Raw genomic sequence first — 279,341 nt, forward strand, 5'->3', positions numbered from 1 at the left:
CTTAATCCGTCAGTTTTAACATTACAAAATCATACTTTCTGAACTAGTTCATTAATTACATCAATAAAATTTCAAGTGGAAAGTCACTTTCAAAGGATGACACATTCACAATGGACCACTTTCTCTTCACACACAGCTTCTTCACTTGCATCACTTCACTGAATAGCTCTTTCTGAGGCTTTTTTAACTCAATAAAGACATTGAGTCATACACCAACACAACATGAAAAAAGGTCCCTTGACCCACCTTATCCATGCAGATCCATGTAGCCTATAGCTAGTTCCATTTGCCTATATTTGACCCAAATTCTTCTAAACCTGTCCTATTCATGTTCTTATGCAAATATTTTTTGAATGTTGTTATCGTACCTGTCTCAACCACTTCCTCTGGCAGCATATTCCATATGTTCACCACCTTCTGCGTGAAGAAATTGTCCCTCAGGTACCTTTTAAATCTTTCCCCTCACCTTAAATCTATCCCCTCATTTTTAGTTTCCTTTCCTTGGGAAAAAGACTGAGTGTATTTACACAATCTATGCCCCTCATGATTTTATACACCTCTCTAAGGTCACCTCTCAGTCTCCTACACACCAAAAAAATAAAGTACAAGGATGCCTAACCTCCCCCAACATCTCAAGCCTCATAAATCTTCATAGTCCAGGCTGTAAAAAGTATGTGAACCCTTGTATTTAATAACCGGTAGAACCTCCTTTAGCAGCAATAACCTCCACCAAATGGTTCCTGTGGCTGCTGATCAGTTTTTTACAATGGCTAGGAGGAATTTTAGACCATTTCTCCATACAAAACTGTTTCAGTTCATCAATATTCTGGGATACCTTGCATGAACAGCCCTCTTCAGATCATGCCACAGCATCTCAATTGGGTTAAGGTCTGGACTCCGACTCGGCCATTCCAAAACATAACTATTCTTATTTTTAAACCATTCTGTTGATGATTTACTCTTATCTTTCAGATAATTGTCTTGTTGCATCATTCAACTTCTATTAAGCTTCAGATGACAGACCGCTACCTTGACATTCTCCAGTGAAATGTCTTGATACAATGTTTTGAATACAATGTTCTCTCAGTGAATGCAAGCTGTCCAGGCCCTGAGGCAGCAAAGCAGCTCCAAACCATGATGCTCCTTCCACCATGTTTCACAGTTGGGATGAGGTTTTGATGTTGGTGTGCAGCGTCCTTTTTCCTCCAAATATAGCAATGTGAATTTCTGCCAAAAAGTTCAACCTTTGTCTCATCTGCCCACAGAACATTGTCCCAGATGCATTATGGAACATCCAGGTGGTCTTTTGCAAACTTGAAATGTTCAGCAACATTTTTTTGGAGAGCTGTGGTTTCCTCTGTGGCGTCCTTCCGTGAGCACCATTCTTCTTCAATGTTTTTCTTATACAGGACACATGAACAGAAACTTTAGCATGTACTAGAGTTTTCTGCAGGTCTATTGCTGTTACCCTTGGATTCTTTTTCACCTCCTTCAGCATTGAACATTGTGCTCTTGGTGTGATCTTTGCAGGGTGCCATATCCTAGAGAGAGTAGTAACAGTACTGAATTTCCTCTATTTGTAGACACTTTCTCTTACTGTGGACTGTTGACATGCAGGTCTTTAGAAATCTGAATTCAAGGCACCAATTGTCCGGTTGCTACTCTAGGCACTGCACACTGATTAGCCAGCTGGTACTCTATGCTTCCACAGCCGACCTCTGGGTGCTGTGTGGCTGGCCAAAGTTCCTCAGGTTTTCTGGGAGGAATGGCAGTGCAGGTCTCAGCTAGTGCAGCTGCTTAGACCTAGGAGAACAATCCGAAGCCAGGGACTGACCCTGAAAATGCAACAGTCCAGTGGAAGTGTTGTGGCCAAGAGCAGAGGAGTAAGTAAAGCAGATGAACAGAGACCTGGAGAAGGGTGGGGAGGGGGAAAGGATAGAGAAGGGAATTTCCACATGTCTGCATAAAGTTTAGGACCCAGAATGTCAATGGTGATGTACTGCTATCGTATCTGAGGGCACAGCCATTCTGATATAGATACAAGAGACAGGACATGAAGAGTTCAAGAAACAAAGGCAGTGACATTATTTTCATCCATCAAGAAAGTGCTGATCTAACATCTAAAGTGCTATTTCCCTGTGGAATACCAAACATGTATTAATGTAGAACAAGAATACAGCCATCAACACGTACCAACAACCCCTAACTCAGAGAACAACATTTTATGCCAGTGAGCAATTTCAGCTTCAAACAATCCCCAGATAATTTACAACAGAGGAAACTGATCTGCGAAGGAAACAGGGACAGCAACACTCCAGTAGAGTCTGCCTCCTGTCAAGGGGTCTTCATTGGCTGGGGTGTTGAGTATAAGAATCAAGAAGTCATGTTATACCTATATCAAACTTTGGTTAAGCTGTATTTGGAGTATTATGTCTAGGTCTGCATGTCCCATTACAAGAAGTCATGTTTTACCTGTATCAAACTTTGGTTAGGCTGTATTTGGAGTATTGTGTGTCGGTCTGCATTGTCCATTACAAGAAGCATGTAGAGGTATTAGAGAGGTTCAAGAAATTTTTACCAGGAGATTGCATTCAAAGGTGAGATACTACAAGTTCACATTCAGCAATGAGGAAGAAGCAAGGAGGGCGAAGTTAGAGAACCTTAGTTAATAATGGAAATTGAAGGTTTCATCAGAAATAGGAAGGAAATGTACAGCAGATTTAGCAATCGATTTCATATGAGCCCTTTGAGGCTTTTAGAGGAAATAGGGGTAGACTTAAGAAAGATATGAGGAGAGAAATAAGTGAGCATGAAATGATTTTGCCAAGTTGGATTAAGGAGAGTCCCCAGACCTTTTCTAAATAAGAAGCAATAGCTAAGCATAGAGTAGGACCCCTATGGGGTCAAAAAAAAATCTATGTGTGGAACATTGAGATCCCAGTGGAGTCCTTGGTGTTGGTATCATCAAGGAGAAGGAGACAGAGGATGAAAGGTACACAGGTATTTCAGAACACATCTATGTAAGGAAGGAGGAAGTAATAAATATGCGGTGCATATTAAGGTGGATAAATATCCAGGGCCCAACAGAGGAGATGGTGGAATCTGTTGCAATCACTGCATTTCAGATTCATGAAAGAGACTTTAATAGGCAAAGTGTTTTCATACCCCGGCTCTTCGTGATTTTTATAAATGAATTGGATGAGGAAATGGAAGGGTGGGTTAGTAAGTTTGCAGATGACACGAAGGTTGATGGAGTTGTGAATAGTGTCTAAGGTTATCATAGGTTACAATGGGATAATGATAGGATGCAGAGCTGGACTGAGAAGTGGCAGATTGTTCAGTGTGGAGAACTGTGAAGTGATTCACTATGGAAGGTCAAATTTGAAGGTGACATATAGGGTTAATGGCAGGATTCTTAGCAGTCTGGAGGAACAGAGGGGTCTTGGAGTCCACATGCATAGTTCCCTCAAAGTTGCTATGCAAGTTTGATAGGGTTGTTACGAAGGTGTATGTTGTGTTGGCCTTCATTAGTCAGGGGATTGAATTCAAGAGCTGTGAGGTAATGTTGCAACTCTGTAAAACCCTGATTAGACCAGAAATAGAATATAACAATCACCTCATTATAGGAAGGATGAAGAAACTTTAGAGAGGATGCGGAGGAGATTTATCAGGGTACTGTCTGGATCAGAGAGCATGTCTTGTGAGGATGCGTTAAGCAAGTGAGGGCTTTTCCCTCTAGAGCAAAGGAGGATGAAAGATAACTTGATAGAGGTGCAAAACATGATGAGGCATAGATGAAGTGAATACCCAGAAACTATTTCCCAGGGCAGAAGTGGCTAATATGAGGAGGCATAAGTTTAAGGTGTTTGGAAGAAAGCATGGGAGGGGGTGAATGTTGGAGTTATCTCTGTTTTACACAGAGAGTGGTGGGTATGTGGAACATGCCGCCAGGGTGGGGGTCAGAGATAGGGGTGGCAGAGATAAGTGTTTTACACAGAAAGTGGTGGCTATGTAGAACATAAACACGAGGAAATCTGCAGATGCTGGAATTTCAAGCAGCACACATTAAAGTTGCTGGTGAACGCAGCAGGCCAGGCAGCATCTCTAGGAAGTCCTAACTAACGAAGTCCTGACGAAGGGTCTCGGCCCGAAACATCGACTGTACCTCTTCCTAGAGATGCTGCCTGGCCTGCTGCGTTCACCAGCAACTTTGATGTGCGTTGCTATGTAGAACGTGCTGCCAGGCCGGTGCAGCGAGAGATACGTCACGGCCATTGTCGAAACTCTTAGGTAGGCAGATGGAGGTCTATGTAGGAGGGAAGGGTTAGATTGTTCTTGGAGTAAATTAAAAAGTTGGCCGAAGGACCTGAACTGTGCTGTGTTCCATGTCATAAGGCATTGAAGGATACAGTCTTAATGCAGGCAAGTGGGATTAATGTGGGTGATCAGGATAGAGCTGATGAGCGGAAGGTTCTGACCCTGTGCCTTACAGTCCGGTGACTCTAACACACACAAAGTGGCGAAGGAACTCAGCAAGCCCGGCAACATCTATGGAAAGGACTAAGAAGTTGAGGTTATGGACCAAGACCCTTCATATGTGAGCGTGTTAGGGGACATCTGCTGTATGTGGTGCTCCCTTTGTGGTTTCTTCTACATCAGTACGACCTGACATAAACTGAGGGACCATTTCGTTAAGCACCTTCACTCCATCACCCATAAAAGGTGGGATTTCCCAGTGACCACCTATTTCAATTTGACTTCCCATTCCAACATTTGGTCCACGGCCTCCTCTACTGCCACCATGAGGCTTTCCTCAGGTTAGAGGAGCAACATCTCATATTGTCTCTGGGTAGCCTCTAACTTATTAGCATAAATATCTATTTCTCTAATTTCTAGTAATTTCACCCCTCCTCATCTCTCTCCCTGCTTATCCCTCCTCTTCTCCACACCTGCCCATCACCTCCCTCTGGTGCCCTATCTCCTTTTCCTTCCAAAGTCCACAGTCCTCTCCAATTAGATTCCTTCCCCTTTACCTCTTTCACCTATCACCTCCCAACTCCTCACATTCCCAACTCCTCACATCGTCCACCTCACCCACCCACACACCTTACATCTGTGGTGGGAAAGCTGTTGGAAAAGAGATAGGATCTGTGTGCATTTAAAGAATCATGGTCTGATCAGGGACAGTCAGCATGGCTTTGTGAAGGGCAGATTGTGTCTGCAAGCCTGATGGAGTTCTTTGAGGAGGTGATCAGGCATATAGATGAGGGTAGTGCAGTGGATGTGATCTATATGGATTTTAGTAAGGCATTTGACAAGGTTCCACACGGTAGGCTTATTCAGAAAGTCAGAAGGCATGGGATCCAGGGAAGTTTGGCCAGGTGGATTCAGAATTGGCTTGCCTGCAGAAGGCAGAGGGTCATGCTGGAGGGAGTACATTCAGATTGGAGGGTTGTGAACCTCAGGGTTGTATATAGTGACATATATGTACTTTGATAATAAATTTACTTTGAACTTAGAACTTTGAACTTTTGAAATGAATGGCACTGACAAGTAAGGTGAATTTAGGGAGTTAGGAGATCAACTAAAAAGTAGGATCACAAAGGTGATAATCTCTGGATTACTACCAGTGCCACATGCTAGTCAGAGTAGACATAGGAGGATATTTCAGATGAATACGTGGCTTGAAAAATGGTGCAAGTAGGAGGGATTCAAATTTCTGGGGTATTGGAACCAGTTCTGGAGGAGGTGGGACCGGTACAAACAGGACGGTCTGCACCTGGGCTGGACTGGAACCAATGTCCTAGGGGGAGCGTTTGCTACTGTTGTTTAGGAGGATTTAAACTAATGTGGCAGGGGGATGGGAACAAGTGCAGAGAGACAGAGCGGTGTAAAATGAGGGTAGAAGCAAAAAGTAGTAAGGTGAAAAGTAAAAGTGGCAGGCCGGCAAATCCAGGGCAAAAATCAAAAAGGGCCACTTTTCAACATAATTGTATAAGGGCTAAGAGAGTTGTAAAAGCAAGCCTGAAGGCTTTGTGTGTCAATACAAGGAGCATTCCTAACAAGGTGGATGAATTGAATGTGCAGATAGTTATTAATGAATATGATATAGTTGGGATCACAGAGACATGGCTCCAGGGTGATCAAGGATGGGAGCTCAACATTCAGGGATATTCAATATTCAGGAGGGATGGACATGAAAGGAAAGGAGGTGGGGTAGCATTGCTGGTTAGAGAGGAGATTAGCACAATAGGAAGGAAGGACATTAGCCGGGAGGATGTGGAATCAATATGGGTAGAGCTGCATAACACTAAGGGGCAGAAAACGCTGGTGGGAGTTGTGCACAGGCCACCTAACAGTAGTAGTGAGGTTGGGGATGGCATTAAACAGGAAATTAGAAATGCGTGCAATAAAGGAACAGCAGTTATAATGGGTGACTTCAATCTACATATAGATTGGGTGAACCAAATTGGTAAGGGTGCTGAGGAAGAGGATTTCTTGGAATGTATGCGGGATGGTTTTCTGAACCAACATGTCGAGGAACCAACTAGGGAGCAGGCCATTCTAGACTGGGTATTGAGCAATGAGGAAGAGTTAGTTAACAATCTTGTCCTGCGAGGCCCCTTGGGTAAGAGTGACCATAATGTGGTGGAATTCTTCATTTAGATGGAGAGTGATATAGTTAATTCAGAAACAAAGGTTCTGAACTTAAAGAAGGGTAACTTTGAAGGTATGAGACGTGAATTAGCTAAGATAGACTGGCAAATGACACTTAGAGGGTTGACGGTGGATGTGCAATGGCAAGCATTTAAAGATCGCATGGATGAACTACAACAATTGTTCATCCCAGATTGGCAAAAGAATAAACCAGGGAAGGTAGTGCACCCGTGGCTAACAAGGGAAATTAGGGATAGTATCAATTCCAAAGAAGAAGCGTACAAATTAGCCAGAAAAAGCGGCACACCTGAGGACTGGGAGAAATTCAGAGTTCAGCAGCGGAGGACAAAGGGCTTAATTAGGAAGGGGAAAAAAGATTATGAGAGAAAACTGGCAGGGAACATAAAAACTGACTGTAAAAGCTTCTATAGATATGTGAAAAGAAAAAGATTGGTTAAGACAAATGTAGTTCCCTTACAGTCAGAAACAGGTGAATTGATCATGGGGAACAAGGACATGGCAGACCAATTGCATAACTACTTTGGTTCTTCTTTTCACTAAGGAGGACATAAATAATCTTCCGGATATAGTAGGGGACCGGAGGGTTTAGTGAGATGGAGGAATTGAGGGAAATACATGTTAATAGGGAAGTGGTGTTAGGTAAATTGAAGGGATTAAAGGCAAATAAATCCCCAGGGCCAGATGGTCTGCATCCCAGAGTGCTTAAGGAAATAGCCCAAGAAATAGTGGATGCATTAGTGATAGTTTTTCAAAACTCTTCAGAATCTGGATTAGTTCCTAAGGATTGGAGGGTGGCTAATGTAACCCCACTTTTTAAAAAAGGAGGGAGAGAGAAACCGGGGAATTATAGACCAGTAAGCCTAACGTCGGTGATGGGGAAAATGCTAGAGTCAGTTATCAAAGATATGATAACAGCACATTTGGAAAGCGGTGAAATCATTGGATAAAGTCAGCATGGATTTGTGAAAGGAAAATCATGTCTGACGAATCTCAGAATTTTTTGAGGATGTAACTAGTAGAGTGGATAGGGGAGAACCAGTGGATGTGGTATATTTGGATTTTCAAAAGGCTTTTGATAAGGTCCCACACAGGAGATTAGTGTGCAAACTTAAAACACAAGGTATTGGGGGTATGGTATTGAGGTCGATGGAGAATTGGTTGGCAGACAGGAAGCAAAGCGTGGGAATAAACTGGATCTTTTCAGAATGGCAGGCAGTGATTAGTGGGGTACCGCAAGGCTCAGTGCTGGGACCCCAGTTGTTTACAATATATATTCATGACTTAGACAAGGGAATTAAATGCAGCATCTCCAAGTTTGCGGATGACACGAAGCTGGGCGGCAGTGTTAGCTGTGAGGAGGATGCTAAGAGGATGCAGGGTGACTTGGATAGGTTAGGTGAGTGGGCAAATTCATGGCAGATGCAATTTAATGTGGGTAAATGTGAGGTTATCCACTTTGGTGGCAAAAACAAGAGGATTCGAGTACTGGAGCAGGGAAGTATTACTGCAGTTGTACAAGGCCTTGGTGAGACCACACCTGGAGTATTGTGTGCAGTTTTGGTCCCCTAATCTGAGGAAAGACATTCTTGCCATCGAGGGAGTACAAAGAAGGTTCACCAGATTGATTCCTGGGATGGCAGGACTTTCATATGATGAAAGATTGGATCGACTAGGCTTATACTCTCTGGAATTCAGAAGATTGAGGGGGGATCTTATTGAAACATATAAAATCCTAAACGGATTGGACAGGCTAGATGCAGGAAGATTGCTCCTGATGTTGGGGAAGTCCAGAACAAGGCGTCACAGTTTGAGGATAAAGGGGAAGCCTTTTAGGACCGAGATGAGGAAAAACTTCTTCACACAGAGAGTGGTGAATCTGTAGAATTCTCTGCCACAGGAAACAATTGAGGCCAGTACATTGGCCATATTTAAGAGGGAGTTAGATATGGCCCTTGTGGCTAAACGGATCAGGGGGTATGGAGGGAAGGCTGGTACAGGGTTCTGATTTGGATGGTCAGCCATGATCATACTGAATGGTGGTGCAGGCTCGAAGGGCCGAATGGCCTACTCCTGCACCTATTTTCTATGTTTCTAAGTTTCTATACAGTCTGTAAGCATGTAAGCAAGTAAGCATCTCATTAGTAGGAGGCAGTCCCTCGAAATCAGCATTATTGTTACTGACTAAATGTATTGTTTTATACAATGCAAGAGAAAATTACTGGAAGCTACATAAATAAATAAATAGTGCAACAGACAAATAATGAGGTGACACACACAAAATGCAGGAGGAACTCAGCGGGTCAGGCAGTGTCTACGGAAAAGATAGAATGGCCCAAAACGTCGACTGTTTACTCTTTTCCATAGGTGCTGTCTGACCTACTGAGTTCCTCCAGCATTTTGTGTGTGTTGCTTTGGATTTCCAGCAAATGCATACTTTCTTGTTATTGTGAAATAATGAGGCAGCTAGTTTTCATCAGCTATTTAGAAATCTGATGGTGGAGGAGGAGAAGTTGATCTTAACATATTGAGTTTGGATCTTCAGGCTTTGGCACAGCCTTCCTGATGGTCTTTAATGGTGGGTGCCATCTTCTGTCATCTCTTGAAGAGGTCCTTGATGGAGTGGAGGGTTGAGCCCATGATGGACAGGCTGAATCTGTAAACTTCTGCAATAGTGTTAGCGGTTTCCATAGTTAGAGTAGTAGACAGGAGATTCTGTGGACGTGACAGAGACAGCCAGATGGTACGTTGCCTCCTCGGTGCCAGGGTCAGATCAGGTCCACGGCATTCTAAAAGGGGAGGGTGAACAGACAGAAGTTGTGGTACATATTGGTACCAACAACATAGCTAGGAAAAGGGAGGCAGTCCTGAAGACTGAACATAGGGAGTTAGGTAGAAAGCTGAAAAGCAGGACTTCAAGGCTATTAATCTCTGAATTGCTGTCTATGCCATGCACCAGTGAGGGTAAGATTAAAATGATTTGGCAGATGAAGGTGTGACGAAGAAATTGATGAATGACCGCACTAACTGGGCGAAGTAATTATGCAGGCAGTGGGAATATTATCCCTCTTGTGTTTCTAGCTCTTGTTACTGGAGATTCAGTGTTACTTGACCCTACCATTTTGATCTGGCCCACACCTTCATTGACTTTGTCCAACACTACTTGCCTTTATTGGGATCTTTCTCCTTTTTACATCTATCTCAAGGTTTAGGGTTATGAATAAGGTGTTGTGGGGGTGGTGGGGCTATTGCTTATGGTTGGTGTTGGGGGGTGGATTGTGGGGAATGAGTGCTTATGTTGGGGTTGCGGGCCCATAGAGGGGTGTGGAGGTTAGGGTTACAGATAGGTGTAGGGTTGGGATGGAGATAAAGGGTTAGAGGAGAGTGGGGTGTGGGGGATATTGTTAGGGGTAGGATTGGGTGATGTAGGTGAGGGGCTGGAGGAGACGGGGGGAGGGCCTGACCAGGCCAGGGTTTGCATGGGGTATGGAGTGTAGGGGTAGGGTCAAGGGATGGAAGTGATGGAGATGCAGGTGGAGGGGAGGTGAGAGAGAGGTGTGGAGGTTAGGGGTAGGGTTGGATTAGGTTTGAGGGATGGAGGTGAGGGACTGGATGAAAGAAGGTTGTGAAGGTTAGGGGGTAGGTATAGGATTGGGAGGTGAGGCTTGGAGGGGAGAGGGGTGGTCTGGCAGGGAGAGAGAAGGGGGCCTGGAGGAGGTTTTTGCCTGGCCAACTTGGGGATTGGTTTTTCGGGAACACATGTACTTTATACTTTATTGTCGCCAAACAATTGGTACTAGAATATACAATTATCACAGCAATATTTGATTCTGCAGTTCACACACCATATTGTTGTACATCTACATGCGGGATGGGGTGGGATGCCACATGGGGGGTCTGTCATGAGGAATGTATAGGGCTCTACGTGAGTTCAAAGAAGATCTATTGTAAGTTCTCACAAATAAAATGATGTGAAGCATTTTATACTTAAGAAAAACTTGTGACAACTCATTTATTGAACTCCAATAAAATTGAATACAAAGCACGGTAAAAGTATTTCATGTAATTATGTCATCACGTCAAACCAACCTCTTAAAGTCTACCCCAACTCAATGTCAGTGTGTGAATCCTGTACATTTCCACCAATTACATTAGCCCACACTGCCTCCGACCCCACCCAGAATTCACTAAATCTGGCATTGAGACCCCGTCCAGACCTTAGGTCTGCCTACCTGTCTTCCAAGGGTGGAGAAACAGCAGGTACCTCTGCCTCATCCAGAAGTGTGTTGACATGCTTAAGGACATGTTGTGACAGCAGAAGCGTTGTAACAGAATCCTGCAAAACTTGGTGGTCTGGATTAAGGTGATGTACTGAAACATATTCAGGTATATCCCTCCTATCTATGGTAAAAGGCTTTTCTTTCCATTCCGAAATGTGGAACAGGCCATCATAAGGGGGCCTAAGAGGATGTTGGTGTGCATTATGGCAGACAAAAACAAATGAGGTGGAATGTAGGTCAACGAATGCTGTGAAATAGTGATCCTCTGGAAGAAAAGGAAAATGGCAGACAGACAAATAGAGACCGAGAAGCTCACGTGCTATACTTCCTTTTGGGGGGTGGGGTGGAACAGAACTGCCAGCTGAAGAAAACAAACTGCTGCCACACGCCTCCAACCAACTGTTCATGCACAGCACCCACAGTATAGTGTGAAGTGTCAGTAGTAATGGCTATGGGTGCTTTGGGAAGCTGGTGCTCCAGCAGGTGCGCCTTGAAAGAACTCGTTCAGTATCATCAAATAGCTAGCGTGTTGGCTGAAATCTCTGGAATTGCCCTGGAGCACCGGGGTCACCAATGTAGGTTTTGGCAAATAAAATGACGTGAGGCACTTTATGTTTAAGAAAAAACTTTGACAACTCTTTTATTGGCTCCAAAAAACTGGCCACAAACCCACCTCTTGTAGTGAACTTCAACTTGATGTTGGTGTTTGTGAATTCTGTACATTTCTACCAATTACATTACCCTACAGTATCTTCTCTGCTTTGTGTAGTGCTAAGACCATAAGATCGTAAGACATCAGAGCAGAATTAGGCTATTTGGCCCATCGACCCTGCTCCACCATTTCATCATGGCTGATCCAATTTTCCACTAGCCCCAATCTCCTGCCTTCTCCCTGTATTCACTCATGCCCTGACAAATCAAGAACCTACCTCTGCCTTAAATAAACATAAAGACTTGGCCTCCACAGCTGTCTATGGCAAAGAATTCCACAGATTTTCCACTCTGTGGCTAAAAAAATTTCTCCTCGTGTCCATTCTAAAAGGACACCCCTCTATTCTGAGGCTGTGGCCTCTGGTCTTAGACTCTCCCATCATAGGAAACATCCTCTCCACATCCACTCCATGAAAGCCTTTCACCATTCGATAGGTTTCAATGAGGTCAACCCTCATTCTTCTGAACTCTAGCGAATACAGGCCCAGAGCTATCAAATGCTCTTCATATGACAAGCCATTCAATCCTGGAATCATTTGCATGAAATTCCATTGAACTTTCTCCAGTTTCAGCACATCCATTCTAAAGGGTTCAAACCTGCTCACAATATTTCAACCGAGGCCTCACTAATGCTTTATAAAGTTTCAACATTACATCCTTGCTTTTATATTCTAACCCTCCTGAAATAAATGCTAACATTACATTTGCCTTCCTCACCCCCTACTCAACGTGAAAATTAACCTTTAGGGAATCCTGCACAAGGACTCCCAAGTCCCTCAGTGACTCAGTTTTTTATATTTTCTCTCCATTTAGAGAATAGTTAACACTTTCATTTCTTCTACAAAAGTGTATGACCACAGACTTCCCGACAGTGTATTCATCTGCAGTTTCTTTGTCTAATTCTGTAGCCACTCTACTCTCTCCATCTCTCTTCATATCATCTGAAAACTTTGCAACAAAGCCATCAAATCAATTCCATTATCCAAATCACTGACATATAACATAAAAAGAATTGGTCCCAACACAGAACCCCTGTGGAATACCACTAGTCACTGGCAGCCACCCAGAAAAGGCTCCCTTTATTCCCACTCCTTGCCTCATGCCTATCAGCCATTGCTTTATCCATGCTAGAATATCCCCTGTAATGCCATGGGCTGGTAGCTTGTTAAGAAGCCTCATGCTGCATAAAGTCAAAGGCAAAAGCCTTCTGAAAGTCCAAGTACACCACATCCACCATTTCTCCTTTGTATATCCTGCTTGCTATAAAGAATTTCAACAGATTTATCAGACAAGATTTTCCTACAAGGAAACCATGCTGACCACAGCCTATTTTATCATATGCCTCCATGTACCCTCAGAACTCATCCTTAATAATTGACTCCAATATCTTCCCAGCCACTGAGTTCAGACTAACTGGTCTATAGTTTCCTTTCTTCTACCACTCTCCTTTCTTGTAGAGTGGAGTGACATTTGCAGTTTTCCATTCTTCTGGAACCATTCCAGAGTCTAGTAATTCTTGAGAGATCACTATTAATAACTCCATAATCTCTTCGGCCACCTCTTTCAGGACCCCGGGGTGTATACCATCTGGTCCAGGTGACTTAATTACCTTTAGATCTTTCAGTTTCCTAAGATCCTTCACTCTAGTAATAGTAACTTCACACACTTCATAACCCCTGACACCTGGAATCATTAAGAAGGTAAAGATGGAATATGAAAGTATTATTCCATCATACTGCTAATGTAGTCCACAGTGAAGGCTGACACAAAATATTTCTTCGGTTCATCTGCCATTTCCTAGTCCCTCTCCGGCATCATTTTCCAGCAGTCCAATATCCATTCTCACCTCTCTTTTACACTTTATGTATCTGAAAGAACTTCGGTATCCTCTTTAATGTTATTGGCTAGCTTACTTTCATATTCCATCTTTACCTTCTTAATGATTTATTGAGTTACCTTCCGTTGGATTTTAAACTTTACCAACTTCCCACTAATTTTTGTTCTATTATGTGCCCTCTCTTTGGCTTTTATTTTGGCATTGTCTTCCTTTGTTAGTTTCCTTTGTGTCATCCTTCCTTTAGAATACTTCTTCCTCTTTGTGATGTATATATCCTGCACCTTCTGAATCGCTTCCAGAAATTCCAGCCATTGTTACTTTGCCATCATTCCTGCTAGTGTTCTTTTCCAATCAATTCTGGCCAACTTCTCTCTCGTGCCTCTATAATATCCTTTACTCCATTGTAATATTGATACATCTAACTTTAGCTTCTCTTTCTCAAATTTCAGGGTGAATTCACTTATATTATCCCTTTTACCAATCAACTTTCCAGCTCTTAGCTCCATCCCTCCCCCTCCAGTCTTCTCCTATCATTTCGGATCTCCCCCTCCCCCTCCCACTTTCAAATCTCTTACTATCTCTTCTTTCAGTTAGTCCTGACGAAGGGTCTCAGCCCGAAATGTCGATTGTACCTCTTTCTGTAGATGCTGCTTGGCCTGTTGCATTCCACCAGCATTTTGTGTGTATTGTTTAAATTGCCAGCATCTGCAGATTTCCTCGTGTTTGCATAATTCATATTATGTTCACTTTCCCCAAAGTGTTCTTTTACGTTAAGCTCGCTAATCAATTCCAGTTCATTGCACAATGCCCAATCCAGAATAGCTGATCTCTGAGTGGGTTCGACTATGAGCTGCTCTAAAAAGCCATCTTGCAGGCACTACAAAAGTTTCTTCTCCTGGAATCTAGCACCAACCTGATTTTCCCAATCTACCTGCATATTCAAATCCCTTATGACTATCGTAAATTTGCCCTTTTGGCATGCATTTTCTATCTCCCATTGTAATTTGTAGACCACATCCTGACTACTGTTTGGGGGTCTGTATACAACTCCCACTAGGATCTTTTTACCCTTGCAGTTCCTTATCTCAATTCACACCTTTCGACCCTATGTCATCGCTTTTGAATGTTTTGATTTCATTTTTTACCAACGGAACAACACCACCCCCTCTGCTTTCCTGCCTGTCCTTTTGATACAATTTGTATCCTTGGACATTAAGCTCCCAGCTACAATCTTCTTTCAGCCATGATTCAGTGATGGCTACAACGTCAAACCTGCCAGTCTGCAATTGTGCTACAAGGTCATCCTTATTCTGTATACGGCACACATACAAATATATCACCTTCAGTCTTGTATTCACCCTTCTTCAATTTTGTTCGCCTTTTACATGGCAACTCATTCTATTGACTGCAATTTTGCCCTATCAACAGTCTCCCTTCTCTACACATTGTCTCTGTTTGTAAACCAACTACCTCATTTTCAGTACTCTCATCTACAAACGTTTGTAACTTTCCTCCGATATTTTTGCATTGAAATATACACAGCTCAGGATACTAAGTCGCGCCATGCTCAACGTTTTGATTCCTAACTTTGTCTGAGGTTTTACCAACATATACCTCCATGATCTCTCCACTAACTGTTCAGGCACTCTGGTTCCCATCCCCCTGCAACTCTAGTTTAAACCCCACCGTGCAGCACCAGCAAACCTTCCCACTTGGATATCAGACCCCCTCCAGTTCAGGTGCAAACTGTACAGGTCTCATCTTCCCTGGAGAGAGCCCAATGATCCAAAAATCCTTTTCCTTCCCTCCTACACTAAGTCCTTAGCCACATATTAAACTGTACAATCTTCCTAATTCTGGCCTCAGTAGCAAGTTGCACATTCAGATTGGAGGGTTGTGACTAGTGGTGTCCCACAAGGATCGGTTCTGGGACCTCTACTTTTCGTGATTTTTATTAACGACCTGGATGTCGGGGTAGAAGGGTGGGTTGGCAAGTTTGCAGACAATACAAAGGTTGGTGGTGTTGTAGACAGTGTAGAGGATTGTCGAAGATTGCACAGAGACTTTGATAGGATGCAGAAGTGGGCTGAGAAGTGGCAGATGGAGTTCATCCCGGAGAAGTGTGAGGTGGTACACTTCGGAAGGACAAACTCCAAGGCAGAGTACAAAGTAAGTGGCAGGATACTTGGTATTGTGGAGGAGCAGAGGGATCTGGGGGTACATGTCCACAGATCCCTGAAAGTTGCCTCACAGGTAGATAGGGTAGTTAAGAAAGCTTATGGGGTGTTAGCTTTCATAAGTCGAGGGATAGAGTTTAAGAGTCGCGATGTATTGATGCAGCTCTATAAAACTCTGGTTAGGCCACACTTGGAGTACTGTCTCCAGTTCTGGTCACCTCACTATAGGAAGGATGTGGAAGCATTGGAAAGGGTATAGAGGAGGATGCTGCCTGGTTTAGAGAGTATGCATTATGATCAGAGATTAAGGGAGCTGGGGCTTTACTCTTCGGAGAGAAGGAGAATGAGAGGAGACATGATAGAGGTATACAAGATATTAAGAGGAATAGATAGAGTGGATAGCCAGCGCCTCTTCCCCGGGCACCACTGCTCAATACAAGAGGACATGGCTTTCAAGGTAAGGGGTGGGAAGTTTAAGGGGGATATTAGAAGAAGGTTTTTTACTCAGAGAGTGGTTGGTGCATGGAATGCACTGCCTTAGTCAGTGGTGGTGGCAGATACACTAGTGAAATTTAAGAGACTACTAGACAGGAATATAGAGGAATTTAAGGTGGGGGATTATATGGTATGGGAGGCTGTCACAATCGCGGGGGCTTTGGGAGCAAGGGTGGACCCAGATGCAAGGCACACCCTGTGAGGTTAATTAAATTTAGTTTATTGTTCGATATCAGGAGAGCTAGGCAGGAACAGAAGTAGCAAACTGGACAAGGACTGAGGACTACGACTAGACTGGGACCAATGGTCTGGGCTAGGACACAGAATCAGCTCCCAGAACTAGAGGAGACATGAAGAGGCTAGGGTATGGACTCCAAGCCCGAGACTGGGCAAGGACCCAGTACCTGGGCCTTACCTCAGGCTCGCACCCCAGAACCAGGCATGGACATGACATGGGCTAGGGAGAGGAGGAACATGGGAACACAGAGCCTCGGTTTCAGGAGAGCAGGTACATGGAACCATGGACACATACACAGAACACAGAGTCGGGACCACTCCTTGGGTACAGGACATAGGGCCAGGACTCACACACAGAACAGAGAGCTGGGACCCCTCCTTGGGTACAGGAAATAGGGCCAGGACTCATGACCCTCCGCGGGGCAACGGCAAGACGGCCTGACTTACCCCATGGAGGCGAGGACAAGACAAGACAGAACATGACCCCCCGTGGGGAAACAGCAAGATGGCCTGACTTACCCCACGGAGGCGAGGACAAGACAAGACAGGACATGACCCCCCCGCGGAGCAACGGCAAGATGGCCTGACTTACCCCACAGAGGCGAGGACAAGACAAGACAAGACCAACACGAATGAACACCAGACAGTACCTATCTAGCTCCGGTGATGGAACTAGACCGAAGTGCAGGCTGGGGCTGCAGATGAGGGCTACAGGCGAGAGGGGCAGAGAAGGGATTCAGACAAGGGGGTAGGACAGGAATCACAGACCGCCATGGCCAGGACTTGACTTGGTGCTTGAAGGCCGCCAGGGCCAGGACTTGACTTAGTGCTTGAATGCCGCCGGAGCCAGGACTTGACTTGGAGCCTCCGGGTAGCGGCGAGCTCTCGACTCGGCCTGGGAACAGAAGACAGCGGCTCTTGATTCCCTCCGGCAGGTTAACTGACAGACCCACCTTGATGAGGAAACTTTGCAGGCTCACTTTGGCGAGGTAACTGGACTGGGTTGCTCCGGTGAGGAAGGGCGAATTACCTGCACTCGCATCGGCAGAGACTAGGCTCGCCCCAGCCAGATGACATCGGCTCACCGTACCTTTGATGACTTTGCAGACGCTCCCGCCCGAACGTCTGAAGGCCGGAGACTATACACTACCGGTTCAGCCAAGTGTTAATTGCCTCTAATCACCAAAGTCGAGGGACATGGGAAAACAGTGAATCAACGGTCCAGATCATAACATAAACAAGGTAAATTTAAAGGGACCCCGATCCGGACCATGACAGAGGCAGGATTTGAGGGTCGGCACAACATTGTGGGCCGAAGGGCCTGTACTATGCTGTACTATTCTATGTTCCATGAGATCACAACGTGGGAAGTCCTGCCCTTTAACTTAGCACCTAACTCCCTAAACTCACTTTGCAGAACCTCGTCACTCACCCAACCCATCTCATTGGTACCTAGATGGACCATGACCTCTGGCTGGTCACCCTATTACTTAAGAATGCTGAGGACTCAATCCAAGATATCCCAGACTCTGGCACCTGGGAGGCAACACACTATACAGGAATCTCGTTCTTGCCCGCAGAACCTCCTATCTGTTCCTCTAACTAATGAATCTATAGCGTGCCTCTTCTCCCCACTTCTAAGTCACAGAGCCAGACTCTGTGCCAGAGAACTGACCACTGTAACTTTCCTCTGTTAGGTTAACCCCCAACCACCCCCCCCAGCAAAGTACCCAAAGTGATATACCTGTTGTTGAGGGGGATGGCCACAGGAGTACTCTGCACTGGCTGTTTAGCCCTTTTCCACTTCCTGTCACCCAATCTCCTGTGTCCTGCACCATGGGTGTACCCACCTCTCTGTATGTCCTATCTATCATCTTCTCAGCCGCCTGAATGATCCAGTTCTTCCATTTGCAGCTCCAGCTCCTTAACTGGGATTTCAGAAGCTGCAGTTGGATGCACTTCCTGCAGTTATTGTCATCAGTGATACTGGAGATCTCCCTACCTTCCCATGTCCACAAAAGGAGCATTCAACTATCCTGTCTGACACCTCTACTGTCCTAACTTGCAAATGTAAAGAAGGGAGGGTAAAAAAAATCTTTTCTATTCTGCTTTCTTTGACTGAAGCCTCGAAGAGCTATTTGAGTAGTGAACCTGAATGAAATCCCCTCCTATCAAAACTTCCAATATCAGGACTGGTCACTGGTCAAAGCTCTCTTTCGCTGTAGAAACCCCCTGCTGGTTTTTCTACTCAGGCAGTGGACCTGAGTTAAATCACCACCTCAGAAAACTTGGTCACTGGTTAAAGCGTTTTTTCACTGTAGCGACCTGTTGCTGGTTTCTCTTCTTGGCAGTGGCCCTGAGTTAAATCCCCTTCTCTCAAAAATTCCGATGTCCAGATTAGTCGCTGGTCAAAGCTCTTTTTCGATGATTTCTTTAGTTTCTGGGAGCATGAGAGTCCCCAGTCTAGATTAAATTAACAGGGAACGTGTCACATTTTTCTCAATGCTCTAAATTTATATATCCAATCAGTGTTGTTAAACTTAGTTATTAGGCTTAGTTTAGCCCATTTGGAGAGTTTGTTTTTTAGGCTGAGTTCTTAGATTTAGCTTAGGCCATTTGGGGAGTAGATTTAATTTATAGGCCTAATGTTAGGCCTAGTTTAGATCATATGGGGGTTAGGTTTGTTTTTTTAGGCTTAGTTATTATGTTTAGTTTAGACTATTTGGGGAGTAGGTTTATTTTACAGGCCTAGTTATTCAGCTTAGTTTTGACTCTTTGGGGAGTAGGTCTCTAATGTTAAATCCATTTCCTCTCTGCTCTTTTTCTTTGAAAATCTAACCAGTTCATGTTAGTTTCCAGGCCCAGGATTTCCTAAGACTGGATCCCTTGCTGTGGGAAATGTCTGATCTTCCCTTGCAATGTTACTGAAGTGCCCTGTGAGTGACTCTTGGACTGTTGTCTGTCTCCCCTATGGATATAATATGACATTGTTTACACTGAATTGCATGTAAACTTAACCTCTTTTCTACTTGGGCCCATTTTCCAGTAGCTCTGTTGTATGTGCTTTTGATATTCTTAAGTGTCCCACAGATCCCATCTCACAGCTTGGTGCTGCATGTAATTTGGTACTGTCTAGTATGTCCCTCAAGTTTTTATCCCATTGGGCCATCCTCCACCCTGCCTTAAGTTGTTCAAAGTGGGGTTTAATTGTTCTGTGGATACTAATCGCCATCCCACTGAATCCTGTTATCAATGGTACTCTGTGTGCTGCATCGTTCTGTGATCTGAAATTTGTGAGGCCTTTCTAGAAGTTAGGTTTAATGTGCCTGAGTTTTCATCTACTGTAGCCTCTCTGTCTATGTACAGTAAAGAGGATTGCAGTGGCCTCTGAAGGTCGTCCTCACTGCGGTGAAACCGGGTCATTCGTGATTTGTCCTTGTCCCTAAAAGTGTTTTCGGGATGCTGGCTGCATGTATGCAGGAGGGTATGGTGTCTTTAGCAGGGGGATGGGAACTGGATGGGGCAAAGTTGAAAAGGGAGATGAATACAGGACTGGAGGTGTTCATCTTTGAACACATGCAGTATATAGAATGAGGTCGATGATCTTATAGTGTAGTTAGAGATTGGCAGGTACGCTATTGTGAGCAACACTGAATCATGGCTGAAAGAAGATTATAGTTGGAACTTACAGGTTGTATCAAAAGAACAGACAGGTAGTCAGAGGGGGTGGGGTGGCTCTGTTGGTAAAAAAATAAAATCATCCTTAGAAAGAGATGACATAGGATCGTAAGATGTAGAATCTGTGTGGGTAGAGTTAGGAAAATGCAAAGCTAAAAAGACCCTGATGGGAGCTATACATATACAGACCAGGGTGTGAGATTATAAATTACAAAGGAAGACAGAAAAAAAAAACATGTAAAAAGGGCAATTTTACGATTGTCATGGGGGGATTTCATTATTCAGTTAGATTGGAAAAATCAGGGTTGGTGCTGGATCCTAAGAGAAGGAATTTGTAGAATGCCTACAAGATGGGATTTTAGAGCAGCTTGTAGTTGAGTCTACCACGGAACAGGCAATTCTGAATTGGGTACTGTGTAATGTACCGTATTTTATTAGGGAGCTTAAGGTAAAGAAACCTTTAGGAGGAGGAGGTGATCTTAATATGATAGAATTCACCCTGCAGTTTTAAAGGAAGATGCTAAAATCAGTGATATCAGTATTATAGTGGAGTAAAAGGAACTACAGGAGCTTGAGAGAGGAACTGACCAAAGCTGATTGGAAGAGGACATAGCAAGGATAATGGCAGAAGTATTCTAAAAGGAAGATGAGGCAACTGTGGCTGACAAGGGAAGTCAAACACAATATAAAAGCAAAATATATACTGTACAGTCAAATACCAATAATATGAATACAATATAGCAAAAATAAGCGGGAAGGGAAGCTAGGGAATTGGGAAGCTATTAAAAACCAACAGAAGTCAACTAAAAACCATTAAGGACAGAAAAAGTGAAATAGATCAAAGTCAGCTTGGTTTCCTCAATTGGAATTCTTTGCGGAAATAGCAGGCAGGATAGACAAAGAAGAGTCAGCGGATGTTGTTTACTTGGACTTTCAGAAGGCCTTTGACGAGGTGCCTCACATGAAGCTGCTTAACAAGAGCCTGTGGTATTCAGAAAAGATACTAGCATGGATAGAAGACTGGCTGACTGTCAGGACACAGAATGTGAATAAAGATTGGCTGACTGGCAGGAGACAAGAATAAAAGGGGCCATTTCTAGTTTGCTGCTGATGATTAGCTGTGTTCCACATGGTTCGGTGTTGGGATCACTTCTTTTAATGTTAAATGTCAATGATTTGGATGACAGAATTGATGGCTCTGTGGCCATGTTGGTGGACGAGACAAAGGTAGGTGGAGGAGCAGGTAGATTTCAGGAAGTAGGGTGTCTACAGAGGAACTCAGACTGATTAGGAGAATGGACAAAAAAGTATCAGATAAAATATAGTGTAGGCTTGGACTTACTTTCTAAATCAGGAGCAAATTCAGAATTCAAAAGTACAAAGGGAGGATTCCCAGAAGGTTAACTTGCAGGTTGAATCGGTGTTCAGAAAAGCAAGTGCAATGTTTACATTCATTTCAAGAGAACTAGCTTATAAAAGTAAGGATGTAATGCTGAGGCTTTATAAAGGCATTGGTCAGACCACACTTAGAAAATTGTGAACAGTTTTGGGCCCCTTACCTAAGAAAAGATGTACTTGCATTGGAGAGGAGATTCACAAGAATAATCCCAGGAATAAAAGGGTTAAGGTATGAGGAGCATTTAATGCCGTTGGGCCTCCAGTCGCTGGTGTTTAGAAGAATGAGGGGGAACACACTGAAACCTATTGAATAATGAAAAGCCAAGATAGAGTGGAGAGGAAGTTTCCAAGAGTGCATGGTTCTAGGACCAGAGGGCACAGCCTCAGAATAAAGGCCTTTAGAACAGAGATGAGGAGGAATTTCTTTAGCCAGAGGGTAGTGAATATATGGAATTCCCACAGATGGCTCTGAAGACCAAATCACTGGCTAAAGCAGAGGTTGATAGGTTTTTGGTTCGGAAAAGTGTCAGAGGTTACATGAAGAAGGCCCAGGAATGGGGTTGAGAGGAACAATAAATAGCCATGATGGAATGGTAGAGCAGACTCAACAAGGCAAAGGGCCTAATTCTAATATTATGTTCTTAAGGTGAGTGTTTTCCTGACCTCCTCTTCCTTAAGTCCACAATCAATTCCTTGGTCTTACCGATGTTGAGTACATGGTTTTTGCTGTGACACCACTGAACCAGATGATTTATCTCTCTCCTCTATGTCTCTTTATTGTCCTCTGAGATCCTGGCAACATCAGTGGTGTCATCAGCAAATTTATAGATGGCACTTGAGGTTTCCGCAGAACACGCAGTCATGAATAGAAGAGAGGGCTATGAACACATACCTGAGGTGTGTTCATATTGACTGTCAGTGATGAGGGGATTTTATCACTAATCTGTACACACTGTGGTCTTCTGATAAGTAAGTCGAGGATCCATTTGCAGAAAGAGGAACAGAAGCCCAGATTCTGACTTGTTGATTAGTACTGAGTGTATGATTGTGTTGAGCATTGACCTGTAATCCATAAATGGCAGCCTGACGTATGTTCTGTTGTTGTCTCAGTGACTGAATTGTGGAAGAGTACAACCTATCCCTAACATAGCCCATTCCCTAAGAGACATACATCACACTCCTTCGAAAGCAAGACAGTAAAAAACACTATTGATAGGTGAACATATTTACATTCAATTATGGCTTTCTTGAAATGCAGTAAGCAGAAAAGTAGGCAGTGTTGAAGCTATTGCCTCCCTCCCTTCTTAAAGTTTGCAGTGTCATTTGCAATTTTCCAGTCCTACCGAACCTTTCCAGAATCTACTGATTCTTAAAAGATCATTACTAATGCCTTCACAATCTCTTCAGCTACCTCTTTCCAAACCCTGGGGTTTAGTCCATCTGGTCTAGTTGACCTATCTAACTTCAGACCATTCAGCTTCCTGAACACCTTCACCTTAGTAATAAAAACTACACTCACTTCTGCCCCCTGATACTCATGAATTTCTGATATACTGGCAGTGTCTTCCACAGTGAAGACTTCGTCCACTATTTCTTTGTTCCCCCCTCCATTAATACCTTTCCAGTGACACTTTCTAGCAGCGCAATATCCACATAATTCTGTAAATTTACCTAATATATATGATTATAACAATTGAAACTATAGTTAATTACTTGTTGTTATCATGTTGAAGTATAAAACATGTCAGGAGAGTAAGATTCTACTGGATCATCTCTGGATTGACCTCCCTAAAGTTTGCTGTGAATAAAGACTACTATATTTCCCAATTCCAGCTTTTGGGTGGCTCAGTTTTAGCCAGTCACAACATTTGGTAGAAGGTAAAAAAGAAAAAAAAAGAGAAAATTTGCAGATGATATTTATCCAAAGCAACACACACAAAATGTTGGAGGAAATTAGCAGGTCAGGCAGCATCTATGGAAAAGAGTAAACAGTCGATGTTTTGAGCCAAAAACGTCAACTATTTACTCTTTCCCATAGATGTTGCCTGACCTGCTGAGTTCCTCCAGGACTTCGTGTGTGTTGCCAAAGAAAACAAAACTCTGCCATAGACAGCCCGAAGCCCAGCCCTTGAAAGGAGGAGGGTTGGGCATGGGGCTAGCAACTCCATTTTACAGAAACTTCAAAGACCTCACCTCTGAGAGAGGAAAATGGACTACACCTGGGGACAACTTGAAAGACTGGCCTAGGACAGAGGACTCTTGCGAGCTACTGTCAGCGCCTATGCCACAGTAGGGGTGACTGGCTTAAGCAGATAAGAAAAGAGAAAAGGAAACGGCCAGTGTGGCAGGCATCCTCAAAAATATTGTTAGTTTTCCTTATACAACACACTGTGAAGATGGACTAGGTGGAAGGATGTACTGAGCAGTCTTTGCCACTCTGCTGGTTCTGTCGATCCAGAACAGAGCAGTTCTGTTCCAGGCTGAGAGGCAACTCATCAGGATACATTCCATAATGTATCTATGGAAACTCCAGAGAATCCTTATGTACAAGCCAAATCTTCTCAGTTGCCCAAGTACATATGCTGTTATACATGTGATCACCACATCAGTGTGGAGGGGCCAGGTGAGATTGCTTGTGATCTAGATGCCATCTTTTTGCGGAACAGAACTACTTCATTGAATTCAATAACTGGGTTGATAATGCATATTTAAATAAATACTCCAATTCTAGCCTATGAGGCTTAAATGTCAAATTGCAGAAATATTTTCCAGTGTACACAAGGGTACATTTCAAGCACTTTTTCTCGGATGTCTATAACCCTGTTTTGTTGAAGTAGTAAATTGGATTAGACATTGGCTTTGCGGGAGAAGCCAGACAGTGCTTGTTTCTCTGATTGGAGGCCTGTGACTAGTGGTGTGCTACAAGGATCGGTGTTGGGTCCGTTGTTGTTTGTCATCTGTATTGACGATCTGGATGATAATGTGGTAAACTGGATCAGCAGATTAGGGGTGTAGTGGACAGTGAAGAAGACTGTCAAAACTTACAGTGGGATCTGGACCAGCTGGAAAAATGAGCTGAAGAATGGCAGATGGAACTCAATGCAGACAAGTGTGAGGCGTTGCATTTCCATATGACCAACCAGGACAGGTCTTAAAAAGAGTGCAATAGTACAGAGGGATCTGGGAATATAGATCCATAATTCTTTGACAATAGTGTCACAGGTAGATAGGGTCAAAAAGAAAGCTTTTGGCACATTGGCCTTCATAAATAATGTATTGAGTACAGGAATTGGGATGTTATGTTGAAGTTGTATAAGACGTTGGTGGGGCCTAATCTGGAGGATTGTGTCCAGTTTTGGTCATCTACATACAGGAAAGAATGTAAATAAGATTAAAAGAGTTCAGAGAAAATTTACACGGAACTTGACAATTTGAGTTATAGGGAATGGTTGAATAGGTTGGGTCTTTGTTCCCTAGAATGTTGAAGGTTGAGGAGAGATTTGATAGAAGTATACAAAATTATGAAGGGTATGGATAGGTAAAGGCAAGCAGGCCTTTTCCACTAAAGCTGGGTGAGACAACAACTCGAGTTTATGCATTAAGGGTGAAAGGTGGTATGTTTAAGGGGAACATATGGGTGATGTGGATCGAGCTGCCAGCGCAAGTGGTAGATTTGGGATTGATTTCAAAATTTGAGAAAAACTTGGTGTTACGTACCCCGTAACTGGGTTGCCAAACCAGCAGAAATGGACCACTCAGTTGGAGTCTGGATTACTGGAACTAAGAAAGTTTTATTAAAGAAATAAGCAACACAGTACTCTAATAGTAAGGATATAAATGCAACAGGTTAGCAATGAATAAACACACATGTACACAGAACTAGGATAATAGGGTCAATCAGCTCTATCACAGTCTAGGGGTAAAATGTTCAATCACAAGTGACAGAGTTCAGTTTAGTTCAGTTCGCAGTAATCGCCGTCGTGCCGTTGGAGAGAGAGAGAGAGAGAGAGAGAGAGAGCGAATGCTGATATTCAAATCTGATTCAACAGACCTTTGATATTCCTCACAGTTAGCTTTCGGGCGAGCCCTTTGTAATGTCTTCTGAGGTCACCGACTGTGACCCCTCTGTTTTCAGATACGATCGATCCTCTGCGGTGAACCCGGCACCCAGGCAAGGGTGGACACACACACCAGGCTCCCGCCGACTGTATCTTTCCACCCTGTGCGTCTATGGCCGGTCCCACGATCAGTACTCCAAAAATTCCCACCGACTTGTGGGGGCACACCGCTTCCAGGGTCGCGTTACCTCATGGTGTCATGTGTGGTGTCTGTTGCCCTAGCGAACCTGTCCCTTTTTATCCCCCTGCTGGGGTATCGCCTGTCCCTCACACTTCAAACAGTTCAGGATTCAAAAGGAGCCGGTCTTGACAATACTCAGACCGGTGTCTCCTTCCGTTAAACTCTCTCGTCTCCTCATTAACATTTCCAAATGCTGCTCCATTGTCTTACTTATCTCTCTCTCCTGAAGACAGGTGGCAGATCAACTGATGATCCCACTGGTGCTAGCACAGGACAGTTAACATCTTAGTCTGTGTGTACTTTTGTAACCCTCTTTCGTCACACCCTTCCCCTTTAAGGATTTTTACCGGGGTAAAAATTATAAGCATGAATACATTATTAGATACACACAAATATACATCTTCATCAGCTATTTGGCTAATACAGAGAATTTTAAGTTGTCAACACCTTGACAGACAGTCAGCAATCACATTTTCTGTTCCTTTTATATGTGTTATTTTAATAATCCTCCCAAACCAGGCTCCAACTTAGCAGACTTCATAGTGGCCGTTAACACTAATGAATTGTGATCAGTGTCACTTCTCAGTGGTTTTCGCCCCAGACACAGATAACAAGGGTCGTCCCATATCAATTTAGCATTCTTTGGCAAGGGCTTTGTAAGAGGGTGGGCACTATCCGCAAAGTTGTTTTTTTTTCTGCAAAACTTCCGATAGTACCCCACCATCTCCAAGAACCTTCTCAGGGCTCTCTTGTCTGTCGGGGTGGGGACTTCAGCGATAGCCCGCACCTTAGCTTGCATCGGAGCCAGCTGCCCCTGTCCTACCGCAAATCCCAGATAAGTGACCTTCGCATGGCCGAATTCACTCTTTGCGAGGTTTACTGTCAGGCTGGCTTCAGACAGCCGTTTAAACAGTGCCACAATGTGCTTTCCCCACGTGTCACTCCAGACCACTACATCGCCAATATACACTTCTGCGTTCTTTAGCCCGTTTGTCACTGAATTAATCATTCTATAGGGGTGTTGCTCACTAGGCTGACCTGATGTGACAACAGCTCCATGTCCCAGCTCTTTGCATCGCCTCCGGACAATCAAACACACGTGTGCTCTCCTAAAGGGTCGCTTTGTTCAGGGATTAAGGGAGAGACCTTATCAGCAGAGCTGGCCAAAACAATAGCCTTCTCCCATCTGGTCGGTACCATATTCATCTTTTCAAAATGGGTTTTCCCCTTATCAGGTGGCACCCTAGCTTCATTGATTTCTGCGCTAACTCCGACTAGGTTTGTTAGCATATCAAAAGCCTGTGACCATCTCAGTTCACGTCTGCAATAATGAATAACATCCTTCCTCCTGTGCAGCCAGAAAAACTCTCTCATGGCTCCGCCGACTGTTTCCTTCAGCACCTCAAAATGTCCACCGAGGGGTACCTTGTGGGCCAGGTTAAAAATCTCATCCCCGTAACTCTTTTGCATCACCCCCCATTCCTCATCTGCGGTACTTGGTCTCCCTTCCTTCCTTAGCGCCTCCCCCTTCACACCATAATTCACTGGCTCCCTTATAATTCTGTTTCACAGAGAGCTGTTTCCTCGTCTTGATCCTGTGCCTGTATAAAGTCCTTCTTTTCTAATAATAAATCTACCTTAATTTCCCCACTTCCTCCTGTTTCATTACGCTCCTTCTTTTCACTTTCTACCCCCTCCTCGTACAAGGCTGGTAGAAACGTCTCAGCAGTCTCTCTGGACATACAGCGAGTCACTGCGCAAACAGGATGAACCTGTGATTCCATGGGCGGGGCCTTAATGCTGACAGGCGGCCCTGTCAATCTCACTGCCGAGAACACAATTACCGTCAGCAAGGTCATTACCGAGTAAGATTTCCACGTCTTTCATCGGTAATTCGAGCCTCACCCCAATCGTGACCCGTCCAGAGACCAAGTCGCTTTTTAGGTGTATCTGGTGCAAGGGTACTGCTTCTGTCCCTTCCCCAATACCTTTGACCCTGACCTCCCCAGTCTGGGTCTCTGAACTAAACTCTAACACACTCTTCAATACCAATGACTGACATACTCCCATGTCTCTCCAGATCCGCACTGGAACTGGGTTTAACCCCTCCTTCACCGACACCAATCCGGCCGAGATAAACCTCTCGCGCCCTTCCTGAACTGTGGCAGACCTTTCCTCCCCTAGCGGTTTGTTTACCAGCTCAATACAGCCAGTCGAAATCGCCGTTTTTCCTTTCCCCATCACCTTCTTTGGGGCAAAGCACCTGGATGCAAAGTGTCCGACTTTCCCACAATTATAACAGACAACCCCAGGAGACTTCCTACCAGACTGCTCCCGGTCTACCTTATCCTTCTCACTAGTCCCCGGCTTACTTACTGACTTTTCTGGCGGACTCTCCCCGCCGTCCTGACTACCCTTCTGGTAGCCTTTACTCGGGGCAAACTTCATTTTATGCGTCAACGCGTACTCATTCGCTAACTTAGCAGTTGCGGCTAACGTGGCTGCCTCTTTCTCATCCAGGTAGGGTCTCATACCTTCAGGGACACAACCTTTAAACTGCTCAATCAGGATCAGCTGTAACAGACTTTCATAATCCCCATCTACCCCTTTCGAGGCGCACCAATGCTCACAATATGTCTGCATCTCATGGGCAAACTCTAAATACGTGCGGTCCCACTACTTCCTCGCATTCCGGAACCTCCGCTGGTATGCCTCCGGGACCAACTCATAAATCCTGAGGATGGCCTCTTTCACCACCTCATACCTCTGGGCATCTTCCGCAGACAAAGCCGAGTAAGCTTGTTGGGCTTTCCCTTTAAGTACACTCTGAAGCAAAACAGCCCCTTATCCCTCGGCCAGTCCTGACTTGCAGCAACTTTTTCGAAATGGAGAAAGTACCAATCCACATCGGTATCGTCAAATGGGGGAACCAGCCTAACCTCCTGGGTCGCCCTGAACCCTCCACCTTGGTTCGGCATGGGCCCCTGCTCTGCCCTTATCTTTAACCTCTCCAGCTCGAATTCCCTTTCCCTCTGTTTCTCTTCTTGCTCCAACTGTCTGTCCCTCTCTCTCTCTTGCCATTCTAACTGTTTCTCTTCGTGTTCTAGCTGCCGTACCCGGAACTCATGCTCGAGTCTCAGTTTTTCAAGCTGCACCTGTACTGCGTCTCCACCAGGTTTTCCAATAGATATCACCTCCAGCTCCCCTTGGGGAAACACACCTTTAGATACATAGTGCTCTACGATAGCTCTGTGTATCTCCTCTCTCCTCATTGTCGACTTCCCCTTAACAAGATTCAATCGTTTGGCCACAGCTGCCAATTCCGCTTTCCTGGCATCCTCTAATGCCTCCAAGGTCAGCGCCTTTGGAAATTCCTCAATCTCCATTTCTGCTGTTTGCCTTTTCTTTCTTTCGGGATTTTTAACCCAATCAATTTACCCTGTCTCAAATTTAGCGTTCGAAATCGCGGACGAGAACCCCACTTATGTTACGTACCCCGTAACTGGGTTGCCAAACCAGCAGAAATGGACCACTCAGTTGGAGTCTGGATTACTGGAACTAAGAAAGTTTTATTAAAGAAATAAGCAACACAGTGCTCTAATAGTAGGAATATATACACAACAGGTTAGCAATGAATAAACACACATGTACACAGAACTAGGATAATAGGGTCAATCAGCACTATCGCAGTCTAGGGGTAAAATGTTCAATCACAAGTGACAGAGTTCAGTTTAGTTCAGTTCGCAGTAATCGCCGTCGTGCCGTTGGAGAGAGAGAGAGAGAGAGAGAGAGAGAGAGAGCGAATGCTGATATTCAAATCGGATTCAACAGACCTTTGATATTCCTTACAGTTAGCTTTCGGGCGAGCCCTTTGTAATGTCTTCTGAGGTCACCGACTGTGACCCCTCCGTTTCAGATACGATCGTTCCTCTGCAGTGAACCCGGCACCCAGGCAAGGGTGGACACACACGCCAGGTTCCCGCCGACCGTATCTTTCCACCCTGTGCGTCTATGGCCGGTCCCACGATCAGTCCTCCAAAAATTCCCACCGACTTGTGGGGGCACACTGCTTCCAGGGTCTCGTTACCTCGTGGTGTCGTGTGTGGTGTCTGTTGCCTTAGCGAACCTGTCCCTTTTTATCCCCCTGCTGGGGTATCGCCTGTCCCTCACACTTCAAACAGTTCAGGGTTCAAAAGGAGCCGGTCTTGACAATACTCAGACCGGTGTCTCCTTCCGTTAAACTCTCTCGTCTCCTTATTAACATTTCCAAATGCTGCTCCATTGTCTTACTTATCTCTCTCTCCTGAAGACAGGTAGCAGATCAACTGATGATCCCACTGGTGCTAGCACAGGACAGTTAACATCTTAGTCTATGTGTACTTTTGTAACCCTCTTTCATCACACTTGGGTAGAGCATGTAAGGGTATGATCTGGGTGCAGGTCCATGAGACCAGGGAGATTAATGGTTGGGTATAGACTAGATGGGCTGAAGGGCTTGTTTCTGTGCTGCAGTGTTCTTTAAGGACTCTTTACCTAATTATTTGATATTCTTGTTATCTATTTATATTTGTCTTTACAGTTTGTTCTCTTCTGCACCCTGGTTGATTTTTTATTGATCCTAAAACATAGAAACATAGAAAACCTACAGCGTAATACAGGCCCTTCGGCCCAAAAAGTTGTGCTAAACATGTTGCCACCTTAGAAATTACTAGGCTTACCCATAGCCCTCTATTTTTCTAAGCTCCATGTACCTTTCCAAAAGTCTTTTAAAAGATCCTATCGCATCTGCCTCCAACACCGTTGCTGGCAGCTCATTCAACGTACTCACCACTCTCTGAGCAAAAAACTTACCCCTGACATCTCCTCTGTACCTACTCCCCATCACCTTAAACTTGTGTCCTCTTGTGGCAATCATTTCAGCCCTGGGAAAAAGCCTCCAACTATCCACACGATCAATGCCTCTCATCATCTTATACTGTTATAGTTACTGTTCTATAGATCTGCTGAGTATGCCCGCAGAAAAATAAATCTCAGGGTTGTACATGGCGACTTACAGTGTATGTACTCTGATAATAAAAAAAATACTTTGAACTTTGAAGTTTTGACTTTATTGAGAAAAAAATACAGCAGGAACATGTTTGAACACTAACCTTTTTCCACAACGGACCACTTTTCCTTATTTTCTATTGTTTTATAGAAATTGTACGAGAAGATGTTAGGAAAGTTCATTAATAACTTTGGTGCTTTTCAGAAGAAGACTCAAGGCTTGATAGTTCAAATGGTTTCCACAAAATACATCAAAGAAAAATTGTGGACATGTACACAGATAGTAATTCTTTTAAACAGCAAGTACAGGTTACCAAGTCAGAAGGCAGGTTATGAAAATCATGGATCAGTTCAGATCTGGTTACACGGTTATACTTCAACATCAACCTATCGAACACATTGGTACTTAAAAAATATCCATAATAATTTAAAAACCTATCTATGCCTGCACAGTTTCAGGTGAAGCTCAATACGTGTGCAAATTTCAAATAATATCTGTAATAATTAAAAAACCTACACAGTCTGCACAGCGAAACTAAACAAAACAAGATGCCTAACAAAACCATGCTACAAGGCAATATGATGTGTACAATTATGAATCTTGGCCAAGAGACCCTTCACAAAGACACGAGGGATTTAAACACCATTTGTATAACACCACAGGAATTTATTTAATCATCTCAAACTGGCAGCTGGAAATGGACATCCACTTGGGCCTCCTTTGCCAATGACATGATTTCTGAAAGCTTTACAACCTGCAAGTAAAGACAGTAATCCTTAAAAGGTTTCACCTTATAAACAACTTCAGGTTGGACACAGTCCAAAGGGAAAATGATTATGCAAAACTTTTAAAAAAATCAGTTTTTAAAAATGATCTTTCAATGTACCAGAAGATAGTTAATTCATTTCAGAGAGCTCCTTTCTCTTATTTACATGCAACATAGGAGCTCATTCAGCCCACCCTGGCTGTTGAAGCACCACCTTGATTAATTTCCCCAATTTATTCCATGTAACCTGTTTTCTCCATCTCTCTCACACATACCTTTCATTTCCACACCCACAGGGGCAATTTACAGTGACCAATTAACCTCCGAACCAGCATACCTCCATCATGTGGAAAGAAATTGAAGGACTCAGTGGAACCACACGCAGTCACAAAGAGAATATGCAAACTAACACAGACAGTACTGAAGGTCAGGGTCACTAAATCTGTGAGGTAGCAGCATGGACTGCTGCATGTGCCATCTGCTTTGTCATATGAAATAATGCTGGGTTACATAAATCGTAATACTCCTGAATTCTGATGAAGTTAAAAACAGACAGACTTTATGCTATACAAAGTTTGCTATTTCAATGAAAGAAAATAAGTTGGGAAATATAATATTTAAATTAAAGTAAAAACCAAATGAAGAAATGGGTAAAGGAGAGGCAGTAATAAGATGGGATGGGAATCACAAAGCTGCACAAGAGTTTAATTGGAAGTGCTCCTGGTGTTTACTTATAGCCAATATTACAAAAATTATTCTTCCCTGAGAATGGATATCCAGATTATGATATTAGTAGAATGGTGGGTAAGCTAACAAAAAATGCAGAATATATCAGCTGTGGAATATTTTGTCAGACTAATCTCAAGACAGTGAAAAGAATCTACTTTTTACAAATTCAGTCCATTATTGAGATACAAAGAATGACTTGTTTCCCATCTCTTGCTTACCATTTTAGCTGCTTCATCTAAGTCATCACAGCCTAGGATCTTGAGATTGCTGGCAGCAATCAGTGCTTTGGCATCATCAACTTGTGTACCTGTATGAAGATAATATACACTGAACAATTACCAAGCTTTTCCCTAAGGTATTTACATTTATGTCGATCTTGTGTCAATTTCAGTATGTCCCAAAGTGCTTTACAGTCAGCTAGGTACCTTCAAATTATTTGTTAATAGTTCACAGAATACAAATGTCATTGGTAAGGCAGATCACTAACTGCCCCAGAAACTGAATAGCTTGTTAGGTCATTTCAGGAGGCAGTTGAATCAACAACATTGCTACAAGTTTAGAGAGCACATGGGTCTGTATGGAAAGGCTTCCTTATAAGAACAACCGCTGTACTGTTTTAAACTGAAATCTGATCGTACCCTGGTTACCATCACTGATGCTTTTCACTCCATATTTAAATACAAACTTAAATTACCCATCTGCTGTATAGAATTCAAATCTATGTTCTCAGATCTATCACATAGGCCACTACACAACAGTCCAATAGTTTAGCCACTCTACAAACTTCCATTGTCATTTGTTTATTTATTCAGAGATACAGCATGGAACAGGCCCTTCTGGCTCATTGAGCTGCACTGCACAGCAACCCATTGATTTTAACACTAGCCTAATCACAGGACAATTTACAATGGCCAATTAACCTACTAACTGGTACGTCTGGACTGTGGGAGGAAACCTCACATGCACATGGAATTGCTTACAGAGAATGCTGGAATTGAACTCCAAACTCTAATGCCCCGAGCTGTAATAGTGTTCACGCTACCGTGATGCCCCACGGTAATGCAGAAACGCAGCATGTAGTGAGTGCACGTGACAAGACCAGGTGATTGATAGTAAGGAATTAAACTTTAGACAACAGGGAGGTGCAGTCAATTGAGCAAGTTTAACAGAGGCAAAGCATGTGGGGATGCATTACAATGCTTCCCTTTAAAGGGTAAAGGAAAACTCAGAAATAACAAATACAGGGAACCCTAGATGTCAAGGAATATCAAGGGTAAGATAAAGAGAAAACAGAAGGATATAGCAGCTTGAGAACTATAAATTAGGGTGGAGTTGGGGGATGTCAAGAGTATAAAAAGGGCAGGATGACAGTCAAAAAGGCAATTAGGAAGGCAAAGAGGAGTCATACAGTATCAATGATGGACAAGATTGAAGGACATCTGAAGTTTAATATGTATTTATAAGGACAAAAGAATAATCTAGAAAAGGGCAGAGCCTATTGATGGCAACAGACACCACCGTGAGAGAGTCCTGTTCCATCCCCACAACATCACTGGCCTTATGAATGAGTTTGTTGATTCTGCTGGTGTCTGCTACCCTCAGCCTGCTGCCCCAGCACACAACAGCAAACATGACAGCACTGGCCACCACAGACTCGTAGAACATCCTCAGCATCGTCTGGCAGATGTTAAAGGACCTCAGTCTCCACAGGAAATAGAGACCCTTCTTGTAGACACCCTTCTCTGACCCTTCTTGTAGACAGCCTCAGTGTTCTTTGACCAGTCCAGTTTATTGTCAATTCGTATCCCCAGGTATTTGTAATCCTCCACCATGTCCACACTGACCCCCTGGATGGAAACAGGGGTCACCGGTACCTTAGCTCTCCTCAGGTCTACCACCAGCTCCTTAGTCTTTTTCACATTAAGCTGCAGATAATTCTGCTCACACCATGTGACAAAGTTTCCTACCGTAGCCCTGTACTCAGCCTCATCCCCCTTGCTGATGCATCCAACTATGGCAGAGTCATCCAAAAACTTCTGAAGATGACAAGACTCTGTGCAGTAGTTGAAGTCCGAGGTGTAAATGGTGAAGAGAAAGGGAGACAAGACAGTCCCTTGTGGAGCCCCAGTGCTGCTGATCACTCTGTCGGACACACAGTGTTGCAAGCACACATACTGTGGTCTGCCAGTCAGGTATTCAAGAATCCATCTACATCGCTGTCAGCTTCTCCCCCAGCAGAGCAGGGCGGATGGAGTTGAATGCACTGGAGAAGTCAAAAAACATGACCCTCATAGTGCTCTCTGGCTTGTCCAGGTGGGCGTAGACACGGTTCAGCAGGTAGACGACGGCATCCTCAACTCCTAGTCGGGGCTGATCTAAGTGTGGCCTGACCATAGGCCAGAGCAGCTCCAGAACAAGTCTCTCCAGGGTCTTCATGATGTGGGAGGTCAATGCCGCCGGTCTGTAGTCATTGAGGCCGCTGGGGAGCGGCGTCTTCAGCACAGTGACGAGGCAGGACGTCTTCCACAGTACAGGAACCCTCCAGAGCCTCAGGCTCAGGTTGAATACATAGCAAAGTACTCCACATAGCTGAAGGGCACAGGCTTTGAGCACCCTGGTACTGACACCATCCGGTCCTGCAGCCTTGCTTGGGTTGAAACATTTCAGCTGTCTTCTCACCTGTTCAGCCATGAAGCCCACCATAGTGGTTTTGTGGGGGGGAGGGGTATAGTCATGAGAGCAGGGTGGGGGACTGTGAGGAGGGGTAGAAGGGGAGAGTGGAATATGTGTTGGTTGGGGGCCGACAACAGATGGCTCATGTGGGGATGGGCAGGGGTCACAATATCAAATCTGTTAAAGAACAGGTTAAGTTCATTGGCCCTGTCCACATTGCCTTCAGCTCCTCTGTTGCTAGTTTGCTGGAACCCAGTGATGGTCCTCATCCCCCTCCAGACCCCTCTCATGTTGTTCTGCTGGAGTTTCCACTCAAGCTTCCTCCTGAACCTGTCTTTAGCCTCCCTGATCCTGGCTTTCAGGTCCCTCTGTATTGCCCTCAGCTCCTCCCTATTTCCATCTCTAAACACCCTCTTTTTAGCGTTCTGGATGTCCTTAATGTCCTTTGTCACCCATGGCTTGTTATTTGAATAACAAAGGACAGTTCTTGTCGGAACATTGCAGTCCACAGAGAAGTTGATGTAATCAGTGATGCACTCTGTGAGCCCATCAATATCCTCCCCATGTGGCTCACAGAGTGCCTGCCAGTCTGTCACCTCAAAACAACCCTGGAGTGCCTCATAAGCCTCCTCCGACCATTTTCTCACTGTCCTCGAGGTTGCAGGTTTACTCTTCACCAGAGGCACGTAGCAGGGTTTTAGATGCACCAGGTTGTGATCTGACCTTCCGAATGGGGGGAGGGGAGAGGAGCTGTATGCATCCCTAACGTTAGCGTACATCAAATCCAGAGTCCTCTCCCCTCTGGTTGTACAGCTCACATACTGCATGAAGTTGGGCAGTGTTCTAGCCATGGTAACATGGTTGAAGTCACCCGAGATGGTAATGTGGGCACTCGGGTGCTGGGTTTGTAATCTGGCTATGACGGTGTAAATGATGTTGCACACCGACGTCGGGTTGGCAGAGGGAGGGATGTACACAACAACCACAATTACATGCGAGATTTCCCTTGGCAAATAATATGGCCAGAGTCCAACAGCAAAAAGTTCAATATCCGGGCTACAAACATTGAAGTCATTCGCAAATTTCTACAGATGTACCATGGGGAACATTCTAACTGCTTGCATCACTGCTTGGTGAAGAGAGGCCACAACAAAGCATTGGTAAAAGCTGCAGAAAGTTGTAACCTCAGCCAGCTCCATCGTGGGCACCATCCTCCCCAGCATCCAGGACACCTTCAAAAAGGTGGCATCCATCATTAAAGATCCCCATCACCCAGAACATGCCCTCTTCTCATTGCTACCATCAAGGAGGTGGTACAGGAGCCCAAAGGCACACACTCAGTATTTCATGAACAGCTTCTTACCGGATTCTGCAGGGAGCGCTCATGGAGTGAAGTCGCTTCTGGCTTCGCTCCATTCCCGTTATCTTTCTTAACCTATGATCTCCTTGATCTAATCAATTTTATCCACACCAGAAGATTTATTCTATCTTACTGATTTTTTCTTAAATTGCAACTCTGGAATTTAAAGAAATGAGTACAAGATCCAAAGCCAAAGATGGGAAAGATTCTGACGGGAATGGAGGAAAAAGGAAAGGTGACTCTAAACAAACGGAGCTATCTTATGAGGTTATGATGAAGTTTCTAGAGGAAAACGTCAAAATTTATCTGAAAGTTTATCTGATAAATTTGAACAACAACGTCAAAGCCTTAATGAAGATTTAAAATCAATCATGGAATCTCTGGAATCCCTGGATTGTGAAGTTCAAAAACATCTAAGTAAAATCTCTGAACTGGATATTAAATCTCAGAAGATGGATTCAAAAGTCGAGAACTTAGAGCAGAATTTAGCTTCGACTATTAAACAACTGCAACATTTTAAATCCAAAGTCATTGATCTTGAAAATCGATCGAGAAGACAAAATTTACGTATAATTGGTCTACCCGAGGATGTTGAGGATGGAGACCCTTCAATATTCTTTGCTCAACTTTTAAAGGATACATTCAGTTCAGTTTTTCCCAACAAGCCTCCATTACTTGACCGTGCCCACCATATACCGTGGCCAAAGTCGACATCGGCTGTATCCAAACCGAGACCAATTATTCTTCATTTCCATTATGTTAATGTTAAAAAACAGCTTCTCCAGACTGCTCGTCGGCAAGGGATGATCAAGTATCGTCAGCATTCCTTCAGGATAGTTCAAGACTACAGTCCCGAAGTGATGAAGGAGCGACTGACTTTTAAACCCCTGATGTCGGAATGTTATCAAAAAAATCTCAAACCAGCATTATTGTATCCTGCACGTCTCAGAATTTCTCTTCCTGATGGATCTCGTCGCGTCTTCCATTCCATAACCGCCACTCGAAGCTTTTTGGATGATAACTACCCATCTGATGCAGACACCACCCTTTAATTAAATGTTCTGTGCTCTCAGTATCAGCTTTTTTTTCTGGTGTTTTTTTTTTAAATAAACCTTCTACTACCGTACGATGAAGGTTTTTTATAAGGTCAAGATTTTTGTTTTGTGCTTACTACTATAGTTATTACTTTACAACTTATATAAAATAGTTATTTCTTGCGAATAATGTTACTTTCTTTTAGTTAATTTTTCCTTAACTTTTTGTTTTCCAATATTATTACTAACAATTTGATCTGACGATCATTTTCAGTTATATGTTCTTTATTTTTGTTTCTGTACAATTAAAATGGCGATTTGTCTTTCTTTTTGCATGATCTCCTTTGTTCTTTTTGGGACGCCATGTTCTTATGTTTCTTCTTCCCATAATCCCTTTTTTTTGGAAGCGATATTTTATTTACTCTCATTTATAATTAACTAATCATACATATTGATACTAACTTTTTCTTATTTATGTATCTTAGTAATTATACTATGTAGATTATTTTAGTATAGTGTTTAATTTTCTTATATATATATATCAGTTTTTGGAGGGTCATCTATATAACATACATCTTTGGAGTTGCCTCCTGCAGAAATGGGGTTAGATTTAGTATTAGTTATTCTTTCTTCAGCCCTTTCTGGCTTAGTTCGGGGTTCTTGGGGATGGCGGGTGGGGTAGTCTTTTTCTTTTTTAATTTTTTCTATTGGGCTGATTTAGGACTACAAAGATGTCTGCAGTGTCGGGATTTCCGGTTCCTCTCTGATCATGTATTCCTCTTCCGATTTCATGAGTTCACATTATGGTTAACCCTTTACTCACCAAAGGGTTAATCTTAAATTATGGCTCACATTATTAATTTTGTCTCTTGGAATACAAATGGTTTAAACCATCCAATAAAATGGAAAGAGATTTTCAAAGTATTCCAAAGACTGAATGCTCATATTATTTTTGTACAAGAAACTCATGTAAGGAAAGAAGATAATCAACGCTTCTTTAAGTTCTGGAAAGAACGACAATACCACTCGAACACCCAAGCCAAAATTAAAGGCGTTTCTATTTTTTTAGATCCCTCAATTACATTTATTCATCAAGACATTATCTCAGATGGCAGATTTTTGTTAATCACTGGGTTACTTTTTAATAAAAAGGTTGCTATGGTTAATGTTTATTCTCCGAATGTGGATTATCCTAAATTTTTTAAACACATATTCACTTCCTTTCCTAACTTAAATGAGTATATGTTGATAATGGGCGGTGACTTTAATTTATGTTTGAATCCCATGTTGGACAGATCCATAGGTAGTCCGGCTTTACCGAATAAGTCGGCTACTCTTATTAACTCTTTGTGTTTGACTCTGGGATTTCAGAAATTTGGAGATTTCTACATCCAAACGATAAAGAATTCTCATTCTTTTCACATGTTCATCGTTCTTATTCTCGAATTGACTATTTTTTATTGACTCTCAATTAATCCCATCTGTAATTGATTGTAATTATGACATTATCACCATTTCAGATCATGCTCCAATGAAACTTTCTATCAAGTTAATGGATACTTCTTGTACTAATAGACAATGGCAATTTAACCCTATTTTGCTTCAAGACTTGGACTTTGTCAAGTTTATAAAGGAACAGATTGATTTCTTCTTTTCAATTAATACTACGGAAGAAGTTTCCAATGGAACAGTTTGGGACGCTTTTAAAGCTTATATCCATGGTCAGATTATTTCCTATTCAGCTGGTTTGAAAAAACGTGCTAAGAATGAAATACACTTGTTGGTTGATAAAATTAAAGAAACTGATAAAAAATACGCTATTTCTCCCAGTAAGGAGCTGTACAAACACAGAGTTGAACTTCAATTGGAACATAGCTTACTATTAACACCCTCAATTAAAATCAATTAATGAGAACTAGAAGTGATTTTTATATTCATAGTGATAAATCGGGTAAATTATTGGCTAATCAATTGAAATTTGCTTCGGTTAAACATCAAATTACTAAGATTTGCAAACACAATGATACTTTGACAGTTGATCATGATGGGATAAACAAAACCTTTCAAGAATTTTATACCTCTTTATATCACTCTGATTTTCCTCATGATTTTAATACCACGCATGATTTTTTAAGTAAACTGAATTTTCCGAAATTATCATCCGAAGATTGTTTATCATTAGAAACTCCTATTACAGAGGAAGAAATAATAACTGCAATCTCATCATTGAATTCTGGTAAAGCACCCGATCCGGACGGGTTTACAGTGGAATTTTTAAAATCCTTTTCCTCTATTCTCTCTCCGTGGTTGTCTAGAATATTCAAAGAAGCAATCAGTTTAGGTAAATTACCACAATCGTTTTATGAAGCCTCTATTTCCTTAATTCTTAAAAAGAATAAAGATCCTACTGATTGTGCATCATACAGACCGATATCTCTTTTGAATGTAGATTCAAAATTTTTTCAAAAATTTTAGCAACTAGGTTAGAGAAGGTATGACCTCAAATTATATCTATGGACCAAACTGGATTTATTAAAAATCGTTATTCATCCTTTAATATTAGGAGGTTAATGAATACTGTTTATACCCCTTCACTTATTACCCGGGAATGTATTATCTCATTAGATGCTGAGAAAGCCTTTGACAGAGTTGAATGGCCTTATTTATTTAGTGTGCTTGAGAAATTTAATTTTAGTTTGACATTTATATCTTGGATTACGTTGTTATATTATTCCCTGGTAGCTTCGGTTTGTACTAATAATCAAAGATCTACCTTTTTTCGTCTTTTTCGTGGTACTAGGCAAGGATGCCCTCTTAGTCCTTTACTATTTAATATCGCCCTTGAACCTTTAGCAATTGCTATCCGTGACTCACCCAATATTTTTGGTATTACCCGCGGAAACGAAATACATAAACTATCACTATATGCAGATGATTTGTTGTTATATATCGCTAATCTGGAGAAGTCAATTCCTGCTATTCTAGCTTTGTTGGCTCAATTTAGTAATTTTTCTGGCTACAAATTGAATCTTAATAAGAGTGAATTATTTCCCCTAAATAAGCAGGTACCTATTTATGGATGTTTACCATTTAAATTGGTTACTGACTCATTTATATATTTAGGGATAATAATTACGAAAAAGTATAAAGACTTATTTAAAGCTAATTTTTTACCTTTAATTGATCAGATTAAACTTTGTTTACTAAATGGTCACCAATTTCTTTGTCTTTGATTGGTCGGATTAATGCTACTAAGATGATTATTTTGCCCAAATTTCTATATGTATTTCAATCGGTTCCAATTTTTATCCCAAAATCTTTTTTCAATAATGTTGATTCAAAAATTTCCTCATATATATGGCAGAATAAAAATCCTAGGCTAGGTAAAAGGTATTTACAGAAATCTAAAAAAGAGGGGGGCTTGCCCTCCTGAATTTTAGATTTTATTATTGGGCAATTAATACTTGATACTTAAAATTTTGGTTACGAGATTTGGATGTATCTTTAAATCCACATTGGGTAAATCTTGAATGTAATTCATTACAAGGGTCCTCTTTGGGTTCGGTTTTAGGAACTTTGCTTCCTTTTATTTCTTCTAAATTGTATAAAAAATGAATAATCCAATAGTTAAGCATATTTTACGTATATGGTTTCAATTCTGAAGATTTTTTGGGTTCAATCAATTTATTTTAGCAAGTCCTATTATATCTAATTTCCTTTTTCAACCTTCCACTATGGATCAAGCTTACTTTGATTGGAAAACCAAAGGTGTAGTACGTTTTCATGATTTATTTTTGGATAATTGTTTCATGTCTTTTGATCAACTTTCTAATAAATATAACTTACCCAGTTCTCACTTTTTTAGATACCTACAGATTAGAAACTTTTTAATTACTGCTTCTCCTAATTTTCCATACTCATATCCAATGGATACTCTGGAAAAAATTTTAGATCTAAATCTTTCTCAGAAAAGTGTTGTAGCAATTATTTATAACATAATTATGAATTTATGTCCTGATGTTTCCAATAAAATTAAAACTGATTGGGAAAGAGAACTTAAGACTATTATACTGATTGAAAAATGGGAAAAAATTCTTCAATTGGTTAATTCACCCTCTATATGTGCTAAACATGTGTTGATACAGTTTAAAGTAGTGCACTGGGCTCATATGTCCAAAGAAAACTATCTCATTATTATTCTTATATTAATCCAATATGTGACAGATGTCATTCTGAGACAGCCTCTTTAACCCACATGTTTTGGTCATGTCCTTTGTTGGAAAAATATTGGAAAGATATTTTTGATATTATTTCAACGGTTTTGAATACAGACTTACAACCTCACCCAATTACTGCTATTTTTGGATTACCAATGATAGACTCAAATCATTTAACCTCTTCAGCACGCCGGATGATTGCATTTCTTACTTTAATGGCTAGAAGATCCATTTTGCTGAATTGGAAAGAGATTAACCCTCCTACTGTATTTCACTGGTTTTCACAAACTATGGTGTGTTTGAATTTGGAAAAAATTAGAAGTGTGGTTTATGACCCTTCCATTAAATTTGAAAAAACTTGAAGGCCATTTATTCAGCATTTTCATATGATGTAATTTGACCATTTCCAAACTTATTTTACTTCTCTGTACTGTTGGTTGAGAGGAATGGAGTCGTCGACACTAAGGTTTTCTTCTCTTCCATTTTTACGTTGTTAGAATTGCCCAAGTCTTTCTAGTTTAGTTGCCTAATTCTGTTTAGTTTAGTTTTTTTTTGGGGTGGGGTTTGTTTTTTTTTCTATTTTTTTTTCTTTTTCATGATTTTTCTCCAGTTTTTTTTTTGTCCTGTATTATTCATTGTTATCCTACACGATTGGGAGTTTTGTCAATTTATACTGTTTGGTTTTATAATTACTCACTTTAAGTATAAAAATGTATTTCCAACAATTTTATATTATTGCTATGTTATGTTTATATTTTATGAAACTAATAAAAAGATTGAAAAAGAAAAGAAAGAAAGCTTCTTACCCTCTGCCATCATATTTTTGAATGGACAATGAACCCATGAATCCTACCTGTTTTCCCCTCTCTTTTTGCAATACTTATTTAATTTAGTATGTTTTTTATTTTACTTTATATATACTTATTGCAATTAATAGATTTTACTATTATGTACTGCAGTGTACTCTGATTTTGAACCTCCGTTGTCTTGTAGCCATATCCACCCATGGGAAAGGCTTCAGGAGTAAACCCCAAGGAAGAGATCCGGAGCCAGGGTCCCTAAGGCAGTTTGATGTTGTTTACAACTTCGCTCTGGCAACCTCTGCAATGACAATGATGCCAAGCTGTATCGGTGCTTGCCCTGCCTTTGGACTACATCAGTGACATGGAGAGGGGGAACCCACTGCATGGGCAACAGCCAGTTCTTCAAATCTTCCCACCCAAGCTTGAGCCCTAGAGAGGATGTATGATCCCCTGGGATCAATGGCTGCCTACTACTATGTACTGCTGCCAAAAAACAATAAATTTTATGAATATGCCAGTGATATTAAACCAGATTCTGATTCTAAATCCAACCAAGTGTGAGGTTTTGCACTTTGGGAGATCAAATGTAAATGGACAGTGCACTGACAATGGCATGTCCTTAACAGTATTAATATACAGAGGGATTTGGGGTCCAAGTGTATAGTTCCTTGAAAGTGGTAAAGAAGTTGTATAAAATGAAAGGCATGCTTACCTTTATTAGTTGAGGGACTGAGATCAAGAATCAGGAAGTCATATTGCAGTTTTTTTAAAAAACACTTGTTAGGTTGCAACTGCAGCATTGCATTTAATTCTCATCAGCTCTTTAAAGGAAAGTTAGAACATAGAACCTATACCACAACCCCGGACGGATGTTCCACGGACCCACCACTCTGTGTAAAAACTACCTCTGACATCCCCTCTATACTTTACCCCAATCACCTTAAAACTTGCCCCCTCGTATTAACTATGAATACAATAATGGAATAAGTTTGGAGAGGGTGCAAATAGGTTTACCAGGATTACAGAGCATGTGCTTTCAGAGGCAGGACATACGAGAGTTGTGCTCTCTGGAGATGGAGGCCAAGTGTAAATCTGAGAGAAGCATATAAAATTATGAGATACTTAGTATTTTTCCTAGGTTCACATGTTCAATACTAGAGAGCATGCATTTAAGTTGAGGGGTTTGGGGTGGGCAAGTTCAAAAGAGATATGGGGGCAATTTCTTTACACAGAGAGTGGTGGGCACATGGAAGGCACTGTCAGGGTAGCGGTGGACGCAGATACAAGAGACGCATTTAAGAGGCTCAAACACGAGGAAATCTGCAGATGCTGGAAATTCAAGTAACACACACAAAAAGTGCTGGTGAATGCAGCAGGCCAGGCAGCATCTATAGGAAGAGGTATAGTCAACGTTTCGGGCCAAGACCCTTGGCCTCTTCCTGTAGATGCTGCCTGGCCTGCTGCGTTCACCAGCATTTTTTGTTTCATTTAAGAGGCTCTTAGTCAGACATATGAATATGCAGGGATCTGTACCATGTGCAGGTGGAAGGGGTTAGTTTACTTAGGAGCCATTAGCTCAATTAGTTGGCACAACATTTTTGACCAAAGGGACTGAGCCTGTGCTGTACTGTTCTATGTACTAAACAGGAAACCCCTACTCATTCAGAAGAAACGACATGGGTTTAAAGAAATAGAATGAATTGAAAAGAAAGAAGGAAACAGTTTCAACTCCAAGGGCAGCAAGGTTCTAGAAGTTGCTTCCTGAAAGGCTGTGGAAGGTAGAACCCCCTATCCCATTTAAGCAGTATCTGGATGTATAGCTGAAGAACTGTAATCTGTAGAACTACGCCATCGGAAGGTGGGATTAGACTGAGCAATGTTTTAATGCCCTTGTGTACTCTTCCTCAAGAGTACCGTAGGAACTCTTTCATCAGCATTAAGATATAGACTGGGCTTTTGTTTAATATCTCAGCTGCTTCTAACAATGCAGCATTATCTCAAAATGGTCAGAAGTCACAACTTTCCGACTCATGAAGCAAAATTCAAAGATGCTGGATTAGGAGAACTCCCAATCAGTCCTGGGTCCTGTTGTTTGTCATTTATATTAATAATTCAGATTAAAATGATTATCATTTGCAGAAAACACCAAAATTAGTGGTGCAGTGGACAGGGAAAAATGTTGTCCTAGGTTACAATGGGTAAACTGCCTGGAGTGGTGGTGGAGACAAATATACTAGAGGTTTTTCAAGAGGTTCTTATGTGGGCACATAAATCTGCAGAAGGGATTAGTTTAGTTGGACATTTGATTACTAATTTAGTTCAGCACAACATTGTGGGCCAAGGGGCCTGTACTATCTATGTTTTAAACCAGGGAAGTTGACAGAGGAATAACAGCGCAAGGTGATGCATTTTTGGAAGTTAAATAGAGAGGGGGCATTTACAGTAATAGTGAGGCACTATGGAGTGTTGATGAACAGGGAGATCTTGGGGTCCAAGTCCATAGTTCCTTGAAAATGGGTACACAGATGATCAGAGTGAAGAAGGAAAATGGCATGATTGTCTTTATAGGGCAAGGCAAAGAATACAGATGTTGGATGTTATGTTGCAATCTCACAAAAATGTTGGTTAGATTGCATTTTAAGTATTGTGTGCAGTTCTGCTCAAAACACTATAGGAAAAGTGCAATTGTGCTCAACACCATGCAGAGGAGTTTCACCAGGATGTTGCCTGGATTGGAGGACTTCAGTTATGGGGAAAAGTAGATAGCCTGGGTTTGTCTTCCCTGCAATGGAAACTGAGGGAGTGACACAATGGACTTATATAAAATTATAATACGCAGAGAGGGTTAATCATCAGTATCTTGCTTCCTCATGATTAGTGGTGTCAAAACAAGAGAGGAGAAGTTTAAAGTGAGAGGAATGAGTTTTCAAAGTGATTAGAAGGGTAAGTTTTTTTATTTACATAGAGGGTTGATATTTTGAATTTAACTGTCAGAGAAGGTGCTAGAGCCAGATACAATCAGTACGTTTCAGAGTAATTTAGACAGACACTTAAAGAAACAAGTCATAAATGAATATAGTCCTAATGTGGGCCAATGGGATCAGGATAGATGGGCAAAAAGGGTTGGCATGAACATTGTGAACCAAAGGGTCTGTTTCTGTACTATAGAACTCATAATTCTAATTATGTCAATTTACTGATTTACCAATGGAAATGTCAACCTGTGTAGCAATGTTATTGACAATAAATTAAAAGTATAAAGCAGATATTCCAAAGTCAAGTACCTCTTTCAGCTATTGGAAACTATCATGCTCACCTTGCAATCTCACAACTATAGGGATCTTCAAATCCAAGTCTTCCACAGCTAGAATAATACCTTTAGCAATTATATCACAGCGCATGATGCCACCAAATATGTTTACCAGAATAGCGACTACCTAGAGAAAGAAGGGACCATTATAAAGTAACGATGCAATCACCCAAGTAAAGTGATTCAGCATCTCATTATATCAAAAGTACTGTACTTCCTTGTTCATTGGTTATGATCCTTTTTGTACACCATGTTTTAACAACACATACAGAGAACATATTTCTAAGTTGCATCTAGCATTACATTTTTCCTGCTGAATATCATGTCTGGAAAATGGATGTCTGCGAATGTAATCTAAAATTATCCCTATTAGCTCAGCCTGCAAGAAAAGTCATCAGTAGAAAGGTGATTGGGTCAATTTACTGAATTGCAAGTTGCAACTATTATTCACTACATTTAGTGTATACATCTTTTGCAAACCCTTCAGTAGTTACATAGAAACCTGAAAAGCAGACTATCTGTTGGATGGAAGCGACCAACAACTCTGATAGAGGCAGATGCCAAGTTTTTAAGGTCACCAGTGGGAGATGGTGCTTTAGCACTGCTGGCCCACCACCTCCAGGGAGTCTTGATCACAAGCTGAAACTCCTGAAGACAGGTGGCAGATCAACTGATGATCCCACTGGTGATAGCACAGGACAGTTAACATCTTAGTCCATGTGTACTTTCAATTAATAATTTCCTGTTAATGAAGTAATCTAATATTCCGTGATGTTTAACGTGACGAAAAACCAAGTTATCAGAAGATTGATGCTGATGAGAGAGATAAGAGAGACAAAGGGAGAAGCGTTCAAAATGTTAATGAGAGACGAGAGAGATTAACGAAAAGAGACACAGTTCCGAGTATTGACAGACTGGTTGCTTTGAACCTGAACTGTTTGAAGTTTGATGGACTGGTGATACCCCAGCAGGGGGATAAAAGGAACAGGTTCACTAAGGCACAACAGACACCACGAGATTACGAGATAACGAGACCCTAGAAGTGCGGTGTGCCCCCACAAGTTAGTGAGAGTTTGGAGGTCTGGTCGCGGGACCCACCATAGACGCACAGAGTGAAAAGGGTACGATCGGTGGGAACCTGGTGTGTGTGTCCACCCTTGCCTGGGTGCCGGGTTCACCGCGGAAGAACGGTCGTATCCGGAATGGAGGGGTCACAGTCAGTGACCTCAGAAGACATTAAAAGGGCTCGCCCAAAAGCTAACTGCGAGGAACATCAAAGGTCTGTTTGAATCAGAATTTGCATATTCGCTCTCTCTCTCTCTCCAACGGCACAACAGCGATTACTGCGAACTGTACTCAGCTGAACTGAACTCTGCGTCACTTGAGACTGATCATTTTACCCCTAGACTGCGATAGAGCTTGATTGATTCCTATTATCCTAGTTCTGTGTACATGTGTGTTTTATCATTGCTAACCTGTTGCATTTATATCCTTACGATTAGAGTACTGTGTTACTTATTTCTTTAATAAAACTTTCTTAGTTCCAGTAATCCAGACTCCAACTAAGTGGTCCATTTCTGCTGGTTTGGCAACCCAGTTACGGGGTACGTAACACTAAACATTCCTAGTTTTATCTAACAAACTGTTCTGTATAAGAACTTGGAATTAATCATCCAAGATTGCATCCTTTTTGAGGAACAGAGAGGTATTAAATTTACCTTTCCACACCTGAGAGAAACACTGCCATTGTGAATCAGCTACCTGTTGGCAAATTCTATTTCTGCTAAAATTAATGAACAGTCCACATGCAGAGGAAGTAGAAACATTATCTCCATTGTGTTATAATCAGTCATGCTCCTGGCCAGAAAAATGGTTCCCATGGCTGTGTTTCAGGAAGTACTGTTTGAGTAACAGAAAATATCTTTCCTGTGCTGGATTTAACACTCCACATGAATATTCACCAACACTACTTCCTGTAAGCAAATTCTTCGGTCAGAACAGAGAAGATTACAGCACAATAGAAGCTCTTTGCCCATTGATGTTGTGCCAAACTTTCTACCTACAGTTGTTTGATATATTTATCTAGCTTCCCCTTCACATACACAAACATAAAACATACCTTTCAAATATATGAACATTGCATTGCCCACTCTTTGTATTAGCCACTTCCACATTCTAGTTCAAAGTTCAAAGTAAATTAATTATCAAAGTACATAGACATCACCATATACTACACTGAGATTCATTTTCTTGTAGGCATTCATAGTAAACACAAAGAAACATGACAGAATCAGTGAAAAACCAACGTATAAAAGACAACAAACTGTACAAATACAAAAAAGAAACAATAAATAAATAAATAATAGTGAGAACATGAGTTCTAGAGTCCTTAAAAGTGAGTTCATAGGTTGTAGAATTAATTCAATGCTAGGTTGAGTGAAGTTATCCCCCCAGTTCAAGAGCCCGATGATTGAGGGATAATAACTGTTCCTGAACCTTGTGGTATGAGTCCTGAGGCTCCAGTACCTTCTTCCTGATGGCAGCAGCGAGAAGAGAGCATGGCCTGGATGGAGAGGGTTCTTGATGATGGATGCTGCTTTCCTGTGACAAAGGTTCTTGTAAATGTGCTCAGTGACGGAGAGGGCTTTACCTGTGATGAACTGGGCTATATCCACTGCTTCTTATATGTTCTTCTGTTCAAGGGCATTGATGTTCCCATACCAGGCCATGATGCAACCAGTCAGTATACTCTCCACAAACCCTCTAGAGAACTTTGTCGAAGTTATAGATGGCATGCTGAATCTGCACAAACTTCGAAGGAAGTAGAGGCGCTGTTGTGCCCTCTTTGTAATGGCACTTAAATGCCAGTCGCAGGACAGGTCCTCTGAAATGTTAATGCCGAGGAATTTGCATTTGATGACCTCCTCCTCCCCTGATCCCCTAATGAGAACTGGTTCATGGACGTCTGCTTTCCTCCACCTGTATTCAGTAATCAGCTGCGTGGTTTTACTGACATTGAGTAAGAGGTTGTTGTCATGTCACCATTCAGCCAAATTCTCTATCTCCCTCCGGTATGCTGGGTTGGCCTTTGATTTGCCCCATGCAGTGGTGTCATCAGCAAACTTAAATATGGCAATGGAGCTGTTCTTCGCCTCACAATCATAAGTATAAAGCAAGCAGAGCAGGGGACTAAGCCCACAACCTTGTGGTACACCTCTGCTGACGGTGATTGTTAATGAGATTATGTTGCTGACTTTGATCTACAAGTGAGAAAATCGAGAATCCAAGCAACACACACAAAATGCTGAAGAAACTCAGCAAGACAGGCAGCACATATGGAAAAGAGTACAGTTGACATTTCGGGCCCAGACCCTTCATCAGGTTGGAGAAAAGATGAGGGGTCAGAGTAAGAAAGGGGTTGAGGGGAAGTAACACAAGGTGATAGGTGAAACTGGGTGGGTAGGGGGTGGAGGGGAGAGGAGTGAAGTAAAATGCTGGGAAGCTGATAGGAAGAGATACAGGGCTAGAGAAGGGGGAATCTGATAGGAGAGGACAGAAGGACATGGAAGAAAGAAAAGGGGGAGAAGAACCAGAGGAAGGTGATGGGCAGGTAAGGAGATGAAACATAGAACATAGAATAGTACAGCACATTACAGGCCCTTCGGCCCACAATGTTGTGCCAATCCTCAAACCCTGCCTCCCATATAACCCCCTCACCTTAAATTCCTTCATATACCTGTCTAGTAGTCTCTTAAACTTCACGAGTGTATCTGCCTCCACCACTGACTCAGGCAGTGCATTCCACGCACCAACCACTCTCTGAGTGAAAAACCTTCCTCTAATATCCCCCTTGAACTTCCCATGCCTTACCTTAAAGCCATGTCCTTTTGTATTGAGCAGTGGTGCCCTGGGGAAGAGGCGCTGGCTATCCACTCTATCTATTCCTCTTATTATCTTGTACACCTCTATCATGTCTTCTCTCATCCTCCTTCTCTCCAAAGAGCTCCCTTAATCTCTGATCATAATGCATACTCTCTAAACCAGGCAGCATCCTGGTAAATCTCCTCTATACCCTTTCCAATGCTTCCACATCCTTCCTATAGTGAGGCGACCAGAATTGGACACAGTACTCCAAGTGCGGCCTAACCAGAGTTTTATAGAGCTGCATCATTACATCGCGACTCTTAAACTCTATCCCTCGACTTATGAAAGCTAACACCCCATAAGCTTTCTTAACTACCCTATCTACCTGTGAGGCAACTTTCAGGGATCTGTGGACATGTACCCCCAGATCCCTCTGCTTCTCCACACTACCAAGTAGCCTGCATTTACTTTGTACTCTGCCTTGGAGTTTGTCCTTCCAAAGTGTACCACCTCACACTTCTGCGGGTTGAACTCCATCTGCCACTTCTCAGCCCACTCCTGCATCCTATCAATGCCTCTCTGCAATCTTCGACAATCCTCTACACTATCTACAACATCAGCAACCTTTGTGTCGTCTGTAAACTTGGCAACCCACCCTTCTACCACCACATCCAGGTCATTAATAAAAATCACAAAAAGTAGAGGTCCCAGAACAGATCCTTATGGGACATCACTAGTCACAATCCTCCAATCTGAATGTACTCCCTTCACCACGATCCTCTGCCTTCTGCAGGCAAGCCAATTCTGAATCCACTTGGCCAAACTTCCCTGGATCCCATGCCTTCTCACTTTCTGAATAAGCCTAATGTGTGGAACCTTGTCAAATGCCTTACTAAAATCCATATAGATCACATCCACTGCACTACCCTCATCTATATGCCTGGTCACCTCTTCAAAGAATTCTATCAGGCTTGTTAGACACGATCTGCCTTTCACAAAGCCATGCTGACTGTCTCTGATCAGACAATGATTCTCTAAATGCCCAGAGATCCTATCTCTAAGAATCTTTTCCAACAGCTTTCCCACCACAGACATAAGGCTCACTGGTCTATAATTACCCGGACTATCCCTACTACCTTTTTTGAACAAGGGGACAACATTCGCCTCCCTCCAATCCTCCGGTACTATTCCTGTGGACAACGAGGACATAAAGATCCTGGCCAGAGGCTCAGCAATCTTTTCCCTCGCCTCGTGGAGTAGCCTGGGGAATATTCCGTCAGGCCCCGGGGACTTATCCATCCTAATGTATTTTAACAACTCCAACACCTCCTCGCCCTTAATATCAACATGCTCCAGAACATCAACGTCACTCATATTGTACTCATCATCATCATGTTCCCTCTCATTGGTGAATACCGAAGAGAAGTATTCATTGAGGATCTCGCTCACTTCCACAGCCTCCAGGCACATCTTCCCACCTTTATCTCTAATCGGTCCTACCTTCACTCCTGTCATCCTTTTGTTCTTCACATAATTGAAGAATGCCTTGGGGTTTTCCTTTACCCTACTCGCCAAGGCCTTCTCATGCCCCCTTCTTGCTCTTCTGAGCCCTTTTTTAAGATCCTTTCTTGCTTCCCTATATTCCTCAATAGACCCGTCTGATCCTTGCTTCCTAAACTTCATGTATGATGCCTTCTTCCACGAGATCTCTAAACATCAACCACATGTCCATAGTACATTTCCCTGTAAAAACATCATCCCAATTCACACCCTCAAGTTCTAGCCTTATAGCCTCATAGCGTCATAATTTGCCCTTCCCCAGTTAAAAATTTTCCTGTCCTCTCTGATTCTACCCTTTTCCATGATAATGCTAAAGGCCAGGGTGCGGTGGGTGACAGAAGGAAATGGAAATGGGAATGGGGAATGGTGAAGCTGGGGGTGGGCATTACCAAAAGTTTGACAAATCGATGTTCATGCCATCAGGTTAGAGGCTACCCAGATGGAATATAATGTATTGCTCCTCCAACCCGAGTGTGACCTCATTGCGACAGTAGAGGAGACCGTGGACTAACATGTTGGAATGGGAATAGGAAGTGGAACTTAAATGGGTGGCCACTGGGGGATCCCATTTTTTCTAAAGGACAGAACATAGGTGCTCGGTGAAGCAGTCTCCCAATCTACAGCGGGTCTCACCGATATACAGGTGGTCATACCGGGAACACCGGATACAGTAGATGGCCTTAAAAGGCTCACAGGTGAAGTGTCGCCTGACATGGAAGGGCTGTTAGGGGCCCTGAATTGTAATGAAGGTGAAAGTGGAGGTGGAGGGGCAGGTGTAGCATGTGTTCTGCTCGCAAGGATAAGTGCCAGGAGGGGGATCAGTGAAGACGAATGGACAATGGAGTTGCATAGGAAGTGATCCCTGCGGTAAACAGAAAGTGGGAGAAGGGAAAGATGGGCTTGGTGGTGGAATACCGTTGGAGATGGCGAAAGCTATGGAAAATTATGTGCTAGACGTGGAGGCTGGTGGGGTGGTAGATGAGAACAAGAGAAATCCTATCCCTGGTAGGGTGGTGGGAGCAAGGAGTGAAGGGAGACATGCGTGAAATGGAAGAAGTACAGTTGAGGGCAGTGTTAATGTTGGACGAAAGGAAGCCCTTTTCTTTGAAGGAGGATGATATCTCCTTAGTTCTGGAATGAAAAGCCTCATCCTGAGAGCAGATGTAGCAGAGATGGAGGAATTGAGAAGGGGGATGGCATTTTTACAAGTAACAGGGTGGGAAGAGGTATTGTCCAAGTAGCTGTGAGAGTCAGTGGGTTTATAATAGGGATCAGTAGAAAAGATTTTTCCAGAGATAGAGACAGAGAGATCGAGAAAGGGGAGGGAGGTGTTCGAAATGGACCAAGTAAATTTGAGGGCAGGGTGGAAGTTAGAGGCAAAGTTGATGAAGTCGATGACCTCGGCATGGGTGTGGGAAGCAACACCTATTCAGTCATTAATGTAGCATAGGAAAAGTTGGGGAGTGATACCAGTCTAGGTGTGGAACACAGACTGTTCCATGTAGTTGACACAGCTGGGACCCCCTCGAGTGCCCATAGCTACACCTTTTGTTTGAAGGAAGTGGGAGGAGTTGAAGGAGAAATTATTAAAAGTGAGAACCAGTTCTGCCAGACAGAGGAGAGTGGTGATGGAGGGGAACTGGTTAGGTCTGGTATCAAGAAAGAAACTTAGAGGTTTGAGGCCTTCCTGGTGGGGGATGGAGGTGTATAGGGATTGAACATCCATAGTAAAAATAAGATGATCGGGACCAGGGAACTTGAAATCATTGAAAAGATCAAGAGCATGTGGAGTGTCATAGACGTAGATAGGAAGGGACTGAATTAGGGGGGGATAAAACTGAGTCAAGGTATGCAGATATAAGCTCAGTGGGGCAGGAACAAGCAGAAACAATGGGTCTACCAGTTGCACAAGGAAGTATTGAGGCCTAGGTCTCAGAGCTTATTGATGAGTTTCAAAGGGATGATATTGATAAATGCAGATCAGTAGTCTGATGTATGCATCTTCACTGTCCAGATGGCCCAGAGTTGAGTGAAGAGCCAATGACATGGCAACTGCTGTTGACCTGTTGTGACGGTAGGAAAACTGGAGTGGAACCAAGTCACTCCACAGGCAGGAGATGATGTGCTTCATCAATAACCTCTCAAAGCTCTTCACCACAGTGGATGTAAGTACTGCTGAATAATCATCATTGAGGCAAGTTACCACTTGTTCTTGTTACATGCACCTGTTAGGGTGCATTCTCCAGATACCTTTTTAGGTAACCGTAGCCTTCAGCCAGGAGCAGATGTCATCAGGTGGTTCCCAACCTTCACAGAGTGTTTCAACCCTTAACCACGACACTCTCCAGTTGGTGGGCCGGCAGTGGTGGCCAAATCACCTGCCCACCTGCTCCTGGCTTCCAGCTTCCCTCCTCTCGCCTACTCTAAATCCAACAAGAGGCTCATTCTGCCTCTTCTCCCATCCTACAAGCTGCTTGTTTCTTCTTGGGTACTGGTATAACTGAAGACTGCATGAAATAGTTCAGTACCTTAGATTGCCGAAGCGAGAGGTTAAAGCTATTAGTGAGCACTCCAGCCAGTTGAATAGCACAGGTCTTCAGTACTTGACCAGATACCCATCTGGGCCAGACGCTTTCCATGGGTTCACTCTCCTGAAGAATGCTCTCATATCGGCCTCAAAGGCTGAAATCACAGGGTTATCGGGGCGCTATGGGAGCTTGTGAAGGTGCCTTCATGTTTTGTTGGTGAAAGTGAGCATAAAAGGCATTGAGGTAATCTGGGCCAAAACCCTGTTGTTACATATGCCGCTTGGTTTCACTTTGTACGAGGTGATAATATTCAGCCCAGTGCAGCTATCAAGCATCCTCCTGTGATTCAAGTTTGGTCTGGAATTGCCAGTTCACACATGAGACAGTTTATTGGAAGTTGCACCTGGAACTCTTGTATTTTTCTTGATCACCAGACCTGAACACCACTGATTGGACCCTCAGCAGTTGCGGATCTCTTGGTTCATCTAGGGTTTCTGGTTGGGGAAATTCTGAAGATTTGTTGGTGCATACTTGTCAGTCCACCAATTCAAAGTAATCCCGCAGTGACTCCTCTGCCTCCTGCAACAATTTCTTTGTTGTCCTTACCTCTGGAGCCCTGCTCTTTATCCTCTGACTGGATTTTGTCGTCGTCATGGCTACCCCTCGAGGTCGAGGATGACGGTCTTTGTTCTGTTCGATGTAGGTAGGAGGAGGATAGTTAGATCATCAGATTTCCTGAAATGCAGCCTAGGGATCAATCATGCAACTCATCATATTCCTGAGAAATACTAAGGAATATTTTAATACAACATTCCTAAGAAGTTTCAGCTAAATTCCTTCTATGCTTTACTGATAAATATTGAAATGTATTCGAACCCCAAGTTTTGGCTTCCTCCACAGGCAGCATGGTAGTGTAGCAGTCAGCATAATGTATTACAGCACCATCAAATGGCTTTCAATTCCAACCACTGTCAGGAAGAAGTTTATGGGGCTCTAGATAGGGGTTGTCCCACCGAAGCTGGAAAAGTATAGTAGGGTGAAGGAACCATGGTTGACAAAGTAATGGATCAGACACGGCTCCAGCGGGTTACAAGGTAGCCAGAGAGTTAGAATGAGCCAGAGAGGAAGAAAGAGAGTTAGAAGGGAGCATGAGAAAGCCTTGGCGAGTAGGCTTAAGGAAAACCCCAAAGTCCTCTATATATATGTGAATTACAGGAGCACTTCATTATTTTTACAAAACTGTGACCAGAATTAAATTTAACAGGCTCAGCTCAGTGATGCAAGAAAAATGCATCTCTATGTACCTACTGCCCCTAGTTCTGCTTATGGAAATGCACTTTAACAGATGCAGAAGAACTTGGATCCTTCCTTAATAGTTATCTGACACAGCTGTCAGAACAAGAACAAACAGCATTGCATTTCAACACAAAAAGGAACTGAAAAGATAAATGCATCATTTCAATATTTGTAATTCTATGTATCAATTGCATCGAACTGATTAACAGTAGTAGCTGAGATTGACTGGTATTCAGGAGAAACACAGAAGCCCATTAACAATACAACTTGAAGACCTAGTTTCTTCTGAGAAGTAATAAAAGGGAGAAAGGGAACAGGATTTATAACATAAACAAAATATAAGCAGTCAGAAAGTTGTCTTCATTCAAAATGAACAATTATTTTCACGATAATGGGCATAATCTACAGAAAAATAGAAACAGATTAATTTGTGTTACATCAGGGAACACTTCCTCATGCGCAGTCCTGCTTGAGAATGTGATCACTGTTTGTACCATCACACAGCTCCTAAATGTCAGAAAATTTCCTTGTCAATCTGCATAGAACCATTCAGCACACGAACAAAATATCAATCCAGCCAAAGCAGTTGGAAACCTTTAATTTTGTGCATATCTTTATCTAATTTAGTTTTCTTTAAAAAATTATCCTCACCATTAACTAAGCTCTCCAGTTAATCCCTCTTCCTATAGAGCCACATTAAAGATATTCAACAAAGTATTTATGAAAAACAAACAAAAAAACCAGAATTGAAGATCCAACTAAAATTTAAGTGATTCATTAAACTAGATTTCATCTTGTTTACAGCTGAATTGAAAGCATGCAGATCTTCGAATGTCCTGCTTAGCAGTTTTACTTTAACCTACTATCAGCTAGTAACAAATAAATTACTCAGTCTTTGTAATCAATTCACAAACATTTTGGCTTCTACATTTGCCTACCTAACAGTGGCAATGCTGAAATAACTTTTTATGTTTCTCAGGCATAGTGAGATAATTAGATCACACAAAAGTAGAAACTGCAGAATTCTGAAATAAAAGCAGAAAATCCTCAAAACTCTTACCAAGGTATAACTTGATATTGCTAAAGTAGCAATGGATAGTAGAAATTAAACTTCAAAGATCTACAGGCTATCCCCGGTTTAAGAATGCTTGACTTATACCTGTGCATATGAGCGAGCTCCCATAATATTGTTAAATTCAAAACTCAGAATAATGTGAATGACAGAACCTGTTTTCCTCTCAACTTGTAGCAATATTTTTATTGGTCTTACATGCGTTCGATGTAAGTTTTTTGCAATATTGTAGGGGTATGATTACTATTTCAAGTGGCATTTATGTATTTATAAACTATGGACAAACTCATGTTGTTTGTAAAAACACTTCACGGCACCTTGTTCCCATTCCAACCTCACTCCTTCCGAACGCACTGGTCTCCACTCACTCTACACTAATCCTAACCTTACTATAAAACCTGCTGATAAGGGGGGTGCTGTTGTAGTCTGGCGTACTGACCTCTACCTTGCCAAGGCACAGTGACAACTCGCGGATACCTCCTCTTATTTACCCGTCGATCATGACCCTACTAAGGAGCACCAGGCCATTGTCTTCCACACCATCACCAACTTTATCCGCTTAGGGGATCTCCCATCCACTGCTACCAACCTTATAGTTCCCACACCTCGCACTTCCTCCTTCTACCTCCTGCCCAAGATCCACAAACCTGCCTGTCCAGGTAGACCCATTGTCTCAGCTTGCTCCTGCCCCACCAAACTCATTTCTGCATACCTCGACACTGTTTTATCCCCCTTTGTTCAATCCCTTCCCACCTATGTTCGTGACACTTCTCACACTCTGAATTTTTTCAATGATTTTAAGTTCCCTGGCCCCCAACTGCTTTATTTTCACCATGGATATCCAGTCCCTATATTCCTCCATCCCCCACCAGGAAGGTCTCAAAGCTCTCCGCTTCTTTTTGGATTCCAGACCTAACCAGTTCCTCTCTACCACCACTCTGCTTCGTCTAGCGGAATTAGTCCTTACTCTTAATAATTTCTCCTTTGGCTCCTCTCACTTCCTCCAAACTAAACGTGTAGCCATGGGCACCCGTATGGGTCCCAGCTATGCCTGCCTTTTTGTTGGCTTTGTGGAACAATTCATGCTCCAAGCCTATACTGGTATCTGTCCCCCACTTTGCCTTCACTACATCGACGACTGCATTGGCGCTGCTTCCTGCACGCATGCTGAGCTCGTTGACTTCATTAACTTTGCCTCCAACTTTCACCCTGCCCTCAAGTTTACCTGGTCCACTTCCGACACCTCTCTCCCCTTTCTAGAACTTTCTGTCTCTATTTCTGGAGACAGCTTATCTACTGATGTCTATTATAAGCCTACGGACTCTCACAGCTATCTGGACTATTCCTCTTCTCACCCTGTCTGTTGCAAAAATGCCATCCCCTTCTCGCAATTCCTCCGTCTCTGCCGCATCTGCTCTCAGGATGAGGCTTTTCATTCCAGGACAAAGGAGATGTCCTCTTTTTTTAAAGAAAGGGGCTTCCATTCCTCCACCATCAACTCTGCTCTCAAACGCATCTTTCCCATTTCACACACATCTGCTCTCACCCCATCCTCCTGCCACCCCACCAGGAATAGGGTTCCACTTGTCCTCACCTACCACCCCACCAGCCTCCGGGTCCAACATATTATTCTCCGTAACTTCCGCCACCTCCAACGGGCTCCCACCACTAAGCATGTCTTTCCCTTCCCCCTTCTTTCTGATTTCCGCAGGGATCGCTCCCTACGCAACTCCCTTGTCCATTCATTCCCCCCATCCCTTTCCAGCACCTATCTCCCTCCCGGCACCTATCCTTGTGAGTGGAACAAGTGCTACACATGTCCTTACACTTCCTCCCTCACCACCATTCAGGGCCCCAGACAGTCCTTCCAGGTGAGGCGACACTTCACCTGTGAGTCAGCTGGGGTGATATACTGTGTCCGGTGCTCCCGATGCAGCCTTCTATACATTGGCGAGACCCGACGCAGGCTAGGAGACCATTTCGCTGAACACCTACACTCTGTCTGCCAGGGAAAGCAGGATCTCCCAGTGGCCACGTATTTTAATTCCACGTCCCATTCCCATTCTGGTATGTCTATCCATGGCCTCCTCTACTGTCAAGATGAAGCCACACTCAGGTTGGAGGAACAACACCTTATATTCTGTCTGGGTAGCCTCCAACCTGATGGCATGAACATTGACTTCTCTAACTTCTGTTAATGCCCTACCTCCCCTTCATACACCATCCCTTATTTATTTCCCCCTTTTTTTCCTCTCTTTTTCTCCCTCTGGCCCTCTCGCTATAATTCCTTGCCCATCCTCTGGTTTCCCCCGCCCCTTTCTTTCTCCCTAGGCCTCCCGTCCCATGATCCTCTCCCTTCTCCAGCCTCGTATCCCTTTTGCCAATCAACTTTCCAGCTCTTAGCTCCATCCCTCCCCCCGTCTTCTCCTATCATTTCAGATCTCCCCCTCCCCCTCCCACTTCCAAATCTCTTACTATCTCTTCTTTCAGTTAGTCCTGACGAAGGGCCTCAGCCCGAAACGTCGACTGTATCTCTTCCTATAGATGCTGCCTGGCCTGCTGCACCCACCAGCAATTTTTGTGTGTGTTACCTATTTGTTATCCAGGGATGACCTATATTTAAATTGAATAAAAACAGAAGAGTTTTTTCGTAGCATAAGTCAAGAGAAAACAAATTAATTTTCCTGATAAAAGATGATTAATTCAAAGAGTAAATCTTCAAATTTATTGTTTTTGTAAATCTAGTGGAAATCATAATTACACCTCCTCCCTTAGCTCCATTCAGGGCCCCAAAAAGCCCTTCCAGGTGAGGCAGCACTTTACCTCTTTGTCAATTGTATCTGGTATTTTACCTTTCCCACCCACCTTCGAGCTCAGGGGTTCTTAACCTTTTTTGTGCTATGGACCCCTCTGACAGTGTGTTGACTGCTTTATTCATTTCCGTAGATGCTGCCTGACCTGCTGAGTTCCTCCTGCATTTTGTGTTTGTTGCTCTAGATTTCCAGCATCTGCTGAATCTCTTGTATTTACAAATCATAATTAGAATATTTTACCAGAAACAAAAAAACACCTATTATTAGATTTGCAATGTGATAAATATAAAGATTATTTTTTTAAACAGAATGAAATACACTTCGCAGCATCAATCAAAAGAGCAAGGATTAGGATACAAATCATCGTGTAATTATACAAACCCCAAAATATTATATTGATTCTGAAAAATTAGAATTGATCACAAATTTCTAGAGTATAATAGTATTAAAATGCTACAAGAGCTTTGTCATTCCAATGTTTTGGAGGACTTGGAATGTTGAAAGCTCAGCTACTGAATTTCTTTGATGGTAAAATTTACAAATTACTTCAGCAGCAATTTCAGAATTAAGGAAAAAAACATTTCACTTTTATTGAAGAATAAATTTCATGACATATGCCAGTGATAATAAACCTGAATCTTATTCCAATGGCTTTACTTGTGGCGAACAGGTAAAACTGTTTTATAAAGACAGATCAACTATATTGTTGTTTTGCTATCATGTTTGGAGCTTTGTTTAACATGCTCAGCCCTATTCTATCTACTCAACTTTAATAAACACAAATCAAGTCAACTCAGTTGATGTTTGCAGGAGAGAATCAATTTTTCCTCATTAAGAACTTCTGAACATAATTCCTGGGTATGACTCCGAACTGCAGCCAGAAATGAGGCTCTGACTGGGGACTTTCAGAGCTTTGGGGAAAATGGAGTTACTCCTTAGTCATTCATTGCTCCCAGGGCCACTCTGACCCGGAACGGCAGCACCTGCAAGGCTTCCTGCTCAGAATACGAGCGAAGGCCAACGGCAGATCCGGCAGGTTCAGTAACTGAAATTATGACGGAGAAAGCGGATGAGCTAGGACCTCAAATATCAATGGTTATTTGGGAAGAGAAATGGCGATTTCTTTAGTTCGCCCCAACGGAAGGCAATAGCAAACCACCGTTGCTAGATACTAGGTTTCCTAGAATCTATTTGTTAAGAAAACCATGGTCAAACTCACAAAATGTATCACACAACAACAGCGTCAAGAGAATCTTCAAGACAATTTTGAAGATGCATCGCACGGTAAGGTTGATTCTGGGCAGCAGGGGATCCCCGACCGTCATCAAGCTACTGCTCATAAAATTCAAGTAGCACAAAAGAAAATTATTGCCACTTGGAATGTAAGAACCCTGTATCAAGCAGGAAGATTGGACAATGTGATAAGTGAAATGGGAAGACTAAAGATTAACATCATAGAAATTAGCAAAGTTCGTTGGATAGGTGCTGGAACATGTCAGAATTGAAATAAAACACTGATTTATTCTCGTGGAACATCCCAAGTTAATGCTCATAAAATTCAAGTAGCAAAAAGTGTTTTAGGACATTGGGCAAAACTAATCAGAAATCTGTACTGGGAACAAACTGCTGCTGTAAGAATAGATGGAGAAGTGAGTCAGTTTAAGAAAATCAACAGAGGCATTAGACAAGGGTGTGTTTTCTCCCGAGTTATTTAATGTGTACAGTGAAACAATATTACAAAAAATAAGAGACATCTTGGGAATCAAAGTTGGCAGTGAAAACATCAATAATTTCAGATATGCAGATGACACTGTGTTAATTGCAAGTACGAAGGAAGAACTACAAAACTTAATTGATATAGTTGTTGAAGAAAGTGCAAAAATGGGTTTATCAATCAATTGCAAAAAGACAGAATGTATGGTGATATCCAAAAAGAAGGAGAATCCTATCTGCAAGCTGAGAATAAAACAATTACAGAACTTTTGCTACTTAGGAAGCTGGGTGACATCAGATAGCAGGTGTGACATGGACATCAAAATAGGGATGGCGAAAGACACCTTTACGAGAATGAAGAGTATACTGACCAATACTAAACTAGGCATGACAACCCGTCTCAGAGTACTGAAATGTTATGTTTATCCAGTTATGTTATATGGCTCAGAATGTTGGACAATATCTAGTAACATAGGAAACGAATTGAAGCAGCAGAGATGTGTTTTCTGAGGAGGATGCAAAGAATATCATGGACGAAACGAGTATCTAATGAGGATGTCATGATCAGAGCAAACACAAAAATAGAAATAATGTATGAGGTCATGAAAAGGCAACGTAATTTCATTGGACATGTGATTAGGAAAGACGAGTTAGAATGTATGGTAATTATGGGAAAGATTGAAGGGAAGAAAGCAAGAGGAAGACAAAGACAAATGATGATGGAGACAGCAGCCAGAGAACTGGAAATGAATACCAATGAATTGATCCGCTTGACCCGAAACAGGAGTGTGTGCGTCATGGCGGTCAAAGCTCAAACTGGGCACGGCGCCTGATGATGATGAACATACAAATCGCGGCATAGACTTGATGGGCCAAATGGTACGCTCGATGTTTTAGGAACAGCTCTTCCCCTCCGCCATCAGATTTCTGAATGGTTCATAAACTTATGAACACTATCTCACTATTTTGCTCTCCTTTGCATGATTCTTTTTACTTCTAATGTAACATAGTTTTTTTTGTGTATTTCACTATACTGCTGCCACAAAACAACAAATTTCATGATGTGTGACAGAGAAGAAACCTGATTCTGATTGAATCCTGTTGAAACTTTCATTGATCTGCTTAACTTTGCCTTAAAAAAAAAGTTTCTTCCATATCTGAGTAAGAGAATTCCAATTACTCTTTCTATTTGGAAAGAAAAAATGACCCTCATCTGTCCATTAGCCAGTGGCTAATCACTTACTTTTAAACATTGTCCTTGAGATCTAAATTCGTCTGCAAGTGGAAACACCCTTGCCACTTTTGCCATTTAAGGTGCCTCAGAATCTTATGTTTCAATCAAGTCATCTTTTTTCTAAACTCTGGTGGATAATAACCTAGTCTGTCCAACCTTTCCTCAATTGTTGTTTGTAATATGCCTGAACGTGGATGTAGGAGGTAAGTTCAGCGGGTTTGTAGATAAAAGATTGGTGGAGGGTCATTTTAGGTTAAAGGATGACATTTGTGTGTTGGTCACAGAACCAGAATAATACAGCACAGAAAAAGAGCCTTTGACCCAAATGGTCCATGCTAGTCAAACATCCTCCCTGCTACTCACCAATTGCTCACATTTGACCAATAAGCCTCCAAGCCACGCCCTTCCAAGTATTTATCCGAATGTCTCTTAAATCTTACTTTGACCACTTTCTCTGGCAGCTCATTCCTGATAATTATTATGCTCTGTGTACAGAAGTTATCTCTGAGGTCTCTTTTAAATCTCGCCCCTGTTACCTTGTATCTGTGCTCTCTGGTTTTGTCTCCCCAGTCCTGGAGAAAAGTCAATGACCAGAGTCCTCATGATTTAAAAAAAACTTCTATGAGTTCATCCCTCAATAGCCTGTGCTCCAGGAAATAAAAGATCCAGCATGGCCAACCTCTGCTTATAATGCAGGTCCACTACTCCAAGAAGCACTTGCATAAATCTCTTATGAGTCCTCTCCCTTTTGACAAGGATTTTCCTATAACAGAGTGACCAAAATTGTACTGGAATTGGAATTGGCATATTCAGTGGCCATTACAGAATTGTGGTTGAAAGAAGATCATAGTTGGCTGTTTAACATCCAAGTTCACATATTGTTTCAAAAGGACAAGCAGGTAGACAGAGGTGTGGTGGCTCTGTTTGTAAAAATGAAACCAAATCCTTAGAAAGGTGGACATAGGATTGGAAGATGTAGAATTCTTGGGTGTAGACTTAAGAAATTTAAATAGCAAAGGCACCTTGATGGAAGTTATATACAGGCTTCCAAACAGTAGCCAGGATGCGAGATAAAATTACAAAGGGAGATAGAAATAGCATGTAAAAAAGGCAATGTTGCAATAGTCATGGGGGATTTCAATAAGCAGGTAGAAAGGAAAATCAGTAGAATGAATATGAGATAGCTTTTCTGATTGAGTCCACTATGGGAAAGGCAATTCTGGTTGTATGTTGTGTAATGAGCCTAATTTGATTAGGGTGCTTAAAGTAAAGGAACCCGAGGAAACAAAGATCATAATATAGAATTCACCCTGCAAATTAAAAGGAAGAAGATAAAGTCAAATGTATCAGTATTTTAGTAGAGTAATGGGAATTACAGAAGCATGAGAGAGGAGCTGGCCAAAGTTGACTGGAAGGGAACAATAGCAAGGACAATGGCAGAACAGCAATGATTGGAGTTATTGGGAGGAATTTAGGAGTCGCAGGATAGATGCATTCCAAAGAAGAAAAAATACTCTAAAAGGAGGATGAGGCAACCATGGCTGCCATGGGAAGTTCAAGACAGCATAAAAGGGAATATCATATAAGTAGCTAAACCTAGTGGGAGATTAGAGGTTTGGAAAGATTGAACAACCAACACCAACTGTGTGTAAAAAGAGCTACTTTTTAATCTGGGAGGCAATTGAGGTTTTAAATGCAAGAGGTTCATAAGCAGTTTCTCTGAGTTGAGGAGCAACCAATCAGCAAGAGGGATACATTAGAAAGAGCCAATAAGGATAATTCAAATGCAAATGGAGCAACCATTCTTTTGGAGTGTGCCAATCTTACAAGTGGCTTTGGCTCATCAGGCTTGGGTAAGGCAGATTGTCTTGTAAGTTACTTTCTCTCTGTTCTTATTTGTTCATTCCTCATCTATTAGTGCATAGTATAGTGACAATGGCTCCAGGGGCAGTGTTTTCAATTCAATTGTCATTTAACCATATTGGTCGGCTGGTGGCGCAGTGAGATCAGTGCCAGACTCGGGAACGGAGGTCCCCGAGTTCGATCCAGTGACAGACCGCTCCCGTGCGTACTCTCCATTCGTGCCGGGTTGATGTCAAGCTCGCAACTCAGCCTCGTAAAATAGTACCGTGAAATGGCTGTGCGAGGAGTGGTGCCCCACACAGCCTTTCGAACTGCGCCTTGTAAGGTATGAAAATGCCTGACACTGGCCTCTCAGGTCTGAGTCAACGTCATCATCATCTTATATGAATACAGCCAAACAAGACAGCATTACTACGGGGTCAAGGTGCAAAGACACATTAACAACAGTCACACACAGTAAGCACGCAAAAGATCACAATCACATAATAAGAGTCCTAAGGCCCACCTCCACCCCCCCCACCCCATGACACCACGGTTTGAGGCATACAAGTCAACAAACCCATATAAAATATCAGTAAAAATACCACAATGCAGAATATGTATGTGTATATATAGGCCAGACCTCTCCAGCCCACTGATATCATCTGCTGTCAAATGGCCCCCGACGCTGGGCGAATCTGTGGCCTTGGGCCCAGTCCTTGCATATACAAGCACATATAAAATATTAGCCAAAACACTACCAGACAAATATAGTTTTGTACTGTGTGTGGGATGTAGGATATCTGAGAGACCACCAGTCTCCCAAACAAACACATCTGCATCAGGTGCACCTAGCTGCAACTCCTGAGACAATCTATTAAAGAAATGGAGCTGCAGCTCAAAGATTTTCGACTGATACGGGATAGATATGATAGAATAATATATAGGAGCTACAGGGAGGTAGTTACTCTTCGGTTGCAGGAGACAAGTAACAGACTGACTGTCAAGAGGAGGAGGAGAAATGCAGAGTCAGTGCAGAGTGTACCTGTGGCCGTTCACCCCAGTAATAAGTATATAACTTTAGATATATTGGGGTGGGGGGGGGGAATTGGCCATGAGACTGGGTCTCTGGCACTGAGTCTGGTGCTGTGGCTCAGAAGGGCAGATTGAAGAGAACTGCAATGTTGACAGGAGATTCCTTAGTCAGAGGAATAGAGAGGAGGTTCTGTGGGCACGATAGAGATACCTGGAGAGTCTGTTGCCTCCCTGGTGCCAGGATCAGGGATGTCTCAGATCAGGTCCATGTCATTCTCGAGGGCGAGGGTGAGCACCAAGACAATAAAAAAGTTGAGGAGGTCCTGAAGAGAGATTTTAGGGAGCAAGGTAGATAGCTGAGAAACAGGACCTCCAGGGTAGTAATCTGTGTCACATGTCAGTGAGGGTAAGTATAGGAGGATTTGGGGAGGTTTGGGTGGCTGAGGAACTGGTGCGGGGGCAGGTGTTCAGATTTTTGGATCATTGGAATCTCTTCTGGGGATGGTATTACTTGTACAAAAGGGACAAGTTACACCTGAACCCGAGGACATCCAATATCCATGCAGGGAGGTTGACCAGAGTTCTTTGGGTGGGCTTCAATTAATTTGTCATGGGCATGGGAACTGGAATGATAGTGCTAAAGATGAGGTTTACAAACAGAGGCAATGTGTAGTGAGATTCCAAGCAAGGAGAGGCTGATTGATGAAAGGGCAAAATTGCAGTCAACAGGATGAGTTGCAATGTAAAAAGCATACAAAATTGAAACGGGTGAATACAGGTGAATAAGGTGTCATATTTGAATGTGCATAGCATACGGAATAAGATCAATGAACTTGTAGCACAGTTACAGTTTGGCAAGTATGATGTTAAAGGCATCACTAAAAATGAAAAGAATTGAAATTAAATCATTAGAAAGAGGAGCCATAGCATTGGATGGTGTTGTGGATAGAGCAAAGGAACTGCAAGGATAAAAAGGCCCTGTTAGATACAGACCCCCAAACAGTAGGATGTGGTCTACAAGTTACAATGGGAGATAGAAAATGCATGCAAAAAAAGCTATGTTACAATAGTCATGGGGGATTTCAATCTGCAGGTAGATTGGGAAAATCAGTTGGTGCTGGATTCCAGGAGGGGAAATTTCTAGAGTGCCTACGAGATGGCTTTTTAGATCAGCTCATGGTTGAGCCCACTAGAGGATCAGCAATTCTAGACTGGGTGTTGTGCAATTAACTGGAATTGATTAGTGAGCTTAAGTTCAAAGAACCCTTTCGATTGGGAAAATCAAGTTGGTAATGGATCTCAAGAGAGTGATGATAGAAGATTGCAGCCAGCAGGGTGAGTATCAGTGCATTATGGATGCAGAATCAAAAAAGGTAGCAAATACAGTACTCAAAGTGTTATATCTCACCACACAGAGTTATTACAGATTGTCAGGTATGATCATCACTGTTGGCCATCACTGAATCATGGCTGAAGCATGATTGTAGTTGGCAGCTGAATATTCAAGGTTACTCATTGTATCGGAGGGATAGGAAGGTAGGCAGAGGGAGTGGTGTGGCTCTGCCGGTAAAGAATGGTATCAAATCAATAGAAAGATGTGACAAGATCCAAAGATGTTGAACTCTTGTGGGTTGAGTTAAGAAACTGCAAGGGTAAAAGGATCTTGATGGCAGTTACATAGGCTTCCCAACGGTAGCTGGGATGTGGATCTCAGATTGCAACAGGAAAAAGAAAAGGTCTGTCAAAAGGGCAATCTATGATACTCATGGGAGATTTCAACATGCAGGTTGATTGGGAATATCAGGTTGAAAATGGATCTCAAGAGAGCAAGTTTGTTGAATGCCCACAAGATGGCTTTTTAGAGCAGTTTGTCATTCAGCCTATGAGGGGATCAGCTATACTGGATAGGGTGTTACGTAATGAACCGGAGGCGATTAGGGAGCTTGAGGTAAAAGAGCCCTTAGGAGACAAGTGATCACAATATGATTAAGTTCAACTTGAAATTTGCTAGGGAGAGACTAAAGTCCAATGTAGCATTATTTTAGTGTAGTAAAGGAAATTACAGTGGTATGAGAGAGGAGTTGGCCAAAGTAAATTGGAAGGATCTGATGGCAGGGATGAAAGCAGAGCAGCAATGGTGAGAGTTTCTGGGAAAAAATGAGGAAGATGTAAGATGTATTCAAAAAATGAAGAAATACACAAATGGCAAAATAGTTCAACTGTGGCTGACAAGGGAAGTCAAAGCTAATGTAAAAGCAAAAGCGAGGGCATACAATCAAGCAAACATTATCAGGAAGATAGAGGATTGGGAAACTTTTAAAAACCTACAGACAGCAACTAAAAGAATTATTTGAAGGGAAAAGATAAAATATGAAAGCAAGCTAGCAAACAATATCAAAGTGGATAGTAAAAGCTTTTAAGTATGTAAAAATAAAAGACAGATCAGAGTGGACATAGGACCGTTAGAAAAAGAGGCTGGAGAAATAATAACAGGGGACAAGGAGATGGCAGGTGAACTAAATGAGCATTTTGCATTAGTCTTCACTGTGGAAGACAGTAGCAGGGTGTAAATATTCTAGTGTGTGAAGGAAGAGAAGTGAATGCAGTTTCTATTACAAGGGAGAAGGTGCTCAAAAAGCCGAAAGACCTAAGGGTACATAATTCAACCTGACCAGACAAACTGCATCCCAGGGTTCTGAAAGAGGTAGTGTTAGACATGTGGAGGCATTAGCAATGGTCTTTCAAAAATCATTGGACTCTGGCATGGTGCAAATAGAAAAGTGCAAATGTTGCTTCACTAGTGTTGAGGAAACGGGTAGACTGCAAATTAGGAGAATGGGCAAGAAAGTGACAAATGAAATACAATATTGGAAACTGCACAGTCATGCACTTTGGTAGTAGAAATAAATGTGCAGACTATTTTCTAAATGGGGAGAAGATCCACAAAAACTGAGGAGCAATGGGATTTGGGAGTCCTTGTGCAGAACACCTTAAAGGTTAACTTGCAGGTTGAGTTGGTGGTCAGGAAGGCAAATGCAATGTTAGCATTCATTTAAAGAGGGCTTGAATATAAGAACAGGGGTGTGATGCTGAGGCTTTATAAGGCACTGGTGGGGCCTCACCTTGAGTATTGTGAACAGCTTGGGTTCCTCATCTAAGAAAAGATGTGCTGGTATTGGAGAGGATCCAGAAACAGTTCAAAAGGAGATTCCAGGAATGAAAGAGTTACCATACGAGGAATGGTTGATGGCTCTGAGTTTGTACTCGCAGGAATTTAGAAAGATAAGATGGGGATCTCATTGAAACTTTTCAAATGTTGAAAGGCCTGGATAGAATAGATGTTTCCCATGGTGGCAGAGTCTAGGACAAGAGGGCACAGCCTCAGGATAGAGGGGTATCCATTTAAAACAGAGATACTGAGAAATTTTTTTAGCCAGAGGGTGGAGAATTTGTGGAATTTATTACCACAGGCAGCTGTGGCGGTCAGGTCGTTGGGTGTATTTAAGGGCAGAGATTGATAGGTTCTTGATTGGACACGACATCAAAGGTTATGGGGAGAGGGCCGAGGAATGGGATTGAGGAGGGAAAATAAGGGTCAGCCATGATTGAATGGCAGAGCAGACTCGATGGGCCAAATAGCCTAATTCTGTTCCAATGTCTTATGATCTTATAGGAGCAAGTGATCATAATATGATCAAATTCACCCTGAAATTTGAGAAGGGGAAGCTAAAGTCAGATGTATTACAGAGAAGTAAAGGTAATTAGAGGCATAACCATATAACAATTACAGCACAGAAATAGGCCATCTTGGCCCTTCTAGTCTGTGCCGAACACTTACTCTCACCTAGTCCCACCGACCTGCACTCAGCCCATAACCCTCCATTCCCTTCCTATCCATATACTCATCCAATTTTTCTTTAAATGACAATATCGAACCTGCCTCTACCACTTCTACTGGAAGCTCATTCCACACAGCCACCACTCTCTGAGTAAAAAAGTTCCCCCTTGTGTTACCCCTAAGCTTTTGCCCCAACTCTCAACTCATGTCCTCTTGTTTGAATCTCCCCCACTCTCAATGGAAAAAGCCTATCCATGTCAAATCTATCTATTCCTCTCATAATTTTAAATACTTCTATCAAGTCCACCCCCAACCTTCTACGCTCCAAAGAATAAAGACCAAACTTGTTCAACCTTTCTCTGTAACTCAGGTGCTGAAACCCAGGTAACATTCTATTAAATCTTCTCTTACCTGTTCTTTGTTTCACTTGTCTGTTTTGTTTGAGCTGAGCTCTACTGTCACCTCTTTCTGTAGTCTTTCTGACTGCACTTTCTTTGTACCCTTCTTTTTATACAGCTCCCTGCTTTACCTCCGCATCGTTTTCATGCCTGAGTTCTGCCTGTTGCTCACTCCGCCTGTCCATAGTAATAGCTTTCTCTAGTGTGAGATTTGCCTGCAACTGAAATGAGAGAGGATTTGGCCAGAATTGATTGGAAAAAAACACTGGCAGGGTTAACGGCCGAGCAGCAATGGCTGGGATTTGAAGGCACAGGATATGTACATCCCAAAGAGGAAGAAGAATTCTAAAGGCAAGATGACACAACCGGGACAAACAAGGAAAGTCGAACCCAACATAAATTCAAAGAGAAGACATAAAAATGGAGCAAAAATTAGTGGGAAGTTAGAGGATTGGGAAGCCTTTAAATCCCAACAGGAGGCAACTAAAAGAGTCATTAAAGAAGACAAGATGGAATACGAAAGTAAGCAACACACACAAAATGCTGGATGAACTCAGAAGGCCAGGCTGTATCTATGAGTAACACCCTAGGAAAGGTCTCACTGCTAATGTAATGGTCTTTCTGTGGAAGCAGTATTTGGGTTATGGTTAGAGATAACAGGTGTTTTAGAATGTGAGCTGGGTCCTTTGTTTGGTGTGAGATGAAGAGAGAGAAGACACTGCAGAGAACCAATCATAGGTGAGGAGATCGTGATTCGATGGAGCCAGGTAGCAAGATTGACTGAGGATTGGTGAATTGAGCTCCAACTAGTTCACATTTGACTGTTTAATTATAATGGGCCCTTTTTGTCTTTTCTATCTTTTCTTTACTAACCCTTTAGTTAAGATTCATAAATATAATTCCTTTAATCGTATGCAGTGTTCTATCTGTTGTTTCTTGGCAATGAGTTGAAACAGGGTAGCAAATTACACAGCATCCACACAAACTGGGGCTTGGGGTAGGAGAGTCATCTCAATCTCACAGATTTGGTGGGACTGGAATGTGTCTTCCCTAGACTTATGCACCCAAGGAAACCAGCGGGGGTTTCATATGGAAAAGAGTAAACAGTCGAACAAGAAGGGTTCTGATGAAAGGTCTCAGCCCGAAATGTTGACTGTTTACTCTTTTTCAGAGCTGCTGACTGGCCTGCTGAGTTCCTCCAGCATTTTGTATGTGTTGCTTGGATTTCCATCATCTGCAGATTTTCCCATTAGTGATTGGAACACGAAAGTAAGCTGGCCAATAATATTAAAGAGGATACCAAAAGTTTCTTCAGATACATGAAGTATAGAAGAGAGGCTCATCATATGAAGAGCATTTGATGGCTCTGGGCCTGTATTCACTGGAATTCAGAAGAATGAGGGCTGACCTCATTGAAACCTATCGAATGGTGAAAGGCCTTGATAGAGTGGATATGGAGAGGATGTTTCCTATGGTGGGATAGTCTAAGACCAGAGGACACAGCCTCAGAGTAGCAGGGTGTCCTTTTAGAACAGAGATGAGAAGGAATTTCTTAGCCAGAGATTGGTAAATCTGTGGAATTTGTTGCCACAGGCAACTGTGGAGACTGCCTATATGTATACTTAAGGCAGAGGTTGATAGATTCTTAATTGGTCAGGGCATGAAGGAATACGGAGGTGGGGCGGGGGTGAGGGTGTAGAAGGCAGGAGTTTGAGGCTGAGAGGGAAAATGGATCAGCTATGATGAAATGGCAGAGCACACTCGATTGGCCAAATGGCCTAATTCTGCTCCAATATCTTACGGACTTATGCTCTTAAAAACCAACATAAGAAAACTAAAGAAGCCGTAAGGAGAAAGGCTGAAATATGAAAGAAAGCGAGGCAATAATATAAAAGAAGATAACAGGAGTTTTTTTTTAAGACAAGTAAAGAGTAAATGAGAGGTGGGAATGGAAATCGGACAGCTGGAATATGATGCTGGAGAGGTAGTAATGGGGCAGGAAGAAATGGTGGTTTAACTTAATAAGTATTTTGCGTCATTGTGGAAGGCACCAGCAGTAGGTCAGAAATTTGAGAATGCCAGGGGCAGAAGTTAGTCTAGTTGCTATTACTAAGGTACTTGGGGAGCTGAAAGGTCTGAAGATAGACACCTGGATGGGATGAGCTTCACCCCAGGGTTCTGAAAGTGGTAGCTGAAGAGATTGTGGAACTACTGGCAATGATCTTTGAAGAATCACTAGATTCTGGAAAGGTTTTGGTTTTCAAATGTTGCTCAACTCTTTGAGGAGAGAGGCAGAAGAAAGAAAATTACCGGCCAGTTAGCCTGACTTCAGTAGTTGGGAAGGTGTTAGATTCTATTATTAAGGATGAGGTTTTGCGGTACTTGGAGGCACATAATGGGTCAACATCAACATGGTTTCCTCAAGCGGAATTCTGGCCTGACAAATCTGTTGGAATTCTTTGAGGAAATAACAGGACAAAGATGTTGTTTATTTGGATTTTCAGAAGGCCTTTGACAAGGTGCCACACATGAGGTTGCTTAAGATTATAAGAGCTCATGGTATTACAGGAAATATACCAGCATTTATAAAAGATTGACTGACTGGCAGGAGGCAAAGAACGGGAATAAAGGGGGTCTTTTCTTATTGGCTGCTAGAGACTAGTGCTGATCCACAGGAGTCATTTTCAGAATTGATGGCTTTGTGGCGAAGTTTGTGGACAATACGAAGATAGCTGGAGGGGCAGGTAGAGTTGTAGAAGCAGGAAATCTGCAGAAGGACTCAGACAGATTGGGAGAATGAGCAGAGAAGTGGCACATAGATTATCATGTAATTTCCTCATCATCCACTTTGGTAGATGAAATAGAGGAGTGGACTACTTTCTAAATGGAGAGAAATTTGAAAAATCTGAGATGCAAAGTTACTTCTGAGCCCTCGTGCAGGATTCCCTAAAGATTAACTTGCAGGTTGAGTCAGTAGTAAGGAAAGCAAATGCCATGTCAGCATTCATTTTGCGATGACTAGAATTTAAGAGCAAGGGTGTATTGCAGAAGCCTTATAAGGCATTGGTGAGGTCCAGTGGAGGCTCACAAAAACTTTTCTGGAAATGAAAAACAATGTATGACGGGTGTCTGATGGCTCTAGTCCCGTATTTGCTGCAGTTTAAAAGAATGAGGGTGCATCTCAATGAAATTTATCAAATATTGAAAGGCCTAGATAGAGTGGATTTGGAGAGGATGTTTCCTACAGTGGGTAAGTCTATGACCAGAGGGCATTGCCTCAGAATAGAGGGATGTCCATTTATACAGAGATGACGAGGAATTTCTTTCACCAGAGGATAGGGAAACTGTGGATTTCATTGCCACAGATTGCTGTGGAGGGCAAGTCACTGAGTATAATTTAAAGCAGATTGTTGTTAGGTTCTAGATTAGTCAGGGCATCAATGATTACCAGGAAAAGGCAGGAGTATGGGGTTGAGAAGGATTATAAATCAGCATGATGGAATGGCAGAGCAGACTTAATTGGCTGAATGACCTGATTTTGCTCCATCATCTTATGATCTTCTGTTTTCCTGATATTGAGGGAAAATAGTTGTCATTGTTGACACCATGTTACTAAGATCTACCTCCATCCTGTACTCTGACTCACTATTATTTGAGATTTGGCCCATTACTGTGGTATCATCTACAAATTTGTGGATAGATTTGCTGCAGCATCTAACCATGAGGAGTACAGGGAGAATAGGGGGCTGAAGATGCAACCATGTGAATCACCAATATTGAGAGTAATTTTGGCAGACATGTTGCCGCCTCTCCTTACTAATTGCAGTCTGTTGGTCAGTAAGTTGCAGAGGGAAGTGTTTACACCAGAGCTGCGTTTGGTGATGAGTTGGCTTGGAATTATAGTATTGAGGGCGGAGCTGTAGTCAATACACAATATTCCAAGTGCAGACTTAACAGTGACTTGCATAACTGCAACTTAATATCCCTGCTCCAAATTTCGATGCTCTGGCTGATGGAAGCCAGCATGCTAAATGATTTTTGACAATGCAGTCAAAAAAGCAGTTTTTTCTGCAAATTGTGGAATTGTACTCCCATGTCACTCTATCTCAACCTTGCCATTCACTGTACAAGTCCTGCCTGGGTTTCACTGTCCAAAATGCATCAACTCACACTTATCTAAATTTAAATTTATTTGCCACTCCTTAGCCTATTTCCTAAACTGCCAAGATATCTTTGCAATTCATTGCAATCTGCTTCCATAGAACCATAGAAACTACAGCACAGAAACAGGCCCTTTGGCCCTTCTTGGCTGTGCCGAACCATTTTCTACCTAGTCCCACTGACCTGCATACGGACCATATCCCTCCATACACCTCCCATCCATGTATCTGTCCAATTTATTCTTAAATGTTAAAAAAGAACCCGCATTTACCACCTCCTCTGGCAGCTCATTCCATACTCCCACCACTCTCTGTGTGAAGAAGCCCCCCCTAATGTTCCCTTTAAACTTTTCCCCCCTCACCCTTAACCCATGTCCTCTGGTTTTTTTCTCCCCTTGCCTCAGTGGGAAAAGCCTGCTTGCATTCACTCTATCTATACCCATCATAATTTTATATACCTCTATCAAATCTCCCCTCATTCTTCTACGCTCCAGGGAATAAAGTCCTAACCTATTCAACCTTTCTCTGTAACTGAGTTTCTCAAGTCCCGGCAACATCCTTGTAAACCTTCTCTGCACTCTTTCAACCTTATTTATATCCTTCCTGTAATTTGGTGACCAAAACTGAACACAATACTCCAGATTCGGCCTCACCAATGCCTTATACAACCTCATCATAACATTCCAGCTCTTATACTCAATACTTTGATTAATAAAAGCCAATGTACCAAAAGTTCTCTTTACGACCCTATCTACCTGTGACGACACTTTTAGGGAATTTTGTATCTGTATTCCCAGATCCCTCTGTTCCACTGCACTCCTCAGTGCCTTACCATTAACCCTGTATGTTCTACGTTGGTTTGTCCTTCCAACGTGCAATACCTCACACTTGTCAGTATTAAACTCCATCTGCCATTTTTCAGCCCATTTTTCCAGCTGGTCCAAGTCACTATCTGCTTCACTATCAACAAGGCTCACTAATTAATACAATCAGCAAACTGAGCATTCTGTACATTCGTATTCAAATCATTTACATCAATACTGAATACAATGTACCAAAACTGACCCCTGCAGCACCTCACTAATCAAAGGCCTCCAGCTGGGGAATCTACCTGCAACCATCAACCTCTGCTTCTTATCATCGAGTCAATTCTGAATCCACCTTCACCTGTCATGGGCAGCCTGCATGTGGGAACTTGTCTAAAGTCCATATGAACAACTCCACTGCTCTACCATCATCCATCCCCTTGAATCTCAAAGATTCACCACACATGAACTCCAACACACAAAACCATACTGATTATTCCTGATCAGGCTTTGACTCTCCAAGTGATGATGGTAGATCTTGTCCATCAGAATTCCTTCCAGTAACTTCTCTGCAACTGAAATCAGGCTCACTGGCATGTAGTTCCTTGGCCTGTCCTTGCTACCCTCCTTGAACAATGAATTGGCCATCCTCCAGTTTCCTAGAACTTCACCAGTGACAAAACAAATACCCTACAAGGCCTCTGCAATTTATTCCCTGGCCTCTCACAAAGTCTGGGAGGTGCACTTGGATTTGACCACTACATGGATTTCAAACCTTGGCCTCAATACCCCCTTGTGCAACTGGATCCTGGATTTCCCCACCTGCAGACCCCAGACAGTTTGGATTGGCAAAAACATCTCCTCCACATTCTCCATCAGCACAGGTGCATCACAGGGCTGTGTGCTTAGCCCCTGCTCTACTCACTTTAGATTAGATAAGATTAGATTCAACTTTATTGTCATTGTGCCGAGTACAGATACAAAGCCAATGAAATGCAATTAGCATCTGACCAGAAGTGCAAAAGAATAGTATCATTTACAAAATAACTGTGAATAAAAAGTGCGTGCTACAGCATACAAATATACAAGTACTGAAACAGTCCCATATGGGTGCAATACTGCTTAGTGCTGTGATGTGAGGTTCAGCAGGGTCATAGCCTTGGGGAAGAAGCTCTTCCTGAGCCTGCTGGTGTGGGAGAGGAGGCTCCTGTAACACCTACCGGATGGGAGGAGAGTAATAAGTCCATGGTTAGGGTGAGATGCATCCTTGATAATGCTTTTCGCCCTGCCCAGGCAGCGCTTATGGTAGGTGTTCTCAAAGGTGGGCAATTGGATGCCAATAATCCGCTGGGCAGTTTTCACCACCCGCTGGAGTGCTTTGCGTTCCGATACGGGACAATTACCATACCACACTGAGATGTAGTTGGTGAGTATGCTTTCAATGGTACAGCGGTAAAAGTCTGTCAGTATCTTGGGACAGAAGTGAGCTTTCTTGATGCTCCGCAGGAAATTAAGGCGTTGTTGCGCCTTTTTAATCAGGGTGGAGGAGTTCAGGGACCAGGTAAGATCATCGGAAATGTGGACACCAAGGAATTTGAAGCTTTTGATACGCGCTCCACTACAGCTCCGTTGATGTAGATGGGGACATGAGTGTGGCTCCTAGCATGCCTGAAGTCCACAATACTCTCCTTGGTCTTCTGGGTGTTAAGGACCAGGGTGTTATCGGCACACCACGCAGCCAGGTGCTGGACCTCATCCCTGTAGGCTGTCTTGTCATCCCCTCTGATCAGGCCAACCATCGTGGTGTCGTCTGTGAACTTGATTATAGAGTTAGAACCGATTATGGAGTTTACAACTATGAAAACTATGTCCAGCTCCAACACCATATTCAAATTTGCTGATGACACAACTGTTGTGGGCTGTTTCAAAGGTAGTGGTGAATCTGCATACAGGAAGGAGATTGAAAATTTGGCTGAGTGGTGTCATAACGACAACCTCTCAGCAAAACTAAGGAAATGATTGTACATTTTAGGAGAGGAAACCAAAGGTCTATGATCCAGCACTCATTGGAGGATGAAAGGTGGAGGAGAGGGTCAATAACTTTAAATTCCTGGCTGTCACCATCTCAGAGGATCTGTCCTGAACCCATAATATAAATGTAATTGCAAAGAAAGCACACCAGTGCCTCTAGTTCCTTAGGGGACTGAGGAGATTTGGTATGTCATTGAAAACCTTGACAAATTTCTGTAGATGTGCACTGTAAAGTGTATTGGCTGGCTGCCTTTCAGCAAAAAATCCTACAAAAGATAGTGAATTCGGCCCAGTACATCATAGGTAAAGTCATCCTAACCATTGAGCCCATCTTTATGATGCGCTGTCGTAGGAATTTTCAACGGTTCTTGTTTCAGTTGAAGCAAGCAGCTAAGAAGGGAGTGAAGAAATCCGGTAGAAAAAGTTTATTTTAACACTGCTCAGGGAGAAGGGTCTGCACTGCGCAGGCGCGTGACATAGTGCGCCAAGGTTTAAAAACAGACCACCATATACAGCAGACAATGTTGTGAGCGGGCAGCGGAGTGAGAGGGAGCAGAATGGGACGGCTTTGGCTCAACAGGCTACGGCGAGAACAGGCAGAGGCCAGGGTAGGTTCCAGTAAGTTTTTGGCCAGATTGTTTAGAGTAGAGAGAATGCCAGGCAGGATGTTGGAATGCTCCTCTTGCAGGATGTGGGAAGTCAGGGAGCCCTCCGGTGTCCCTGACAACAACACCTGCAAGAAGTGCATCCAGTTGCAGTCCTAACAAACCACGTTAGGAAACTGGAGCAGGAGCTGGATGGCCTTCGGATCATTCGGGAGAATGAAGAGATTATAGATAGTAGCTCCAGGGAGGTAGTTATGCCAAAGGAGCAGAGCACAGGAAATTGGGTCACCTTCAGGTGAGGGAAAAGGAAAGGGCAGGCAGAGCAGGGTTCCCCTGTGGCAATTCCCTTCAACAAGTATACCGCATTGGCTACTGTTGGGGGGGATGACTTACCTAGGACAATCTGCAGCAGCCAGATCTCTGGCACTGAATCTGGTTCTGCAGTGCAGAAGGGAGGGTGGAAAAAGAGGAGAGCAGTAGTGATAGGGGACTCGATAGTTAGAGGTACAGATAGGAGGTTCTGTGGTCGTGACAGAGAATCCAGGATGGTTTGTTGCCTCCCGGGTGCCAAGGTCAAGGATGTCTCTGATTGGGAGGGTGATCAGCCAGATGTTGTGGTGCACATCGGTACTATTGACATAGCAAGGAAGAGTGAGGAGGTCCTGGAGAGTGAGTATAGAGAGCTTGGTAGGAAGTTGAAAAGCAGGACCTCGAGGGTGGTAATCTCAGGATTGCTATCTGTGCTACGTGCCAGTGAGGGTAAGAATAGGATGCTCTGGAGGATGAACAAGTGGCTGAGGAACTGGTGTAGGGGGCCGGGTTTCAGATTTCAGGATCATTGGGACCTCTTCTGGGGCAGGTGGGACCTGTACAAGAGAGACAGGTTACACTTGAACTACAAGGGGCCCAATATCCTTTCAGGGAGGTTTGTTAGTGCTGTTGGGGAGGCTTTAAAGTAGATTTGCAGGGGGATGGGAACCAGAGTGCCAGAGCTGACAGTGGGGCTGGGGTGAAAATAAATTATGTTAACAGTTGAAGCAAAGCCGCAAATAGAAAGGTTGTGAGTGGTGGTAAAAGTCTTCTGAGGTGTATATATTTCAATGCTAGGAGTATTGCGGGGAAGGCAGACGAGTTGAGGGCGTGGATTGACACATGGAATTATGATGTTATAGCAATTAGTGAAACTTGGCTACAGGAGGGGCAGGACTGGCAGCTTTATATTCCAGGGTTCCGATGTTTCAGGTGTGACAGAGGCAAAGGAATGAAAGGTGGCGGTGGGGGGGGTGGGGTAGCATTGCTTGTCAGAGAAAATGTTACAGCAGTGCTCAGGCAGGACAGATTAGAGGGCTTGTCCACTGAGTCCTTATGGGTGGAGCTGAGAAACAGGAAAGGTATGGCCACATTAGTGGGGTTGTACTATAGACCACCCAATAGTCAGCGAGAATTGGAGGAGCAAATCTGCAGAGAGATAGCAGGCAACTGCAGGAAACATAAAGTTGTGGTGGTAGGGGATTTTAATTTTCCACATATTGATTGGGACTCCCATACTGTTAGGGGTCTAGATGGGTTAGAGTTTGTAAAATGTGTTTAGGACAGTTTTCTAAATCAATATATAGAGGTACCAACTAGAGGGGATGCAATATTAGATATCCTATTAGGAAACGAATTAGGACAAGTGACAGAAGTGTGTGTAGGGGAGCACTTTGGTTCCAGTGATCATAACACCATTAATTTCAGCTTGATCATGGATAAAGATAGATCTGGTCCTAGGGTTGAGGTTCTCAATTGGAAGAAGGCTAAATTTGAAGAAATGAGAACGGATCTAAAAAGCGTGGATTGGGACAGGTTATTCTCTGGCAAGGATGTGATCGGTAAGTGGGAAGCCTTCAAAGGAGAAATTTTGAGAGTGCAGAGCCTGTATGTTCCTGTCAGGATTAAAGGCAAAGTGAATAGGAATAAAGAACCTTGGTTCTCAAGGGATATTGCAACTCTGATAAAGAAGAGAGAGTTGTATGAAATGTATAGGAAACAGGGAGTAAATAAGGTGCTTGAGGAGTATAAAAAGTGTAAGAAAATACTTAAAAAGGAAATCAGGAGGGCTAAAAGAAGACGTGAGGTTGCCTTGGCAGTCAAAGTGAAGGATAATCCAAAGAGTTTTTACGGGTATATTAAGAGTAAAAGGATTGTAAGGGATAAAATTGGTCCTCTTGAAGATCAGAGGGGTTGGCTATGTGCGGAACCGAAAGAAATAGGGGAGATCTTAAATGGGTTTTTTGCATCTGTATTTACTAAGGAAACTGGCATGAAGTCTATGGAATTAAGGGAAACAAGTAGTGAGATCATGGAAACTGTACAGATTGAAAAGGAGGAGGTGCTTGCTATCTTGAGGCAAATTAAAGTGGATAAGTCCCCAGGACCCTGACAGGGTATTCCCTTGGACCTTGAAGGAGACTAGTGTTGAAATTGCAGGGGGCCCTGGCAGATATATTTAAAATGTCGGTGTCTACGGGTGAGGTGCCGGAGGATTGGAGAATGGCTCATGTTGTTCCGTTGATTAAAAAAGGATCAAAAAGTAATCCGGGAAATTATAGGCTGGTAAGTTTGATGTCAGTAGTGGGTAAGTTATTGGAGGGAGTACTAAGAGACAGAATCTACAAGCATTTGGATAGACAAGGACTTATTAGGGAGAGTCAATATGGCTTTGTGTGTGGTAGGTCATGTTTGACCAATCTATTGCAGTTTTTTGAGGAGGTTACCAGGAAACTGGATGAAGGCAGTGGATGTTGTCTACATGGACTTCAGTAAGGCCTTTGACAAGGTACCGCATGGGAGGTTAGTTAGGAAAATTCAGTCGCTAGGTATACATGGAGAGGTGGTAAATTGGATTAGACATTGGCTCAATGGAAGTGGTAGTGGAGGATTGCTTCTCAGAGTGGAGGCCTGTAACTAGTGGTGTGCCACAGGGATCAGTGCTGGGTCCATTGTTATTTGTCATCTATATCAATGATCTGGATGATAATGTGGTAAATTTGATCAGCAAATTTGCTGATGATACAAAGATTGGAGGTGTAGTGGACAGTGAGGAAGGTTTTCAAAGCTTGCAGAGGGATTTGGACCAGCTGGAAAAATGGGCTGAAAAATGGCAGATGGAGTTTAATACAGACAAGTGTGAGGTATTGCACTTTGGAAGGACAAACCAAGGTAGAACATACAGGGTAAACAGTAAGGCACTGAGGAGTGCAGTAGAACAGAGGGATCTGGGAATACAGATACAAAATTCCCTAAAAGTGGCGTCACAGGTAGGTAGGGTTGTAAAGAGAGCTTTTGGTACATTGGCCTTTATTAATCAAAGTATTGAGTATAAGAGTTGGAATGTTATGATGAGGTTGTATAAGGCATTAGTGAGGCCGAATCTCGAGTATTGTGTTCAGTTTTGGTCACCAAATTACAGGAAGGATATTAATAAGGGTGAAAGAGTGCAGAGAAAAAAGTTTACAAGGATGTTGCCAGGACTTGAAAAACTCAGTTACAGAGAAAGGTTGAATAGGTTAGGACTTTATTCCCTGGAGCATAGAAGAATGAGGGGGGATTCGATAGAGGTATATAAAATTATGATGGATATAGATAGAGTGAATGCAAGAAGGCTTTTTCCACTGAGGCAAGGGGAGAAAACAACCAGAGGACATGGGTTAAGGGTGAAGGGGGGAAAGTTAAAAGGGAACATTAGGGGGGACTTCTTCACACAGAGAGTGGTGGGAGTGTGGAACGAGCTGCCAGACGAGGTGGTAGATGCGGGTTCTTTTGTTAACAGTTAAGAATAAATTGGACAGATACATGGATGGGAGATGTATGGAGGGATATGGTCCGTGTGCAGGTCAGTGGGACGAGGCAGAAAATGGTTCGGCACAGCCAAGAAGGGCCAAAAGGCCTGTTTCTGTGCTGTAGTTTTTCTATGGTTTCTATGGAAAGCAGTATCCATCATCAAAGATCCGCACCACCCAGGGCCATGCTCTTTTCTCACTACCGCCATCAGGTAGAAGGTACAAGTGCCTCAAGGTTCACACCACCAGGTTCAAGAACAATTACTACTCCTCAACCATCAGGCTCCTGAATCAGTGTTTGAAAGGTCCTCTGAATGCCTAGGAAAGGTTCTCCAAATGATAACACCAAGAAATTTAAAGCTGCTAACCCTCTCTACCTCTGATGAGACCTGGCTCATGGTTTCTTCCTCCTGAAGTCAGTAATTAGCTCTGTGGTGTTGCTGGCACTGAGAAAGAGACTGTTGTTGTGGCACCACTCAGCCAGATTTTCAATCTCCCTCCTATATGCTGATTCATCACCATCCTTGATTTGACCTACAACAGTGGTATCATCAGCAAACTTTAATAAGGCATTGTAGCTGTGTTTATCCACACAATACAGCAGTGGACTAAGCACACAGTCTTATGGTGCACCTGTGCTGATGGAGACTATGGAAATGTTGTTGCCAATCTGAACTGACCTGGGTTTGCAAGTGAGGAATTCGAGGATCCAATTTCACAAGGAGGTATTGAGGCCAACATTTTGAAGCTTAGTGAGGGAATGATGGTATTGAATGCTAAGCTGTAGCTGATAAAGAGCATCCTGATGTATGCACCTTTGCTGCCCAGATGTTGCAGTGCTGAGTGCAGAGCCAATGAGATGGTATCTGCTGTGGACCTGTTGCTCTAGTAGACAAATTAGAGCAAATCCAAGTTGTTTCTCAGGCAGGAGTTGATATGTTTCATCACCAACCTCTCAAAACACTTCATCACTGTGGATGTAAATGCTATTGTATGATAGTCATTGAGGCAGGTCACCATGCTCTTAGGCACCAGTATGAGTAAAGACTGCTTAAAGCAGGTGGGTACTTCACACTGCCGAAGCAAAAGGTTAAAGATTTCTGTGAACACTCCATTATCATTAACCTTGTCTGTCAGATCCAACTCATCCAACAGGCAGGTTATGTTCATGATTAAGCAATTCCTGTGCAGAGGCTTCAGTCCCACTTTTCACTCAGTGAAACATTAGCTCCAGGACTTCACTGCTGATTGAAAATCAAATGAACCAGAAAACATTCCACTAAAGTGCAGAACTAGCGGTGCTGCAAGGTAATCTGTTACAGTGCAGTTATAATACACATTTCAGTGAACACAATGTGCACCTCCTGTACCTAATAAAGTGCCACTAAGTGTATGTTCGTGGTCTTCTGCTGCTGTAACCCATCCATTTCAAGGTCTGATGTGTTGTGCTTTCAGAAATGCTCTTCTGCACACCACTGTTGTAATGGTGTGGTTACTTGAATTACTGTTGCCTTCCTGTCAGCTTGAACCAGTCTGGCCATTTTCCTCTGAACTCGCTCATTTACAATGTTTTTTTGCCCACAGAACTGCGGTTGGGCGCCACAGTGACATAGCAGTTAGCACAACCCTATACAACTTGGGTTACCAGGTGGTGCTGCTCGTGGAGCTGGAAGAGGCTGTTCTGCGTTGTATCTCTAAATAAAATAAATAAATGAAATAAAACTGCCACATAGTGGATTTTTGTTTGTTTTTTGCAGCATTCTCTATAAATTCTAAGGACTGTTGTATGTGAAAATTCCAGGAGATCAGCAGTTTCAGAGATAATCAAACCACCCTGGCTGGCACAAAACAATTATTCCACAGTCAAAGTCACGTAGATCATATTTCTTCCCCATTCGGAAGTTTTGGCTAAAGAAGTGAACCTCTTGACCATGTCATGCATGCTGTTATGCATTGAGTTGCTGCCACAATATTGGATGATTAATATTTACGATAGTGATCAGCTGTACAGGTGTACTTTTTTTTAAAGTGGTCACTAAGTACATGTCCTGTTCATGCAAAACAGGACAAAAGAGTCCAGCTATTAAACTACCCATCAACCTATTGTCAGTCAACATCAATGTGATGCACGCTGACATAAACAGTGCTACCCAGCAGCACTTACTCACCAATGCTCAGTGGCATTTTATGAGGTCCACTCTTCCCCAGATCTGATTACATACTGACTTCTGGACACATGAGCACAATAAGCCTATTTGAACCAGCTCACCACCATCTTCACGAAAGCTTTCAGAAAGGATCATCAGATTTAAGTTTAACCAGTAGTATTTATATCTCTTCAAAAAATAAAACTAATTCCTGAATTGGAGTGAATCTGGAAACATTTCTTAAAACACAAAGGGTACATGAAATGCAGAACATCTCTCCCCTTATACATCAGATCAATTGGAGTTTAGAATCAAGAATATTGCCACATACAGGAAGATATTAAACATTCGGGCAGGCAAACAAAAGTAAAAATCAGATCTGCCAGAAATACAAGCTTACTGCTCTGGATAAAATTTCACATCTTAAATGAGCAGAATCAGATGTCATTCTGATAGCTAACAACAAAATACATGGTGCAAAGGGGTTCTGCCTCAAGATGCAAACACTGTATCAGAAGCCACTTTCCTAAAGTTAACATCTCTTCAGAAGTGATTGCATTATATGTGCAACTGTATACCCATATCTATGTGGCTAGGCATAGCTCAAATACCATTTATAAATTTGCTGATGATACAACCATTCTTGGTAGAATCTCAGATGGTGATGAGAGGGCGTACAGTAGTGAGATATGCCAACTAGACTGGTGCTGCAGCAACAACCTGGCACTCAACATCAGTAAGATGAAAGAGCTGATCGTGGACTTCAGGAAGGGTAAGACAAAGGAACACATACCAATCCTCATAAGGGGATCAGAAGTGGAAAGAGTGAGCAGTTTCAAGTTCCTGGATGTCAAGACCTCTGAAGACCTAACCTGGTCCCAACATATTGATGCAGTTATTAAGAAGGCAAGACAGTGACTATACTTCATTAGGAGTTTGAAGAGATTTGATATGTCAACAAATAGACTCAAAAACTTCGATAGGTGTACCATGGAGAGCATTCTGACAGGCTGCATCACTGTCTGGTATGGGGCGGGCCTACTGCACAGGACTGAAAGAAGCTGCAGAGGGTTGTAAATTTAGTTCCCCCATTTGGGTACTAGCCTACAAAGTACCCATGACATCTTCAAGGAGCGATGTCTCAGAAAGACAGCATCCACTATTAAGGACCTCCAGCACCCAGGGCATACCCTTTTCTCATTGTTACCATCAGGTAGGAGGTACAGAAGCCTGAAGGCACACACTCAGAGATTTAAGAAAAGTTTCTTCCCCTCTGCCATCTAATTCCTGAATGGACATTGAACCCGTGAACACTACCTCACTTGTTTAATATACATTATTTCTGTTCTTGGCACGATTTTAATCTATTCAATATACGTATACCGTAAATTCATTGATTGATTTTCTTCATCTTCTATATTATGTATTGCATTGAACTGCTGCTGCTGTTAATAAATTTCATGGCACATGCTGGTGATAATAACCTGATTACGATTTTGAACTTTCTTAACCACAGCCCATTCCGAGAGCATCTCCGGAGCGGACGACCACACACAAGTGACGTCAGAGACCTCAAGGTGCCCCAGACGCTTCCCCGGAGTGACCACCGTAAAGCCCCGTTGGTGAACATCCACAGCTGCGGGAAGTGAGGCCTCTGCCGCCGACCTCGGAAATCGAGCCCAAGGCTCGGCTGGAGCGGAGGCCTCCGCAACTGTGACTCAGTTTACAGACTTGTTTCAGCCAGGAGCCCGGCCCTCCGGGATTAAATGTCGGCTTTGGGGCCCGACCCAATCGACAGCCCGGGCCCCTGGCAGGTGGAAGTGGCAGCGGAGCCTCCCCCGTCACTCGACCCAACCCGGAGCGCCCGACAACGCGACCCGCCGATCGATCCCCGCGGGACGCGTCCACCAACGTCAAACAGCTGACAACAACACACTGCATCAGTGGAAAACTGGAAAGATGCACTATTTACCGAGGAAGCGTGGGAAGAGAGCTGGGCTGCTGGTCAGATGGAAGCTGAGGGGCTTCAGGGTCCCTATGCCCACCATCCTACTAGCTGATGTACAAGCCATAGAAACAAGGTGGATGATCTTAAAGGGAGACTCATCTACTGCAGGGAGATGCAGAACTGCTGTGTATTCTGTTTCACCAAGACCTGGCTCTCCCCGCCACCCCCGACTGTGCCATCCGACCGGAGGGATTTTCGATCCATCGGATGGATTGCACGGTGTCTTCGGGCAAGACGAGGGGAGGTGGTGTCTGCCTACTGATCAACACTGCGTGGTGCTTGGACACAGTGGCACTGACAAGCTCCTGCAGCCCGGAACTGGAACACCTGTCGGTGACATGTCGTCCCTACTATCTGCCACAGGAATTCACCTCGGTCATACTGACAGCGGTCTACATTCCCCTCCCCAGGCAGACGTGGAGTGTGCTTTGAACATACTGTATGCCAACATCAGTGAACTTGAGACCAGGTATCCAGAAGCTTTGCTCATTACATCCGGAGACTTTAACCAGGCCAACCTCAGAAAGGCGCTGCCAAAGTTATACCACCATGTCTCCTGCCCCACGAGAGGCCCGAATATACTTGACTACTGCTACACAGCAGTCAAGGATGCCTACTGTTCCATCCCACAACCTCACTTCGGAAAATCGGACCATCAGGCCGTACTCCTCCTCCCGGCTTACAAACAGAAACTGAAGCGGGAGGTCACGGTGTCAAAAGTAGTGTTGTGTTGGATGGAGGAAACGGATGAGGTCCTCTGGGACTGCTTTGAATCGGTGGACTGGTTAGTATTCAAGGACTCAGCAGCTAACCTCGATGAGTATGCCTCAGCTGTCACGGACCTTATTTGGAAATGCACGGAGGACTGTGTGTCTTGCAAGACGATCCAGGTATTCCCTAACCGGAAACCTTGGATGAATTATGAGGTCAAGTTCCTTTTAAAGGCTAGAGCTGCAGCTTTTAGGTCCGGGGATACCAGTCACTACACGGAATCCAGGCATGAACTCCGGAAAGCCATTAAGGGCGCCAAGAGGCAATATCGAGCCAAGTTGGAAGCCCAGGCTAACCAGAGGGATGCCAGTAGACTATGGCAGGGTCTAAATGAGATTACTGGGCACAAAGAAAAGGCTGGAAATATCAATAACTGTGGTGCTTCTCTTCCTGACGAACTTAACGTATTCTACGCAAGATTCGAACAGAAGAGGAGCATCCCGCTCCCTCCGGATGAACTGGACCTGGTGGCATCGAGATTCATCGTCACCAAGGAGGACATTAGAAGGGCCTTCCTGAAGATAAATCCAAGGAAGGCGATGGGCCCAGATGGCGTCCCAGGACGGGTTCTCCGGGCCTGTGCAAGCGAGCTAGTTGGAGTGTTTGCTGACATCTTCAACTGCTCCTTGCTTCAGTCTAAGATCCCCTCATGTTTTAAGAAGGTAACAATACTCCCAGTGCCAAAGAAGAGCAAGGTGGCATGCCTGAATGACTATTGACCTGTGGCTCTGACATCAATTGCTATGAAGTGCTTTGAGAGATTAGTTATGGTACACATCAACCACAGCCTACCGGTCAACCTCGACGCTTTGCAATTCGCCTACCGGAGCAACAGGTCAACAGCAGATGCCATCTCTCTGGCCCTACATTCCTCCTTAGAACACCTGGAGAATAAAGACGCATACGTAAGGCTCCTTTTCATTGACTACAGCTCTGCCTTTAATACCATCATTCCAAATAAACTGATTCCTAAGCTCCAGAACCTGGGCCTTAGCACTCAGATCTGCAGCTGGATCTTCAACTTCCTCACAGAGAGGATCCAGGCTGTAAAAATAGGGGACAAGCTCTCCTCTACAATCACTCTGAGCACCGGTGCCCCACAAGGCTGTGTACTCAGCCCCCTGCTGTACTCACTGTACACCCATGATTGTGTAGCCAAGTTTCCATCGAACTCAATATATAAGTTTGCTGATGACACAACAATTGTAGGCCATATCTTGGGTAATGATGAGTTTGAGTACAGAGAGGAAATTAAGAACCTGGTGGCATGGTGCGAAGACAATAACCTATCCCTCAACGTCACCAAGACAAAGGAATTGGTTGCTGACTTCAGAAGGAGTAGCGGACCGCATGACCCAATTTTCATCGGTGGTGCACAAGCGGAACAGGTCAAAAGCTTTAAGTTCCTCGGGATCAATATCACAAATAACCTGACTTGGTCCACTGCCAAGAAGGCCCACCAGCGACTTTACTTCCTGAGAAAACTAAAGAAATTTGGCCTGTCCCCTAAAACCCTCACTAATTTTTATAGATGCACCGTAGAAAGCATTTTTCTAGGGTGCATCACAACCTGGTATGAAAGTTGTCCTGTCCAAGTCCGGAAGAAGCTGCAGAAGATCGTGAACACGGCGCAGCACATCACACAAACCAATGTTCCGTCCTTAGACTCACCTTACACTGCACGCTGTCGGAGCAGTGCTGCCAGGATAATCAAGGACACGACCCACCCAGCCAACACACTTTTCATCCCTCTTCCCTCCGGGAGAAGGCTCAGGAATTTGAAGACTCGTAAGGCCAGATTTGGGAACAGTTTCTTTCCAACTGTGATAAGACTCAAATCCCCATGTACACACATTTGCCCAAAGTAGTTCATAATTATATGTTTTTATTTATTTAGAGATATAGCATGGACTAGGCCCTTCTGGCCCTTTGACCCAGGCCGCCCAGCAGTCTCATAATTTAATCCTAGCCTAATCATGGGCCAATCTATGGACCGATTAACCTATCACTTGGACTATGGAGGGAAACCGGGGCACCTGGGGGAAACCGGAGCTACCGGAGAAAACCCACATGGTCATGGGGAGAACGCACAAACGCCTTACCAACAGTGATGGGAATTGAACCCAGGTGGCCTGTACTGTAAAGCGCTGTGCTAGCCACTTGGAAAGCGGTGAAATCATCGGACAAAGTCAGCATGGATTTGTGAAAGGAAAATCATGTCTGACGAATCTCATAGAATTTTTTGAGGATGTAACTAGTAGAGTGGATAGAGGAGAACCAGTGGATGTGGTATATTTGGATTTTCAAAAGGCTTTTGACATGGTCCCATACAGGAGATTAGTGTGTAAACTTAAAGCACACGGTATTGGGGGTAAGGTATTGATGTGGATAGAGAATTGGTTGGCAGACAGGAAGCGAAGAGTGGGAATAAACGGGACCTTTTCAAAATGGCAGGCAGTGACTAGTGGGGTACCACAGGGCTCAGTGCTGGGACCCCAGTTGTTTACAATATATATTAATGACTTGGATGAGGGAATTAAATGCAGCATCTCCAAGTTTGCAGATGACACGAAGCTGGGCGGCAGTGTTAGCTGTGAGGAGGATGCTAAGAGGATGCAGGGTGACTTGGATAGGTTAGGTGAGTGGGCAAATTCATGGCAGATGCAATTTAATGTGGATAAATGTGAAGTTATCCACTTTGGTGGCAAAATCAGGAAAACAGATTATTATCTGAATGGTGGCCGATTAGGAAAAGGGGAGGTGCAACGAGACCTGGGTGTCATTATACACCAGTCATTGAAAGTGGGCATGCAGGTAAAGCAGGCGGTGAAAAAGGCGAATGGTATGCTGGCATTTATAGCAAGAGGATTCGAGTATTGGAGCAGGGAGGTACTACTGTAGTTGTACAAGGCTTTGGTGAGACCGCACCTGGAGTATTGTGTGCAGTTTTGGTCCCCTAATCTGAGGAAAGACATCCTTGCCATAGAGGGAGTACAAAGAAGGTTCACCAGATTGATTCCTGGGATGGCAGGACTTTCATATGATGAAAGACTGGATGAACTAGGCTTATACTCGTTGGAATTTAGAAGATTGAGGGGGGATCTTATTGAAACGTATAAAATCCTAAAGGGATTGGACAGGCTAGATGCAGGAAGATTGTTCCCGATGTTGGGGAAGTCCAGAACGAGGGGTCACAGTTTGAGGATAAAGGGGAAGCCTTTTAGAACCGAGATTAGGAAAAACTTCTTCACACAGAGAGTGGTGAATCTGTGGAATTCTCTGCCACAGGAAACAGTTGAGGCCAGTTCATTGGCTATATTTAAGAGGGAGTTAGATATGGCCCTTGTGGCTAAAGGGATCAGGGGGTATGGAGGGAAGGCTGGTACAGGGTTCTGAGTTGGATGGTCAGCCATGATCATACTGAATGGCGGTGAAGGCTCAAAGGGCCGAATGGCCTACTCCTGCACCTATTTTCTATGTTTTCTAAGACTGCTGAACGGATCCTGACCTGGATCTGGGCCGTACCCTCCAAATATCCGGACCTGCCTCTCGGTTTTTTTGCACTACCTTACTTTCCATTTTTCTATTTTCTATTTATGATTTATAATTTAAATTTTTAATATTTACTATCGATTTGTAATCCAAGGAGCGGGAAGCACAGAATCAAATATCGCTGTGATGATTGTATGTTCTAGTATCAATTGTTTGGCGACAATAAGGTATAAAGTATAACTGATGGATAGCAGTACAAGGAAGGAGTTCCTGGACATCAAAGTTGAAAAAGAGCAAATACATCAAAGCTAAAGGACCTTCCCCCCAGAGGAGGGTATCAATATGCTTTTCACCAGCAACTAAGCATTTTTTGAAATGCAGTAACTCAGGCAAATGCAGCAGTTAATTTGCTCTCAGCATGTTCCCATAATACCAATGGCCGTCAGAACTTTAAGTATTAGCCACAACATCTTTACCATCTGAGTGCTCATCTGTGTTATATTAAACATTGTAAAATATTGGATCAATGGCTGAACAGTTCAAAATGGCAATTTAACTCTTTCTGAACCCTTAGTTTGTTGCGGTCTGTATATGTTAGTGGGTAATGTTTGTAGAGTTTCTGTACAGATTAAACACCATGTCTGTTCATGTCTAATTGCTGATAGATGGATACAGCGGGAGGAGAAGATGGCAGCGCGCTGCGCGTGCGCAGCCCTCCAGTGAAAAATGATATCGTATCCGTTAAATATTGGCCGTGGACAATTCTCATTTGATGGAGAATGGACGTGAAAGCACAGAGGAACATCTGGAGAAATTTCTGAAACGCCCGTTCGCTGCTGTCATTACTGTGTTGTCGTGAATCTTTCGGAGGGTAGGCCTCAAAATCCCCGGCTTTGCCTGCTTTTAGAGACCGAGAAGGAGGTCGAATCGTTCGGTCAGAGATGGCGCACAGTACTCGGTGTCAGAGAGCTGATCAGAGCTCGAAGTTTTCGGATGACTCAGAGTCGGACTGTGGTCGGCATGGCAGGGAGAGTTTTTTTTCCTTCTCCCCTCTGTGTGAGATGTGGGACATTTGAGAAGCTTTGAACTTTACTGTGCTCACGGACTTCTTCATCAAGTTATGGTATTGTTATACTGTTTGTAACTATATCACAAGACAAAGGAGCAGAAGTAGGCCATTCGGCCCATCGAATCTGCTCCGCAGCTCCCCCATGAGCTAAACTATTCACCCATCTAGTTCCAATTTCCGGCTTTTTCCCCATATCCCTTGATACCCTGACTAATTAGATACCTGTCAATCTCCTCCTTAAACATCCTCAATGATCGGGCCTCCACAGCTGTATGTGGCAACGAATTCCACAAATCCACGACCCTCTGGCTAAAAAAATTTCTCCTCATCTCTGTTTTAACTGGGTACCCTCTAATTCTAAGACTATGGCCTCTCGCCCTGGACTCACCCACCAAGGGAAACAACCTTTCCACATTTACTCTGTCCAACCCTTTCAACATTTGAAATGTTTCTATGAGATCCCCTCTCATTCTTCCATACTGTAATGAATACAGTCCAAGAGCCGACAAACGCTCCTCATATGTTAGCCCCTGCATTCCAGGAATCATCCTCATAAATCTTCTCTGAACTCTCTCCAACATCAGTACATCGTTTCTAAGATAGGGGGCCCAAAACTGCACACAGTATTCCAAATGAGGTCTCACTAATGCCCCATAGAGCCTCATCAACACCTCCTTACTCTTATACACTATTCCTCTTGAAATGAATGCCAACATAGCATTCGCTTTCCTTACCACCGATCCAACTTGGTGGTTAACCTTTAGGGTATCCTGCACGAGGACCCCCAAGTCCCTTTGCACTTCTGATTTTTGAATTTTCTCCCCATCTAAATAATAATCTGCCCGATTATTTCTTCTTCCAAAATGTACAACCGTACATTTGTCAACGTTGTATCTCATCTGCCATTTCTTTGCCACTCTCCTAAACTGACTAAGTCTCTCTGCAACCTCTCCCTTTCTTCAACATTTCCCACTCCTCCACCTATCTTGGTGTCATCCGCAAATTTAGCCATAAAACCATTTAATCCATAATCCAAATCATCGATATACATCGTAAAAAGAAGCGGCCCCAACACCGACCCCTGCGGAACACCACTAGTAACCAGCAACCAATCAGAATAGGATCCCTTTATTCCCACCCTTTGCTTTCTGCCTATCAGCCAATGCTCCACCCATTTCAATATCTTTCCTATAATTCCATGGGCTCTCATCTTATTAAGCAGCTTCATATGCGGCACCTTATCGAAGGCCTTTTGAAAATCCAAATACACAACATCCACAGCCTCTCCCTTGTCAATCTTATTTGAGATTACCTCAAAAAATTCCAATAGGTTGGTTAGGCAGGATCTTCCCTTCATGAAACCATGCTGGCTTCGGCCTATCTTGTCATGCACCTCGAGGTATTTCATAACCTCGTCCTTGAGGATTGACTCCAATATCTTTCCAACTACCGATGTCAGACTAATAGGTCTGTAATTTTCTTTTTGCTGCCTCCTTCCTTTCTTAAATAGAGGAACTACATTTGCGACCTTCCAGTCCTCCGGAACCATGCCAGAGTCTATTGATTCCTGGAAGATCATTTCCAACGCTTCCACAATCTCCAAAGTCACCTCCTTCAGAACCCTTGGGTGCACCTCATCCGGACCAGGAGACTTATCCACTCTTAGTCCACTTAGCTTCCCAAGCACTTTCTCTCTTGTAATCTTGACTGTGCCTAATTCTATTCCCTGATACCTCTGGCTATCAGGTATATTGCTCATGTCTTCCACTGTGAAGGCTGATACAAAATACTCATTCAGTTCCTCCACCATCTCTTTGTTATCCATTATAATTTCTCCAGCATCATTTTCAAACAGTCCCATATCTACCCTTGTCACTCTTTTACTCTTCATATATTTAAAAAAACTCTTAGTATCCTTTTTTATGTTAATCGCCAACTTCCTTTCATAATTCATCTTTTCTTTCCTAATGACTTTCTTAGTTTCCTTCTGTAAGTTTTTAAAAGTCTTCCAGTCTTCATTTTTCCCACTAATTTTTGCTTCCTTGTACGCCGTTTCTTTTGCTTTTATTTCTGCCTTAACCTCTCTTGTTAGCCACATTTGTGCCATTTTTCCATTCATGATTTTCTTTTTTCTTGGAATATATTTTTCCTGCATTTTCCTTATCTCTAGTAGGAATTTCATCCAATTCTACTCTGCCGTTCCTCCATTTAGCTTACTTTTCCAATCGACTTGGGCCAGTTCCTCTCTCATACCACTGTAATTTCCCCTGTTCCACTGAAATATCGATACACCTGATACCAGCTTCTCCTTTTCAAATTTGAAACTGAACTCAATCATATTATGATCACTACTTCAAGGGGTTCCTTTACCTCCAGCTCCCTAATCGCCTCAGGTTTGTTACACAGCACCCAATCCAAAACAGCCGGTCCCCTGGTGGGCTTCTGGACAAGCTGCTCCAAAAAGCCATCCTGTAGGCATTCTACAAACTACAAATTATATGTTACAATTAAGTGGTTTTGTCAGTTTTTTCAGTCTTGGTTTGTCCTGTGTTTTGTGATATCACACCGGAGGAAATAATGTATCATTTCTTAATGCATGCATTACTAAATGACAATAAAAGAGGACTACGTGTCTTCATAACCATAATCATAATCATAATCCTTTCTTAGTCTCAAGCACCGCTAACATGAGGATGTCAATTAATGACTAAATGTCTGTTGGTCACTTTGAGAGCTAGTTTGATGGATTATTTCTTAAACAGTGTCTGTCAAGTGGACTCATTCCACTGAGATGCAACACAGAGCATCATAGGAAATCATTCCTGCCTGTAGCCATCAAACTGTACAACTCCTCCCTTGGAGGGTCAGACACCCTGAGCCAATAGGCTGGTCCTGAACTTATTTCCTGGCATAATTTACATATTACTATTTAACTATTTATGGTTTTATTACTATTTAATTATTTATGGTGCAACTGTAACAAAAACCAATTTCCCCCGGGATCAATAAAGTATGACTATGACTATAAGTTGGCTTGATGAATTCCTTTTTCAGATTCAGGGCTTACTGTTCATATGTAATATCAATGCTCTTTCGTAAGTCTAAAGAAATGTTATGTCCAAAACACTGGTAGACTAATGGATGAGGAGTGCCCACAAAAGTGTCTAATTGATTTATAAGGATATGCTGTACACTGTGTTAAAGAACATATGTGTTGATTGCATGAAAGAAATCATTAAAGGCATGAGAACAAAAGATCAAAGATTTTGACTGTTTCTGGGTCTCTATAACGCTTGCGAAACTTCTATTTTTTGGGGTGCCTTTCCCTGGTTTGTTGGACTTCACCCAGACCAGAAATCATGATCGGTACCTGGGACTCAAGGGTGGTTTCACGAGTTCTCTCAACAAGAGCAACAATCAAGTGGTGACTAGGAATTGTGAGCCCTAAAATCTCAACTTGCTACGTAGTATATTGTGTGGTTTATTTGTGCTTTCTATTTTATTACCACATCTCCCGGACACTTGAATTATTTGGGTCTGATCAACCCAGACCGTTACACTTTGGTGCAGCAAGTAGGGTCCTGGAAAATCTACCAGAGATTTATCAGGGTCCCGGATGGACAGTTAACTCTGAGGTTTTTGGGTACTGGTTAATGTTTTGAGCAAATGGAGTCCTCCCGGATGTTCAGAGAAGGTATTAGCTGAATTGTCTGATATTAAGCTTCCCTGTAATACAATGCCTTAAGCACATAGTTTTCCCCACTGAGGGATTCTCTGCCTCAAGTAGGGTGAAATTTCAAATGGTGCAAAATTACTATAACCATCTTGTTTGCTGCACTTCCCAGATAATATTTCAATGTTACCTGTGATTAGGCTAGAGATGCCAGCTTAAAATATGATAAGTGAAATTTATAATCGAATCCAAATAGGTCTTGCAATGTTCAAAACACTTGAAATGCCAAAAAAGTTGCATTCACTTGTCTTCTTTCACAAACACTAAGTCATGGTACTGGCAAAAAAAAATTGGCAAGGATAATTTCATTTTCTGAAACTGCAGTGACATGCATAATTTTCCATTGAAAGTTACTAAATATTTTGTACAAATCAGAAAATTGTGCATAACAGTATTTTCATTTTGTATGGAGAAAGGAACAAAACACTTGACAATAAAAGTTGAGATTTCCATTTAGAACCACCAACCCCGTTTAATTGTATTTTGTTTTATTGTCAAATGTTGACTATGATTGAACTCACCCTAACGATGGTGATAAAAAAAGTCTTTATTTGTCACAACAAGCAGGCATCATTCTGGTTCACAAACCCAAAAGTACATCATATTTTAAAGCCCTTGAGATCAAAGGTAACACTAGCTGATACAACACAATTTCAATAGTTACAATAACATTGTTTCCTTTGATATTATTGATTGACAATGCTTCCTTTGAATTATATATCTACAGTGACAGATGCCTCTGAATGTTAGTCACAAAATAATTCACACCAATAGTCTAAAAGCTTCCATGAACAGAAATCCCAGCTATCCAAAATTAATGTTGTCTGTCCTGACTGAACTCAAATATCATAAGTACACAAAACTATTGATCTGGGATCATGTTTGATATGCTAAGTGAGAAAAGTCCATCTGGTCTGCCAGCTTGAACTCAGTCACAATAGTACAAATAACTTAGCCACGTTAACACGAAGAAATCTGAAGATGCTGGGATTTCAAGCAACACACAAGTAAAGTTGCTGGTGAACGCAGCAGGCCAGGCAGCATCTCTAGGAAGAGGTACAGTCAACGTTTCAGGCCGAGACCCTTCGTCAGACAGGAGGGTGAGGGATAAATAACGGATGTGGTACGAGGGGGAGGTGGGACATTAGCGGAAGTTTGAGAAGTCACCTCCCCCTCATATCCCATCCATTATTTATTTATATACACACATTCTTTTTCTCTCTCTCCTTTTTCTCCCTCTGTCCCTCTCACTATACCATACCCCTTGCCCATCCTCTGGGTTCCCCCCCCCAACCTTTTCTTTCTCCCTAGGCCTCCTGTCCCATGATCCTCTCATATCCCTTTTGCCAATCAACTGTCCAGCTCTTGGCTCCATCCCTCCCCCTCCTGTCTTCTCCTATCATTTCGGATCTCCCCCTCCCCATTTCAAATTTCTTACTAGCTCTTCTTTCAGTGAGTCCTGACGAAGGGTCTCGGCCCGAAACATCAACTGTACTTCTTCCTAGAGATGCTGCCTGGCCTGCTGCGTTCACCAGCAACTTTTATGTGTGTAACTTAGGCATGTTGCCTTGTTTGACACAAGTCAATTAAAACAACTGCATTGTCTTAATGTTTGGGCATTGTCTATGCAATCTCAGTCTGTGAGGTAGTCTGTGTTTTAACTTCAATTTACTCTTTGCAATCATTTACCAATTAATTATTTCAAACATTAAGTAAATCTACAAAGTACAGCAGAAAAGCAGTAACAGTTTGAAATTTCTCAGGTTATTTTCATTGGGTTGCCATGGAAATACCTGAAGAATTTTATGCATTAGATTGTTTTTGCAATCCACCCTAAATTAGTAACTAAATAAGGTGAAAATGCTGCCAAGCTTTTAAGTGGGAGGGGAAAGTTAAATGGGCGAAATTTCAGTGTCCTTTGTTACTTTTGTGAGGACTTGCAGAATGGATCTCCCTAAACTTCCGACATACTCCCTTGCTCAGATACCTGCACACTAAAAAGAAAAAAAAATGTTCCTGTGAAATGGGAATATTTAAAATAATAGAACTTCAGGTTAAATTCTATCAGATAACAGAAGAGGTGATTAAAGATGTTTATTCCTCGCCACTTACCATTTTGTTTGAAGTAATTAGTTTAATTGCCTCTGTCACTTGCTGAGATGTAGCTCCACCACCTACATCCAGAAAATTGGCAGGTGCACCTCCATGAAGCTTAAGGATATCCATTGTGGCCATTGCTAGCCCTGCACCATTTACTGCAAAATAAAATTAAAATACATACAAATGATGTCGAACGAACTACTGCCTGCAAGAAAAGCATCTTCTCACAAAGGAAACCTCAGTCATGGAAGTTAAACTCAATGTCAACGTGAAGACTTCCCACACATTCATTATTCTTTCTTAAAAATCAAAGAATTATTGATTTCAGTATCACACACAAACTCTTCTTTGTCTAAAAGCAACTAAAATTGGCAGAACAATTAAGTATGATCAGCACAATCTTTTTTTTTCCTGTGGGGGATGGATGTCAATGAAAATGAAATATTTGAAAAAGCATTCATCTAAACCTAGAGCACATGACTCCAGGTTTGCTACTTGGTCCATGCAAAATTTGCGCACCTCACCCAGGTCAGAGGGGTATTACTACAGATATATATCAAAAGATTAATATTTCACTACCACTCAAGAGGATCCCAATTAGAAAGAGTATATGTGAGTTGTGAGTGGTGGTAAAAATCTTCTGAGGTGTATATATTTCAATGCTAGGAGTATTGCGGGGAAGGCGGATGAGTTGAGGGCATGGATTGACACGTGGAATTATGATGTTGTAGCAATTAATGAAACTTGGCTACAGGAGGGGCAGGACTGGCAGCTTAATATTCCGGGGTTCCGATGTTTCAGATGTGATCGAGGCAGAGGAATGAAAGGTGGGGGAGAAGCATTGCTTGTTAGGGAAAATATTACAGCAGTGCTCAGGCAGGACAGATTAGAGGGCTTGTCAACTGAGTCCTTATGGGTGGAGCTGAGAAACAGGAAGGTATGGCCACATTAGTGGGATTGTATTACAGACCACCCAATAGTCAACGAGACTTGGAAGAGCAAATCTGCAGAGAGATAGCAGACAACTGCAGGAAACATAAAGTTGTGGTGGTAGGGGATTTTAATTTTCCATACATTGATTGGGACTCCCATACTGTTAGGGGTCTAGATGGTTCAGAGTTTGTAAAATGTGTTCAGGAAAGTTTTCTAAATCAGTATATAGAGGGACCAACTAGAGGGGATGCAATATTGGATCTCCTGTTAGGAAACGAATTAGGGCAAGTGACGGAAGTCTGTGTAGGGGAGCACTTTGGTTCCAGTGATCATAACGTCATTAGTTTTAATTTGATCATGGACAAGGATAGATCTGGTCCTAGGGTTGAGGTCCTGAACTGGAAGAAAGCCAAATTTGAAGAAATGAGAACGGATCTAAAAAGCGTGGATTGGGACAGGTTGTTCTCTGGCAAATAGGTGGGAAGCCTTCAAAGGGGAAATTTTGAGAGTGTATGTTCCTGTCAGGATTAAAGGCAAATTGAATAGGAATAAGGAACCTTGGTTCTCAAGGGATATTGCAACTCTGATAAAGAAGAAGAGGGGGTTGTATGAAATGTATAGGAAACAGGGGGTAAATCAGGTGCTTGAGGAGTATAAGAAGTGCAAGAAAATACTTAAGAAAGAAATCAGGAGGGCAAAAAGAAAACATGAGGTTGCCTTGGCAGTCAAAGTGAAGGATAATCCAAAGAGCTTTTACAAGTATATTAAGAGCAAAAGGATTGTAAGGGATAAAATTGGTCCTCTTGAAGATCAGAGTGGTCGGCTTTGTGCGGAACCAAAGGAAATGGGGGAGATCTTAAATAGGTTTTTTGCGTCTGTATTTACTAAGGAAGCTGGCATGAAATCTATGGAATTGAGGGAATCAAGTAGTGAGACCATGGCAACTGTACAGATTGAAAAGGAGGAGGTGCTTGCTGTCTTGAGGAAAATTAAAGTGGATAAATCCCCGAGACCTGACAGGGTGTTCCCTCAGACCTTGAAGGAGACTAGTGTTGAAATTGCGGGGGCCCTGGCAGAAATATTTAAAATGTCGCTGTCTACGGGTGAAGTGCCGGAGGATTGGAGAGTGGCTCATGTTGTTCCGTTGTTTAAAAAAGGATCGAAAAATAATCCGGGAAATTATAGGCTGGTGAGTTTAATGTCAGTAGTAGGTAAGTTATTGGAGGGAGTACTTAGAGACAGAATCTACAAGCATTTGGATAGACAGGGGAGAGTCAACATGGCTTTGTGCGTGGTAGGTCATGTTTGACCAATCTGTTGGGAGTTTTTCGAGGAGGTTACCAGGAAAGTGGATGAAGGGAAGGCAGTGGCTATTGTCTACATGGACTTCAGTAAGGCCTTTGACAAGGTCCCGCATGGGAGGTTAGTTAGGAAAATTCAGTCGCTAGGTATACATGGAGAGGTGGTAAATTGGATTGGACATTGGCTCGATGGAAGAAGCCAGAGAGTGGTGGTAGAAAATTGCTTCTCTGAGTGGCGGCCTGTGACTAGTGGTGTGCCACAGGGATCAGTGCTGGGTCCATTGTTATTTGTCATCTATATCAATGATCTGGATGATAATGTGGTAAATTGGATCAGCAAGTTTGCTGATGATACAAAGATTGGAGGTGTAGTAGACAGTGAGGAAGGTTTTCAGAGCCTGCAGAGGGACTTGGACCAGCTGGACAAATGGGCCGAAAAATGGCAGATGGAGATTAATACTGACAAGTGTGAGGTATTGCACGTTGGAAGGACAAACCAACGTAGAACATACAGGGTTAATGGTAAGGCACTGAGGAGTGCAGTGGAACAGAGGGATCTGGGAATACAGATACAAAATTCCCTAAAAGTGTCGTCACAGGTAGATAGGGTTGTAAAGAGAGCTTTTGGTACATTGGCCTTTATTAATCGAAGTATTGAGTATAAGAGCTGGAATGTTATGATGAGGTTGTATAAGGCATTGGTGAGGCCGAATCTGGAGTATTGTGTTCAGTTTTGGTCACCAAATTACAGGAAGGATATAAATAAGGTTGAAAGAGTGCAGAGAAGGTTTACAAGGATGTTGCCGGGACTTGAGAAACTCAGTTACAGAGAAAGGTTGAATAGGTTAGGACTTTATTCCCTGGAGCGTAGAAGAATGAGGGGAGATTTGATAGAGGTATATAAAATTATGATGGGTATAGATAGAGTGAATGCAAGCAGGCTTTTTCCACTGAGGCAAGGGGAGAAAAAAACCAGAGGACATGGGTTAAGGGTGAGGGGGGAAAAGTTTAAAGGGAACATTAGCGGGGGCTTCTTCACACAGAGAGTGGTGGGAGTATGGAACGAGCTGCCAGACGAGGTGGTAAATGCGGGTTCTTTTTTAACATTTAAGAATAAATTGGACAGATACATGGATGGGAGGTGTATGGAGGGATATGGTCCGTGTGCAGGTCAGTGGGACTAGGCAGAAAATGGTTCGGCACAGCCAAGAAGGGCAAAACGGCATGTTTCTGTGCTGTAGTTTCTATGGTTCTATGGTTCTATGTATGGATGATTTATAGTAGTCAAGATATGAAGAATGGGTAATTGGATGAAATACTAGCCCACAATCATAACCTGTGGAAGTAAACCTAAGTGGAAACTATTGTAAGGGGTGATGAAGTATACTAAAAGAAGAACAGCATTTACTTAATCTATTTTCCCCTCAAGAAGGGATGTTTATTTGTATGTGGTTTAAGAGCATCACAAAAATAAAGCATAGTAAATCTGGATAGACCTACCCGCTAGAAGCTAGCATTGAGTGTGGCACAGTGGCATTGCCAGAGAAACCATTGCCTTTACCTCACAGCTCCAAAGATTCAGAATGAAGCTAGACGCTATATGATGAGTTTGCATGTTCTCTCTGTAACACATAGACTACACTGGGTCAGAATCAGAATCGGAGTTGATATCACTGGTATATATATTGTGAAATTTGTTGATCAGCGGTAGCAATACATTTGCAATACATAATTTTAAAAATTTAATTACAATAAGAAATATATATAAAAGTAGTGTCACAACACACATCAAAGTTGCTGGTGAACACAGCAGGCCAGGCAGCATCTCTAGGAAGAGGTACAGTCGACGTTTCAGGAAAAGTAGTGTACATGGTTTCATTGTCCATTCAGAATTCTGAAGACGGAGGAGAAAAAGCTGTTTCTAAAACATTGAGTGTGTGCCTTCTGGCTTCTGTACCTCCTCCTTGATGGTAGCTATGAGAAGAAGGCATGTCCTGGGTGATGGAGGTCCTTAATGATGCTGCTGCCTTTTTCAGGCATCGGCTTTTAAAGGTGACTTTGATGCTGGGGAAGCTAGTGCCCATGATGTAGTTGGCTGAGTTCTCAACTTTCTGCAGCTTTTTTCAAACCCATGCAGGGGCTCCTCCATACCAGATGATGGTGCAACCAGTTAAAATGTTCTCCGTGGTACATCTGTAGAAATTTACGAGAGTCTTCAGTGACATATCAAGTGTCCTCAACTCCTAACGAAATATAGCCCCTGTCATGTCACCTTTGTAAGTGCATCAAAATGTTGGGCCGAGGATAGATCTTCAGAGATGTTGACAAACAGGAACTTGAAACTGCTCACCTTTTCCACTGCTAATCCTTTGATAAGGACTGGTGTCAATTCTAACTTCCCCCTCCTGGTCTTATTGATGTTGAGTGCAACACCATTCAACTAGCTGATCTAATTCACTTATGTACACCACCTCGTCATCAGTTGCAGAGTGAGGTACAGAAGCCCAGACCTTGGAGCTTGTTAATTAGTACTGAGTGTATAATAGTGTTGAACACTAGGCTGTAATAAATAAACAGCAATCTGATGTTGGTATTGCTATTGTCCATGTGGTCCAAGGCCAAGTGCAGAGCCAGTGACATTGCATCTGCTGTAGACTATTTGAGTTGATAGGTAATTGCAGTGGGTCCCAGTCCTTGATTAGGCAAAAATTGATTCTGGCCATGACCAATCTCTCATATCACTTTATCACAGTAGATGTGCCACTGGGTGATAGTCATTGAGACAGCTCACCCTGCTCTTATGCACTGGTATGATTGTCACCCTTTTAGTGCAGGTGGGAAACTCTGACTGCAGCAGTGAGAGATTGAAGACTTTCTTAAACACTTCCGCCAGTTGGTTGGCACTGGTTTTCAGCACATTACCAGGTATACCATCAGGACCTGATGCCATGCGAGGGTTCACCTTCTTGAAAGATCACAGAGATCACAGAGTCTTCTCTTACATCTCAAAAACTTGTGGCTGATAGGTTAATTGGCCACTGTAAGGTGTCCCTAGAGGGTACATGAGAGGTAGAATCTTGGAGGAGTTAACAGAAGCATGGGAAGAATAAAATACTATCAGTGTAAATGAGTGCTTGATGCTTGGAAAAGATAGTGGGCTGAATGGCCTGTTTCCATGTTATGATTATGATATTATGATTATAAGACCATAATATATAGAAGAATTAAGCCATTCAGCCCATCGAGAATGATCTGCCATTTCATCATGGCTGATCCAATTTTCCTCTCAGCCCCAATCTCCTGCCTTCCACACCACCCCCCTCCCCCCCCATATCCCTTCAGGCCCTGACCAATCAAAAATCTATCAACCTCTGCCTTAAATACACATAAAGACAGCCTCCACAGCTGCCTGAGGCAATGAATCCACAGATTCTCCACTCTCTGGCTAAAGTTCTTCCTCATCTCTGTTCTAAAAGGACACCCCTCTATTCTGAGGCTGTGTCCTCTAGTCTTAGACTCTCCACATCCACTCTATCAAGGTCTTTCAGCATTTGCCAGGTTTCAATGAGGTCAGCCCTCATTCTTCTGAATTCCAGTAAATACAGGCCCGGAGCCATCAAATGCTCTTCAAATGACAAGCCTTTTAATCCTGGAATCATTTTCATGAACCTCCTTTGAACCCTCTCCAGTTTCAGCACAGCCTAAGATAAGGGGCCCAAAACTGCTCTCAATACTCCTGGTGAAGCCTCACCAATGCTTTATTCTCAATGTTATATCCTTGCTTTTATATTCTTGTCCCCTTGAAATGAATGCTACCATCACATTTGGCTTCCTTACCATAAGCGTATGAAGCTTTGACGGAGAAGCAGAAACTCTAGGTAGATTTCAGGTAGTTTTCTTTTTTCTTTCTTTCATATAGCATATTTAGAGCAGCAGGAATGCCAGGAAGGATAGGGGTGTCTCTTTTGGGATGTGGGAAGACAGGGAAACCTCTAGTGTCCCTGACAACCACACGCACAAGAAATGAATACAGTTGCAGCCTCTTGCAGACCATGTTAAGGAATTGGGCACAGGAGTTGATTTACAGGCAGTACACCAAAAGCGCAGACACTGGTAACTGGGTGATCATCAGGACAGGGTAAGGGGATAGGCAGCCAGTGCAGCCTGTGGTCGTTCCCATCAATAATCAGAATCAGGTTTATTATCACCGGCATGTGACGTGAAATTTGTTAACTTAGCAGCAGCGGTTCAATGCAATACATAGTCCAGCAGAGAAAAAAATAATAAATCAATTACGTATATTGAATAGATTTTTAAAAAGTGCAAAAACAGAAATACTGTATATTTTAAAAAAGTGAGGTAGTGTCCAAAGATTCAATGTCCATTTAGGAATCCGATGGCAGAGGGGAAGAAGCTGTTCCTGAAGCGCTGAGTGTGTGTCTTCAGGCTTCTGCACCTCCTGCCTGATGGTAATAGTGAGAAAAGGGCGTGCCCTGGGTGCTGGAGGTCCTTAATAATGGATGATGCCTTTCTGAGACACCATTCCCTGAAGATATCCTGGGTACTTTGTAGGTTAGTACCCAAGATGAAGCTGACTAGATTTACAAACTTTTGCAGCTTCTTTTGGTCCAGATAACAGATATATCACTTTGAATACTATTGAAGGGGGTGGTGATAACCTAGCAGAGGAAGCTGCAACAGTCAGATCTCTAATCTCAGTCTGGCTCTGTGACTCAGAAGGGAAGGGGGGAGAAACATAAGTTGTAGTGATAGGGGATTCAATGCTTAGGAGAACAGACAGAGGTTCTGTGAACGAGAACGAGATACCCGGATGGTATGTTGCCTCTGGGTGCCTGTGTCAGGGGCTGTTTAGGTTGTGTCCAAAGCATTCTTCAGTGGGGGGTGAGCAGCCAGAGGTCACAATCCACATTGGTACCAATGACATGGTTAGGAAGGGCGGTGAGGTCCTGCGAAGTGAGTTTAGGAAGTTGTGCTAATTTAAAGGACCAGACCTCGAGAGTTGTGATCTCAGGACTGCTACCCATGCAATGTGCTAGTGAAACCAGGAATCGATAACATGTAGAAGATAATATGTGGGAAAGGAAATGGTATAGCAAGGAGGGTTTCAGATTTTTGGATCATTGGGCTCTCTTCCAGGGAAGGTGGGGCCTGTACAGATAGGACAGTTTGGACCTGAACTAGAGGGAGATGAATATCCTTGCGGGAAAGTTTGCTCTTGCTGCACGGGGAAGGTGGCAGATTAAACTAGAGTTGCAGGGAGATGGGAACCATAGCACCAGAGCAGATAATGGAGTGTTTGTGAGGAAAGATGTTGTTAAGCCAACATTCAAAGTCAGGAATCAAAAGGTTAAGTCAGCATGGTGGGACTAAATGTTCTGAGTTGTGTATTTTTCAATGCAAGGAATATTGTATTAAAAGCAAATGGATCAGCATGTAGAATTATGACATAAGTGAGACTGGGTTGCACGAGGGACAAGACTGTGTTCCAGGGTTCTGTTGTTTCAGATATCCGAGGGTGGGAGGGATTAAAGTGGGTGGCACTAGTCAATGCTCAAATGGAACAGACTGGTGAACTTACCAGGTAGGGTGATATGGGTGGAACTGAAGAATAAGAAAGGAATATGCTAATGAGATATTATAGATCACCCAACTTTCAGCGAGAAACAAATTTCTAGAGAATACGCACTGCAGCAAGCAACAAGATTGTGAGAGAAGATGATTTTAACTGTTCACATGTTGACTAGAACTCATGTATTGTAAAAGAGCTGGATGGGAAAGAGTTTGTCACACGTTCAGAAAAATTTCCTTAACAGTACATGGAAGTCTCAATCAGAGTGTGTGATACTGGATCTCCCATTAGGAAACGAAATGGTGCAGGTGACAGAAGTGTTAGTGGGGGGAACACTTTGGATCTCGTGATCATAATGCCATTCGTTTCAAGATAATTATGGAGAAGGATACATCTGACCCTTGGGCTGAGATTCTATATTGTAGAAAGGCTAATTTTGATGGTATCATAAATGATCTGACAGGTGTGTATTGGGGCAGGTTGTTTACTGGCAAAGGTATGCTTGGTAGGTAGGAAGCCGAAAGTGCAATTTTGAGAGTAGAGACTATGCTCCTATCAGAATAAAAAATAAAAATAACAGGTTTAGTGAACCTTGGTTTGAGAGATAGACAATAGGTGCAGAAGTAGACCATTCGGCCCCTCGAGCCTGCACCGCCATTCTGAGATCATGGCTGATCATCTACTATCAATACCCGGTTCCTGCCTTGTCCCCATAACCCTTGATTCCCCTATTCATAAGATACCTATCTAGCTCCTTCTTGAAAGCATCCAGAGAATTGGCCTCCACTGCCTTCCGAGGCAGCGCGTTCCACACCTCCACAACCATCTGGAGAAGTTCCTCCTCAACTCTGTCCTAAATGACCTACCCCTTATTCTTAAACCATGCCCTCTGGTACTGGACTCTCCCAGCATCTGGAATATATTTCCTACCTCTATCTTGTCCAATCCCTTAATAATCTTATATGTCTCAATCAGATCCGCCCTCAATCTCCTTAATTCCAGCGTGTACAAGCCCAGTCTCTCTAACCTCCCTGCATAAGGCAGTCTGGACATCCCAGGAATTAATCTAGTGAACATACGCTGCACCTCCTCCACAGCCAGGATGTCCTTCCTTAACCCTGGAGACCAAAACTGCACACAATACTCCAGGTGTGGTCTCACCAGGGCCCTGTACAAATGCAAAAGGATTTTCTTGCTCCTGTACTCAATTCCCTTTGCAATAAAGGCCAACATTCCATTAGCCTTCTTCGCTGCCTGCTGCACTTGTTCATTCACCTTCAGAGACTGATGAACAAGTATTCCTAGATCTCTTTGTACTTCTCCCTTACCTAACTCCACACCGTTCAGATAATAATCTGCCTTCCTGTTCTTGCTCCCAAAGTGAATAACCTCACACTTATTCACATTAAACACCACCTGCCAAGTTTCTGCCCACTCACTCAGCCTATCCAAGTCACCTTGAATTCTCCTAACATCCTCATCACATGTCACACTGCCACCCAGCTTAGTATCATCAGCAAACTTGCTGATGTTATTCACAATGCCTTCCTCTAAATCATTGACGTAAATCGTAAATAGCTGTGGTCCCAATACCGAGCCCTGTGGCACCCCACTAGTCACCACCTGCCATTCCGAGAAACACCCATTCACTGCTACCCTTTGCTTTCTATCTGCCAACCAGTTTTCTATCCATGTCAATATCCTCCCCCCAATGCCATGAGCTCTGATTTTACCCACCAATCTCCTATGTGATATCTTATCAAATGCCTTCTGAAAGTCAAGGTACACCACATCCACTAGATCTCCCATGTCTATCTTCCTGATTACATCCTCGAAAAACTCCAATAGATTAGTCAAGCATGATTTGCCCTTGGTAAATCCATGCTGGCTCGGCCCAATCTTATCCCTGCTATCAAGATATGCCACTATTTCATCTTTAATAATGGACTCTAGCATCTTCCCCACTACTGATGTTAGGCTAACAGGACAATAGTTCTCTGTTTTCTCCCTCCCTCCTTTCTTAAAAAGTGGGATAACATTAGCCATTCGCCAATCCTCAGGAACTGATCCTGAATCTAAGGAACATTGGAAAATGATCACCAATGCATCCGCAATTTCCAGAGCCACCTCCTTTAGTACCCTAGGATGCAGACCATCTGGACCTGGGGATTTGTTAGCCTTCAGTCCCATCAGTCTCCTCATCACCGTTTCCTTCCTAATGTCAATCTGTTTCAGTTCCTCTGTTACCCTATGTCCTTGGCCCATCCATACATCTGGGAGATTGCTTGTGTCTTCCCTAATGAAGACAGATCCAAAGTACTTATTAAATTCGTCTGCCATTTCTCTGTTTCCCATAACAATTTCTCCCAATTCATTCTTCAAGGGCCTAACATTGTTCTTAACTATCTTCCTTCTCTTCACATACCTAAAAAAAACTTCTGCTATCCTCCTTTATATTCCTAGCTAGCTTGCGTTCATACCTCATTTTTTCGCCCCGTATTGCCTTTTTAGTTAAGTTCTGTTGCTCCTTAAAAATTTCCCAATCATCCGTCTTCCCACTCACCTTAGCTCTGTTATACTTCTTTTTTAATGCTATGCTATCTCTGACTTCCTTTGTCAACCACTGTGGCCACTTTCCCCCCTTTGAATCCTTCCTTCTCCGGGGGATGAACTGATTTTGCACCTTGTGCATTATTCCCAAGAATACCGGCCATTGCTGTTCCACTGTCTTTTCTGCTAGGATATCTGACCAGTCAACTTTGGCCAGCTCCTCCCTCATGGCTCCATAGTCTCCTTTATTCAACTGCAATACTGACACTTCTGATCTGCCCTTACCCCTCTCAGCTTACAGATAAAAACTTATCATATTATGGTCACTACCTCCTAATGGCTCCTTTAACTTCAAGATCACTTATCAAATCCTGTTCATTGAACAACACTAAATCCAGAATAGCCTTATCCCTGGTCGGCTCTCGTACAAGCTGCTCCAAAAATGCATCCCGTAGGCACTCTACAAACTCCCTATCTTGGGGTCCAGTACCAACCTGATTTTCCCAGTTCACCTGCATGTTGAAATCCCCCATAACTACTGCGACATTTCCTTTGCCACATGCCATTGTTAACTCCCTATTCAACTTGCACTCAATAACCATGCTACTGTTTGGGGGCCTGTAGATAACACCTGTTAGGGTCTTTTTGCCCTTACTGTTCCTCAGTTCTATCCACACTGACTCTACTTCTCCTGATTCTATGTCCCCCCTTGCAAGGGACTAAATCTCATTCCTCACCAACAGGGCCACCCCACCCCCTCTGCCCACCTTTCTGTCCCTTCGATAGCACATATACCCTTGTACATTCAATTCCCAGGTCTGATCCCCTTGCAGCCATGTCTCCGCTATACCAACAACATCATAGTTACACATTCGCACCTGAGCTTCAAGCTCATCCGCCTTATTACTGACACTTCGTGCATTCAGATATAGAATTTTTAACCTATTTCTCCTCTCTCTGTTTAAATCACTGCCTATTGTGCATAACCCAGCTCCCCGAACTCTCACCAGGCTATACGCCCCTTGAATTTTGTTGTCCTTCTTAAATTTACTTACTCTTTTAGCACATTTAACTTCATGCTCCGTCAGAACATCCCTCTGCACATGTATCCTCCTTATCACTCGTTCCGCCTCACCATTCTCTACTTCACACTTAATATTCCAGAATCGTGTAATCCTCACCTGTCCTTTATACTTCATCTCGCTATACTCTCTCACATTCTGGATCCCTGCCCCCTGCAAATTTAGTTTAAACCCCCCCAAGCGGCACTAGCAAACTTTCCTGCAAGAATGTTAGTACCCCTCCAGTTTAGGTGTAAACCGTCCCGTCGGAACAGATCCGACCTTTCCTGGAACAAAGCCCAATTATCTAAAAACCTGAAGCCCTCCCTCCTGCACCACCCTCTCAGCCACGTATTGATCAGTATAATCCTTCTGTTTCTCGCCTCACTTGCACGTAGCACAGGTAGCAATCCTGAGATTGTTACCCTGGAGGTCCTGCCCTTCAGCTTCGCACCTAATTCCCTGAACTCACTACACCCCCTCACTCTTCTTACCCACGTCGTTGGTCCCTACATGGACCACAACATCTGGATTCTTGCCCTCCCTCTCGAGAATAACCTGCACCCGATCTGAGATGTCCCGGACCCCGGCACCAGGGAGGCAACATACCATCCGAGACTCCCAATCTCCCCCACAAAATCTCCTATCTGCCCCCCGACTATAGAATCCCCTATCAGTACCGCTGTCCTCTCTTCCCTCCTCCCCTTCTGTGTCGAGGGTCCAACCTCAGTGCCAGAGACAGGACCACTGCAACTTGTTCCTGATAGGTCATCCCCACCAACAGTATCCAAAATGGTATACTTATTGTTGATGGGAATGGCCACAGGGGTGCTCCGCTCTCTCTGCCTGCTCCCCCTCCATCTCCTGACAGTCACCCAGTTGCCTACCTCCTGTCTTTTCGGTGTGACTACCTCCCGATAACTCTTATCTATCTCTGTCTCTGCCTCCCGAATAATCCGTAGTTCATCCAGCTCCAGCTCCAATTCCCTAACTTGCTCTGATAGGAGCTGCAGCTGGATGCACCTTCTGCAGGTGTGGTCATCAGGGACAACTGCGTTGACCCTGACCTCCCACATACTGCATACAGAGCACACCACTGCTCTAACTATCTCCCCCATTACCTGATCCCAGATTAATCAGAATAAATGAAAAAGTAACTACCGACCTTACCTTTTTTCCTCAGCAAGCACGTACTCAGCCTCACTGATTACCTCTCACCGAAGACCCCCTTACACCGAAGCCCACTGAGCCAAAGCCCAGCACTCTGCTCCCGCACACTCTGCTGCCCGCACCTGAAAGTGGGCCTCTTTTTAAACTTCACGCTCGCCGCTGACGTCACCCGCGCCTGCGCAGTTTTACCTTCCTCCTCAGGTAATGCCTAGGTAGTCCCGATCTTCCTCGGCCTACTGATAATGGCTGATCCTCCTGATATCGAGGTCTGGTTAAGAAGGAGGTGCATAGCAGATATAGGCAGGAAGGAACAAATGAGGTACTTGAGGAGTATAAGAAATGCAAGAGAACACTTAAGAAGGAAATCAGAAAGGCTGAAAGAAGGCATTAAGTTTCTCTAGCAAACAAGATGAAGAAGAACCCAAGGGCTTCAATAGATATATTAAGAGCAAAAGGATAGCAAGGGACAAAATTAGTCTTCTGGAACAGAGTGGTCATCTATGCGTAGCCCCCTGGTAAGCCTCAGGCTCGCTCAGCTTGCTTTCATCTAGGGGGAGTAGCCTTCTGCCCCGCCAAACTGGGTAATCAAGTTTCTGTAGATGCTGTGTGATGTACCATATGCAATTAAATGAGTACACTTTATAGATCTTACTGGAACTATGTGGTTAATAAAGATCCAATATAAAAGGAAAGTAAAAGGTGCCAAACCACTTCGTGCACAACTAGCTCAATTAACGGGGTCTTCTGTCCACCATTCGATCCCCTCCGACCTCCTCGACCTGCCGCCTGGGACCAACCACGGCGCTTGATCAGACGCTCCACACGAGTCTGTCTTCATCTCCTCTCCTTGCCGAAGACCCTGGGCCTCGGATTCCTGCTCGGGGTCCATCCTGTCACCCAGCTTACAGCATCGCATCTCCTCTCTCTGTCCCCATTGCACCTTCTGCCCCAAAGCCCGCGAAAACAATAGCTTACAGACACACAAAAAAGAAAAACATCTATCCAATTGGTTAGCAAATGAATACAATTCTCGTAATTAACCCAAACAAGCTGCTAGAGAGAGAACCACTGTCTCAGCAGTTAACATCACAGAGAAGCCATTTCATCAGCCTTAGCAATAACATAAAAGCAGAAACCCCTTACCAAAAGAGGTACCAAAAGAGATGGGGGAGATCTTCAATTGATTTTCTTGCATCTGTATTTACTCAGGAGTCTATAGAAATGAGGTAAAATAGCAGTGAGGTCATGGACCATATACAGATTACAGAAGGGGAGGTGTCTGCTATCTTGAGGTAAAATAGGATGGATAAATCTCCAAGTCTTGATAAGGTGTTCCCTCGGGCCTTGAGGGAGGCAAGTGCAGAAACTGCAGGGGCCCTGGCAGAGATATTTAAAACATCCTTCGCCATGGGTGAGGTGCCGGAGGTTTGGAGGGTAGCCATTGTTTAAGAAAGGCTTGTAGAATAAGTACATAAATTACCGGCTGGTGATCCTTATATCAGTAGTGGGTAAGTAATGGAAGGTATTCTAAGGGACTGGATATGTAAGTATTTGGTCAGCCAGGGACCAATAGTCAAACTGGCTTTCTGTATGATAGGTCGTGTTTAACTAATTTTATAGAGTTTTTCTATAAAAAGCTCTAAAACTCTATAAAAAAAGGAAGTTACCAGGAAATTTGACGAAGGCAAAGCAGTGGATGTAGGCTACATGGACTTTAGTGGGGCCTTTGTTGAGATCACTCCTGAGAGGGGTCCAAGAAGATTCAGTAGCTTGGCATTCAGGATAAGGTACCAAATTGGATTAGACAGTCGCTTTGCGGGAGAAGCCAGAGAATGATAGCAGATTGTTGCCTTCATAAATCAAAGTACAGAGCACAGGAGTTGGGAGGTTACATTGAAATTGTTTAAGATGCTGGTGAGGCCTAATTTGGAGTATTGTGTCCAATTCTGCTCACCTACCTACAGGATAGATATTGATAAGATTGAAAGAGTGCAGAGAAAATTTACAAGGATGTTGCCAGGACCTGAATAATAAGGAGGACTTTATTCCCTACAGCAGCGGTCCCCAACCATCGGGCCACAAAGCATGTGCTACCGGGCCGCGAGGAAACCCTTCCTCATCCCCTGTCTCGCCCACTGTTGAGCTTGAACGCATGCAAGGTCATTACCCGCGCGTAATCTATGTCACTGCGGGAAGGAGATCAACTCCTCGAGCTTGCAAATGACGGTGGACTGAAAAGCATGTTTGATATAACATCTCTGCCAGCATTCTGGATCAAAATCAAGGCTAAATATCCTGAGATAGCCACGAAAGCACTAAAAATGTTGCTTCAATTTCCAACATATCTCTGCAATGAATGCAACGAAAACTAAGCTGAGGAATAGACTGGACATAAGGAATCCCCTTCGAGTATCGCTGTCTCCCATTACCCCTCAATGGGACCATCTCGTTGCAGGGAAACAAGCCCAGGGCTCCCACTGATTCAGCGATATTGGTGTGTTGCAATGATTTTATATGTTCATATGGGGAAAATATGTGCTGTGTGTTTAATATCCAAACGTTGCTTAAAATGTTATGATGCTATTGACTGATAAGTGACTTATATAACCATTATAACAATTACAGCATGGAAACAGGCCATCTCTACCCTTCTAGTCCATGCCGAACGCTACTCTCACCTAGTCCCACCGACCTGCACTCAGCCAATAACCCTCCATTCCTTTCCTGTCCATATACCTATCCAATTTTTCTTTAAATGATAATATCGAACCTGCCTCTACCACTTCTACTGGAGGTTCGTTCAACACTTACTTCAAGCTCCCCTGTCCTCCCCTGATAATTGACTTATCACTATATTCATGCAAGGAAAATATGTGCTGTGTGTTTAATATTAAATTCGTTAGATAAACTCTTTTAGAAATGAAATTGAGTGTATTAGCCACTTATCACCTATATTCCGGTCGTGATTAATACCCCCCTGCCCCCGAAGAGAATCGCCAAAAACGATTTGCAGAAAAAAATTGGCAAGCCACGCATGTGCACTGGCGCCCGCGCAAGGCTTCATCGTCATTGTAGTCTTTCTCTGGGTAAATACAACGTATTTGACTGCTACTCTTGTCCGTTGGCAACCCTACCCCCCACCTTTCCTCCCCCCCACCCCCCCCCCCGGTCAGCCAGTCCGCAAGAATATTGTCAATATTAAACCGGTCCACAGTGCAAAAAAGGTTGGGGACCCCTGCCCTAGAGTGTAGGAGGATGAAAGGAGATTTGATAGAGGTTGCATGAGACAAGAACTAGAGGTCATGGGTTAGGTGTAAAAGGTGAAATGTTTAGGGTGAAAGATGCAATGTTTAAAGGGAACACGGGTGGGAACTTCTTCACTTAGAAGGTACTGAGAGTGTGGAATAAGCTGCTTCGGAAGTGCTGGATGCAAATTTAAGAGAAATTTGGATAGGAGAGGTATGGTCCGGGTGCAGTCAGTGGGACTAAGCAGATTAATAGTTCAGCATGGACTAGGACTTGTTTCTGTGCTGCAGTGTTCTATTACTCTATGATATATCAGCTTACGAATGTGAATGTAGTTAGTTTAAAAAAAAGCAGTCCTCAACAGAAAACTACTTTCACTTGTTATGAAGGTTGCTCCCAGAACTTCACTGCATATCACACTAATGCACTGAGGCACCTCCCATTCTGAGTGACTCAAACACTGAAGCTGCTCAAAATTAGTGGGTTGATAATTAATTTATGGACTCAACCCTATCCAGTCCTCTGTTAAGAGCATGGAATTCTCTCCCTTTTGATCCAACCTCCAATCCTCACCCTCCACTGTTCCTGCTAACCGGGATTAGATATTGTGATAAGATACCCATGCTCCCCATGCAGCATGGACATTGATAATGAACAGAAGGAATAGAATTTGGGCCCTCCTGCCTGATCTGTAATTCAATAAGATCATGTTTGATCTTTTATCGCAGCTCCATTTATCCATAATGTTGGATTCTTTTAATATCCAAAATTCTATCAATTAGGACGATACCACTGAAAATATAAATAAATGATGCTAAATAGATTGTGAGAGAGCTATACAGCAGAGTGAAAAATCAATTCTTTTTATATCAAGCTAGACCAAGACAGCACATACAAGTCTAATATGCAAATATAGGATGAGTACCCCTTATCCGAAAATCAAAAAATCCAAAAACTTACGAAATTTTTTGGAGCACTGACATGACATAACAAATGAAAAATTTGTTGTTGTATTTTCCCAATGCTGCTGTGTTGCTTTTGTTACCCTACACTCATTGTATTTCAGTTAATGATATGTAATAATTTTTATTGTTAAGTACATATGTACGATGAAAAAACAAAAAGTTGCTGGAAACACTCAACAGATTAGGCAGCACTATTGGAATAAAATTGATTTAATGTTTCAGGTCAAAGACCCTTTATCAGGTCACTGAGTACTTCCAAAGCCTTTGTGTTTTCATTACAAAGCAACCTTAGATAAATTTAGAGTGTACACAAAACCAAAAAAAGCATATTAAACAAGTTCACTTAACCACGTAGGGTTATAATATTGTGTAACAACAGAGAACTTGCTTTAATAAAAAGAGGCAGGAATGGAACTAAATATTCTGGGATACAAAGTGTCCATAAAAGATGAACTGATAGGTGAGAGCACATTAAGAAGAATGCAAGAATGCAGCAGTGCTGAAAGGAGATGGTGGAACAGCACAATCTATTTAAACAATATTAGACACAAGTAAAATTCTTGGTTTATTTTCTGCTATTCTTTTTCCTCAACTGTTTGCATCTAATACCCACCCTCCAGCCTGCCTCCCACTTTCACTCCTCTGCCACCTCCAACTGGATCAATCTGCCCATCATCCTTCACCACTCCTCAGCCCAATTATCCTGTCTCATCATTGCTTCTCTTCTACTCTCTATACCAGCTATCTGCACTCTCTGTGGTGATGAAAGGTTAACAATCCCTTCCCCACCCACAGATGCTGCTCAATCCGCTGAGTTCTGTCAGCAGTTTGCTTTTTGTTTAGTCCCATCTCAACGGCTTATACTCAAGGAGATTCCACATATGCCATATTCAACATTTAATGTTAGATATATAATTTGGCACTGATTAAGATATTGTACAATTAGAAGTTTGGTTCGCCTGCCTTAACATTTTAGTCCATGCTCTAATAAGTATAAGGTTCGTCCATTGTCATTGATGAAGACCTCAACACCAGTAGTACTTTTTATGAGGTCGAGTTGCGAGCTCAACACTCAATCCGGCATGGATGGAAAGCATGCCCGGATGCAGCTTGACTGGATTCGAACTCGGGAACCTTCACTCCTGCAGTCCAGAGCTGATGTCACTGTGCCACCAGTGATGGTGTTTCTTATTATGGTGTCGAGACTAGCGCTTGATTTGGGTTTAAGTGAAGGAGAGTAGCACAGCGTCAGCTTCACTCTCTCTTCCCGATTCCCATCTGGATCCAATAGCAAGACAAGTGTCGAGATGGCTGGAGATGGGACTAGGCGCAGTGGATGACCAGGACGTCTTTTGTGTCTTGTCCTGCTCTATACATTCCACGACACTTGCAGAGACCGCCTTCTTGACCATTGGACCCTCCATTGGTCTCATCCGCTCAATCTGCCGGAGTCTGCCTTCACATGCTGGGATAGGCAACTCCCTATCTCACCAAGGGTTTGAGACCCATCGGCTACCCTCACCTGGTTTAGCCAGCTTGTCGAAGTCGTTGCCCGGGGTGTGGCCGCTGTCACATGCAAACAGCTACGGGGAGCCACAGGTGAGAGCTGAGTTCCAGTTGGGGACCAGAAGTGGACAAACCGCCCTGAGAAGGACGAGACATGTTCCCCCACCAGACGTGCTTCCCCCCCCGACACCCCATACACCCCCCCATGCTCTAATACAGATATGGGAACTGCACAATGTTCATCGCATTTGAATATTCTTTTAGTTGGCAAGATGTCATGTTCATTAAGGAGATGGCATGGTCAGTACCATCTCCATTAGTATACCATTATATAAAAAGTAAAGGCATCCGTTATTTTTGCGAGACCATGCATCTGCACCTGGAAAGTCTTCACTCTCCAGGGCACAGGCCTGGACAAAGTTGTATGAAAGTCCGGCAGTTGCCCATGCTGCAAGTCTCCCCTCTCCACGACACTGATGTTGTCCAAGGGAAGGGCAAGGGCCGATACAGCTTGGCACCGGTGTCGTCACAGAGCACTGTGTGGTTAAGTGCCTTGCTCAAGGACACAACACGCTGCCTCGGCTGGGGCTCGAACTCACGACCTTCAGGTCGCTAGTCAAATGCCTTAACCACTTGGCCACATGACAACACAATACCATTATATCTTTTCACAGTATAGACACACAAAAGATTCCTGATACTGAAATCTGGAGCAAAAAAAACTCCCAGAGGAACTCAGATGGTCTGACAAAATCTGTAAAGAGAAATGGAGAGTCAACATTTCAAATCAAGACCCTTCAGGACCAAAAAAGGTGAAGAGAATCAGTGAAACAAGAGCTGTCATTCAAATTTCCAATGTTGCAGGTATTTTCAGTTTAAAGGATTAACCATGTTACAATAATGATGCACCTTGCCTCTTCCTTAATACCACCAGTGCAAAAAGGAGCATAAATCAAATTACAAGTCATGAAGAATTTGCTCTGCACACAAGCAGTTTGGAATTCGTTTGGATTTAGGGTTGAGAGTTGAATGCTGATCATGTTACATGATGCCATTGGAAACTGAGGTGATTTTCACGCATAGCCACTTGAACGATGAATGCTAATGATGTATCCAAAACACTTCACTTACCCAAACAACCAATATTTCCATCCAGCCCAATGTAATTAAGATCTGAATCAGCTGCTTGTTTGTCCTGTGCATCTTCTTGACTCCAGTCCTGCTGGGCAAAAATATCCTTCTGCCGGAAGGCAGCATAAGAATCAAAGTTGATTTTTGCATCCATGCACATTACTAGAAGCAAAAAGCAGCAATGGTTAAAACTACATCCATCACTAATATAGCAATAGCCCAGCAAATGTTCAGTTGTTAAAAATTGCTTGCATAATTGTCAATGAACTAGGTCTATGCCAGCTGATAAAAGGTCAAGTAACAGGAAACAGTTTACTCTTAAAGCAGCAGTTAAAACTGAGCTCACAAAATAGCATCACCATTTCAGTCTCAGTGAGCAATTTTGTACAGTGTGCAAATTTAACAGCTCACAATAAAATCAACTACAACTTTTTCCTGATGACAACTGAACAACAAAATTATTTGACCGAGATGTTTAAATAAAGAAAATACACTGTTTGTTTCCTTAACTACAAATATCTGTAATTTTTCCAATAACTAATGAGAAACATTCCATTATAATGTGCTGATGGCTACAATAAACATGCTTGGTATAAATATGCCTAGAAGAAATTAATTGAACAAGTATCAATCACAGAATTTATAATAAAGGGTAATATCAAAACTAGGATTATTACCACTGTCTGTATAACGTGAAGTTTGTTGCTCTGTGGCAGCCAAACAATGTAAAGACATAAAAATTACTATAAATCTATAAGGTGAAGCTTAGGAGGGATAATGGCACCTAACGGTGACTCCTTTGCTTGCATCTTCGGAAAGAGCTCTATTTCCACCTTTTAGTATCTTTATTTTTCCCTTTCAGGGTTCTTCTGAAGACCCTGACCTGGAGTTACACGCAGGCTTTGGTTAATTGTGGGAAAGGGACCCATTCTCAGGGTTCCACAACTGGCCGTTATTCGACATGCCAAGGGTTTGGCCTGAAAGTCTCAATCGTGTTCAGAAGCCTAAGATCTCAGGGCTCTGGAGTCGGTGTCACGGCAGGAGACTCGTGTGTCGTCAGGGAGGCCGGAAAATCTCTCACTATGGGCCCGAAGACCCAAAGTCTTTGTGATCTTCAGACACAGACCTCGAAAAAAGCAACAAAATGGACTTTTAACATTGTAAACCGTGTTGTTAAAGTTGTTATGTCTCCTACTTGTTATGAAAATGGGGGACACCTCCCACTCCCTTGCCAGGGAGAGAGAGAACCTGTGGTTTGTCTAATGTCTGATGAAATGCAAAGCCTTAGGAGTGACTTTGGTCTGTGTCTTTGCTATTGCTTGGCACACGCTTGGGCTCGGTGATGGTACCGAAGTGCTTTTTTTTGTTGGTGGGGGGAGGGGGGACCATTGCTTGCTGCTGCTTATGCGCGGGAGGGGGGAACTGGGAGGTGACTTTGAGGTTCTCACATTTAACTGTCGTTCATTCTTTGGGGCACTTCTCTGTTTTCATGGATGTTTGCAAAGAAAAAGCATTTCAGGATGTATATTGTATACATTTCTCTGACATTAAATTCGACCTTTGAACCTTCAAAATCACCAGATAGAAAGAAGTCACAAAACAGAGGAATAACCAGAGAGTGTACATGGACTGTTCAGAAATCTGACAGTGGAGGGGGAGATGTTCCTCAATCATTGAGTGGTTACAGCTCAGGTACCTCCTCCTAAATGACAGAAACAAGCAGAGTGCTTGCCCAAGATAGTGAGGATAAAGATCAAGACAAATAGCTACATCTTCGTCAATATAGCTTATCCTGTTGAACATGAAGGGAAAAAAGTTGGTTTAAAGAAAATACTGTAAGTTGAATTGGACGTATTTACTTCACTTCATGAAAACAAAGCAAATAAATAGGTGCAATGAATACTTTCTTAGGAGTTTTGGTTTGTCACCAAATCCTATAAAAACTTAAATAGATGTACTATTGAATGTGTCCTGACTGATTGCATCATGGTCTGATCACAGTAATTCAATGCAGAGGAACGCAAGAAGCTGCAGAGAGTAGTAGACTTGCCCCAATACATCATGGGTAGATCCCTCCCAGCATTGGTAGTACCTACAAGAGGCACTATTGTCTGGGACCAGAGGACACAATCTCAGAATAGTAGGATGTCCCTTTAGAACAGAGACAAAGAGGTATTTATTTAGCCACAGGGTGGTGAAGTAGTGGAATTCATTGCCACAGAAGGCTGGAGGCCAAGTTATTGGGTATATTTAAAGTGGTGGTTAATAGGTTTTTCATTTGTAAGGGCATCAAAGGTTGCAACAAGGTAGGGTTGTGAGGGATAATAAAACAGCCATGATGGAATGGCAGATGGGTCAAATGGGCTAAATCTGCTCCCAAATCTTATGGTCTATGGTCTAAGACGGTAACATCAATCGTCAAAGACCCCAAGTATCTGGACAATGCCAACTTCCGCAGCTGCAATTGCACAGGAAGTAGAGAAGTTCCACACCACAGGTTCAAGCACACCTACTTCCTTTCAAACACTCAGTTCTTAAACCCACTGGCAAAAGTTGAGCAACACTATGCCTTGGATCACTTTGCACTGATGGATTTTGGAGTTTAAGTCCAAGGTTCTTTTAGAAGTCAGGAAAGAGGCACAAAACTTGTTTCATGATCATTTTATTAAGAGTTGATAGAACAAAGGGAAGGTGAAACAAACAGGGACAGATGTCCACTACTGGAGAGAAATTAAACATACCACCTAGTATAAAACAGCTACTTTTATACTAGAGAAATAAGAAAAATCCCATTCTAAATTTATAGATAAAAATTATCCAATTAGAAAATATTTATTCAATACTGCAGCAAAAATCAACCATGAGAAAACACTTATTCACTTAATGCAAAGCAAAGAAGCTTCTAGAATTATATTTTGTATTACAACTAGAACCGTGTTAACTGTTCTGTGCATGCAATAGCCACAAGGAATCATAGTAAGCAGTTACTTATATTTAATTATTTAAAATACAAGCAGATAATTAATTGTTAAACTGCAAAGAAAACAACAATAAAGATCTAATTAAACAGATAGAATTAAACAGATGGATCGAACACTAAAATGTCTTATTTTTGTTCTATGTTCTTTCTTGTAAAATTGTGTGTTATGCTATATTGGAGGGGTCGTGAAATTGTGTGTTATGCTATATTGGAGGGGTAGTGACTGTCATGTGACAGCACTGCCCATTACCTGCTCGAAAGACATGCCAATAAAGGTTTGACCCCTCCTCACCCATCAATGCACACCTAACCATTGGTCCTTTTAATTAGCCTTGTACTTGGCCTCGGGCAATTGGTCTTTGTAATCAGCTTAACTCTGCTGGCACCGCGCCAATGGCCTTCCTGTGAATTACCTGGGTGGGACCCTCCAGCCCTGCTGCACTATAAAGGGTGCCACGTGTACTGGACCCTTTCTCTCTTTGCCATCTGAGAGATCACTCTGCTTCACTCCAGGCTGAGAACCGTGGAACAGCACTGGATAAATTATTCTCCAGTCGTTCCAATCTCGGCCTGAAACGTTGACTGTATCGCTTCCTATAGATGCTGCCTGGCCTGCTGCGTTCACCAGCAATTTTTATGTGTGTTGCTTGAAATTCCAGCATCTGCAGATTTCCTCGTGTGTGCGTGGAGAAATTATTGGTAAGTTATGCATTGAATAGGGCTGGGAGTGTTGGTTATTGTCCCTAAAAGCAGAGAGCTGTGCCTGCACAGAGTCAAGGGTGGCAGGTATCATATTGACTTTTCCCTTGGTTGTGTGTGTGTGTGTGTGTGTGTGTGTGTGTACTTTGTTCCCACTTGATTTTCCCACTTTCGTTATTAATTGTCTGTGTGTTTTATTGCTGATCCGACTACTGTAAATTGTGTGCGTGTGCTTGTTGCTTCTGTTGCCATTTTCCCATGTTTGCCTTCTGTAAATAAAATCCTTTACTACCAAGGCTGTGTGTCCAGAATCCTCGCCTTTGAGACCCTACCAAATCTGTTTCCTCACTTACAATTGGCGCTGCGAGCAGGGTCTCAAGGTTCTTGGCTGGACACAGGCATGGGAAAATGCTCTGGGACAGGAGCAAAAAAGCCCATGCAGGCACCGATGATAGGATTCCCAGGTGCACCGACGAGAGAGAGGAATTTGAGCGCTTGGCCAGCCTACTGGCGGACCATGGTAAACTGGTGGACAGGTCTGAGCAGTTGGACCCACATGGCGAGAAACTGGGGCACCACATGGTCTCCCTCCTTAAGAAGTTGGGGTTCCCCAAAGCCAAAGGGAGTCAAAGGGGTGCCTTTTGGCTGTTCGTGTCCCTCCTGAGATGCCAGGTTAGGGTTTCTGGCCAGATCCAGCAGTTATGCAACCAGAAGGACAGGGAGTTAGAAGAGCTCCAGCAGCGCTGCTCCACGCTGCAGGAGGCAGTATAAGCTGCCCAGACTCGAGCCAACGATCTCAAGGTCAGGGGGACTGAAGTCACCTGCAGGCTAATACAGCTGCAGCAGGCGTGGGCAGCCCGCCGGTCTGGCTGGCAGCCGGACCCAAAAATTCGAGACCTGGTCTAGTGCAGTGACAAGCTGGACGGGTGGCTGGGGGACGGGGATATATGGCTAAACAGTGACAAGGATGGGATGCCCGAGGAGCCTAGGCCCAACAACCCCCTGCGCACCCGAACTCCTGCATGCTCCACCCATCACCACACGGTCCCAGGTCCACGCAGAGAGGAGGAGGAATGAGGATGATCAAGCCGCAGAGAGGCATGCCCGTGGTCCCTCCGAGACCACCGAGACCCGGGATTTCTTCCCAAGGGAGCTGACCCAGCTGGCGGATCGGTACCGCCAATGGCTGGGTGAGCACCTGGCCGCGTGGCTGCTCCAACTGTGGGATGAGGGGGCCACCAACTTGAGCCTCTCTCATCAAGAGGCGAGCGCCCTGGGGAGCATCTCTAACCAACAAAGCATCAACAATGCCCTACCGGCGTCACTGCCAGAGATCTGGGAAGGCACTACCTTGTGGGATCGGGTGGTGACTGCAGTGAGGGTCCGATACCCCACCCTCCTGAAGTGGGATCTACACGGGTGCCCGCAGTAGGGTACGGTCAGTGAGGGCACCTAGGTTGTTAGACAGTGGGCGCTGGTCAACGGCACCTACCAGGGAGCCTGCGACCGTAATTTTTTAGAAAACACCTGGGTGACCGCTGCCCTAGCGGGATATCTGGTCACCACCGCATGCCCCGATTTAAAGTCAGTGATCCTGCCCCTCATGGCACCAGCTAACGGGAGGACCGTGTGGGATGCCATCACCCTCCTGGAAGGGCTTGAATATATGCAGCGAGGGGCACTCACCAATGTCCTTAGGACAGAGGCAAGGGTTGGAAACACAATCCCTCCCCGCTTTATTCACAAGCAGCTGTACATGGACCTGGTGCACGCAGGGGTGGGCTGCGACAGCATACCCAACCCTGACCTCTACACCCTTTGTGGGGGGAAAACAGGCCAGGGAAAAACCAACGCCTGCCCGAGGATTAAGCCCGACACAGGGGGCACCCCCAACCTCCGGACCATGCAGCCAGCCCACACCGACACGAACTCGCCCTCTGCTCCCTCCCCCACCTGAAACTGTCTCTCCTACCATCAAGGCAGAGCTCAGAGAGCTGCTGAGACAGGAAATGTCCCAACTTCACCAGCAGGACAATTCACCCATCTGTAACTGTCAGTACAGAGTGCCAGGGGGACACCAAGACATTACTGAGGCCATCCAAACCCTAATGCAGGAGGGTGTCATTAGACCCACAGCCTCCCCCTTCAACAGTCCCGTCTGGCCCATCCGCAAAAAGGATGGGTCGTGGTGCATGACGGTGGACTACCGACACTTAAACAAGGCAGCCTCCCCCCCTTGCTACCGCAGTACCCGACATGGTCACCCTTGTAGAAGACATTGCGAGAACCCCAGATAAGCCCTGGCAGGTATGATATTGTGGCCATCACTGAGACGTGGCTAAAGGATGCATGTCTCTGGGAGCTGAATGTCCAAGGATACATGGTGTATCGGAAGGATAGGAAGGTAGGCAGAGGGAGAGGCGTGGCTTTATATTAAATCATTAGAAAGAGGTGATATAGGATCGGAAGGTGCAGAATCTTTATGGGTTCAGCTAAGAAATCGCAGGGGTAAAAGGACCCTGATGGCAGTTATTTATAGGCCTCCAAACAGCTGCAGTGATGGGGACTACAAATTACAACAGGAAATAGAAAAGGTTTGTCAGAAGGGCAGTGTTATGATAATTGTGGGGGATTTTAACATGCAAGTGGATTGAGAAAATCAGGTCGGCACTGGATCTCAAGAGAGAGAATTTGTAAAATGTCTGCGAGATGGCTTTTTAGAACAGCTTGTTGTTGAGCCCACTAGGGGATCGGCTGTAATGGATTGGGTATTGTGGAATGAACCAAAGGTGATTAGAGAGATTGCAGTGAAGGAACCCTTGGGAGGCAGTGATCATAACATGATTGAGTTCACTGTGAAATGTGAAAAAGAGAAGCCGAAATCTGATGTGTCGGTATTTCAGTGGAGTAAAGGAAATTACAGTGGCATGAGAGAGGAACTGGCCAAAGTTGACTGGCAAGGGACACTGGCGGGAAAGATGGTACAGCAGCAGTGGCTGGAGTTTATGTGAGGTGAGGAAGGTGCAAGACAGGTATATTCCAAAAAAGAAGAAATTTTCGAATGGAAAAAGGATGCAACCGTGGTTGACAAGAGAAGTCAAAGCCAAAGTTAAAGCAAAGGAGAGGGCATAACAAGGACGCAAAAATTAGTAGGAAGACAGAGGATTGGGAAGTTTTTAAAAACTTACAAAAGGAAACTAAGAAGGTCATTAAGAGGGAAAAGATGAACTATGAAAGGAAGCTAGCAAATAATATCAAAGAGGATACTAAAAGCTTTTTCAAGTATATAAAGAGTAAAAGACAGGTGAGAGTAGATATAGGACTGATAGAAAATGATGCTGGAGAAATTGTAATGGGAGATAAGGAGATGGCAGAGGAGCTGAACGAGTATTTTGCATCAGTCTTCACTGAGGAAGACATCAGCAGTATACCGGACACTCAAGGGTGGCAGGGAAGAGAAGTGTGCGCAGTCACAATTACGACAGAGAAAGTACTCAGGAAGCTGAATAGACTACAGGTAGATAAATCTCCCGGACTAGATGGAATGCACCCTTGTGTTCTGAAGGAAGTAGCTGTGGAGATTGCGAAGGCATTAGCGATGATCTTTCAAAAGTCAATAGATTGTGGCATGGTTCCGGAGAACTGGAAGAATGCAAATGTCACTCCGCTATTTAAAAAGGGGGCTAGGAAAATATAGACCCGTTAACTTGACATCGGTGGTTGGGAAGTTGTTGGAGTCGACTGTCTAGGATGAGGTTACAGAGTACCTGGAAGCATATGACAAGATAGGCAGAACTCAGCATGGATTTCTTAAAGGAAAATCCTGCCTGGTAAACCTATTACAATTTTTTGAGGAAATTACCAGTAGGCTAGACAAGGGAGATGCAGTGGATGTTGTATATTTGGATTTTCAGAAGGTCTTTGACAAGGTGCCACACATGAGACTACTTAACAAGATAAGAGCCCATGGAATTACGGGAAGTTACATACGTGGATAGAGCGTTGGCTGATTGGCAGGAAGCAGAGAGTGGGAATAAAGGGATCCTATTCTGGTTGGCTGCTGGCTACCAGTAGGGTTCCACAGGGGTCCGTTTTGGGGCCACTTCTTTTTACATTGTACATCAATGATTTGGATTATGGAATAGATGGCTTTGTGGCTAAGTTTACTGACGATACGAAGATAGGTGGTGCTGAGGAAACGGACAGTCTGCAGAGAGACTTGGACAGATTGGAAGAATGGGCAAAGAAGTGGCAAATGAAATACAATGTTGGAAAGTGTATGGTTATGCACTTTGGTAGAAGAAATAAACGGGCAGACTATTATTTAAATGGGGAAAGAATTCAAAGTTCTGAGATGCAACGGGACTTGGGAGTCCTCGTACAGGATACCCTTAAGGTTAACCTCCAGGTTGAGTCAGTGGTGAAAAAGGCAAATGCAATGTTGGCATTCATTTCTAGAGGAATAGAGTATAGGAGCAGGGATGTGGTGTTGAGGCTCTATAAGGCGCTGGTGAGACCTCACTTGGAGTACTGTGGGCAGTTTTGGTCTCCTTATTTAAGAAAGGATGTACTGATGTTGGAGAGGGTACAGAGAAGATTCACTAGAATGATTCTGCTCTTGGACTGTATTCCTTGGAGTCTAGAAGAATGAGGGGAGACCTCATAGAAACATTTCAAACGTTGAAAGGCATGGACAGAGTGGATGTGGCAAAGTTGTTTCCCATGATAGGGGAGTCCAGTACAAGAGAGCATGACTTAAGGATTGAAGGGTGCCCATTCAGAACAGAAATGCGAAGAAATTTTTTTAGTCAGAGGTTGGTGAATCTATGGAATTTGTTGCCACAGGCAGCAGTGGAGGCCAAGTCATTGTGTGTATTTAAGGCAGAGATTGATAGGTATCTGAGTAGCCAGGGCATCAAAGGTTATGGTGAGAAGGCGGGGGAATGGGACTAAATGGGAGAATGGATCAGCTCATGATAAAATAGCAGAGCAGACTCGATGGGCCGAATGGCTGACTTCTGCTCCTTTGTCTTATGGTCTTATGGTATGCAGTAGTGGATTTGGCCAATGCAGCTTTCTCCATTCCCCTCCATCAAGCTTGCCAGGAGCAATTTGCATTTACATGGGATGGGAGACAATACACTTTCTGTCACTTACCCAAGGGCAATGTCCACAGCCCAACAATTTGCCACGGCCTAATTTCTCCACCGCTCTTCCACGGTTCTCAGCCTGGAGTGAAGCAGGGTGATCCCTTGGATGGCAAAGACAGAAAGGGTCCAGCACACGTGGGACCCCTTATAGTGCAGCAGAGCTGGAGGGTCCCACTCAGGTAATTCACAGGAAGGCCATTGGCTCGGTGCCAGCAGAGTTAAGCTGATTACAAAGGCCAATTGCCCGAGGCCAAGTATAAACCATATAACCCTATAACAATTACAGCACAGAAACAGGCCATCTCGGCCCTTCTAGTCCGTGCCGAACTCTTGCTCTCACCTAGTCCCACCGACCTGCACTCAGCCCATAAACCTCCATTCCTTTCCTGTCCATATATCTATCCAATTTAACTTTAAACGACAACATCGAACCTGCCTCAACCACTTCTGCTGGAAGCTCATTCCACACAGCTACCACTCTCTGAGTAAAGAAGTTCCCCCTCATGTTACGCCTAAACTTTTGCCCTTTAACTCTCAACTCATGTCCTCTAGTTTGAATCTTCCCCACTCTCAATGGAAAAAGCCTATCCACTTCAACTCTATCAATCCCCCTCGTAATTTTAAACACCTCCATCAAGTCCCCCCTCAACCTTCTACGCTCCAAAGAATAAACACCTAACTTAGAAACCATAGAAAAACTACAGCACAGGAACAGGACTTTTGGCCATTCTTGGCTGTGCCGAACCATTTTCTGCCCAGTCCCACTAACCTGCACACGGACCATATCCCTCCATATACCTCCCATCCACGTATCTGTCCAATTTATTCTTAAATGTTAAAAAAGAACCCGCACTTACGACCTCGTCTGACAGCTCATTCCACACTCCCACTACTCTCTGTGTGAAGAAGTCCCCCCTAATGTTCCCTTTAAACTTTTCCCCCTTCACCCTTAACCCATGTCCTCTGGTTTTTTTCTCCCCTTGCCTCAGTGGAAAAAGCCTACTTGCATTCACTCTATTTATACCCATCATAATTTTATATACCTCTATCAAACCTCCTCTCATTCTTCTACGCTCCAGGGAATAAAGTCCTAACCTATTCAACCTTTCTCTGTAACTGAGTTTTTCAAGTCCCGGCAACATCCTTGTAAACCTTTTCTGCACTCTTTCAACCTTATTAATATCCTTCCTGTAATTTGGTGACTTGTTCAACCTTTCTCTCTAACTTAGGAGATGAAACCCAGGCAACATTTTAGTAAACCTCCTCTGTACTCTCTCAATTTTATTTGGCAACTTTCCTATAATTCGGTGACCAATACTCAATACTCCAAATTTGGCCTTACCAATGCCCTATACAATTTCAACATTACATCCCAACTCCTATACTCAATGCTCTGATTAATAAATGCCAGCAAACCAAAAGCTTTCTTCACCACCCTATCCACATGAGATCCCACCTCCAGGGAACTATGCACCATTATTCCTAGATCCCTCTGTTCTACAGCATTCTTCAATGCCCTACCATTTACCATGTATGTCCTATTTTGATTAGTCCTACCAAAATGAGGCACCTCACATTTTTCAGCATTAAACTCCATCTGCCGTCTTTCAGCCCACTCTTCTAACTGTCCTAAATCTCTCTGCAAGCTTTGGAAACCTACCTCATCATCCACAACGCCACCTATCTTAGTATCATCTGAATACTTACTAATCCAATTTACCACCCCATCATCCAGATCGTTAATATATATGACAAACAACATTAGACCCAGTACAGATCTCTGAGGCACACCGCTACACACCGTCCTCCAATCTGACACACAGTTATCCACCACTACTCTCTGGCGTCTCCCATCTAGCCACTGCTGAATCCATTTTACTACTTCCATATTAATGCCTAACGATTGAAACTTCCTAACTAACCTTCTGTGTGGAACCTTGTCAAAGGCCTTACTGAAGTCCATATAGACAACATTCACCGCTTTACCCTCGTCAACTTTCTTAGTAACCTCATCAAAAAATTCAATAAGATAAGTCAAACATGACCTTCCACGCACAAATCCATGTTGACTGCTCCTAATTAGACCCTGTCTATCCAGATAATTATATATACAAGGCTAATTAAAGGGGCCAATGGTTCAGTGTGCATTGATGGGCGAGGAAGGGTCAAACCTTTATTGGCATGTCTTTCAAGCAGGTAATGGGCAGTGCTGTCATGTGACAGTCACGACCCCTCCAATACATAATTTGTGCTGTTTCTTCTGAATGCTGCTTACACGAAGCTATGTGTGTGTGGTGTTTATTTACATGTCTATTCATGTACAGTGGCACGCAAAAGTGTGGGCACCCCTGGTCAAAATTTCTGTTACTGTGAATAGTTAAGTGAGTAGAAGATGAACTGATCTCCTAAAGTCATAGAGTTAAAGATGAAACATTCTTTTCAACATTTCAAGCAAGATTAGTGTATTATTTTTGTTTTGTACAATTTTAGAGTGGGAAAAAAAGGAAAAGAGCACCATGCAAAAGTTTGGGCATCCCAAGAGATTAGAGCTCTCAGATAACTTTTAACAAGGTCTCAAACCTTAATTAGCTTGTTAGGGCTATGGCTTGTTAGGAAAGGCCATGTGATGCAAATTTCAAAGCTTTATAAATACCTTGACTCATCAAACCTTGTCCCAACAATTAGCAGCCATGGGCTCCTCTAAGCAGCTGCCTAGCACTCTGAGAATTAAAATAAATGATGCCCACAAAGCGGGAGAAGGCTATAAGAAGATAGCAAAGCGTTTTCAGGTAGCCGTTTCCTCAGTTTGTAATGTAATTAAGAAATGGCAGTTAACAGGAACGGTGGAGGTCAAGTTGAGGTCTGGAAGATCAAGAAAATTTTCTGAGAGAACTGCTTGTTGGATTGCTAGAAAGGCAAATCAAAACCCCCGTTTGACTGCAAAAGACCTTCAGGAAGATTTCTGGAGTGGTGGTGCACTGTTCTACTGTGCAGCGACACCTACACAAATATGACCTTCATGGAAGAGTCATCAGAAGGAAACCTTTCCTGCATCCTCACCACAAAATTCAGCAACAGAAGTTTGCAAAGGAACATCGAAACAAGCCTGATGCATTTTGAAAACAAATCCTGTGGACTGATGAAGTTAAAATAGAACTTTTTGACCGTAATGAGCAAAGGTATGTTTGGAGAAAAAGGGGTGCAGAATTTCATGAAAAGAACCCCTCTCCAACTGTTAAGCACGGGAGTGGATCGATCATACTTTGGGCTTGTGTTGCAGCCAGTGGCATGGAGAACATTTCACTGGTAGAGGGAAGAATGAAATCAATTAAATACCAGCAAATCCTGGAAGCAAACATCACACAGTCTGTAAAAAAGCTGAAGATGAAAAGAGGATGGCTTCTACAACAGGATAATGATCCTAAACACACCTCAAAATCCACAATGGAGTACCTCAAGAGACGCAAGCTGAAGGTTTTGTCATGGCCCTCACAGTCCCCCGCCCTAAACATCTTCGAAAATCTGTGGATAGACCTCAAAAGAACAGTGCATGCAAGACGGCCCAAGAATCTCACAGAACTAGAAGCCTTTTGCAAGGAAGAATGGGTGAAAATCTCCCAAATAAGAAATGAAAGACTCTTAGCTGGCTACAGAAAGCATTTACAAGCTGTGATACTTGCCAAAGGGGGTGTTAATAAATAATGCCATGCAGGGTGCCCAAACTTTTGCTTCGGGCCCTTTTCCTTTTTTGTTATTTCGAAACTGTAAAAGATGGAAATAAAAAAGTAATCTTGCTTAAAATATTAAAGAAATGTGTCATCTGTAACTTTCTGCCTTTTGGAAATCAGGTCATCTTTTACTCGCTTAGCTATTCACAGTAACAGAAATTTTGACCGGGTGCCCAAACATCTGCATGCCACTGTATACAACAACAAACTCACCCTTGACTTTGAGATATCCTCCAAAATATAAATAGTGGGGAAGAAAACTTACGATATAAAATTGGGGACAGTGAAATCTATTTGAAAGAAAGTTTACAACTAAGGAAATAGCAGACTGATAATCTTAGCCTTTGAAGGCAAACTGTTTATGTCGGAAGCTGACACATGCATCTATGTAACAAAATAATGATGAAGAAACATGGTACACAAGAACAGCAAGATCAACAGGAATTGATTATGCCAATGATCACTCGATCACATGAGCAGATAGTGGGGGGGGTAAAGAACAAACAATATAAATATCAATATTACAATGAACTGCAATTGATGTAAAAAATGTTATTTGACTCAATCTTAGAAACCTCTGTACAGGTAATTTTGCAATAAAGCAATAGTTTTCAGAAACCACAAAAAGTATAGAAAGTCACATCAAAGCAGAACAAGTTGTAACTGCCTTCAAAGCACAGATTTAAGCAGGTTTTATTGGTTATGGAGACAGAGGCAGAGCCAAGTTAAGATAGCGCTAAACAGCGACCCCTTTGCTTGCATCTTCGGAAACAGCTCTATTTCCATCTTTAATATCTTTATTTTTCTCTTTCAGGGTTCCTTTCAAGACCCTGACCTGGAGTTACACGCTGACTTTGGTTCTTTGCGGGAATGGGACCAGTTTTCGGGGTTTCAGGACCGGCCATTGTTTGGCATGCCAGCCTGAGAGTCCAGCTAAGATCTTAGGCTGAGAAGCCTAAGATCTCGGGGCTCTGGAGATGGGCAGATCAAGAGTCGGTGTCACAGCAGGAGACCCATGTGTCATCAGGGGAGCCAGAAAATCTACTGCTGTGGGCCCGAACACCCAGGGTCTTTGCGATCTTCGAGCACAGAGCTTGAAAAAAGCGACGTAACGGACTTTTTAACATCGTAAACCAGTGAGTTATTTGTTATGTCTCCCTGCTCGCTGAGAAAATGGAGACACCTCCCTCTCCCTTACTAAGGAGAGAGAGAGAAAGAACCTGTGGTATGTCGAATGCCGGATGAAACGCGAAGTCTTTGGGGTACCTGTAAGTCTATGTCTTTGCTATTGCTTTGCTGATGCTTGAGTGCTCGGTGGCGGTGTTGATGCTTGCTTTTCTTTTGCCGGTGGGGTGAGGGGGGATTGTCGCTCGCTGCCACTTAAGCACAGGAGGGGGAAGCTGGGGGAGACTTTGGGGTTCTCAAGTTTAACTGTCGTTCATTCTTTGGGGCACCTTTGTTTTCGTGGATGCTTGCGAAGAAAAAGCATTTCAGGATGTATATTGTATACATTTCTTTGACATTAAATTGGACCTTTGAACCTTTACGATATAATAAGACCTGTGTAATGCAAGTACTGTTCCCTAATACATCAGTCGCTCATAGCACTTGCAATACAGAAACATGCTATACCCAAACTACATGCACATAACAAAGATACTGATTGAAATTGCAATAGTTTAAATGTTTTGAAAGTTGAAGTGATATGCAAATATCAGCAATATATTGATTTAGTTTGTATTAGGTATAATACCCAACCTGCATAACATTGTGTGTTTAAGGAACCCATACCATTTGGTTGTGTTGTAAATCGCATAATAGGACTTCAAGGGACAGTCAGTAACACTGTTCCTGCACAAGTTCAACAGTACTTACTTAACGTAGATCAAAATGCATAAATGCTGGAATTACTAGCAGAAGGCAATAAGGAACTGCATTCCTGATGTAAGTAAGGATAAAGTTCAGGAAATGTTATGATATCAATTCTTCTAAGATTCATAATTGCTTACAAATGTGCCAAGGCACTATTTTGCATTTGAAAACCCCAGAAAATCGAAGTATGAAATTTCAGCTTTCTCTGCTACTACGTCGACTCAGGTCGAGGGGGCCAGTGTCCGGCACAATGACGGACTCTCCACTTCTCCCTCTCCCTCATCAGTGTGTTCAGTTCATCTACATTAGCCACGCCGCTGTCTTCTAGGAGCATGTTGACCATAGTCTTGGGAGGGCGCCCAGGGTTCATCCTCCCGTGCTTGGGCTCCCATATGATGACTAGGCTGGTAGGTAGCTCGCAGTGGCATAGACAGTGACCCGCTAGTTGCAGTCTTCTCGCCTCGATTTTAGTGGTGAGCATCGGTAGGTTGTTATAGTGCTCGACGTTCGTCATGTGCTGTTGCCAACTCACGTCAAGAGCCATCTGGAGCATTCGTGTATAGCACACCATCTAGAGACTTTCGCATCGTCTTGGTGAATGTCCACGTCTTGCATCCGTACGTGAGAATGGACTCTATGACTGCTATGAAAATCCTCTTTTTAAGCCCTCTGGTCAGGTTCAACTTCCAGATTTCCTTCATGTCATTCATAGCCCTCCACGCCAGCGCCTTCTGTATCTTTATGTCCTTCTCCGAACTCATCATTCTTGACCCAAGGTACTTGTAGTCAAAGACTTTCTTAATGGTATCATTCTCTACAGTCTTGAGAGTACCTTCGTCGCAGTTAAACACCATGTACTCTGTCTTTTTAGCGTTTAGGTGAAGTCCAACTTTATTGCACTCAATTTCCACTTCTGTCAGTAGCTGCTGTGCTTCCTCCATCTGGTCAGAGAGCAGGACTATGTCATCTGCAAAATCGAGATCTGTGAGCGTAACAGGTCTGACCCTTTTGGCTCACCCTGGTTTTATGGTAAAATCAAGCATGTCATGATCTTTGGTAGCTGATCTTTGATCAAGCTACCAAAGATCAGCTTTCTCAGTTCCCTACAACTTTTTCCAAACCCCATTTATCCTCACCAAAGCACTAATGAGGTATTTTCAACTTTTAACTTGAAAATGCTGAAATTTAAGAGCAAAGACCTTTTTGCATGAAATCCTAAAGGCAAGCATTATTAAGTTAAAATAGAAGCAACCAGAGTACATTACCAATTCCAGAGGCATCCTCCACCATAGGATTTATCTCTACCATGCTGGCATCATATTTACCAAATATCTCATATAATTTGATCATAGTCTCTGCTGCATCTTCTATAACATCAGGAGGAAATCCCATTTTCTTTGCAAGCTAAAAAGATTACATTTCAAAAAGGGAAATTTACTAAAGTTGTAAAACTTCTACAGAAATCTAAACAGCAAGATACAAGTACCTCAGGCTACTAAGGCCAACATCTCACCTAAGTTTGTAGTTCACACAGTGAATATTTCATTTTATTATGCACATGGAAATTATTCAATAAGAGCTGAAAGCTGACTAGTTCAGAAAAACAACCAAGCAAATAGTTTATTTTGGCTTAGAAATCTGTAATGACACATGATGAAATTTCATACGAAATACAGGATTATTCAAATGTGTGATGTTGCATTAGGCATGTGAAGGTACCCACTCACATATAAGTAGTCCATGATAACGAGCTCCTCATGCAGATACAGGCCCTCAAATATTCAAACCTTGCTTCCACAAAATGTAAAGATGACAAACTCAAGGCTAGTGCTAGGATACATACAGGAATCCTTCAAAAATGTACTCAGTCAGGACCTCTTGCCACATACAACAATGAATCTAGGGTAATGTGAATGGCACATCCCCACCAAATATGAAAATAGATACAACCCCATCTCCAAACTTCAAACATTGCCCCTTCCCCAACCTTCCCCACAGCCTCCAAGCCTTTTCCATCCCCATGCCATCATCCCCTCATCTAAACAATTCTGAACCATGTCATAGCTACTTTATACAATCTCTCAGACAAAAGCCTCACAAAAATGATCATACTGCATTATTTAATGTACCCTGAGCAAACTAACTGCTGATGGAACTCTTGTGGAGGGGAAAATCCAAATGAAGAACTTCAACCTGAAAAATCAACTGTCCATTTCCCTCCACAAATACCACCTGACCTCCTGAGTTCTTCCTGCAGCTTGTTTTACATCTCCAAATCCCAGGATATGCACTCTTGTTTCTCCATTTAACATAGCTATCCAGATGCTGAAATACCCTTCTGTCTTGTTGGAAGAGACGTTAAATAAAATAGGCATAAAGACACCAATTAGTCCAGGAATGAGCAAGATGTCTCTTCATGCCAAGACCAACATTTCTCTTTGAACTAATGGGAGACTCTTTGAACTAATGGAGATGGGGTTGTTATTAATGAATATGATATAGTTGGGATCACAGAGACACGGCTCCAGGGTGACCATGGATGGGCGCTCAACATTCAGGGATATTCAATTCAGGAGGAATAGACATGAAAGAAAAGGAGGTGGAGTGGCATTGCTGGTTAGAGAGGAGATTAACGCAATAGAAAGGAAGGACATTAGCCGGGAGGATGTGGAATCAATATGGGTAGAGCTGCATAACACTAAGGGGCAGAAAACGCTGGTGGGAGTTGTGTACAGGCCACCTAACAGTAGTAGTGAGGTTGGGGATGGTATTAAACAGGAAATTAGAAATGCGTGCAATAAAGGAACAGCAGTTATAATGGGTGACTTCAATCTACATATAGATTGGGTGAACCAAATTGGTAAGGGTGCTGAGGAAGAGGATTTCTTGGAATGTATGCTGGATGGTTTTTTGAACCAACAGGTCGTGGAACCAACTAGAGAGCGGGCTATTCTAGACTGGGTATTGAGCAATGAGGAAGCAATCTTGTCGTGAGAGGCCCCTTGGGTAAGAGTGACCATAATATGGTGGAATTCTTCATTAAGATGGAGAGTGACATAGTTAATTCAGAAACAAAGGTTCAGAACTTAAAGAAGGGTAACATTGAAGGTATGAGACATGAATTAGCTACGATAGACTGGCAAATGACACTTAAAGGGTTGACGGTGGATATGCAATGGCAAGCATTTAAAGATCGCATGGATGAACTACAACAACTGTTCATCCCAGTTTGGCAAAGGAATAAATCAGGGAAGGTTGTGCACCCATGGCTGACAAGGGAAATTAGAGATAGTATCAATTCCAAAGAAGAAGCATACAAATTAGCCAGAAAACGTGGCTCACCTGAGGACTGGGAGAAATTCAGAGTCCAGCAGAGGAGGACAAAGGGCTTAATTAGGAAAGGAAAAAAATTATGAGAGAAAACTGGCAGGAAACATAAAAAAAAACTGTAAAAGCTTTTATAGATATGTGAAAAGAAAAAGATTCGTTAGGACAAATGTAGGTCCCCCACAGAGAGAAACAGGTGAATTGATTATGAGGAGCAAGGACATGGCAGACCAACTGAATAACTACTTTGGTTCTGTCTTCACTGAGGAGGACATTAATAATCTTCTGGAAATAGTAGGGGACAGAGGGTCCAGTGAGTTGGAGGAACTGAGGGAAATACATGTTACTAGGGAAGTGGTGTTAGGTAAATTGAAGGGATTGAAGGCAGATAAATCCCCAGGGCCAGATGGTCTGCATCCCAGAGTGCTTAAGGAAGTAGCCCAAGAAATAGTGGATGCATTAGTAATAATTTTTCAAAACTCTTTAGATTCTGGACTAGTTCCTGAGGATTGGAGGGTGGCTAATGTAACCCAGCTTTTTAAAAAAGGAGGGAGAGAGAAACCGGGGAATTATAGACCGGCTAGCGAAACATTGGTGGTGGGGAAAATGCTAGAGTCAGTTATCAAAGATGTGATAACAGCACATTTGGAAAGCAGTGAAATCATCGGACAAAGTCAGCATGGATTTGTGAAAGGAAAATCATGTCTGACGAATCTCATAGAATTTTTTGAGGATGTAACTAGTAGAGTGGATCGGGGAGAACCAGTGGATGTGGTATATTTGGATTTTCAAAAAGCTTTTGACAAGGTCCCACACAGGAGATTAGTGTGCAAACTTAAAGCACACAGTATTGAGGGTAAGGTATTGACGTGGATAGAGAATTGGTTGGCAGACAGGAAGCAAAGAGTGGGAATAAACGGGACCTTTTCAGAATGGCAGGCAGTGACTAGTGGGGTACCACAAGGTTCAGTGCCAGGACCCCAGTTGTTTACAATATATATTCATGACTTAGACGAGGGAATTAAATGCAGCATCTCCAAGTTTGCGGATGACACGAAGCTGGGCGGCAGTGCTAGCTGTGAGGAGGATGCTAAGAGGATGCAGGGTGACTTGGATAGGTTAGGTGAGTGGGCAAATTCATGGCAGATGCAATTTAATGTGGATAAATGTGAGGTTATCTACTTTGCTGGCAAAAACAGGAAAACAGATTATTATTCGAATGGTGGTCGATTAGGAAAAGGGGAGGTGCAACGAGACCTGGGTGTCATTATACACCAGTCATTGAAAGTGGGCATGCAGGTACAGCAGGCAGTGAAAAAGGCGAATGGTATGCTGGCATTCATAGTAAGAGTATTCGAGTAGAGGAGCAGGGAGGTACTACTGCCGTTGTACAAGGCCTTGGTGAGACCACACCTGGAGTATTGCGTGCAGTTTTGGTCCCCTAATCTGAGGAAAAACATCCTTGCCATAGAGGGAGTATAAAGAAGGTTCACCAGATTGATTCCTGGGATGGCAGGACTTTCACATGATGAAAGACTGGATTGACTAGGCTTATATTCGTTGGAATTTAGAAGATTGAGGGGGGATCTTATTGAAACGTATAAAATCCTAAAGGGATTGGACAGGCTAGATGCAGGAAGATTGTTCCCGATGTTGGGGAAGTCCAGAACGAGGGGTCACTGTTTGAGGATAAAGGGGAAGCCTTTTAGGACCGAGATTAGGAAAAACTTCTTCACGCAGAGAGTGGTGAATCTGTGGAATTCTCTGCCACGGGAAACAGTTGAGGCCAGTTCATTGGCTATATTTAAGAGGGAGTTAGATATGGCCCTTGTGGCTGAAGGGATCAGGGGGTATGGAGGGAAGGTTCTGAGTTGGATGATCAGCCATGATCATACTGAATGGCGGTGCAGGCTCAAAGGGCCAAATGGCCTACTCCTGCACCTATTTTCTATGTTTCTATGAGACAAAAACCCTGCAAAGTGGCTGTCAGGTGTTGGGGTGAGGCAATGAATATGTAAAATTCTTCATTGTTTATAAAGCATTTCAAGTCATTAACGGGAGAGATAGAAGTGTGTATTCTTTCTAAAATAATCTCTTGATTTCAGTGCCTCAAGTGTGGTCTAACCAAACGTGTACAGAGCTGCAACATTACCTCATTGCTCTTGTACTCAGTCCCCTGACAAATGCAAGCCTTGACCACCCTATCAACTTGCGTTCCAACTTTGAGGAATCTATGGATGTGGACCCCAAGATCTCTCTGTTCTTCCACATGCTAAGAATCCTGCCATTAACCTTGTAGTCTATCTTCACATTCAACTGTTCAAAGTCAATCATTTCACATACTTCTCAGGCCAGCTTGGCATCCTATCAATATCCCATTGTAAGCTATTCAGCTTCGGTGTTTCCATACCAGGTTGTGATACACCAGTCAGGATACTCTCCACTGTGCATGTATAGAAGTTAAACGTTTTAGATGGCATGCTGAATTGTGCAAACATCTATGAAAGCCACGACGCTGTCATATCTTCTTTGTGATGGCACTTACGTGCTGGTCCCAGACAACATCCTCTGATATGATAATGCCAAGGAATTTAAAGCTACTGTCCCTCTCCATCTCTAGCCCCCTCATGAACACTGGCTCATGGACCTCCGGTTTCTTTCTCCTGTAGTCAAGAATCAGCTCTTCGGTTTTGCTGGTGTTGAGTGAGAGGTTATTATGGCACTATTCAATTTCCAGTCTCCCTCCTATATGCCTATTTCTACCTTGGCCAAAAACAGTGTCAGCAAAATTAAATATGGCATTGGAGCTGCACTTAGCCTCACAGTCACAAGTGAAAAGTGGGTAGGACAGTGAGATAAGCACACAACCTTGTGGTGCGTGTGTGCTGTTGGTGACTGTAGAGATGTTGTTGCCAATCCACACTGACTGGGGTCTGTAAGGGAGGTAATAGCTCGAAACAATCCCACAGCCACTCCTTTGTATCCCATGACCACTTCTTTGTTGTTCTAACCTCTGATGCTTTGCTCTTCAGCCTCTGTATGCAGGTAGGCAGAGGACAGCCAGATGATCGGATTTCCTGAAATGTAGTCTAGGGATGCAACAATAGGTATTTGTGATGGTAGTGTAGCAGTGGTCAAGTGTGAAGGATCATCAGATGCTGCAGGTGATGTACTAATGGTAACTGGGCAGAGATTTCTTCAAGACCATAAGGTTTAAGAGCAGAATTAGACCATTTGGCCCAGAGTGTGCTCCACCATTTCATCATGGATGATCCACTTTCCTCTCAGACCCAATCTCCTACCTTCTCCCCATAAGCCTTCATACCCTGACTTATCAAGAAGAACATATCAATCTTTGTCTTAAGACGACCCAATGACTTGGCCTTTGGCAACGAATTCCACAGATGGACCACTGTGGCTAAAGAATAAACAGCTGATGTTTCAAGACTGCAGCCTTGAAGAAGAGTCTCGGCCCAAAACGTCAAATATTTACTCTTTTCCATAGATTTGCCTGGCGTGCTGAGTTCCTCCAGCATTTTGTCTGTGTTGCCTTGGATTTGCAGTAGCTACAGATTTTCTCGTGTTTGTGGCTTTTCAATATTTCATAGGTTTCAATGAGATTCCCTCATTCTTCTGAATTCGAGAATAGACCCAGAGTCATCAATACTATTCCTCGTATAGTAATCCTATCAATCCTGGAATCATTCTCGTGAACCTTTTCTGAACCCGCTTCAATGTCAGAACATCCTTTCTTAGATAAGGGGCCCAAAAACAACTCACAATACTCCAAATGAGGCCATACCAGTACCTCAACATGACATCCTTGCTTTTATTTTGTAGTCTCCTGAAATGAATGCTAACATTGCATTTACACACAAAATGCTGGAGGGCCTCAGCAGGCCAGGCAGCATCTATGGAAAAGAATACAATCGACGTTTCGGGCTGAGACTCTTCAGCAGGATGCTGCCTGGCCTGCTGAGTGCCTCCAGCACTTTGTGTATGTATTTGTATTTCCAGCATCTGCAGATTTTCTCTTATTTCTAACACTGCATTTGCCTTCCAGACCACCAACTCAACCTACAAATTAACCTTTAGGGAATCCTGCATGAGGACTCCCAAGTCCTTTGGCATCTCGGATTTTTGAATTTTTTCTCCATTTAGAAAATTGTCTACACTTTTACTTCTCCCAAACTGCATGACCATCCTGGCACAGTATTGCATTTGCATCTGCCACTTCTTTGCCCATACTCCTAATCTGTCTAGATAAATTGCAGCCTCCCTGCTTCCACAACACTACCTGTCCCTCCACCTATCATTGTATCTTCCACAAATTGACCACAAATCCATCACTTCTTCATTCAAATCACTGACATATAACATAAAAAGCAATCCCAAAAACAACCTCTGTGGAACACTGGTAGTCACCGGCAGCCAACCAAAAGTGGCTACCTTTAGTCTTTGTCTCCAGCCAATCAGCCAAGGCTCTATCCATCAAAGTTGCTGGTGAACGCAGCAGGCCAGGCAGCATCTATAGGAAGAGGTACAGTAGACGTTTCGGGCCGAGACCCTTCATCAGGACTTGAATTTCCAGCATCTGCAGAATTCCTCGTGTAAGGCTCTATCCATGCTAGTGTCATTCCTGTGATATCAATGGCTCTTAACATGTTAAGCCGCCTCATGTACAGCACCCTGTCAAAGGCTCTCTGAAAATCTAAGTACGCAACATCCACCAATTCTCCTTTGTCTATCCTATTTGTTATTTCACTATATAAGAGAAATTTGGATTTTTCAGACAAGGTTTTCCTTTAAGGAAACCATGCTGATTTCCACCTATTTTATCATGTGCCTCAAAGTCCTCCAAAACCACATCCTTAACAAACGACTCCAACAGCTTCTCAAACACTGAGGTCAAACTAACTGGCCTATAATTTCCTTTCTTCTGCCTCCCTCCTTACTTGAAGAGTGGAGTGACATTTGCAGGTTTTCAATGCTCTAGAACCATGCCAAAATTTATTGATTTTTGCAAGATCATTTCACATGCCTCCACAATCTCTTCAGCCACCTCTTTCAGAACCCTGGAGTGTAGTACATCTGGTCCAGGCGATTATCTACATTCATATCTTTCAGCTTCCCAAGCACCTTCTCCCTGGTAATGACAACTTCACTCATTTCTGCCCCCTGAATACTCTCCAACTTCCAGCATGCTGCTAGTGTCTTTCACAGTAAAGATTGATGCAAAATACTTATTCAGTTCATCTACCATTTTGTTGTCCTTCATTACTACCTCTCCAGCATCATTTTCCAGCAGTCCATTATCTACTTTCGCTTCTCTTTTACACTTTATATATCTGAAGAAACTTCTGGTATATTCTTTATTATTGTTGGCTAGCTTACCTTTGTATTTGATCTCTTCCTCCTTAATGGCTATTTTAGTTACCTTCTGTTGGTTTTTAAAAGCTTCCCATTTCTCTAACTTCCCACTAAGTTTTGCTATTATCTGCCCTCTGGCTTTTACGTTGGCTTTGACTTCTCTTGTCAGCCACGATTACGTCATCCTGCGTTTAGAATACTACTTCTATTTAGGGTGTATTTACTCTGCGCCTTCCAAATTGGTCCCAGAAATTCCAGCCATTGCTGCTCTGCCATCATCTCTGCTAATATTCCCTTCCAATCACCTTTGGCCAGCTTCCATGCCTTTGTAATTCCCTTTACTCCAATGTAATACTGATAGATCTGACTTTAGCTTCTTCCTCTCAAACTGCAGGCTGAATGCTATCAAGTTGTGATCACTGGCCTCTAAGAGTTCCTTTACCTTAATTCTCTAATCAAGTCCAGCTCATTGCACAACACCCAATCCAGAATTGCTGTACCCCTCATGGGCTCAACCACAAGCTGCTTTAAAAAGCCATCTTGTAGGAATTCTACAAATTTCCCCTTTTGGGATTCTGCACCAACCTGATTTTCCAAATCTACCTGCATATTAAAATCCCCATGACGTTGTCCTTGTCACATACCTTTTTCTATCTCCTGTAGTCCACATCGCTACTACTGTTCAGAGGCCTGTATATAACTCCCATCAGGGTCTTTTTACCTTTACAGCTTCTTAACATTACTCACAAGGATTCTACACCTTCTAATCCTATGTCACCTCTTTCTAAGGATTTGATTCCAGTTTTTACCAACAGAGCCCCCCCAAACCCTCTGCCTACCTGCCTGTCCTTTTGATACAATGTATATCCTTGGATGTTAAACTCTCAGCTATAATCTTCCATCAGCAAAAACTCAATGTTGTCCACATCATACCTAGCAATCTCTAATTGTGCTACAAGTTCATTTACCTTATTTAGTATACTGCGTGCATTCAAATATAACACCTTCAGTAATGTATTCATCACCCTTTCAGTTTTGTCCCCCTTTTACATTACAACTCATCCCACTGACTACAATCTTGCTCTATTCATCTGCCTGTCCTTGACAGTCTCACTACACACTGCCTCTGTTTGTAAATGACTGCTCTATCCTCAGTCCTTTCACTCCGGTTCCTATCCCCCTGCCAAATTCGTTTAAACCCTCCTGAACAGCTCTAACAAACCTGCCTGCAAGGTTATTGATCCTCCTCGGGTTCAGATGTAATCCGGCCCTTTTGTACAGGTTGCATCTTCTCCAGAAAAGATCTCAATGTACCAGAAATTTGAATTGCTGCCCCTACACCAGTTCTCAGCCATGCATTTATCTGCCTGATGCTCCTATTCTTATCCTCATGGGCATGTGGCACAGGCAACAATCCAGAGATTGCTGGCCCCGCTTTTCAGCTTTCTACCTACCTCCCTGAATCTCCTATTACTACTGAATTCTGCTTCACCTCTCCTCTTCTGAGTCACAATGGCAGACTCAGTGCCAGAGACCCAGTCGCAACGGCTCCCCCCTTCAGTATCTCCTCCCTGAGTACTACTGTGAAATTCTCCCTTACCAGTAGCATAACCCCTCCATTTCTTTTAACTCCCCCTCTATCACGTCTAAAACAGTGAAACTCAGGAACGCTGAGCAACCGTACTTGTCCCTCACACATCCAGATCTCTGTAATAGCAACAACATTGTACTTCTACGTACTGATTCTAATTTAAATCTATTACCCATACTACTACTTGCATTGAAATAAACGTATTTCAGCCCATGAGTCCTAATATGTTTATTAGTGTACTGGGTTATCAATGGAACAGGGCTTTTGTTCAATGGTGAAGTCTCCACTCGAGTCATATGTTATAGAAAATGAGCCCTTCTGCAGGTAGTGGTCCAGGCAAACTTCAATTTGGCTTGAAGCAAATCCCGAACATCTATTTCTACTGTTCCTCAATTTCTTCTCTATTTTCTACTCACCACCTGAAATTTCAGCAGGAAATACTATCACAGATTTCAAAACTTCGCAACCACCAATTCCTAATTTTTGAAGATATAGAAGTACCCTTAAATGGTAAAATCAAAGCAAAATTTCTCTATTTTAATGATTGCAGATTTCAATCCCCGTAGAAAGAGTGCCTTTTCATTATGCAACACACACAAAATGCTGGAGGATTTTCAGCATCTGCTGATTTTCTTGTTTGTTTTCATTATGCATGCTGTGTAGACTGATCATTCACTGTTAATAAAGGTTTTGCATTTAAAATCATCTTCGCTTGGCTGTACAGTGGATTCCGGTTAACTGGGCCATTGGTTAATCAGAGCAAATGTTTATTTGGGGCAACTCTTAAAGGACAAAAACTAATCAAGAAAATGGCTGGAATTTCCTTTGTTTATTTGGGACACTATGCCATTTAACTGGATCAACAGATAGTTCCTGTACGAATCTGTCAGTCACGTACACTTGTGTGACCATTAGACACTACATAGCGCAGTTAGACATGTTTGTGTTCAAAATGCAGTGATTTTTCTCACTGATAGTTTGCAAGAAATAAGCTGTAAGACAACTCAGTACTGTTTTGCTCACTGTGGTTTCAAACATTCAGGCCTCGAGATGCCAGAAACAGTCAGAAGTGAAAATGAAACGATTTCACTCAGATTCACAGAAAAGTACAGCACAGAAACAAGCCTTTTGGTCTGTACTGAGCCATTTAAACTGCCTACGCCCATCAACTTGCACCAGGACCACAGCCCTCCAGACTTATATCATCACTTGAACAGGCAGCTTGTTCCACACTCTCACCACCCTCTGAGTGAAGAAGCTTCCCCTCATGTTTCACTTAAACTTTTCACCTATCACTCTTAACCCAAGACCTGTTTCTATTAAGGTTCCCTTTTTTTCTCTCTGTTGCACCTGAACCCAAGGGGGACCAATATTCTTGTGGGCAGGTTTTTTGGAACTGTTGAGGAGGGTTTAAACTAATTTGGCCAGGGGGTGAGAACCAGGACTCAGGATAGGGCGGATAGTAAAAAGCAAAGATAGTGTGCAGTCAGACTGTCAGGAAGGGTAGACAGATAATAGGACAAAATTGCAGCAAGCAGGGTGAGTATCACTGCATTAGGGAAGCGGAATCAAAAAGGTTAGCAAAAACAGTACTCAAAGTGTAATATCTCAATGCACGGAGTATAAGAAATAAGGTGGATGATCTTGTTGCACTACTACAGATAGTCAGGTATGCTGAATCGTGGCTGAAGGATGGCTGTAGTTGGGAGCTGAATGTATGTCCAAGGTTACACATTGTTTCTGAAGGATAGGAAGGTAAGCAAAGGGGCTGGCATGGCTCTGCTGGTAAAGAACCGCATCAAATCAGTAGAAAGATGTGATATCGGATCGGAGGATGTTGAATCCTTGTGGGTTGAGTTCAGAAACTACAAAGGGAAAAGGACCTTGGTGGCAGTTATATACAGCTCTCCAAACAGTAGCTAGGACGTGGACCACAGATTACAATAGGAAATAGAAAAAGCATGTCAAACGGGCAATGTTATGATAGTCATGGGAGATTTTAACATGCAGGTCAACTGGGAAAATCAGGTTGGTAATGGGTCTCAAGAGAGTGAGTTTGATGAATGCCTACAAGATGGCTTTTTAGAGCAATTTGTCATTGAGCCTACTAGGGAATCAGCTATACTGGATTGGGTGTTATGTAATGAACTGGGGGTGACAAGGGAGCTTAAGGTAAAAGAGCCCTTAGGAGAAAGTGATCACAATACGATTGTTTGACTTGAAATTTGCTAGGGAGAGACTAAAGTCTGACGTAATAGTATTTAAGTGTAGTGAAGGAAACTACAGTGGTATGAGAGAGGAGTTAGCCAAAGTAAACTGGAAAGAGCTGATGGCAGGGATGAAAGCAGAGCAGCAATGGTGTGAGTTTTTGGGAAAAACAAGGAAGATGCAGGATAGATGTAATCCAAAAATGAACAAATACTCAAATGGCAAAATAGTATAACCGTGGCTGACAAGAAGTCAAAGCTAATGTAAAAATAAAAGCGAGGGCATACAACAAAGCAAAAATTAGCAAGAAGATAGACGTTTGAGAAGCTTTTAAAAACCTACAAAGAGGAACTAACAGGATCATTAGAAGGGAAAAGATGAAATATGAAAGCAAGCTAATAAACAATATCAAAGTGGATAGTAAAGGGTTTTTCAAGGATGTAAAAAATAAAAGAGAGATGAGAATCAATATAGGACTATTAGAAAATGAGGCCAGAGAAATAATGTGGACAAGGAGATGGCAGATGAACTAAATGAGTATTTTTGCATCAGTCTTCACTGTAGAAGACACTACCAGTGTACCAGATGTTGCAGTGTGTGAAGGAAGAGAAGTGACTACAGTTACAATTACAAGAGAGAAGATGCTCAAAAAGCTGAAAGACCTAAGTCACACAGACCAGATGAACTGCACCCTAGGGATCCAAAAGAGGTAGTGTTAGAGATTGTGGAAGCATTAGCCATGATCTTTAACTTCCCAAATATTGATTGGCACCTGATTAGTTCCAAGGGTTTGGAAGGGGCAGAGTTTAAGGGTGTCCAGGACGGATTCCTGTCACAGTATGTTGACAGGCCGACTAGGGGGAATGCCATATTAGATTTAGTATTAGGTAACGAACCGGGTCAGGTCACAGATCTCTCAGTGGGTGCGCATTTGGGGGACAGTAACCACCACTCCCTGACCTTGAGCATTATCATGGAAAAGGATAGAATCAGAGAGGACAGGAAAATTATGAGGCTATAAGGCTAGAACTTGCAGGTGTGAATTGGGATGATGTTTTTGCAGGGGAATGTACTATGGACATGTGGTTGATGTTTAGAGATCTCTTGCAGGATGTCAGGGATAAATTTGTCCCGGTGAGGAAGATAAAGAATGGTAGGGTGAAGGAACCATGGGTGATAAGTGAGGTGGAAAATCTAGTCAGGTGGCAGCATACATGAGGTTTAGGAAGCAAGGATCAGACGGGTCTATTGAGGAATATAGGGAAGCAAGAAGGGAGCTTAAGAAGGGGCTGAGAAGAGCAAGAAGGGGGCATGAGAAGGCCTTGGCGAGTAGGGTAAAGGAAAACCCCAAGGCATTCTTCAATTATGTGAAGAACAGAAGGATGACAGGAATGAAGGTAGGACCAATTAGAGATAAAGGTGGGAAGACATGCTTGGAGGCTGTGGAAGTGAGCGAGGTCCTCAATGAATACTTCTCTTCGGTATTCACCAATGAGAGGGAAATTGTTGACAATATGAGTGAGGTTGATGTTCTAGAGCATGTTGATACTAAGGCAGAGGAGGTGTTGGAATATGCCCCAGGCTGTTCCACGAGGCGAGGGAAGAGATTGCTGAGCCTCTGGCTGGGAACTTTACGGCCTCATTGTCTATGGGAATGGTACCGGAGGATTGGAGGGAGGCGAATGTTGTCCCTTTGTTCAAAAAAGGTAGTAGGGATAGTCCAGGTAATTATAGACCAGTGAGCCTTACGTCTGTGGTGGGAAAGCTGTTGGAAAAGATTCTTAGAGATAGGATCCATGGGCATTAAGATAATCATGGTCTGATCAGGGACAGTCAGCATGGCTTTGTGAAGGGCAGATCGTGTCTAACAAGCCTGATAGAGTTCTTTGAGGAGGTGACCAGGCATATAGATGAGGGTAGTGCAGTGGATGTGATCTATATGGATTTTAGTAAGGCATTTGACAATGTTCCACACGTTAGGCTTATTCAGAAAGTCAGAAGGCATGGGATCCAGGGAAGTTTGGCCAGGTGGATTCAGAATTGGCTTGCCTGCAGAAGGCAGAGGGTTGTGGTGGAGGTAGTACATTCGGATTGGAGGGTTGTGACTAGTGGTGTCCCACAAGGATCGGTTCTGGGACCTCTACTTTTCATGATTTTTATTAACGACCTGGAGTGGGGGTAGAAGGGTGGGTTGGCAAGTTTGCAGACGACACAAAGGTTGGTGGTGGTATGGCTAGTGTAGAGGGTTGTCAAAAATTGCAGAGAGGCATTGATAGGTTGCAGAAATGGGCTGAGAAGTGGCAGATGGAGTTCATCCCGGAGAAGTGTGAGGTGGTACACTTTGGAAAGACAAACTCCAAGGCAGAGTACAAAGTAAATGGCAGGATACTTGGTAGTGTGGAGGAGCAGAGGGATCTGGGGGTACATGTCCACAGATCCCTGAAAGTTGCCTCACAGGTACATAGGGTAGTTAAGAAAGCTTATGGGGTGTTAGCTTTCATAAGTCGAGGGATAGAGTTTAAGAGTCGCGAGGTAATGATGCAGCTCTATAAAACTCTGGTTAGGCCGCACTTGGAGTACCGTGTCCAGTTCTGGTCGCCTCACTATAGGAAGGATTTCTTTTGCCAGAGATGGTGAACTTGTGAAATTTATTACCACAGGCAGCTGTGGAGTCCAGGTCGTTGGATGTATTTAAGGCAAAGATTGATAGGTTCTTGATTCGACACGGCATCGAAGGTTACGGGGAGAAGGCTGGAGAACGGGGTTGAGGAGGAGGGAAAAGGATCAGCCATGATTCAATGGGCCAAATGGGCTAATTCTGCTGCTAGTCTTCTGGACCTCCAGTTGTAGTCCCACCCCACCTCAGTGGAAAATGCCTGCTTGTATTTACCCTATCTATACTCCTCAATCTTGTATACCTCTGTCAAATCTCTTCTCAATCTTCTATGTTCCAAGGAATAAAGTCCTAACCTATTCAATCGTTCCATGTAACTCAGGTCCTCCAGACCTGGCAACATCCTTGTAAATTTTCTGTACTCTTTCAATCTTATTTACATCTTTCCGGTAGATAAGTGACCAAAACTGCACACAATACTCCAAATTAGGCCTCAGCAATGTCTTATTCAACTTCAACATAATGTCCCATCTCCTGTACTCAATCGACTTATGAAGGCCAATATGCCAAAAGCTTTATGATCCGATCAACCTGTGAAGCCACTTCCTATGAATTTTGAACCTGTATACCCAGATCCCTTCCAACTGTACTTCTCAGTGCCCTACCACTCGCAGTGTAAGACCTACCCTTGTTTTGTGACACTTGTCTGCATTAATTTCCATCTCCATTTCACAGCCCATTTCTTCAGATGGCCATGATCCCACAAAGCCATGATGGTCTTTGTCACTGTCCACTACACCCCCAATCTTGGTGTCATCAAATATCGCTATGATGATTATACGTTCTAGTATCAATTGTTTGGCGGCAATTAAGTATAAAAGCATCTGCAAATTCACTGAACCAGTTGACCACATTATCATCCAGATTGTTGATATAGATGACAAGCAACAATAGACCCAACACCAATCCCTGCAGCACCCCACTAGTTACAGGCCTCCAGTCAGAGAGGCAACTATCTACTACCACTCTCTAGTTTCTCCCACGAGGTCACTGGCTAACCTAATTTGCTACCTCATCTTGAAAGCCAAGTGACTGAACTTTCTTGTCCAGCCTCCCATATGGGAACTGTCAAATGCCTTGCTAAGGTCTATGTAAAACAACATCATCTGCCTTGCCTTCATCCACTTTCCTTGGAACCTCCTCGAAAAACTCTACAAGATTGGTTAGGTACAACCTACCACACACAAAGCCATGCTGACTATACTTAATCAGTCCATGTCCATCCCAATACTCATATATCCCCAGTTCCTTCAAATATCATCCAATAACTTTCCCACTACTGATGTCACGCTCACTGGCCTTTAATTTCCTGGTTATTTTTAGAGCCTTTCTTAAACAGCAGTACAACATTAACTATCCTCCAATCCCATGGCACTTCAGCTGTCACTAAGGATGATTTAAATATCTTTGTTAGGGCCCCAGCAATTTCTTCACTTGCCTTGCACGGCCCATTGGAACACCTTGTCAGGTTCTGGGAATTTATCCACCCTAGTTTGCCTCAAGACAACAAACACCTCCTCCTCTGTAATGTGCATTTGCCTTACTTCTATAGACTCTGTATTTACTCAGGAGTCAGATACAGAAGCAAAAAATGCATTTAAAATATCCATTTCTTTTGGCTCCTTGCATGCATTACCATTCTGATCTTCCAGAGGACAAATTTTCTCTGTTGCAGTCCTTGTGCTCAACGTATCTGCCGAATCCATCAGGATTCTCCTTGTCTGCTAAGGCAACTTCATGCCTTCTTTTCGCCTTCCTGCTTTCTTTAAGTGTTCTCTTGCATTTCTTACACTCCATAAGCACCTTGTTTGTTCATACTTGCCTGTACCTGCAATGTATCTCCTTTTGTTTTCTTAACCAGGGCCTCAATATCTCTTGAAAACCAAAGTTCCCTACACTTGCTATGTTTACATTTTATTCTGACAGGCACATACAGTTTTGTACTCTCAAAGTTTCACTTTTGAAGGTCTCCCACTTACCAAGTACACCTTTGCCAATAAACAGCCTGTCCCAATCCACATGCCAGGTCCTTTCTGATACTATCAAATTTGGCCTTTCTCCAATTTAGAATCTTAACCCATGTGCCAGACCTATCCTTCTGCATATTTACTTTGGCATTGTGATCACTAGATGCAAAGTGCTCCCCTACATAAACTTCCGTCACCTGCCCTGTCTCATTCCCTAATATAAGATCAAGCATCGCACACTTTCATTGGGACTTCTAAGTACTGACTAGTAAACTTCCTGAACGATCTTACAAACTCTATCCCATCTAGTCCTTTTACAGTATGGGAGTTCCTGTCAGTATGTGAAAAATTACAATCACCGACTATAACATCCTCATGTTTCTTAAAACAGTCCGCGATCTCTCTACAAATTTGTTCCTCTAAATCCCGCGGACTGCTGGGTGATCTATAATACAGCCCCATTAACGTCCTCATATCTTTCTTACTCCTCAGTTCCACCCATAATGCCTCACTAGATGAGTTCTCCAGTCTGCTGTTACATTTCGCTTGACTAGTACCAGGACCTATCCTCCATTAATCCCTTCCACGCTGTTACATCTAAAACAATGAAACCCCAGAATACTGAACTGCCAGTCCTGGCCCTCCTGCAACCAAGTCTCACTAATGGCTACAATGTCATAATTGCATGTGTTGATCCATGCCCTGAGCTCATCTGGCTTTCTTAAGATATTTCTTGCATTGAAATATATGCAGCTCAGGATATTAGTCACACTATGCCCAATTCCTGACTTTGTCTGAGATCTTAACAACATCTGTCTCCACAACACCTCCACTATCTGTTCTAGCACTTTGGTTACCAACACATGGCAACTCTCGTTTAAAACCCCCATGCAGCACTTGCAAACCTTTCCACTAGGATTTTAGTCTTCTTCCAGCTCAAGTACAAACTGTCTCTTCTGTACTGGCTCCACTTTCCCTGGAAGACAGCCCATTGATCCAAAAATCTTTGATTTTTTTCAGCTGTAGATTATAAAGCGTGAAGCAATTCATATGTAATTACCAGGTAACATAGCAGAAGCGTATACAAACTTTAACTTAACACCTGGACAAACAATCTGCTATAGTGTTGTCAGTACCTTTTACATGTTTTATTACAAAAAATCAAATTCCTGCAAAACCAGATCCATTGTGTGTATGTAACCTTCTACACCGGTAGCCTTCAATACCAGCTCCTAAGCCACCTGTTAAACTGTATCATCTTCCTGTTTCTAGACTCACCAGCACATGGCATGGGTAGCAATCTTGAGCTCATAACTCTACATGAACTGTTTAACCCCTTTCTGTCACCCAGTTTCCTGTATCATTCACTACCTCTCTATATGTCCCATCTATCACTGCCTCAGCCTCCCAAATGATCCAGAATTTATCCAGTTCCAGCTCCAACTCCTTAATACAGTGTTAGAAGCTGCAGCTGGGACTCTCTTGGGGGCGCTAAATGGAGTAGGTCGCATTTTGGCTGTGCTCCATTCATTTTTCAATTTCCTTACCACCCCTTTACTATCTTTATCAAAGTGTTTATAACACTTTTATATGTTTGAATTCTGAATTTTAATCAACGGAACTGGCTGACAGAGGAAGAAAGGTAGTTGCCAAAGTCAAGGAAACCAGTAATGAAAATGGAAAGAAAAAAGGTGTCTTTGAACAGTCTAAGAAGTCTTAACTTACTTTGGAGGCTATCTCAAATCTTTTGGATGAAAAACTTGTTAAAAAATTTGCTACCTTGGAAGTATTATTAAAGGAGAACGAAGGTAGATTGGCAGCACTTGAAAAGAAGAACGAAAAACAGCAGCGGCAAATTTCAGAGCTTACTGAAGCTGTGAAACAGAGATCACAAATTGAATTCTATGGAAGAGAAACTAACTTCGACCACTCATACATTGGAGCAGTATAAAGGAAAGCTTATTGATTTGGAGAGTCGTAGTCGCAGACAGAATTTGCGAATAATAGGACTCAGTGAAGACATTGAGAGCAAAATTTTTTTATTAAATTTTACTAAATTTTTTTCTCAATTCTCAATGGAGGTCATTGGCTCAGAGGTTTTTTCTTCTCTTTCTGTACTTGACCGTGCACATCAGGTGCTGAGATCAAAACCATCGAAAGAGCTAACACTGTAATTCTTCGATTTCACTATGTGAATACTAAGGAGCACTTAATTCGAATTGCTCGTCGGAAAGCAATTATTGAGCATCAAAATCTTAAGTTGCGTCTGGTTGAATGTTATTGTCCTGAGGTTATGCAAGAAAGACTGCATTTTAAAACGGTGATGTCAGAATTATATCAGAGGAATCTCCGACCGGCTTTGCTATATCCTGCTTGCTTAAGAGTTGTTCTGACTGACAAATCGTTTAAATGGTTTAAATCTGTGGATGAAGCACAACAATATCTCGAAGATCTAAGTTTGAGCTCAGATGGCTAATTTCTTGAAGATCAATGTTTGAGCTTGGATGTCTAATAAATTTACCGTTCCTTTATGTTTGTATACATCTGGTTTATTAGTTAAGAACCAGCTTATAGATTTGGACATTTTAACTTTGTAGAACTTTGCCCTTGGGTTGATTGTATTCATACTTTGTCTTGACATATGGATGTTTATTATGCTTCTATGTTAAAGTTCCTTTTTTTTCCTTTATTGTTTTACTTTTTATTTTTAATTGTTTGCTTTTGAAAATTATTAAGACTCTGATTTGGTGATTATTTCTTTTTTCTTGAAATATTATTAAGATTGCATTCTGTTTCATTTTATAAATGGTCTGTTTTTTTTCTAACATGTGTTTGACATTCCTTTCGTAATGCTTTGACTATGGGTAGTTTGTTTTTTAATTTTAAAATTTGGAGACCTGCCCTCAAGAGAGATGGGGGTAGGGAGGCTCTTCGATAGTTTTCTGGCTGTCTATTGGCCAGGTTCCGAGTCTTTGTGGGTGGGGGTGGGGCTATTTTTAGTTTAGTATTTTTCCTTTGGGCTGAATTGAAACTGCAAAAATGTCTGTATCGTCGTAACTTCCGGTTCCTCTTTAAACTTTTTTTCCTCTTCCTGATTCGTGAGTTTCCCATGCAATATGCTTAACCCTTTACATACCATATGGTTTATTTAAGGAAAATGGATAACATTATTAATTTTGTTTCATGGAATGCGAACGGTTTGAATCATCCAATTAAATGGAAGAAGATTTTTAAAGATTTTCATAGACTGAATGCTCAGATTATCTTTGCGCAGGAGACTCATGTGAGGAAGGAAGATAATTAGCATTTTTTTTTAGGTTTTGGAAAGAATAACAGTTCCACTCTAACTCATCGACTAATGTGAAAGGTGTTTCTATTTTTATAGATTCCTTGTTTTCACTTGTTCACTATGATACAATTTCAGACCCATATGGTAGATTTCTATTAATCACTGGTTTACTTTATAACCAAAAAGTAGTTTTGGTTAATATTTATGCACCAAACACTGAATTCTTTAATCATTTATTTGTATCTCTTCCCAATTTAAATGAATATATGTTAATAATGGGCAGAGATTTTAATTATTGTTTGAATCCTATGATGGATAGGTCTGCGTCCAATCAGGAACCTCCAAACAAATCTGCTACTTTTATTAATTCCTTTTTAGTTGACTCTGGAATTTTAGGAGTTTGGAGGTTTTTATATCCTAATGAAAAAGGGTTCTCTTTCTTCTCTCATGTATATCATAATTACTCTAGAATCAATTACTTCTTTATTGATTCTCGATTAGTTTCGTTTGTCACTGCCTGTGAATATGATGCAATCGCCATTTCCAGAACCAGAGGCCACAGTTTAAGAATAAGGGGTAGACAATTTAGAATGGAGTTGAGGAAAAACTTTTTCACACAGAGGGTTGTGGTTCTGTGGAATGCTCTGCCTCAGAAGGCAATGGAAGCCAATTCTCTGGATTCTTTCAAAAAAGAGTTAGATAGAGCTCTTAAAGATAGCGGAGTGAAGGGATATGGGGAGAAGGCAGGAAAAGGGTACTGATTCTGGATGATCAGCCATGATCACAGTGAATGATGGTGCTGGTTCAAAGGGCTGAATGGCCTACTCCTGCACCTATTGTCTATTGAAATTATCAATTAAATTAACTGATGCAACCTTTAGTACTAAACAATGGCGGTTCAAATCTATTTTGCTTCAGGATTTCAATTTTGTCAATTTCTTTAAAGAACAGATTGCCTTTTTCTTTTCAACTAACTCAATAGAAGAAATTTCCAGTGGGATATTATGGGATACCTTTAAAGTATATATCCGTGGGCAAATTATTTCATACTCCACCGGATTGAAAAATCGAATTAATAATGAAATATGTACATTGGTTGATAAGATTAAAGAAATTGATAGAAAATATTCTATTGCTCCCAATTTGGAGCTTTATAAAGAGAGAGTTGAACTTCAGATGCAACATAGTTTGTTATTAACATCAATTACTTAAAACTAAGAGTAAATTTTATATACATGGTGATAAAACGGGTAAATTATTGGCTAACCAATTGAAAGCTGTTTTGGCGAAACATCAGATTAATAGGGTTTGTAAAGGGGATGGTATTTTGACAGTTGACCATAATGAAATTAACAAATCTTTTCAAGAATTTTATACCAATTTATACCAATCAGAATTTCCTGATGATTCTACCATAACGCATGAATTTTTAAGGAAATTGAATATTCCGAAATTACCAGTTGCTGAACATTTAGCACTAGACACACCCATTACTGAAGAGGAAATAAAGAAAGCAATTTTTCGATGAATTCTGGTAAAGCACCTGGTCCGGATGGCTATACAGCTGAATTTTTAAAATCTTTTTCAGATTTACTTTCTCCCTGGTTATGTAGAATTTTTAAAGATGCCTTCTTTGTAGGTAAATTACCACAATCCTTTTATGAAGCATCTATTTCTTTAATTGCTAAAAAAGATAAAGATTCCACTGAATGTGCATCATACAGACCTATATCTTTGTTGAATGTGGGTTCTGAAATCCTTTCTCAAAAATTAGCAATTAGATTGGAGAAAGTATTGCCACAAATTGTCTCCAAGGATCAGACAAGATTTATTAAAAATCATTATTCACATTTTAATGTTAAGAGTTTAATGAACATTGTATACACTACAACACACATAAAAACTGCTGGTGAACGCAGCAGACCAGGCAGCATCTATAGGAAGAGGTACAGTCGATGTTTCAGGCCAAGACCCTTTGTCAGGACTAACTGAAAGAAGAGATAGCAAGAGATGTGAAAGTGGGAGGGAGAGGGGGAGATCCGAAATGATAGGAGAAGATAGGAGAAGACAGGAGGGTGAGGGATGGAGCTAAGAGCTAGAAAGTTGATTGGCAAACGGGATACGAAGCTGGAGAAGGGAGAGGATCATGGGACGGGAGGCCTAGGGAGAAAGAAAGGGGGAGGGGAGCCCAGAGGATGGGCAAGGAGTTATAGTGAGAGGGACAGAGGGAGAAAAAAGAGAGAGTCTACTATAAGCCTACGAACTCTCACAGCTACCTGGACTATTCCTCTTCCCACCCTGTCTCTTGCAAAGATGCCATCCCCTTCTCACAATTCCTCCATCTCAGCCGCATCGGCTCTCAGGATGAGGCTTTTTATTCCAGGACAAAGGAGATGTCCTCCTTTTTTAAAGAAAGGGGCTTCCCTTCCTCCACCATCAACTCTGCTCTCTCCCATTTCACGCACATCTGCTCTCACCCCATCCTCCCGCCACCCCACTAGGAATAGGGTTCCTTATGTCCTCACCTACCACCCCACCATCCTCCAGGTCCAACATACAAACCCCATTTCCAGAAAAGTTGGGATATTTTTCAAAATGCAATAAAAACAAAACTCTGTGATATGTTAATTCACGTGAACCTTTATTTAACTGAAAAAAGTACAATGAAAAGATTCTCAGTAGTGTTACTGACCAACTTAATTGTATATTGTAAACATACACAAATTTAGAATTTGATGGCTGCAACACACTCAACAAAAGTTGGGACAGAGTTAAAATAAGATTGAAAAGTGCACAAAATATTCAAGTAACACCGGTTTGGAAGACTCCACATTAAGCAGGCTAATTGGTAGCAGGTGAGGTGTCATGACTGGGTATAAAAGCAGCGTCCATCAAAGGCTCAGCCTTCGCAAGCAAGGATGGGTCGTGGCTCACCCCTTTGTGTCAAAATTCGTGAGAGAATTGTTAGTCAGTTCAAAAGGAACATTTCTCAACGCAAGATTGCAGAGAATTTAGGTCTTTCAACATCTACAGAACATAATATTGTGAAAAGATTCAGAGAATTCAGAGATATCTCAATGCGTAAAGGGCAAGGTCGGAAACCACTGTTGAATGCGCATGATCTTCGAGCCCTCAGGTGGCACTGCCTAAGAAACCGTCCTGCTACTGTGACAATTATAGCCACCTGGGCTCGGGAGTACTTCGGAAAACCATTGTCACTCAACACAGTCCAGCGCTGCATCCAGAAATGCAACTTAAAACTGTATTACGCAAGGAGGAAGCCATACATCAACTCTATGCAGAAACGCCAGCGAGTTCTCTGGGCCCGAACTCATCTCAGATGGATCGAAAGACTATGGAACCATGTGCTGTGGTCAGATGAGTCTGCATTTCAGCTAGATTTTGGAAAAAACGGGCGTCGAGTTCTCCGTGCCAAAGATGAAAACGATCATCCAGATTGCTATCAGCGAAAGGTGCAAAAGCTAGCGTCTGTGATGGTGTGGGGGTGCATCAGTGCCACGGCATGGGTGAGTTGCATGTATGTGAAGGTACCATTGACTCTGAGGCGTATATGAGGATTTTGGAGAGACATATGTTGCCATCAAGGGGACGTCTCTTCCTGAGACGTCCATGCTTATTTCAGCAGGACAATGCCAGACCACGGGCTACAACAGCGAGGCTTTGTAGACACAGAGTGCATGTGTTTGACTGGCCTGCTGCCAGTCCAGATCTATCTCCTATTGAAAATGTATGGTGCATCATGAAGAGGAGCATTAGACAACGGAGACCACGGACTGTTGAGCAGCTGAGGTCTTATATCAAGCAAGAATGGACAAAATTTCCAGTTGCAAATCTACTACAATTAGTATCCTTAGTTCCAAAACGATTAAAAAGTGTTATTAAAAGGAAAGGTGATGTAACACAATGCCTCTGACCCAACTTTTGTTGAGTGTGTTGCAGCCATCAAATTCTAAACTTGTATATGTTTACAAAATACAATTAAGTTGGTCAGTAAAACTATTGAAAATCTTTTCTTTGTACTTTTGTCAGTTAAATAAAGGTTCACGCGAATTAACATATCATAGATTTTTGTTTTTATTGCATTTTGGAAAATATTCCAACTTTTCTGGAAATGGGGTTTGTATAATTCTCAATAACTTCCAACGGGATCCCACCACTAAGCACATCTTTCCCTCCCCTCCCCTTTCTGCTTTTCGCAGGGATCGCTCCCTACGCGAATCCCTTGTCCATTCATTCCCCCCAATCCCTTCCCACCAATCTCCCTCCTGGCACTTATCCTTGTAAGCAGAACAAGTGCTACACATGTCCTTACACTTCCTCCCTCACCACCATTCAGGGTCCCAGACAGTCCTTCCAGGTGAGGCGACACTTCACCTGTGAGTCAGCTGGGGTGATATACTGCGTCCGGTGCTCCCGATGTGGCCTTCTATATATTGGCGAGACCCAACGCAGGCTGGGAGACTGTTTCATTGAACACCTATGCTCTGTCTGCCAGAGAAAGCAGGATCTCCCAGTGGTCACACATTTTAATTCCACGTCCCATTCCCATTCTGATATGCCTATCCACGGCCTCCTTTACTGTCAAGATGAAGCCACACTCAGGTTGGAGGAACAACACCTTATATTTCGTCTGGGTAGCCTCCAATCTGACGGCATGAATATTGACTTCTCTAACTTCCGTTAATGCCCCACCTCCCCTTCATACCCCATCCCTTATTTATTTAATTTATTTATTCTCTCTCTCTTTTTCTCCCTCTGTCCCTCTCACTATAACTCCTTCCCCATCCTCTAGGCTCCCCTCCCCCTTTCTTTCTCCCTAGGCCTCCCGTCCCATGATCCTCTCCCTTCTCCAGCTTTGTATCCCTTTTGCCAATCAACTTTCCAGCTCCAGCTCCAGCTCCATCCCTCCCCCTCCTGTCTTCTCCTATCATTTCGGATCTCCCCATCCCCCTCCCACTTTCATATCTCTAACTATCTCTTCAGATGAAGTCCTGACAAAGGGTCTCGGCCCGAAACGTCGACTGTACCTCTTCCTATAGATGTTGCCTGGCCTGCTGCGTTCACCAACATATTTAAGTGTGTTGCTTGAATGTCCAGCATCTGTAGATTTTCTCGTGTTTGCGATTGTATAACACTACTTCAGCTAAGACTCCAGAATGTGTTATTTTGCTTGACGCCGAGAAGGCATTTGATAGACTTGAATGGGAATATTTATTTCATATACTTGAGAAATTTAATTTTAGCCCAGAATTTATATCTTGGATCCAACTGATGTATCATACACCTTTGGCTTCTGCATTCACTAATAACCAGAGATTCCCTTTCTTTCGGCTTTTCAGAGGTACTAGACAGGGCTGTCCTTTGAGCCCCTTACTATTTGATATTGCCCTGGAGCCCTTGGCAATCGCTATTCATGATTCACCTAACTTATTTGGCATTATTCGTGGGAATGGGACGCACAAAGTATCACTATATGCAGATGACCTGTTACTATATACCTCTAATCCAGAGAAATCCATTCCTGCAGTAATAACACTATTTGCTCAGTTTAGTACTTTTTCTGGTTGTAAATTGTATCTTAATAAGAGTGTGCTTTTCCCATTAAATATGCAAATCCCAATTTATAGACAATCACCATTTAGATTGGTTACTGATTATTTTATTTATTTGGGTGTTAAAATTACTAAGGAGCATAAGTTAATTTAAAGTTAATTTTTTACCCTTAACTGATCGTGTTAAACAACTGTTTACTAAGTGGTCCCCATTGTCCTTATCTTTGATTGGTCGAATTAATGCTATTAAGATGATTATTTTACCTAAATTTTTGTGTCTATTTCAGGTGGTATCAATTTTTATCCCTAAATCTTTTTTTGATATTATTGATTATAAAATTTCTTCATGGATCACAAGGATCTGTTCTGGGACCTCTACTTTTCGTGATTTTTATTAACGACCTGGATGTTGGGGTAGAAGGGAGGGCTGGCAAGTTTACAGATGACACAAAGGTTGGTGGTGTTGTAGATAGTGCAGAAGATTGTCAAAGATTGCAGAGAGATAGGATGCAGGAGTGGGCTGAGAAGTGGCAGGTGGAGTTCAACCTGGAGAAGTGTGAGGTGGTACACTTTGGAAAGACAAACTCCAAGGCAGAGTACAAAGTAAATGGCAGGATACTTGGTAATGTGGAGGAACAGAGGGATCTCGGGGTACATGTCCACAGATCCCTGAAAGTTGCCTCACAGGTGGATAGGGTAGTTAAGAAAGCTTATGGGGTGTTAGCTTTCATAAGTCGAGGGATAGAGTTTAAGAGTCGCGATGTAATGATGCAGCTCTATAAAACACTGGTTAGGCCACACTTGGAGTACTGTGTCCAGTTCTGGTCACCTCACTATAGGAAGGATGTGGAAGCATTGGAAAGGGTACAGAGGAGATTTACCAGGATGCTGCCTGGTTTAGAAAGTATGCATTATGATCAGAGGTTAAGGGAGCTAGGACTTTACTCTTTGGAGAGGAGGAGGATGAGAGGAAACCTGATAAAGGTGTACAAGATAATAAGAGGAATAGATAGAGTGGATAGCCAGCACCTCTTCCCCAGGGCACCACTGCTCAATACAAGAGGACATGGCTTTAAGGTAAGGGGTGGGAAGTTCAAGGGGGATATTAGAGGAAGGTTTTTTACTCAGAGAGTGGTTGGTGCGTGGAATGCACTGCCTGAGTCAGTAGTGGAGGCAGATACACTGGTGAAGTTTAAGAGACTACTAGACAGGTATATGGTTAAGGTGGGGGCTTATATGGGAGGCAGGGTTTGAGGGTCGGCACAACATTGTGGGCCGAAGGGCCTGTACTGTGCTGTGCTATTCTATGTTCTATGTTCTATATATATGGCAGAATAGAAATACAAATTGCATTTGTTACATTAATAGCCAGAAGATCCATTTTACTTAAATGGAAAGATTCCAATCCCCCTACTAAATTTCAGTGGTTTTCCCAAACGATAGCATGTTTAAACTTGGAAAAAATTAGCAGCGGTTCTATGGATCCTTCAGTTAAATTTGAAGAGACTTGGAGGTCATTTATTCAATATTTTCATATGATGTAAGTTGACCCTTTCTGAATCTGTAGTAATTTTTTGTTCATGTATAGAGGAGCGGAGTTAACGACAAATAATAATTGTAGTCAATGTAATATGACAGCCCAATCTTTGTTTGTGTTTTTTTTAAGTTTAGTTTTTTTTAAGGTTAGGGGTTCTTTTTCTCTTTATAAAATATCTTTCTTATGGTTAGTTACTATGAGATTGGGAGGCTAAACTGTACTTGTTACTTGGAATCTGTGCTTGTACAGGTTAACCGTTATTAATGTAATCCCGATCTCTTTGTATCATTACTATTATTATGTTAATTAATTCTGAAACTTAATAAAAAGATTGAAAAAGAAAAGAAGCTGAAGCTGAATGCACTTCTCACAGGTGTAGTCGTCAGGGACACTGGAGGTTTCCTGCCTTCCCACATCACACAAGAGGAGCATTCAACTATCCTGCCTGACATCTCTACTGTCTACTCTATGGAGCAAATATAAAGAAGGGAGAACAATAAACCGTGGGGGAGAAAGAACTCTACCTACAGTTTTTTGCTTTCTTTCACTCAAGCCTCCCCATGCTGAAGCTTCAAAGAATTAAAGCCTCAAAATTTCCACTCTAAAATCTGACCACTCCGACAATGGCCACTCCAAAAATGACTACTCATTCAACAAGTTAGGAACTACAAAGAATTTGAAAGTATCGCTAATCATCTTGAATATTACAATGAAAATGAAGATTTGAAGGATGTAATCATTGAAGACATTGTATGAAGACATTGTCCACTAGGTGTCTGTGCTGATTATGTTTATTTACAATCAAAACACGGCAGTGTATACTGAATGAATTCTTCTATCAATAACTATTAGCAGCTAATAGTTTTATATTACTGTAGTGGTAGTGTTCTAATTTGTTCCGTATTTTAAATACATAATTTGTTACTCAGTTAAATGGTAGTATACCTTTTTAACTATTTAATTGCGGCAGTTGCCTAATTGGGCCAAATATACTGGCCCCAATGTATCCTAATTAACCAGAATCCACTATAAATATTTTAAACTCGTAACTGTAATTTGAATGTTAAAGGCTAATTGCCGTTTGAAGTTGGAGTTTCTTCCAACTACAATGCAAATAATTTGTAACAATGTTGTTTTACATACAAGCGTCTGCTATATAGAGTTCCCTATGTTCAAAATAAGTTGCAGTACAATTATTTATTCAATATCAGCTATCTGAATTCTGTTAATTTTCATGACTAGAATTTCTATACAATTACCTTGATAGCTTGTTCTTTCGTGGCACCTTTGAGTATATCAACAGGTTCTTTCACAATTGCTTCAGGGCTTTGCATTGCTACCTCTTCTATGTTAACTCCTCCCTGAGAGCTGCCTATTAATATTGGCCCCTAAAGAAGAGGGGGGAAAAATTAGTAGAAATCACTTCCCCTTTTCTAGGTAGAAATAACAATATGGAATTATGTTTTGATAATGAAGTAAGTCAACACAAAAACATCTTGCTAGACTTCCTAAAGCAGAGTATATGCAAACTATCTGGTAGTCAGCACCAGTGACTATTTCGATTATTTAGTACACATTTTTTTTTGTCTTCATAATCTGCCATGGATAGAGTGGCATTGTGGTCAAGTTACTAACTGGATTATCCGAGTTTAAATCCTGCTATTTAATTTTCATTGATTAAAAAAATTACGTGATTAAAAATAGTGAGATACCAGATTATCATAGTCCAATTGGTTTATCAAATGTCCTTTAGGGAAAGAAATCTGCCTTTTCTACCTATGTAACCAGTCCGAAACAGGAATGTGGTCAATTCTCAATTTATCTGTCAAAAAGCCTAGCAAGCTATTCAAGTCAAGGGCAATTAGGAATGGGCATTTAATCCTGCAAAATAATACACAAAGAAGTGATTCCAGCACATTTATTTAAAACTATAATAGCACACAAAATGGTGGAATGCTTAGCATGTCAGGAAATATTTACAGAGAAACAGCTGCCATTTCAGCAATGAAGGTTTTCATCCTGAAACAGATGCTGCCAGATTTGCAATATTTTGTGCTTCATTTCAGAATTCAAGTTTTTGCAGTATTTTGCTTCTGAGGTATTCTATCCCTAGTTGCCCCAATAAGGTGAGTTTGCCTGACTGACTGCATTCCACATGCACTTTACTTATAGCAGCTTGACACAAACAAACTGATTTAATAGGTCACTTCAGAAGGAAGTTAACCCTTAACCACATTGGCATGGGGATGAAAGCACAAAGATCAGACCAATTAACCAGAGCAGGTGCTCTTCTCTAAAGGAACTAGTGAACTTTAGATTTTTAACCACAATTGTACAGCTTCATTGTTTTTTTTACAGGCGCCTACTTTTTTCTTGCAAATTCAAACTCTCAAACTGTGATTGAGGGCAGGGTGCTTCAAGTCACATATATTCTCTGGAATAATAGTGCAATAATATAATTACTACACTCCAAGTGAATTCACTTGTATGCAAGACAGCCTAGATCACTTGCAATATTAAAGATGAAAGTTTAGCTTTATTTGTCACATGCATTAAAACATTCAGTTAAATGCCTTGCTTGCGTCAATGACCAACACAGTCCAAGGATGTGCTGGGGCAGCCCGCAAGTGTCACCACGCTTTCAGTGCTAACATAGCAAGCCTAAGCTTACTAACCCCAACCTCTACGTACTTTCAGAATAGGGGAGGAAACCAGAGCACCCAGAGGAAACCCAAAAAGTCATCGAAAGAAAATACAAACTCCTTACAAACAGCGACAGAAATTGAACCCAATCGCTGGTGCTGTAAAGTGTTACCTTAACTGCTTTGCTACCATGCCACCTACATCATCTTCATAACAGGTTATGTGTTCCTGGTTTACAAGAAACATTTCAAATATTTACGATTGTAATAGTTGTGCAAAATGCTAGAATGAAATGCAAAATGGCTCCGAGGAGCCTCATAGTATTTGCACACAAATCTGGAATTAAAGACAGGAAAGCATCTCACAGAACAGGAAATGTAAATTATCAACCAATTATATTGAACAAATTATATATTAAACTTAGTGGGCAATATACAGCCCCCTCGTACCAGGTTTATTGACATAGCAGAGACCAATTGAATTCACTGCTTTTAATGAGCAAGCAGTGCAAAAACCTTAGGATACTGGCAAGGACCAGAACCCAAGTCATTAAAATGGCTTCATTTACTAAGCTCATCACTGTAATACATAGGATCACATAAAGTTGTCATATTTACATAACAGATACAGACAAAAACAAAGTTACATCTTATCGGTTAAAGTTTAATACTCTTCTTTTGAGATGTTAACCACTACCACAGATCTTTTCTTTCACTGCAGTATTGATTTTATTTTTATTCAGAAGACACTGTGTCATAAGTAAGGCAAGCATTGATTATTCCTTTCTAACCTTTCCTGAATTTGATAAAGTCTAAATCATTAAACTTTCTTTCCCTCTCTGGACATGCTGAATGTTTCCAGCATTTTCTGCTTTTATCTTGGATATTTATCTGCTTTAATCTTGGACAGTGATGAGCCATTTTCACACTTTGATTAAGTAGGCATGCCTGCGAGATTGGTCAGGCAGCAAAGAAGGTAGACAACTGAACAACCATTAGGTTGTTCAAGTTCTCTGGCTAACTAATGCCTCCCGCCTTTTCATGAACCAGAAGTTAATAAGGTTTGTGACTTCGAGCAAAACTTTATATGGTAGCACTGCCCATGTAATTGTTGTCTTAATCTTTCTAGGTGTTAAAGGTTTCTTTGTTCATGCATTTGAAGGAATATTGGAAACTTACTACACTGCATCTACTGGGATGGTACACACCAAAACCACAACACTTTTGTTATGGAGAGCATGGGGTGATAGATGGGCTGTCAATCAAGCAGGTGTCAAGCCTCTTGAATGATGTTACAGTTGCAAACAATCTCACACTTGACTTTTTGTTGTGGGGGTTATAGAGGATTTGGTGGCTGGTAGTCAGTGGTGGGTGATAGTGAGGTGTTAAGCCATTCACCTCAAAATACTTCGCCCTTGAATCTACTCTTTCAAGCACTGCATGTGGCTGGTCAAGTTCAGTTTCTGGTTAATGGTGGCAGTGATGGATCTGAAAAGACAATGAATGTCAAGAGAAGGTGGCTAGATTTTTTTAAACCAGAGATTTGTAATTAGCCCAAACTGCCTTGTTGCATGCAGATACTGCTTAATTTACTGAGAAATCGCAAGAGCAACTGAATGCTGCAATCATCAGCAGCAAGCACAATATTAATCTTTCAGGAAACATCAATATAAAACAGCCAAAGATGACTTTACTTTGGAAACAAGACAGGAATATTTAAAAGAGTGAACACAAATCATGTTCAGATTTCAAAATTAGCCTAGATAATTGGTTGGCCTTTCTAAGTACATGGGTTGTGAAAAATGCATTCCGATAGACAGCTCAATAGTTTAGGGCAGGGGTCGGCAACCTTTTTGCCTCTGTGGGCTGGATCACGTATTAATGAGCGGACGGTGGCCCAGATAAATGCCATTTAAAACTTGAAATATGGGAATTATCCATTTAAATACAGCTACTTATGTTTTGCCTCAAATTAATGAATAACGCATGCTAGAAAATCATTTGTGCTTAACCAAGGATGCCAATTAGTAATCAAAGAACTCAGTTTAGTTGCGATTTATTTCAATCAGGGCAACTTTTGAATCTATTGAAAGGACACAAAGAACCTTTAAACATAAAACGTATGAACATGATGCACTGAATGGTGGTAAATTAAGTATAATAAAAAAGAAAATTTTAATGCAAACAGTCGATAAATCAATGTGAAACTTGATGCTGTTTGTTGCTTGAAAGCTTCTCAATATTGAGTGGCAGACTTGTTGATGCCAAGAGCAAGATATTATCCAGATGGGCATCAGTCAATCTTGTTCTCAAATGGTTCTTGCTGTGCTTCATTTTTGAAAATAATTGCTCACACAGATAAGTGCTGCCAAACATCACATGTAAATATCTGGATACTTAGCGTGGATTTCTTGTTAAAACACAGTGATGCTGTTTCTATTTACAAATTTGAATGAACCCATCTGAAAACCTGTGCATGCACGAAGAGTATCTAATACATATTCATAAGGTAGTCTGCCTTCCCATCATTCGTATATACCAGTGTTTGCTTTGGAACAAAACGGAACCTGGGGCCAGTGTAACAAGATGCCATACATGTCCATCAGTGTGGTCGCGTGAAACACTCAGAATAAGGAAAAATCGTTCGCAGGCCGAATAAGCATCGTATAATATTATTTGCTCGCCTTGGTTTAGGGTCTGTAAATCTAATGCTGAGCGGGATATCCTTAGGGATAGAAAGTAGTAACATTGTGAATTTATGTTAAACTCACTCCAACAGCCAGAGAAGCTTTTAATTACATCAAGGGCTGAAGCCATTATGCTTAAATTCAAGTGCACAAACTACAAGGTGTGCAGCAATCAGTTTTTAAAGAGAAGATGAACTGCATGTTTGAAGCATCAAATAAACACTATGTTTGAACTTGAGTTTGATTATTTTAAAATCTAATGTAAAAACCAAGATTACTAATTATCAATAGATAAACTCATTACCTGGCCAGCGCTTATACTGATGAAATTAATATACAATAAAACACCAATTACCTAGTATGCAAACAACAGGAATTCTGCAGATGCTGGAAATTCAAGCAACACACATAAAAGTTGCTGGTGAACGCAGCAGGCCAGGCAGCATCTCTAGGAAGAGGTGCTGCCTGGCCAATTACCTAGTTTGCTTGGGATATTGGTGGTTTTGGACTGATCAATTTCCCAGACTATATTCCTATTAATTCCCCAGGACATTTTAAATTTGTATTTCATAATGGTCAGCAGTATAATTAATTTCCTATAAATCTGTTTAGTCTCAGGGCAGGGGGAAGGTTCTGGTCACTTTTATTCTCCTTTGACGTCTACTCTACATTCAACTTTCAGCTAGACATTTGCCTAAATTGCTGTTTATTAAAGTAGTTGATACTTTCACCACTTTGGTCTTCACTTATCACAGTCTTTCAAGGCACACTTGCACTAATGAAGAGTCTGAGATGTAATCACTGTTCATATGCTCAGTAATACTGCCTGGTCTGCTGAGTGCTTTTAGATTCTGTGTTTTTGTTTAGCATTTCCAGCTGTTTCAACACCCACAACAAAAGTTTCACACCATACATACAAATTGCACACTTACTATTTGAACTGTTGTGCTGCTGCCTAGAGGCAAGTCATAGGAAAAACAATGCTCCACATATACTGGTTCCCAACTATATATCTGACATCATTGGACAATTGACATCAGGAAGGGCATAAAAAGGGATAGCTTTTAATCAGGAAGGCGATTGAGATTTTTAAAGCAGAGCTTTGCAGCAGTTTCACTGAGTTAAGCAGCGACCAATCAGCAAGAGGGATTCATTAGAAAAGGTCAATAAAAACTACACAGGTTCAAGCAGAGCCGCCATTCTTGCGAGTATGCCAGTCTTTAGCTTTGGATCATCTGACTTAGGCAAGATCAGGCTTGGGCGAGATAAAGTATTTGGTAGGTTTCTCTCTTTCTGTTCTCATTTGTTCATTCCTTGTCTGTCTCCAGGGACAGTACTTTGTACAATGTGTGGGATGTGAAAACACATCTGCAGCTCCTGAGAGAACTTATTAAAGAACCAGAGTGGCAGCTCGATGACCTTCAACTCATATGGGAGAATGTAGACAGGAGCTACAGGGTGGTAGTCACCCCTATATTGCAGGAGACAGGTAACTGGATGACTGTGAGGAGAAAGAGGGGAAATACACAGCCAGTGCAGAGTACACCTGTGGCCATTCCCCACAATAATAAGTATACAGCTTTAGATACTATTGAGGGGGAAGACCTATTAGAGGTGGGGGGGGCAGGGGGAGCTAGAGTGACTTGGTCTCTGGCACTGAGTCTGGTGCTGTGGTTCAGAACAACAGAGAGATGAAGAGGACTGCAATGTTGATGGCAGATTCCCTAGTCAAAGGAACAGAAACAGGGTTCTGTGGACGCAACAGGGAAACCCAGATGGTATATTGCCTGCGTGGTGCCAGGATCAGGGACATCTCTGATCGGGTCCATGGCATTCTCAAGGGTGAGGGTGAGCAGCCAATGACATAGGTATATAAGATAAGGAGGTCCTAAAGAGAGATTTTAGGGAACCATGTAGAAAGCTAAAAATGGGACCAAACAGGGTAGTAATCTCTGGATTGCTGTCTGTATTACGTGACAGTGATGGTAGCAATATAATGATTTGAAAGGTGATGCGTGGCTGAGGTACTTGTGCAGGGGGCAGGGGTTCAGATTTATGGATCTTCTCGTCTGGGAAAGGTATAACCTGTACAAAAGGAACGGGTTACACCTGAACCAGAAGGGGTCCAATATTCAGGAAGGTTTAAACTAATTTGACATGGGGATGGGAACCAAGTGATAGTGCTGAAGAAGAGGTATCTGGTTTATAAACAGAGGCAATGTGTAGTCAGGAGAGGTTGACGATAAGGCAAAATTGCAGTCAACAAGATGAGTTGAAACAAAAACGGTGGACTAGATCAAAAAGGGTGAACGCTGGACTGAAGGTGTTATATTTGAACATGCACAGTATATGGAACAAGGTACATGAACTTGTAGCACAGTTACAGATTGGAATGAATCAACGCTGAAAGAAGATTATAGCTGGAAGCTTAAAGTCCATGGATACACATTGTATCAAAAGAACAGGTAGGAGGGCAGAGGGGGCAGCGTTGCTCTGTTGGTAAAAAATGAAATCAGATCATTAGAAAGAGCGAACATAGTGTTGAATCATTATGGGTAGAGCTAAAGAACTGCAAGGGTAAAAAGACCCTGATGGGATTTAGATACAGACCCCCAAATAGTAGTAAGGATGTAGTCTACAAAATCCAACGGAAGATAAAGAATGCATATCAGTAGGGTAATGTTATAAATTGGGAAAATCAGGTGGGTGCTGGATCCCAGGAGGGGAAACTTCTAGAATGCCTATGAGATGGATTTTTTTGAGAAGCTTGTGGTTGAGCCCACTAGGGGATCAACTAATCTGGATTGGGTGTTGTGCAATAAACAGGTATTGATTAGAGAGTTTAAGGTAAAAAAAAACCCTTAAGGGAAAGTGATCATATGACTGAATTAACCCTGAAATTTAAGAAGGAGAAGCTAAAATCAAATATTACACCATGTGGAGTAAAACGGATTATTAGATTAGATTAGATTATGAGGACACTCAGTCCTCTTTTATTGTCATTTAGTAATGCAGGCATTAAGAAATTATAGAGGCATGAGAGTGGAGTTGGCAAGAATTGATTGGAAAAGAACACTAGCAGGGATGAAGTCAGAGCTGCAATGGCTGGAAGCACAGGATATATACATCCCAAAGTGGAAGATGTATTCTAAATGCAACATAACACAACCGTGGCTAACAAGAGAAGTCAAAGCCAAAGAAAGCGTATATAACAGAGCAAAAATTAGTGGGAAGTTAGAAGATTGGAAAGCTTTTAAAATCCAAAAGGAGGCAACTAAAAAATTCTTTAAGCTGGTAAAGATGGAATACAAAAGTAAGCTAGCCAGTAATATTGGAGGATACCAAAAGTTTCTTCAGATTCATAAAGTGTAAAAGAGAGGCGAGAGTGCATATCAAACTGTTGGAAAATGATGCTAGAGAGATAGTAATTGGGCAGGTGAACTGAATAAGTATTTCGCATCAGTCTTCACTGTGGTAGACACTAGCAGTATGGTGGAAGTTCTGAGTGTCAGGGGTAATGAGGTTTGTAAAGTTACCGTTACTAGGGAGAAGGTTCTTGGGAAACTGAAGAGTCTGAAGATAGATAAGTTACCTGGACCAGATGGTGTACGCTCCAGAGTTCTGAAAAAGGTGGCGGAAGAGATTGTGGAGCCATTAGTAATCATCTTTCAAGAATCACTAGCTTCTGGAATGGCTCTGGAAGACTAGAAAATTGCAAACGTCACTCCACTCAGCAAGAAGGGAGGGGGACAGAAGAAAGGAAAGTATAGTTAGTCTGAGATCAGTGGTTGGGAAAATGCTGGAGTCAATTATTAAGGATGATATCTCAGGGTACTTGAGGCACATGATAAAATAGGCTGTAGTCAGCATGATTTCTTCAAGGGAACACTTTGACCGACAAATCTGATGCAATTCAATGAAGAAATAACAAGCAGGGTAAACAAAAGAGAATCGATGATGCTGTGTACTTAGATTTTCAGAAGGCCTTTGACAAAGTGCCACACTTGAGGCTGCTTAACAAGCTATAAGCTCAAGGCGTTTCAAGAAAGATTCCATTATAGATAAAGCAGTGGCTGATCGGCAGGAGGCAAAGAGTGGGAATAAAGGGAGACTTTTCTGACCGGCTGCTGGTGACTAGTAGCGTTCCACAGGGGTCTGTGTAGGGACCAATTTTTTTTAGGTTGTATGTCAATGATTTGGATGATGGAATTAATGACTTTGGGGCAAAGTTTGCAGACAATATGAAGATAGGTAGAGGGGCAGGTAGTCTTGAGGAAGTAGAGAGGCTTCAAAAGGATTTAGACAGATTTGGAGAACAGGCAAAGAAGTGGCAAATGGGATACAGTGTCAGGAAGTGTGTGGTCATGCACTTTGATAGAAGAAGTGAAAGGTTGACTATTTTCTAAATGGAGAGAAATACAAAAACCTGAGGTGCAAAGGCACTTGGGAGTCCTTGCACAGGATTCCCTAAAGGTTAATCTGCAGGTTGAGTCTGTGGTGAGGAAACAAATAAAGCACTGGTAAGGCCTCATTTGGAGTATTGTCAGCAGTTTTGGGCCCCTTATCTTAGAAAGAACGTGCTGAAACTGCAGAGGGTTTAAAGGAGGTTCAGGAAAATGGTTCTAGGATTCAACGGCTTGTCATTTGAGGAACGTTTAATCACTCTGGGCCTGTATTCTCTAGAATTCAGATGAATGAGGGATGACCTCATTAAAACCTATTGAATGGTGAAAGGTCTTGATGGAGTGGATGTGGAGAGGATGTTTCCTATGGTGGGAGATTCTCAGATCAGAGGACACATCCTAGGAGTAGAAGGATCTCCTTTCAGCACAGAGATGAAAAGGAATTTCTTTAGCCAGAGGGTGGCGATTCTGTGGAATTATTTGCCACAGACAGCTGTGTGGCCAAGTCTTTATGTATATTTAAGGCAGAGGTTAAAAGATTCTTGATTGGTCAGGACATGAAGGAATATGGAGAGAAAACAGGAGATTGGGGCTGAGAGGAAAATTCTGCTCCTATATCTCATGGTCTTATGGCAATCATTATAGCATTCACTGCAAGTGAATAATGATATGACAGGGACAACCAATAGTCCTCCCTTAAGCTTAGTTCCAAAGAGACCACTAGTCTCCTCTTCACCATTTATTTCCCATTCCTAGGTTTAGCTCACAGCAGTAACTTAAACCCAATTAATATCATCACATACTATTTTAAGCATAAATTAAACTGAAGGTAGCCGCTTCATAAATCCCTGCTCTCTGTGGTTTGGGGCCCATTATAAATGTCACAGCTGAAAATATCAAAGATCTTCACTCAGAAGATAAATAATTCATTTCTGGCTCTTCTGAAGGACACCACCTTCAAAAGTAGTCATCAAGTCAACCAATTTCTGGAATGTGAAAATTCACATAGCATTAATGTAAAAAAAAGGGGTGCTTGATGGTCAACAAGGACTCGGTGCTTTGAAGGGCATGCTGTGATTATTTATCATGTGGAATGTCCATAAGACCATAAGACAAAGGAGCAGAAGTCGGCCTTTCGGCCCATCGAGTCTGCTCCGCTATTTTATCATGAGCTGATCCATTCTCCCATTTAGTCCCACTTCCCCGCCTTCTCAAAATAACCTTTGATGCCCTGGCTACTCAGATACCTATCAATCTCTGCCTTCAATACACCCAGTGACTGGCCTCCACTGCCGCCCGTGGCAACAAATTCCATAGATTCACCACCCTCTGACTAAAAAAAATTTCTTCGCATTTCTGTTCTGAATGGGCACCCTTCAATCCTTAAGTCATGCCCTCTCGTACTAGACTCCCGCATCATGGAAACAACTTTGCCACATCCACTCTGTCCATGCCTTTCAACATTCGAAATGTTTTTATGAGGTCTCCCCTCATTCTTCTAAACTCCAAGGAATACAGTCCAAGAGCAGACAAACGTTCCTCATATGTTAACCCTCTCATTCCCAAAATCGTTCTGGTGAATCTTCTCCGTACCCTCTCCAACGTCAGCACATCCTTTCTGAAATAAGGAGTCCAAAACTGCCCACAGTACTCCAAGTGAGGTCTCACCAGCGTCTTATAGAGCCTCAACACCACATCCCTGCTCCTATACTCTATTCCTCTAGAAATGAATGCCAACATTGCATTCGCCTTCTTCACCACCAACTCAACCTGGAGGTTAACCTCAAGGGTATCCTGTACAAGGACTCCCAAGTCCCATTGCATCTCAGAACTTTGAATTCTTTCCCCATTTAAATAATAGTCTGCCCGTTTATTTCTTCTGCCAAAGTGCGTAACCAGACACTTTCCAACATTGTATTTCATTTGCCACTTCTTTGACCATTCTTCCAATCTATCCAAGTCTCTCTGCAGACTCTCCGTTTCCCCTCCACCTATCTTCGTATCATCAGCAAACTTAGCCACAAAGCCATCTATTCCATAATCCAAATCGTTGATGTACAATGTAAAAAGAAGCGGCCCCAACACGGACCCCTGTGGAACACCACTGGTAACCGGCAGCCAACCAGAATAGGATCCCTTTATTCCCACTCTCTGTCTCCTGCCAATCAGCCAACGCTCTATCCACGTATGTAACTTTCCCGTAATTCCACTGGCTCTTACCCTGTTAAGTAGCCTCATGTGTGGCACCTTGTCAAAGGCCGTCTGAAAATCCAAATATACAACATCCACTGCATCTCCCTTGTCTAGCCTACTGGTAATTTCCTCAAAAAATTGTAATAGGTTTGTCAGGCAGGATTTTCCTTAAAGGAACCCATGCTGAGTTCTGCCTATCTTGTCATATGCCTCCAGGTACTCTGCAACCTCATCCTTGACAATCGACTCCAACAACTTCCCAACCACTGATGTGAAGCTAACAGGTCTATAATTTACTTTTTACTTCCTTGCCCCCTTCTTAAATAGCGGAGTGACATTTGCAATCTTCCAGTCCCCTGGAACCATGCCAGAATCTATCGACTTTTGAAAGATCAACGCTAACGCCTCCACAATCTCCACAGCTACTTCCTTCAGAACATGAGGGTGCGTTCCATCGGGTTCAATACCTTTAGACTATTCAGCTTCCTGAGTACTTCCTCTGTCGTAATTGTGACTGCGCACACTTCTCTTCCCTGCCACCCTTGAGTGTCCGGTATACTGCCGATGTCTTCCTCAGTGAAGACTGATGCAAAATACTCATTCAGTTCCTCCGCCATCTCCTTATCTCCCATTACAATTTCTCCAGCATCATTTTCTATCAGTCCTATATCTACTCTCACCTGTCTTTTACTCTTTATATACTTGAAAAAGCTTTTAGTATCCTCTTTGATATTATTTGCTAGCTTCCTTTCATAGTTCATCGTTTCCCTTTTAATGACCTTCTTAGTTTCCTTTTGTAAGCTTTTAAAAACTTCCCAATCCTCTGTCTTCCCACTAATTTTTGCTTCCTTGTATGCCCTCTCCTTTGTTTTAACTTTGGCTTTGACTTCTCTTGTCAACCACTGTTGCATCCTTTTTCCATTCGAAAATTTCTTCTTTTTTGGAATATACCTGTCGTGCACCTTCCTCACTTCTCGCATAAACTCCAGCCACTGCTGCTATGCCATCTTTCCCGCCAGTGTCCCTTTCCAGTCAACTTTGGCCAGTTCCTCTCTCATGCAACTGTAATTTCCTTTACTCCACCGAAATACCGACACATCAGATTTCAGCTTCTCTTTTTCAAATTTCACAGTGAACTCAATCATGTTATGATCACTGCTTCCCAAGGGTTCCTTCACCTCAATCACTCCAATCACCTCCGGTTCATTACACAATACCCAATTCAGTACAGCCGATCCTCTGGTGGGCTCAATAACAAGCTGTTCTAAAAAGCCATCTCGCAGACATTCTACAAACTCTCTCTCTTGAGATCCAGTGCCGACCTGATTTTCCCAATCCACTCACATGTTAAAATCTCCCACAATTATCATAACACTGCCCTTCTGACAAGCCTTTTCTATTTCCTGTTGTAATTTGTAGTCCACATCACTGCAGCTGTTTGCAGGCCTATAAATAACTGCCATCAGGGTCCTTTTACCCCTGTGATTTCTTAGCTCAACCCATAAAGATTCTGCCCTTCCGATCCTATATCACCTCTTCCTAATGATTTAATACCATTTCTTACCAATAAAGCCACGCCTCCCCCTCTGCCTACTTTCCTATCCTTCCCTTATACCGTGTATCCTTGGACGTTCAGTTCCTAGAGACTTGCATCCTTTAGCCACGTCTCAGTGATGGCCACAGTATCATACCTGCCAATCTGTAGCTGTATGACAAGATCATTCACCTTATTCCTTATGCTGAGTGCACTTAAGTATAACACCTTAAGACCAGTATTTGGTACTTTTCGCTTTGATTTCACTGCAACTTTATTGCACTGCAACTCATCCCAATGGCTACAAATTTGCCCCATCAGCTGCCTGTCTTTCCTGACATCTTTACTGCTCACTATCTTAGATTTATTTCTGTTTTCCCCTTCCTCCGCTCTGTCATTCCGGTTCCCGTTCCCCTGCCAAATTAGTTTAAACCCTCCCTAACAGCTCTATTAAACTTTCCTGCCAGGATATTGGTCCCATTCGGGTTCAGGTGTAACCTGTCCTTTTTGAAAAGGTCATACTTCCCCCAGAAGAGATCCCAATTATCCAAGAATCTGAAGCCCTGCCCCCTGCACCAGTCTCTCAGCCATGCATTCATCTGCCTGATCCGACTATTCTTGGCCTCACTAGCACGTGGCACAGGTAGCAATCCCGAGATTACTACACTGGAGATCCTGCTTCTCAGCTTCCTTCCTAACTCCCAGAAATCTCTCTTCAGGACCTCCTCCTTTGTCCTATCTATATCAGTGGTACCAACATGTACCAAGACAACTGGCTGCTCACCCTCCCCCTTCAGAATATTCTGGACCCGATCCAAGACATCCCGTACCCTGGCACCTGGGAGGCAAACACACCATGTGGGTATCTCTATCAGGCTCACAGAATCTCCTGTCCGTTCCCCTGTCTATGGAATCCCCTATGACTACCGCATTCCTCTTCTCCCTCCTTCTCTCCTGCACAATAGCACCAGGCTCAGTGCCAGAGACCCGGTCACCGTGGGCGTCCCCTGTCAGGTCATCCCCCTCAACAGCATCCAGAACAAGATATTTGTTGCTGAGGGGGACAGCCACAGGTGTGCTCTCCACTATACGGGCATTTCCCTTCCTTCTCTTGACAGTGACCCAGTTTTCTGACCCCTGTAGCCTAGGGATGACTACCTCCCTGTAGCTCCTGTCTATCACCTCTTCACTTTCCCTGATAAGCAGTAGGTCATCAAGCTGCAGCTCCAGATCCTTAACATGGTCTCTGAGGAGCTGCATCTCGGTGCACCTGGCGCAGATGTGGCCATCAGGGAGGCTGGAGGACTCCCAGGATTCCCACATCTAACAGCCTGAACAAAGCACTAACCCTGCAGGCATGCTAAATAATCCTACAGGAATGAAACAGGAAAAATAAGTCTACTCACCCACTTACCTGGACAAACAGACTAACCTTTTAAACCGTTAGCTCGTACCGTTAGCTGTGAGAGCCCTGCTGTTCCTGTCTGTCCAGACCGATTCGCGAAGAGGGGAGGGGGGAGAAAAAAAAAGTTGGTGCTTCGCTCTCACCTCTTCCCGTTTACTGCCGAAGCCCGTTGAAGCCAAAGCCCTGCACTCTGCTACCGCTCACTCCGCTGCCCGCTCCGACAGCTGCCCGTTGTATAGGGTGGTCTCCTTTTGTCATATGATATTAACAACTCTTTCCAGTGTAATTAGATAGGTGTCCAATAATATTCAAGCTGTATTGCTGAAAATTGCAATCTAATATCAACTGAATTAACGCAATTAAAATATTGCATCCGCTTGAGGGTACAGGACTATCTAAGTCAGTCAGCTATTGTTCAGGTGGACTACCTATAAATCATCAAAGAATAATTAACCACTCACAATAATCAGTGATCAGAACAACATTCGGTGTGCTTGAAATTTTGAAAACTGTTGCTTGTGGTGAGTGAGTGTCCGATTTCAAAAGCGAGCAGGGTCAGTTGGGACATTAAGCAGACTTATAATTTTTGGATCTTGTCAAGGGCCAATAAAAAAAATAGGTTTAAATAGAGTGCCATTGTGGGAGTAGTCATTATTGGAGTGGGACAGGGTTAGAGTGGAACAGTGGAAGCGAACAAGATTCCCAGAAGATATAAAAGTTGCTGGTGAACACAGCAGGCCCGGCAGCATCTATAGGAGTAGGTACAGTCGACATTTCAAGCCGAGACCTTTTGTGGCATCACCTCCCCCTCGTACCCCATTCATTATTGCCCATCGTCTGGGCTCCCCCCACCTTTCTTTCTCCCTAGGTCTCCCGTCCATCCCATGATCCTCTCATATCCCGTTTGCCAATCAACTGTTCGGCTGTTAGCTTTATCCCTTCCCCTCCTGTCTCCTTCTATCAATTTGGATCTCCCCCTCCCCCTCCCCCTCCCACTTTCAAATCTCTTACTAGCTCTTCTTTCAGTTAGTCCTGACGAAGGGTCTCAGCCCGAAACGTTGACTGTACCTATTTCTATAGATGCTGCTTGGCCTGCTGCATCACCAGCAACTTTGATGTGTGTTGCTTGAAATTCCAGCATCTGCAGATTTCCTCGTGTTTGCGTCCCAGAAGATACGTTGACTCTCTGGTGTCGGGGTCAGGGATATCTCAAGTTGAGTACACAGCATTCTTGAGGGGAAGAGTGAATAGCTGGCGGCCATGGCCCACATCAAAACCAATGACATAGGCAGGAAGGAGTTCAGAGAGTAAGCTCAAACAACAGGAATTCTGCAGATGCTGGAAATTCAAGCAACACACATCAAAGTTGCTGGTGAACGCAGCAGGCCAGGCAGCATCTATAGGAAGAGGCGCAGTCGACGTTTCAGGCCGAGACCCTTCGTCAGGAAGAGACTGCGCCTCTTCCTATAGATGCTGCCTGGCCTGCTGCGTTCACCAGCAACTTTGATGTGTGTTGTCAGAGAGTAAGCTGCTTAGTTAAATGACAGAACCTCCAGGGTTATGATCTCAGGATTGCTACCCATGTCAGATGCTGGCAAGGCCAGAAATAGGTTTAACACATGATTAAGGAGATGGTGCTGGAGGGAGGGCTTCAGATCTTTAGACCACTGGGATCTCTTTGAGGGAAAGTGGGACTTGTACAGATTGGATGGTTTACACCGAACTGGAGAGGGAAGCCAGTATCCTCGTGGGAAGGTTTGCTACTGCTACCTTGGAGGGGCTTAAACTAGAGTTGCAGGAGAATGGAAACCAGTGCCACAGCAGATAGTGAAGTGGTTGTGGGAAATTATATTAAGCCAGCTACAAAGACAGGAACTGAAAGGTTTAGCATCATGAGAAAAAGAACCTGATTTGTATCTACCTCAATGCAAAGAGTATTGTTGGTAAAGCAGATGAGATCAGAGCATGGTTCAGCATATGGAATTATGATATTGTAGCCATTAGTGAGACTTGTGTGACGGAAAGGCAGGACTGGTAGCTCAATTTTCCAGGGTTCTGTTTTAACACAACAGAGGAAAAGGTAATTAAAGGAGTTTGAGGGTGGTATTGCTAGTCAGGGAAAATGTCATGGCAGGACAAACTAGAGGGCTCGTCTATTGAGGCTATATGAATGGCACTAAGGAATCAGAAAAGGATGATTATACACCACCCAACACACATCAAAGTTGCTGGTGAACGCAGCAGGCCAGGCAGCATCTCTAGGAAGAGGTACAGCCGACGTTTTAGTCCTGACGAAGGGTCTCAGCCTGAAACGTCGACTGTACCTCTTCCTAGAGATGCTGCCTGGCCTGCTGCATTCACCAGCAACTTTGATGTGTGTTGCTTAAATTTCTGCAGAATTCCTGTTGTTTGCGTTATACATCACCCAACAGCCAGTGACTTTGAGGAGCAAATATGTAAAGAAATAACAAAGTTGCAAGAAAAATAAAGTTGTGACAATAGGTGATTTTAAATTTCCACATTGACTGGGATTCCCACACTAAAAAAGGACTAGATGTGATAGTTTTGTCAAATGTGTTCAATGCGTTTCCTTAATCCTTAGAGGTCCCAACTAGGTTCGATACTGGATCTCCTATTAGAGAATGAGACAAGACAGGTGACAGAAGTGTGTGTAGGGGGACACTTTGGGTTAAGTGATCATAATTTCACTAGTTTCAAGATAATTAGAGATAAGGAAAACAAATGTTGCTTCATTGTTCAAGAAAGGCTCTAAGAGTAAGGCAGGAAATTGGGTCTGATGTCAGTAGTGGGTAATTTACTGGAAGATATTCCAAGGGACTGGATGTACAAGTATTTGGAAGGACAAGGCCGGATTAGGAATAGTTAATATGTCTTTGTGGTAAGTCATGTCTAACCAATCTTGTAGAGGTTTTAGGAGTTACCAGGAACATTGATGAGAAAAAGATAGTGGATGATGTCCGCATGGACATTTGCAGGCCTTTGACAAAGTCCAGACTGGTTAAGAGGGTTCAGGTACTTGCCACTCAGAAGAAGATAACAAACTGGATTTGACATTGGCTTCACAGGAGAAGCCATACAGTGGTAATTAATGGCTGCCTCTCTGATTGGAGGCCTGGGATGAGTGGTGTACCACAGGGATGGATGCTGGGTCCATTGTTGTTTGTCATATATATCAGTGATCTGGATGATAATGTGGTAAAATGGATCAGCAGATTTACAGATGACACCAAGAAAGGGAACACAATGGACAGTGAGGAAAGCTATCTAAGCATACAGCCTGATCTGGAGCAACTGGAACGATGAGCGGAAAAATGAGATGAAAAATGGCAGATGGAATTTAATGCAGACAAGGGTGAGATGTTGCATTTCCATATTACCAACCAGAATAGGTCTTAAAAGGAGTGCAATTTATCAGAAGGATCTGGGAATACAGATCCATAATTCCTTGAAAGTAGCATCATGGGTAGATAGGGTCAAAAAGAAAGTTCTTTGCACTTTAGAACAAACCAGGTTCGGACATAACAGTGAACAGTTGGGCACTGAGTAGAGTGGTCGAACAGAGCACTCTGGGAGGACCACAAAATCGTAAGTCACAGGAGCAGAATTAGGCCATTCAGACCATTGAGCCTGCTCTGCCATTCCATCATGACTCAACTCCGTACACCTGCCTTCTCACCATATTCTTTGATGCCCTGCCCAATCAGGAAACGATCAATTCCACTTTAAATATAAACATAGACATAGAAACATAGAAAACAGGTGCAGGAGTAGGCCATTCGGTCCTTCGAGCCTGCACCGCCATTCAGTATGATCATGGCTGATCATCCAACTCAGAACCCTGTACCAGCCTTCTCTCCATACCCCCTGATCCCTTTAGCCACAAGGGCCATATCTAACTCCCTCTTAAATATAGCCAATGAACTGGCCTCAACTGTTTCCTGTGGCAGAGAATTCCACAGATTCACCACTCTCTGTGTGAAGAAGTTTTTCCTCATCTCGGTCCTAAAAGGCTTCCCCTTTATCCTCAAACCGTGACCCCTCGTTCTGGACTTCCCCAACATCGGGAACAATCTTCCTGCATCTAGCCTGTCCAATCCCTTTAGGATTTTATACGTTTCAATAAGATCCCCCCTCAATCTTCTAAATTCCAACGAGTATAAGCCTAGTTCATCCAGTCTTTCATCATATGAAAGTCCTGCCATCTCAGGAATCAATCTGGTGAACCTTCTTTGTACTCCCTCTATGGCAAGGATGTCTTTCCTCAGATTAGGGGACCAAAACTGCACACAATACTCCAGGTGTGGTCTCACCAAGGCCTTGTACAACTGCAGTAGTACCTCCCTGCTCCTGTACTCAAATACTCTTGCTATGAATGCCAACATACCATTCGCCTTTTTCACCACCTGCTGTACCTGCATGCCCACTTTCAATGACTGGTGTATAATGACACCCAGGTCTCCTTGCACCTCCCCTTTTCCTAATCAGCCACCATTCAGACAATAATCTGTTTTCCTGTTTTTGCCAGCAAAGTGGATAACCTCACATTTATCCACATTAAATTGCATCTGCCATGAATTTGCCCACTTACCTAACCTATCCAAGTCACCCTGCATTCTCTTAGCATCCTCCTCACAGCTAACACTGCTGCCCAGGTTCGTGTCATCCGCAAACTTGGAGATGCTGCATTTAATTCCCTCATCTAAGTTATTAATATATATTGTAAACAACTGGGGTCCCAGCACTAAGCCTTGCGGTACCCCATTAGTTACTGCCTGCCGTTCTAAAAAGGCCCCGTTTATTCCCACTTTTTGCTTCCTGTCTGCCAACCAATTCTCTATCCACATCAATACCTTACCCCCAATACCGTGTGCTTTAAGTTTGCACACTAATCTCCTGTGTGGGACCTTGTCAAAAGCCTTTTGAAAATCCAAATATACCACATCCACTGGTTCTCCCCGATCAACTCTACTAGTTACATCCTCAAAAAATTCTATGAGATTCGTCAGACATGATTTTCCTTTCACAAATCCATGCTGACTTTGTCCGATGATTTCACCGCTTTCCAAATGTGCTGTTATCACATCTTTGATAACTGACTCTAGCATTTTCCCCACCACCAATGTTAGGCTAACCAGTGTATAAATCCCCGGTTTCTCTCTCCCTCCTTTTTTAAAAAGTGGGGTTACATTAGCCACCCTCCAATCCTTAGGAACTAGTCCAGAATCTAAAGAGTTTTGAAAAATTATCACCAATGCATCCACTATTTCTTGGGCTACTTCCTTAAGCACTCTGGGATGCAGACCATCTGGCCCTGGGGATTTATCTGCCTTTAATCCCTTCAATTTACCTAACACCACTTCCCTACTAACATGTATTTCCCTCAGTTCCTCCATCTCACTGGACTCTCTATCCCCTACTATTTCCGGAAGATTATTTATGTCCTCCTTAGTGAAGAGGACAAGTTTGGGAGACTTGTCCTTGCAGCCCTTTTTCGACAAAGGCACAACATTATTCACACTCTAATCTTGCAGTACATCACACGTGACTTACAGTGCTACAGATACTTCTGCCAGGCCTCAGCAATTTCTTCCATAATTTCCCACAATGTATTAGAACACACTTAGTCTGGCCGCGGGGGTTTATACCCCGAAATGTGCTTCAAGATCTGCAGCATTTCCTCTTTTGTAATATCATTTTGTTCCAAGACATTATTTCCCTGAAATCCCTAGCTTCCAAACAGTATAAATTAAGATATTCATAAATTTAATATGAATAAAACACTATAGCAATTCACCAGATTTTTATGACAATCTTGACCATTTGCTCACCTGAAATATCCTATCCAGTATTATCGCAAAGTAATATTCTTTCCTGGTGTACCTTCGCTCACAGATCAATACCTTGTTGCATATTCTTCCTTTTGCACCCGTTTGTTTCGTGAATAACTTCTTTCCTATCATTTGGGAAGTAATATCCTGGGCTTGTTCTGGACTGGGAAGAAGAAAGTGATCAACCAGGTTGTTAATTGATTACAATATGTACAGAAATTTGTACACACACAATATTAATTTGGTATTTTTAAAACTCCAAATAGTAAGATAATATCTTAAAAGTTATTCTTGAAGTATAACACCAGCTGCAGGGATTTTTCTAGTTTATACCAACTACCCTCAAACAAAGGTCTCTGATAAAGGCAGGATCAGAATATTAGAGGCAACCAAGAATGCAAAACTGCTGATTCTCCATTTTGTTTTTATACTGAATCTCCTTCTGAACATCCTGCAGATTAACAAACTGAAGGCTTTGAAATATTGCAGAGTACTGGTAGCTCGGGTCGACTATTTGGAAGTTCCGTTGGTCACCAAGCTTAGCAAAATAGACATATTCAGGGAGGTCCATTGAAAGTGGATTCTCTGCAGAAGGATCCATCAACAAACACATTGACATAGATCTAGTATATTGAAACCTTACGGAGAAAAGGGAAACAACTATGTCAACAATCAATAAATCACCGGTAATCTTGGGATCTGGACAGCAAAGCAAACACATCCAACAGGACTCCCTCGAAGCTAACCAATCAAAATCTTATACTGCTAAACGGTTCACAGTGTTTTGAACCAGACAACCAGATCACAATGTCTAATCAATATCCATTCGGACCCTGTAGAAGTATATAAGCCAGCATTCTGAGGAGACAACACCCTCAATTGTGCACTGATGATGGCTTCTCGACTGGAGCGAAATGTCTGCAAACCTTTTTCCAAGCTCAGTGATCAACCAAATTTTCAAGCTGAAGGCTAGCAGCAGAAGGCCAAAGACTGGAGCAACAAATAAACAGAGCATGATCACAGGTGTGGACAAGACAAGGTAATCAGAGTACTGGCTTCAGATCTACTGATGGGTGACTACCAGGAGAGGCAAGGGGAATAGGAAGTCAGTGCAGGGTTCCCTGTGGCCATTCCCCTCAGCAACAAGTATACCTCTTTCGATGCTGCTGGGAGAGGGGATGACCCATCAAGGCACAGGCAGCAGCAGCCAGGCTAGTGGCACTGTGGCCGTCTCTGAGACTCAGCAGGGGAAGGTAAAGTCAGGCAGTGTGGTGGCAATAGGGGACTCAATAGTTAGGGGGACAGGAGATTCTGCAGCTGCAAAAGAGACACCAGGATAGTGTGCTGCCTCCTGGGTGTGAGAGTCCAGGATGTATCATAGCAGCTACAAGATATTCTCAAGGAGGAGGGTAAACAGCCTGTTTATCATGTTGCATAATGACATAAGCAGAAAAGGGTAAGAGGTCCTGTGCAGTGAGTATATAAAGTTAGGAAACAGGCTAAAGAGATGGACGTCCAAGGTAGTAATCTCCGGATTACTCCTGTGCCGCAGACTAGTGCAGGTAGGAATGAGACAATGGCATGGATGAATCAGTGGCTGAGCAGATGGGGCAGGATCTTGGATCACTGGAACCTTTTTTGGGAAAGGGGTGACCTCTACAAGAAGTTGCACCTGAAATGGAGGAGAACGAATATTCTTGCCAGGAGGTTTGCTAATGCAACTCAGGAGGGTTTAAACTAGTTTTGCAGGGGCTGGGAACCAGAGCAGCAGGTCAGTAAGTGAAGGACTGGACAGGATGGTAGATGTCAGGGAAAGTTTTGAAAGGCAAAATTGAAATAACAGGTATAAGAAGTATATATATTTTAATGCAAGAGTATTATGGGTAAAGGTGATAAACTTAAGAGCATGGATCAGTACAAGGAGCTACGATGTTGGGGCTATTACAGAAACTTGGTTGAGAGAGGGGCAGGAATGGGTGATTAATGTACCAGGTTTTCAAAGTTTTAGAAAAGATATAGGCGGTGGTAAGGGGGAGGGGTGGATTTGCACTACTAATCAGGGACAATATTACAACTGCACTCAGTGAAGACATAATGGAGGGTTCAGATACTGAGTCCATTAGGTAGAACTCAGGAATAGGAAGGATGAAATCACACTGATGAGATTGCACTACAGACCCGCCCCCCAATTGAGGTACAGATATGAATCAGATTAAGAAAATGTGTGAAAATAATAGGGTTGTTGTCATGAGGGAATTCAACTTCCCTAATATAAACTGGGACCTTCTTAGTGCAAGGGGTTTAAGTGGGGGAGAATTTGTTAAGTGTATCCAGGAAGGTTTATAAATCAATTATGCGGACAGACCAACAAGAGGAAAGGCCATACTGGACCCGGTGCTGGATAATGACCCGGGCCAGGTGACTGACATTTGAGTGAGGGAGCAGTTAGGGAACACTGACCACAATTCCTTAAATTTCAGGATAGTAATAGTTAAGGATAGGTATGGTCATTGTGGGAGTAGGGCAAATGATGAGGGCATTGGACAGGAACTAAGAGAGTTAATTGGGAACACCTTTTTTCTGGAAAGCCCACTTCAGGTATGTGGAAGGCATTTAAAGATCAATTGCAGAGTAAAGGAAAGGAAGGACAAGGATGGAGAGATTAAAGAACCTTGGATGTCTAGAGAAGTGATGAATTAGTCAAGAAGAAAAAGGAAAATTATGTAAAACTTGGAAAGTAGGATCAAATGGAGTACATGAGGATTATAAAGAACCCAGCAAAGAACTAAGTTAGGGAATCCAGAAAGCCAGGAGGGGCCATGAAAAGACCTTGGCCAGTAGGATTAAGGTGAATCGCAAGACATTCTATACATACATCAAAGCCAAAGGGATAACTAGGGAGAAGGTAGGACCACTCCAGGGAAGACCAGGAGATCAGTGTTGAAGGTATAATTATGTTAGGGTGTTTAGAGGTCAAGGAGGAAGAAGTGGCTAAGTCCCAAGGAGCTGATGGGATTTACCCATGGTAATTGAAGGGGACAAGAGGTTAGATTACTGGGGCTTCGACCAGCATCTTCATGTCTTCTCTAGGCATAGGCGAGGTCTTGGAGGACTGGCAAGTGGCTAATGTTGTACATTTATTTAAGAAGGGAATAAGGGGCAACCCAAGGAACTACAGACCAGTGAGTATCATGTGTATGGAAATTGCTGGAGAAAATTCTTAGAGATAGGATATACAAGTATTTGGAAACGCTTAGCCTAATTAGGGAGAGCCAGCATGGCTTTGTGCGGGGCAGGTCATGACTTATCCAACCACTGAGTCTTTTTTTCTGACAAGATGACGAGAGAGAATGATGAGGGTCGGGTAATGGGAGGTATAAACACGGATCTTAGTAAGGCATCTGACAAAGTCCCCATGGGAGGCTAATCCAGAAGATTAAGATGCATGGGGTCTGTGGTGAATTAGCTATTTGGATTCAGAAATGGCTATCACATAAAACACAGTGGGTGAAGGGACTTAATCGAGCTGGAGGATGGTAATTAGTGGAGTTCCGCAGGGATCGGCACTGGGACCTCTGCTGTTTGTGATGTATACAAATGACCTGAATGAAAATGTAAACAGGTGTGTTAGTAAGCTTGCAGATGATACCAAGATTGGTGGAGTTGTGAATACTGAAGAAGACTAGCAAAGAATACAAAATGATATAGATTAGTTGCAGATATGGACAGAGAAATGGCAGATGGAGTTTAACCCAGACAAATATGAGGTTTTGCACCTTAGTACGGCAAATGCAAGGAGACAGTAAACTGTTAAGGGCAAGACACTTATCAGTCTTGCTGAGCAGAGATCCTGGAGTCCAAGTTCACAGCTCAATGGAAGTGACTACGCAGGTCGATAGGGCGGTTAGAAATCTTATGGAAAGCTTGCTTTTATTAGTCAGGCATTGAGGTCAGAAGGCAAAAGGTTATGTTGCAACTTTATGAAACTCAGGTTAGGCCACATCTGGAGTATTGCATTGAGTTCTGGTCACCCCATCATAGGAAGGATGTTGAGGCTTTGTTGAGGATGTTGAGAAGAGGTTTACCAAGGTGCTGCCTGGTTTACAGGGCATGTGCTATCATGAGAGGCTGGGTAAGATTGGATTGTTTTCTTTGGAGCGGCAGAGGCTGAGGGGAGATGTGATAAAGGTCTATAAGATAATGAGAGGCATAGATAGAGTAGACAGGGATTCTTTTTTCCCCCCTGGATAGAAATGTCTAATACCAGAGGGTATGCATTGAAGATGCGAGGGTTAAGTTTTTTTACTCAGCAGTGGATGCCTAGGATGTGCTGCCTGAGACAAATACATTAGAGGTTTTTAAGAGATATATTTAGATAGGCACATGAATATGAGAAAGATGGAGCGATATGGACATGGTGCAGATAGGCAGACTTTGTTTTTTTTCAAATTACTTTTCAGATGGTTCAGCACAATATTGTGGGTCGAAAGGCATGTTCATGTGCTGTACTGTTCTTTGTTCTATATGGGATTACAGAAAAGTGAATTTCTTCGAAGATGACAACTGACCTGCTTTATTTCTTAAGTTATTTCAACTGAAACACCATTGTTAATACACTTTTATGTATTCCAGATTTGGCAAGTTGGCAAATTATTGTCACATGTACAAATACAGTGAAAAGCTGTTTGTATGCCATCTGGCCAGACCATTCCAAAACACAAGTACATCAAGATAGTACAAGGAGGCAGAGGCAACGTGTGACAACCTCGTGGCAAGAAGGCTGCGAGCCAATGTTCGACTCCATTTCGCCGATTAAAGCAATGAGGAAGATCGAAATGCTGGCTGCCTGCCTTTTTAATCGCTGGAAGATCCCTCTGCTGCCAGACAGGGGAGACTCCCTTTTTAACTGCTGGTGAGATCACTCTGCTAAGGACGGGGAGAATGATGTTCAGGTTTTCTGTGTTTTCGATGTGGACTTGGACTGTGGACATTTTTTCAGTGTTAAATCTTTTTTGTATTCTGTGTTTTTCGCCCAATCTTTCTCGTTTTATTTTGTGTGGGGAAGGGGGATTTGGGGATCGATGATTGCGCTGCCACTTTTGCAGATGCCAACAAAAGAGACCATATTTATAGATCTTGTTAAGGGAAATGAAATAGAGCAGATATGAGAACTTGTAGTAAACAGACTCTGCTACAAGCAACACACATCAAAGTTGCTGGTGAACGCAGCAGGCCAGGCAGCATCTCTAGGAAGAGGTGCAGTCGACGTTTCAGGCCGAGACCCTTCGTCAGGACTAACTGAAGGAAGAGTGAGCAAGAGATTTGAAAGTTGGAGGGGGAGGGGGAGATCCAAAATGATAGGAGAAGACAGGAGGGGGAGGGATGGACAGGTGATTGGCAAAAGGGATACGAGATCATATGAGAGGTCCGGGAAGAAAGACAAGGGGGCGGGGGGAACCCAGAGGATGGGCAAGGGGTATATTCAGAGGGTCAGAGGGAGAAAAAGGAGAGTGAGAGAAAGAATGTGTGTATAAAAATAAGTAACAGATGGGGTACGAGAGGGAGGTGGGGCATTAGCAGAAGTTAAAGAAGTTGATGTTCAGGCCATCAGGTTGGAGGCTACCCAGACGGAATATAAGGTGTTGTTCCTCCAACCTGAGTGTGGCTTCATCTTTACAGTAGAGGAGGCCGTGGATAGACATGTCAGAATGGGAATGGGATGTGGAATTAAAATGTGTGGCCACTGAGAGATCCTGCTTACTCTGGTGGACAGAGCGTAGGTGTTCAGCAAAGCGGTCTCCCAGTCTGCATCAGGTCTCGCCAATATATAAAAGGTCACATCGGGAGCACCGGACGCAGTATGTCACCCCAGCCGACTCACAGGTGAAGTGTCGCCTCACCTGGAAGGACTGTTTGGGGCCCTGAATGGTGGTAAGAGGAAGGAAGTGTAAGGGCATGTGTAGCACTTGTTCTGCTTACATGGATAAGTGCCAGGAGGGAGATCAGTGGGGAGGGATGGGGGGGAACGAACGGACAAGGGAGTCGCGTAGGGAGCGATCCCTGCGGAAAGCAGAGAGGGGGGGAGGGAAAGATGTGCTTAGTGGTGGGATCCCGTTGGAGGTGGCGGAAGTTACGGAGAATAATATGTTGGACCCGGAGGCTGGTGGGGAGGTAGATGAGGACCAGGGGAACCCTATTCCTAGTGGGGTGGTGGGAGGATGGAGTGAGAGCAGATGTACGTGAAATGGGGGAGATGCGTTTAAGAGCAGAGTTGATAGTGGAGGAAGGGAAGCCCCTTTCTTTAAAAAAGGAGGACATCTCCCTCGTCCTAGAGTGAAAAGCCTCATCCTGAGAGCAGATGCAGCGGAGACGGAGGAATTGCGAGAAGAAGATGGCATTTTTGCGAGAGACAGGGTGAGAAGAGAAATAGTCCAGGTAGCTGTGAGAGTCAGTAGGCTTATAGTAGACATCAGTGGATAAGCTGTCTCCAGAGACAGAGACAGAAAGATCTAGAAAGGGGAGGGAGGTGTCAGAAATGGACCAGGTAAACTTGAGGGCAGGGTGAAAGTTGGAGGCAAAGTTAATAAAGTCAACGAGCTCTGCATGCAGTCGTCGATGTAGTGAAGGAAAAGTGGGGGACAGATACCAGAATAGGCACGGAACATAGATTGTTCCACAAAGCCAACAAAAAGATAGGCATAGCTAGGACCCATACGGGTGCCCATAGCTACACCTTTAGTTTGGAGGAAGTGGGAGGAGCCAAAGGAGAAATTATTAAGAGTAAGGACTAATTCCGCTAGATGGAGCAGAGTGGTGGTGGAGGGGAACTGATTAGATCTGGAATCCAAGAAGTAGCAGAGAGCTTTGAGACCTTCCTGATGGGGGATGGAAGTATATAGGGACTGGACATACATGGTGAAAATAAAGCGGTGGGGGCCAGGGAACTTAAAATCATCGAAAATTTTAAGAGCGTGAGAAGTGTCACGAACATAGGTAGTAAGGGATTGAACAAGGGGGGATAATACCGTGTCGAGGTATGCAGAAACAAGTTCGATGGGGCAGGAGCAAGCTGAGGGCCAGGACAGGCAGGTTTGTGGATCTTGGGTAGGAGGTAGAAACGGGAAGTGTGAGGTGTGAGAACTACAAGCTTTAGGATTATCCAACATAAAAACTATAAAGACAAAAGTTACAAATTTAAAGAGCTGATTGTATGGGGAGGTAAAGCTGAAAGAAATATTGTCAGAGTATAATGAACCATATTCAAAAGGAATATCGACTCTCAAGATAAACATAGTCCATTAAAAACGACTCTCATCAAAATGTAAATATAGCTTACACAAGCTTTCTGAATGTAATCATATATGATTTACAGAGTTTCAGGTGATAACAGAGTAGGTAACTTAAAACGAGAATAGGAAGCATGGAGTAGGTAAAGTGAAACAGTTCCAAGTGAGAAAAATGATTCATCAAGAACAAAACCTTTGATTTGCTGCTTATGATTTATATAATATAAATTCATTAATCATTTGAAAACAACAGAGTAGATGAAACTTCACACATGCAACCATAATTGAGGGCAATGTTACTACCAACCCAACAAAATTGGATTTAGAAAAGGAATCTGATCTAGAGTTGACATTACTGCTTTATATGGACTTAGTAGAATATTTAGGATGGAAGCAAGGAATTGTCTCAGTTTCTTTCAAGTAACATTTTAAAATCATCAAGGTATGTCTAAATGTTGGTAGTTTCTTGATCATTAGGGAAGAAAAAGCACAATTTTTTTTAAAAATACTTACGAGTAAGCAATTTGAACTCCTCCTTTCAGACCTCCTTCAAATACCCCCTTTCCTCTGCCACCAGCCAAAACCTGTGCCTTTACAACAAAATCTCTTGAGCCTGTGATGCAAAATAACAGGTACATATAGGATTAAACCGTGCTGTACGATTTATAAACTACCCTGGCCTGAATATTCACTTACCTATTTAGCTCAAAGGACCAATGAATAACAAAATGCATCTAGTTTACTTACTAACAAAGGCTATGAGCTTGCATTAACATCTTTGACAATACGCACAAAGTGGATGATGAAACAGCATAGAAAAATCAGCGAATGTACTTCAAAAAATCAAAAGCAGCATTTGAAGACAAATCAGTCAATAGTTCAGCCCACTTTGAACACAGTAAAATGTTTGGTCACATTTTAAAAGCAGAGGCAATGCTACTGGCTAGTGAAAGATTCCTAAATCAATAGCTTAGGTTTAAGCAACTAAAGATCTAGGAAGTTTCTGACAACTTACAGATTTAAGTTCTTTGGGGAAATAAGATTACTGGAGCTTAAATTCACTTAAAGATACAGATTAAAAACAAACCTAATAATGTTTTTATAACCACTGTCTCCGTAGTGGGACACAAATTCCGCAAAACGGAAGAACAAATTAAATAGAAATTAAATACTGGAAATACTCTGCAAGTCAAGCAGCATCTGAGGACATTTCAGCCTGCTGAGTATTGTAAGCAATACTCAGGTTGGGGTTAGATTTCCAGATTTTAGTTTCTGCAGGAATAAAATAGTTACACTATAGTTGCATTGCATTATTCGGTTTAATGGTATTAATTCGTAGTAGTAATAAATATAGTCTTAATTTATAGTAAACCAGACTCCAGGTGTGTTCCATTTCTGCTGGACCTTTTCAACCCGTCACGGGGTCTATGACAAACTTGGGGCCTGCGTCCGGGATCTGAACAAATTTGGTTGGAGCCAATTTTCGAAATTGTGTGGGGGCTTGTCTTGATTGGGGAAATCCCTTGCAATTAATCTGTGTGTGGAAAACAGCAGAAATGGAGGTTAGTGAATTTATAGAAAACCCTACTCCTTTGTTTTTGAAAGGAGGTTTTATGTGACATTACTAAGAAATGGAAACTTTCCAGAACACAGAAGAGTATGATGAAGACAGGAATTCAGAGGAAAATAGCTGAATATTGTGTTGGGAAAGAGTTATTTGAGGAGGAGTCGCTACAGAAGTTTCCGATAGGTGATGAGGAGACCTTGTTAAGACTAGAACAATTAAGAATGGAGAGACTTAAGTTCGAGGCTGCAGAGGCAGAGAAACAGAGGGAGTTTGAGAGGGAGATGTGGCGTCAAGGGGGTCAAGTGTCAAGTCGTGGTGGCGAGAGGGGTGTATCAATTAATGTCAGTCAGGAAATTAAGTTGGTACCTCCGTTTGCTGAAAAAGACGTTGATAAGTACTTCCTACATTTTGAGAAAGTGGCTCAGAACAGGAAGTGGCCGAGAGAGGACTGGGCAGTGTTGTTGCAAAGTGTGTTAAAAGGGAAGGCGCAGCAAGCATATTCTGCCTTATCTGTGACCGAGTCGACTAATTATGATACTGTAAAGGAGGCTGTGCTTAAGGTCTATGAAATAGTGCCAGAAGCGTACCGACAGAAGTTTCGGGGTTTGAGGAAGTCTGGGAACCAGACATATATAGAGTTTGCCCATGAAAAGGAGAGGTACTTTGATCGGTGGTGTGCCTCGAAAGAGGTAGACGAGGACTACCACAAAGTGAGACAGCTGATGCTAATCGAGGAATTTAAAGAGTGTGTCCCAAGTGAGATATGGCCATACTTAGAAGAGAAAAAGTTTGAGACTCTTTCCACGGCTGCTAGGTTAGTGGATGAGCTTGCCCTGACTCACAAGATTGGGTTTTTCCTGAGCAAGGGTTATCAGAAGAGTTACCAGGTTAATCCACCAAGTAAAACAGAAGACAAGGCAGGGGCTAGTGACAGAAGTAAAGAGGAGGGGAAACCGACCAAAAATAAATTTTCCAGTTTTACCTGTTACTACTGCAGAAAGCTTGGCCATGTGGCGTCTAACTGTCTTATTCGGAAGAAAGAAATGAGAAAGGAGAAGGGGAAAACCCCCGACGCGTGTGCGCCAGTGGCTGAGACCACACGAAGGAAGGTGGGGTCTGGCCAAGTTCAGGAGGGGATTAAGTGGTTTATTATCAAGGGTTTTGTGTCTGTGAAGGAGGGGTCACTCCTAGTTCCAGTGAGAATCTGGTGCGATACTGGAGCCTTTCAGTCACCGATATTAAGTGATGTCTTAGAATTTGGTGATGAGACAAAAACGGACTAAGTGAATATTCTGGAAGGTATTAGCAGGGAAGCAGAGGTTGTGCCTTTGCACAAAATAATTTTGAAATGTGACTTAGTGTCTGAACAAGTTGAGATAGGGATACAGCCTAAATTACCGATAGCTAACGTGGACGTCTTGTTGGAAAATGACCTGGCAGGAAAAGATGTATACCCAGGGTTACAGATAACAAGCTGGCCTGCTGTTATTGAGACAAGCGCAGACAGTGAACTTTATCCCGCATGCGCGGTCACAAGAAGTATGACAAGGAAGGCTGCAGAAGTGAAGCACTCTGGATGGGAGGGGTCAGGTGCCCAAGATAGCGAAAACAGGGGTACGGATCCTACTGACTTATCTGAAACTTTTCTACCATCTGTATTCGACCAGGACCCAGGTAGTGAGGCAGATAAGAGTGGGTTTGTCATTGTCTACGTGGAAGCTTGTGGAAGAGCAGGATAGGGATCCTGAGCTTGCAGTTTTAAAAGAGATAGCTGTTTCTAAGGATGAAATGGTCTGATAAGGATGTGGCGGTTTTTTGTAAAACTTGTCACACATGTCAAGTGGTAGGGAAAACAAATCAGACTATCCCAAAAGCGCCACTTTGCCCCATACCAGCTTTTGGCGAACGTTTCTCCAGGGTCATTGTGGATTGTGTTGGCCCAATGCCAAAGTCTGCAGGTGGCCACCAATACTTGTTAACCATTATGTGCGCGGCCTCTAGGTTCCCAGAAGCAATACCCCTCAGGAACATAAAGGCTAAAACAGTGGTGAAGGCACTTATTAAGTTCTTCACGTTAGTGGGTCTGCCCAAGGAGATACAATCGGATCAGGGCAGTAATTTTACATCGGGTATATTCCAACAGATAGTTACAGAACTGGGAGCGAAACAAATTTTGTCCACGGCATACCAACCCCAATCCCAGGGAGGTTTCACTCTACCCTCAAAACCATGATTAAAACGTGCTGTATGGAAAATGAAAAACATTGGGATGAGAGTATACCTTTACTCCTATTTGCAATAAGAGATTCGATCCAGGAATCGTTGGGGTTCAGTCATAGGCCTCGAGGACCTTTGACCTTACTGAGAGAGCAATGGTCTGATATGGAAGTGCGAATTGGTGTATTGGATTATGTCTTAGAGTTTCGAGACAGGCTGAGCAGGGCTTGTGACCTTGCGAAACACAATCTCCAAGACTCCCAGGCTGATATGAAGCGCTGGTATGACAGACAGGCGAAGGAGCGAAGCTATGAGGTTGGAGATAAGGTCTTGGTTTTGTTTCCCTTGAAGAATAACCCTCTCCAGGCTCAATTTAGTGGACCTTACGAAATAATGAGGAAAATTGATGAGCTGAACTATGTTATCAGGACACCTGGTAGAAGGAAGACCACTCAATTAGTGCATGTAACCCTAATCAAACCTTATTTTGATTCTAAATCCGTATCAGTTGGGGTCACGACCAGCTGCAAAGACAAGCCCAGAGATAACTTGGGAGTGTAATGAGCAGTGTCTAGTTTCAGCTCGACTCAAGAATGCTAGTGTTTTGGAGAACATAGACAGTAAAATTAACCACTTGGAACTGAAACAACAGCAACAGATAATCATTAATTTTTTTTTCTTCCTCAGCCAAAAAAATCTTCAATGTTGCAGGATAGCGCAGTATAAACTGATAACCATGATCCCATAGGACGTTGTTCCACTGGGTTGAATTTCTTCCTTGTCTTCAAAAGTTCATAACTTATGTCAGGGTAGAAAAAAATATTGTTCCCTTCTATCATCAATGGCCCTTTCCTATTCTTGGCAGCTTAGGCAGCCGCTTGTAGAATCCTTTCTTTATCTTGAAACCTTAAACATTTTATTAAAATTGATCGTGGATTTTGGTCGTGTTGTGGTTTTGATCTTAGAGCTCTATGTGCCCGTTCAATTTCAATTGACCGATTTCCCTCTTCCATTTGCAAATTTTCCGGGATCGACCTTTGAAAAAATTTTATTGGATTATCCCCCTCTATACCTTCTTTAACACCAACAATCTCGAAGACCAAAATTTTTCCAAAAGGGGGAAGGTTTCACGCAGGTGAGAAACTGCTAGAAAGTTCAGCAGTCTAATGAACAAGGAGGCAATTAAAAGAGAGTACAGCGCGAGCTGAGAAATCACCATGGTAATAGCTCAAAGCGGTTGAGCTAACAGACGCTGGAATTTTGGATGGATTATAAAAATTGATCCTTCGGTCTGATAACGGCAGAGGAGACACGACACAAGAGATCTGCGGAAGCTACCCAAGAAACCACTGGTGGAGTTTAAGACCACCACGAAGGTGGAGGCCACGGACCGATTAATTTTGACCTGTGATTACTAGTGCAGTAAAGAGCTTGCCTGTGGGGGTCTGCTGGTGGTGAACCCGTGCCATGGGTTAGTAGACCGTTCCCTAGAAGGGGCTCTATCCATCTGTGTCTGTGTGGGGGTCACAGGAAGTGACTCTGAAGACTTCGGAAGCAAGAACAACTAAAGCTGCCAACTTCAACATCAACTCAATTAACTCTGTCTCTCTCCATCAATTCAACTCGACACAACATGAAGTGAACCGAACTGCTTAAACTTACCTGAGACCGTAAGACTGATATCTACCTCCTGGAGTATTATTTTTTGTATCCACACACACATTTACGGATATATATACGTAATAGTTTATAACCTGTATTGTATCATTCAATTTAATGATATTAAATTAAGGAAGCCGACTGTGTCGCCTCTGATCTGGGCCGACATTTACGTGCCGCGTGGCACCTAATTAATTAGCTTGTTTATTTCGGCTTTTTTCTTAAAGATGTGTTGGGTGCGTTCCGGCCACTGCTGCACCGCTGCATTCTTCACGGCAATGTATCGGTCCACAGCCCAGAGGCTGGGGACCACTGTTATAATTGACTTATCATTATATTCATGCGAGGAAAATATGCAAACAACAGGAATTCTGCCCTGTGTGGCTGTGTGTTTAATATTAAATTCGTTAGATAAACCCAGTTAGAAACGAAATTGAGTGTATTGGCCACTTATAAGTGACTTATAGTTGACTTATCACCTATATTCTGGTCGTGATTGACACCCCCTTCCCCTCCTCCCAGTTGGCCAGTCCACAAGAATATTGTCAATATTAATCCAGTCCGCAGTGCAATAAAGGTTGGGGGCCCCTGTGCTAAAGGCTCTCTACGGAATTTGGAATATCTTGAAGCCCACCGATAGCTGATTCACATGTACATGAGCAGAGACTCTGGCCTTTTTACAAGAAAGCTCTATGATGAAATGCTTTCAGCAGTGATCATGGCTAGAATTACTACCACAATAATTTGACAGCAGATGCAATCTCACCACTTGGCTTTCACCTAGATATCAGCATAACATGATTCTGTCTGCTGTTTATCAATCAACACACATCAAAGTTGCTGGTGAACGCAGTAGGCCAGGCAGCATCTCTAAGAAGAGATACGGTCGACGTTTCAGGCCGAGACCCTTCGTCAGGACTAACTGAAGGAAGAGCTGTTTATCAATTATAGCTTGGCATTCAACAATACCATTCCCTCAGTACTAATCAACAAGCTCTAAAACATGAGCCTCTTATGAAGTCGTTGACCTCCTCATTGGGAGGCAATATTCAGTGGGGATGTGTAGTGACATCTTCTTAGTTACAAATCTGGTGCACCTCAAGTATGTGTGCTTAACCCACTGCTCTACTCTACATTCTTGACTGTGTGGCTATGCACAACTTAAATGCCATCTATAAATTTGGTGATGAGTCAACTGTTAGCAGAGTCCCAAATGGCAATAAGAAGGCATACATGAGTGAGATAGATTGGTTGAGTGGTGTCAGAATAACCTTGCATTCAACATCAGAATGATCAAGGAATTGATTATTTACTTCAGGAAGGTGAAATCGGGAGTACACACACCAGTCCTCATTGGGGGTCATCAGTGAAAAGGGTGTGCAGCTTCAAGTTCCTGACCAACAACATCTCAGTGGATCTATCTTGCACCCAACCTATTGGTGCAATCATGAAGAAGGCTCTGCTACATTAAGGAGTGTGACAAGATTTGGTGTGTGATTTGGAGGTTCCAGTCCATTGGACTGCAAGAGGCTGCAATCGTAAGTAAGAATTCTAGACTCAGCCAGTTCCATCACAGGCACAAGCGAGGTATAGATAGATTCTTGATTAGTCAGGTCATGAAGGGATATGGGGAGAAGGCAGTAGATTGGGGTTGAGAGGAAAACCTTGATGAAATGGCAGAGTGGACTCGATGGGCCAAATAACCTAAATCTGCTCTATAACATATGGGCTAATAGTGGATGTCAAGAAGGCATTCACCATTAAAGACCCTTGCCATCCAGGACATGCCCTCTTCACATTACTACTATTTAGGAAGCGGTATAGGAGCCTGACATTTTAGGAACAACTTATACAGTAATTTTTGTTTTACACTCTACTGCTGCTGCTGTAAACAAATTTCATGACTGATATCAGTGATAATAAACCTGATTCTTATTAGATTCATTGTGTCATTTGTGCCATTTTTTTATGTCAGTATTGATATGAATACTTATAGAGGATAGAAACAAGCACTTCACACTTTGGGCACTTCTGTTTTCAGATGCGTAGACTCTAAGTACGCAAATCAGTATGGATATTATGCTAACATTTTGAGCTGCAAGAGAACTCCACTTATAATCAATGGTCTTGTGGTGCCATTCTGTCAGAACAGTTTGATTAGTGGTGCCACTTATACCTGATAAACTGCAGCAGGGAATGGGATAGGGAGTGGACTGGAGGTAAAACTAAACAATAATTTTGTAATCATCGGATTACTTCCTTTCTATATACATTATATACATATCTATATACACACACACACACACACACAGACCCTGTATTGCATTATTCGGTTTAATAATATTAATTCGTAGTAGTAATAAATATACTCTTACTTTACAGTAAACCAGACTCCAGGTGTGTTCCATTTCCGTTGGAACTTTTCAACCCGTCACAGGGTCTATGACAAAATTATATATATATATATATCTGTAAATGTGTGTGTGGATACAAAAAAGTAATAGTCCAGGAGGTAGATATCAGTCTTACAGTGTCAGATAAGTTTAAGCAGTTCGGTTCACTTTGTGTTGTGTCGAGTTGAATTGATAGAGAGAGACAAAGCTAATTGGGTTGATGTTCAAGTTGGCAGCTTTAGTTGTTCTTGCTTCCGAAGTCTTCAGAGTCACTTCGTGTGACCACCACACAGACACAGATGGACAGAGCCCCTTCTAGGGAACGGTCTACTAACCCACGGCACGGGTTCACCACCAGCAGACCTCCACAGGCAAGCTCTTACCTGCACTGATAATCACAGGTCGAAATTAATAGGTCCATGGCCTCCACCCTCGTGGTGGTCTTAAACTCCACCAGTGGTTTCTCGGGTAACTTCCGCAGTTCTCTTGTGTCGTGTCTCCTCTGCCGTTATCAGACCAAAGGATCAACTTTTATAATCCATCCAAAATTCCAGCGTCCATTAGCTCAACCGCTCTGAGCTGTTACCATGGTGACTTCCCAGCTCATGTCTCAGCTCGCGCCATACTCCTTCTCTATTTTAATTGCCTCCTTGTTCATTAGACTGCTGAACTTTCTAGCAGTTTCTCACCTGCATGATAGTATATTTTCCTCGTATGAATATATAAAATCATTGCAACACACCAATATCGCTGAATCAGTGGGAGCCCTGGGCTTGTTTTCCTGCAACAAGATGGTCCCATCGAGGGCTGATGGGAGACAGCGATACTCGAAGGGGGTTCCTTATGTCCAGCCTATTCCGCAATTTAGTTTTCGTTGCATTCACTGCAGAAAACTCCGCTTCGCAGCGATATGATGTTGGAAATGGAAGCAACGTTTTCAGTGTTTTCATGGCTATCTCAGGATATTCAGCCTTGACTTTGATCCAGAATGCTGGCAGAGATGTTATGTCAAACATACTTTTCAGCCCACTGTCATTTGCAAGCTCGAGGAGTTGATCTTCTTCCCGCGCTGACATGGATGATTCACCAGGGATATTCACAAATGGGTCACGGACCCATTCCTTTGCACATCTTGGGTCATTTGCATCTTCGGTCACTGATGACCTCGCGTGCATTCAAGTTGAACAGTGGGCATGACAGGGAATGAGGAAAGGTGCAGCTGACTCATATCATTTCATATCGCCAAATCATATTGTTTCCTTGCAGCCCGGTAGCACATGCTTTGCATGGTGGTTGGGGACCACTGCTTTAGCAACTGACTGGGGGGGGACAGATTGCTGTCATGTTGTCTGAAAGGCTGAAAGGTCCCCTTGTTGAAGAACTCTCTGTACTGGTTTCTGAAACCCATTTCAAAAGAATATCAATCAAACTGACCTTTTTCAAAGAAAGTAGATAAATCCAATTACCATAACCACAAAGGGCTGACTACCGCAGTGAATATCACCGCCAGTCCACCCATACCACCTTCTCAAGTACCTAAAAGTATCACAAACTGCAGTATGTATTCCATCTATCTAAAAGTACCAGGCTATAATGTCAAAAAAGAATGCACAGATCAGAATCAACAACAAAACATGAACTTTTTAGATTTCAAAATTTTTTGACTCTCTGCCAATTGGGAACAACTGTTGAATATCCTCAAAATTTTTCTGCCATCGAAAACTTCACCTCCGTCTTAAATTTGTTTCAAGATAGCATGCACTCCATGAGCTCAAATAATTGCTCCACAAGAGACCCAATCGTAACTGTTGTCAACCAACTCTATATTATTGCCTCAACACTTTCCTCAACCTTTCATGCTATACTACTGCCTTTCACCTACTGGTGTGAAGCAAGATATTCCAGAATTCATCTAATCCACAATATTATCACTCTAGAACCAAGACCACCCAACTTCAGACATTAAGTTGTAATATACAAACGAAGCTTATGTATACAAAACTATCATTGAAATATACTGTACATGACAACTGACTGTGTAATTAACATCCAAAATACACAGGATCTCTTAACAACCTGCCCGAGATACAACACTGCCATTGTGCAATTAAGGTGTACAATATTTTCCCCCTGGCAAATATTGATTACTCCCCACATGTTGATAACCCCTTTAGTGGAGGCAGTTGTTGACAATGAAGCTCCCCATCACCTTCAGTTGTGCTAGCACACATTTTAGCTGTCAGAGGAAAGGAATGCTTGAAGATAAAGACCCTGATCCCAGTATGGAACTCAATCTAACTCTGCCCTCACTTATGTTTCAGAAATGTGGATTACATACAGCAAGCACCACAAGGCACTGGAGAGAATACCAATATACCTCCTGCCCCATCTATGAAAGAGTACAAAGATCAAACATTGCCCCTCCCCCCCATTGCTACTTCAGAGCCCAACCAAATCAACTGAGTCACTCTCAATCCTGAGTTGCAGATTAAGACTGATTAAAAAAGGGCAGTGCTTTAGATATGAATATAAAAATTAACCTATTTTTGCACATCTTTTAGGTGCAAACTGAGTAAGAGACATCTATATATTAGATCTTGCAAGATACACAAAAATGTAATTTTGAGTCTTTATAAATAAACACTGGTGAGGCCTTACAGAGTATTGTGAGGAGTTTTGGGCCGCTAAAGGATGTGCTGACATTGGAGAGGGTTCAAAGGAGGTTAACAAAAATAACTGAGTGGTGAATCTGTGGAATTCTCTGCCACAGGAAACAGTTGAGGCCAGTTCATTGGCTATATTTAAGACGGAGTTAGATATGGCCCTTGTGGCTACGGGAGTCAGGGGGTATGGAGGGAAGGCTGGGGCGGGGTTCTGAGTTGGATGATCAGCCATGAATGATCGGACAAAGTCAGCATGGATTTGTGAAAGGAACATCATGTCTGACGGATCTCATAGAATTTTTTGAGGATGTAACTAGCAGAGTGGATAGGGGAGAACCAGTGGATGTGGTATATTTGGATTTTCAAAAGGCTTTTGACAAGGTCCCACACAGGAGATTAGTGTGCAAACTTAAAGCACACGGTATTGGGGGTAAGGTATTGGTGTGGGTGGAGAATTGGTTAGCAGACAGGAAGCAAAGAGTGGGAATAAACGGGACCTTTTCAGAATGGCAGGCGGTGACTGGTGGGGTACCGCAAGGCTCAGTGCTGGGACCCCAGTTGTTTACAATATATATTAATGACTTGGATGAGGGAATTAAATGCAGCATCTCCAAGTTTGCGGATGACACGAAGCTGGGTGGCAGTGTTAGCAGTGAGGAGGATGCTAAGAGGATGCAGGGTGACTTGGATAGGTTGGGTGAGTGGGCAAATTCATGGCAGATGCAATTTAATGTGGATAAATGTGAAGTTATCCACTTTGGTGGCAAAAATAGGAAAACAGATTATTATCTGAATGGTGGCCGATTAGGAAAAGGGGAGGTGCAACGAGACCTGGGTGTCATTATACACTAGTCATTGAAAGTGGGCATGCAGGTACAGCAGGCGGTGAAAAAGGCGAATGGTATGCTGGCATTTATAGCGAGAGGATTCGAGTACAGGAGCAGGGAGGTACTACTGCAGTTGTACAAGGCCTTGGTGAGACCACACCTGGAGTATTGTGTGCAGTTTTGGTCCCCTAATCTGAGGAAAGACATCTTTGCCATAGAGGGAGTACAAAGAAGGTTCACCAGATTGATTCCTGGGATGGCAGGACTTTCATATGAAGAAAGACTGGATGAACTGGGCTTGTACTCGTTGGAATTTAGAAGATTGAGGGGGGATCTGATTGAAACGTATAAGATCCTAAAGAGATTGGACAGGCTGGATGCAGGAAGATTGTTCCCGATGTTGGGGAAGTCCAGAACGAGGGGTCACAGTTTGAGGATAGAGGGGAAGCCTTTTAGGACCGAGATTAGGAAAAACTTCTTCACACAGAGAGTGGTGAATCTGTGGAATTCTCTGCCACAGGAAACTGTTGAGGCCAGTTCATTGGCTATATTTAAGAGGGAGTTAGATATGGCCCTTGTGGCTACGGGGGTCAGGGGGTATGGAGGGAAGGCTGGGGCGGGGTTCTGAGTTGGATGATCAGCCATGATCATAATAAATGGCGGTGCAGGCTCGAAGGGCCGAATGGCCTACTCTTGCACCTATTTCTTATGTTTATGTTTTATGATCATAATAAATGGCGGTGCAGGCTCGAAGGGCCGAATGGCCTACTCCTGCACCTATTTTCTATGTTTCTATGTTTCTAATTCCAGGATTTGAATGGCTTGTCATTTGATGGCTCTGAGCCTGTATTTACTGAAATTCAGATGAGGATGACCTCATTGAAACCTATCGAATATTGGAAGGCCTCAATAGAGTGGACGTGGAGAGAATGTTTCCTCTGGTGGGGGAGTCTAAGACCAGAGGACACAGCCTTGGAATAGTGGCACCTCCAGGTAGAATGGAGATGAGGAGGAATTTCTTTAGTCAGAGAGTGGTGAATCTGTGGAATTCATTGCCACAGGCGGCTGTGGAGGCCAGGTGCATTTAAGGCATAGCTTGTGGTGACCCACTTTCTACACAAGCGAACCGGCTCACGAAACAGCGTGCGCAGGCAGAGGGCCGGCCCCAGAAAGGGCGCCAGGCCATCTTCACCAGCAGGGGGAAAATCCCGCTCGCGGAAAGAGTCTGGGAATATGCATTCCCCACAGCAGTCCCGCCCCAGGGAGGGCGGGAATGGGAAGGCTTTAAAGCAGGCCGCGAAGTTTGAATAAATCTCTTTTATCGCAACTCCAACTCACCGACTCCGTGTGGTTATTCTAGCGCTGTGTGTAGCACACCGCCATAAGCTTGACATTTTCTTGATTAGTCAGGTCATGAAGGGATACGAGGAGAAGTCAGGAGATTGAGGTTGAGAGGGAAAATGGATCAACCATGATGAAATGGCAGTGCAAACTCAATGGGTCAAATGGTCTAATTCTGCTCCAAATTCTTATGGTCTTATATCCTTTCCAAATTCATTAGCACAACACGAAAAACTGGGCTGGGCAGTTCCATGCATGATTCACTTTATAATAGCTGCTGTTTGCCTGGCATTAGCCACATGCTCAATTATATCATAAGAGTACACGTTTCCTCCACTGCTACCAAAATCTGGACCATTCGGGGATTCTCATGACTTTCACCGTATCTTAATATACCAAAAATTGCAGAATTTGGAAATACGATTAATGGCTTTGCACCGTGGCATTGATGTATTATGCACAGCATCTCTCGGCCTCAGTGAGCTATAGTGTGCATAAAGAAGAAATAATCAATGCTAAATACAGTGAAGAGAATACCCTTTAAAAATTTAGAGTTGATTGCTGCATTCAGAGTCCTCTTAAATAACCTACAGCTCCATGCCTCTTGGCCACTCATAATTCAGGTGAGTTTCTGTGCAGAGGTTCTAAAACAGAGTGGAGAGATCAATGTCCTTTTCTCAGGGACTGCTGTGTACTTTGTTTCACAGAAACATAGTTAACCCCTGCCATTTTGAACACAGCACTCTAGCACAAAGGATTTACCATCCATCGACAGGACAGCTGACTCTTTTAAGGGCAGAGTAGGTGGAGTATGTTTTATGATTAACTCATCATGGTGCAGAGACGTGGCAGTTCAATCCTAGTGACCTAGCATCAATTATCATCCATTTTATCTGCCGAGGGGGTCTTCCACTGTCATTCTGGTAGCAATGTACATTTCACCTCTGGGCAAACGTCAGGAAGAGACTGGATGAGCTGAGCACTGTGATTAGACGTGACGAAACAATGCAGCCTGATGCTTTCCCAATAATTGCAGGGAATTTCAACCATGCAAACTTGAAGTCTCCGAACAACTACCACCAACATATCACAGGTGGAACCAGAGGAGCTAACACACTTGACCACTGTTATAGCACCAATAAGAACACTTACTATGCCATCCCATGCCCACACTTCGGAAAATCCAATCACCAGGCTGTACTACTCCCAGCATACAGGCAGATACTAAAGAATGCACCACCAGTGGTGAGGACCGAGAAGGAATGGACAATTTCAATTGAAGTTGGAGACAGCATCAGATGCACGTCAGCTCTGGATGAGTTTGTAGGTCATTACTTCCTACAAGACAAACCCTAACATCATGAATGAGCTCAATGCCTTTTATGCATGGTCTGAAAGGGAAAAATAGAACTTTGCTTGTGTGAAGGGTGATCTTGTGATCATATCTGACTTGGAGGCAGAGCATCTTTTGAGAGGGTGAATGCATGAAAGGTATCAGGCCCTGATAGTACCTGGTAAGATATTGAAAGCTTGTGCAAACCAACTGGCGGGAGTGTTCAAGGACATCTGCTGTAGTCCCACCTGCTTCAAAAGGGCAACAATTATACCAGTCCCCAGGAAAGCACAATGAGCTGCCTCAACAACCATGGCCCAGCTACATTCACATCCACTGGGATGAAGTGCTTTGAGAGGTTGGTCATGGGCAGAATCAAGTCCTGCCGAAGCAAGGATCTCAATCTGCTGCAATTTGCCTACAGCAATCTCACTGGCTTTCCAGTCAATCTTGGATCACCCGGACAATATCAATACCTTCTGCAGCTCCCCACAACTTTGAGAACAGCTGGTGCAGGCATGATGTCAGTGTGTGAGAACATCAGATTGGCCACCTACTGCAAGGTATACAGGGCTGTTGTCATATCAACCTTGTTATACGGATGTGAGACATGGTGCCCATATCAGAGACACTTACGCCAGCTTGACCAACTGCAACAGCTTCACCTACGTTGTCTGACGAAGATCACCTGGCGAGACAAGGTCTCCAATACCAAGGTCCTCTCTCAAGCCAGTAGTTTCAACCTTGGTGATGTCAGCCCAACTGCGCTAGGCAGGACATGTTGTCAGAATGCCTGGTGGAAGACTGCCCAAGGACATCTTGTACGGCCAACTGTCCAGTGGTACCCGAAAATGAGCAGGCCAGTGACAACGGTACAAGGATGTTCTGCACAGGAGCCTCAAGAAAGCTGACATTGCCCCATCGACATGGGAGGATCTGGCTCAAGATCGCTCACAGTGGAGGGACGCCATCGGAAAAGGTGTGGACACTGCTAAGAACAAGCTCAACGAGGCAACAGAGGGAAGGCACAGGAAGCACCACAACAGAGCTTCTGCCCCTGTTGCCCCTCCAGGCCTCACCTGCCAAGTATGCGGCAAGCAGTGCCTATCAAGGATTGGTTTGTACAGCCTCTCCAGGATGCACATATCAAACCCCACTAACTGACTGAAAGGAATCATCATCATCCTACGGGATGGACAGACAGAGTATAGCCAGAGATCAATACCTACATCAGAATGCTGTTAATTGATTACAGTTCAGCATTCAACACCATCAGTACTAATCAACAAGCTCCAAAAACCTGGGCATCTGTACCTCCCTCTGTAACCTCTTTGAATTCCTCATCAGAAGAGCAGAGTTAATGTGGATTAAAAATAGCATTTCCTCCTCTCTGACAATCAACACTGGTGCACCTCAGATTGCATGCTTAGCTCACTGTTCTGCTTTCTCTACACCCACGACTGTGAGGCTTGAGCTGTGCTTAACACCATCTATAAATATGCCAATGACACAGCTACTGTTGGAAGAATTTCAGATAGTAATGTGTCAGCCTATAGGAGCAAAATGGATCAGCTGATTAAATGGTATTGCAACAACAACCTTGCACTCAATGTCAATAAGACCAAGGAATTGTCTGTGGACTTCAGGAAGGGGAAGAACAGGGAGAAAATTCAGGAATCAGAGGTGCAAAGGGACTTGGAAGACCTTATGCAAGAATTTCTAAAGGTTAACTTGTAGGTTGAGTCGGTGATAAGAAAGCCAAATGCAACTTTGGCACTCATTTCAAGAGGGCTAGAATACAAAGCAAGCATGTAATGCTGTTTCTTTATAAGGCACTGGTCAAACCACATTTGGAGCAGTGTGAGCTTTGAACTGCTTGTCCATCAAAGGATGTGCTAGCATTGGAGAGGGTCCAGAAGAAGTTCACAAGAATGGTCCTGGGAATGAAAGGTTAACATACAAGAAGCATTTCATGGCTCTGGGCCTGTACTTACTGGCATTTAAAAGAATAAGGGAGGGTGGGGATCTCATTGAAACCTACTGAATATCAAAAGGCCTAGATAAAGGGGATGTGGAGAGGATGTTTCTTATATTAGGGACACTAGACCAGAGGGTATAGCCTCAGAATAGAAGAACATCCCTTTAGGACAGAGATGAAGAAGAATTTCTTTACCCAGAGGGTGATGAATTTCTGGAATTCATTGCCATAGACAGCTATGGAGGCCAAGTCATTGGGTATATTTAAAACGGAGGATGACAGTTTCTTGATTAGTAAGGGTGTCAAAGGTTACAGCGAGAAGACAGGAGAGTAGCGTTGAGAGGTTTAATAAATCAGCCACGATGGGATGGCAGAGTGATGGGGAGAATGGCTTAATTCAGCTTCTGTGTTATGGTTTTATCACCTCCCAACTTCTTACATAATTACCATTCTCCCCCTCACCTGGATTGACCAATCACCCATCAGTTATTCCTCTTATTTTCATATATTAGTCACTTCGCCTTTTTCTTTCCAGGCCTAATGAAATGTCTCAACCCAACTGTTCATTCCCTCTAAAGGTGCTGCCTGACCTGCTGTAATCCTTCAGTATTTTGCATGATGTGCAAAATTGGACAGTTGCCACAATAATAGAAACATAGAAAATAGGTGCAGGAGTAGGCCATTCGGTCCTTTGAGCCTGCACCGCCATTCAGTATGATCATGGCTGATCATCCAACTCAGAACCCTGTACCAGCCTTCCCTCCATACCCCCTGATCCCTTTAACCACAAGGCCCATATCTAACTCCCTCTTAAATATAGCCAATGAACTGGCCTCAACTGTTTCCTGCGGCAGAGAATTCCACAGATTCACCACTCTCTGTGTGAAGAAGTTTTTCCTAATCTCGGTCCTAAAAGGCTTCCCCTTTATCCTCAGACTGTGACCCCTTGTTCTGGAATCAGCTCCTAATTCTTTTTCCTCACGGTACATTGAAGATTAATAATATCTTATGGAAATTTTACACTGTACCAACCAAGCAGATTGATTGTTAAAAGCTCCCTGGGCACCACCAACAAAAATAAATAACTGGAAATGCACAAGATAAAAACATTTCTAATATAGCCTCGGGCATTCAAAATGCACCTTAAAGCACTTTAAACAAAACGAACCATTACTGTGGACTTATGTTTCTTTCCAGTGTAATGGTAACAATGGCTAATTTGTATATGTTCACTGATCAGTTACTTATTATTTTAAATGTTGGATTAGGACAAAATTTAAAGACACTTGAAAGACTCCCCTGCCCCTCCAACCAGACATCTTTTTATATCCATCCAATAATGCCAACAAACTCCCAGTTCAATACTGAATGTCCACTTTAGCAGACCAAATCTACACCAGTGTACCACTAGGCCAAGCCTTTGGAACCTGAGCTGAATTCCAAAACTAAACACACAAAACTAAACAGGAATTTAAAAAAAATCAAATGCACCTTTCCATTAAAATTATTGTTTTCCGTTTTCGCTAACATAATTAGCCCAGGTATTGAAATGCAAAATAAACATTAACGAAAAAAATCACTTATCACAATTTATACTCACTGGCATTACGCCAGATAGACTAAAAGTAAATAAATTCAAGGTCATTCACTCTAACTTTACAAATTCCACTCTCCCACAGGTAAAAGTGCACTGCAAACCTGCAGGCAAGCTCAAATAACCATGATCCAAGCTGGGAATTACTTGATCTTGTTTACAATTTAAATTGGAATTTAGTTATGGATTGCACATTTCCAAATAGATTGACATACATAATGTGCACCAAGTGATGAAACAGATAAAAGAATTTGCATCTACAGAATAAATTGTCTTCACTTTCACAACTTTCCAAAGCACATACTAAAGAAATTGAGTAGAGCAAATTTCAACAAGAGAAATAATGCCAGATAGTCTAAGAGTGTATTGCTTTTAATAATACCATTTTGCCCAGAAAACAAAACTAAAGTCTTTCACTAATAAGTACATCAAAACATGATTTCATTTCAATGGGAGCCATTGTCATTTTGGGGCGGGGGAGGAGGAAATCAAATTAGCTGAAACCTCTGTACAACTGGGTGAGCTCACATCTCTCACTATAATATTGTTCAGGAATCATATTAAGTCATAACAATGGTAATATTCCTAAAGGTAAAGCACTCCACGTACTGTAAGGAAATTTATGTCCTAAACTCGAGAGTGGGACTTTAACCCAGCACCTACTTATTCAGAAAATAAGATGTGAGCACTAAAACTGAGAAAAATAAGAATGTTTATTACTCTTCCTTCCTTCCCTAACCTTTACCATTTTCCTCGATGCCATCATCATCGCCTCTCTAAATCCACAGAAGAGAAACAACCTAAAAAATACTTTAAGAGAAAAACACTGCACATGCTGGAAATCTGAAATTGAAACAAAATCCTAAAAATATACAAATCAGGTAGCAGCTGTAAAGATTGCTGTGTTTCAGATTGATGCTTCCTCTTACACCAGGATCTAGACGAGACCGAGACAGAGCTCAGATCATACAGTTGACAGAATTGTTTGGGAGTGAGGGTCAGCGTGTTGGGACTGTACTACAAGATACAGCATAAACAACATTTTTTAAAATTTTACATTTTCTCATGGGTGAGAGTAATGCAAACCAACCTACTACTGTTTGTTAACCAAATCTGCATAATATAGGTTTGATGTGGTTAAATGTCTCTATGGATAAAATACAATTAAGGTTATAATGCTCCACTTTGTAGTAAGCTAAGCGGCGGCCCAATCAATGACGGGAGCCAGTAGCCCAATCAGCGGTGGTAGCACACAGTAAATAGGTTTCTCACAGGTCGGTGACGCTTGTTTAAAAGTGAATTCATGGGCGTTTAGGCTCATTCCAGCGGCTCAATCAGCGCTGGCGGCACAGCACAGGAAGGATGTTTCTCACAGTTCTGTGATGCTTGTTTAAAAGGAGCATTTTGTGGGTGTTCGGGCTCATTCTGGCAGCCCAACCAGCGGCAGGAGCAGAGCACAGCCAGTTAAATAAAACTACAGAAGGGACAAACAAGAGAAAATCTGCAGATGCTGGAAGTCCAAGCAACACACACAAAATGCCAGAGGAACTCAGCAGGCAAGGCAGCAACTACAGAAAAGAGTACAGTTGACATTTCAGGCCGATCCCCTTCAGCAGGACTGATCTCCATTGCTGGGGTACCCATTGTTGGGAGTAGGCCAGCGGTGAAAGAGTGTCAGGCTTCGGCTCGAAAGAGGCATTGGCTCTGGGTAAGTTTCTGTTAAGGTTCCCTTTTTTTCCTTTTACTGTACTGCGTGTAGCAAATGGCTATTATGCATTCTTCATGCCAGATGTTGGAGTCCTGGGAGACCCAGAGTCCCCGAGTCCCCAAGGGAACTACATTTGCATGGAGATCCAGCTGAAGCTCCTTGAAGATCGTGTTAGGGATCTGGGGCAGCAGCTAGACGACCTTCGGCTGGTACTGGAGAGTGAGGAGATAATCGATTAGAGTTACAGGGAAGTAGTCACCCCAAAGTTGCAGGAGGTCAGTAGCTGGGAGAAATGGAACTGTGAATATGCAGTTAGCGCAGAGCAGCCCTGTGGCCATTCCGCTCAATAATAAGTATACCATTTTGGATACTATTGTGGGAGATGACCTCTCAGGGGAATGCCACAGGAAGGAAGAGGGAGTGGCTTGGCTCTGCTAGTAAAGAATGGCATCAAATCAATAGAAAGATGTGGCATAGGATCGGAAGATGTTGAATCCTTGTGGGTTGAGTTAAGAAACTACAAGAGTAAAAGGACCTTGATGGCAGTTACATACAGGCCTCCCGACAGTAGCTGGGACGTGGACCACAGATTGCAACAGGAAATAGAAAAAGTCTGTCAAAAAGGCAATGTTATGATAGTCATGGGAGATTTCAACATGCAGGTTGATTTGGAAAATCAGTTTGGAAAAGGACCTCAAGAAAGTGAGTTTATTCAATGCCTACAAGATGTCTTTTTAGAGCAGTTTGTCATTGAGCTTACTAGGGGATCAGCTATACTGGATTGGGTGAACCGGAGGAAATTAGGGAGCTAAGAGCCCTTAGGAGGCAGTGATTACAATATGATTGAGTTCAACTTGAAATTTGATAGGGACAGAGCAAAGTCTGATGTAGCAGTATTTCAGTAGAGTAAAGGAAATTACAGTGGCATGAGAGAGGAGTTGGCCAAAGTAAATTGGAAAGAGATGTTGGCAGGGATGACAGCACACAGCAACAATGGCATGAGTTTCTGGGAAAAGTGAGAAAAGTGCAGAATAGATGTATTTCATAAATGAAGAAATACTCAAATGGCAAAATAGTACAAGAGAAGTCAAAGCTAATGTAAAAGCAAAAGTGAGGGCATACAATCAAGCAAAAATTAGCAGGAAAATAGAGGCTTGGGAAGCTTTTAAAAACCTAAAAGAGAGTGACTAAGAGAATCATTAGAAGGGAAAAGATGAAATATGAAAGCAACCTAACAAACAATATCAAAGCAGATAGTAAAAACTTGTTTTTAAGTATGTAAAAAAAGAGAGATGAGTGGATATAGGACCGCTAGAAAATGAGGCCAGAGAAATAATAATGGTGGGCAAGGAGAAGGCAGATGAACGAAATGAGTACTTTGCATCAGTCTTCACTTAGAAGACACTAGTAGTACGCCAGATGTTGAAGGGTGTGAGGGAAGAGAAGTGAATGCAGTTACCATTACAGGCAGATCATGCTCAAAAAGCTGAAAGACCTAAAGGTACATAAGTCATCCAGACCAGATGAACTGCACCCTAGGGTTCTGAAAGTGGTAGCAGTAGAGATTGTGGAGACATATGTAATGATCTTTCAAAAATCTCTGGACTCTGGCATGGTGCCAAAGGACTGGAAAATTGCAAATGTCACACCACTCTTTAAGAAACGAGAAAGAAAGCAGAAAGGAAATTACAGACCAGTTCATCTGACCTTGGTGGTTGGAAAGTTGTTGAAGTTAATTGTTAAGGATGAGGTGATGGAGTACTTGGAGACACAGGATAAGACAGGACAATGTCAGCATGATTTCCTTAAGGGGAAATCTTGCTTGATGAACCTGTTGGAATTCTTTGGGGAGATTACAAGTAGAATAATTAAAGAGGATGCTGTATATTTGGACTTTAAAAGGACCTTTGACAAGGTGCCACAGATGAGGATCCTTACAAAGTTAATAGCCCATGGTATTACAGGAAAGTTACTGGTATGGTTAGAGCATTGGCTGATTGACAGGAGACAGTGACTAGGAATAAAACGATCTGGTCTGGGTGGCTTATGTACCTTTAGGTCTTTCAGCTTTCTGAGCATGATTGGCTGCCTGTGACTAGTGATGTTCTGCAGGAAAATGCACTGACTACATTCGCAATCAGCAAGAACAATGAGTCAGCATACAGACAGGAGGTGCAGTGGCTAACGGACTGGTGCAGAGCCAACAACCTGTCTCTGAATGTGAACAAAACAAAAGAGATGGTTGTTGACTTCAGGAGGACACAGAGCAACCATTCTCCGCTGAACATCAACGACTCCTCCGTAGAGATCGTTAAGAGTACCAAATTTCTTGGTGTTCACCTGGCGGAGAATCTCAGCTGGTTCCTCAACACCAGCTCCATAGCAAAGAAAGCCCAGCAGCGTCTCTACTTTCTGCAAAGGCTGAGAAAAGTCCATCTCCCACCCCCCCCCCATCCTCACCACATTCTACAGAGGTTGTATTGAGAGCATCCTAAGCAGCTACATCACTGCCTGGTTCGGAAATTGCACCATCTCGGATCGCAAGACCCTGCAGCGGATAGTGAGGTCAGCTGAGAAGATCATCGGGGTCTCTCTTCCCGCCATTACAGACATTTACACCACATGCTACATCTGTAAAGCAAATACACACACCCCTCATACAAACTCTTCTCCCTACTGCCATCTGCCAAAAGGCACCAAAGTATTCTGGCTCTCACGATCAGACTATGTAACAGTTTCTTCCCCCAAGCCATCAGACTCCTCAATATCCAGAGCCTGGACTGATACCAACCTACTGCCCTTTACTGTGCATATTGTCTTGTTTACTATTTATTGTAAATGCCTGCACTGTTTTGTGCACTTTATGCAGTCCTGGGTAGGTTTGTAGTCTAGTGTAGTTTTGTGTTGCTTTACATCGTTCAGCGTAGTTTTTGTATTGTTCATGCAGCACCATGGTCCTGAAAAACATTGTCTCATTTTTACTGTGTACTGTACCAGCAGTTATGGTCGAAATGACAATAAAAAGTGACTTGACTTGACTTGACTTAAAGTAAAAATACTTTTGAGAAAAAAGATAATATCTCAGGGCTGCCTTGGTCACCTTTTGCCTTGTTGACTTCTAGGAAGGTTGCAGAGAATCATTTCGATAAATATAGTTTCCTAGGCCAAATTATCTTACTGTGCTTCAAAACCTGGTTGAGATTGTTTTGCAACACACATCAAAGTTGCTGGTGAATGCAGCAGGCCAGGCAGTATCTATGTTGCTTGAATTTCCAGCATCTGCAGAATTCCTGTTCTTTGAGATTTTTTTGCAATGTTATTCTCTATCTTAACTTTAACTAACTTGCAGTCATATTCAAACTGTTAGATTATTTTAATCCAATCAGCTCAAGGTGTCAAAATATGTTTTGGAGTTAATCAACTTAATAAAATTAAATTAAATCAAAGCTGTAAATTTGGCATCCTGTTTAATTTTTGCTGCAAAAGCATGACAAGAAAATCAAGCTGAGTAAACTTTCACGTTATTTTGTCAGCACCAATATCTACGACACTACTTGAAGAGCTCTCTTAAACCTTTTTATTTAGTTCTAATCAGTGCGGCTAATTTTAGGCATTTTGTTTTATAGATTTTTGATGAGAAATACAAATTAAGATACAGGAAAATTTGTTTTGCGGTCGTTCCCAGTCTGACATGCACCTTATGGAATATTTTAACTTTTTGCATTCTATTGCTCTGTTATGGTACATGTTGGTAAAATGACTCCAAATCATTCTCTGACATTTTTTTTTAAATTCCAGAATAGTGAAAGACTTGGTAATGTTGGTATCAGTATCATCCAGATTCAAATTTACATCAATTTAGAAAGCACCACTGTTTGAAAGCGATCAGAAGTTTCAAACTAAATGCAGCGGTCATCAACATACCAATTACTTTGGCTGCATCATATGCCTCTTGTGGCGTAGAGGCAACTTTCCCCATTGGTACAGAGATACCAGCATCCTCCAGTAATCGAATATTCAGGTATTCGTGCAAGGAAAGGTTCCTTTGCTGCTGTTGATTTTGCCGCAAGCTAAAGACTGAAAGCAATCCAGAAGATCCAACAAGTCCCTAAACAATTTGAAACAAATTATTTTTAAAAAAAGATCAATTATAATTTGTCCTATTTTATACTAAAAACTTCTAATTTTCAGAAATGATATTAATCATTATCAAAATCAATTTACAGGTCTAACCTAGAGCCAGGGGAGTTTGAGAGTTATTAATGCACCTGCTAAACGCATACAGTAACTCAAAATTTTTAAAAAGTAGGTTAACAAATCTGACTTTCAAGCTTACTCAAATGAACCTGATAGCTGCACTATTATACACTAAGTCAAACTTAAGGTTAAAAAGGCATTGTTTGAACACTCCATAAAATGTTGCATAATATTACCACTGACCTTGAGAATAGCTGGCCACCCGTTATTTTCAGCTATTATAGCATTAAATAAAAACAAGGGGATGCTGGTAGACATCAGATTGTGTGGATTTGCACTAGTGGGAACCCTTTCAGTAAATTAAAACAACTTTCAACCTTAAACCTTAGTTAAAACAAAAACAGGAGAAAACAAGTTTGAAGGCAATATCTGGAAGTGGCCAGCCAAACCAAATTACTTACATTAGATGAAAACAGTAGTTTGAACAAAATTAGGGCATCTGATCAAGTTCAGACCAGTATTTATTATCCATCCTGAGTTGCCCTTAAGAATGGGAGATGAATGATTTTTTCAACTGCTGTTATCCTTCAGGTGAAGGCATTCCCAGAGTACTGTCAGAATGCCATGGAACGTTAAGGTAATCCTGGGATTGGTGGCATTCCTACATGCCTTCCCATGCACCTTCTGCTTACTTTTAAAAATAAAAGTGATTTATTAAGCAACTTCTGATGTTTTTGCTGGCTGCAATAAAAACTATGAAAGGAAACCTGTAAAAGACAGTAAATAATAAATCAATTGCTGATGGAAGAATTCAAACAGCTACAAAAGTTAGTTGCATGTGCTATTTGAATTAGGTACATTAGTTTTTCTTCATGAAATGGTCCATTGAGCTCTTGAAAAAAGTAAGCAACTAATCCATCCCAGAAGAATCAGTCTGAATGTTACACATACAAAGCTTGTACTTACAAAGCAATTCAATATAATAAAGCATCTCAGACATAGAAAACAGTAGAGCATTGAGCCCTTCAAGTCTGCTCTGCCAGTTAATATCATGGCTAATCATCCAAAATCAGTACACTGCTCCTGCTTTCTGCCAATACCCCTTGATCTCTTTCATTATTAAGTTATTGAATATAAGCGATCATTTGGCCTCACCTCTTTCCATGAAAGGGAATGTTGCAATGGAAATGAGAGGGTGTACAGTTGTGAGATATACCAGCTAGTTGTGGTGTCGCAGCAACAACCTTACGCTCAACATCAATAAGAACAAAGAGCAATTGTGGACTTCTTGTGGATAAGACAAAGGATCCCTCATAGAGGGATCAGAAGTGGAGAGAATGAGTAATTTCAGGTTCTTGACTGGTCCCAACATATCGACACAGCTATAAAGAAGGCAAAACAGCAGCAACATATATTTCATTAGGAGTCATCTAAAACACTTGAAAACTTCTCTCGATGTATCAAGGAGAGAATTCTGATAAGCTGCATCATTGTCTGGTACGGCGGGGTGGTGAGGGCGGGAGGGGCTGCTGCACAGGACCGAAAACTACAGAAAGTTGTAAAATTAATCAGCTTCATCTTGGGTACCAGCATCCTTAGTATGCAAGACATCTTCAAGGAGCGATGCCGCAGAAAGGCGATATCCATTATTAAGGACCCCATCATCCAGAGCATGCCCTCTTCTTATTGTTACTGTCAGGAAGGAGGTACAGAAGCCTGAAGGCACACACTCAGCAATTCAGGAACACCTTCTTCCCCTCTGCCATCCAATTCCTAAATAGACATTGAATCCATGAACACCATCTCACTTTTTTTTGTTAAAATATATATTATTTCTGTTTTTGCACCATTTTTAATCATATGCACATATCAGTCAGTCAGTCAGTCAGTGGGTGTCGTCCCGAATCCGGGGTTGGCGGCTATGCACCTCCATCTTCTTCGGTCTTGTGACAGCACCGACTATAGCCTCTCCTCCAGTTTGATCTCGCTGACCACCTTGGCACTGCCCACCGCCACCCCCGCCGAAATCGAGCCCGAGGCCTTGTCGGCCTCCAGCCACGGCCGCTTCTTCGAGATCGGCCCTTCCTTAAGCGGAGGCCTTGGGCAGGTCCAGGCACACGATGCAGTGCCCAAGTTCATCATGTCTCTTCTAACTAAGTGCATAGCATACGATTTGTAGATACATGGTGAGGCTTTAATCTCTTCCACGGAAGATGGCCGTTGGCTCACAAGGAGCTCATCCGCCCTTTGTCAGGTCTTGTTTTTTTCAGTCCTGCTGGGTGTCCTCACACCCTCCTCACCAGACTAAGTCCGGTGGGGGAGCCGGCCCAAGTTACTTACTATAACTGATTTGCTTATTTATTTTTTTCTTTCTATAGTATCATGTATTGCATTGAACTGCTGCTGCAAGGTTAACAAATTTCACAACACATGCAGGTGATAATAAAGCTGATTCTGAAGTTCACCACTCTCTGCCAAGGAAGTTTTCCGCCATCATTGTGATAGAGGTACCTTCCACCTCAGGCCAACGTCAGACAGGTTCTGGACGAGCTGAGTACCGTAATCAGCAGTCATGAAACAGGCTACCCTGATGCAGGGGATTTCAACTAGTCCAGTTTGAAGAAGTCTATGAACAGCTACATACAGAGGAGCTAACACACTTGACCAGTTATATCACCATCAAGAACATTTATTGTGGAATCCCACACCCACACTCTGATAACCTGACTCTACTTCTACTCCCAGTGTATAGGCAGAGACTAAAGACCACAGCACCAGTGGTGTGAACCAAGAAGATATCAAAGGAGGCAGAGCGGTACTTGTAGGACTGCTTTGAGTCAGTGGACTGGACAACATTCAGGAACTCATCTTTGACTCTGAATGAATACCCCCATTGTCACCAACTTCATCATGACCTGTGTGGACGAGCTTGTGACTTTGAGAAATTACCAAAAGCCATTGATGAAGCAGGAGATTCGTAATCTACTGCGGGCGAGATCTGTGCATTCAAGACCAGTGATCCAGAACTGTACAAGCAGTCCAGGTATATGACCAGTGGAAGGCTATTTTACAGCTATTTTGAGAGACAGAATCAGATGCACGTCAGCTCTGGCAGGGTTTGTAGGCCATTACTTCTTAGGAGGTGAAACCTAACATCATGAGTGACCATGATGCTTCACTTTCAGATGAGTTCAATGCCTTTTATGCTCACTTTGAAAGGGAGAATAACTACACCTGTGCAAATCTCTGCAGCATCTGGTGACTCCGTGTTTCTGTCTTTCAAGAGGGTGAACCCTCACACGGCGTTAGGCCGATTGTGTACCTGGTAGGGCACTGAAAACCTGTGCTAACCAACTGGTGGTGTATTCAAGGACATCTTCAATCTCTCACTGCTGCAATCAGAGATTCCCAGCTGCTTCAAAAGAGCACTGCCCAAGATGAGCAGGGTGAGCTATCTCAATGACTGTCACCCAGTTGCACTCACATCTACGGTGACAAAGTGTTTTGAGAGATTGGCCACGGCCAGAATAAACTCTTGCCTAAACAAGGATCACGCGTGGCCAAGTGGTTAGGACATTGGGCTCACGATCTGAAAGTCATGGGTTTGAGTCTCAGCCAAGGCACTTAACCACACACTGCTCCAGTCCACCCAGCTGAAAATGGGTACCGGTTAATGCTGGGGATTAACTGGCGTCCTATCCGGGAGGGAGTCTCGTACTCTCAGTTGCTTCACGCCACAGAAACCGGCACAAGCACCGACCTGATGGGCCACAAGGCTCGGGACAGACTTTAACTAAACAAGGATCTAGACTCACTGCAATTTGCAGATAGCCACAATAGGTCTTCAGCAGGTGTAATTTCACTGGCTGCCCACTCAGCCTTATTGTAATTTAAAGTTTTTTAAATTATGATGCATTGCAATGTACCAATGCCACAAAATAGCAAATTTCTTGATACATGACAAAAAGAGCTTTGACCAGCAGCCAATCCAGACATCAGAAGTTTTGAGAGGAAGGGACTTCAATCAGGTGCACTAGCCCAGCACAAAAGGCAGCAGTGGGTCGGTACAGAGAAAAGAAGCTTTGACTATCGACTGATCGGCATTTGCGATTGGTTAGCACAGCAAATTAAAGGAAGGCAGAGGCAAGCAGCACAGCGGCCATCATCGCAGTGCCCATCGTCTGAGTGGTCAGAGTCAGAGTGGTGATATTGAGGCTTTAGATCTTTGAGGCTGCTGCGAAGAGAGGCTTCAGTCAGAGAAAGTAAAAATAAAGAAAAGCACTAGAATAAGTTTTTTATCTTTCCCTTCTTTATACCTTTTCAGCTAGGATAGTAGAGATGCCAGGATGGATAGCTGAATGCTCCTCTTGGGGATGTGGCTTCTAACAATCCACGTAAAGGAGTTGGATCTGGAAGTGGATAAACTCTGGATCATTCGGGAGGCTGAAGGGACGATAGATAGGAAATAGAGAGAGGAAGTTACACTCAAGATGCAGGACACAGGGGACTGGGTGACAGTCAGGAAGGGGAAAGGGATTAAGGAGCCAGTGCAAAGTACCCCTGTGGCCTGCCAACTCAACAACAGGTATTGCCTATCAATTTGGATACTGTTGGGGAGGGGAGGGAGGGAAATGACTAAACAGAGGAAAGTCACAGTGGTCAGGACACTGTCACCGAGTCTGCCTTTGTGACTCAGAAGGGAAGGAAGGAGAAAAGGCATGCTATGGTGATAGGGGATTTGTGAGTTAGGGGAACGAAAAGGAGGTTCTCTGAGCGAGAACGATATTCCCGGATGGCACGCTGCCTCCTGGGTGCCGGGGTGCAGAATTTCTCGGAGCGAGTCCTCAGCATTCTTAAGTGGGAGGGTGAACAGCCAGAAGTCATGGTCCATATATGTATCAATTACGTGGATAGGACGAATGACGAGGTTCAGCATAGGGAGTTCAGGGAATTAGGTGCTAAGTTAAAGGGCAGGAGCTCCAGGGTTGTGATCTCAGGATTGCTACCTGTGCCACCTGCTAGTGAGGCCAGAACTGGGAAGATTATGCAGTTTAATATGTGAAGTAGTTAGTGTAGGAGGGAAGGCCTAAAATTTTTGGATCATTGTATTCTCTTCCAGGGAAGATGGGACCTGCACAGAAGGGACGGTTTGCAACTGAACTGGAGGGGTCTAATATCCTAGCAGGAAGGTTTAATGCTGCACGGTGGGGTTCAAACTACAGTTGCAGGGGAATAGGAACCAGAGTGCCAGAAAAGTTAGTGGAGAGGTTGTGGAGGCAGATGTTGGTAAGACTTCAAATCAATTTATGAATCAAAAGGTTGAGCATGGTGTGACTAGTATCCTGAGCTGTGTATATTTCAATGCAAGAAATATCACAATAAAGACAGATAATAGTGCTGAAGATGAGGTAGCTGGTTTACAAACAGAGGCTGTTTGTAAGGAGAGGCTGTTGATAGGGCAAAATTGCAGTCAACAGGATGAGTTGCAATGTAAAAGGCAGACAAAATCGAAAAGGGTAAATACAGGACTGAATGTGTTATGTTTGAATTTGCACAGTATACGGAATAAGAGAGATGAGCTTGCAGCACAGTTATAGATCAGCAAGTATGACTTTGTAGGCATCACTGAATCACGCCTGAAAGAAGATCATAACTGGGAGTTTAATGTCCAAGGCTACACATTGTATTGAAAGGACAGACAAGAACGCAGAGGGGATGGCATTGCTCTGTTGGCAGAAAAAAATGAAATCAAATTAGTAGAAAAGGTGACATTGGGTGGGGAGGTGTTGAATCAATGTGGACAGAGCTATGGAACTGCAAGGGTAAAAAGACCCTGATAGGAGTTGTATACAGATCCTCAAATGGCAGTAAGGATGTGGCCTACAAATGGGAAATAGAAAAAGCATGCCAAAAGGGCAATGTTACAATAGTCATGGGAGATTTCAGTAAATAGATTGAGAAAAATCAGGTTTACTCCACTGTAACATTGACACATCTGACTTTCGCTTCTCCTTCTCAAATCTTGGTATAAATTCAAATTATGATTATTTGCCCATAAGGGTTCTTTTACCTTAAGCTCGCGAATCAATTCTAATTCATTGCACAACACCCAATCTGAAATAGCTGATCTCCCCTAATGGGCTCAACCACAAGCTGCTCTTAAAAGCCATCTCGTAAGCACTCTAGAAACTTCCCTTCCTGGAATCCAGCACAAATCTAATTTTCCCATTCTATCTGCACATTGAAATCCCCAAGCAAGATATACCCCTGGCTACTGTGGGAAGCGAGGGATGAGATTGCTGAGCCTCTGGCAATGATCTTCGCATCATCAATGGGGACAGGAGAGGTTCCAGAGGATTGGAGGGTTGCGTATGTTGTTCCTTTATTCAAGGAAGGGAGTAGAGATAGCCCAGGAAATTATAGACCAATGAGTCTTACTTCAGTGGTTGGTAAGTTGATGGAGAAGATCCTGAGAGGCAGGATTTATGAACATTTGGAGAAACGTAATATGATTAGGAATAGTCAGCATGGCTTTGTCAAAGGCAGGTTGTGCCTTACGAGCTTGACTGAATTTTTTGGGGATGTGACAAAACACATTGATGAAGGTAGAGCAATAGATGTATGGATTTCAGCAAGGCATTTGAGCAGGTCCCCCATGCAAGGCTTATTGAGAAAGTAAGGAGGCATGGGATCCAAGGAGATCCAGAACTGCCTTGCACACAAAAGGCAAATAGTGGTTGTAGTGGGGTCATAATTCTGCATGGAGGTTGGTGACCAGTGGTGTGCCTCAGGGATCTGTTCAGGGACCCCTTCTCTTCGTGATTGTTATGAATGACCTAGATGAGGAAATGGAGGGACGAGGGCTGTCAGAGGTTACAGCGGGACACTGACAGAATGCAAAACTGGACTGAGAAGTGGCAGATGGAATACAATGTCTGAAAATGTAGGGTCATGCAATTTGGTAAAAGAAATGAAAGGGTTGACGATTTTCTAAATAGAGAGAAAAGAAGATGCAAAGGGACTTAGGAGTCCTTGTGCAGGATTCCCTCAAGGTTAATTTACTGTTTGAGTCTGTAGTGAGGAAGGCAAATGCAATGTTAGCATTCATCTCAGAGGATTATAATATAAAAGCAAGAATATAATGTTGAGACTTTATAAAGCACTGGCGAAACCTCAGAGTATTGTGAACAGTTTGGAGCCCATTATCTTGGAAAGGATGTGCTGAAACTGGAGAAGGCTCAAAGGAGGTTCACAAAAATTATTCCGGGATTGAATAGCTTGTCATATGAAGGGCATTCCCTAGAATTCAGAAGAATGAGGCGTGACCTCATTGAAACAAATCAAATGGTGAAAGGCCTTGATGGAGTGGATGTGGAGAGGATGTTTCCTATGGTAGAAGAGTCTAAGACCAGAGGACACAGCCTCAGAATAGAGAAAGTCCTTTTAGAAAGGAGATGAGGAGGAATTTCTTTAGCCAGAGAGTGGTGAATCTGTGAAATTCTTTGTCACAGGCTGCTGTGGAGGCCAAGTCTTTATGTATAGTTAAGGCAGAGGTTGATAGATTCTTGATTGTTCAAGGCATGAAGGGGCAAGTAGAGAAGGCAGGAGATTGGGGCTGAGAGGAAAATTGGGTCAGCTATGATGAAATGGTGGAGCAGACTCGATGGGCCTATTGGCCTAATTCTGCCCCTATGGTGGTGGCATCCGTTAGTCTCGCGAGACCATGGATCTGCGCCTGGAAAGTCTACTGGAGTGTCCGCTCCAGTGCGCAGGCCTAGACAAGGTTGTATGGAAGACCGGCAGATGCCCATGCTGCAAGTCTGCCTTCTCCATGACACCGATGTTGTCCAAGGGAAGGGCAAAGGCTGATACAGCTTGGCACCAGTGTTGTCGCAGAAGTTGCCAGAATGAGGTTGAAGGCAACGTCGGACTGCCTTAGGGACTCCAGCTCCGGATATGTCCTCAGGGTTTACTCCCGAAGCCTTTCCCATGAGTGGGTATGGCCGCAAGGCAGCGAAGGTTTAAAATCAGAGTTTTCCCTCTCTTAAATGGACTGCCTTCCCAGGCTGACGAGCTCCATCTACCCGAAGCACTGGTTTTCAGGCTCCAGGACCTGCCTTTGCCCCTTCTCCTGTCAGTAGAAACAGTTCTGCCAGGCTTAGAGGCTAAGCCACACAAGAAGGCCAGGAGATGGACTTGGCTGTCAGAGGCTATTTAAGGCGCATGCTGTGAGGAGCACTTTTAGATAGCGGGAGCTTGTCCCCACTACCACCCCTTGGCTTGACAACCGTGGAATCTTATGCGTTTATGGTTTTATATGCTATCTGATTCTCTCATTAAGAAATGTCTCCTCACCCCCGTCCTCAGTGGCTTACCAAGAGTCTCTGGCGTCCCCTGCAATCAGGATCATGTTTCCAGCTTGCTGTCTGTCAAGTGCCATTGAGAATTTATGTTTCAATGAGGTCCCCCACTCCAGGAAATGACTGGTGAACCATCACTCCATTGTAATAACTCTTTTCTTAACTCTTTTCTCATGCTCACACAATCCCTAGACATTCTCATCAAAGCTTTCTGCAAGTACAGTACGGCACCCCTGCTCCTCCACACAAATTCCCTCATTGTCAAAGCACTACTACCAAAGCAGAGAGCAAGCGCTGGTAGATGGTTACTCAATGAAATTAAGCATGTATTAAATTATACAGTCATAAAGCACAGAAACAGGCCTTTCAGTTCTTAATTTCATCAATTGGTTTACAAGATCACACAGGTCTTGGTGTACTTCCCCTCTCCAACTCTAACACCAGATAACAATATGCCCATTTCATAACATAATCTGTCATAAATCAAGCTGTCCAAATCACATTACCACAGGTGGCCGAACACTTTATCTGAAAAGGTTTTAAAAAGTGCTTGGCACAAGAAGAGCAATACATCATCTGCTAGGGGAACTTGGCAGATCGTGCAGTATTTAGAAGTGGGAGGATTTCAACCCAAGTGACAACCGTTCCCCCTTTCCTCCTACAGATGCTGCTGAGTTCCTTCAACAGATTGTAGCTCCAGACCTGCAGTCTCTTTTGCCTTCTTTGGGAAAAGAGGAATGAGTTTATAGAAGATAAGAAATATGTTTTACAGGCAATTACATGTTAGAAGATGTACAAAGTAAAGATACAGGAACATTAGATTCAGAAGATCGCAGCAGCAACAGCAGTAAAGGGAGGTCAGACCATGGAGGGATACAACAAGTGATAATATTAAATATGAATTTATTGATCAATTAGTAGCCATGAAAAACAATGGGTTGATACCACACTGTAAATTAGAATACAAACAATTCTGAAGAATTTCATAAAGTCATGGATTTATGCAGCACAGAAACATATCCTTCAACCAATTCACCCACATTGGCCAGTGCTCATCTAAACTAGTCCCATCTGCCTCCTTTAAGCCTCTTCTTACTTGTACCTAAACAGATATCTTTTAAATATCATATTGTACCTGCCAACCACTTCCTCTGGCAGCTCATTGTGTGAAAAAGTTGCTCTTCAAGTTACGAATAAATGTTTCCACTCTGACTTTCAACGTAAACCTAGTTCTTGACCAAACAAGTGTACTGAAGATGAAACATAAACACGAGGAACTCTGCAGATGCTGGAAATTCAAGCAACACACATCAAAGTTGCTGGTGAACGCAGCAGGCCAGGCAGCATCTCTAGGAAGAGGTACAGTCGATGTTTCAGGCCGAGACCCTTCGTCAGGACTAACTGAAGGAAGAGCTAGTAAGCGATTTGAAAGTGGGAGGGGGAGGGGGAGATCCAAAATGATAAGAGAAGACAGGAGGGGGAGGGATGGAGTCAAGAGCTGGACAGGTGATTGGCAAAAGGGATGAGAGGATCATGGGACAGGAGGCCCAGGGAGAAGGAAAAGGGGGAGGGGGGAAAAAACCCAGAGGATGGGCAAGGGGTGTACTCCGAGGGAGAAAAAGGAGAGAGAGAGAGAGAGAAAGAATGTGTATATATAAATAAATAACGGATGGGGTACGAGGGGGAGGTGGGGTATTAGCGGAAGTTAGAGAAGTCAATGTTCATGCCATCAGGTTGGAGGCTACCCAGACGGAATATAAGGTGTTGTTCCTCCAACCTGAGTGTGCTTCATCTTTACAGTAGAGGAGGCCGTGGATAGACATATCAGAATGGGAATGGGATATGGAATTAAAATGTGTGGCCACTGAGAGATCCTCCTTTCTCTGGCAGACAGAGCGTAGGTGTTCAGCAAAACAATCTCCCAGACTGCGTCGGGTCTCACCAATATATAGAAGACCACATCGGGAGCACCGGACGCAGTATATCACCCCAGCCGACTCACAGATGAAGTGTCTCCTCACCTGTAAGGACTGTCTGGAGCCCTTAATGGTGGTAAGGGAGGAAGTGTAAGGGCATGTGCAGCACTTGTTCCACTTACAAGTTTAAGTGCCAGGAGGGAGATCAGTGGGGAGGGATGGGGGGGGGGACGAATGGATGAGGGAGTCGCATAGGGAGTGATCCCTGCGGAAAGCAGAGAGGGGGGGAGGGAAAGATGTGCTCAGTGATGGGATCCCACTGGAGGTGGCAGAAGTTATGGAGAATAATATGTTGGACCCGGAGGCTGGTGGGGACCAGGGGAACCCTATTCCTAGTGGGGTGACGGGAGGATGGAGTGAGAGCAGATGTGCGTGAAATGGGGGAGATGCGTTTGAGATCAGAGTTGATGGTGGAGGTAGGAAGCCCCTTTCTTTAAAAAAGTGGGACATCTCCCTCGTACCAGAATGAAAAGCCTCGTCCTGAGAGCAGGTGCGGCGGAGACGAAGGAATTGCGAGAAGGGGATAGCATTTTTGCAAGAGACAGGGTGAGAAGAGGTGTTCCCACACTTCGCACTTCCCGTTTCTATCTCCTACCCAAGATCCACAAACCTGCCTGTCCTGGCAGACCTATTGTCTCAGCTTGCTCCTGCCCCACCGAACTCGTTTCTGCATACCTCGACAGGGTTTTATTCCCCCTTGTTCAATCCCTTCCTACCTATGTTCGTGACATTTCTCACGCTCTTAAACTTTTCGATGATTTTAAGTTCCCTGGCCCCCACCGCTTTATTTTCACCATGGATATCCAGTCCCTATTTACTTCCATCCCCCATCAGGAAGGTCTCAAAGCTCTCTGCTACTTCTTGGATTCCAGATCTAATCAGTTCCCCTCCACCACCACTCTGCTCCATCTAGCGGAATTAGTCCTTACTCTTAATAATTTCTCCTTTGGCTCCTCCCACTTCCTCCAAACTAAAGGTGTAGCTATGGGCACCCGTATGGGTCCTAGCTATGCCTATCTTTTTGTTGGCTTTGTGGAACAATCTATGTTCCAAACCTATTCTGGTATCTGCCCCATCTTTTCCTTCACTACTTCGATGACTGCATTGGCGCTGCTTCCTGCACGCATGCTCAGGTCGTTGACTTCACTAACTTTGCCTCCAACTTTCACCTTGCCCTCAAGTTTACCTGGTCCATTTCCGACACCTCCCTCCCCTTTCTAGATTTTTCTGTCTCTATTTCTGGAGACAGCTTATCTACTGATGCCTACTATAAGCCTACTGACTCTCACAGCTATCTGGAGTATTCCTCTTCTCACCATGTCTCTTGCAAAAATGCCATCCCCTTCTCGCAATTCCTCCGTCTCTGCCGCATCTGCGCTCAGGATGAGGCTTTTCATTCCAGTACGAGGGAGATGTCCCCCTTTTTTAAAGAAAGGGGCTTCCCTTCCTCCACCATCAACTCTGCTCTCAAACGCATCTCCCCCATTTCACGCACATCTGCTCTCACTCCATCCTCCCACCACCCCACTAGAAATAGGGTTCCCCTGGTCCCCACCAGCCTCCGGGTCCAATATGTTATTCTCCATAACTTCCACCACCTCCAGTGGGATCCCACCACTAAGCACATCTTTCCCTCCCCTCCCTCTCTGCTTTCCACAAGGATCGCTCCCTACACGACTCCCTTGTCCATTCTTCCCCCCCATCCCTCCCCACTGATCTCCCTCCTGGCACTTATCCTTGTAAGCGGAATAAGCGGAACATGCACTTACACTTCCTCTCTTACCACCATTCAGGGCCTCAGACAGTCCTTCCAGGTGAGGCGACACTTCACCTGTGAGTCAGCTGGGGTGATATACTGTGTCCGGTGCTCCCGATGTGGCCTTCTATATATTGGCGAGACCCGACGTAGACTGGAAGATCATTTTGCTGAACACCTACGCTCTGTCCGCCAGAGAAAGCAGGATCTCCCAGTGGCCACACATTTTAATTCCACATCCCATTCCCATTCTGATATGTCTATCCACGGCCTCCTCTACTGTAAAGATGAAGCCACACTCAGGTTGGAGGAACAACACCTTATATTCCGTCTGGGTAGCCTCCAACCTGATGGCATGAACATCGATTTCTCTAACTTCCACTAATGCCCCACCTCCCCCTCGTACCCCATCCGTTATTTATTTATATACACACATTCTTTCTCTCCCTCTCCTTTTTCTCCCTCTGTCCCTCTGACTATACCCCTTGCCCATCCTCTGGGTTTCCCCCCCTCCCCCTTTTCTTTCTCCCTAGGCCTCCTGTCCCATGATCCTCTCATATCTCTTTTACCGATCACCTGTCCAGCTCTCGGCTCCATCCCTCCCCCTCCTGTCTTCTCCTATCATTTTGGATCTCCCTCTCCCCCTCCCACTTTCAAATCTCTTACTAACTCTTCCTTCTGTTAGTCCTGACGAAGGGTCTCGGCCGGAAACGTCGACTGTACCTCTTCACAGAGATGCTGCCTGGCCTGCTGCGTTCACCAGCAACTTTGATGTGTGTTACTGAAGATGAAAGGCTAATTCCAGTAGTCACCAAAGTCACTGAAACATTTTACTTGCTATGCACAAGCACGGGTTTGAGGTGCAGAACACAATTACCCAAATTCAGCAAACAAAAAGTAAAGGACCTCCATCAGAAGTAAAGGTCTCAGAGTAAGCAGAGCGCTGAGCTGAACGCCAACACTGCCCACCCCCAGCACACCGGGCACAGATTCCGTCGCCTTGGGCCCATCAATGTCACCCACTTTCAGCCCATCAGCCGCGCTTTCACTCTGCCGCTAACTGCGAGGCCGGGATCCCGCCACTCGCCTTTGCACGGTGGTAGATGGCGACCATGATGCGACAAAAGCCCCCACCACAATAATATCCTGTGCGGAAAGCTGCCAATCGACGACAGGCGGCCGCCATCCCGCGCCCTCTCACTGCCGTATAGCACATGCGCAGAACTACCTTGCTCCACCTCCATTCTGACAGACGAGCTGGGGACCGGCACCTGAACACTGAACCGATCCCAAAAGTTCTGAACTCCCACCACGAAGGACTCTACAACTCATATTCTCAAAATTATTTATTAACTATTACATAGATTCTCAGTATTATTTATTATTTTTTCCTATCTGCACAGATTTTCTTCTTTCGCATATTGGTTTGTCAGTCTTCGTTTCTGTGTAGTTTTATATTAATTTTATTTTATTGACTTTTTTGGTCTGCTGTGAATACCTGAAAGAAAATTAACTTCAGGATAGTCTATGGTGAGTTATACATACTTTGAAAATACATTTGCTTTGACTTTTGACTCTGCCTTAATGTCTTTTGAAATAAAGTGCTGGAAACACTCAGCAGGTCTGGCAGCATCTGTGTAGGGAAGATCAGAGCCAACATCCTTCGTCAAAACAGGGAAAGAGAGTAAACAAGACAGACTGGTTTTAATTTGCATAGAAGTTAGAGGCAGGGTGGATAGGGCAAAGAGAACTTCTCTAATCGAATGAGACCAGAATTTCTATGAGGATAAGCTATGGAAATCATCTGATCCAAAACATAAACTGCAGAAAGAGCAAAGGTCATGTAGTGGTTAGCACAACGCTATTCCAGCATCCTCTACAAAAATTTGTATATTCTGCCTGTGTCTGCATGGGTTTCCACAGATGCTCCACCTCACCCTTACAGTCCAAATACCCATTAGTAGGTTAATTGCTCATAGAAACATTCAGTACAGAAACCAGCCCTTCAGCCCATCTAATCCGCAGTGAAACATTTAAACTGCCTAGTCCAGGGGTTGGCAACCTTTTTGCCTCTGTGGGCTGGATTGCATATTAATGAGCAGACAGTGGGCCAGATAAATGCCATAAAAATCTTGAAATATGGGAATTATCCATTTAAATACATCTAGTTATGTTTTTGCCTCAAATTAATGAATAACACATGCTAGAAAATCATTTAGAAATATAGAAACATAGAAAATAGCTGCAGGAGTAGGCCATTCGGCACTTCGAGCCTGCACTGCCATTCAGTATGATCATGGCTGATCATCCAACTCAGAACCCTGTACCTGCTTTCTCTCCATACCCCCTGATCCCTTTAGTCACAAGGGCCACATCTAACTCCCTCTTAAATATAGCCAATGAACTGGTCTCAACTGTTTCCTTTGGCAGAGAATTCCACAGATTCACCACTCTCTGTGTGAAGAAGTTTTTCCTCATCTCGGTCCTAAAAGGCTTCCCCTCTGTCCTTAAACTGTGATCTCTCGTTCTGGACTTCCCCAACATCGGGAACAATCTTCCTGCATCTAGCCTGTCCAATCCCTTTCGAATTTTATACGTTTATACGTATTTGTGCTTAACCAAGGACGCCAATTAGTAATCAAGGAACTCACTTTAGTTTTTCTGTCCCACCATTGCTGGTGCCCCATCAGTTGTGATGCCAATCAGCTTCGACACATTAAGTTTCATTTCTGACATTATTTTCAACAAAGCTTCAAAAATGTCTGCTCCAGTAACCGTGTCCTTCATAGGAATTAATTGAATAAACTCTTCAAAAATTTGAGAAGTTGAAGTGACTCCTCGCACGAACACTGCAAGTTGAGCAGTGTCTCTCAAGTATGTACTCTCATCAAGTGCAATTGAAAAAAAATGCAATTCGTTACAGGCATCCCTTAAACAACTTTTAACATCTGCTAACATTTCTTCAACTCGCCGTGTGATCATTCTTGCTGACAGGCTGATAGATGCAAATAAAGATTTCTTTTCAGGACAAACAATATCCACCACTGCCAGTAAACATTCTTTGATAAACTCTCCATCTGTAAAAGGCTTCATCTTTTCTGCAATACATTTTGAGACTTCGTAGCTGGCACAGGTATTTCCTTCATTTTCACTGCTTTTTCGGCAGTCAGCGTCTACCTTCCTGCGTTTTGCAAACATTGCCATTGGAATTTTTTCCTTGATTTTATTTCGAAACGCGAGTTATTCAACAAGTATCGTATCACATGTAAATATCTGGATACAACAGAAATTCTGCAGATGCTAGAAATTCAAGCAACACACATCAAAGTTGCTGGTGAACGCAGCAGGCCAGGCAGCATCTCTAGGAAGAGGTACAGTCGAAGTTTCAGGCCGAGACCCTTCGTCAGGATTAACCGAAGGAAGAGTTAGTAAGAGATTTGAAAGTGGGAGGGGGAGGGGGAGATCCAAAATGATAGGAGAAGACAGGAGGGGGAGGGATGGAGCCAAGAGCTGGACAGGTGATAGCAAAAGGGGATACGAGAGGATCATGGGACAGGAGGACCGGGAAGAAAGACAAGGAGTGGGGGGGGGACCCAGAGGATGGGCAAGGGGTATATTCAGAGGGACAGAGAGAGAAAAAGGAGAGTGAGAGAAAGAAAGTGTGCATAAAAATAAGTAACAGATGGGGTACGAGGGGGAGGTGGGGCATTAGGGGAAGTTAGAGAAGTCAATGTTCATGCCATCAGGTTGGAGGCTACCCAGACGGAATATAAGGTGTTGTTCCTCCAACCTGAGTGTGGCTTCATCTTTACAGTAGAGGAGGCCGTTGGAGGTGGCAGAAGTTACGGAGAATAATATGCTGGACCCGGAGGCTGGTGGGGTGGTCCCACCACTAAGCACATCTTTCCCTCCCCCCCGCCGCATTCCGCAGGGATCGCTCCCTACGCGACTCCCTTGTCCATTCGTCCCCCCCATCCCTCCCCACTGATCTCCCTCCTGGCACTTATCCGTGTAAGCGGAACAAGTGCTACACATGCCCTTACACTTCTCCCCTTACCACCATTCAGGGCCCCAAACAGTCCTTCCAGGTGAGGCAACACTTCACCTGTGAGTCGACTGGGGTGATATACTGCGTCCGGTGCTCCCGATGTGGCCTTTTATATATTGGCGAGACCCGACGCAGACTGGGAGACCGCTTTGCTGAACACCTACGCTCTGTACGCCGGAGAAAGCAGGATCTCCCAGTGGCCACACATTCTATTTCCACATCCCATTCCCATTCTGACATGTCTATCCATGGCCTCCTCTACTGTAAAGATGAAGCCACACTCAGGTTGGAGGAACAACACCTTATATTCCGTCTGGGTAGCCTCCAACCTGATGGCATGAACATCGACTTCTCTAACTTCCGCTAATGCCCCACCTCCCCCTCGTACCCCATCTGTTACTTATTTTTATACATACTTTCTTTCTCTCACTCTCCTTTTTCTCCCTCTGTCCCTCTGAATATACCTCTTGCCCATCCTCTGGGTCCCCCCGCCCCCTTGTCTTTCTTCCCGGACCTCCTGTCCCATGATCCTCTCGTATTCCTTTTGCCTATCACCTGTCCAGCTCTCGGCTCTATCCCTCCCCCTCCTGTCTTCTCCTATCATTTTGGATCTCCCCCTCCCCCTCCAACTTTCAAATCCCTTACTCACTCTTCCTTCAGTTAGTCCTGATGAAGGGTCTCGGCCTGAAACATCGACTGCACCTCTTCCTAGAGATGCTGCGTTCACCAGCAACTTTTATGTGTGTTGCTTAAATATCTGGATATTTAGCATGGATTTCTTGTTAAAACACAGTGATGCTGTTTCTGTTTACAAATTTGAACGATTCCATCTGAAAACCTGCACGTGCATGGAGAGTATCTGATATATCTAATAATGTAGTCTGCCTTCCCGTCATTCGTACATACCAGTGTTTGGTTTGGAACAAAACGGAACCTGGGGCCACTGTAACAAGACGCCATGCATGTCCATCAGTGTGGTCGCGTGAAACACTCAGAATAAGGAAAAATCGCTCGTGGGCCGGTCAGAATACCTTCGCAGCGGGTAGGTTGCCTACCCCTCGCCTAGTCCAATCAACCTAACCACAACCCTCCATACCTTTGCCATCATGTACCTATTCAAACTTCTTGGAAACATTGAAGTTGAGCTCGCATGCAACATTTGTGCAGGGAGCCTGTTCCACACTCTCACTACCCTCTGAGTAAAGAAGTTTCTCCTCATGTTCCCCTTACACTTTTCACCTTTAACCCACGATCTCTGGTTGTTGTCCCACCCAGTGGAAGAAGCCTGCTTGCATTTACCCTATCTATACCCTTCATAACTATGTAGACTTCTATCAAATCTGCCCTCAGTCATCTATGTTCTAAGGAATAAAGTCCTAACCTATTTAACCTTCCCTTATAACTCAGGTCCTCCAGCCCTGGCAACATCCTTGTAAATTTTCAGAATCAGAATCAGGTTTATTATTGCCGGCATGTGACATGAAATTTGTTAACTTAGCACCAGCAGTTCAATGCAATACATAATCTAACAGAGAGAAAAAAATGTAATAAATAAAATATTAAAAAAAATAAACAAGTAAGTCAATTACGGTATGTGTACATTGAATAGATTTTTTTAAAAAAACATGCAAAAACAGAAATACTGTATGTTTAAAAAAAAGTGAGGTAGAGTCCAAAGATACAATGTCCATTTAGGAATTGGATGGCAGAGAGGAAGCAGCTGTTCCTGAACTGCTGAGTGTATGCCTTCAGGCCTCTGTATCTCCTACCTGATGGTAACAGTGAGAAAAGGGCATGCCCTGGGTGCTGGAGGTCCTTAATAATTGAAGCTGCCTTTCTGAGACACCGCTCCTTGAAAATGTCCTGGGTATTTTGTAGGCTGGTACCCAAGATGGAGCTGACTAGATTTACAACTTTCCACAGCTTCTTTCAGTCCTGTGCAGTAGCCCCTCCATACCAGACAGTGATACAGCCTGTCAGAATGCTCTCCACGGTACAACCATAGAAGTTTTTGAGTGCATTTGTTGACATGCCAAATCTCTTCAAACTCCTAGTAAAGTATAGCCGCTGTCTTGCCTTCTTTATAACTACATCGATATGTTGTTCACCAGCAACTTTTATGTGTGTTGCTCACTATGTTGGGACCAGGTTAGATCCTCAGAGATCTTGACAGCCAGGAACTTGAAACTGCTCACTCTCTCCACTTCTGATCCTTCTATGAGGATTAGTATGTGTTCCTTCGTCTTACCCTTCCTCAAGTCCCAATGAGCTCTTTCGTCTTACTGACATTGAGTGCCAGGTTGTTGCTGCGGCAGCACTCCACTAGTTGGCATATCTCACTCCTGTACACCCTCTCATCACCACCTGAGATTCTACCAACAACGGTTGTATCATCATCAAATTTACAGATGGTATTTGAGCTATGCCTAGCCACATAGACATGTATATACAGAGAGTAGAGCAGTGGGCTAAGCACACACCCCTGAGGTGCGCCAGTGTTGATCGTCAGCAAGGAAGATATGTCATCACCAATCCGCACAGATTGTGGTCTTCCGGTTCTCTGTACTCTTTCAACCTTATTTACATCTTTCCTGTGGATAGGTGACCATAACTGTAAATCAGGTCTCACCAATGTCGTATAATGTCTTATACAACTTCAACATAACATCCCATCTCCTGGAATTTGATTTATGAAGGCCAACATGCCAAAGCTTTCTTTACAACCCTATCTACCTGTGATGGCACTTTCAATGAATTATGGACCTGTATTCCCAGATGGCATTGTTCTCCTGCAATCCACACTGTGTAAGACCTATCCTGGTCTTGTCTGCATTAAATTCCATCTGCCATTTTTCCAGCTGGTCCAGATCGCACAGCAAGCTCTGATAGTCTTGCCATTATTGATGTCAGGTTCACTGACCTTTTATTTCCTGGTTTATTTTTAGAGCTTTTCTTGAACAGTAGGACAACATTAGCTATTCTCCAATCCTCCTGTACCTCGCCTGTCGCAAAGGATGATCGAAATTATCTCAGCTAGGGCCCCGGCGGTTTCTGCACTTACCTCCCACAGAATCCAATGGAACACCTTGTCAGGCCCTGGGGATTCATCCACCCTAAAATGGCTCAAGACAGTAAACACCTCCTCCTTTGTAATCTGTACAGGGTCCATGAAGTTGATTCTGCTTTGTCTCACTTCTATAGACTCTGTGTCCATATCCTAAGTAAATGTAGATGTAAAAAATCCATTTAAGATTTCCGCCATCTCTTTTGGCTCCACCCGTGGATTACCATTCTGATCTTCCATTGGACCAGATTTGTCCCTTGAAATCCTTTTGGTCTTAACATAACTGTAGAATCTGAGGTTTCTACTTCACTTTGCCTGGTAGGGCAACCTCATCCCTTAGAAATATAGAAAACCTACAGCACAATATAGGCCCTTCGACCCACAATGTTGTGCCAAACATGTACTTACTTTAGAAATTACCTAGGGTTACCCATATTTTTCTAAGCTCCATGTTCCCATCCAGGAGCTTCTTAAAAGACTCTATCATATCTGCCTCCAATACTGTTGCCGGCAGCCCATTCCACGCACTCGCCACTCTCTGCGTAAAAAACATACCCCTGACACCTCCTCTGTACCTATTTCCAAGCACCTTAAAATTGTGCCCACTCATGATAGCCATTTCAGCCCTGGGAAAAAGCTTCTGACTATCCACACGACCAATGGCTCTCATCATCTTATACACCTCTATCAGGTAACCTCTCATCCTCCGCCACTCCAAGGAGAAAGGCCAAGTTCACTCAACCTTTTCTCATTAGGCATGCTCCCCAATCCAGGCAACATCCTTGTAAATCTCCTCTACACCCTTTCTATACTTTCTGCATCCTTCTTTTAGCACACCTCATTATGTTAAATGTTCTCTTCCATTTCTTATACTCCATAAGTACCTCATTTGTTCCTACCTGCCTATACCTGCTATGCTCCTTTTTTTCTTAACCATGGCCTCAATATCTCTTGAAAACCAAGGTTCTCTAAGCTTGTTATCTTTACGTTTTATTCTACAGGTACATACGTACACTCAAAATTTCAGTTTTGAAATCTCCCACTTACCAAGTGCACCTTTGCCAAATACAGCCTGTCCCAATCTACACTTGCCAGATCCTTTCTGATACCATTGAAAATGGGCCTTTCTCCAAATTGGACCAGATCTAACTTTCCCATATTTACTTTGAAACTAATGGCATTATGATCACCAGATGTAAAGTGTTCCCTTACACAAACTTCTGTCACCTGCCCTGTCTCATTCTCTCATAGACCATAAGACATAGGAGCAGAATTAGACCATTTGGCCCATCAAGTCTGCTCCACTATTCACCCATGGCTGATCTTTTTTTTCCCTATCAGCCCCACGCCCTGGCCTTCTCCCCACACCCTTTGATGCCATGTCCAATCTCTGCCTTAAATATGCCCAACGACCTGGCTGCCACAGCTGCTTGTGGTAACAAATTCCACAAACTCACCATCCTCTGACGAAAGAAATTTCTACCTGTCTGTTTTAAATGGATCTCCCTCTATCTTGAAGTTGTGCCCTCTTGTCCTAGACTCACCCACCATGGGAAACATCCTTTCTACATCTACTCTGTCTAGGCCTTTCAACATTCAAAAGGTTTCAATGAGATCCTCCCTCATCCAGCGAGTGCAGACCCAGAGCTATCAAACATTCCCTGTACGATAACCCTTTCATTACCTGAATCATCGTTGTGAAACTTCTCCAATGCCGACACATCTTTTCTGAGATGAGGAGCCCAAACTGTTCACAATACTCAAGATGAGGCCTCACAAGTGCTTTATAAAGCCTCAGCATCACATCCCTGCTCATGTATTCTAGAGTTATTGAAATGACTGCTAACATTGTATTTGCCTTCCTCACAACCGACTCACACTGCAAGCTAACCTCTAGGATGTTCTGCACAACGACTCCCAAGTCCCTTTTCATCTCAGATTTTTCGATTTTCTCCCCAGTTAGAAAATAGTCTGCATGTTTATTTCTTCTAACGAAGTGCATGACCATGTATTTTCCAACACTGTATTGCATTTCCCACTTTCTTGGTCATTCACCTAATCCACCTAAGTCCGTCTGCAGCCTATCTGTTTCCTCAACACTACCTGTCCCTCCACCATATCATCTGCAAACTTGACAACAAAGCCATCTATTTCATCATCTAAATCAATGATACACAGCATAAAAAGAAGCAGTCCCAACACCAACCCCTGCAGAACACCACTCATTACTGGCAGCCAACCCAGTTGCTGCCTCCTACCAATCAGCCAATGCTCTAACCATGCCAGTAACTTTCCTGTAATACCATGGGCTCTTAAGTTGGTAAGCAGCCTCATGTGTGGCACCTTGTCAAAGGCCTTTTGAAAGTCCAAATATACAACATTCACTGCAACCCCCTTATCTATCCAACTTGTAATCTCCTCAAAGAATTCCAACAGGTTCATCAGACAAGATTTTCCCTTAAGGAAATCATGCTGACTTTGTTCTATCTTATCCTGTATCACCAAGTACTCCATAACCTCATCCTTAATAATTGACTCCAACATCTTTGCAACCACTGAGGTCAGACGAACTGGTCTATAATTTATTTTCTTCTACCCTCATCCTTTCTTAAAGAGTGGAGTGACATTTGGAATTTTGAAAGATCTTTACTAATGCCTCCACAAACTCTACTGCTACCGCTTTCAACAGTTCATCTGGTCTGGGTGACTTATGTACCCTTAGGTCTTTCAGCTTTTTGAGCACCTTCTCCCTTGTAATAGTAACTGCACTCACTTCTCTTCCCTCACACACTGCAACATCTGGTACACTGCTAGTGTCTTCCACAGTGATGACTGATGCAAAATACTCATTCAATTCATCTGCCATCTCCTTGTCCCCCGTTATTATTTCTCTGGCCTCATTTTCTAGTGGTCCTATATTCAGTCTCATTTTTTACTTTTACATACCTGAAAAAGCTTTTACTATCACCTTTGATATTGTTTGATAGCTTGCTTTCATATTTCATTTTTTCCCTCCAAGTAATTATTTTTGTTGCTCTCCGTAGGTTTTTAAAAGCTTCCCAATCCTCTAACTTCCCACTAATTTTTGCTTTGTTGTATGCCCTCTCTTTTGCCTTTACATTAGCTTTGATTTCCCTTGCCAGCCATGGTTGTACTATTTTGCCATTTGAGTATTTCTTCGTTTTTGGAATATATCTATTCTGCGCTTTCCTCACTTTTCCCAGAAACTCACGCCATTGTTGCTGTGCTGTCATCCCTGCCAACTTCTCTTCTAATTTACATTGGCCAACTGCTCTCTTATGCCACTGTAATTTCCTTTACTCCACTGAAATACTGCTATATCATACTTTCCTTATCCGTTTCAAATTTCAAGTTGAACTCAATCATATTGTGATCATTGCCTCCTAAGGGTTTTTTTTTACCTTAAGCTCCCTAATCATCTCTGGTTCATTACATAACACCCTATCCAGTATAGCTAATCCCCTTGAGGCTCAATGACAAACTGCACTAAAAAGCCACCTTGTGGGCATTCATCAAACTCACTCTCTTGAGATCCATTTTCAACTTGATTTTCCCAATTGGCCTGCATGTTGAAATCTCCCATGACTATCATAACATTGCCCTTTTGACAAGCCTTTTCTTTTGCCTGTTGCAATCTGTGGTCAACATCCCACCTACTGTTGGAAGGCCTGTATATAACTGCCATCATGGTCCACTAACCTTTGCAGTTTCTTAACTGAACCCACAAGAATTCAACATCTCCCAATCCTATGTCACATCTTTCTACTGATTTGATGCCATTCTTTACCAGCAGAGCTACGCCACCCCTCTGCCTACCTGACAGTCACCCAGTTACCAGCCTCCTGCAACTCAGAGGTAACTACTTCCCTAATCGATTATCTTCTCACTCTCCCCTAATAGCCAAAGGTCATCCAGTTGCTGCTCCGATTCTCTGACACAATCTTCAAGGAGCTGCAGCTGGATGCACTTCATGCAGATGTAGTTCCCTGGGAGACTCCTACAAGACCTTCCCATATTTGTCCCTTCTGTACTTTTATTTAATTTGCTGTGTTCTTCTCCTGCCGCTGATTGGACCGACAGAATGAGCCCGAACGCTCTCGAAATTCTCCTTTTAAATAAGCATCGCCAACCCGCGAGAAACCTCCTCGCTGTGTTCTGCTCCCACCGCTGATTGGACTGAAAAAATGAGATATAGGAGGTCAGGTATCACACAATTTCTCATTGGGAGTTCCATGTAATGATTAAGGAAACTTTCCTGAACATGTTTAATAAACTCTCTCCCATCTAGTCCTTTTATAATATAGGAGTACCAGTCAATATGTGGAAAGTTAAAATCACCTACCATAACAACTTTATGTTTCTTTCAATAGTCATATGCAGCTCAGGACATTAGTCACACTTTGTTCAAACTTGTGATTCCTGATCTTATCTTAGTTCTTAAAAACATGCATCTCCACAACCTCTTCTGGCATTCTGGTTCACATCCCCTTGCAACTCTAGTTTAACACCCCCCCCCCCAGTTCAGGTAGAAACTGTCCCTTCTGTACAGGTCACACCTTCCCTGGAAGAGACCCCAAGATCCAAAAATCTGACACCTTTCCTCCTACACCAACTCCCTAGCCATGTATTAGACTGAATACGTAATCTTTTTATTAATGGCCTCACTAGGATGTGGTATGGGTAGCAATCCTGATCATAATCGTCCTGTTCTTTAATTTAGCACCTAGTTCCCTTAACTCCTTTTGCAGAACCTTGTCTCTCTTCCTACCTATGTCTGTTCACCCTACCACTTAATAATGCTGAGGACTCGTTCAAGATATCCTGGACGCTGGCACCCAGGAAGCAACATACCATCTGGGAATTTCATTCTCATCCACAGAATCTTCTTTCTGTTCCTCTATCACCACAGCTCACATCTTCTCCCCCTTATCTTCTGAATCACAGAGTCAGACTCAGTGCCCGAGTCCTGACCACTGTGACTTACCACTGCTAGGTCATTACCCCCAACAGTCTCCAAAGTAATATGCCTGTTGTTGAGGGAGATGACCAGAGGGTACTCTGCACTGGCTGCTTAACCCCTTTCCCCTTCCTGACGCACCCAGTTTCCTGTGTCCTGCACCTTGGGTGTAACTACCTCTCTATATCAACTCTTGGGCCTCCCGAAAGATCCGGAGTTCAACCACTTCCAGCTCCAACTCCTTAACACAGAGTGTCAGGAGCTGCAGTCGGATGCACTTCCCGCAAATGAAGTCATCAAGGACACTGGAGATCTTCCTGATTTCTCAAATTCTGTAAGAGGAGCATTCAACTATCCTTCCTGGCATCCCAACTGTTTTAATTGTATAAATATAAAGAAGAAATTAATAAATAAACTGGAAAAATACTTATCAACAGCTTTTTCGCCTTTTCTCACATGTTTCTCCTTGCTGAAGACTCAAAAAGATAAAGCCTTAACACTGTCTGCTCCAACAGTGGTCGCTCCACTTACCCCTGCCTTATTTCTAATTGTTCTTGCCAATCATTTCCAATCATAGACTGAGCAAAACACCAAACTGCCATGAACTGATGCCTTATGTACTGATTCAGCAAACCTGAGTAAGATATGTTTTCTCACGCTTCTGATCACTGATTGGCTGCAGCTCAAAACACCAAAATGCTGTGATGCCTTATGTACTCAATCCGTGAACATGAGTGAGCTATGTATTTGCATTATAAGTTGTCCCATGGTTAGGTTTGGGTTAAATCAGTGGGTTGCTGGGCAGTACGGCTCGAAGAGCTGGAAGATCCTGTTGTGCACTGTAAGTAAATAAATAGACTCAGCGGGTGGAGCAGCTGCTACAGGGTGGGAAACAAGATTTACGCGGACTCAAGGGCCTAAATTATAGTGAGAGGTTGCACCGGCTTGGACCGCAGGAATTTGAGGAATGGCTTATAGAAACAAGAGAAAATCTGCAGATGCTGGAAATCCAAGCAACACACACAAAATGCTGGAGGAACTCAGCAGCCCAGGCAGCATCTATGGAAAAGAGTACAGTCAATGTTTCTGGCCAAAACTCCTTGGCAGGACTGGAGAAAAAAAGATGAGTAGTCAGATTTAGAAGGTGGGGGGAGGTGATAGGTGAGGGGGAGGGATGAAGTAAAGAGCTGGGAACTGGAAAAATAACTGAAAGAGATACAGGGCTGGAGAAGGGGGAGTCTGATAGGAGATGACAGAAGGCCGTGGAAGAAAGAAAAGGGGGAGGAGCATCAGAGGAAGGTGATGGGCAGGCAAGGAGATAAGGTGAGGGAAGGAAAAGGGGTTGGGGAATGGTGGGAGGGACCATTACCGTATGTTCAAGAAATTGCTGATCATGCCATCAGGTTGGAGGCTACCCAGATGGAATATAAGGTGTTGTTCCTCCAACCTGAGTGTGGCCTCATCACAACAGTAGAGGAGGCCATGGATGGCATATCAGAATGGGAATGCGGTGGAATTAAAATGGGTGGCCACTGGGAGATCCCGCTTCTTCTGGCAGATGGAGCATAGGAGCTGGGCGAAGCGGTCTTCCAATCTACGTTGGGTCTCACCAATATACACTGATCCTTGCAAGTGGAACAAGTGCTACACCTGCCCCTGCACTTCCTCCCTCACTGCCATTCAGGGCCCCAAACAGTTCTTCGGGTGAGGCGACACTTCACCTGTGAGTCTGTTGGGGGTCATATACTGTGTCCAGTGCTCCCAGTGCATCTGTCATGAAATTTCCCTGTCTATCCAAATATTCATATATCCAGTCCCTTAGAATACCTTCCAATATCTTTCCCACTACTGATGTCATGCTCACCTTCCTATCATTTCCTAGTTTATTTTTAGAGCCTTTCTTAAACAACAGAACAACATTAGCTATCAACCAAACCTGGGGCACTTCACCTGTGGCTAAAGATGTTTTAAGTATCTCTGCTGGGGCCCCTGCAATTTCTGTACCAGCCTCCCACAGGGTTTGAGGGAACACCTTGTCAGGCTCTAGGGATTTATCCACCCTAATTTGCCCCAAGGCAGCAAACACCTCTAACAAAATCCATGGATGAACCAGGAGGTACGTCATCTGCTGAAGGCTAAATCTGTGCCATTCAAGTCTGGCAACCTAGGCATTTTGCTGGAGGAATCCAACACAGGAAATGTTTCCAAATTTCCAGCAGAGGTAGCTGAAAAAAACAACTTCTATTTCATACAATCAAAGAATATTTATAACACAATATGTCATTGTCCTGACTGAACAGCGACCTACTCCAAGTCTTGGAACTCCAATTCCCTGGAGTATGGATAGCTGACACTATCCCTTTAAGACTCATACTGGCAATTATTGCTTGCCACATTCCTTCACCGAAAGTCTATACTTAAAGGTCTTGCTCTGAGCACTCTGTGCTCAATCGTATGAGTTCCATTTTAATTGATTACAGATCAGCAGTCAATGCAATCATCCCCTTGCTACTAGTTAACAAGCTTCAAAGCTGGGTCTCTGTACCTCCCTGCACAATGGGATTCTTGACTTCCTCATCAGGGGACCAGAGTCAGTGCAGATTGGTGCTAATATATCCTCCTTGCTGACTATCAATAGTGTGCTTAGTTCACTTCTCTTCTCTCTTCTGTACTGCCCAGACTGTGTGGCTGGGCATAACTTAAACATCATTGATAAATTCACTGATGACACCACTGTTGTTGGTAGAATCTCAGATGGTGATGAGAAGATGTACGGGAGTGAGATAGATCAACTGGTTGAGTGGTGTTACAGCAACAACCTTGCACTCAGTATCAGCAAGACTAAGAAACTGATTGTGGACTTCAGGAAGGAGAAGGCAGGATAACACCTCATTGAAGATCAGTGGTGGAAAGTGAGAGCCGTTTCAAGTTCATGAACATCAACATCTCAAGAGGATCTTTTCTGAGCCTAACACATTAATGCAATCATGACAAAGACATGTTAGTGGCTACACTTCCTTAGCTGTTGGAGGAGATTTGGTATCTCAATGAAGACTCTAGCAAATTGTTACAGATGTAAACACAAAATAATCTGCAGATGCTGTGATCAAAGCAACGCTTTCAGTACGCTGGATGACCTCAGCAGGTCAGGCAGCATCAGTTAGAAATGATGATTTGACATTTCAGGCCAGAACCCTTCATCAGGACTGAAGAATGAAAGATGGGAAAGGTTTTGAAGAATGCTTGTAGCTTCAGTTGAAAGGCCAGTAATTTGAAAGACAAAGGGGTGGGGGAGGGGAAGCATTGACGTCATAGCCCTGAAAACAATGGGTAGTACAAGAAGGAGGTGGAACCATGAGGGAGCTGGGGGAGGGGGTAGAGTGAAATAGGGATAGAGGAAGGGAGGGGGAAAGAATTACCGGAAGTTGGAGAATTCTATGTTCATACCAAGGGGCTGGAGACTACCTAGACGATATATGAGGTGTTGCTCCTCCAACCTGAGTTCAGCCTCATCATGGCAGTAGAGGAGGTCATGTTTGGACATATCTGAATGGGAATGGGAAGCAGAGTTGAAGTGGGTGGCTACCGGGAGATCCTGTCTGTTGTGGCGGACGGAGTGGAGGTGCTCAATGAGGCGGTCCCCCAATCTGTGTCGGGTTTCACCGATGTAGAGGAGGCCGCACCGGGAGCACCAGATGCAATAGATGACCCCAACAGACACACAAGTGAAGTGTTGTCTCACCTGGAAGGACTGTTTGGGGCCCTTGTTACAGATGTAGCATGGAAAGCATTCTGACTGGGTGCACCACCATCTGTCATGGAGGCGCCAATGTGCAGGATTGTGAGAGGCTTCAGAAGGTTGTAGATTCAGCTAGCTCCATCAGGGATAGAACCCTTCCTACCATCAAGGACACCTTCCAAAGGCAGTGGCTCAAGAATGCAGCATCCATCATGAAGGACACTCACCATCTTGGACATACCCTCTTCTCATTATTACCATCAGAGAGGAGGTACAGGAACCTGAAAAACCACACTCAGCTTTTTCTCCTCTATCATCAGATTTCTGAATGGTCCATGAACACATGAGCACTACCTCATTATTCCTCTTTAGCACTATTTATTTTTTTATTGAAACTTATAGTAATTTGTTATGCTTGTGTGCTGCTGCTACAAAACAACAAATTTCACAACTTATGTCAGTGACAATAAACCATATTCTGATATTGAGGGAGGTGAGGAACTCCACACAGACAGCCCCAGATATTAAATCTAACCCAGGATACTGGAATTGTGTCTCCTAATGGGATTGGTGGTCTTATGATCAGGCTTCCTTACTGAGATAATTCACTATCTAATACTGTAGAAACAGCCCACAAATCTAATGAGGGCTTGGTAGTATCAGAATTGTCCTCAGAGTAAATACCTCGTCTCTTTTTATAGTTCATCAGTCTGGTTCCAGCCTTGATTTGCCTAATATAGTAGATGACCCACAACAGACATGCAGATACCAAAATGTTGCCACTATCTTTTATCATTCCTCTCTTTTAATTGAGATCACTGTCTCTCATTTTTTTAAGGATTCTACAGGTTCTTCTGAAATATATAATCAATGCTAGGCAATGCTCCTTTGATTGAGTCTATCAACCTCCTGGCTTGTATTCTCTTCATATTCTCAAAGTTTCAAAGTCCATTAAGTTTTGGTCCCCTAATCTGAGGAAAGACATCCTTGCCATAGAGGGAGTACAAAGAAGGTTCACCAGATTGATTCCTGGGATGGCAGGACTTTCATATGATGAAAGACTGGATGAACTAGGCTTATACTCGTTGGAATTTAGAAGATTGAGGGGGGATCTGATTGAAACATATAAAAACCTAAAGGGATTGGACAGGCTAGATGCAGGAAGATTGTTCCCGATGTTGGGGAAGTCCAGAACGAGGGGTCACAGTTTGAGGATAAAGGGGAAGCCTTTTAGGACCGAGATGAGGAAAAACTTCTTCACACAGAGAGTGGTGAATCTGTGGAATTCTCTGCCACAGGAAACAGTTGAGGCCAGTTCATTGGCTATATTTAAGAGGGAGTTAGATATGGCCCTTGTGGCTACAGGGATCAGGGGGTATGGAGGGAAGGCTGGTACAGCGTTCTGAGTTGGATGATCAACCATGATCATACTGAATGGCGGTGCAGGCTCGAAGTGCCGAATGGCCTACTCCTGCACCTATTTTCTATGTTTCTATGTTTCTATTAACTATCCTTATTTGTGGGTACCTCAGATTTCAATCTTCACACACCTATACTTTAGGAAAATGTTACTAACATCCCATCTATCTTTATCGCTCATAATTTTGTACATCTCAGTATGTCCCTTCTTAATCTTCTCTGCTCTAAGAAAAACAAACCCAACTTATTCAGTTTCTCATAACCAAGACTCTCTTTTCATGCAATATACTGGTGAATGGCCTCTGCACCAACTCCAAAACAAGCACATCCTTTCTGTATCGGGGAAACTAAATCTGCGCACTAAATTCCAGATGTGGCCTTACCAATGTCTCAAAATGTGTATCATAATATCTCTGCTCTTATATTTTATGCCTTGGCTAATGAGGATCACATCCTGTATGCCTTCTTTACCACATTATTTACCTGTGCTGCCATCTTAGGAATAATTGAACATGTACATCAAGGTCCCTCTGTTCCTCAATACTCCCTAAATCACCACATTCATTGTGTTTGTTCCACCTTTGTTTCACCATTTAAAGAGCATCACTTCACATTCATCAGCATTAAATTCCATCTTCCCAATCTTTCAGCCAATCAGTATCTTTCTGTAACCTGAGATTATACTCCTCACTATACAAAACACCATCAATTTTTGTGTCATCTGCAAACTAAATGTTCTACTTATAGCTGAGGATCCCATGTTTTTTATCCATTTTCTCAGCTTTAAACAAATATGCACACAGACCACTAGATCTCTCTGTTCTTGTAAATCTATTAGAACTATTAGCTCACCAGTTAATTTTGCCTCTTTTCATCCTTCTTGCCAACATGCTTCTTATTTCTTAGTATTAAATTTTACTTGCCTTCAATTGGCCCACTCCACCAGCCTGTTTCTATTCTTATCTGTTTCTATCCGCCTCCAAATTTTGTGTCATCTGCAGAAATTGAAATTATGCCTTGTATATCCAGTTCAAAATTATTATTATATGAAAACAAATAATTATCCAAGTGTCCATCTCAGGGAAACTCTACTCTACACTTCATCCAGTATGAAAACGTATGATCACATTCTCCCTGAGGCTTTGTAGGATTCCTCAGGGTGCCCTGGTTTCCTCTCACAAACTAAAACACACGAGTTTGTAGGTTGATTGGCTACATGTAAAATGCTCCTCATGCTTTGGTGATTGGTGGAGCTTGAGAAGTGTTGATTGAAATGTATAGACAATAGGTTACAGGAAAAATTAGTGGGAAATGCAATTACTTTGTGAGGAGATATGAAGCTTCATTTCAATCACCTTTGTTGCCTCCTCAAAAAACTCACTCATTAATAAGACAAAAGTGGCCCCACATAAAGCCATGCTGACTGTTCCTAATTAGGCAATGCTCATAAGTAACATCTGTAAGAATCATCTCTAAAAGTTTCCATACCCTTCCGACCCATTGCTAAGGATCTTCTCCACTAAAGTTCAAAGTTAATTTATTATCAAAACATGTATACTGTATACCACCAAATACAACCCTGAGATTCATTCTCTTGGCATACTCAGGAAGTCCAATAACAATAATAGAATTCATGAAGGACCACATTCAACAGAGTGGACAGCCAATGCGCAGAGGACAAGAAACTGTACAAATACAAAAGAAAAAAAAAATAATAATTATAAATATCGAGAATATGAGATGAAGAGTCCTTGAAAGTGAGTCCATAGGTTGTGCAAACAGTTCAGTGATGGGGCAGGTGAAAATGAGTGAAGTTATCCCCACTGGTTCAAGAGCCTGATGGATGGTTGAGGGGTAATAACCATCCCTGAACCTGAGGCTCCTGTAACTTCTTCCTATGGAAGCAGTGAGGATAGAGCATGGCCTGGGTGGTGGGGGTCCCTGCTTTCCTATGACAGTATTTCACGTAAATGTGCTCTATGGCAGGGAATATTTTACTAGCAATGGACTGTGCCATATCCACTACTTTTTGACTTTTTGTAGGAATTTCCATTCAGGGCATTGGTGTTTCAGCCAGTCGATGCACTCTCCACTACACATCTACAGCACCTACCACTGACATTAGACTCATCAAATTACAGAGTAACAGAACACAGAAACAGGCCCATTGGCTAATCTACTCTTGCTGTGCCTGTGGGGAGCTTGTACATTCTCCCCATCGGGTTTCCTCTGTGTGCACATGATACTATCACGTGTTAAGTAGCAATCATGAAGTTAGACTCACATTCCCAGTACCATGTCTTTCTTTCAATTAATTTTATGTTTTAGAGTTACAAAACATGAAAGTAGTGACAAGGTATTTTGAAAATGAACCCAAGATGACTACCTACCTGTTGAATATTGAAGCACAGCAAGAAATGTTCAAATAAAAAAAGGCGCAGCAATTTTGTTTTCTTCAGAGCAGCATGTTTTCTTTGTAAAAGGAAAGGTGATCAAGTTAGGAAAAAAAAAGGCAGAAATTGGAAGAATTCTCATGTTCATAAACAGTGAGTACCAGATGACGATAATTATAAAAAAGGGGCAGAAATGGCTAGCTACATTCAACCACGCATTTGATTACACAGGAGACAACTGGAATATGTATTCCAAAGCCAATTGAGCAATATTTTAAAGCAAGAGAAATAGCTAATGAGAAACCAGTTTTGCTGAGTACATTGGATGGAAAAGCATACAGTTTGCTTCGATGTTTCACTGCTCCAACCAAACCAGCCAAAATGAGATTTGCTGACATCATGGAAGTAATGTTGGAACATTTAAAACCAAAGACGTTGTTGATTACAGAACACTTTAGGTTCCATAACTGGGATCAAAAGGAAGGGGAGTCCATTTCAGCATACGTGGTTGAATTGAAGAGATTGTCTGAGCATTGTCAGTTCAGTGATGGGCTTACTGATACACTGAGAGATCATTTACTTTGTGGAATCTTCCAAGACAGCATTCAAAAACAATTCCTAATTGAAGGCCTACTTGCATTGAAAACAGCAGTTGAACTTGCTGTATCAATAGATACAGCAGACAGAGATGCAATTCAGTTGCAGCCAGGAATGAAAGTGTGCATGAACAAAATTGCAGTGTCCAGATGGAGGCCTGTCTGCTGAACAAATTGTGTTACTGTTGTGACAGGTGTCCACATACATCCGACAAATGCAGGTTTAAGGGGAAAATGCAACTAAGTAGGAAATGTACAAAGATTATGTTGGGCAGACAAAAGTAAATGGACAGCATAGGGTAGAGATAAAGATAAAAAGTCAAGGTGCAATTTCAAAATGAGAACTAAACTGCACACTTGATGAAAAATCTGTAATGACAGGACTGTGTAGACTTGAGATTTACAATTTGAAAACTAACAATAGACAAGCAATATGGGTTACACCAGAAGTCAACAGTAAATTAATTACAATGGATTGGGCACTGGCCTGGCTGTTTCAGTCATTCCACAAAATGAGTTTGAATGGCATTTCAAAGATATTGATCAAAAGCCTGCAGATATCCAACAAAGAACTTATACAGGGGAAAAGATAACTCCTGTTGGAATGACGTTCACAGCAGTGAAATGGAACAGCCACATTGGGCTTGTATGCAGTAAAAATTGGAGGGCCAGTATTGTCAGGGTGTGATTGGCTGAGACACTACAACTTCAATGAAGATCCATTTCCATTTGCATACCACATTCCCTGTAATAGAGTCAACTGAAAGTGAATTAAGAACAGTACTGGATGATCCAACAACTGTCCCTGTGCTGCACACCACGAACTGCTGCCCAACAGGGAGCAAACATGTGTTGCTGCCAACCTCTGTGCCTCTGGTTGGAAAGCATATTGGACCATGCTGCTCAGGGAAATCATGAAAGTGACGAAAGCAGTGGTCCAACTTCAACAATTATCATAGGCAACATATCTGAGAAAGTTTCTTACACATTAATCAGGCAGATACTTGTGAAATGTGGCTTGGTTTTAAATGCCCAAATATACTTGACCACTGCTACACAGCAGTCAAGGATGCCTACCATTCTGTCCCATGACCTGACTTTGGAAAATCGGATCATCCGGCCGTACTCCTCCTCCTGGCTTACAAACAGAAACTGAAAGCGGGTGGTCACGGTGTCAAAAGTGGTGTCGCGTTGGATAGAGGAAACGGATGAGGTTCTCCGTGACTGCTTTGAATCGGTGGACTGGTTAGTATTCAAGGACTCGGCAGCTAACCTCGATGAGTATGTCTCAGCTGTCATGGACTTTATCTGGAAATGCACAGAGGACTGTGTGTCTCGCAAAACAATCTGGGTATTCCCTAACCGGAAACCTTGGATGAATTATGAGCTCCAGTCCCTTTTGAAGGCTAGAGCTGTGGCTTTTAGGTTCGGGAATACCAGTCGCTACACGGAATCCAGGCGTGAACTCCGGAAAACCATTAAGGGGGCTAAGAGGCAATATTGAGCCAAGTTGGAAGCCCAGGCTAACCAGAGGGATGCCGGTAGACTATGGCAGGGTCTATACGAGACCACTGGGCACAAAGAAAAGGCTCGGAATATCAATAACTGTAGCGCTTCTCTTCTTGACGAACTTAACATATCCTACGCAAGATTCGAAGAGAAGAGGAGCATCCCGCTCCCTCCGGATGAACCGGACCTGGTGGCATCGAGATTCATCGTCACCGAGGAGGACGTTAGAAGGGCCTTCCTGAAGATAAATACAAGGAAGGCGACGGGCCCAGATGGTGTCCCGGGATGGGTTCTCTGGGCCTGTGCAAGCGCGCTAGCTGGAGTATTTGCTGACATCTTCAACTGCTCCTTGCTTCAGTCTAAGACACCCTTGTGCTGAAGAAGAGCAAGGTGGCATGCCTGAATGACTATCGACCTGTGGCTCTGACATCAATTGCTATGGAGTGCTTCGAGCGATTGGTTATGGCACTCATCAACCACAGCCTACCAGTCAACCTCGATGCTTTGCAATTCGCCTACCGGTGCAACAGGTCAACCGCAGATGCCATCTCTCTGGCCCTACATTCCTCCTTAGAACACCTGGAGAATAAAGACGCATACGTAAGGCTCCTTTTCATTGACTACAGCTCTGCCTTTAATACCATCATTCCAAATAAACTGATTCCTAAGCTCCGGAACCTGGGCATTAGCACTCATATCTGCAGCTGGATCTTCAACTTCCTCACAGATAGGACCCAAGCTGTAAAAATAGGGGACGAGCTCTCCTCTACAATCACTCTGAGCACCGGTGCCCCACAAGGCTGTGTACTCAGCCCCCTGCTGTACTCACTGTACACCCATGATTGTGTAGCCAAGTTTCCATCGAACTCAATATATAAGTTTACTGATGACACAACAATTGTAGGTCGTGTCTTGGGTAACGATGAGTTTCAGTACAGAGAGGAAATTAAGAACCTGGTGGCATGGTGCGAAGACAATAACCTATCCCTCAACGTCAGCAAGACGAAGGAATTGGTTGTTGATTTAAGAAGGAGTAGCGGACCACACGACCCCATTTACATTGGTGGTGCGCGAGTGGAACAGGTCAAAAGCTTTAAGTTCCTCGGGGTCAATATTACAAATGACCTGACTTGGTCCAGCCAAGCAGAGTCCACTGCCAAGGCGGCCCACCAGCGCCTTTACTTTCTGAAAAAGCAAAAGAAATTTGGCCTATCCCCTAAAACCTTCACTAATTTTTATAGATGCACCGTAGGAAGCATTCTTCTAGGGTGCATCACAACCTCGTATGGAAGTTGTCCTGTCCAAGACTGGAAGAAGCTGCAGAAGATTGTGAACACAGCCCAGCACAGCACACAAACAAATCTTCCATCCTTGGACTCACCTTACACTGCACGCTGTCGGAGCAATGCTGCCAGGATAATCAAGGACACGACCCACCCAGCCAACACACTTTTCGTCCCTCTTCCCTCCGGGAGAAGGCTCAGGAGCTTGAAGACTCATATGGCCAGATTTGGGAACAGCTTCTTTCCAACTGTGATAAGACTGCTGAACGGATCCTGACTCAGATCTGGGCCGTACCCTCCAAATATCCGGACCTGCCTTTCGGTTTTTTCCACGACCTTACTTTCCCTTTTCTATTTTCTATTTATGATTTATAATTTCAATTTTTACTATTTACTATCGATTTGTACTCCAGGGAGCGCAAAGCACAGAATCTAATATCGCTGTGATGATTGTACACTCTCGTATCAATTGTTTGGCGACAATAAAGTAAAATGGAAGGCAGTTCGAGGAGCTTCAGAGTGAGTATAACTCTTGTGAGTATAAAGAACCAGAAACTATTCTATGTGCATTGAAACGCAAACAACAAACTTGAAGAGGGAAACAAAAAGCTGCTTGTAAAAGTAGATGAAAAGACCAAAGTTCAGCTGAATGAATGAAAGGCCATAAAGAAAGGAGTCAATGGAGACACTAAAACAGAGGATTCATCAGCTGATATTGTGGATGAGGAAAATAAGAGGAGAAATCAGATTGTAAAGACCATAAGACCACGTTACAGGAACAGAATTAGGCCATTTGGCCCACTGAGTCTGCTCCACCATTTCAACATGGCAGATCCAGTTATTCTCTCAGCCCCAGACTCCTGCCTTAGAAACATAGAAAACCTACAGCACAATACAGGCCCTTCAGCCCACAAAGTTGTGCCGAACATGTCTCTACCTTAGAAATTACTGGGCTTACCTATCGCCCTCTGTTTTTCTAAGCTCCATGTACCTATTCAAAAGTCTCTTAAAAGACCCTATCATATCTGCCTCCACCACTGTTGCCGGTAGCCCATTCCACGCACTCACCACTCCCTGAATAAAAAACCTACTCCCCAGCACCTTAAACCTGTGTCCTTTTGTGGCAGCTATTTCAGCCCTGGGAAAAAGCCTCTGACTATCTACACGATCAATGCCTCTCATCATCTTATACACCTCTATCAGGTCACCTCTAATCCTCCGTCACTCCAGGGAGAAAAGGCCGAGTTCACTCAACCTGTTCTCATAAGGCATGCTCCCCAATCCAGGCAACATCCTTGTAGATCTCCTCTGCACCCTTTCTATGGCTTCCCCATCCTTCCTGTAGTGAGGCGACCAGAACTGAGCACAGTACTCCAAGTGGGGTCTGACCAGGGTCCTATATAGCTGCAGCATTACCTCTTGGCTCCTAAATTCAAGTCCACGATTGATGAAAGCCAATACATCGTACGCCTTCTTTTTTTAAAAAAATTTTTTATATTTCTTTTTGCTCAGCTTAACAAAACTTTCATTTCACAGATACATAAGACAGTCATATTTACATTTCAATGTTATATTAATATTTACATTTCTTCCCCTCACAGATATCAGCTATCAGAACACTTCCATCAAAATATAGACATTGTGATGAGAAACCAAGTTATCAGAAGATTGATGCTGATGAGAGAGATAAGGGGAACAATGGAGAAACATTCAAAATGCTAATAAGAGAGAAGAGAGAGACTAACGAGAAAGAAAACACAATTCAGAGTATTGACAGACCAGTTACTTTGAACCTGAACTGTTTGAAGTTTGATGGACAGGCGATACCCCAGCAGGGAGATAAAAAGAACAGGTTCACTAAGGCACGACACACACCACGAGATCATGAGATAAAGAGACCCTGGAAGAGCGGTGTGCCCCCACAAGTTGGTGATGTTTGGAGGTCTGGTCGCGGGTACCGACCTTAGACGCACAGGGTGAAAGGGTACGATCGGCGGGAAACTGGTGTTTGTGTCCGCCCTTGCCTGGGTGCCGGGTTCACTGCGGAAAAACGATCGTATCCGGAGCAGAGGGTCTGCCCGAGAGCTAACTGCGAAGAACATCAAAGGTCTGCTGAATCAGATTTGTGTATCTCTATCTCTCTCTCTCTCTCCAATGGCACAACAGCGATTACTGCGAACTGTACTAAGCTGAACTGAACTCTGCGTCACTTGAGACTGATCACTTTACCCCTAGACTGTGATAGAGCTTGATTGAATCCTATTACCCTAGTTCTGTGTACATGTGTGTTTTATCATTGCTAATCTGTTGCATTTATATCCTTACGATTAAAGTACTGTGTTACTTATTTCTTTAATAAAACTTTATCAGTTTCTGTTAAACCAGACTCCAACTAAGTGGTCCATTTCTGCTGGTTTGGCAACCCAATTACGGGGTACATAACATAAGTGGGGGCTCGTCCGGGATTTTGAACGCCAAATTTGGGACTGAGTAAATTGAATGGGTTAAAATTCCCGAAAGAAAGAAAGGGCAAACAGCAGAAATGGAGATTGAGGAATTTCTAAAGGCGCCAACCTTGGAGGTATTAGAGGATGCCAGGAAATCAGAGTTGGCAACTGTTGCCAAACGCTTGAATCTTTTTAAGGGGAAGTCGACAATGAGAAGAGCGGAGATGCACAGAGCTATCATTGAGCATTATGTATCTAAAGGTGTGTTATCCCCAAGGGGAGCTGGAGGTGGTATCTATGGGCAAACCTGGTGGACAGGCGGTGCAGCTGCAGATAGAAAAATTGAGACTCGAGCACGAGTTCCGGGTAAGGCAGCTAGAACAAGAAGAGAAACAGTTAGAGGGGGGCGTCACATGATGACGTAGGATTGAGACATGTAAATCCAGCTCTCCTGTAAAAAATCAGCAAAGTACCGTTTAAACAAAACAAAGTTAATAAATACTTTCCGAAAACTATTTATAGACTTTGCAAGACTACTTTACGATATGCCTCGTAAACCGCAACAGAAGAAGTCTGCCGCGAGATGGGAAGAAAAAAGGGCCTACTGCAGCGATGGAGCCTCAGACTGAGATTGGATCTTCTTCGGAGGAGATGCATTCTATCCCCGGCGTAGAACATGGAGCAATGGCGGCGGTAGCGGTCTCTCGGAAGGAGATGCCGGAAATGCGCATGCGCAAATCGACACAACTCAAACTACAAGAACCGACAGCCACTGCAACTGGAAGTGACTCAGAGTCAGAATTGGATACCGCAGAGAATACAGATGAAGAAGAGGAGGAAGAACTGGAAGAGATTGGAAGTAAAGGAGATGACGGAGACATAAGAGAGGCTTAATTGCAATTAACAGCTGAACTAAGAAAAGTAAGAGCAGAGCTTAGAGACATGAAAATGTGCTATAATAAAGCTATGAAAAGACAGGATAAAATGAATAAGGAGCTTCAGAAGATGGAAAGAACAATGGAGAATATTAATGATAGAGTGTAAAAAACAGAAAATGATCTGCTTGTCTGGAACACGGAAAGAAATTTCAGTAGACGTAATAATATTAAAATTGTTGGTCTTAAAGAAGGTATGGAGGGAGAAAATCCAATAGAATTTTTTCAAAGATGGATCCCGGAAGTTTTGCAAATGAAGGAGGAAGACCGATCAATTGAAATTGAGCGGGCACATAGAGCTCTAAGACCAAAACCACAAGATGACCAATATCCATGATCAATTTTAATAAAATTCTTAAGATTTCAAGACAAGGAAAGGATTCTACAGGCAGCTGCCCAAGCTGCCAAGAATAGAAAAGGGCCATTGATGATTCAAGGGAACAAAATTTTTTCTACCCTGACATAAGTTATGAACTTTTGAAGAGAAGAAAGAAATTTAATCCAGTGAAAAAAATCCTATGGTATCACGGTTATCAATTTATATTGCGTTATCCTGCAACCTTGAAGATTTTTTTGGCTGGTGGAGAAAAAAAAATTTTTGATGATTACCGGAAAGTGGAGCAGTTTGTGTGAGATTCTCTGAATATTCACCAGATACAAGAACAAACCCAGGGGAGCGAGATGGATTGTAGATGAAGACTGGGTCAAAGAATGGACTTGTTGGATTTTTGAAGGCGGATGAATATATAAATATATTATTCATTATATGAGGGAGGGGAAGAAAGGTTAAAATTTGAGGAATACTAGTTGGGAATAGTAATATTAATTTTTTTTATAGATATATATATAATTTTTTTGTTATGGGGGAGCTGGAAGAAGCACTGACCCATTGCTACGCTAATCATGTGTGCAAGCATGGCTTTAGCCATATGACCCGCAAAATGGAGGGGGGTAGTGTTGTATATCCTTTCATTCACAACATTAGTGGGGGGGGGGTATTTTGTTTTTTTTTGTATCTTATCTATCTTTTATTTTTTTCTTTTTGCCTGGATGATTGGGAGGGAAACACATAGCAATGTGATGAAGTTCAAAGAGATTCCCCAAGGAACTATGAGAGTTGAGAAACTAAGTAACGTTTTAGATTGGAGTAACTTTGTTAAGAATAATGACTAATTTATTGAATTTTTTGAGTTTTAATGTTAATGGGCTTAATGGACCAGTGAAAAGAAAAAGAATCTTAACACATATTAAGAAAATGAAGATAGATTTAGCCTTTTTACAGGAAACACATTTAACAGAAACAGAACATCAGAAATTAAAGAGAGATTGGGTGGGTAGCGAGGGGAGTAGCAATTTTGATCAATAAAATGTTACCAATTAGAATACAAAATGTAATAACCGATTCTGCAGGGAGATATGTGATTATACATCGTCAACTTTTCTCTGAATTATGGACTTTTATGAATATTTATGCACCAAATAAAAATGATGCAAATTCATACAAGAAGCTTTTTTGAATTTGGCTAATGCACATGAAAAAATATTAATAGGAGGAGATTTTAATTTTTGCTTAGACCCAGTCTTAGATAGATCAACTAAGGCTGTTACAAAATCGAAGGTAATAAATTTAACTTTATCATTGATGAAAGATTTAAATTTGATTGATATATGGAGAAGAATCAATCCTAAAGAAAGAGACTATTCGTTCTATTCTCATAGACGTAAAACTTATTCAAGGATAGATTTTTTCCTATTATCAATGCATATTCAACACAGAGTGAAAAATATGGAATATAAAGCAAGAATATTGTCAGATCATTCTCCTTTATTAATGACAATAATAATGACTGATAAGGAAGAAGTGGCTTATAGATGGAGATTTAATTCAACATTATTAAAACGTCAAGATTGTTGTGATTTTATGAAAAAGCAGATCCAATTTTTTTTGGATACAAATTTTCATTCAGTGGATGATAAATTTATATTATGGGATGCGATGAAAGCATATTTGAGGGGCCAGATAATAAGTTATACGTCGAAAATCAAGAAAGAATATATGGCAGAACTAGATCAATTGGAAAAAGAGATTACAAAATTAGAAAAAGAATCTCAAAGATATATGTCAGAAGAAAAATGAAGGCAACTTGTCAATAAGAAGTTACAATATAATATGCTTCAGACATATAGAATGGAAAAAGCAATCATAAGAACTAAGCAAAGGTATTATGAGTTAGGTGAGAGAGCACATAAAATTCTTGCTTGACAGTTGAAAACAGAACAAGCTTCCAAAAGAATAAATGCAATTAGAACAAGTGCAAATAAAATAACTTATAAACCTTTTGAAATAAATGAAACCTTTAAAACTTTCTATTCTGATTTATATCAATCAGAATCACAAAATGATGTTAATGAGATAGAAAGGTTTTTATCACAAGTAACTCTTCCAAAATTGAATTCGGAAGAACAGAAGGGATTAGATATGCCTTTTACATTAAAAGAGGTTGAAGAAGCTTTAGGATCACTCCAAAGTAATAAATCTCCAGGAGAAGATGGTTTTCCACCTGAATTTTATAAAAAGTTTAAAGATTCATTATTTCCTCCCTTTATGGAGCTAATACATCAAGCAGAAAAAATACATAAACTCCCAGAATCTTTTTCAACAGTGATTGTAATAGTATTGCCAAAAAAAGACAGAGATCCTATTAAACCAACATCATACAGGCCTATTTCTTTATTGAATACGGATTATAAAATAATAGCAAAAATTTTATTGAATAGATTATCTAAATATTTACCAAAATTAATACATATGGATCAAACAGGATTTATTAAAAATAGACAATTGGCATATAATGTAACTCGGCTACTCAGTATAATTCATTTGGCACAAAAAAGGGAGGAGAAGAGTATAGCAGTAGCCTTGGATGGAAAAAGCATTTGATAGATTGCAATGGGATTTTTTATTTAAAGTATTAGAAAAATATGGGTTAGGAACATTTTTTATAAATTGGATTAAAACTTTAAATACTAACCCTAATGCTAAAGTAGTGACAAATTCTCAAATTTCAACGCCATTCCAGTTAAAAAGGTCAACTAGACAAGGTTGTCCATTATCACCTGCTTTATTTGTACTGGCGATAGAGCCATTAGCAGAACTAATCAGAATTGAACCAGATATTATGGGTTTTAGAGTTAATCAGGAGAAATATAAAATTAATCTTTTTGCTGATAATATTTTGATTTACTTAACAAACCGACAACATTCATTACATAAATTATCTTCTAGATTGGATGAATATGGGAAGGTATCAGGTTATAAAATAAATTGGGATAAAAGTGAAATTTTACCTCTTACTAAAGGAGACTATAGCCAATGTCGATTAGCAACCCAATTTAGATGGCCGGTAAATGGTATAAAGTATTTAGGTATAAGACTTGATAATGATGTAAAGAATTTATATAAATTTAATTATTTACCACTATTGAAAAAAATTCAAAAAGATCTTGACAAATGGATGATACTACCAATAACATTAGTAGGTAGAGTCAATGTTGTGAAAATGAATATATTTCCTAGATTACAGTATTTGTTTCAAACATTACCAATACAATTGCCACAGAATTTTTTTCAAGGGTTAAATAAATGTGTGAGAAAATCTCCTATATTAATACATTTGATTGATCTATGGAATAAGATAAATGTTGATAATGAAATACAGAAATCTTTATTAACAAGGAGACCTTTGTTCCAAAACAGACTTATTCCTTTTACAATGGACAATCAACTTTTATATAATTGGTACCAAAAAGGGATTAGATTTATAGGAGACTGTTATGAACGAGGTATATTAATGTCATTTGAACAACTAAAGAATAAATATAAAATATCAAATAACACTTTCTTTTGTTACCTTCAATTAAGGGCTTACTTAAAAGGCAAGCTAGGTCAAACAATGTTTTTGCCAAAACCTAATGAAATTGAAATTTTAATTCAAAAAGGGCAAATTAAAAAATTTATTTCTTGTATGTATAATTTGTTTCAAAAACAGACAATTAAACAAGGAATCCATAAGTCAAAACAAAAATGGGAAACAGATCTGAATATTAATATTGATGAAACAAATTGGTCAAGACTGTGTCTTGACAGTATGACAAATACAATAAATGTTCAACTTAGATTAGTACAATATAACTTTTTACACCAATTATATATTACACCACAAAAAATAAATAGATTAAATTCAAATCTATCCGATAAATGCTTTCGATGTAATCAAGAAATTGGTACTTTCTTACATTCTACTTGGTCTTGTTTTAAAATTCAACCCTTTTGGATAAATTTAAGAGTCTTATTGGAACAAATTACTGGAAATCAACGTCCACATAACCTTGTATTATTTCTACTAGGTGATATTGAAGGGATAAAGCCGAAACTTAAATTGAATAAATATCAGAAAGAATTTATAAAAATTGCATTGGCAGTAGCTAGGAAGACTATAGCAGTTACTTGGAAATCTGATTCGTATTTAAGTATGAATCGTTGGAACAATGAAATGGCTAGTTCTATTCCACTCCAAAAAATTACTTATAATTTAAGAGATAAATATGAAACATTTTTGAATATTTGGCACCCTTATTTACAAAAGATAGGATGGCATATTTAGTTGCTCCAATAAAGATCTTGGTCCCTTGGGGAAACTAACGAATAAGTATACTAAATTTATTTTGAATCCCATGGAGCATGTGGAAACCTTCCAATACCCAGGCGGTTCTTCTTTTTTCCTTTCTTTCTTTTCTTTTTTATGTAGGACTATATATGGGGGGGGAGGGTTAAGGGGAGGAGGGAGGGTAGATATTACCTTTCTATGCATTCATTTTGAAAACTTAATCAAAATTATATTTAAAAAAAAAGAAACAGTTAGAACGGCAAGAGAGAAAGAGGCAGTTAGAGCGACAAGAGAGAGAAAAACAGAGGGAAAGGGAATTTAAGCTGGAGAAGTTAAGGATGACGCTAGCGCAGGGGCCCATGCCGAACTAAGGTGAAGGGTTCAGGGCGACCCAGGAGGTTAGGCTGGTTCCCCCATTTGAGGAGGCCGATGTTGATCGGTACTTTCTCCATTTTGAAAAAGTCACTGCAAGTCAGGACTGGCCGAGGGATAAGTGGGCTGTATTGCTTCAGGGTGTACTTAAAGGAAAAGCTCAACAAGCTTACCCGGCATTGTCCGCAGAAGATGCCCAGAGGTATGATATGGTGAAAGAGGCGATACTCAGGGTTTATGAGTTGGTCACAGAGACATACCGGCAGAGGTTCCAGAATGCGAGGAAGCAGTGGGGCCGCATGTACTTAGCGTTTGCCCATGAGATGTAGATGTATTGTGAGCTTTGGTGCGCCTCGAAAGGGGTCAGTGGGGATTATGACAGACTGCTACAGCTAATGCTGATTGAGCAGTTTAAAAGTTGTGTCCCTGAAGGTATGAGGCCCTATCCAGATGAGAAAGAGGCAGAAATCTCCTGGCGTTGTATGCTATAATTGTGGGAAAGCCGGTCACTTTGCATCCAGGTGCTTTGCCCCAAAGTAGGAGATGGGGAAAGGAAAAAATGACGGTTCCAACTGGCTGTATTGAGCTGGCAAACAAACTGCTAGGGGAGAAGAGGTCTGATAAAGTTCAGGAAGAGCACTAGAAGTTTATCTCGGCTGGATTGGTGTCAGTGAAGAAGGGGTTAAACCCGGTTCCAGTACAGATCTGGAGAGACACTGGAGCTTGTCAGTCATTGATCTTAAAGAGTGTGTTAGACTTTAGTTCAGAGACCCAGACTGGGGAGGTCAGGGTGATAAAAGGCATTGGGAAAGGGACTGAAGCAGCACCTTTGCACCAGATACACCTAAAAAGCGACTTGGTCTCCGGACCGGTCACTATCGGGGTGAGGCCCGAACTACCGATGGAAGACGTGGAGGTCTTACTCGGTAACGACCTCGCCGGCGGAAATGTGTACTCAGCAGTAAAACTGACAAGCCAGCCTGCCAGCATTGAGGCCCCGCCCATGGACTCACAGGTTTATCCCGTTTGCGCAGTGACTCGGTGCATGTCCAGAAAGGCTGCCGAAGTGAATATAGATTTAGCTGAGACGTTTTTACCAGCCTTGTACCAGGAGGAGTTAGAAAGTGAGGAGCATAGTAGAACGGAAGGAAGTGAGGGAGTTGAGGTAGACTTATCATTAGCAAGGAAGGACTTTATACAGGCACAGGAACAAGACAAGGAGCTAATGGTTTTGACGGAGCCAGCTCTCTCAGAAGCAGAATTGAAAAGGGAGCCAGTGGGCTATTATGTGAAGGAGGGAGTACTAAGGAGGAAATGGAGACCAAGTACCGTGCCCGCAGATGAGGAATGGGGGGTGATAGTGCCAAAAATTTATGGGGATGAGATTTTTAACTTGGCCCACAAGATACCCTCAGTGGACATTTTGGAATGAGGAAGACAGTCGATAGAATCATGAAAGAGTTTTACTGGCCGCACAGAGGAAGGATGCTATTGACTATTGTAGACGTGAGCTAACACAGTTACAGGTTATTGATATGCTAACAGCTTGCCACGATAGGCGAGCAGACCGAGTCGGTGTTATCACGAAAATTAATGAGGCTAGGGTGCCACCTGATAAGGGGAAAACCCATTTTGAAAAGGTAAGTATGGTGCCGACCAGATGGGAGAACTCTATTGTTTTGGCCAACTTTGCTGATGAGTTCTTTCACTTAACCCCCAAACAGAGCGAGCCGCTGATAAAGCTAACTAACTGGCATGCAGACGTTATGTCCGGATGTCCGAGGCAACGCAAAGAGCTGGGACATGGTGTTGTTGTCATATCAGGTCAGCCTAGTAAGCAACACCCCTATAGGATGATTAATTCAGTGACAAAAGGGCTAAGGAACGCAGAAGATGCTGTAGTGGTCTGGAGTGACACATGGGAGGAGCACATTGTGGCAGTAGAGGAACTGTTTGAAAAACTGTTTAAAGCCAGCCTGACAGTGAAACTCGCAAAAAGTGAGTTCGGCCACGCGAAGGTCACTTATCTGGGATTTGTTGTAGGACAGGGGCAGCTGGCACCGATGCAGGCTAAGGTGCGGACTATCTCAGAAGTCCCCACCCCGACAGACAAGAGAGCCCTGAGAAGCTTCTTGGGGATGATGGGGTACTATCAGAAGTTTTGCAAAAACTTTGCAGATATCACCCTCCCTCTTACTAAGCTCTTGCCAAAGAATGCTAAGTTTGTGTGGGACGACCTTTGTTATATTCGTCCGGGACGGAAACCACTGAGAATTTACACTGATCACAACCCATTAGTGTTTTTGGCCACTATGAAGGATAAAAACAAAAGGTTGCTAAGTTGGAGCCTGGTCTTAGAGGATATTAAAATAACATATATAAAAGGAACGGAAAATGTGATTGCTGACTGTCGGTCAAGGTGTTGACAACTTGAAGTTCTCTGTATTAGCCGAATACCTGATGACCCTGTATGTTAGTGTGTATCTAATAATGTATTCATGCCCATAATTTTTACCCCGGTAAACATCCTTTGAAGGATAGGGGTGTGACGACAAACCAAGTTATCAGAAGATTGATGCTGATGAGAGAAATAAGGGAGACAATGGAGAAACATTCAAAATGCTAATAAGAGAGAAGAGAGACTAACGAGAAAGAAAACACAATTCAGAGTATTGACAGACCGGTTACTTTGAACCTGAACTGTTTGAAGTTTGATGGACAGGCCATACCCCAGCAGGGACACACACCACGAGATCACGAGATAACAAGACCCTGGAAGAGCGGTGTGCCCCCACAAGTTGGTGGGAGTTTGGAGGTCGGGTCACGGGAACCGACCATAGACGCACAGGGTGAAAGTGTACGATCAGCGGGAACCTGGTGTGTGTGTCCACCCCTGCCTGGATGCCAGGTTCACTGTGGAAGAACGGTCGTATCCGGAGCAGAGGGGTCACGGTCGGTGACCACAGAAGACATAACAAAGGGTCCGCCTGAGAGCTAACTGCGAAGAACATCAAAGGTCTGCTGAATCAGATTTGAATATCTCTATCTCTCTCTCTCTCTCTCTCCAACGGCACAACAGCGATTACTGTGAACTGTACTCAGCTGAACTGAACTCTGCGTCACTTGAGACTGATCATTTTACCCCTAGACTGCGATAGAGCTTGATTGATTCTTATTACCCTAGTTCTGTGTACATGTGTGTTTTATCATTCCTAACCTGTGGCATTTATATTCTTACGATTAGAGTACTGTGTTACTTATTTCTTTAATAAAACTTTATCAGTTTCTGTTAAACCAGACTCCAACTAAGTGGTCCATTTCTGCTGGTTTGGCAACCCAGTTACGGAGTACGTAACAACATCACCCCAACATCCTATACAAAAGCCCTTGTTAGTATAGCAGACAGGTTTATATCTACATACTGCAGAAAAGGTTGCCATGTTTTATGAAAACTATTGGTTTTTGAGTGTACCATACATGTCAAAAATTCCAAAGGAATGTATTCCATGATTAATTTACGCCAACCAAAAAGTCCAGGGGCCTCATCAGATATCCAACAAAGTAAAATGTTCTTCCTCGCACAAAAAGTCAGGAAGTTAAAACGTTTTTTCTGATGTGCATTAATAATATGACTGCTGGGTAAGCCTATGAGAAAAGACACTGGGTCCAGTTCAAGGTCCATCTTCAGAATCTTTTCCACTTCACTCAAAATATCACTCCAGTATGCCTGAAGCTTGGGACACATCCAAAAACAGTGGGTGAAAGTTCCAGTATTTACCTTACATTAAGAACACATTGGAGAAACCCCGTCTGAAATTTCGAGAGACGATCTGGAGTCAGATGGGCTCTATGCAGAATTTTAAGTTGCAGCGCTTTAGTTCTATTAAAAACTGAAATTTTCTTTGCATTATCACAGATGTCTTCCCATGTTTCAGCTGTAATTTCTACTCCCAGCTCTTCCTCCCAGACCTTTCCCAGCTGCTCGGCCTTTCCACAAGAACATACCCTCAGGATGCTGTAAAAAGTACTGATGGAGACTTCACCCTTAGAACAAAACACCCTCTTTTCTATGTCAGAACTATAGAAATAAGTTAACAGTGATGCTTTTTTTTCTGTATATAATCTCTTATCTGAAAGAAATGACAAAGATCCTTGTTGGGTATGTTAAATTTCTGTACTATTTGACTAAAAGACATCATCATTCCTTCATCAAACAGATCTCCTGGTTGGAAAATACCCTTAGAAATCCAGAGTTTAAATCCGGAATCCATTATGCCAGGCTGAAAACCAGGACTGCCGGCTATTGGAGTGAAGGGTGATATTTTCACTGCATTGCCCTCAATTTGTTGCACCACCCTCCAAGCCCTGACTGTATTCATTGTTATTGGATTGCGACAATATTCCTTAACTAGTTTCATCTTATTGAGGAAAAGCAAATTAATGAGTATTTTGCTTGTGAAACTTCAATGTCTAGCCAAATTGAAGAGGGGTTCCTGCAAACCTAGTCAACCACATAAGATAAAAAGGAACTTAATTGATATTTTTTGATGTCTGGAAAATGCAGAACCCCTAGACTACTGGGAAGCTGTAACTTGGACATTTTAATACAGGGTTGTTTTTTTGTTCCAGATGAAAGAAACAAACCAGCCATTTATTTTTTTAAGTATTTGTTGGGTAAAAATGACTGGAATCATTCGTATTGGGTAGAGCAGACGAGGAAGAATGTTCATTTTGAGCAAGGATTTTCGGCCAAGCCAAGAAATGGGAAGAGTGCTCCATCGCTCAAGATCCGGTTTGATTTTGTCAAATAACTATGTAAGGTTAGCTTTGAACAATTGATCAAATGTAGGTGTGATAAATATGCCTAAGTAAACAAAACCTGTCTGTGACTATTTAAGGGGGAAAACACCCTGCGTGTCAGGTACCTGCTGCAGATTCCCCAAAGGCATAGCCTCTGATTTAGTAAAGTTGATTTTATAACCTGAAAAGGCACTAAATGAATTGATGCATTGTGTAAGGTGGTGCACTGATATAGCAGGGTTTGATTAGAAAATTAGAACATCATCCGTATACAATGTAATTTTATGTGACTTTAGTCCTAAGTCTGGAGCAGTTATTTTGGGGTCTTGCCGAATAGCCTCAGCCAATGGATCGATCACTAATGTGAAAAGTAGTGGTGATAAAGGGCAGCCCTGCTGGATGCCCCTCAGACTACTAAAATTATCCAACCTAATACCATTAGTGAGAATCGCAGCCAAAGGATCATTATAAAGAACCTTCACCCACTTAATAAAATTATTGCCCAAACCTAATCGTTCTAAAGTGAAAAAAAGATATGGCCATTCAACACTATCAAAGGACTTTTCTTCATCTAAGGAAACCACCAAGCCATCCACTGCCTGTTGCTGACATGCCTGAATCACATTAAGTAATCTTCTGATATTGTTAGATGATCTACGGCCTTTTACAAAACCCACTTGATCCTCTTTTATGATAAAAGGTAACAGTTTCTAATCGCAATGCTAAGGTTTTAGATAAGATTTAAAAGTCAACATTTAACAATGAAGTAGACCTGTAGGAGGCACAATCTTCAGGGCTCTTTCCTTTCTTAAGAATTAGGGAGATATTAGCTTCTCTCAATGATGGTGGGAGGAGACCACAATTAAATGCATGATTGAACATGTTTAGCATAGACTCTGATATGGAATTCACTAGTGAGTCCATAAGGACCAGGGGCCTTCCCACTTTGGAGCTGTTTCACAGCTTCCTGTATCTCATGTATAGATAACGGAGCATTGAGGAGGGACACTTGTTCAGAAGGAATGCCTAGGAGATCTAAATTCCTGAAAAAGGACTCCATCCTAGATTGTCCATCATTACATTGATCAGATTGATACAATTTAGAATAAAAATTCTTAAACACAACATTAATCATTTTGGAATTACTAGAGGGCTCCTGTCCCATCCCTAATTGAGGCATTTTTCTTTCTAGCTATATAAGCCAAATACCTACCTGGTTTTTTACCATGTTCAAACAATCGTTGTTCAGCAAATGTCAATCTTCTTATGGCTGTTTGTGTAAGTAAAGATTTTAGCATACGGCGTAGGGCTGTGATATTCTGTAACTTGGCTGCAGAAGGCTCATTAATATAATCCTTTTCAGCTGCCGCAAGCCTTGCTTACTCTAGATGCTGCTGTTCTGCAGCTTATCACTTCTTACTAGCAGAGTAGGAGATAATTAATCCCCTTGCATCGGCCTTAGCAGTTTCCCAGAGCATCGATGGACTACTAGCTGATTTGGAATTAATAGATAGGAAAGTTTTGAATTCGGAATTAAAGTAGTCTATAAATTTATCATCTCTTAGAATAAAAGGATTCAGCCTCCAATGTCTAGATCGTGCTAAATTATCTTTGAGCTTAATATTTAAATATACTGCTGCATGGTCAGAAATAGAGATATTTCCAATTGTGCAGGATACAACTAAATCTAGGAGCGTTTTGGGGTTAGAAAAAAGTCTATTCTGGTGTAACTCTTGTGTGGATTAGAAAAAAATGTGAAGTCTTTGTCTGAGGGATGTAACAACCTCCAGACATCCACAAGTCCTAGTTCTCCACATAAGCCCATGATTTGTTTGGACTGTGAGGAGAGCAATGGGGGACCACTGGGCAATCTGTCCATCAATGGGTCCTTGAGTCAATTAAAATCCCCACCTACAATAATGTTTTGTATTGAAAAGCTTGTAAGTTTGGAAAAAGCATCTATTAGGAATTTGAGAGGATGAGCTGGAGGGCAGTAAACATTGAGAATACCATATTCCTCTCCATATATTGAAGCTTTAACGATCACAAATCTCCCATACTTATCCTTAAGGCAGTCTAATAACTTAAAAGGTAGCTTCTTCCTAATTAAAATGGCCACCCCCTGCTCCTGGTATTAAAAGATGAAAAATAGACTTGATCAAATCCACTCTGTTGCAGTTTTAGATGTTCTTTATCATTTAAATGTTTCTACTTCAATATGTCCATCCTTTCCTTTTTCAGATTTAGTAGGAGTTTCTTTCTCTTGATTGGTGAATGACTGCCCTTAATGTTCCAAGTGCACAATTTTAATATATTACTGGTCATAATCCTTTATAACAATCATTTGACTCCGAAGGAGAAGAAACCCGACTTAAGATCAGCTAAACAGCAGTAAGTGAATAAAAAAACACAAAAAAAAAACGAAGTGCTAGCAGCACTGAACAAGAGAACTTACCCCACACTTAAAGGGGATATCTGAACCTTCTAGCACCCCATATTCTGCCCCACTGCCAATATGGCATTTAACACAGTCAAAAATGAAAACAGGACATAATTTATCCATCCACCAATTTGTTACCATCATGTTTAAGCTCCGGAGCAGCACCGCTAATTTAAACAAATAATGAAACTATATTAATCAAAACAAATACGTTACCCATCCTATGATATCTTGCCATCGGTTAATGAAAAGGTAATATAAAGCGACCATCAAGCATGTTATCACCCATAAATAGGGCTATACAATATATTTATTCTTTAGCCCAATGTGTCTACAAAAGTTTTAGCTTTGCCGGGAGAATCAAGTATCCTGGTGGTCCCGTTGTGGGTGATTTTCAGCGCCGCTGGGTGGAGCATAAAGTACTGCATTCCGGATTCTCTCAGCCACTTCTTTACCTGGAATTCCTTGCGCTTTTGAATAATGGCTGCCGAAAAATCTTGAAAAAACATAAGCCTGGATCCTTCATATATTAAAGCCTGGGCATCGGTCCCGCTGCATCTCGAAGCCTCCATCACTCTGCTTATCACCGAAATTATGGAACCGCACGAGGACAGGTCGAGGGCGTTGGTCTTGTCCTGGTTTTGGAGCTAGTGTATGATGAGCTCTTTCCACTTTAATGCGTCCAGCCTTGGTTTCCAAATCAAGGAAATTAGGCAGCCAGCCTCAAAAACCTTCGCTGGCTGGCTGCCTTCTGTACCTTCAGGGAGACCGATAATCCATATGTTCTTCCTCCTACCTCCATTCTCAAGATCATCAATATGGTCAGACAGGCTTTGAACTCGCTTTCCTAGCACCCGAACGTGGCTCTGGGCTTGATCAGCTACAGTCTCTACCGCGGAGACTCGGCCCTCGGCCTCGGTCATTCTTGTATCAAGATTTTTAAGCTCCAATGTGTGGTTCTGGAGTGTTAGAGAGAGTGGACCCAGCTTCATGTCCATCATTTTGGATATGTTCTCCGTAACTTCCTGAATTACTTGGCGAAAAGCAGGGTCCAACGTGTTAGCATAGCTAGCAGCAGCTACCTCCTCAGCCCCGGGCGAGCGCTCTGCGCAGTCCATCCTAGCCAGTGCTTTCGATGGCATGGTGTTGAAGCAGCTCAAAAAAAAATACTCATCAATGTATTAAATCCGACACTTGGGCATTTAAAAAAAAAGTTGAAGTGGACAGGTTTATATGCGAAATTATCAGTGTTGCGGTGCTGACCTTTCACTGTACCGCCATCTTGAAAGACCCCCGTACGCCTTCTTAACCACAGAGTCAACCTGCGCAGCTGCTTTGAGCATCCTATGGACTTGGACCCCAAGATCCCTCTGATCCTCCACACTGCCAAGAGTCTTACCTGTAGCCCCCCGGCCACCCTCAGGGCTGCTCAGCTCACTGTCGTCTAGGGAAACAGCCCTCGGCCCCGCCAAACTAGGTAATTACTGGTATGCTGTGTGGATGCTGTGTGATGTACCCCACGCCGCCCAAATAACGGACAATACACCAGATACGATTAAATGATTTACAGTTTATAGATATTACTGGAACTATATAATTAATAGAGAATAAAATATAAAAGGAAAATAAAAGGCGCCACACTTATCAAAGTTCAAGCTCTTTGTGCACAAAAAACGTTGGAGCTCAATCAATTCCTGACAACCACCTGGATCCTGTCGACTCACGGCTCAGGACCACCCGAAGTGATCAACCGGAGCCCTTCTGCATGTCCACCGTCCTCCCCGTCTCCCCTCCTCGCCGAACGTCCCGCTCGGGGTCCCACCCCGTTAGCGGACCTCACAGCACCTGGTCCATTCTCTGTCCCTCTCGCCTTCTGCCCCAAAACTCCGCGCATACAGTATCTTCAAATACACCAAAAACATAACAACTATCCCAACTGTTCATTTGTCCTCATATCAATAGATAATACAAAACTAGCGGGAAGGACTTTCTCAGCGTTTAACAAAGAAGCATTCCTAAGTATAACATAACAAAGAAGCCATTTTAATTGGCCTCCGCAGTAACATAAAAGACGAAACCCCCTTATATACCATTAATACTATATTCTGCCATCATATTTGACCTACCAAGATGAACCACTTCACACTTATCTGCCACTTCTCAGCCCAGTTTTGCATCCTATCAATGTCCCGCTGAAACCTCTGACAGCCCTCCACACTATCCACAACACCTCCAACCTTTATGTCATCAGCAAATTTACTAACGCATCCCTCCACTTCCTCATCCACGTCATTTATAAAAATCACGAAGAGTAAGGGTCCCAGAACAGATCCCTGAGGCACACCACTGGCGACCAACTTTCATGCAGAATATGACCCGTCTACAACCACTCTTTGCCTTCTGTGGGCAAACCAGTTCTGGATCCACAAAGCAATGTCCCCTTGGATCCCATGCCTCCTTACTTTCTCAATAAGCCTTGCATGGGGCTTGCTGCCTTGCTGAAATCCATATACACTACATCTACTGCACTTCTTTCATTAATGTGTTTAGTCACATTCTCAAAAACTTCAATCAGGCTCGTAAGGCACGACCTGCCCTTGACAAAGGCATGCTGACTGTTCCTAATCATATTATGCCTCTCCAAATGTTCATAAATCCTGCCTCTAAGGAACTTTTCCAACAACTTACCAACCACTGAAGTAAGACTCACTAGTCTATAATTTCCTGGGCTTTCTCTACTCCCTTTCTTGAATAAAGGAACAACATCTGCAACCCTCCAATCATCCGGAACCTCTCCTGTCCCCATTGATAGTGCAAAGATCATCGCCAGAGGCTCAGCAGTCTCCTCCCTTGTCCTTATCAATTCACTATTCAGTCAGAGAAAACACTCAGAGACCATATTTTCACTCAATCAATTCTTTATTCAACTTGATCTGAGGAGAGGGAACCACCATACGCTTCTACAGCATCTGGCAATCAACTCTGCCTAGCACGAGTACAAGGTTACATTTATATACAAAAAAAGGTTTCAGTTAGCACCTGTTTCCCCTGTCCACGGTTTTGTGGTTAGCAATTTCATCATGGTCACAATAGCTTCACATGCAGAGGTACAGGTCAGTAAGCGCTTCTGTTCTAAGAGATGAGCATGCAGTTGCAACATCCTAACCATGCCCGGTTCTGTTGTCTAGTTCTCACCCCTGCTATATTTTCCAGGCCACATACACCGTTTAACCCTTCCTATCCCGTACTCTAACTCCCTTTTCACTTACACATTCCCTCCTTTTATCATCTCAATGATAACCACCAATATCATGGAAATCCTCAGGTATCGGTTCAAGCAGCTCACCGGCTTCTACAGGGTTCTTCACTACCATCATTGGTTTTGCTGGCATTAAGTTCCCTAGGGAGGCCATCATTCGGTTCAGAACACACTTTACTATGGCAATACAGACAAAGATTCCTATGATAGCCGTTAGTGCGTAGATGGCACCATTAATCAACCAGTCCTTCTATGCTCCTAATCCCCAGTTTCCCCATCCTCCCCAGTCTGTTCCTTCCTTAATTGATCCTAATTGTTCATCTATTTGGTTCACATAGCATGTTATGTTTGCAGTGGCATCGTCCAGGCCCATTATGCATTGGTCTTTTACGATAACACATATCCCACCTTCCCTCACAAGGAGATAATCAAGGGCATAACGGTTCTGCATGGAGAAGAGGCGTAGTTGGCTAAGGCTGTCTGTTATGAGCTTTAATGCCCCCCGGGTAGCGTTTCCAAGACTTGTGAGGCCGCAAGCTAAGTAGCTCCTATTGTGGGCTGCCATGACTGCTCCAGAAGCCCCTAGGGAGAAAAAGCTGGCTGCCCCATACCCAGCCACTTGTCCCGGGGTGAGGGTAGTCAGTTTCCGGTAGTCTGCGCAGAACTCTTGGGAAACCTCTCTCTTAAGTCTTGCAGGTGGTGGTGCCAGGGGCCCCCAGGCCCCTGGGCAGGGAACCACAGTGGGGAAGAAGGTGCCATAGGCCACTGAGGAAGGATTGGGGTATTCCAGGAAATTGGTGGCCGTGCCATTGTAGAAGAAGAAATACCCCTGAGAAGTGTACAGGGTTTCAGTACATCCCTTGGCTGTCATCAGATAGCCATGGTCCTTCCAGGCACTTGGACTTTTACTGGGAGGACAGGAGGCCCAATTTGGTCCCCTCGATGTAGTCCGGGTGGGGGAACAGGTGGTTGTAAACTCGGAGGTGTGTACGGTTTCCTTCTCCGCATAGAAGGTGTCCTCCCCGGGACAGGGGCACACAATTTGACTTACCACAGGTACAGATGACGCTCTGCCCTTTGTTTGAGGGGCGACACTGCCTTCTTTCCCAGACGTCATATAGGCAGGCGAGGGGTGTGCAGGCAAAAATGTCGGAGCATTCCCATCCTGTCCAGTTGTAACAGTTGTCATAGCCTGGGCCTCCCCACGGGGGTTTGGGGTTGCCCTCCCACCAGAGGTCTCCCTTAAACCATTCCGCACTGTAACGGTGGTCGCTACTTGTCCATGTAATGTTAGCCGGAGGAAATAGTCTGCCACAGGGGCCTTGGTGGGGTCATAGGTAAGTTTCACCCTCCTTTCCTTAGGCAGGGTACTGTGGCGGGGGGCACACCGGAAAGGTTGGTAGGTGTGGTCCCAGTGCGGGAAGATAGTGTATAGGGAGGAGACACTCGTGGGGGGAGGATAACAGGCGATAGTGGTTCCAAATAATCGTCCATATACCTTTTGAAAGTAATTTTCACTGATCTATCCCGGGGGGGAGGGGGGGGGCCTTCCAAGCGTGGAGCTTTCAGTGAAACCCCAATTCCTTTTTTTTTTCAATTCAAGGTGCCCCTCTTTGAGCCCACTAAGGATGTTGAGGTCCCTTTTAGGGCTCCCCAGGAACACCTTCCTTTATAGGACTGGTTTTCTAGTTGGTTCTCCATTCGGTTCCTTCTGCATTCAAAATCAAACCTGCAGCTTCCGTACCAACAGGGGAGAACCCAAGAGTTCCTTCCGTCCAGGACTAGCCCAGCGGTCCGGTTGCTCGAGCTTTCCGGTACAGTAATTGATCTTAGTAATGTTCCATTCCCCCAACTCATCATCCCCGTCACCCTCACACATCAGAACATCCTGACTGCAGAGATGATATACCCTATTTTCCCGCTCTGTATCGCAGGTATGTACTCGTCCCCTGATCCTACCCGTAGTTCCTACTATCCCTAAAAGGATACAAACAATCAAAGTTATACTACCTTCCATCCCCCCAGGCATGGTTTTAGGGCTGTGGCACTCCAAAAAGACAAAGTTTGATCATACACAGGAGGCAATCTTAGTACAATTATCGGTACTCTTTTAGTCCTTCATAGTTCCTGGTAATTCTGGGTCCCAGTATTTGCATTCGCTCAGATGGATCCAGCGCTCTTGTCCTTCCACCTTGACCACTGAAGGGGTCTGCAGGAGGACCTGGTGCGGTCCCTTCCACCGAGGTCCCAACTTTGGTCTTTTCCAGTCTGGGATCAGCACCCAGTCGCCAGGTTCGGGGTTAGGCCAATCGCTGTGCTTGCTCCCTCCTTATAGGCTTTCACAACCTGAGTATGGAGGAACTTCAAATAGAGAGTTAATTGCCTACAATAGTCCTGTAATTCTTGTCCCATTACTTGTAAGTCCACTACGGGAGGGGGAGATCTGTCACTGTCCCAGGGAGTCCTGCCAGATCGTCCATAAACTATCTCTGCTGCGGTTAGTCCTGTCCCAATCTGGGGAGTGATCCGCATATGATATAATGCCAGCGGAAGCACTTTCAACCAATTCTATTTGGTCTCCAGGGTTACTTTAGTCAATTTGTCCTTTAGTATCCCATTAGCCCTTTCTTCCAGTCCTGCCGCTACAGGGTAGTGGGAGCAAGGGAACTGCTGGACTTTCTTTAGTAATTCACAGAGTTCCTTATTGATCTTTCCAATGAAGTGCCGCCCATTGTCTGAAGACAAGCGACAGGGGATTCCAAATCGTGGTATGATGTCCTTTACTAGTATCTTAACGTACTTGCTTTGTTATTGGTGGTCGGAAAAGCCTCTATCCACCTGCTAAACGCATCTACTATCACCAAGCAATATTTGTAACAGTGTACTCGAGGCAGCTCAATAAAGTCCATTTGTAACACTTCAAAAGGCCCTCCCGGAAGTGGAGTCCGGCCTCTTTCGCATTTGATAGATTTTCCAGGGTTTACCTTCTGGCAGGTTAGGCATCGCCTGGCTCTGTCCTTTGCTGCCTCCTGCATGTTAGGGCTCCACCCGGTTCTGAGCAATATCGCACACATTCCCTCCTTGCCCAGATGTGTATCAGTGTGTAGTTTATCGACAAGAAGGGGTAACCATGCATCTGGGGCACATATTTGTACTGCTGGTGTCTGCCAGAGACGCGTTACAGAGTCTTGAACACAATTGTGGTCGCGCCTCAGGGGCGTCCCCCTGGGACTGCAAAATGGTGAATATGTCAGGAATATTAGGGGGCCTGCGTGATAGCAATGCACGCTGTTCTGTGCTCACTTCCCAGGGACCAAGTAGAGACGCCTCTTTCGCTGCCGCGTCGGCGCGGGAGTTACCCTGGGTCACCGAGGAGGCGTCTGTTAAATGGGCAGCGCATTTGATAATTGCCAATTTGGAGGGCAACAGTATGGCTGTAAGTAAATTGGAAATATAATCGGAATTAGCAATAGGTTTGCCCGTCGAGGTCTGGAATCCGCGCTGCGCCCAGAGGGACCTGAAGTCATGGGCGACGTCAAAGGCATACCGGAGTCCGTATATATATTTACGCTGGCTCCCGAGGCTAAAATGCAAGCCCTAGTAAGGGCAAACAATTCTGCTTTCTGGGCCAAAACGGGAGATTTAAGGGCCGCTGCTTCTAAGGTCTGGGAGGGGGATGACATAGCGTAGTCAGCCATCCGGTCGCCTGCAGGGGAGATTGAAGAGGATCCGTCCACTAAAAGAGTAAGGTCAGGGTTGGGTAGTGCATGGTCAGAAAGGTCAGGTCGGGGGGAGGTAAGAAAGTAGTTAAGTTCTATGCAAGAGTGAGGGGGGTTGGTTAGGGGTGTCGGTGGCTCCTGTAAAAAGGACACTGGATTGATAGCAGAGCAATATTCAAAAGTAAGGAGAGGGTTCTGAAGGAGGGCAATCTCGAATCGATTAAGGCGGGCCTGGGTAAGATGTTGGGTACTGTGTGTAGTGAGCAGCGCCGTAATCATGTGGGAGGTATAAACTGTTACTGGCTGCTGAAGGGTGATATTAGCAGCTGCCGTGACCATGCTGTAGACAGCGGGTAATGCTTTAGTACACAAGGGAAAGCCCTGAGCCACTGGGTCCAAGGCTACGGAATAGTAGGCAACCGGACGGCGTTGGTCTCCGCGTGTTTGTGCCAAAATCGCTGTTGCACAGTCCTAAGTGGGAATTGTCGAGTCAACGGAGGCCAGTCATTCCTGGAATCATGATCAAAATCAGAGTTGGGGTCTGGATCATCAGGGTCCTGGGGGTCTAGGGTGGGACCATCGCCCAACAGCCCGTCAGTTGGAGAGCCACGGCGTTACGCTTCGGGACTGGAATCTGGGAGTGCTATGTGGTCCGCGAGCGAGTTCGGGTAGCAACATAGTCCGAAAATTGTGGGGTACCTGATCCGCCATTAGTAATAGTCCCGGGAAGTATGGAGGATGCTGGGACGGGGGCCGTCACGGGGGTTGATGTGGGGTAGGAGAATAGAGGGGTGGTTTCGACCTGAAGGATTTGGTAAACCGGGTGGGGGAGGAAGTGGGACTTCTGCAGGGGCTGAAGAAACTATTACATCCTCATTGTCGGTTTCTTCGCTGGCGTCAAATAAAAGCTGCAGTCCTGACATATCCAAAGGTGCACCTTTCCTAGTTGATCTAATTTGTTGTTTATCAAATAATTCACATAAGGCCTTTAAAACCTCATATGGTCGGACCTGGCCCTGATCATTAGTAATAGAGATGTTTCTTTTTTTTTTGGCATTTTCTTCCCAGGGTGTCTGTCTGGAACGCTCATTTAATCTGTCCGCTACTTTTACCCTCTTCGTAATCAAATCTTTCCATTATTGAGAGCAATTTTGCTTCCAGACTTCAGTCACTGCTTTTTTCCATTTGTCCAGGTCCCAAGTTCCCCCCAACGGCCAATTTCCCCCCCCCCCCAATCTTTTATTTAAGCGCGCACTAAGACGTCTCAGATTGTTTTCTAGCTCCGGATTCTCCTTACACATCTTTCCGAGTGGGGTGGTGTGTCCCCCTTATCCAAAGTCTGACCCATGTTTAGCACTTTACTCCCGCATCCACTTCAAGGTCCTGACCTTCGCGTGGGGGATTTACCCTCTTGACAACCGGTCTAAGGCTGGATGCAGTTTCAGTGAAATATCACCCGCCCCTCCCCGATTCTTTTACTGCAGTACTCACGTACGAGGCGACCTCAACTCAGTCACTCGTAGAAAAGTGAGATTTCTACTAGTTCACAAGTGTACCCCAAAACGTTTTTACATCATCAGGATAGACTGCAGGGGAGAGCCACTTCCCCTGTGTTTGGCCAAACGTCTGCTCTGCCCTGTGCTGATCAATTTAATCTACACGCCCCGTCCCCTCCTACGCCAATTAGAATGGTTACCAGCTTCAAAATGTAATAGGTTACCGCCACTAACCCGCTGACCAATTTGCTGTAACACACTCAAAGAAACAAAATGTAATAGATCACTACCAATGATCCGCTGCCCAATTTATTAGCACCGGCAGTCTTTAATACTCACAATACTTCGTCGGGAATTCTAACCCCTCATTGACGTCCCGGACCTCCAAAACAAATCCTGCGCGTCGGCCCCTGGCCTCGGAGTCCCCGACTCCCCGTTTTTCAGACACTATTTCTCATACAGATTCTCTTATCAGAAATCAATTAACGTTACCCTCGTGGCCTCTACCGACTGTGGTCCGTGGAGTCCGCTGAGCAGCTCAACAGGAACCCTGAGGGGAACAAGCAATCAAAGATCACGAGTTCACTAACACCAGGATCGCTGGAGGCTCCCGTTGGGACTCCTGGCTGGCTCACCAAATTGTCCTTATCAATTCACTATTCAGTCGGAGAAAACACGTTTTCGCTCGATCAATTCTTTATTCAACTTGATCCGAGGAGAGGGAACCACCATACGCTTCTACAGCGTCTGGCAATCAACTCTGCCTAGCACGAGTACAAGGTTACATTTATATACAAAAAAAATTTCAGTTAGCACCTGTTTCCCCTGTCCACGCTTATGACGGTTTTGCGGTTAGTAATTTCATCATGGTCACAATAGCTTCATGTGCAGAGGTACAGGTCAGTAAGCGCTTCTATTCTAAGAAATGAGCATGTAGTTGCAACATCCTAACCGTGCCGGTTCTGTTGTCTAGTTCTCGCCCCTGCTATATTTTCCAGGTCACATACACCATTTAACCCTCCTATCCCGTACTCTAACCCCCTTTTCACTTACACACCCTCACCTCCCACAGTAGCCTGGGGTACATCTCATCTGGTCCCAGAGACTTATCCAACTTGATGCTTTCCAAAAGCTCCAGCACATCCTCTTTATTAATATATATAAGCTCAAGCTTTTCAGTCTGCTGCAAGTCATCACTACAATCACCAAGATCCTTTACCATTGTGAGTACTGAAGTAAAGCATTAAGTACCCCTGCTATTTCCTCTGGCTCCATACATACTTTCCCACTGTCATACTTGATTGGTCCTATTCTTTCACATCTTATCCGCTTGCTCTTCACATACTTGTAGAATGCCTTGGGGTTTTCCTTAATCCTGTCTGCCAAGGCCTTCTGGCTCTCCTAATTTCCTTCTTAAACTCCTTCCTATCAGCCTTATAATCTTCTAGATCTCTAACATTACCTAGGTCTCTGAACCTTTTGTAAGCTTTTCTTTTCTTCTTGACTAGATTTATTACAGTCTTTGTACACCACTGTTCCTGTACCCTACCATAACTTCCCTGTCTCATTCGAATGTACCTATGCAGAACTCCACACAAATATCCCCTGAACATTTGCACATTTCTTCCGTACTTTTCTCTGAGAACAGCTGTTTCCAAATTAAGCTTCCAATTTCCTGCCTGATAGCCTCATAATCCCCCTACTCCAATTAAATGCTTTTCTAATTTGCCTGTTTCTATCTCTCTCCAATGCTATTGTAAAAGAGATAGAATTATGATCACTATCTCCACAATGCTCTCCCACTGAGAGATCTGACACCTGACCAGGTTCATTTCCCAATACCAAATCAAGTACAGCCTCTCCTCTTGTAGGCTTATCTACATATAGTGTCAAGAAACCTTCCTGAACACACCTAACAAACTCCACCCCATCTATACCCCTTGCTCTATGGAGATGCCAATTGATATTTGGGAAGTTAAAATCTTCCATCACAACAACTCTGTTATTATTACACCTTTCCAGGATCTGTTTCCCTATCTACTCCTCACTATCCCTATTACTATTGGGTGGCCTATAAAAAACACCCAGTAAAGTTATTGATCTCTTCCTGTTCCTAACCTCCACCCACAGAGACTCCGTAGACAATCCCTCCATGGCATCCACCTTTTCTGCAGCCGTGACACTATCTCTGATCAACAGTGCTACGCCCCCACCTCCTTTGGCTCCCTCCCTGTCCTTTCTGAAACATCTAAACCTGGCACTTGAAGTAACCATTCCTGTCTCTGAGCCATCCAAGTCTCTGTAATGGCCATTACATCATATCTCCAAGTACTGATCCGCGCTCTAAGCTCATCCGCTTTGTTCACAACACTCCCTGCGTTAAAATAGACGCATCTCAAACTGTCAGTCTGAGCGCGTCCCTTCTCTATCACCTGCCTATCCTCCCTTTCGCACTGTCTACAAGCTTTCTCTATTTGTGAGCCAAACTCCTCTTCCCCAGTCTCTTCAGTTCGGTTCCCACCCCGCAACAATTCTAGTTTAAACTCTCCCCAGTAGCCTTAGCAAACCTCCCTGCCAGGATATTGGTCCCCATGGGATTCAAGTGTAATCCATCCTTTCTGTACAGGTCACACCTGCCCCAAAAGAGGTCTCAATGATCCAGAAATCTGAATCCATGCCCCTGCTCCAATCCCTCAGCCATGTATTTATCCTCCACCTCATTCTGTTCCTATTCTCACTGTCGCGTGGCACAGGCAGTAATCCCGAGATTACTATCTTTGCGGTTCTGCTTCTCAACTTCCTATCTAAACCCCTGTACTCTTTTTTCAGGACCTCTTCCCTTTTCCTACCTATGTCATTGGTACCAATATGTACCACGACCTCTGGCTGTTCTCCCTCCCACTGCAGGATATCTTGGATGTCATCTGAAACATCCCGGACCCTGGCACCTGGGAAGCAAACTACCATCCAAGTTTCTTTCCTGTGTCCACAGAATCACCTGTCTGACCCGCTAACTATGGAGTCCCCTATCACTACTGCCTTCCTCTTCCTTTCCCTACCCTTCTGAGCCACGGGGCAGGACTCTGTGCTAGAGGCACGGCTACTGTTGCTTCCCCCAGGTAGGCTGTCCCCCACCCCCCGCAACAGTACTCAAACAGAAGTACTTATTGTCAAGGGGTACAGCCACAGGGGTACTCCCTAGTTCCTGACTCTTCCCCTTCCCCCTCAGACTGTGACCCACTTGTCTGTCTCCCGTGGCCCCGGTGTGATCACCTGCCTATAACTCCTTTCTATCACCTCCTCACTCTCCCTGACCAGACGAAGGTCATCAAGCTGCATCTCCAATTCCCAAACTCGGTCCATTAGGAGCTGCAGCTCAACACACCTGGTGCAGATATGGTCTTCTCCTTGTATCCCTTCATGCCCTGACCAATCAAGAATCTATCAACCTTTGCCTTAAATATACATAAAGACTTGAACTCCACAGCTGCCTGTGGCAAAGAATTTCACAGATTCACCACTCTCTGGCTTAAAAAAAATTCTTCTTCATCTCCATTCTGAAGGGATGCCCTTCAATTCTGAGGCTGTGTCCCCTGGTCTTAGACTTGCCCACCATATCCACTCTATCAAGGCCTTTCACCATTCAATAGGTTTGAATGAGGTCACCTGACATTCTTCTGAAATCCAGTGAATACAGGCCTAGAGCCATCAAGCGCTTTTCATATGGCAAGCATTCAATTCTGGAATCATTTATGTTGAACCTCCATAATTCTTCTCCAGTCTTAGCACATCCTTTCCAAGGTATGAGCCCAAACCTTCACACAATACTCCAAATGAGGCGTCACCAGTGGTTTAAAAAGTTTCAACATTACATCCTTGCTTTTATATTCTAGTCCTCTTGAAATGAATGCTAACATTGCATTTGCCTTCCTCACCACAGACTCAACCTGCAAATTAACCTTTAGGGAATCCTGCACAAGTTCTCCCAAGTCCCTTTGCACCTCATTTTCTCTCCATTGAGAAAATAGTCAATCCTTTCAGTTCTTCTACCAAATTGCAAGACCATATACTTCCCGACATGGTATTCCATCTGCCATTTCTTTGTCCATTTTTCTAAACTAAGTCCTTCTATAGCCTCGCAAACACGAGGAAATCTGCAGATGCTGGAATTTCAAGCAACACACATAAAAGTTACTGGTGAACGCAGCAGGCCAGGCAGCATCTCTAGGAAGAGGTACAGTCGACGTTTCGGGCTCAGACGTCGACTGTACCTCTTCCTAGAGTTGTTGCCTGGCCTGCTGCATTCACCAGCAACTTCTATGTGTGTTCCTTCTATAGCCTCCCTACTTCCTCGAAACCACCTGCCCCTCTACCTGTTATCATATGATCTGCAAACATCCAAAAAAGCCATCATCCAAATCATTGACATATAACGTAAAAAGAATCAATCCCAACACAGACCACTGTGAACACCACTAGTCACCAGCAGCCAGTCAGAAAAGACTTCCTTTATTCCCACTCTTTGTCTCCTGCCAATCAGCCACTACTTTATCCATGCTGGAATCTTTCCTGTAATTCCATATCTATCCTGTAAACTTGTTCAGCAGCCTCATGTAGCACATTGTCAAAGGCACTTCTGAAAATCCAAGTATACAACATCAACTGATTCTCCTTTATCTATCCTGCTTGTTATTTTTTCAAAGACTTCCAAAAGATTTGACAGGAAAGATTTTCCCTCAAGGAGATCATGCTGACTATGGTCTATTTTATCATATACCTCCAAGTACCCTGAGACTTCATCCTTAATAATCGACTCCAACACCTTCCCAACCTCTGAGGTCAGACTAACTAGCCTATAGTTTCCTTTCTTCAGCCCCTCTCCCTTCTTGAAGAGTGGAGTGACATTTGCAATTTTCCAGTCTTCCGGATCCATTCCAGAATCTATTACTCCTTGAAAGATCATTACTAATGCCTCCATGATCCCTCCTGCCACCTCTTTCAGAACTCTGGGGTGTACACCATCTGGTCCCGATGGCTTATCTACCTGCAGACGTTTCAGTTTCCCAAGAACCTTCTCTCTGGTTATAGTAACTTCATATACTTCCTGACCCCTGATACCTGGAACTTCCACCATACTGTCTTCCACCATGAAGATTGATGCAAAATACTTAATCAGTTTGTCTGCTATTTTATTGTCCCCCATTAATACCTCTCCAGCATTGTTTTCCAAAGGTCCACTATCCACTCTTGTCTCTCTTCTACACTTTATGAATCTAAAGAAACTTTTGATATTCTCTTTAATATTATTGGCTAGGTTATTTTTGTATACCATCTTTACCTTCTTAATGACTTTTTAAAATTACCTTCTGTTGGTATTTTAAAGCTTCCTAATTGTCTAACTTCTCACTAACTTTTGCTCTATAATATTCCCTCTTTTTGGCTTTTGTGCTGAATTTGACTTCTCTCGTTCACCACTATTGTGCTATCTTTCCTTAAGAAAACTTCATCCTCTTTGGGGTGTATATATCCTGTCCCTTCTGAATTGCTTCCAGAAATTCCAGCCATTGCTGCTTTGTCATCATCCCTGCTGGTGTTCTTTTCCAGTCAATTCCGGACAACTCCTCTTTCATGCCTCTGTAATGCCCTTTAATCTATGGTAATACTGATACACCTGACTTTAACTTCTCCTTCTCAAATTTCAGGTTGAATTCAATCATATATCCAGGTAATTTGCCCGTAAGGGTCTTTTTACTTTAAGCTCTCCAATCCATTCCAGTTCATTGCACAACACTCAATCCAGAATAGCTAATCCCCTGGTGGGCTTAATTATGAGCTGCTCTAAAAAGTCACCTAGAAATTCCCCCCCCTGGAATCCAGCAACAACCTGATTTTCCCAATCTGCCTGCATATTGAGGTCCCCCCATGACTATTGTAACATTGCCCTTTGACATGCATTTTCTATCTCCCGTTGTAATTTGTAGACCACATCCTCATTACTGTTTGGAGGTCTGTATATAACTCCCATCAGGGACTTTTTACCCTTGCAGTTCCTTAGCTCTGTCCACAATGATTCAACACCTTCCACCTGTACGTCACTTCTTTCTAATAATTTGATTTCATTTTTTTTTACCAACAGAACAATACCACCCCCTCTGCTTTCCCACCTGTCCTTTCAATAAAATGTGTACCCTTAGACATTAATCCCCCAGCTATAATCTTCTTTCAGGCATGATTCACTGATGCCTACAACATCTGCCTTCACAACCTCTCCACTAACTGTTTTGGCACTCTGATTCCTATTCCCCTGCAACTGTAGTTTAAACCCCACCGTGGAGAATTAAACCTTCCTGCTAGGACATTAGACTCCTCCAGTTCAGGTGTAAACAGTCCATACTGTACAGGTCTCACCTTCAGTGGAAGAGAGCCCAATGATCTAAAAATCTTATGCCCTTCCTCCTACACCAACTCCTTAGCCACATATTGAACTGTATAATAGAAACATAAAAACATAGAAAACCTACAGTACAATACAGGCCCACAATGCTCTACTGAACATGAACTTATTTTAGAAGTAATCTTTCTAGTTCTGGTCTCATTAGCATGTGGCATGGGTAGTAATCCTGAGATCACAACCCTGGAGGTCCTGCCCTTTAACTTTTCACCTAATTCCCTGAACTTCCTATGCAGAACTTTTCCATTCCTCCTATCCACGCCATTGGTACCTACATGGACCACGATTTCTGGCTGTTCTCCCTCCCACTTAAGAATGCTGAGGAGTTGATCCAAGATAACCTGGCCCTGGCACCCGGGAAGCAACACACCATTCAGGAAACACACACAAAATGCTGAAGGAACTCAGCAGGCCTGGCAGTATCAATGGAAAAGAGAGTAGTTGACATTTTGGGCCAAGACTCTTCAGGAGGATGGTCAAATTCAACCTTCCAAAATGAATCACTTCACACTTTTCAGGGTTGAACTCCATCTGCCACTTCTCAGCCTAGATCTGCATTCCATCAATGTCCTACTGCAACCTACAACAACCCTCCACACTATCCACAATTCTACCAACCTTCACCAACTTATTAACCCACTCTTCCACATTCTCAACCCAATCATTTAAAAAATCATAAAGAGCAGGAGTCCCAGAACAGATAGATCCCTGCAGAACTCCAATGGTAACTGACCTCAGGCGGAATACTCTCCACCTACCATTATCCTCTGTCTTCTATGGGCAAGCCAATTCTATATCTACACAGCCAAATTTCCATAGATCCCATGCCTCTCAACTTTCTGAATGAGCCTACCATGGAAACCTAATCAAACGCCTTACTAAAATCCATTCATTTCTCTCTTTTCATCGATGTGCATCTTCAAAGAATTCAATCAGGCTCATGAGGCATGATCTGCGCTCACAAAGCCATAATGACTATCCCTATTCTCCATGCTTCTCCAAATACTTGTAAATTCCATCTCTAAGAATCTACTTTAATAATTTGCCCACCACAAATATGACTCATGGGTCTTTAATTCTCAGGATTTCATGAACAAAGGAATCACATTTGCCACCCTCTAATCATCTGGTATTACTCCTGTAGCCAGTGACGAAGCAAACAGCAATCTCTTCCCTCGCTTCCCGTAGTAACCTTGCGTATAACCCATCTAGCCTTGGGATTTATCCTTCCACATTTTTCAAGGTTCCAGCACATCCTCTTTGTGGCTGCTATCCAGAAGACCACCAGGGTGTTAAAAGTCTGCCTCATAAATGTGGACAAGTTAGGCCTACCTGGTAAGTTCAATGCCTGGACCTATCACCTTGGCATCATCCCTTGGATCCTCTGGCCAATACTGGTGAAACCCCCTAGTTTCCTTGGCTGCGTAAGCCTACGGAAGACACTCTCTGGTCCTGCCAAACCCGTGAGATTGAAATGGGGCTCTCCCACCCCAAACCCTGGTTTGTGTGGATGCTGTGTCATTTGCAGCCCTGTTACAAATTAGTGCCCCGAAATAACAGACAGTACACTGCATATGATTAAAGGAATTATATTTCTGTATCTAAAGGGTTAGTTACATTAAATAGTCAAATGTGCACCAGTTGGAGCTCATCTTGAACTTCTCTATCACTCACACTCTGGACCCTCGATCAGCGTGAAAGCACACACCACTTTCCGAACGTCGCTTGCAATCCATCTTGGACAAATGGGTCTCCCACTGGGCCGTATCCTACAACCGGTTCGCCTCGGTGTCTTCTCTTGTCCTCTCCTGCCAAACAAAAGAACCCCAAGACGAACCTTAGTGTTCCTCACCAAAAAACCTATCCACTCCCCCCCCCCCGGTTCCACCAACCTAATTGGTTGGCACACATTCCTCATCATCTGTTATCTTCAACAATAAACATAACAGGCTGAAAGTAGAACAGATTGCTCTTACAGAACTGCTAAAGTGAAATATTTACAGCATAGCAGTAAAAATGTGAACCAGGGTGTTACACTCTCCCCCCCACCAAAAATAGTCATGCCCTCATGACTTTGAATTAATTTGTCATCCCGTCATTAATAACACTGTTTTCAAAGGAATTTCACAATATCAGAACTTCCAATCCATTTGTAAAGGGTTGTGACGTATCTCACTAGGGGGATAGTCACAACACTCTTGTTCACCCGGTGCTACATAGGCCAGCCTATCTGGGGTTCTCCTGAGTCTTTGAGACCTTTGTATCCCATCATCTACATCTTCAATTTCAGACCTTCCTTGGGATTCTTCTGGTCTACACGGCAAGAGCTCCCCTGGACTATTACTCATGCCTTCTGGCAGCTCAGGTCCCTCTGCCACTTGGCTGAGTTCAGCTTCATTCCCAGTTACTTTAGAACCCAGCCCCTCTTCATAGTCCAGCTGCAAGCCTGTCTGTCCACTGCTAGTCCCCCCCCCCGCCCATTTCACTGGCCTCAGCGTGAGAAGGGTTAGTGGGGAGTTAGCAAAGGCAGCATATACCACACCCCTATTTCCTCATCCTCTGAGTCTGTATCACATTCAGGGGCAGGGAACGGTCTAATCCTTTCTGCTGCTGGTCCTTCAGTCTCTCCATGTTGCCGCAAAGTCCGCTTATGAGGTCTAGGGTCCGGAAAACTAGTACATTTGGTATCTGACTCTCCACTACATAGGACATAGCCGCCCAGTGATCAGCCAACTTATGTTTCACAGGTAGCCCCAAATTTTTTATGAGGACTTTGTCTCCTGGCAGGAGTTGGGAGAACCTCACTTTTTGATCATACCTCCTCTTATTTCCTTGATTCTGTTTGGTAGCTGAGACCTCAGCTAATTCCTAAGCCCTTTTCAGCACTCTTCTCATATCAGACACATACTTCAGATATGTTTTCTGTGGTAGATCTTCCTCGCCAGTCCCAAAACAGAGGTCAATGGGCAACCTCACTTCATGCCCAAACATCAAATAATATAGCAACTACCTGGTAGCTTCATTTCATGTACAGTTGTAGCAGTGGATCAGATGTCCAATATGTTGACTCCACTTGTTCTTCTTGCTAATTTCCAAGGTTCTAAGCATGCCCAACAAGGTCCAATTGAACCTCTCGGGCTGGGGATCACTCTGCAGGTGATAAGGCATAGTCCTTGACTTCTCAACTCCAAGCATGCTCAGTAACTCATGTACGAGCCTACTCTCAAAATCCCACCCCTGATTGCCATGTATCCACCTTGGAGGCCATAATAAATGAAATACTTCTCCCATAACACTTTGGTTACAGTGGATGCCCTCTGATCCTTGGAAGGGAAAGCTTGCGCAGATCTAGTGTAGTAATCCGTAATGACCAAGACATTCGCCATGTTGCTGGCATTTGGCTCTATTGACAGGAAATCCATACACACCAGGTCAAGTAGCCCTGCACTCTGCAAGTAGGACAACCGAGCCGCCCTCATAGGCAGCGTCTTCCTCCGTATACATTGAATGCATGACTGGTAGTACTCTTCGTCCTCTGGTTTCATTTGGAGCCAGTAGAACTGATCTCTGAGCAATCCACAGGTCTTATCAACCCCCAAATAGCCCGAATCATCATGAAGTGACCTCAACACAATCCTCCGATACTTCTCAGACAGAACCAACTGGGAATGCCGAGGTCAGTCTGGAGGTGACGTGACCCAATACAGGGTCTGGTTCCTCATCTCCAATCTGGGCCGTTCTCTCAGTAGTAGAGACACCACAGAGTGCTTCATCTTGTCTGTTTGGGACATGACCCCGCTCTGAGCCACTGACCAAACAATACCAATACACGGGTCATTTCGCTGAGTGGCTGTCACTTCCCCAGGGCTCAATTCTGGCAACTGCTTTGTCTTCAGAGCAGCCAGGTTTCAGTAAGCTTGTGGATTGGCACCATCAGAAGCTGCTGAATGACCGACTGCTGCATTCTGCCTTTGTCTTTCTCTGCCTTCCCCATGCCTTCCCCGTGATGGAAAACTGGCACACGGCTTACACTCCCAGGGCAGAAACACTCTCTGTTCCTGTCCAGCCCTTCATACGCACATCAGGGCAACTCATCAGCATTAATGTTCCTACTCCCTGGCCAGTACTTCAGTCTGAAATCATAGGCAGACAATACTGTCAGCCAGTGATGGCCTGTGGCATCCAATTTCACCAAGATCAGGATATAAGTTAATGGGTTGTTGTCCATCCTCACCTTGAACTTAGCACCATATAGATAGTCAGTCAGCTTATCCACCACGGCCTATTTCAATGCCAGGAACTCCAATTTGTGTGTGGGGTAGTTTCACTCAGAGAGTGACAGACTCCAGCTGACAAATGCGACAGGTCTCAACCCTGTGCCCTGATCCCGATACAGAACACCCCCTAAGCCTTCTCTGCTAGTATCCGTATGCAATACATATGTCAATCAGGGGTCTTCAAAAGCCAGCACAGGGCTTTCATCAGCAGCTCCTTCAGCAACTGAGAGGTCTCTTCACATTTTGCATCCTATCTTACTCCAAAAGGCTCCGAAGGGCTAAGATAATCTTTACCATCCTCTCCTTTCATTCTCCCTTTCTTCCCCAAGGGAGGGTAACTGCACAGAAGCTGATTTAAAGGGTGACTCACTTTAGAGTAGTCCTTCATGAACCTCCGATAGTAGGCACAGAACCCAGCGAACAAGTGCAGAGCGCTCACAGTCTGGGGCCTTGGCCACGTGGTCACCGCGGTCACTGCCTCTATCTTAGATGAATCAATAGCTACTCCATCCCGTGAGACTATGTGCCCAACATAGTTGTCTTGCAAACTTGCACTTTTCCAGGGAAAGATTTAACACTTCAACTTTCAGGCAGCCCAGCACCTTCAGTAGCCTCGCTTCATGTTCCTCCAAGGTGGACCCGAACACCATGAGGTCATCCAGGTACACCAACATCTCAAGCAAGTTCATATCCCCCACTGTTTTCTCCATGACACACTGGAAAGTCACAGGGGCTCCTGATATGTCCTGGGGTATCCTTTCAAACTGGAAGAATCTCAGTGGGCACATGAATGCCATCTTT

The 279,341-nt window shown here is 43.0% G+C and overlaps 1 protein-coding gene across 6 annotated transcripts; it reads right to left on the minus strand.

Moving 5' to 3' along the window:
* Positions 1-30,719: 30,719 nt before the first annotated feature.
* Positions 30,720-221,848, minus strand: LOC134348228 (succinate--CoA ligase [ADP-forming] subunit beta, mitochondrial-like). 6 transcript variants are annotated; one of them, XM_063051290.1, is made up of 11 exons: positions 221,736-221,848; positions 208,284-208,467; positions 185,593-185,692; positions 177,794-177,956; positions 158,340-158,468; positions 130,870-130,948; positions 115,116-115,277; positions 95,675-95,817; positions 45,733-45,853; positions 32,548-32,636; positions 30,721-31,588 (listed from the first exon to the last, which is right to left on the minus strand). In XM_063051290.1, the coding sequence occupies exons 1-11, from the start codon at positions 221,832-221,834 to the stop codon at positions 31,514-31,516; spliced, it is 1,344 nt and encodes a 447-aa protein (XP_062907360.1). In that variant the 5' UTR covers positions 221,835-221,848; the 3' UTR covers positions 30,721-31,513. The 6 variants fall into 6 exon arrangements, 5 of the variants coding, with proteins under 5 accessions (XP_062907362.1, XP_062907360.1, XP_062907361.1 ...); XM_063051289.1 differs by having other exon boundaries at positions 30,724-31,588; positions 130,810-130,948; XR_010018378.1 differs by lacking the exon at positions 45,733-45,853 and having other exon boundaries at positions 130,810-130,948.
* Positions 221,849-279,341: the final 57,493 nt, after the last annotated feature.

This window comes from Mobula hypostoma, chromosome 6, assembly GCF_963921235.1.
Source record: "Mobula hypostoma chromosome 6, sMobHyp1.1, whole genome shotgun sequence".
NCBI classification, from domain to species: Eukaryota; Metazoa; Chordata; class Chondrichthyes; order Myliobatiformes; family Myliobatidae; genus Mobula; species Mobula hypostoma.

Bases quoted from the DNA above. Each gene is read 5' to 3' on its own strand.
- LOC134348228 (XM_063051289.1), bottom strand. From the start codon at position 221,834: ATGGCGGCCGCCTGTCGTCGATTGGCAGCTTTCCGCACAGGATATTAT. The intron at 130,949-158,339 runs GTAATTGTATAG...TAATCTTTTTAG, and splicing joins CGAAAGAACAAGCTATCAAG to CTTGCAAAGAAAATGGGATT. The intron at 32,637-45,732 runs GTGAGCATGATA...ATCTTCATACAG, and splicing joins TATAGTTGTGAGATTGCAAG to GTACACAAGTTGATGATGCC.